The sequence below is a fragment of the Sorex fumeus genome, unplaced genomic scaffold (assembly GCF_029834395.1).
Source record: "Sorex fumeus unplaced genomic scaffold, SorFum_2.1 ptg000095l, whole genome shotgun sequence".
Lineage (NCBI taxonomy): Eukaryota > Metazoa > Chordata > Mammalia > Eulipotyphla > Soricidae > Sorex > Sorex fumeus.
The window spans coordinates 14034644-14283601 of record NW_026606152.1 but is presented as its reverse complement, the minus strand read 5'-3'; the positions used below and the strand labels follow the sequence as shown (position 1 = coordinate 14283601).

The following is a 248958-nucleotide window of genomic DNA, read 5'->3' as shown; positions in this document are numbered from 1 at the left end:
TTTTGTAGCTACCAGATTCAAAGTCAAGCGAAACGTCACAAGAATCCTGGGCTGCTCAGAGCCTTCCCAGACATCTTCGTCAGTGGTCTCGGTCTCCACTGTCAGAGGAATCACGGAGACTTTGAGTTACTGTTTTAGGTCCACTGGAAAAACTTCCCTTATTTTACTCCTGAAACTCAGAGGCTAGAGCAACCCAAACATAGTTTCTAGAATGCTCTGTTTATTCACCCACTGAACTCACTCTTCGTGTTCATTAGTGAAGGCTCAGTGGTGAGGCCACAAAGAGACCTGCTGGGGTAGGGGTGCCCAGGATCAAATGCTTCCTGGGGGCTGCGTCCACGGCCTTTGTTGCCTGTGCTCTGCGTCTGGCCTCTGGCGGGTGGGTAAGTGTTGGGGGGGACGCAGCCCAGTGGAGCTACAGCCCACACAGCTCCCCGCCGCAGGCCTGGAAGATGTGGCTGACTGCGGTGAGCCCAGCTCACACTGATTCCCAGCTCTAGAGAAACAGCGACGGTGGGGGGCTCTGGCATGACCAGCTTCAGCCCTCGGGCACCCCCTTTCTCAACATAGGATGGTGCAGACACTCCACTTCCTCTTGCAGCTCTGACCACTTTTCCTGACACCCCCCTCCCCCCCCCCCCCATCCATGACTGGAGCCAGGAAACATGTTCCAGCTGGTCCTCACGGGCTCTCTGCAAATCCCCCTCTAGGGCTCTGCACTGGACAGTTGTTTCTTCAATATCCCGAAGTCCTTCCCCTTCTGAAGACCCCGACTGCCATCTCTTTCTCTGTGACTTGAGTTCACAGAACCACATATGACCCGGGGGGCAACTGCACCTGGACCCAGTAGCCTGGCTCACATTCAACTGCAGGGCCTCAAGAATCCCTGAGAATGGGGCTGGAGCGATAGCACAGTGGGTAGCGCATTTGCCTGGCATGCGGCCGACCCAGGTTCAATTTCCAGCATCCTATGTGGTCCCCTGAGCCCTGCCAGGAGTAATTCCTGAGTGCAGAGCTGAGAGTAACCCCTGTGCATCGCCAGGTATGACCCAAAAAGCAAAAAGAAAAAAAGAATCCCTGAAAAATGGAGTAGGAAGCTTGCCTCTGAGGGCACGGGGGTCAGAGGACAGGTGACTCTGGAGAGTCGGGTGCTGAAAGGAGGGAAAGTTACGTGCATGATACTGGCTCAGTATCCATATTGCCAACCACAGTGCCTAAAAGGAAAAAGAAGAGTTTGGGCATGGAAGGAAACTGGGACACTGGTGAAGGGATGGATGTTGGGACACCATACACCTGAAACTCAATCTTGAATAGCTTTGCAACTCATCACCGTCACGGTCCTCCCGTTGTTCATCGATTTGCTCGGGTAGGCCCAATAACATCTCCATCATGAGACTTGTTACTGTGCTTGGCATATAGAATACGTCATGGGTAGCTTGCCAGGCTTTGCCGCGTGGGCGAGATACTCTCAGTAGCTTGCTGGGCTCTCCGAGAGGGGTGGAGGAATCGAACTTGGCTCGGCAGAGCCGGCTGCACGCAAGGCAAACGCCCTACCGCTGCGCTCTGGCTCCAGTGATGCATTAATAAAAACACTCAAAGAATTCCTGAGTCTCCCGTCCAGCTGCTGAAGGCGGCAGAAGAGGGCTGCTGCCCTCACAGGGTGGACTGGGCGTCCAGGGGCTGTGTGCTCAGAACAGGCTCCCAGGTTCCAGCTCACACCATGGCAGAGGGGCTCCTGCTTCATGGGATGAGGGGCCAGAGGGCAGGAGAATGAGGTGGTGCCTGCTTTGGGGTTGGGTGTACGGGCAGGGGTGGGGGTTGTTGCTGGGTGTGGGTGCGGGGGTCTGAGCTTGGGTGCAGGGTCTGGGTGTGGGTGGGGCTGGGCGTGGGTGCGGGCATGCTCGCGGCTGGTCTTGCAACAGGGGCGCCTGCTGGTCTGAGTCTGAGCAGAGGCCCTGCAGGAGCTCGGGCAAGCGCAGCTGATCCAGCACTTGCTCTCGGGAGGCCCGTCCTTGGGGGCTGTGTGCAGTCCTTGGAGCTTCCCTAGGTGGCGGGTGCCCTTAGGATCCTGCCTGCCCAGGTGTAGACATAGAGAGGGTTGCCCAGGTGTAGACATAGAGAGAGTTGCTCCAGTGAGGACGTAGAGAGGGTCGCTTCAGGTATATAATTCTTTGAGTGTTTTTATTAATGCATCACTGGAGCCAGAGCGCAGCGGTAGGGCGTTTGCCTTGCGTGCAGCCGGCTCTGCCGAGCCAAGTTCGATTCCTCCACCCCTCTCAGAGAGCCCAGCAAGCTACTGAGAGTATCTCGCCCACGCGGCAAAGCCTGGCAAGCTACCCATGACGTATTCAATATGCCAAACATAGAGAGGGTTGCTCCGGGTGTAAATACAGAGGGGATTGCTCCAGGTGTGGACATAGAGGGGGTCGCTCCAGGTATATACACACAGGGTGGTTACCCAGGTGTAGACATAGAGGTGGTCCCTCCAGGTGTAGACATAGAGAGGGTTGATCTTCAGAGCAGGATTGAAACCCAGAGCCCAGACGCAGGCGCCTGAGAATTGGGGAGCTGGTAAAACTAAGTGCTCACATGCCCCGACAAGGGCAAGCTGCGAGGCCACCCTGGGCCTGGACAGGTGGTGCCATAGGCCGCCGGGACAGGAAGAGAAGACACGTGTTCCTGGCAGCGCTGCTGATTCAGATCTGGGGGCTGCCCAGGGGCAGGGCACAGCTAAGGGGGTAGAGCTGTGGTGCCACGCGATGGAACCGATGAGCTCCACTCTCCAGCTCAGCATGGTGGGAAAGGAGAGTGTCAGATAGAGAATGACCTGCACGCAGAGTCACTCAGACCAGGGCAGAGCACCCAGATGCGTGAAGCGATGGGCTCAGTCCCATGCCAGTCGCTTGACCGGACCTGCAGGCCACAATAGTGCAGGCGTGCCCAAAGCCCAAAGCTCAGAGAGGCTGGGGGCCGGAGGCACTGACTGGGGCAGCTGAAACTGAGGAGGAAGCACCATTCCCCCAAGACCACCCTTTCCTCCCGGTTCAACTGCAGTTTGTTTGTTTGGGGGCACACCCAGAGGTGCTCAAGGTTTAATTTTGGCTCGGTGCTCAGCGACCACTTCTGGCAGTGCTCGGGGGCCCATATGGGGTGCAGGGTAGAACCTGCTTGGTCAGATACTTGCAAGGCGAATGTCTGAGCTTCTGCACACCCTCTCCCGCCCACCCCTGCTCCCTTGGTGCTGAGTTAATGTATTGCGACCTCCTGCTCACTGTCTGACTCTGTGCCTGCATCCTCTCGGAGCCTCCCCCTGCGTGCAGAGTCACAGGAAGACTGCCCAGGGCCACTGCAGTCTGCAACCTAATCTCTGTAGGTCGCATCCTAATCCCGGAGCCTGTCACAACCTGTCAGTCCCAAAGACCCGAACAGACATAGCCCTGACTTTTGGTTTTAATTTGGCCACACCCAGGGGGCTCTGGGGCTGATCCCAGCCCTGTGCTCTGGGATAGCTCCAGCAAAGCTCAGGGGACTGTGTGGTGCCAGGGGTTGGAGCCAGGAGCTCCAGCCAGCAAAGCAATCCCTCCTGTCCCCAGCTCTTGAAAAAAAGCTCTTGACACAGCTCTTGATACAAGTGCCACAGGAACAAAGGGCTCGGGACACTGGGCCAGTGCCTACAGCTCCGGGAGTCTCCCCTCCTCCCCAGGGTCTTGGCCAGGAGCTTTGGAGACAGACTCAGTTCTCTAATCCCTGCCCCTGGGGAAGGGGGCGAGGCATCCTGCAGAGCTGCCATGTGCAGGCACCCAACAGGAACTCACCGGGCCGTGAATGAGACTCTGTGCGCCTGAGGTGTGGGAGGAAGAAAGGGGAGGGTGTGCTGCAGCATCCCGTTGGCATCTAGCTCTGCCAGGCTGCCCTTCACCTTGACCAGGGACCGCTGCCAAGCTGAGTGGCTTCTTTCCACCCTGTTTGCGACTCCCGTGTGAATAGGCAGAGCACTAGGCCCAGCAGCTGCCAGGAAACTGAAGCTTAGAGGAGAAGGGGTGTGTGTGTGTGTGTGTGTGTGTGTGTGTGTGTGTGTGTGAGAGAGAGAGAGAGAGAGAGAGAGAGAGAGAGAGAGAGGAGAGGAGACCTACAATGTGTAAGAAGAAACTACAGTGTGTGTATGTGAGAGAGACATACAGACAGGCAGACAGATCCACTGTGTATGTCATAGTGTGTGTGTGTGTGTGTGTGTGTGTGAGAGAGAGAGAGAGAGAGAGAGAGAGAGAGAGAGAGAAAAGAGAGAAGGGGAGGGGAGGGAAGGGGAGGGGAGGGGAGGGGAGAGGAGGGGAGGGGAGAGGAGGGGAGGGGAGAGGAGAGGGGAGGGGAGGGGAGGGGAGGGGAGGGGAGGGGAGGGGAGGGGCGGGGAGGGGAGGGGAGGGGAGGGGAGGGGAGGGGAGGGGAGAGGAGAGGAGAGGAGAGGAGAGGAGAGGAGAGGAGAGGAGAGGAGAGGAGAGGAGAGGAGAGGAGAGGAGACCTACAATGTGTAAGAAGTGACTATAGTGTGTGTGTGTGTGTGATACAGACAGGCAGACAGATCCACTCTGTATGTCATAGTGTGTGTGTGTGTGTGTCATAGTGTGGTGTGGGAGACCCATTCTGTGTGTTTCACAGTATGGTGGTGGTCCATAGTGGAAGGTGTGTGTATAAGAGAGAGAAGCCCATTGTGTGTGTGTGATAGTGTGTCTAGTGTGGTCTAGTGTGGTATATGTGTTTGAAAGACCCAAGAGTGTGCACATATGTGTGTGGCCCAGAGAGGAGGGTATGTGTGCATGTTTGTGACAGTGTGGTGTGTATGTTACCCATATTGTACATGCGTCTCATAGTGTGGTGTGTGATCCATACAGGAGGAAAGGTGTGTGTGTGTGTGTGTATGTGTGCATGTAAATATGTGTGTGCATGTCATGTATGCATGTGTTTGTGCACGTGTGTGTGCATATGTGTACGTATATGCACACGTGTGTGTACATGTGCATGTGTGTGCCTCAGGAGATGCCTCCCCCAGTGTCCCTGCTGTCCCTGATCCTCGACGCTCTGGTCTCCTCAGGCTGGACGCTATGGTCTCCTCAAGCTATGGTCTCCTCAGAGCAACTCTAGACGGCCCCTTCCAGCCCCAAGGGACAAGGCCCTTCACCCTTGAACAGCAGTGTCCTGAGACCCCCTGGGCTACTGGCGGTGTGGTCCATGATGACCCCCATTCCACTGTCTGTGCCAGGCTCAGGGAGTGGGACAGGGACAGGGAGAGAGACCGCCACCTTGGCCCAGCGAGGTTAGACACCGACCATCCAAAAGGGCAGCCAACTCCCCAACAAGGAACCCAGATGCAGAGTCCCTCAGGCCTTTGCCTAGGCTGACCCTCAAGGCCAGCTGCAGGTCCTGCCAGAACTCCTCTCCCAGCCCCTGGGTCTCCACAGCCCCATCCGACAACCTCACGACACCTAGCGGCTAACAGCGTGTTTCCATCTGTCCATACACTCACTTCCGGGGTTGGCGGAAATGTGAAGGCAGGGAACAGAGATTTCATCCTGAACAAGCATTTCCCTTCTTAGGTCAATCAAAATCCATCTCAGCAAACCGAAGACAGAAAATTCTGGGTTTCCCAAGAATGAGAAGTCAAAGGGACCAGAGAGAAACGGCAGGGAGGGCGTTTGCCTTGCATGAAGCCCACTCGGATTCATTCCTCAGCATTCCAAACGGTCCCCCGAGCACTGCCAGGAGCTCTTTCTGAGTACAGAGCCAGGAGTAGTTCTGAGAATTTCCAGGCGGGACACAAAACAAACCAATACGCAAAAGAATGATAAGTCATAAAAACATACAGACTTGAGTCTTAGCCGAGAGGATTTTGATGAAAGTCTCTCGAGGGGCAAAGAATCATTAGCATCATTTTCTTCTTCTTTTTTTTTTTTTATCGTTAAAATTTTATTTTTTTTTTTATAATTTATTTCTTTATTGAATCACTGTGGGAAAAGTTACAGAGCTTTCGGGTTTAGGTCTCAGTCATGTAAATATCAAACACATTTCCCTTTACCAATACTTATTTTTAACCGGGAACCCCAATAGAACCCCACCTCCCACTCCTCCCAATTCCTGTGAGGCAGATGAGTTCTAGTTAATACTCTATCTACTTTGACTAGATACATTGTTTCGATAGAAGATGCACAATTATTGTTTAGAGTTTACGACACCCCCCCCCCCCAATCAGACATGCTGAAACAGCGTTGTGAAATGATTTGCTTTCTACAACTTGGTTTAAGAATAAAATGATGTCGCGGCCACGGTTTTGGATTTCTGCTATTTTACTTATTAACCCTGGAAGAATTTCTATTAAAAGTTAGATAGTTAAGAGATTGGTTTCTGTGCTCTGGAGTTGTGGCCGTGCCGGAGAACCGCTCGTGGGGGGCAGCTGGCGACCTCGGTCGGGCGTGAAGGACGGCCCAGAACGCCCCCCTTCCCATGAGGTCCCTGCCGCCCCCCCCCCACCCGCGGCTCAAACCTGCTGTCCACAAGGCTCCCGTGTGGCCGCCATCTTTCTTTCCAGAGAGGAGCGGGCGAGCGGGACAACACCCTTTCCCCTCCGGGCAGGCATGCTGGCGTGGTTTAACACATAGTCCATTTGCTTTTCTGCTCCAAGCGGGTGGCTCTCTGTGCTAAGTCCTTGTGCCTCCGGGGCCGTGGCCATGCCGGAGAGCCGCTCGTGGGGGGCAGCTGGCGACCTCGGTCGGGCGTGAAGGACGGCCCATCGCATCATTTTCTTCTTGCTGGTTCCCTTTGTATGGCTCCGTTGCGTCTTCCCCGGTGACCACACTCAAATCCTGAAGCCCATCTCACTCAGACACCATCTCCGTGCCACACTACACTTCATGTACACACCAGTAGCTGTGCTTCTGCTTCCCTCTGTGGAAGTCAGTCCCAATAGCCTCGCCCTCTCCTGCTCACATCCCCCTTCAGGCTGGGGAAGAAGCAGCCCGGGCAAGGCTAGCCGTCTTGGTTCAGAACAGCTTCTCTTCACCGTTCCCTTCAGTTATGGATTCTTCAGCTTAGAACAGCAAAGTTCACTTAAAGAGCTCGTGTGCTGACTCTCTTGCTCACTTTACACCAGGTTTCTTCTCCAATCTCTCATAGCCTCTGACTTATACTCTAACTCACCTGATAGTAACATATCCTCTTAGCTTAGAATGACCAAATAGTAGAACATGAAAGGATCTTGGTTACTTAGTGTCTTTGGAGTTATATTAGAAATGCATCTTAAATTCAGTTAAATGAACAAGCCACATGACTGGGAACTCCAAAATGTGGAGTCAGTTTCAGGCATGGCTGGATCCAGGAACTTCTACCGTATCATTAGGGCTATCTGTCTCTCTACTGTCCTGCGTGTGCAGCTGGAAAGAATGCAGGAACTTGCCTTGCATGCAGCTAATCCTGGATAACCCCCGTACCACATAGCAACATTGATACCTCACTAATGCCTCCATCAAATTAAGTCCAGGAGACCCAAGGACCTGCCCCAAGTATCTACTGACAGAACTGCTTTGAGTCAACAGCCCTGACCCTACCAGTCTCCACGGGGTCCCAGGAGGCACCATAGACACAAACACCCCCCTCCATCTCTTAGCACACACACATCCCTCAGTGACCCAACTTCTCAGGTCACTACTGGAGGGGTCCCCCTCCTCACCTCCTGTACGCAGCAACCCTGCCTCCAAATGAGCTTTTAAGGACCCATAACGACTGCTCTGTCCCCACATCCACCGCCCAACCTCCTGTCCTCATCAAACACACCCTTTTGGCCTTGGGTGGCAGCTGTCTTCTTCTCGGACCCTCCCCCTGTCCAGCTCTCACTCCTCACCTTCCTCTAAGGTGCCCGGCAGCAGGGCTCCCTCCCTCCTTCTGGACAGCCCCTGTCTGGCTGTGCCAGGCTGTCTTCGTCCCCCCCACCCCAACCCCTGCCTCTTGTGGCCCAAAGCAGATTTTTGTGACCCACTATTGCATCCCTGGCCTAGACGTGTATGCAGTCCGGAGCTAAGTGGATCGTTTCTGGACCCCCAGCCAGCTGTGTTCCCCCCCTCACCCACTGTTCGTCGTCAGCATTTCTGACTCTGAATCAAGGGCTCGGTCAGGCCCCTTGCTTGTACCTCCAGCGTGATCTGTTTGGGCAGGGACACTCCAATCTGGTGGCAGGTCTCCCCTCACAGAGTTAGTCTTGAATCTGAGCCTCTGCCACTCCTCGCCGGTGGACATTGCTCCTACCCCCCCCGCTGCCACCTTGCTTGTGCTGAACTGGTTCCATTCTGGGCACCACATAGGTTCCCTGAGCACAGCCAGGAGTGATCCCTGAGCACAGAGCCAAGGGTACACCCTGAGCACCACTGGATGTGACCCCCGAATGAAATCAAAGCACCCTCTAAACCTTTCCCTTCGCTTAGCTTGTTCTGTGAGACCTTCCACATCTAATTGTTCTCAAGGCCCTGGTGCTTTTACAATCCCTCGCAAATGCCTGTCTTCCTTTGTCTCACCTGCCACAGCGCGACCACCCACAGTTCCCCAGGGAGCTGGACTCTCTCGGGATCCCTCCCAAGCACTCTCTAAACCCAGAGACTCCACAAAGCTCAGATTCTACTTTCACTTCTAAGTTGCACCTCCACTGGTCATTGAGACACGTTGCCATCTGGTGGCTGAAACAACAACCAACCTTCATTCTTGCCAGTTCCTTTCTGAAATGACAGAATAACTAGGGCAGGATTCAATGCCTAAGTCCTTGACTCGACATTGACATCAACAAGAAGCATTACCGTGACAGTGCTAACAGCTGACCACAGCTGGCGAGATTCAGCCACAATAAAGTGATTCCAGGGACTGGGGCCAGGGTGAATTCTGTCTCCCTCCCCCAGAACCTGGTGATCCCTGGTGCAGCGGGGCCTGATCACTGAAACATGTAGCCCCGTTGGTTGAAATCACAGGGAATGGTCCCAGTCTCCCTGATCACTCTTCAGGAGTCCTGAAAAAACAATTTTAAAAATGAAACTCCTACACTCATGTCCTGAAGCTTGAAGTCGGGGAGCTCAGACAAGTGATCCTTGATGACCAGAGATTGACCATGCTATCTCAAGCCTAATAGCATCTTCTCTCCCCATCCTCCTCCTCCCCCCTCCCACCCCCACTCCTGCTTCCTCTTTCTCTGCCTCCTCCCCTCCTCTTCCTTCCTTTTGTTTTTGGGCTGCACTGGGCAGTTGCTCAGGGCTCACTCCTGGCTCTGTGCTCAGGGATCACCCATGGTGGTGCTTGGACAATACACATGCTGAGGGTTTGACAGGGCTGCACATGCAAGATGTTGCTCACCCCCTGTGCTGTTTCCCCAGCCCCCAACAGGGTCTATGGCATCCCCTTCCCGTGTGGACCCCCATGTCCATTCCCTCAGCACACCACACACCTTTCTGCACTCAGTATTCACCTGCAGGAAACCCTCAAGAGCCCCTGGGAAGAGATGCTGTCAGTGGATTCGTGCGTGTACAGGTGGAACCCAGAGGGATATGGAGTGGAAAGTGCCAAAACTTAACTGGTCCTCAAAGCCAGCGGAGAGGAAGGGGGTCGTGAGGGGAGGGAAGCAGGACACAGGAGAGACCGCAGAAGGAAAGAGGGGCAGAGAAGAGGAACATGGGGGCAAGGTTGAGACAAACCAGGTCACAAAGAAAGAACATGATGGCACAGAGTGACCAGCAGACCAGGAGGAAAAACCATTCTGCGCTGGGAGCATCTGCCCACGGGAGGTGGGGCAGGAAGACAGCATACGTTTGCAGGATAAACCAAAACTGTTCAGAACTTTCAAGGGACGGGAGAGGTAGTGCAGCAGGTAGGTCACTTTCCTCACACTCAACAAACCTAGGTTCAATCCCCAGCACCCTCACGTGACTTACTCCTGGCTCTGCGCTTAGGAATCACTCCTGATGGGTTTGGGGGCTGTACGGGGTGTCAGTGACTGAACCAGGGTTGGCAGCATGCAAGGCAAATACCTTCACCCCAGCACCATCTCTCCAGCTCCAGACACCCCCCCCCCACACACACTTTTTTTTTATCCTGTTACTGTCACTGTCACTGTCCTCCAGTTGTTCATCGATTTGCTCGAGCAGGCCCAGTCACATTGTAAGACTTGTTACTGTGTTTGGCATACCAGAGACGTCACGGGTAGCTTGCCAGGATTTGCTGTGGGGGCGAGATACTCTCGGTAGCTTGCCGGGCTCTCCGAGAGGGGTGGAGGAATCGAACTCGGGTCAGCCGTGTCAGCCACATGCAAGGCAAATGCCCTACCCGCTGCGCTATTGCTCCAGCCCATATAGTGAAAATAGCATTCCTGAGGGCTGGAGCGATAGCACAGCGGTAGGGCATTTGCCTTGAATGCGGCCAGCCCGGCCGACCCGAGTTCGATTCCTCCACCCCTCTTGGAGAGCCCGGCAAGCTACCAAGAGTATCTCGCCCGCACGGCAACGCCTGGCAAGCTACCTGTGATGTATTCAATATGCCAAACACAGTAACAATTGTCACAATGGAGACGTTACTGGGCCTGCTTGAGCAAATCGATGAACAACGGGAGGGCAGCATTCCTGAGTCATGGTGTGAAATAAAATGAGGTGACAGAGAAAGTGCTGTGCCACATGCAGTGACACTGAGTTTCTACAAGAGGTGGGAGGTGGTCATGGGGCACTGGGAATACAATAACGACTTTCAAACACTGACACATTCATGAGTAACAGGATGCAACACAAAGAGCCTGTGTTAGAGTCCACGGAATAATGATGGATATGAGGAACAAAGGGGTGGTGCAGCCATAAAAATAACTATTTTATGAGGAGTTTAAAACTGCCTGTCGGGGGTGATTCCTCGGCTCTGGTTTTATAAGGGCAGCTAAGAGGAGACTGAGCTCTTCAAAGATGCATTGATCTGGGTTCTCCACAGCAGTTCTCCACTCAAAATCTCCCAGGGGGAAATTTCTGGGTGGTTCAAGTGCCATTTTGTGGGTGTATGTCAAAGGGACTAAATCTCTGGCAATGCTCCAGTCAGTCGTAAGCAACAGGAAAGGTCATCTGTGGCCTTGTGACAAACACTGGAGAAGGTGACTTCAGGGTCTCCTCTTGAGAATCCAAACATATGTGACCTAGCAACCTTCTTAGGAATCAAACCCAGTGTTTTTCTCACTGAGACTTAGTTGAGGGGCAAGGGAGGCTCATCCGACTGTGCTCAGGGCCTTGCTCCTGACTCTGTGCTCAGGGATCATTCCTGGGGATACAGCAGCATATGTGGTTCCAGGAATCAAACAGGGCTGGTCCTACGCAAAGCAAGGGCCTTACCCCTGTACTATCTCCTTACAATCCCACTCCTGCCTTTTTTGTTTTTAAAGAAAGGGATGATCTTGCATTCTCTCTGTCAAGCTCTCCTCCTACTCAGTTTATCCAAAACCTGTGCTATCAGAGAGCAAGGGAATGTGTAGGCTGAGAAATACTTACTGGAGCATTCTATCCTCCTGCAGGCCACTAGCAATCACTGAGTCAGAGGCATTTCCAGAATGAACAGTCGGCAAAGGCACTGAAAGTCTTCAATTCTGGTCAGCCCAGGGAAGAAATGAGGTTCCTGTTTCATGTTGGCGTGCAGTCAAGAAAAATGGGCATTTGTGGCCTGCATCTGTCTTAAAATATGAGCAAGCTTGCTGACCATCATCGTGCATGATCCCCACACACTTCACTTGTAGCAGGGACTTTCCCTGGAGTGTTTTAAAGATTAATTTTCAACACACACACACACACACACACACACACACACACACACACACACTTGCCCAAGGAACAGTGTTATCCAGAACTCTTCTCTCAGATGGACCAACTGAAATCTGAGTTTATAGATTTGAATCATGGTAACTCCTTTGGCAAAAAACATCACAGCTTTAATGTCCTGTCCATTGATAATTGCAGAAACCATGAGGAAGGAAAAAGAGAGACAGACACACAGAGACAGAGACAGAGACAGAGGCAGAGAAACAGAGACTGGAGCTGGAGGTAGTGTGGAGATCCAAGAAAGCCCTGGGTCTTATCTGCCTGTCACTGTCACTGTCCTCCCGTTGTTCATCGATTTGCACGAGCAGGCCCAGTAACATCTCCACCATGAGACTTGTTGTTACTGTGTTTGGCATATAGAATATGTCACGGGTAGCCTAGAAATATATATTTCCCTAACAGATTACTTTGGGTTACATACACCAAACCAACTATGACTTCCATATTTATTTCCCTTCATTCCCATTATATTTTGTGGGTTTAGAATTAAGCAATCAGAAATACTAAGAACAATACTTACGTAGACAGAGACAGTACAGCAGGCTGAGCGCTTACCTTGCATCAGTTGATGACTCAGGATAAATTCCCTGAACCTACCAGAGTGATTCCTGAGTGCAGAGCCATAACCAAGAGCAAAGCAAAAATAATACATATAATATATAATTGCATATTTATTTATAATACATAAAAGAGAGACTTGTGTTATAACACATTTAGATAGATCAAGGTCTGGAAACAAAGCTGACCAAACTAAAGATTTGGCAGACAGGGACTGGAGTGATAGCACAACAAGTAGCGTGTTTGCCTTGCATGCGGCTGACCCGGGTTCTATTCCCAGCATCCCATATGGTCCCCCGAGCACCACCAGGAGTAATTCCTGAGTGCATGAGCCAGGAGTAACTCCTTTGCATCGCCAGTTGTGACCCAAAAAGAAAAAAAAAGATTTGGCAGACAAAAGGTAGGCTGGGGCATTTGGAGAAACAGTAACTTGTTGGAGTACAGGTCCACCTTAGAGAAATGAAAATTAATTTTAAATGGTAAGTTAAAATGACTATGCTTCATAATGATAGATTATAGAAACAAAAGGATTTCTTCCACAACACAGGAAAAACAGGTTTGATGGTGCTATTATAAAATCAGACACACAGATATATTTCTTCATTGTTTTTCCATTGTACATAATCATTACATATCACAAAAATTTCATGAGCTTGTTTTATTACATACTGAAACTACACTGTGCATCATGAAATTTAGAAAAAAGTATTACAGTTACTCAAGAACATCTTCCACTTCATATTCTGCATTATTGTCAAAAATGTTCATAAAATAAATGAGGGGGCCTCATGGGGACATCAGTACGCATGGTCTACAGGGAGGTGCCTGGGAGGTGACAGGTGAGTGAGCAACGGTCTAATTAACCGTTAAATTTGAGCTAAATTCTAGTCTGAATTTAACTTGGGCCCAAGAACAAATAGTGAGAGATTAAACACCAGAGGGAAGAGATGGAGCTCAGTGTCAGAGCACCTGCCGGGTTTCAAGCCCCACTGCTGTAAAAAACAAAAAATCAAACAAACAAAAAAGATCTGAGGTTAAACACCAGAACAAAATACACAACATAATAATGTGCTTTTATTTTTAAATCTTTTAAAATCCACAAGTGAAAATTAACAAGGCAAAGTCAACCAAATGCCACAATAATGTTAAATAAGACTTAACTCTTTATCTTAAGAAGGTTTTTTTTTGAGGGCTGTTTTTTTTTTAGAAAATAATATTTTTAAAGTATTACTCATCTTCAAGTCTTTAAAAAACTCTTGGTGGGTCGGGCCATAGCTCAAAGGGCTGGAAGGCATGCAGGTGATTCGGGTTTGATCCCCAGGCCAGCACGGCCCCCAGGTAGCATCAGGCCTCCAAGGCAGTACATTGCTGGGTGCTCAGTGGATCACCAAGGGCGGCCTCCAGGATCCCAGGTACTTGGGACTCCCACCACCCCAGGAAAAAGAATACATATTGTTCTGTCAAATTATCATTGGAATTTATCCAATATACCTCATAATATTATGCAGTGACTCTTTGTATTAAAATCTACAAGAAAAATCTACCTAATAATATTATGTACTATTTGTAATAAAAATGAATTTGAGGTTTAAAGACTAAAATTACAAAAAACACAAAAAATGGGGATGTGAATATACCAATTTCTTGGAAGTCTCCCAAAATCTCTTGATATGATTAAAAAAACTATAGATTTAAAGAATGTTTTTGAAGATAAACCTGCTGGAAGAGAGAAGAAAGACATCCTGAAGAGCAGCAGTACAATACCTCGGGCACTTGCCTTGAACATGATTTTGATCCCTGTGGCCTCATCACAGTGATTCCTGAGCACAGTGCCAGGAGTAAATTCTGAGCAATTCTGGGTGTGGCCCAGAAATAAAACAAAAAAATTAAATAAGTTTAAATGCTTGGTGGCTAGAAACTCTGCTTTTGTCCTGTGAGTTTGACGGATAGTCCAAATCTTGAAACTCATTATTCTTGTATAACAAGAATCATGAAATACTTTCTTCAAAATCCAAGGGGAAAATTACTCCCACTTTTAGAATTAATTTTATACCAAACTATTAATTAAATGCAATGATAGATAAAGGATTTTATAGTCACAGTATCAAATTACTCCCCCAAAACTCTTCTAATGATTTGATACCCAACACACCTGAAAAATACCCTTTTCTCAGGAATCTCCAGACAAATATGCTCTTCCAGATGGAGAAAGATAAGTATCCCATAGATAGGAGATACCAGGAGGAGTGAAGGGAGAAACCAAGAAAAGGAAAGGAAGGGAGGTAGGGAGGGAGGAAGGAAGGAAGGAAGGAAGGAAGGAAGGAAGGAAGGAAGGAGGAAGGAAGGGTTTAGAAAATTCAGAGTTTTTTCTCCTTCCTTCCTTCCTTCCTTCCTTCCTTCCTTCCTTCCTTCCTTCCTTCCTTCCTTCCTTCCTTCTTTTTTGAGCAGCACCCATCAGGGCTTAGGTTTTGAGTTCAGGAATCATTTCTTGTCGCTCTTGGGGGACCATATGAGGTGCAGGGGATTGAACGTGGGCCAGACACATGCAAGGCACACACTCTACCTGCAGTACCATTGTTCTGGCCCCAGAAAGGAATTTCTTTCAGAATAAATTTATATATGAGGGCTTCATTTTAATCCTGGCGGTACTTCCAGGAGTGATCCCTGAGTACAAAGTCAGGAGTAAGCTTTAAGCAATGTCAGGTGTGGTCCAACAGCCAAAAGTGGAAAAAAGAAGGATACTTAATATGCTTGAAATGTATATAACTATGAAAAGGTTTTGACCATATATTAGTAATAAAATTAAAAATTGGCCAATTTTTACACATTTTTAGATAAATCCAGCAAAACAAGTTCTACAAGAAAAGCAATTATAGTACATAGCATGACAAAGACATATAAAACATCTATACATCATAATAACAATGAATATTGATATAACCCAAGTTAAAGCATTGCAGTATTGGGAAGCTGGAAGATTATGTGGAGGGAGAAACCCTCTCGATGGCAGGGTAGGGCTCAGTGTATGCTCTGCAGACAGGAGGCCTAGGGTTCAGGCACCACAAAACAAAGCCAAATCAAAGAACCACATGAACTTCCTAATCCTTCCTCCCCCAGTTGTTGGTAACCAAAAATACTGAACACTTAAAAGCAATGCCTAAAACTGATAGACAAGGTCTGGGTTGACAGTCCAGGTGAGAGAACAAATGTGCCCAACCCTGGCTCAACTACCTGCACCATCTGGTTCCCTTGAGCATCTCTGGGTATTGTCCTGGAAGCACCCACACACTGTTCTATGTTCCTGGTGGTCTGGGATAACACAAGGCTTGAGAAACACCAAATCCTGAGGCCCTCACTCTAAAATGATGTTTAGTCAAAAATCTCCAGAAAGGGAGATTTTTGCAATGATGCAAGCAGGTCAACCTGTACCTGTGGGGAAAGTACATCAGCAGCCCGATGGTGCCTTCAGGCTTCCTGATACCCCCAAATTGCTGCTATGCCTCTGGCCAGACCTCAACAATGTGGGATAAAATTAAATGGCCAAAAGTTAGGTGTGTGGGAATCATACCCTCAGACCACCTTTGACTCAGCTATACAAGCTCATTTTTTGGCCTTGCTTTAGACCCATAAATAAATCTTGAAAGATATCAAATGCAGCAGTTAATCTTGGACCTGCACAAGGCTGATCAGACAGAGGTGAATCAGAGAGGGGTGGACTGGCCTGGTGCCTGCCCAGGCAGAACTCCTGGCAGCCTCTTGCTTCCACAATCCAAAATCATCATCATGCCCCCAACCTGATTCCACCATCTCAGGACAGACCTCACTGAGAAATAATCCACTGAAAATCTGAGTATGCAGGTTTGTGACTGAAATCTCCATGCTTTCTCTGAGTTGGGGTGGACTACCTCCCCCCACCTCCCTGTATTTCCAGAAGCCTCAGCAGTCACATCCACACCCCAAAGCTGCCACCCAGTTAAAAAGCTACTCCAGCCTTATCTTCCTGACAAAAATAGTGAAAGCCCTGAACAAACACCATGACCGCTTAATACCTATATTGCAAACCATACTGCACAAAAATAGAGGGAAGCTGGGGGTGGGGAGTGAGGTATTGGGGGATGGTGGGAGGGAAATGGGGAACGTTGGTGGTGGGAAATGTATATTGATGAAGGGATAAGTGTTGGATCATTGTATGACTGAAACCCAATTATGAACAGCTTTGTAATGGTCTATCTCATGAATATTCAATAAACTAAAAAAAATAATGTGGAGTCCAGGCCTGCTTCAGTCAGCTTAATCAGTGGCTGAGTAAACAGCAGTACTCCTACATTTAAAAATATCTCCAAAATGACCCTCTGAGTACTGCTTGGAGGTCCCCCCAAATAAAGCAAAGCAAGCAGAACAAAACAAAACAAGATGAAGCTGAAAATAACTTAGGGGTGATGTAAGCATAATAGTTAATGAGGTGCACATACACACATAGAAATCAGCTTGAATAGTTGCGACTGGCTGCCTCTGGGAAGCATAATAGAAGTGACAAGGAGAGACTATTGTTTCTAAGTAAGGTTATGAGCTATTTGGTCTCTAAAAATGCTTAGGCAAATTTTTACTTAAAATGACTGTCTATAATAATAAAAACCTTTGAATTTATTACTATTAATGAACAAATTCAAATAAGTCAATGTGACACATGAATAGAACAAATGTGCACTTAAATTAAAAATGAAACTGGAAAAATATTGCTGACACTGTTTAATTTGGACTTTTACAAAATTTTGAATATCTAAGAAATGTTTTACTTTGGAGCTTCATGACTAATCTCTGGAGAGATGCAAGCCAACCTGCAAAACTCATGGATACACTGGTCTTTGGGCTGAAAACTCAGTAGTGCCCTCGGGAGGGGGCCAGGCTGGGAGCCCACCCTGCCAAAGACCCTGCAGCCACCCACACCCACAGCTGCAGCCGTGCAAATGGCCCAACTTCATTGCTTCATGACTAACCTCTACAGAGATTCCAAGCCAATGAAACTTCCAGGGACACTGGTTTTCAAGCTTAAGACTCTGGTCTTCTCAGAGTGGGGGCGTGTTGCTTCCCCCCACTAGAAAGCCCCAGCAGGGACACCATGTCCACAGCTGCCACCATGTAAACGAAAGCGGGTCTTCGCAGCTTCACCGCCATCTCCAGAGAGATACAAGGCATGCCAAACCGCCCAGTTCTACAGATCCTGGAGTTACTAGGGTCACAAATCCCACATGCTGACAGCCCAGAAAGAGCACACTAAATTAGATGGGAAGGTAGCAGAGAAGCCAACTAACCTCAATAGGCAAAACAATAACACACAAGGCTCACCTAGCAGCAACAGCTCCATAAACGGTCAAAGAATGACTTAAATGACCCCAGTGTGAGATATAACCATGTTCACAAAGTTTCTTTGACTGAAGCATTTTTCAATAACTCCATTAGTCATTTTGTTGTAACAAGAAACAGAAAATCAATCATTTTGTGATTGTCAGGGGGCAGGTGGGAAACTGGGTACAATGGTGGGTGGGTGGAAATTGGGGAGTGCACGGGTAACTGGGTACAATGGTGGAGGGAGGGTCACACTGGTGACGGAATTGATGTTGCAACATTGATTGCCTGAAACAACTGTACTAGGAATAACTCTGTAGGTCACGAAGTTGAAATAAGTTAAAAAAAAACCCATTGTACTTTGAATACTACAATTTTTATATTTGTAAAAGGGGTATGCTAAATAGATGTTTTCCTAAAATCTGAATTTATTTAATGAATTTATTGAACATCATAAAGATATTTTTATGAGTCAGCCCCCAAATTAAATATGCGCAGGATGTTCCATTTTTAGTGGGTCTCATTTTTTAACTGGACTTATTTTGTCTAGGTTAAGAATATACAATAAATCAGCCAAATAATAGAAAAATTCTGGACAATGTTAAATGATCCACTACATTTAGGGAGGGTGGTTGAGTTCAGGGATCACTTCTTGTGACCAAACCCCACTCCCACCCTCAAATAAACTGTTGATTGAAGCCCTGCTAAGTGAAGAGATTCTGCAGACTTCCATTATTTTTGAAGCAAACAATTATTACAGATTGAGAGTGTTTAAAACATGGTCTGGCTGATTCTGCTGTATCAGGAACCTGAGGAACAATGGAGACCAAGGAACAGCTGTAGGGTCTGACTTGCCCCGTTAGTGTAAAAACTGAGAAGTGATAGATTGAAAACTGTTTTTTTACTCTTCTACCTTCAAGTTTTTGGGTGACATTTAAAAGCATAATGGAATTTGTCATCCTCAAATATTGGTACTGGCCCTAAGAAAAGTTTCAGGGATTGTGGTCACATTTGATGGGATGGACCTTAGTACTGGCACAGTATTGGTAGCCCTGTAGCACTGTCCTCCTGTTGTTCATCGATTTGCTTGAGCGGACACCAGTAATGTCCCCACTGTGAGAACTGTTACTGTTTTTGTATTGGTATGTAGTATTGGTGGGCTGGAGCGATAGCACAGTGGTAAGGCATTTGCCTTGCATGTTGCCAGCCCAGCCAACCCGGGTTCGATTCCTCCGCCCCTCTCGGAGAGCCTGGCAAGCTACTGGGAGTATCTTGCCTGCACAGGAAGGCCTGGAAAGCTCCCCATGACATATTCAATATGCCAAACACAGTAACAAGAAGTCTCACAATGGAGACGTTACTGGGCCCGCTCGAGCAAATCGATGAACAAGGGGAGGACAGTGCTACAGTGCTATATAGTATTGTATATAGTAAAATACACTAGACTCTCTCTCACCCTCCCTTCCTCTCTCTACTGTCCTCTCTTTTTTACCCCCAGAAAAAAATTGTACCTCTATTCCCTTGTGTCACTGGCTTCCAGCTGGAGTGACTATACCTCTTAAACATGTTTGTCAGACCACGTGGGGAGCTGCTACCAGCACCAAGGGGCAGAGACCAGCAATGCAGCTAAATGTTCCTTACTGCCCAGGACAACCTCCAAGAGTAAAGAATCAGCTGGCTCCAAATATCACTAAAGCCAGAGTTTGAGAACCCCCAGGAATGTTATAAAAACAAAAAAGTGAAACTCTAGAAAAAGTGGTACAACCGCTTTAGACTATCAGGAAGGGGTTTTATGGTACATTAGTCAGGTAGAATTTTGAAACACTCTCAAATTTAAACTTGTACTAGCAGATAAAGGTACACAATCAACTCTAGAATATAGTTTTCCCCTCTATGTTCATGGACAATTTTTTAAGCTTCTCAACACTCGATATTATAAAATTTAACAGTGAAAATTAATTTCCCTCTGTTTTAAAAAATATTCCATGCAAATTATACTGTTCTTCCTTTAAGTGGACAGTGTAGCACAGGTTTTGATGCCTAGGTGCTCAGGAGCCGAGTCAACAGAACCACATGTCTAAATGTTGGCCAGAGAGAACAAAAGTTGCTCCCCTGCGGGGTCGGTAAGTCCTCCAGGTGGCCTGAGCCAAAACCTCGAATCCCTCCTCAGGGCGCTGAGAGGCTCTACAGATACTGGGGTCTTTCCTTTCCTGTCCTGTACAGCAGGCAGCAGGAGACCCCAATACTCAGGTCACAAAGAAGTTAGAAACCCCCCACAAATTCTCATCCTTTAGACCTTCCCAATAACCCAAGCGGGGTCACCAAGCAATAGCAGCGAGTTTTTTTTCCTTTTTTATCCATGGAAAAAGTATCATAGGCTAAGAAAAATTAAGAATTTGGACAGAAATCTAATAAAGGAAAATCTAATAATGGAAGCAGTCTGACTACGGAGTCTGTCTCAGGAGTGCATAGCCCTGCTCTCCCGGTCAGGTCGGGGAGGCTGTCTGGTGGGGCTGAGTCACTGCAGGTCTGCAGGAAGAGTGAAGAGTCTAGGCTGTGCCCTTAAAGCAAATCTAGAAACACATGCGGAGGCTCTGGTCTAGCCCTCAACAGGACTAAGGAGCCTACAGTTAAGAATCCAAATGTAGGGGCTGGAGTGATAGCACAGCGGGTAGGGCATTTGCCATACACATGGCCGAGCCGACCCAGGTTCGATTTCCAGCATCCCATATGGTCCCCTGAGCACCACCAGGAGTAATTACTGAGCGCAGAGCCAGGAGTTACCCCTGTGCATCGCTGGGTGTGACCCAAAAAGAAAAAAATATCCAATATATGTCTATTCTTATTTGGTACACGAGTACTTGTTATTTAAAAAAATCTCTTTATACTTTTAAAAATGTCTGGAATGTAATCATTTAAGACAGCTAAAATAAATGAAAAGATTTCAGGAACATTATCTGTGAGGTGAAGGCACTACGCTCATGCTTAAATCTAAATGCAGTAACAACACTCAGTGACATGGTAAGATGTTACATTGGCAAAACCAAGACATTAAAAGTGGAGGGATGGGTACTCGATCATTGCATAACTGAAACCCAAGCACAAAAATTTGTAAGTCTGCAACTGTACCTCATGGTGTTTCGCTAATAAAAATTAAAACAAAAAAAGTTGGTGTTCAATACCACTTGCTCTGATCAAATGCAGATTGCTGTCGTTGGCCCGAAAGCCATCCACCTGCATAAAATGGAAAACTCAGGAGAAAAGGATTTTCAGATGCAGTAAGGAACTCCTCACAGAAAACCCGGTTGGAAAAGGAAAGCAGCACATGTAATAATTTAATGTAACAGGCATATTTAGAAAAAAATAACAGAAGCATGTGTAATTAATATGTAAAATCAATTACGGGAGAGAATCTCTGTTTTCCTAATAAATGTTAGAGCTTAAAAGGCTTTCAAATGAGTCTGAACTTTTCTCTCAGGTCTTCCTTCTCCTCCTCTTTTTCATCTATCTTGCGTATCTCGTATCAAATGTTCACAGCAGTTATCCAATTGTCCAGCACGTGCAAAGCCCTGCACAACATGCCTGGGTATTCAAAAGGACAGGACTGGGCACAGCCCCCTTCAAGCGGCTCATCCTATCGTCACCTGGCAGTAATGCAGATATATTTTTTCCAAATTATGGAGTAAGTACTTCCTAGTATCCTCCCAAATCTTTAAAACCAAGGAGGACACTGTATTTTTGTTGAAGTGCCAACTACGATTTCTCAGGCTAAGGCTGAAGCTTCCTGAGAGTGAATGATGAAACTTGAGTCCAGATGGCTCCTCCTGGGGGACCGGCCTTTCTGGCCGCCCAGGGGGACGCTATTATTCTCAGGTTCTTCTCACTGATGCCTGCAGTCCTTCTCCAAGACTCACTGGATTCTTTGTCCTCTTTGGTGCCACCAGTGTTCCCAGAATGACATCCACGAGGTAGATGAAGATGATCAGAGTCACATGGAGGGCCCTTTAGGACAGAGGACAGGGCCAGCTTCAGGGGTGGGTGGGCCCAGAGAATTGGCATTTCTAACAGGCGCCCAGATGATGTCCCTGCTGCAGGCACAGGGCCTCCTCCCCAGATCATTCCCGAAGCTTCCACAGGGCTGTGAGCTCCCCAAGGCCTGGGAGCAACTCTCCTGCTTCCACATTGCACGTGCTCCGTCCAGGGCCAGGGCCAGCAGTAATGGGCAGCAGGGACGTGTGGAACTTCCAAATTTTCCAGGCACCGGGTTCAACAGTTTAAACATTTTATGCATATATGTGTATAGACCTTTTTTTCCTAAAACTACACAGCAGAGTTTGAATAGTGCTGACATGTGACCAGTTGTCCAGAGGGGAAAATGTAACTGTTATGACCATTTTAACACTGTTGACATGGAAATAAAGACTTTTTTAGAATTTTCCCCACTTGCATATTTCTCTTCTTATATCCTCTGCCCTCCCCAACAATCTGCAATTTAATATATAAATCTAAATCCTGGCAACAGTTTGAGGAAAAGGGTATTCCAGAATAGCTGACTTATTTAGAAAATATTTAATGTAACAGGCATATTTAGAAAAAAATAACAGAATCATGTGTAATTAATATGTAAAATCAATTATGGGAGAGAATCTCTGTTGTCCTAATAAATGTTAGAGCTTAAAAGGCTTTCAAATGAGTCTGAACTTTTCTCTCAGGTCTTCCTTCTCCTCCTCTTTTTCATCTATCTTGCATATCTCGTATCAAATGTTCACAGCAGTTATCCAATTGTCCAGCAGATGGAAAGCAGAAGCAAGGCCTGTGGCCCACATTAGATGGTTCCATGTGCAGTTCTGGGACACCCTGTGAGGCTTCTTGGAGACTCTGTAAAGCCATGGGAAGGCAGGGGCCAGCATCAGAAACCAACGGGTCTCTCCTCTGAGAAGGGCGAGAGACAGGGTGGATTCCTACCCCAGATCTCCAACTCCCTCCCCAAGTCAGAGAAAGAAGAAACATAGACCTTTATCTCTGGAACCATTTTCTGAAAGTATCTCAATGTGTGAAAATAATGAGTGGCCTCATGAGGAGTCATTTGGGTGTGACTGAAATGACCGTACTTTCGAGATTTTCAGCGGTCTTATGATTTGCAAACGTTTCTAAAAAGCCTTCCAGTCAAAACCATTATATGAAAGGAACATGGGGAGCATTTTTTGGGTTTGTTTTTTTTAGGTCATACTCAGAGATGCTCAGGGCTTACTCTTGGCTCTGCACTCAGGAATGACTCCTGGCAGTGCTCGGGGGACAAGATGGGATACCGGGAATCAAACCTGGGTCAGCTGTAAGCTAGGAAAGCACCCAACTTGCTGTACTATCACTCGGGCCCATGCACTTGTGAATGAAATTTTTAAAAGGCTAGTTTTAAATACGTCTTCTTTGTTAATATAGCCAAATTTGAGGCCCATTGTTTGTGATATCAAATAATACTGTCTCCGAATAATATTCTCTTCCTATGGATACTCCAAATTAGTACTATAACACCGTAGGCAGTCAGTCATTTCTACACATCTGCACTGCGCTGCACTGTTGTCCCGTTGTTCATCGATTTCCTCGAGCAAAAGATATTTATTTTGCTTTTTGGGTCACACCCGGAAGTGCACAGGGGTAACTCCTGGCTTTGAACTCAGGAATTACTCCTGGCAGTGCTCAGGGGACCATATGGGATGCTGGGAATCGAATCCGGGTGGGCCACGTGCAAGGCAAACGTCCTACCCACTGTGCTATCGTTCCAGCCCCTACACATCAAAAGATTTAAAAAAAATTAACAACTATTTCAAAGAGATTTTTAAGATAGAAAGCGTGCTCCCAGCATCATTTTTATGGTTTACTATTAACTAGCTAAATTCTGATTATTAGAAAGCTTTGGGTATAATGTGAATTTTTGGTGAACTGTATACTTGCTCTAAAAATTGGCCAGTTTATCATTTGATTCCCTGCAGCATTTTCCATCCCTCTCCTAATCTCTTAAAAGGTAAATAACTACTGGCTGAGAGCTGACCTCCAGTCAACTTTTATCAAAATGGTTAATATAAAGCTAAGACAAGCAGAAATCAATTCCAGTGGACAATTAAATGGGTCTCATTAAATAACACCTCATTTAGTGTAATAAAAGAACACGGTACTATTTTCTGGAAGACATAAATAAATCTAAAATAAAAATACTTTCATTAACATCATTCATATGCTAACAATAAATTAACGTTCTTAAATTTCTTGTCGACTATTCACAACATCCATCCTTTCTTGTGAGTTCACAAGGCTGCATCTTAAAAGTGCAATAAAATCCTTGAGGCCTTCAATGCCATTAAAACAGGACTTCTTAGTGGTTTCCAAGACACAGCTTCTTGTATTGGTGCTGTTCTTCATCCAGAAGTATGGGTCTTAACACACCATCTATGTTCAAGAAGAATGATACGTCAGGGAAACTTGACTTAAAACATTATGGGTACTTGTTTGGTCCATAACCTACTTTCAGCACACATCTCCTACCGGGGCCGATTCCTCTCAGTATCTGTATTGTAAACCATAATGCCCAAAAGTAGAGAGAGAGAGTATGGGGAATATTGTCTGCCATGGAGGCAGGGGGAGGGTGGGGAAGGGGGATATACTGGGGAGACTGGTGGTGGGGAATGTGCACTGGTGGGGGGTCGGGTGTTTGATCATTGTGTGATTGTAACCCAAACATGAAAGCTTGTAATTATCTCATAGTGATTCAACAAAATTAAAACAAACAAATAAACAAACAAACATATGGGTACTTGATAAAGTCATTCAAATGATAAGGTCAAAATAATGCTATGGTAAAAAGGAACTTTCATTTCATTTGATCCTAAAATTCTCAACTGTTGGAGAAGAGATTCTAGACAACTCAGGAAATAAAGGATCTCACCTTTAGAAAACTAAATTCGAGAGCTAGAGAGAGAATACAGGAGGGAGGACATTTGCCTTGCATGTGGTCCATGAGGCTTGATCTGAGCACCCCAAAAGGTTCCCTGAGCCCCACAGGGAATGATCCCAGAGCGCAGAACCAGAAGTAAGCCCTAAGCACCCCTGAGTGTGACCAGAAAACAGAAAGAAAAGGAAGAAAGGGAAGGGAAGGAGGGAGGGATGGAGGGAGGGAGGGAGGAATTCTCAGACTAGAGAAGGAACCTTTTTGAAATACACAGAAGCATGCTGGAGCGATAGATAGCACAGCAGGTAGGGTGTTTGCCTTGCACGTGGCCAACACTGCCAACCGGGAGTTCAATTCCTCTGCCCCTCTCGGAGAGCCCGGGCAAGCTACCGAGAGTATCTCGCCCGCACAGCAAAGCCTGGCAAGCTACCCATGATGTATTCGATATGCCAAACACAGTAACAAGTCTCACAATGTTCCTCGGCCTGCTCGAGCAAACCGATGAACAATGGGAGGACAGTGACAGTGACAGTGACAGAAGCATGCAGTTCCTGGGAAACCATCACGGAAAACTAACTCACCAGAAGCCATCCTGCCTGACCTAACTGCCCTGGGGGGAAGGGAAACACCCAATCCCAGCTCACCAGCGATACCCTGCTCCAGGAAAGAGGAAAAGAGCAAAACAAAAACCACATTCCATTGGGTGTCTGGAAGAACAGACAGGTTGCCGCTCCCGGCCTCACGTTCCCCACAGAGGACGGAGTCTCAGTCTCCTTTTAACACAAACCCTGCGTACAACCTTTTGCTAATCATAGGTGGAATATTTCCGCTAATTCCATGACCTGCCTTTGTACTCTTTTAATGCTATCTTGTGTTAAAAAGCCTTAATTTTAACACAGTTAAAATTAAAATTTATTAATATTAATTCATCCTGTAATAGTGCTTCTTCTGTTCTTTTGCTAACAACAGAGGATTGTTAATTGAGCTTCCTCAAACATTGTTACATTCTTTAATCAGACACACTTTTTTTTTTTCTTTCTTTTTTCTCCTCTGATAATTTTTTTTTCTGGCGGGATACACCTGAAAGTGCCACAGTAGGGACCTGGGCCCTGCATAGAAGGCCCGGCTCCAGCTCTCCGCATCTCCATCTGGTAGTTGTTTTTTTTTTTCTTTTTTTTTTTTGGGGGGGGGGGATCACATGTGGCAATGCACAGGGGTTACTCCTAGCACATGCACTCAGGAATCACTCCTGGCAGTGCTCGGGGGACCATATAGGATGCTGGGAATCGAACCTGGGTCGGGCGTGTGCAAGGCAAATGCCCTATCACTCCAGCCCCATCTGGTAGTTTTTTACAAAGAAAGATGGAGTAAATCCTTTTTTTTTCAAGTTGAAGATAAATGATTTATTATTTAAATAAAAATAAAGTTAATTCAGAACACAAAAATCAAGATAATTACAAAGAAGTTATTTTCATAAAGAACTTCATATTTCTTGACTTTTTAAAGTAAATAAAATAAAAACCTTTTAGTCTTTATACTAAGCTTCCATTTACCTATAATCTAAACAGAAAAATACTTTAAAATAACATAGATAATACTTTAAAATAACATGGTAGGGGCAGAGAGAGAGTATAGGAGTTAAGGTATGAGCCTTGCATGAGGTTAACCCCGTTTCATTCTTCAGCACTACATGGACCTCAAGCGCCACCAGTCCAGCCCTGGAGTACCCCAAGCAGGACGAGGGTGGCCCATAGAACCTGGCACCACCGGACCTGAGCACCCTCATACTGAAGCACCAGCTGGTTAGCAGAGAATTGCTGAGAGGGGCTGCCAAGCTTCTGGGGGGGAGGGGAAGGAGGAAGCAGGGAGGAGAAGGAGGAGGAGGAGGAGGAGGAAATGGTAGAGGAGGAGGAGAAGGAGGAGGAGGAGGAGGAAGAAATGGTAGAGGAGGAGGAGGATGATAAACAAAATAATACAGTGTAGAAATAACTATTGTTATTTTCTTAGAATTTCATAGACTGTAGAAATAACTATTGTTATTTCTTAGAATTTCATAGAATTGTTCACAATTGTATGCCTAAGGCATTATACGATCTTTCAAATAGCATTAATGTATGTTACTATGCCAGTGATAAGGTAAAGGTAAAGGTAAAGGCCCTCCCGTTGTTCATCGATTTGCTCGAGCGGGCCCAGTAACGTCTCCATCGTGAGACTTGTTGTTACTGTGTCTGGCATATCGAATACGTCACGGGTAGCTTGCCAGGCTCTGCCGTGCGGGCGAGATACTCTCAGTAGCTTGCCGGGCTCTCCGAGAGGGGCGGAGGAATCGAACTCGGGTCGGCCATGTTGGCTGCGTGCAAGGTAAACGCCCCTCCGCTGTGCAGTGATAGTATAGTGGGTAGGGTTCTTGCCTTGCAAGCAGCTGACCTGAATTCCTGGGTTCAATCCCCCGAGCCCTGCCAGAAGGGATCCCAGAGAACAGAGCCAGGAGTAAGCTCTGTGCATTGCTGGGTGTGGCCCCAAAACCAAAAACCAAAACCAAAACCAAACCAAGAACCCCCAAACTAGTAACTCATCTACAGGGCTTTTTTTTTCTTTTTTTGCTCTTTTTGGGGGAGATGGAAAGATCTAGCTACGCTCAGGTGCCTCAGGGTCACTGCCGGCAATACTGCCTGTGGTGTGGCCTGATGCTTTGGTGGTCAGTCCCAGCGGTCCCACGATCCACAGCCGGAGGTAATCAGGGTCCCTGCCGTATCCTGGATGGACCTTAGGGCCTTGGGCACGCATGCATGTGCTCCAGCACTTCAAGGCATCTCAGCAGCCTCTTGTGCTGATAGTTATTATTCCAATAACCAGATCATTTTCTGTGGAATCTGAGTGAGGCATAAGTCTAATAAGAATGGATATATCTTCATAATTTGGTCTTATGTGCTTAGGAATTATACATAATTTTTCTAACTGCCCAATAAGCTTTGGTTTTGTTAGTGAGAGGCACTGTTGCTTGCTATTTCATACAATTGGTTTACAAATTCAACTTGGATATGATTATGTAAAATTCTATAGGGCTCATTAACAACCAGCACTTTCTACTGGACCCAGCATACGGCAGACCCACAAATGTTTGCCGAAAAAAGGGAAGGCGAAAACCTAACTTACGAAAATAATATGCTCTAGGTATGGTCAAAACAATTCTCAACACTGATTATTAAAATTTACATGTATATTTTCTTCTCTTTTCTTCTTAACGGCACAAAAGTCAACCTCTGTAGAAGACTTGTAATACTTACTCTCTTTGCTTTCAGGCTGATTTTGTTCAGGGGAACCCGTTTCTGATGGATTCATCTGCCACTGTAAAACGGCACAAACATTTTATTTATATTTTTAACAAGGCCCAAATAAACAGCAATCCCAGCAGTACTCAGGGATTCCTCCTGGCTCTGTGCTCAGGTATCACTCCTGACGATGCTTGGGGAACACAGGGGATGCTGGGATAGACCCAGGTTGGCTGCGTTTTATTAAGTACCTTACCTGCTGTACTATCTCTCCAGCCCCTGTGTAAGCTTTTTAAATACCTAAATATAAGAAAGTAAAAAAAGTAACGATTCTGAGTTTTAACTATTGAGGCACTTTTTAAAGGAAATATTGAATTTCTTAATTTTTTTTTTCTGATGTTTCACATGAGAAATGTATGGCATGCATGCATGCATGTAAATATGTGTGTCCCAGACATGTGACTAATCTTAAGCTATTTTATCTTTTTTGCTACTCCAAACTGGACGTTTCAGATCTAGAACAAGGAGGAGTCATTTGGTACTTTTAAAGCTAGGTGTTTCCCATCTTGGCCAAAATTTGGGTCTGGATTTTCTTCTGTTAGCCACCAGATGTCACCCAAGAGCCCACAAATTAAGATCTTTAAGGTTTGCATGATTCTAGTAGAACCGCAAATTTATAAGGCAGAGTTTCTAAATTAAACAATTGTAATTAGGTAAGTGGTTACACATAAAAATAAAGTCAGTGATGTGTTTTCATAAATTCTCTGGAAATGTGGGGGTCACTAACATAATATGCAGCACATAAAATGACAATAAAATAGTATACTTGGGGAAAATGTGTATCTACTTACTGTAAATTTGCCGACACCCTCCAGGTCCCCGAATCTCATGTATGAGATGTCTGCCTTCTTCTTCCCCACATCCACGTCCCCTGCATAGATCTGTTTAATGCCGGCACCTTTGATCAAAGGCACACACTCATCACATGGGCACTTGGTCACAAAAATCATACTTTTTTCTTCTGGTTTAATTTCTTGACACCTACAGAAGTGCATAAAATACCAGGAATGTATTTTGCAAAAGGATGAGATAGTTTAGATAAATCTTTAAATGCTAAAAAATTCAGCTGCTTAAAAAGTTAACATTATAGACAATAATGATAACCTTTATTCTTGCTGAATTAGTGAACACTAAAACTATATAAACATTTAGAATGTTAAAATATAACCTGAACATGACAGTGAACTCAAATAAGATTCACTTAATTATTTTAAACCATTTGGCAATATGTTCAATTTATTAGTTATAAAGTAAATGAAAAGAAAGAAAAGAGAGAGAAACCACTGTGTTGTAAGCAAGAATGAACCTCTTCATAATGCTTGAATGGCAGGGGCAGAATGAATAACCTCTTGAAGAATTTACCTGGCATTAGATACTTATTTAAGGTAGCCCAAAGACCTCCTGCTTATCTGATGCCTGACAGATAGTTAATAAAAAACATGCTAAATTGAAAAATTAAAATTAAAGTGCAGTTTTGAATTACTGTTCCACTAGTCCCACTCTAAGACAGGACAGTTTTATATAACAGATGGTTGGATAGTCTCGGACTAAAGAAACCTCTCATCTGTAGGTCTCAGGGCAATATTCCCAAGTTTTCCATTTTGCACTCCTCTACCAGATGGTTGATCCTAGTACCAGCCTCCCTTCTATCTACCCAGATCACACAGTCAATCTGTTTGTCTGGACCAGAGAAACAATTTTATTTTCCTCCAAGTGTGTCCAACACCACAGCGGAAGCCACAGTAATGGGCATGTGCCAATGAAATCAAGTCCAAACCCAGAGTTATTCTCTGGCTGAACCTTTTCCCCCGGGCTCCACATCCCCGAGTCTCCGGGACACTGATCTTCCACACACAGCGCATTTGCTGACTTGACTGTCTCCAGGCCTAAGCCAAGGGTGTCCTCCTTTCATGAAAGCATGACCAACTACAAAGCTCAATTCAGTTCCTAAAGGAAACTTTCTCTCCCACCCTGTCCCTCGCCCCATGCTGCCGGAGTTTTCACATTGCTCTGTGAAGTCTCCCCCCAGCCCCCCCACCCCACCCCAGAACTGTGCATATCAGGTTGAATACTTAGTTTTGGATACTACCAGACAAAGATTTATGGAAATGATTAGGAGGAGGTTATATGGGTTATATTATCTAACAAAAACTATGTTAAAGCTATCTGACTCATAATACTATCTATATTTTCATAAATTCATGTATCTATATAAATTTAAATATTACATCTGTATTAAGATCCTAAAGACAAACTTCAAGCACCTTTATATTGGAAAGAGAAGAAGGAAAGGGTTATTTATATAGATTGAAAGACAGATATAGATATAGATATAAAATACTTGTTCAATATGTTTAAAGGCCAGAAGAACCACTTGGTTCTTGGGTCTAAAAGCTTCTGAATGGATTTGGAACTTTTAATAAAGGGAAGTAAATTACAGCTTAAAGAAAAATCAATTTAACCAATCTTTTGCTACGTTTTGAAGAAACTACACGCGGATACACTTCTTACCTAAATGTCAAAGCATTCTGTTCTGCATGGATAATGTATCTGAATTTCCTTATCTCTCTGTCTTTCTGTTTGTCATCCATGTGTGGGAAGTCAGCATACTCAGACCCAACAGGAAATGCATTATAGCCGCATCCAATGAAATACATGGCGCCTGTCCCATCACAACTCCGCTGCAACAGGGAACAAACCATGAAAGCTTAGTTTTCAGCACTCTGAAGAAGCACCTGCAAAGTATTTTCTTTCTATATACCGTATCAAACTTTGTATAACAAACTCAGATTTCTATGATAGACTGAGCCATCAAAAACCACAATATTATAGGCCAGAGCAATAGAGTGCTGACATTGCTCTGGGTTCAATCCCCATATGGTCTCCTGAGCATCACCAGAAGTGATTCCTGAGCGCAGAGTCAGGAGTAATTCCTGAGCATCGTCAGGTGTGGCCCCAAAACAAACAAACAAAAAAAACCCTACCACAAAATTACACTCTCCTTATGTGGCATCTTGTCAAAGCTAAATTTCTTTCTTTTTTTTTTTTTTTTATTAGTGAAGCACCATGAGGTACAGTTGTAGATTTACAAATCTTTGTGCTTGGGGCTAATTTCAACAAAGCTGATTATCTTACCACATAATCTCAAGGCAGTCTTTTTGTTTTAGCAAATCAAATACCAGCTTAATTTACAAATTGTTTCACTTGATTCGGAATCTCTTTCCAAACTAGTTTTTTGAACGTCAGGAAAAGAAACAATATCTGATACCCTTTCATATCCTTTAAACTACACCTACAAGAGTATTTTGCCCAAAACAGGTACCTAATAAATAATTGTTAATTTTAGTTTTTTCTTTTTCTTTTTTAGTTTGTGGTCCTTGACCAGCAGTGCTCCGGGCTTATTCCTAGCTCTGAGTCCAGGGATCATGCCTGGCAATGTTCAGGAACCATAAGGGATGCCTTGCATCAAACTCAGGTCAGCTGTGTGCAAGGCAAGCACCCTGCCCACTGTACTGCTGAGGCCCCAATAAGTTATTGTCAATTTCTTACATGTTCTGTGTCTTGCTGCTGGTTATCAAATCAGAAATTCTAAACATTTTGGTTCTGATTTCCATTTACCATTTTGGGGTGGTACTTGTCAGTGCCCAGGGTCCACCCCCAGCTTAGTATTCAGGGTTGCACCCAGTGGGTTTCAGGAGACCACGCAATGCTGGACTGAACCCAGAGTTTCCTCATTCAAAACATGTGCTCTAGCCTATTAACTCTCCAACCCCTTAAATACACTGTGAATAGACATTCTTAGTTGGACCAAAAGTGTTGTTGTGATGTAGTTAGCAAAGATGAAATACATTTTCTGTTAATATTCAATATTTTGGGCCTCTATTGTATGTGTATATTAGAGAACTTCTTAAGTGACTTATTTCTCCTGGTTAATGGCATATTAGGTTTTAAAATGAATGTTTTATCAACTATTAAAGTATTTTGTAAATGGTATTTATGATAGTTTGGAATATGTTACAAGTCTGATTAAAGTTCACTTTAATTACTCATATGACAGTATCAACAGACTCATACTGTAACTGATGAATAAAAATCATTCTGCATGGCCTGGCCTGTGGTTCAAGTGTTAGAGCAAAAGCCTTGCAAGAGCAAGTCCCTGGGTTCAATCCCCTGCACCACTTCCTCTCCACCCACCACCCAAACACCTCTGGGTAAAGCCCTGGTGGTGCCCAAACATTGTTGGATCTGAGCTCCCTGAGCATACTAGGTGTGACTCCCACCATAATTTTTTAAAAAAATAATTGCAAAGAGCCAGAGAGACAGTACAGCAGGCAGGGCGCTTACCTTGCCTTTGGCTCACCCAGGTTTGATTCCCAGCACCCCATATGGTCCTCTAAGCCCTCCAGGAGTGATTCATGAGCAGAGAAACAGAAGTAAGCCCATAGCATGGCCAGGTAGAGCCCCCTAGTGAAAACTTTTTTTTTTTTTAATAAATAATTGCAATGGCTGGAGAAACAGTACAGAGGATAAGGGGGCACACAATCAATTTCAGTTTGATCCCCAAAACCACGTCCCTGAGCCTTTATGGGGGCAGCTCTCGAAGCACTCCCCCCATACACACACACACACACACACACACACACACACACACACTGGACTGGCCTGGGTGATTACCACGCAGATCTCAGATCTAAGCAGCAACACATCCTCTGGCCTAGACTGAACTGCCAGCCTAGGTGAAGAACTGTATCCAGAAATTTCCTGAGGGAGTGTGCAAATGATTACACATTGTAATATGTGCCAATTAACTATCAGTCTGTGGGACAAGAAAATGCAGCGCACAGGAGACTTGACTATGTTAAAAAAAAAAATCCAAGTTAAAGACTTGAAGAATTGCTTTAATACTTACAGATTTTCCTTCCGCCCAAATGACGGCCCCCACTCCTGTTTTATGATCCTCTGAAAGATAAATGGTACGTGACTCGATTAAAAAAAGCAACGATCTGCTCATTTCAAGAACGTTTTCCCCAAGTTAACAAAAATATATTAAAAAAAAACATAATGTAGGAATTCCTGACTGCTTTGCTAATTACAGGAAAACATTCAAATGAACACCTTTAAGCATGGAATATGGGAACTAGGTTATCACTGACAGTGGCACTGCCCAATCACTCATGACCTCTACGTGGAAATCATTAAATGACAGTGCCCCAAGTAAGATTCTCATACCGCTGCTTCTCATCAATAGGTCAACTTCTAGGTTATGTTTCTAAAGGATGATGGAACTGACTGGAATAAAAAGTTTCTCAACTACTGGATATGATATTACTATTCACAATAATCATATTTGTCTTCAAATTTAGTCAATTTTTTTTCGGTTAAGACAATTTTTTAAATGATGTTGCTGTAGTCTCAGGAACATTTTTGTTTTAGTTTGGGGATAGACTAAACTTTGTCAGGATGGGGAAAAATGTGATTTTTTTTTTCCATCAGGATGTGGCTCTACTGCTTTGCTCAAGTTAGTTACAGGAGTCTCGTCTCCGTTATGTCTTTTTTAGAACCAGAATAGAATGTCATCAGTGTTTGATGGAGCAGATTTCACCTAGCCCCACAGCTAGATGGTAAATGAGGTCTTTTCTCAACAATTTTTTCCTGTCTGTAATTTTGTCATCCCTCCACTCCCCTGTGATCTGATCGTTCAGAGGGATTTTTCTTGTCCATCTTTGAAGGTAATGTCACTTTATAACCATTGAGCCAATTCCTGAGATTCAAAGTCAGAGAACTCAACTGATGGTTCTACGACACAGGCATGTTCTCAATTCCACCGCCGGTCAGGCTCTGTCCTAGGATGGCTCCAGGACACTTGCACCAAAACCACTGGACACTTGGCCAAAAAGGCAGACTTCTGGCTCGGAAGGAGACTCTCTAAATTAGCCTCTTCAGTGAGGTGGGCCAGGCACTGGAATGTGCGTTTCCCACAAACATCCATTCCAATTTGCTGCACACTCTCACTTGCTAACAATCCAGTCATGATTTCAAACAGGTTACTTCAACCTCCTTCCAACAGTGTTGAGCTGAGGAGAAAGCCTAACATCCAGCTTAGAGCTATAAAAAACAGGATCAAAAGACACAGAAATACCCAGAAACCAGAAAGAGAATTCATATCCTCCTAACTCCTTTCTCCCCATAATCTAAACGAATTTCTTCATGTTTTTTTTTTGTCTACCTCAAAATAGTGGGTGCTTTACTCATCATTCAGAAATTAATTATTAAACACCTTTCAATTTTTTGTATGAGTATAAGGAGTCTTCAGATTCATTTTGTTTGATGTTTAGGTCACATCTGGAGGTGCCCAGGGGCTTCTCCAGGAGGGTGGTGGGTGCAGTCCCAGAGAATGAGCCTCCTGCTCTCAGGCATGTGCTCTGGCCTGTTGAGCTCCCAGAATTCCTCCGAACCTTATGCCTAATTTTTCAATAAAATGATTTGAGGGGTTACTTTTTTTCAACTATCAATACAGTAAAGTTATCAACTCAAACTAAATAGTATGAGTGAAATGCCTGAGTTATTGGAAGAACATTTCTGGCCATGGAAGTGACCTTGCCAGTATCCTCTTTTTTGGAGGTGTCAGGAAGTGAACTTGAGACCCTATGGGTGCAAGGCAAGAGGCCAGCCTCGACTGTGCTCAGGGTAAGTGGGACATGATTGTGAGTCACCTAGCCATGTGCCTGACACAGCAGGTGTTCAGGACTTATTGCACAGCTTACACCAGTGAAGTATACAGGTATGTACTTCCTTATCTGGAATCCCTTGTATGGAGTTTTCTTGGGCTTTTGGGCAATATGATGTATCTATTTTGTGGTCATACTGGACAACATATTAAGTGTATATATTCATATTTTTTCCTCCATCTATATAAATGTATTTGATTACAAAGAACTACCGAAATTCTCCGGAAGTGTTGTAGAATATCTAATAATTGCTTTTTAAAATACAAACAATTCTGGATTCCTTTCCATTTGGTTCCAAGGGTTTTGGCACATTTATGGTTTTTCTTTATCCACTCAGTGAAAAGAAGAAAATGGCACATTTATGGTTCTTCTTTATCCACTCAGTGAAAAGAAGAAACTGGCGAAGGCTTGGGCTCACCCCAAGCAGGGCAGAAAAGTACATGGTAACATGGAGTGGCACTGCCTAAGGGGTTCGAATTCCTGACAAAGTCATCATAGTAAAAAAATTATCAAGTGCAAAAGCACGACCTTGTGCACAAAACTGTGAGGCAACAATGGCTAAATTAGAGATCTTTAAAGAACAGATGGGCGCATTTATTACATGACTTGAAACATCAGCGTCACACATGGTGTGATAACATGTTGTATAAGGTTCTGAGTGCAAGTGTAAGAAGAGCAGGTTCACATCTCCCAGATTAACACTCATGCTGGAATCTGCATTACAACTAGCTAAGGGAAATTTCTAAATTATAGTTACTTATTGAATAAGCCACAGCTGCTGTCACTTAAGTTTCTCCTTCCATAATGGTTGGAGGAAAATCCCTTTAAGAAAGCTGGTTTTGGCAAACGGACTAATGTATATGAAGTCCACAGTCTGAGATAATTACATGAGTGCAGACTTTTATACAACACAGTTGTTTGGAGTCATAGAGCAAGTGGCAGTAGCAGAACCAAAGTATCTAAGTGTCTCTGCTGTGCGGCCAGTGAGAACATTCCCTCCACTGATACTACTTCAACCTGGAGTCTGTCTGTAGCACATACTGCTTATGATGTAGCATACACCTCTTCACGTGTATAGACCTTTGCTGAAAGAATGATTTTCTCTTCTTTCTTGGGATGAATTTTTTTTTAATTCTATTATAAAAAACCTTCACTCAATTATTTTGTTCTTTTATTTTTTTTATTTTTATTTTTTTGCTTTTTGGGTCACACCCGGCGATGCATAGGGGTTACTCCTGGCTCTGCACTCAGGAGTTATGCCTGACAGTGTTCAGGGGACCATATGGGATGCTGGGAGTTGAACCCAGGTTGGCTGCGTGCAAGGCACACACCCTACCTGCTGTACTATCTCTCCAGCCCCAGTTCTTTTATTTTTTTTTAGTGGGAGGAGACACCTTCATTTTCGAGTTGCATTTTTAAAAGTGATCGGCGCTCTACATTGAAAAATATTGTGCTTTTATGAACTCTACCACTGATGAGACAAATACAACCCCGCCAATCCATCCCAGTTTATCAACTAAGCATATAACTCACCAGTTCGATACGCCAATAACCTGGCCTGAACCATGCAGTGCCTCGCAATTTCTTGTGGCAAACTTTGATTGTGAATTTCATTAATCTGCTCGGTATTGACACAGTAAAATCCGTAGTGTTTATAGTTGGGCACACTGGAAGCTACTGTGGCCAAAAGTAGGACAAGGTCTTTCATGCTTTGCCTCAGATTGCTAAAGTATGGATTTTCACACAGGTTCTCCAAACCTATAGTCATCAGTATTTGTTTATGCATTTCTTCATTTGAAACCAAAAATAACATTTCATACTCTTTTATTCTTTCTTGTTTACATTCAGAATAAAAGTCAACGTTAGCATCCGGTAGTGTTTTTGCAATTTTTTGAATAAAGTCACATTTGTAAGAGGTCTCCTCTACAAACTGCACCATGTAACACACCAAAGGCTGCAGTAAGACACACACATGGGCCCGACTGTTTGACTTCAGTCTTTCCACTGCTTTAGCATCTAACTTTGCATCTTCGGAACTGGAAGCCTCGGTAAGCAAACTTATTTCTGGATCAGCAGGCCAGTATGAAATTCGGTTAACACCAGCTGAAATTTTTAAGAAAAAGGTAGTTATCAGATACATGCTGATAATAAATTTTTAATAAATCAACCATATCCTTGATGTTGATTTAAAGTCCAAATATAATAAAGATCTATTACCAAGTCACCTATAATGCAAGTCATCTAGCTCTGTCACCAGAGGATGTCAGCCAGAGGATGGCAAATTATGTCCCTAGGTCAAATTTGGGCTGGAGTGATAGCACAGGGGGTAGGGTGTTTGCCTTGCATGCAGCTGTCCTGACTGACCCGGGTTTGATTCCTTCGCCCCTCTCGGAGAGCCTAGCAAGCTACTTAGAGTATTTCATCCACACGGTAAAGCCTGGCAAGCTACACGTGACATAATCAATATGCCAAACACAGTAACAACAAGTCTCACAATGCAGACGTTGAGACGTTACTGGGCCTGCTCGAGCAAATCAATGAACAACGGGAGGACAGTGCTACAGGTCAAATTTAGTCCATTCTCTGTTTCTGCACAGCTTCTAGTTAATAACAGATTTCAGTTCTAAATATTTGGAAAAATCAAAAATAGCTATTTTGCAACACATGGAAAGAATATAAAATCCAAATTTCTGTGTCTGTAAAGCAAGTTTGATAGGAACAGATTCGCCCAACCATTCCCTAGAAGGCGAGAGGATGAAGAGCGGAGTAGCTATGCAGACACCACATGGAGTGCACAGCTGATACATTGACCCGCTAGAGTCCTTGAGAAGATAAGTTTGCCACGTCCTTACAAAGCTCATGGAAGCTCTTTGTTACCATGGAAGATATTTTTGATGGCTTCTACTGGCTTTGCTATGAGTGATCCCAAAGCCTAGAGCTGAGACTGGACCAGAGTCTTACAAGTAATGAAATGATGGTTTTTGGAATGGTCAGAACTGACAACTGATACTATTTAGAATTTCTTTTAAAAATCTTTTGCACTTGAGAAATTTTCATGTGAGAAATTTTTATTCCATCCCAGATTATATAGGTTTTGTAAAACAGGTATACAAGTCAAACATTTATTGCTAATAAATCACAAGGAAATCTATTTTCAAACCATCCCCATATTGAATACAGTCCTATATGGGGTTGCAGGCCACTGTTTAGGTTAGGGTCTAGAGCAGCTTCCCAGATAGGCAATATAGTCCCTACGGTGGGGCAGGAGCGGGGTGGCCTAGAATGATTCAAGCAGGCATTGTAGCCTCAGAGACAACTGGTTTGGGGCACTTCAACTAGGGAATCCAACTGATGTTCTTTTTTTTTTTTTGGAAAATGGTGCAGTAGGCCTAATAAGTTTGGGAACCTCTCACAGAGTTTTGTGTCTAAATAACTCACTGCTGCATTAAGGATGTATCTGTGCTCTGAATCGTTTCTCTAGGAAGCTATTATAAGAAAACATTCTAAATAGAGACCAAAAACATTGACACATAAATTTATTTACAGCAGTGTTGTTTAAAATATAAAAACATAGTGGGGAAAAAGTCAAATGGGGGAAATGGCTGAACAAGTTATAATCCTCCTCATAATCAAATAGTATTTATTTATCCAAAATGTCTTTAAAAATGTGAAAAGAGCAGTGGAGGAGTGGTAGTGGCAGAAGAAATATTAATTATCTAAGAACACAATTAAAAATAAAACAGCAAATTAGAAGGAACATTTTCAATTATTGCAACAGAGGAAAAATTAGTAACTTTTAACATATAAAAATATTTTCATTTATTAAGAGCACATATGAATTGACAGTTTCAAGGGAGAAAAAGATATGAACAACTTACAAGGGAAAACAAAAACAGGTAAAACATATTTTTAAAAAACATTTAATTTGTATTTGGGATTGAATGAGATGGCTTACAGAGTGTTAAACAAGTTTTCCAATTAGTATTTTACAACATACAGTTGCCTTTGCTAGTATCTCATGTAATTTCAGGCAGGAGAGACTTTTTTAATGATTGTGCTCAGAAATGAAAGAAATCTGGTCCACAGGGTGTTCTGCATTCAAAGAAACAGAAGAACCAAAACGTCTTCTTTGAACAAGCATACATCTCTATTTACTCTGGCTGACTTTGTGTGGCTTGCGCTGCAAGAATCAATGTTTAAAGACCCAAAGCTAATATCAAAATGTTTCCTCTGGTTGTATTTCATCTTTCATCTGTTGAGAAGGAAAGCCATTTCCTATGATACCCAATCTTTCATTTAAGCATTCTGATTTGAGAGGGGACGAATAATCTTTAGAAAAAAAAAAAGTTTGTGTACTACTAGCAAATGTTACAGAGGCTCTCAAATATTTTAGTTTATTGAGTCATAATTTTTTTTTCTTTTTGGGTCACATCAGGTGATACAGGGGTTACTCCTAGCTCTGCACTCAGGAATTACTCCTGGTGGTGCTTGTGGGGAACATATGATGCTGGGGATTGAACCTGGGTCGGCTGTATGCAAGGCAAATGCCCCCCACACTGCATCATCGCTACAGCCCCAAGAGTCATAAAATATTAATAAGGACCCAAAGAGTTTTTGTTCATTTGATTTATATTTAATAATACTAAAGGTTATTGGAAAATTGAAACAAAAAATTAAATATTTATTTATACATAACAGTTTACAAAGTATATTTTTCAAAACAACAGCAAAAACTAGTTGAGACAAATCACACTGTTTTAGAGTCTTACAAATTTATTATCTGGATTAATAGATGTCAGCCAGATTCTCAAATCTGCTTCTGCTTACAAAACTTGATTATTCTAGTTAGGTAACATGTTGACAGCAGTATTGCTGTAGGACTGTGATGTACAGTTATCACACCTCATCAGCACCAAAGTGCCAAGGCTTTCCACCAATGCCCTACTCGCATTTTCTGTCCCCTCATCACTGCCCTCCTCCTTCCCTGCTTAAGAACCTCAGTTGTAGTATACGGAAAGCATCTGATCTCAGAGAAATAAATGCACTTGTCTTCAACTCTGGTTTGGGGGCCACACCCAGCAGTGCTTGGGGTGATGTGCTTCTTACCAACACTCAGTTTAAGTCTCAGGTTTTCATGACCTATGGTGATCGCTATTTCCTCTTTGAGCTCATTTATTATTCTCTCGCCTGTATCACTCATTTTTACACTGCTATTTTTGGCCTTCAGATCCTTGAGGGAAAGGATAAAGAACAATGTTAGTCTGCCTCTCCTCCCTCTAAGTTCTCGGAAACTGTCCCTTTGGTTTTTAAAAATAGGGCCAAAGCCACTGTTGGGGACAGTCTGGGGCGTAGCATGTGCTTCCCACCACTTGGGTGTTTTGGGGGGCCCAGGGATTGGGGTGCTCAGGGCTTCCTGCTGGCTCCGTGTTCTCTGTGGCTTAGGGATCACTTGAGAGTGAGGCTAGGAGGACCATACGGGGTGGTGGGGACCAAACAGGATTGGGTGCATGCAACGCTCCCTGGCCCCTGTATTCCACTACTTGACCAATATCCACTCTCCGTCATTTTGAGTTTGTAGGGAGGTTTCATGACATGATGATATCACTGACTAGTGATAATGTGAGCTCCAATTCTAGCTCTGCTGTTTTTCTCAGAGGTGCAGAAAGGTGAGCTATAAGTTCCCACTCTAATTTTCTAGTGGTTTACCAAAGTAACTAGCTTCCATCCTTAGGATTTTCCAGCAAGTACCTCAGGTGTGATGGAGAGATGTTATTATGAAAAACGAGAGAGCATCTTTATTGTTCTTACTGTGCAGGGAATTCTAAGGGGATCAATTGCTCTGTGTCAGGAAACGGGTGAAGGCCAAATATATATTTCACATTGTAAATCCCAGTATCACAATAAATCACAGCTTCTAAGAAGATTTTTGTTTGTTTGGATTGGGCCGGGCTGGAGTGATAGCACAGCAGGTAGGGTGTTTGCCTTGCAAGCGGCCGACCCGGGTTCAATTCCTCCGTTCCTCTCAGAGAGCCCAGCAAATTACTAAGAGTATCCCGCCCGCACGGCGAAGCCTGGCAAGTTACCTGTGACATATTCAATATGCCAAAAACAGTAACAAGTCTCACAATGGAGATGTTACCGGTGCCCACTCGAGCAAATCGATGAACAACGGGAGGACAGTGCTACAGTGGATTGGGCCACACCTAGCAATGCTCAAGGAACCATACGTAGTACTAGGTTTCAAATTGGGATAGGCCACAAGCACAGTAAGTGCCTACCCTGTATACTGTTTGTTTGGCCAGAAGTTTCACAGAAGTATTTTTTTTAAACTACAGTTTAGGAAATTATATTAATGTTAAAACTTATGGTATTGATTACAAACTACTACATAGTACCACAACCAAAAATGTCCACAACCCTCTGTTACCATATGTCCTTTTTTTTTTCCTTTTTGGGTCACTCCCAGTGATGTTCTAGGGTTATTCCTGGCTCACGCACTCAGAAATTACTCCTGGCAGTGTTGGGGGTACCATATGGGATGCTGGGAATCGAACCTGGGTTTTCTGTGTGTAAGACAAACACCCTTTCTACTATAATATCACTCCAGCCCCTCTTTTTCTTTGTTTTTCTTGTTTTCTTTTTGGGTCACACCTGGCGATGCACAGGGGTCACTCCTGGCTCTGCACTCAGGAATCACTCCCATATGGGGAGCCATATGGGTTGCTGGGAATTGAACCCGGATCAGCTGCGTGCAAGGTAAACGCCCGATGTGCTATCCCTCTAACCCCTCCATATGTCTTTAATGGAAAAATAGTGTGTACACTTACTGGGTCACAAAACAGAATCTTAAGAGCACAGAGGTTACAGAGAACGGTGGTGCAACAGAGATCAGAGTTATAGAGGAATGATTTGTGTTACACTTCCAAAGCATAGGCAAGCCACTGGAAGACCACTGCCAGCCAGTTCCCAGGAAGGAAGTGAACAGAAACAATGCCTTTTCTATCTTTTGTTTTTTGGGTCACACCTGGCTATGCTTATACCTGCTCTTGTGCTCAGGGATCACCCCTGGTAGACTCAAGGAGATCGAGCCTGGGTCAGCTGCACGCAAGTCAAATACCTTACCCACCGTACTATCTTGCCAGCCCCAACAACTACAATTTCAACTCTCCCTGAAACGGGCTTCTAGTTCAGCCTTGGATCTCCCTACCAGGACAATGTTGGAAAACGGGATGAGAGCCCATCTCTCCTAGAGGAAAGTACATGACAGCAACTAACCTGCATTTCTATCTGGAAATGCTGCCTCAGGTAGGGCCAGAACGGAATACAATTTTGCTCAAACAAACTCTTAAATTTTTAATACACCCCAGTTTCCTCTTTCAGCAGCAGGTAAGCACTGGTCCACAAATACACTAGGATTTGTGAAGTAGATCATGAGAGAGATCAAAAATCCAAACTTCCCTTTTTTCCTTCCACTGTCACTGTCCTTCGACGCGTATGTGTGTCTTTAGCACTTCTGTGGCAGGTAGACAACTGACCACCAGTGACCGTAATGGATCAGTGGTATCAATCTCCCGTTAAGCTTTACCAGCACTTACCATTTACAACCATTTTCAAACATGCAGAACATGGTTTTCGGGAAAAATAAAGATCACAGTTTTTCAACCGTGACCCATGTTTAATAAGAGCAATTTTCCCGGCATGTAATTCTTCACTAGAACAGTGGAGACCAACAATTTTCATGTTTTTCACCACCACAAGACCAGCTTTCTTCACCTACATTAAGAAATAAAACAATAATTAGTTATAACTAATGATAAGATTCATGATGATAAGATACATGATTCATTAAGAAAATGTTTGCTTAGTTCTTTATCTAACACACTGGAAATATCTAGCACACTGAATATTTTTTCACTAGATGAAAAACATTTCAGAGAATCTGCTATTGAATTTGTACCAGAAATTTTCTGTATCTATACCTAAGATTTATATTTGAATTTTCTGTGCTCTTAACCCATAAAAGCATTTAATTATTAATAATTTATCCTTGTGAAAATTGATATTAAACAAAATCCTAAGCTATCTCACAAGTTTCTAATAGCATCTTATTTAGGATTAGCTTTTCATTTTTTAAGACTAGTTTTAAACTTCAAAGCGGTAAAGTGTGGAGTGCAAGAGCAATAGTACAGCGGGTAGGGTTTTTGCCTTGCATGGGGCCAACCTGGTTTAATTCCCAGAATCCCATATGGTTCCTGGGGCACCATCAGAAGTAATTCCTAAGTGCAGAGCCAGGAGTAACCCCTGAGCAGCACTGGGTGCAGCCCAAAAAAAAAAAAAAAAAAAGTATAATGAGGGAAAATCTGGAAAAGACTCTGATTTTACAATGATCAAGTAAAGCCGAGAGAGTTTACGTGACTTTCTGAAAAACCACATATGATAAAAGACAGACTAAAATTGAGATCATCTTAACTCTTTTATTCATTTAAATTCCATCTAAAGTGGGGTATGGTGCCGTCAGGTCAATCTGTACCTGTGAGGAAAGTGTATCAGCAGCCTGATGATGCCTTCAGACTTCTAGATACCCCAAAATTGCTGCTATGCCTTTGGTCAGACCCCAAACTTGGGTATAAGTTTACCAAGAAAGTAAATGGCCAAAAGTTAGGTATGTGGGAGACACACCAAACTTGGCCAAACTTGGGGCTAAGTTTACCAAGAAAGTAAATGGCCAAAAGTTAGGTATGTGGGAGACACACCCACAAACCACCTCCGGCTCAGCTATATAATTGGAGGCAAGGCCTCTCAGTTCCTGATCAAACTGCTTAATGGCCATGATCCCAGAGACTCAGAAACAAATACCGGAAACCAACGGCTTTTGGCAGAAATGCATTTGGTCCCCACAGTAGGTTACAGGCGTTGGGCCACCCTGGTGGGAATAGATTTCGTGCCTTGGCCTGTTCCCCCTGGCGGCTTGGTGGCCGCCATCTTCCAGAGGCCATTGGACAGTCAGGTTTGGGCCCGGAGTGATGAGACACGCATGGCCTCACAGGATGGGGGTGGAACCCGCCCTGCCCCAATGAGGCCCTGAGTTGCCGCCCACAAATGGCCTCTCTGGCTCCGGATCAAGCTGCTCAGTAGCCGTGATCCAAGAGACTTAGAAACAAACCTCAGAACCCAGCAGGTTTTGGCAACAATCCCTCCAGATTTAATTGTCAAAATTTTGGAATTCCGAAATTGAGCGGCCACTACTGCGGACACGCAACATCATATGTTATTCATAATCAGCAATAGAAAACAAATTGTCTACAGTTGCCTTTTCGGCAACTTCATCTGCCCCACAGGTAGGGGGAGGGTGTGGGATGGAGGGTATATTGGGGTTTTTGGTGGTGGAGAATGGGCACTGGTGAAGGGATGGGTGTTTCATCATTGTATGACCGAGACTTAAACCTGAAAGCTTTGTAACTGCTGTCACGGTGATTCAATAAATAAATTTATAAAAAGGAAAAAAAAAAGTAAGGTGGAGTTTATGCCCAATTCAATCAGCCTAAATAATGACTGAGTAAGAGCAATACTCCTACAATAAAAAGAATATTTAAAAAAAATTTTTAAAAATTCCATCTAAAATAAAGGTAGATCTCAACTTTTTTTCATAAAACTGGCTCTACCCATGTTTAAAAGGATGGTGGAATGACTAGAAGGTTATAATCAATTATAAAATAAGTTCTATGATTATAAAAGAACACATAAACTTTATACAAAAATGTACATTATTTATACCAAATAAAACATTCCTAAGTGCATTGTCAAATTCAAAATAAAGATGTCATCCCCTCGGGTATGAGGAAGAAAGAAAAATCAAAGCTAGAGCAGTAAGCTTGAGCACTGATCAACAGGTAAACGCAGAGTGTCTGCAAGAGGTTGCGCTGACCATGCTGTAAGCCTGGAAGCTGGGCACTGCAGAAGTTGTAAAAAGTTGCTAACTTGTTACTCGGGGGACCAGAGAGAGAGCCCAATGGGCAACACACACTGTGCAAGTGGGAGGCCAGCACCTCATGGTCCCACAACAAAAAGAAAAACAAAAGACACCCCCCAAAAAGCCACTTTAATCCTAACGTGTCCCGAACTTATACAACATTAATCAGAAAAGCTGGTATAATAATATCAGCATTAGATAAAGTGCTCCAAACTAAAAATCGGTTGTATGTCAGTCTCAGGATGCACTGCTTTGCATCAAGATCCTGAAATGTAAACCCGAATCTTGAGTTCAGCACTAACTGTTAAAATGCAACCTAGGCTGAGAGCCCCGTATCCATCATTCCATTACTAGACACTTCTCCCCAGCAGAACACACTTGATACCACAAAAGATCAGATCAAAGCCTAGTATAACAGACAGAATACTTGTCTCAACTTCAATTTCGAGTAAACAGGTTTAAACTATGGAGAATGATACCTTGTGAAATGCCTTTAAAAAAAAAAGATGTCACTCATTCTTTTTCACAGTTAACAAAGTAAATTAAAAAATCCCCTTTATAACTATCCAAAACTATATTCAAAGGGATCTATTTGTACTGGCTTTAAGAATGTTTTCAATTTGCTCTTAAACTTTACCTTCCCAATTGTAAAATTTCTTAAGAGCTTTACGCTCCTGAAATATAAAGAACAATGTATGCAAGCACCTACTTTATATATTTTGGACAAGTTCTTAAAAAAAACAAAAAGCCCCCCAAAAAACTGTCATCCTGGAAGGGCTCAGCGCAGAAGAACTCATTTTATTAAACTCAACAAACTGTCATTAAACAAGTTCAGCTTTAGATTTTCTAAGTAGTTCAGGAGACAGAAATAAAGTCAGAAATCTTGATCATTAAAGATTTAAAAACACTGTTCCTAGTAAATGAGAAGCATATTCATCAATTTCTTTTTTATTAGAACAATCTGTTAGAACATGTTTATTATTATTTTTTTTTTTGCCTAGGGTTTTCTTTTTTTTTTGGCTTTTTGGGTCACACCCGGCAATGCACAGGGGCTACTCCTGGTTCTGCACTCAGGAATTATTCCTGGCAGTGCTCGGGGGACTATATGGGATGCTGGGAATTGAACACAGGTGGGCAAAGCAAATGCCCTACCAACTGTACTATCACTCCAGTCCCTGCCTAGAGTTTTTTAATTTCAGAAAAATATATATATATATATATAAATATAAAATACATGTACTTTTTAACTGTTTCTAAGGCCAAAATGAGAAATTTGAGACAAAATTTTTTTCTATCCCAAACTCAAAACAAAATATGGCAGATAAAAGTCTAAGTTGCATTCCATTGCAGTGCTCCCACTTATTCCCAGAGGACTGAATCATTCCAGTGAATAAATTCTGCTTCAGTTCACTAGAACACAGCAATCATCTCTGTAATCCTAGTCACAGACTCTTATATAAAAATACAGGCAAAGCAGCCAGAGCCATAGTACAGTGGGTAGGGTGTTGGCCCTGCACACGGCCGACCCAGGTTTGGTCCCTGGCATCCCATACAGTCCCCTGAGCACCACCAGGAGTGATTTCTTAGTGCAGAGTCAGGAGTAACCCCTGAGCATCACCAAGTGTGACCCAAAAAGCCAAAAAAAAAAAAAAAACCCAAAACCAAAAAAACAGGCAAAGAGGTTAGTCTATTTTGCAGATTGTTTTTCTTCTTCCCCTCTTTCATTGTGTTTGTTTTCTGGGCCACATCTGGGCTGTTTGGAGGCTATTCCCTACAGTGCTCCAGGGGACCATGTAACTAAAGCGATGGAACTGGCACTCAGCCCTGTTAAGTCATCTCTACCTTTCTCACCCTTTGCCTCTCTGATAATTAAAATCACCGAAACATTCTGAGGCCTATTGTTTCGATACTCATGCCAGACATTTTATTCATTTATTTTGGCAGTCATACCCAGCAAAGCTCAGGGCTTACTCAGGTTCTGCACTCAGGAACCACTCTTAGTAGTGCTTGGGGAACCATATGAGATGCTGGGGAGCAAATTTGGGGTCAGCCACATGCAAGGCAAATGTCCTCCCCATTGTATACATTTCAGCCCGTTGGTGGACATTTTAGAGATCCACCCTCAGAAAAATGAGAAAATCTCCAGGAATATCATCAGTCACCAAGGCCCCTTTTCCAAAATACACGTTTATAATCTCTACTCCATATTCAGTGAATAGGCAGCTCTAGAAAACTTGAAAGATAAAGAGAATAAGGAAACACTGCAATATTTAAAAAAAGAACAAAGTTCAACTGTCAGCTCTGGGTTTTGATTTTACCCTACTCTCAAGTTACTAAATTCCCTGCTACCATTGCATTGATGGTAGAAGATGTGACACAGATGGGTGGGAGAAAATGATTTTATTAGAGCACAGCACAGCAGTAAATCTGTGATGGTTCCCTAGCTCACAAGTCCCACAGCACTGGTGGATTCCTAAATAGGAAGTGGGCTATAGAAAAGGTATGGAAACCAGGCTTAAGGATTCCACTGTTTCACTGCAAACAGTAAGCAAATCTCTTCATTTCAGAAAGATACATTACCTCAATTCTCAAGGTTTCCTGCTGCCAAAAACAAGACTACAAAATGGTCAAAATCAGCATTCGTCAACCTTTTCTCACTCAACACCTGTCTCGCACATACTGGTTCAGGACTAGCAGTTATAACCAAGGTAGGAGACCCATGGTTTCCAACCATTCTATGCCCAAGAACAAGCAGCAGTTCATGGAGTGTTCGCCAAAAACTGCTGGTCTAAGTGCAAGATAGGGTTGAACATTCTTTTTTTTTTTTTTTTTTTTTTTTTTTTTTTTTTTTTTTTGCTTTTTGGGTCACACCCGGCAATGCACAGGGGTCACTCTTGGCTTTGCACTCAGGAATTACCCCTGGCAGTGCTCAGGGGACCATATGGGATGCTGGGAATAGAACCCACATTTAGCCGCGTGCAAGGCAAACGCCCTACCCGCTGTGCTATTGCTCCAGCCCCAGGGTTGAGCATTCTTGACAAAACCAGTCAAATGTTCTGGATTTAAAGAGAAGTGTGAAAAAAGAGCTTTCTGTCAATGCCATTTATATAAACTATTATAAAAAAAAAGTTGGTATTATGAGTTAATTTTTTTAAGGCAAGATATAGAAGAAAATTATAAAATAACCCCACTGAAAAGATACCTAGTTTTGGAATTATGCAAAAATTTTGAGAAACAATTCCCCTGGTAAAGGAAATACAGAACTTGAGTACAAGATGGACTTTTAGTCTACTTTTTATCACTGTTACTGATTTGTTATTATAAGTATCTGGTTGTTTAGAAACCACAAAACTTCACCTGTTTTTGATCAGAAGATACTCTGGCTGTCTCTTCATTATCTTCTAAGGGTCCATGATTTTCTGCTTCTTTTTCCTAATAAAAAGCAGATCAAAGGGTCAGGGAGAAATGAGCACAAAAGACATATGATTTCCTGTTTAAAAAGTAGGTTTTTTTTTTTTTTTTTTTTTGCCTTTTTGAGTCACACCCGGCGATGCTCAGAGGTTACTCCTAGCTCTGCACTAAGGAATTACCCCTGGCGGTGCTCAAGGGACCATATAGGATGATGGGAACCGAACCCGGTTCGGTCGCGTGCAAGGCAAACACCCTACTCACTGTGCTATAGCTCCATCCCCAAAAACTAGTTTTCTTTTTTTTTCCAATTTTTATTAGTGAAACACCATGAGGTACAGTTGTAGACTTACAAATTTTTGTGTTTGGGTTTCAGTTATACAATGATCCCAGTACCCATCCCTCCACCAGTGCCCATTCTCCATCATTTACATTTTTTAAGAAATTTTTGTTAGTGAAACACCATGAGGTACAGTTGTAGATTTACAAATTTTTGTGCTTGGGTTTCAATTGTACAATGATCAAACACCCATCCCTCCACCAGTGCCCATTTTTCACCACCACAGGTCCCAGTATCCCTACCACCCCCCATCCCTCCGTCCCACCCTGCCTCTGTGGCAGGGTATTCCCTTTTGTTCTCTCTCTCCTTTTGGGTGTTGTGGTTTGCAAAAGAGGCACTGAGTGGCAATCGTGTTTGGTCTGTAGTCTACTTTCAGCATGCTTCTCCCATCCTGGGAGGATCCTCCCAACACCCTTTATTTGGTGCTCCCTTCTCTATCTGAGCTGCCTTTTCCCCTAGAATGTGTGGATGGCCTCCAAGCCATGAAGCAAAACTCCTGGTACTAATCTCAGCCACTCTTGGGGGTTAGTCTCCTATTTTGTTACTTTATGTTCCCCAGATGAATGCAATCTTTCTATGTCTATCCCTCTCTTTCTGACTCATGTCACTTAACATGATACTTTCCATATAGTACCACTTGTATGTGGGCTGGAGCGATAGCACAGCAGTAGGGCGTTTGCCTTGCACACAGCCAATATGGTCGACCTGAGTTCGATTCCTTCGCCCCTCTCGGAGAGCCTGGCAAGCTACCGAGAGTATCTCGCCCGCATGGCAAAGCCTGGCAAGCTCCCCGTGACGTATTCGATATGCCAAATACAGTAACAAGTGTCACAATGGAGACACTATTGGGCCCGTTTGAGCAAATTGATGAACAACAGGAGGACCGTGACTTGACTGTGACCACTTGTATGTAAATTTCATGACTTCATCTTTTCTAACAGCTACATAGTACTCCATTGTGTAGATGTACCAAAGTTTCTTTAACCAGTCATCTGTTCTCGGGCACTGGAATGCCGACTGGTTCAGCCCTTCTGGAAAACAGTATGGACAATTCTCAAAAAATTAGGAATCGAGTTCCCATTTGACCCAGCAATACCACTCCTGGGAATATATCCCAGAGAGGCAAAAAAAGTATAGTCGAAGTGACATCTGCACTTGTTTGTTCAAAACTAGTTTTCTTAGCACTGTAGCACTGTCCTCCCGTTGTTCATCAATTTGCTCGAAAGGGCCCAGTAATGTCTCCATTTTGAGACTTGTTACTGTGTTTGGCAAATTGAATACGTCACGGGTAGCTTGCCAGGCTATGCCGTGCGGGCAAGATACTCTCGGTAGCTTGCTGGGCTTTCCAAGAGGGGCGGAAGAATCGAACCCAGCTCAGCCTTAAATGTTGAATAATTTTATTTTCATTTATTTATTTATTTATTTAGGTAAAGCCCTGCAATAGTTTCCCACATTGGTCAATTCAGGTTCACAGTGCTTAACCTTTATAATATGATTCCTGCGTAATTTTCCAAAATATAGGACTGGAAAATCTGGAAGTTGTGGTCAGCAAATAAAATTCTGTAGTCTAAAATTTTAGGATTGGGCTGGAGAGATAGTAAAATGGGTAAGGAGCTTGCTCAGAAAATAAATCTGTAGTTTAAGACTTCAGGGTCGTACCAGAGATTTAGTACAATGGACAGACACTTGCTTTGCAGAGAGCTGACCTGGATCAGTCACAGCACCTCATCTGGCCCCCCAAATATCACCAGTATTGACTGATCTCTGTGCAGTCAGGTGTTAGCCAAAAAATCAACTGAACAACCAAACAACAGAAAAAAATTCAGGGTTGGGGCAATTCTGAGCAATAGAGAAGTGTGACCACGGCATGAAGGATGAAGAGAGAATCGAGGTAAATTAACTGGAAATGAAAAGGGACAATGCAGCAAATGGAGTAGACAAGGATTTGTACAAGGCAGAATAATGGTGCTCCAGAGATTCTTCTGTCTCAATATCTGGTACCATGGCTACGTCAATATGACAAGTTGGAATTAAGGGAGCAGACAGAATTAAGACTGCAAATTAGCCAATAATGCGATGGAAAGGTTTATCCCAGTTTATCTGGATGGGCCCCAAATAATCACCAGGATTCTTACAAGTAAATAGTGGAGGGAGGAAAGGTCAGTGGCAGAGTGAGGCAACAGAGAACTGAGCCTGTCATTGCTGGCTGCAAGGAAGGGGAGCATGAGCCAAAAGATGTGGGTGGCTCGGGGAGCTGCAAAAGGCCAGAAACTGATTCTCTCCAGGGGCCTCCAGAAGGGCCAACCCTGCTGACACTGATTTGAGCCCAGGGAGACCCACTTAGACTTTTTTTGGGGGGTCACACCCAGCGATGCTCAGGGGTTACCCCTGGCTCTGCACTCAGGAATTACTCCTGGCAGTGCTCGAGGGACCATATGAGATGCCAGGGATTGAACCCGGGTCAGCCGCGTGTAAGGCAAACGCCATACCCGCTGTGCTATCGCTCCGGCCCCCACTTCAGACTTCTGACACAGAGAACTGCAAGATAATTCATGTGTGCTCTAAGTCACCAACTTTTTAGTAATTTATAACATCAGCAATAGATGACGAGTACTGGGATGTCCATAAGTCTCCTCTTAAAAATAAAACTCCAAGTATAAAATTTTGAGCCAGCAAATAATAAATATCTTATGTATTTTATTATTTGAGGGGACTATCCAGCAAATAATAAATATCTTATGTATTTTATTATTTGAGGGGACTATCCAAGCGGTACTTAGGGGGCCCATGGGTCACTCCCAGACAGGGTCTGAGGGCCCAAGGATGTGGTGTTGCTACAGCCTATAAGAACTAGGGTCCACCAGGGCCACCCTACTGGTGCTTCAGGGTTTGCAAAGCCACAACCATGATGCTCAGGAATAGAATCTGGGTCAAGCCCATGTGCCTGACCCCCATACTATCTCCCCAGTGCCTCTCTCATCATTTATTTGTACAACAAAAAAGGATTTCTATGCACCAGCCAGAGATCTAGTTGCTCAGGCCGCCGTGCCTGGAAAGCTGAGAATTACGAAGACAGGAAAGTGATTCTGGAGAGAGCAGATGACTAACACACGGTGATAGAGCAGAATCCTGCATACCCCAAAGTTGACAGGAAAGGTAGAAACTGAAGAAGGCTACAGAGTGGGAATGGACAATTTTACAAGCGTTGCTCACTTAGTCTCGTAAGTGCTGGGTGCTCAAATGTTAACACCACTATAACTGTGTTAAACCAGAACAGTTTTAATGGAAAAAAGAAACGCAAATTTATAAAAGAAAATAAATTTATAAAGTCTCTAAGATTTTCACAAGACACACCTTGTAGGAATGAGACCTCTGCTTCAGAGGAGGAACGCCAAGGCCGGTAGGGAGAGGGGGTATGGAGGGCGGCAGTGGGGATGGTCAGGATGAGACAATGGGTAATAACAGCATCTCACACTGACCGAGTGCACCAAGCACCTATTAGGTCTCATTTTATTCTCACAACTTTGCAACAGAGCTGTTATTATTCCTATTTTACAAGCAAGGAATCTGTCGCTGAGAAAGATGAAATAAGTTCACCATGAAAAACACATCACTGGAGCCCCAAATCCACTGTCTTATCCACTACGGTACAATGCTTCATCTCAGGGAAAATACAATGAGATTGTTCAGCACGAAAACAAGGTACCAGAAGATACAATAAAAGGGGGAGAGGGTCTTGGGATATGTAGAGAAAAATGAGAGAACAAGGCAGCTATTTTACTTTGGGCTTTGTTTGCTGGTACTTAGGCCACACCCAGCTATGCTCAGGTGGGCCTAAATTACTCCTGGTGGGCTCAGGGGACAATATGGGGTACCAGGGATTGAACACAGGTTGGATTCATGCAAGGCAAGCACCTTACCTGCTGTACTATCTCTCCAACACTCAAGAAATCATGCTAATTCTTATCAAAACAATACAGCTTAGACAAGTCTTAATTACAACAAACAAAATAAATCAACCACGACACTCTGCTTAGGACGGGTGAGGGTTCAAAGGGCTGAAGCCATATAGACCAAACATGACTGCCAGTCAATGCCTCTTTTGCAAACCACAGCACCCGAAAGGAGAGAACAAAAGGGAATGCCCTGCCACAGAGGCAGGGTGGGATGGGGGTGATAAGGGGTGGGAGGGATTCTGGGATCAGTGATGGTGGAAAATGGGCACTGGTGGAGGGATGGGTACTCGATCATTGTATAACTGAAACCCGAGCACAAAAATTTGTAAGTCTACAACTGTACCTCATGGTGTTTCACTAATAAAAATTTAAAAAATGATAATAAAATAAAACAAATTTTGGCACTGTGAAGAAAAAAAAATGAACAAAGGGCTGGAGTCATGCTCTGCAAGAGAGAACCCCAGTTTCAATCCCTAGCACAATATGTTCTCTGAGAACTGCTGGGTGTGGATTCACCCCCCACTACTTGAAGAATGACTATGAATTAGTAACAGAATTACTTTAAAATGACGGCTATTTACAGTAGTACTTGGTTTCTATTCTAAAACTTTGAATTATGTGCTTATAAATACTTTACCTCCCATTAATTTACCCAGTAGCTAGTGTTTCCCTACGTGGCTGAAATCACACCTTGGAGTAGGGGCACTAGACCCATCTGGGCGACAGTTATCTTGGGTACAGTTAGGTAGTGCTTTCTGTTTATTCCCTTAAAGGGGGTAGATTTCCAGGAGGCACCAAGTAACTTCTTTTCTGAAAAGGGGATGGTAAGCCAAATAAATGTGGGACTTTAAATTTAGTGACTGGACTCTTAAAAATTCTTACTCTTTTTTTATTTTTTGGCTTTTTGGGTCACACCCGGCAATGCACAGGGGTTACTCCTGGCTCTGCGCTCAGGAATTGCCCCTGGCCGTGCTCAGGGGACCATATGGGATGCTGGGAACCGAACCCGGGTCAGCAGCGTGCAAGGCAAATGCCCTACCTGCTGTACTATCGCTCCAACCCAAAATTCTTACTCTTTATATTCAATGCATATCTTGAAGAACAAACCTCAAAAGTACCATAAATATAGGTAACAATTCAGAAACTCTCAGAAAGCAGTTAAGACATAGAAGTAATGGTAAGTTAATAATACACTAAAGCTCGTAAAAAGTACAGACAACTTAAGTGTTTAATAATAAGGGAATAGTACATTGTTGTAAAATATGCATAGCATGTGCCAGGCACTATGTAAAACTTCACAAATATTAATTCATGCATTTCTCAAAACAGGTCCACATACTACCTACAAGTTAACATATCATGCCTCTGATGAAGATGACACGAAGAGGTAAAGGAACTTTTCCAGGCTTAAAGAAACAGTAGGAGGAAGAACAGGATTCCAACACAGACAGATTACCTATGAAAACACTGACTCCTCTTAAAGCCATTAGTTTAAATAGTCAAACCAATGTTTGTACCATAATAAATATTTTCCTAATTATGTGGAAAAGGAAAGATCCAGAATTAAATTATTTCAAATTAATAAAGAAAATATAGAAAATTATTTGAAAAAAATTACACAAAAAAGTTACTAGTGTCAGTGGTGAAATAAGAAATTTATTATCTTCATTTTTAAATATAATAGAAGTACTTTATTTGTAAAAAGTCAAAAGAGTGTCAAAAGCAATGTTTCCAACAACGAAACAAACTTTACAGTAGGAAGTTTGTCACTCAGAGGATGGGGGGGTAGGGGATAGGATAGGGAAGGGACAATATGACATTGGTGGACAGAAGTGGACACTTCCCAGGAGACAGAAAGCTTAAAGGAGGCATAAAGCGCTGCCCTAGAAGCAGATGGGGGGTAGGGGATAGGAGGGAAACTGGGAATATTTGTGGAGCAAAGTGGACACTGGTAAAGGGACAGGTGTTGGGACGATGTACACCTGAAACTCAATCATGAGTATTTTGTAACTTTGAAATTCACAATAAAAAATAAATTTTAAAAAAGCAATGTTTCCAATATAATTACACCTCACACTGCATCGTTGGGTTTCTGTAACTTATTCTGAATAGCAAGAGCAGAATAAACAGCTTAGATGAAACAAACACTGTTTTAAAAATATTTTTCTGAATAAGTTTTACTCAACCTATATGACTCTCATGTTTAATAATAGAATTATTTAATTTAATGTGACAATCAAATAAGAAAATTACAACACACAACGTATTCCTGGTGAATATATGTATAAATGTGAATATTTATATCATATATCGGAACTAAAATGAGATAAAATCTCAATATAAATAAAAGGTTCCTTAAAATGATTATTTGGGGGCTGGGGCAATAGCACAATGGGTAGGAAGCTTGTCTTACATGTGGGTTTGATCCCAAGCTCTCCTGTATGGTGCCCCTGATCCTGCTAGAAGTAATCCCTGAGTGGAGGGCTAGGAGTAAGCTCTGAACACAGCAGCGTGTGGCCCAAACACACCCCCATCTAAAAAAAGTTGTTTCTCGATCTCTTAAAAACCCAGATTTTTACTTATTTTTTTAAATTGAAATGTATTTGACACATACTATAAAAATCCAAGGTGAGCACTTGAATATGTTAACTTGATATTTATATAAAATAGGATCTCCATTATAGTGATAATTAACAACTCTCACAACCACAAAATTATGTGTTTGGTTTTTGTAATCAGAACAACTAAATTTTCCATTTTTAGCAAGCTTGAGACTTAGAATACAGTATTGCTGCCTATCTGTGCATTATAGCTCTAAAACTTATTTATTACTCACTGTCAGTTTATACCTTAAACTGACACGTATAATTGTGTACATGTCACATTTATAAGCACCCCCCATCTGCTTCTTAAAGAACGCCTGTTCTGTCTCTGAACTCTCAGCAACCATCATTTCACTGTATTTACAAGGATTTTGTTTTGTTTTGTTTTTGCTGATTTTAGACCTGGCAGTGCTCAGGGGATATTCCTGGCTCTATGCTCAGGAGTGACCCCTGGCAGTGCTGGGGGCTGATCATAGGTGGCACCTAGGAAATGAATCTGGGTTAGCTATATGCAAGACAAGTGCTTTAATTCTTAATTAATTAACTCTTTAATTCAGCTCCTGTTTTTGTTGTTTGTTTCTTTGTTTTTGACAAATCTGGCTTTTAGGAAATTCACATACACCTTTTCTCTGTCTGACATTTCAGCATAATACATTCAAGGTCCATCCATGTTGTCACAAGGAGAATGATATCCTACTTTTTCATGACTGAATAATAACTGCAAAGTCCAGCTTTTAAAACATACTTCTGTCCTCCCTCTGGTGCTAAAGACTTCACACATGGTAGAGCAATAGCTCTACCACAGAACCATATACCCAGCCCTAAAGTGCATTATTACAAAGGCTTAAATCTCTGAACATTTGCTTCTAATTTGTCTCTTCAAAATAAATTTTATCTGTGAGAAGCTGCAAAAATACCTGCCCCAAAAATGCCAAGTTTTATAAAAATTTTATATGTGATATTATAAATATTCTTTTATAAATATTAAACTATTAAAAATAAAAGGAAATAATAAAATAATGGGCTTTAAAGACCATGAAGGAAGTAACGAGCTTCCTCAAAGTTCTTATTATATGAAGTCTGAGTGGGTGTTGAAGGAGTAGTTGGGAAAAAAGGGAATAAAAAAGTGTTTAACGTTTTAAGTAGCATTTCACTATTTATAAAACATCTGACATTGGAACTGAAAGAGAAAATTATTCTAAGATACAATTTTATCAGTTATAAAATTAAACATAAAATATAGTTAACTTCCTAGTTATGCACAAATCTTATACCCTTCATGAAAGTTTATTCAAAAGATCATAGATCTAAATGCATAAGGACACATTTGCATTTGTCCAAGAACACAACCTAAGAGAAAATCCAGATGAACTCCAGTGGACAGGATGACTTTTTATTTATTTATTTATTTATTTTTATTTTTTTTTCTTTGTTAGTTTTTTTATTGATAGTAATTTGAATTTTTGAGGAAAGCACTATTTTTTAATTCTGCCCAAATACAGAATTTTGTGGGGTTTTTTTTTTTGGGTCACTCCATGCGATGCACAGGGGTCACTCCTGGCTCTGCACTCAGGAATTACCCCCTGGCGGTGCTCGGGGGACCATATGGGATGCTGGGAATCGAACCTGGGTTGGTTGCGTGCAAGGCAAATGCCCTACCCGCTGTGCATCCGGCCCGAGGATGACTTTTTAGATAAAAAACAGGATGATACATAACATAATCAATACTAAGGTAAACTTAGTATTGATATTGACGAGGAATATGATCGACTGGTTCAGCACCTCCATGACTGTGCAAGGAACGCCAAGAGAGAGATAGCCACAAAAAAATGCCTGTCTTCGAAAACTCTTGAGCTTATTCACCAACATGATTTGGTGCATGCCTCAGGCAACTGCAAGCGAACATCTGAGCTTGCATAGCAGTGCAGAGATGCAATAAAGGAAGACCTCAAAGAGAGAAGAGCAGAAGTGCTGGTAGATGCAGCAGAAGCCGGGAAAAGCATTCGTAACGCCCGTGTGTCCTTCGCCAACTGCAAGACCAAGATGACTGCCCTCCAGCGTCCTGATAGATCTATCACATCTTCCAGAATAGCAATGGAGAAGATTATCCATGACTTCTACTCAGATCTCTTCGATAGCCATGTCCACCTGCCGACATACCAAATTCCACAGGATGGATATGTCGTTCCCAACGTTCTCCCTTCCGAAATCCGACACGACATTTCGTCAGTAAAGAAACGAACAGCACCCGGCCCAGACAAGGTCAGACCTGAACACCTGAAGAACCTGCCGTCAGTACTCATCAATACGCTGGCTCGGCTCTTCACTCACTACCTGTCTGAATGCAAGGATCCATCCCAATGGAAAACCAGCAGGACTGTACTACTGTTCAAGAAGGGAGACATCCACGACATTGGCAACTATCGCCCAATCTGCCTTTTGTTTGTCATCTACAAGTTGTTCACTCGAGTCATCCTGAATAGGACTGGCAGAACACTAGACAAAAGGCAACCATGCGAGCAAGCCGGGTTCCGAAAAGGATTCAGCACCATTGACCATATCCCCATGATAACCAAGCTCACTGAGGTTTCTTGGGAGTTCAAGATGCTGCTCTGTCTAACGTTCATTGATTTAAAGAAGGCCTTTGATTCTGTTGAGACGGAAGTCATCATTGAAGCCCTAGCCAATCAGGGCGTTCAAACTCAATACATCAGGATCCTACATGAGCTGTATTACGAATTCACTGCCAGGATCTCACCATTCTACAAAGAAGTGATCATCGATGTCAAGAGAGGGGTTCGGCAGGGTGATACCATTTCACCGAAACTCTTCAGTGCCCCCCTCGAGAGCATCATGCAATGACTGGAATGGGAAGGAATCGGAGTGAAGATAGATGGTCGGCAACTACACCACCTCTGCTTTGCTGATGACATTGTTCTAATAACACCAAACATTAGCCAAGCAGCACAAATGCTGGCTGACTTTGACCGTGAGTGTGAAAAGGTCGGACTACAGCTAAACCTCACGAAGACAATGTTTATGAGAAACAGCCTCGTTCCTGACGCTCCATTCGCTCTCAATGGAACGACCAACTCCGAATGCAACAGTTATGTGTACCTAGGTCGAGAAGTCAACATGACAAATGACCTGGCACCTGAGCTGCACAGGAGGAAGCAGCTTGGAACGCCTTCAAGAGCATCAAAGAAATAGCTAAGAGGACGAAGAACCTCCTAGTACATCTCTCCAATTCCACTGTTTTTCCTGCATTAACATACGCCTCAGAGACCTGGGCCCTACGCAAACAGGATGAGAACGCTATTCAGGTCTCCCAAAGAAGAATCGGAAGAGCTATGCTTGGAGTATCACGCTTCACTCAAATGAGAGAAAGAATCCGGAGTTCCGACCTCTGTCGAGGATCAAGAATCAGGGACGCTGTCTCGTTTGCCAAGGCGTCAAAAATCAGATGGGCTGGACACGTAATGAGATTTAAAGACGACCGCTGGACTAGAGTCATTATCGACTGGATTCCATGGGACAACATAAGACTGCGTGGCCGCCCACCTACCAGATGGTCAGACTTCTTCATCAAGATCCTGAACGATCGGTTTGAGGCTCCTCGTGTTCTTAGAATGAACAGACGCCACTGGGCTACACTAGCACGCAACAGGGACAAATGGAGATGTTACTGGTGGCGGCTCAAGCAAACTGATGATTAACGGGAAGTCAAGTGATCAAGTGAAGATAAACTTCATTAAAACTTAAAAATTCTCTGGACCGGAGAGTTCTTGCTTTGCACGTGGACAACCTGGGTTCAATTCCTGACACCCCATATAGTTGGTCCCATGAGCACGCCAGAGCCAGAAGTTAGCCCTTGAGCACTGCTAGGTGTGTCTCCCCACCCCTCCAAAATTAAAATTTCTGTGCAAAAGACAAAGTCAGGAATGAGAAGACAAGTCACAGACTAGTGAGTTAAAAATATATTCTAGGGGCTGGAGAGATAGCACAGCGGGTAGGGTGTTTGCCTTGCACGCGGCCCACCCAGGTTCGATTCCCAGCATCCCATATGGTCCCCTGAGCACCACCAGGAGTAACTCCTGAGTGCAGAGCCAGGAGTAACCCCTGTGCATTGCAGGGTGTGACCCAAAAAGCAAAAAAAAAAAAAAAATATATATATATATATATATATATATTCTAAAGGCACATCTAATATCCAAAATAAATAAAAAACACATCCAAAAACCCCCCAAATTTTTAAAAATGGTGAAGTTGGGTGGAGAGAAGAGACTAGACCTCAGTTTAGAAAGATACACAGGATTGGATCATTAGAAAAATTTTCTAATGAAAATTTTTGAAAAAGACCATAATGAATACTCTACCAGAGAAAATATACATAAACTAAACTAAGAAAGATTGAAAGATACTCCACACTTTCTGTCATCAGGGAACTGAAAATTAATTACTACAGGGAACAGAAAATAATATTAATACAAACTGATTACCAGGGGCAAAATCTATTACACTGATAAGAGCGAATCCTGAAGGGTGTGTGGAGGAGCAGAGCCACTCAGATAGTGCTAGTGGGCGTGTAAAATGGTCCAGTCATTTTGTGAGACAGGAGGTTTCTCAGAAAGTAAGTCACAACTCTTTGTGCTTTGTTTTGGTTTGGTTTTTGGACCACACTCTGAGGTGCTCAGGGTTTACTCAGGGATCATTCCTGGTAGTGTTGGGGGACTGTACGAAATTCCTGGACTGTACGAAATGGGACCTGGGTTGGCCATGTACAAGGCCAATGCCCAAACTGCTGTGCTATCTCTCCAGCAACACAGATAGACTCTTGGCATTACTCTATCTAAAGGAACTGAAAGACAGTCCACAAATGGTTCTGCATACAGATGCTTTATAGTTCCAGTCATATTTACTATAACTTGGAAGCACCCTAGGATATCCCTCAGAAGGTAAAGGAATAAATAAAATGAGTACATTCAGATTATGAAATCTGACTCAGTGCTCAAAGAAAATTAGCTGCTGAGCCATGGAAAGAAATAAAGAAAGCTTCAATGGGTATATGAAGTTCATATCACTGAAGTGGTTGTTATAGATCTAGAGTATGCAGTGCAGAAAGATCACTTGCTCTAAGATTCATTCACTTGCTCTGCTCTTTTTAAAAATTTTAACTGAATCACTGTGAGGTACAGTTACAAAGTTGTTTATGACCAGGTTTCAGTCATACAATGTTCCAATATCCCTTCCCCCTTCACCAGTACCCATTTCTCACCACCAATGTCCCCGGTTTCCTTCCTGCCACAACCCCCTCCTCAAGTTTGCCTCAGACGCAGGTGTGCTCTCTCGCTCTCTCTCTCTCTCTCTCTCTCTCTCTCTCTCTCTCTCTCTCCTCTCCTCTCCTCCTCCTCCTCCTTCCCGTCTTCTTTGGAATTGCTCTACTCTTTCAACTAAAAGCAAAACCCTTGGACTCCACCATATTGACACAATTCCAAAAATGAGAACACACCTTTGAGAGGGCTGATAAAAGTGAACTTTTCCCCACCTTGTAACCCTTCACCTGCCTATCACCTTCTCCTTCTTTTTCTCTCTAGAAGAACTTCCCAGCATTCATGGGACATTATTTTGGACTTCTAATCTGAAATTGTTGCCCTCTGAATTGTAATTCTTTACTATCCTAGACAGACATTTTGACTTGCTGCTAACCTAACTTTTTTCTTATTTAAGATTAATACATATTGTTAAATGAACGAAGTCCATCTGAATATGCTATAAATTGTATGATTCCAATATAACAGTCCAGAAAAGGCAAAACTCTGAAAACAATAAAAAGGTAAAAAGGCAAGTGGTTGCCAGAAGTTGTAGGCAGCGTGTGTGTGTGTGTGGGGGGGGGGGGGGAGGGGAGGCGGAGGCATGTCGGTGAATGCATAAGTGAAGCACAGAGAGTATTAGGACAATGAAATACACTGTATGATACCGTAATGATGGATACATGTCATTATAGATATGTCCAAACTCATGGAATGTATAATGGGGCAAGAGTGAACTATAAAATGAATTTTAGACATTGGTGATTATGTACTGATAAAAGTATCATTTTAAACAAATGAATCACTCAAGGAGGGATGGAGAAAATGGAAGAGCCTACTCATATCTGAGAAATCTCTGTACTTTCCTCCATTGCTTTGCCGCGTAAGTAAAAGGGCCCAGTAAAATCAAGTCAGCAGCAACAACAACAAAACAGTGATTTCCTCCAACTCCCATTTAAATTCTTTAATGTAATAATGACACTTAGATGATAAAACCTAATTCTCTTGGAAGAAAATTTTTCTAATGATCCAATCCTGTGTATCTTTCTAAACTGAGGTCTAGTCTCTTCCCTCCACCCAACTTCACCGGCTGACGAGGACCACAAGTTCTCTTACTTCATTTCCTTGGAATTCTTTGGGCTGGCAAATACTTATTTTTCATGTCTCAATTCCCTCTTCCCTCCCCCCAAGCCAGCTGCGCAAAGCTGAGAATCTGGGAATCAAACCTACCGTGTCACACATGCAAGGCATGTGCACTACCACTGAGTCCCATTCCCAGCCTATCCCCCACACCTGTAAGACAAGCACAAGCTTCCCCAGGAAGACATCCCTCCCTTCTCACACAGAGCCTAGCCTTTGGGCTTAGGAAAATTTCTGGTTAAATTTTATAGCTAATGCTATTATCTAAATTCTACCTGCATAGTCTAAATGTCTAGTTTTCCGTCCCACTTGAAAACAGGGACTACGGACACATATATGCGCCTACAGCGCCAAGCACACAAAGTAAAGACACTGAAAAAAGAAAAGCAGCTGATTATGGGTAACACACAGAATTCTACGGAATTATAAGGATATATGAAAAATATTTTTCTGAAAAATTCCAAGGCAATCTTTCTGAAGAACTAGAGAACTAGTGGCAATTGAAAATTTCAAAAAGCCTATGCATAATATAGTAACAATTTTTTAGTATATAGTAAATATATATATATATATAATATAGTAAAAAGTGCCTGGCTGTCCTCACCGGGACCCCTTGGAGGAGGACGGGTTGAGTTTCCCTCTCCGCCCCAAGCAGAGCCCCGACAGCTGAAGACCTCCGGGACCCGGCCAAAGCCATGCTGAGACCACTCTCCACACGCTTGGACGAGGAATCGGCAGAGGAACCCAGGTGTGCGGGAACTGGGGCTGAGATCTCCAAGTCTGCTCGGTTTGGGACTGGGCCTCCTCCACCCAGCTCCCCCACCTTCCAGTAGCTAGACAGTTACACCCACCAACTGCCGTGTAACCCCTTCAATGGCCATCCAGAGACTATAAAATCAAGCTCCCGGAAGACCTCTTATTCTCTGGTTCTCACTCTCAGAGAACCCGGCAGGCTACTGAGAGTATCATACCTGCCTATATGCCTGACTAGGAACACCTGTAAAGGTGATTAGAGGCTGCCCCAAAAGCCTCCATCCCTCTCGGAGAGCCCGGCAAGCTACGGAGAATATCCCACTCTCACGGCAGAGCCTGACAAGCTCCCCGTGGCATACTCGATATGTCAAAAACAGTAACAATGAATGGTCCTCATTCCCCTGACCCTGAAGGAGCCCCCAATATGTCATCGGGCTACACCTGCACGTGACAGGGACAAATGGAACCGTTACAGGGCCCGCTCAAGCGAACTGAAGAACAACAGGGTGATAGTGATAGTGATAGTAACAATTTTATAAGGGTGGGGGAACCCCTGTGTTTAAAAAGAAAGTGGAAGAAAACTATCAAAGTGATGTTAGAATGGCAAGAAATCATAGGTAATTTCCCCCTTTAAAAAAAAAATTTTAAGAATGGTTTAAAAGTTTAACCTATTCCCCTTCCCCAATATGATTAGGACTTTCCAAAATTAGTAACAACATCCAAAACTTCCAAATCTTCTCAACTAAAATAGAAATAACTTAGCACCAAGACATTCCAAGATTTAGAAAAACATGAAGTATGTAGCACCCTACTCCAACAGTCACAGAAAAATCAAAAAGGCAGATAGTTAATTACAGATATTTACTTCCAATACACTGGCTTATGTGATATTATCTGTATCAAACTTTCCTACCACGGATGGGCGTTGGAACACTGTATGACTGAACCCTAATCATAAACAGCCTTATAAGGGTGTATCCCTTACAGTGATTCAGTTTTAAAAAAAAAATGAAAACAAAAACAACCAAACTCTTCCCAACCTGTTTTGATCATCTCTTTAAGATCTAAGTAACAGACTAGTTATATGGAACAATAAATCAACCAGCAGTCACAGGTCATCTGTTAGAATAAAGCACTACTCTTCAAGCAATTTGCAGTCCAGAGGCAGGAGGGGGGGAAGAATACAAAGGTGAAACACCTATATTATACAACTGAGTGATACAATGATCTAATTAACCAAACCAACATGTGCCACTGACAACCGATAAACGTGACACAGGCTGAGAGAAAACTAACTTCAGACTGGGGAAAAAAGAGTTTGACTGCAGCTCTGAGTTACAAGTACCACGCAAAAGTGTCAAGGTGTCTTGCACATGCTAAGACTCGTCACACTTGTTTTTAAGTTTATAAAATTTCTGTGGCCGAAATTGGAGCAATACAAGAAAACTCTAAACCACTGATCTGCAGAAGGAAAAAAAAAAACCAAAAAACACGGTTATTTGAGGAAACAAATTATACCTGAGATTTCTGTTTGTGGGCTTCTACTGCTGGGAAGAGCTCCATCCAGAGACTGAGCAGAGTGAAAAGGTTGACTTTAGACAGTCTTGGTATCTGACCTACAAGAGAGAGGGCATAAGACCTGAAAAATTTCCTAGTGATGAAAGCCAGAACTAGGCTCCGCGCTGCTGGGCGCTGCCCGGCTCAGTTGCTCTAACGGGGACAAATAACGGGATGACAGGACAAGAGCTCCTAAGCGCTCGCGCTCACTTAAGCAGGATGCCCTTGGACCCGCTGAAAAGCGATCTTCTCTGCGGCTTTTCCAAAGCTGGGGCCTCTTTAACCCCGCGGGACGGGGCGGAAAATAATGAATCGATGCAAACAGCACAACTGGTGGGTCTTGAATCATCGTCTAAAGAAGTCACGAGAAGTCCCTTATTTGCACTCCTTTCGACTACGAGGAGGTGCTGCGACGGGGACGCGTGAGGGACAGCGGCCAGGGCGCTTTCCAAAAGGCGGTGACCTTCGGGGAAAGCGTCCGTGTGGGCAGTCCGTGTGGACACGAGCAACAGGCCGCCGGGGAGGGCTTTCCCGCGCGGAGCCCCCGGGGGTCCCGCCCGCGTGCAGGGAAGGGGGGAAGACCGCGGGGCGCGCAGCTCAGCGCCACTTCCGAAGTCGCCGCGCGGCCGCCGAGGGCCGTGGCCGGCGGGGACGAGGCTGAGCTGAGCTGAGCCGGAGGAGTGGACGCGGGGAAGGGCGGGACAGCGGCCGGCCGGCCCGAGGGGCAGCGCCGCGCCGGCGGGCGGGCGGAGCCGGCCACTCACCCGTCATGCTGCCAGTCTGGGTGCTGACTGACTGCCCGGGCCCAGCGCACTCCAGATTTTGCATCGGCCCTTCTTCTCTCATCCCAAACCCAGCGGAGGCCTCGTCGGTTCAGGAAGCGGCTCGCTGTGAAGCATGATCCCGGCCCTTAACGACTCCACCCCTCGCCTCCTCCCGGCAACGGCTCCCGCGGCGCAGCTCGATGACGCCAAGCCCGCCTGCACTTCCGGGCGCGCGCGTGACGTCACGGGGCGGGGCTGGGCGGGTTGAACTGGGGATGACCTGTGGCTGGGTCTTGGACGCTTGCCTTTGGCTGTTTTCCGTTGTTTTTTGCTGAAGTGAGGTCTCGTGGGAGGATTTTTGTGGCGCAGAGTGCAGGTTGCACTATTAGAATGCTGAGGACTGCGCAGACTTTAGTTTTGGTCGGCTAGCAAAAGGGCAGTACAGTGGAAACCTGCCCGATGCTGCCGTGTTCAAGAACTAAGAGAATCAAGAGACCGCCAAGAAGCTGGGGCTTAGAGTTTTCAAGTGAGATGTTCCCGTCAAAGATTGGCGGGTCCTGGGGAACGTGGTGCTTATGCATCCTGCATAAACAAACACGAACACTAATTTTAAAAAAAGATAGTGACACTCCTAGGTTCACTGCAGTGCTATTTACAATAGCCAAGATCGGGAAGGAACCCAAGGGCCGAACCACAGAGGAGTGGATAAGGATAAGTGTTACACAATGGGCCACAGACAAAGATGAAATCTTGCGTTTGATAACAGCATGGGTAGAACTGGATGGAGGATATCAGGCTAAGCCAAATAAGTCACAAGGAGAAAGACAAGCACCAGATAATCTTCTTCATATGTGGGTTTAGAGAAGCACTGGAAGGGAACAGATAAAGTAAATTAAAAACAAACCCTTGGACTCTTACTGTAGAACTGAAGTTACCAGGGAAGGAGAGAGTGGTCAAAGGGTGTGAATAGGATGCTAAAGTTACTGCCACTGCATCACAGGTAGCTTGTCAGGCTTTGCCCTGCAGGCAAGATACTCTTGGTAACTTGCAAGCTCTCCGAGAGGGGCGGAGGAATCAAACCTGGGCTGACCAGGTCGGCCAGTGCAAGGCAAACGCCTTACCCATTGTGCTATTGGTCCAGCCCTGATCAAGGTCACGGTCACGGTCCTCCCTTGTTCATCGATTTGCTTGAGCGGGTCCAGTAACATTGTGAGACTTGTTACTGTGTTTGGCATATCGAATACGTCACAGGTAGTTTGCCAGGCTTCGCTGTGCGGGCAAGATACTCTCGGTAACTTGCCAGGCTCTCCGAGAGGGGCGGAGGAATCGAACTCAGGTCAGCCATGTTGGCTGCGTGTAAGGAAACACCCTACCCACTGTGCTATCGCTCCAACCCTCCAGCCCTGATAAAGTTAAAAAAAAAAACAGTATTTTAAAAGTAAAATTATTAATCTTTCCTTTCAAAGATTTACCTAAATTATGAAAATTTGACACTAAATATTTCTGAATTGCTTTAAACTATTTTAATCTTGCATATTTAAAGTATTAAAATTAACCTTCCATATTTTCTTGGGAATTTAGAAATGTTCCATTTACCTGTGTCATGATTAATCTCACCTCTGAGAGGGCGGAGGAATAGAACTTGGGTCGGGCATGTTGGCTGCATGCAAGGCAAACGCCCTACCCGCTGTGTTATGCTATCGCTCCAGCCCATGAGTAGGATAACATTGGTTTTTCCTTCTCCCTGGCCTTAGGGAGCTTAGGTTTATTGGGTTACACCCATCATAGTGCTCCTGAGGCACTCCCATTCCTCTGTGTTTATCTTTAACCTCTTCTCTCTGCTCTGCTTCCCCAACCAGTTAATCATCTCTATCCCCAAAGCAGTACCTGTGACCTGTATAGTCAAATTCCTCAGAAATCTCTGGATTTGTACTTGTAAGTGACATATTGCTTTTCTCTTTTCCTAATGTTCTTTGCATAGTTTACTTTAGAGCAATGTCCTTTTTGTATGGACACAGGAAGACAGTTAATACTCTGCTTTTTTAACTTGGGAGTTAATTGACTTTGAATAATATTCACTTCTGGTCATCTGTTTATCTGACTTAAGCCTCAGTTACCCTTAGTTCCTACCAACCCACAGCAAGGGTCCCAGTGAAGGAACTGGATAGGACTCAGGGCAAGCTATGAGCTACCCGGGCATCAAAACAGGCCAGGCCAAGCACCATAATACTTAACTATAAGTTAAGAGCATGGTCATGAACAAATTCTATCATTTCCAAAAAGAAACAACTGGACAGTCACCCTGCTTAGGGTTAGGAAAGGCTCATCAGGCCTGAGCACTGTAGTCTGGGATCTACAGTGAGATGTCCCCAGGAGAGCCACCCTATAAGTTTAATGCATCTCTTACTGTGTCTGTATAAGATGACTAATATTATTAAGTAGAATTAAGATGAATGTTTAAATGGTTTTTGAACTAAGGAAAGGAGAAACGCACCCCTAGATGAAATTCTACCCTTGAGCGGATCTCCTAGCAGGGGATCTATGTCTTAGAAGAGCTTCCCTGGAAGGAAGGGAAGGGCTTTACATATATTGAATGTGCTATCTAGATTCCTATTAAAGTGCTCTTAAACAAGTGGAAATCAAGGTTTTCAACATGGAACTAAATGAGTTGGGCATGATGTTGTTAAACTCTATGTTCTAATTTTACAGAATTTAATGCTTCTTTTGACTAGGACCCATAGCAGACGGGTATTTCTCATTGTGAGTAAGGTGAAATATTTGTTTTTCTCTCCTTTGTACCTTCAACGTGTTTTTTAATGTTTCATGGCACTATGTTTGTGCCAGATAAAAGTCTTTCCTCTCTGCAATAATGTCTGCCTCTAGTGCAGACAGGAAAACCAGCTATGGGACCCCAAAAGCCCTCTTCCAGGGGAAGAGTTAGGGAATTGGTATAAATGCCAGGAGTGAGTATTTAACAGTTATTGTTACAAGTACCCTACAAACCTCAGGGAAACCCTAAGGCAGGCCGGCTCAAGGAATGACTGGACATTGTGCTGTGGAAAAGGAGGAAGCAAGAGATGTGCAAAGATTGACTCAGCCTGTGCTTTGCCCTCAGTGTCCAAAATCTGGAGACTGGGATTTCTCCCAGCCCTAAAGAAGGGATGGGATGGATTCCTGACTGCCAGGACACTCCTACAGAGGGCGAGAGGCCTGAAGCCACATTCAGTTCAACCTGAAGGCTCTACCTCTAGTTCATCGTAGGACCTGATCTTCACATCTTGTGGCCAACCCTGGGTAGCCCTGACATTAATTGCCATTATTGATGTGTCTCCTGCTCTGTCTTTGACCATCCCCGGAACTTCTCAGTAAATAACAGGGTACCCCAAATGGAGCCAACCTTGCTGTGTTTGTGCAAAAGAACAAGCCAAGTTTGTTAAGCTGTCTGGCAAATTTGAAATAAAGGAGGAGAAAAAACCATGTTTCTGTAACTTGCTTTTTATAAGAAAAAGATTCTAGTTATACAAAAGTAATTGAATACTTGGGTAATTCAGTAAGTAAGCTTTCTAGTCTATAAAGAAACTCAATGTTGAACCTGCTGTCACCAGTCTGGCCAGAAAAGCAGAAGCCAGAGCTTTACCAGGGGGAAAGTCAGCTCAAAGTGTAGAATAAATTGCTTTCCCCCAGCCTGTCAATTGGCTAAGGTACTAAGAGTGGACATCTAAACTGGTTCGAACTATTCATTCTTAGTTCTATGAATACATATAGTCATTTGGGGGGAACAGAGATTTTTTTTAATTTATTTATTTTGATTGAATCACCATGAGAACAGTTACAAAGATTTCGGGTTTAAGTCTCAGTTATAACACTCATCCCTTCACCAGTGCACATTTTCCATCACCAAGAACACCAGTACACCTCCCATTCCACCCCTCCCGCTGCCTGTGTGCAGATAATTTCCACTTTACTCTCTCTCTACTTTGATTACATTCAATATTTTGACAAAAGACCCACAATTATTATTGGAATTTTCCCCCAACAATCAGATCGCTGAAATGGCATCCTTAGATAATTTGTTTTCTATTGCTAATTATGAAGAGCATATAATGTTGGAATTCTGATATTTTATTAACTAAGTCTGGAGGGTTTTCTGCCAAAAGCCATTGGGTTTCAAGATTGATTTGTGTGCCTCTGGGATCATGACTGTTAAGGAGCTTGATAAGTAGCTGGAGGACCCATTCATGGGCAGCAACTTGGAGTCTCGTCGGGGCGTGGGAGAAGGGCCAGTTTCCCACTCCATTCCATGACGCCCCGTGTGTCTCATCACTGTTGGCTCATACCTGACTGTCCAATAGGCTCTGAAAGATGGCGACCTCCATGCCACCGGGGGAATAGGCGAGAACAGAGATTTTTTTTTTAACAGCTCTTAATTCTTGTTCCATCATGGGATTAATACCCCATTTAGAGAATATTTCCTCTAAGCCAGAACACTCTACAGAAGAGAAGAATGGTAATTGGAGTGAGGTTTCCAAAGGGAAGTTGAAAATTGCTGACCCCTGGACTATTGTAGTTAAATATTATTGAAGGAAGAAAGGTAGCTTGAAATTTCATCCCTTGTGCAGGCAGGTCAGCGCCCCTGTGTCAGCAGGAAGCAGCTCCAAAAGATGGACCTTCTACCATTTTCCCTTTAAAGATTTAGGTGATGAAATCTCTAGGGGAATATAATGTAGGTAGTTAGAGTAAGGGAATACCACCACCCCCCGAAAATCTTTTCCAATTGCCCTGTTGTGAGTGTGAACACCCTTTACGGAAGAACTCTGCTCCTTATAAATTTTGGGGGGGAGGTTCGCTGCCACTCCTCTAACTTAGCTTTAAAAGAGGAAGTGTAGCCAGAATGCGTGATCTCTCTCTTCTCCAGTAATCACTGGGCCTACAGGTATCAAGGCCCAGCTCCATATGGGGCTTAGAGCACACCACCAGGGTGAAGAGATCTAGTAACTCCTCATCCATAGGTATTGGTAGATCTGGTCTGAATCAATGCTCATGGCCAAGTTTGTGTTGACAAGGACACTGACGCCTCTGACACCTCTTTTATCGCATGTTCCAAGAAACAATTCTTCTCCAGTGTCGAAAACGCCATAATGAGATTGGTGCCTTCTTGTCTCAGTCAGACCAATGGTGTCGTACTTGATCTTTCGTGCTTGTACCATCAGGTCCTCGATGGATGCATCTGATGCTAGCGTACGTGCATTGAAAGTACAGACGATCATTTTTGTATTCCTTCGTTGTGGCAGCCTAGTTCGGCCTTGAGATTTTATCGGCTTCTCCTTTCTCATCCTTCTCAATGCTGCCATATTGTTGAAGCCTTCAGGGTCAGGGGAATGAGACCCATTGTAATTACTGGTTTTGGCATATTGAATACACAACGAATAGCTTGCGAGGCTCTGCCGTGCGGGCAAAATACTCTCGGTAGCTTGCCAGGCTTTCCGAGAGGGATAGAAGCTTTTGGGGTGACCTCTAATCACCCTTGTAGGTGTTACCATATTTGAACCCTATCAAATATGGTACGGCAATTCCGGAAGATGGGTATTTATACCCATGGGTCTTATAATGTGTCGTGCGGCCACTTTGCGGCCACGCAGGTCCAGAAAGTGTCCTGGAGTATGGTGGCGGCTGGGTAGTGGAGGAAGTGATTAATTTGAATGCCTAACAACCCGAATCGAACGTTTACATTTGAATAGATGTGGCTCACTGCTGGCAGTTTCTATCTTCATTGTCTATGCACCTACATCTAATTATGATGAAGGAGAAATTGAGAAGTTCTACATGGAGCTGGAGAAGTTCTATAAAGAAGACCACACCTTCTACAAGATCATTGTGGGTGATTTTAATGCCAAGATAGGACCGAGAAGATCAGCCGAAGAACTTCACATCAGGACCCATGGCCTAGAATGAAATGAACAGGGTGAGAGACTGTCTGAGTTCATCATGTCGACCAAGACCATCCAAGACCACCCCATCACAGTTCCAGAAGGCCGAATCTAAATGTTGGACGTGGGAGTCTCCCGGTGGACGATTCCACAACGAAATAGACCACATCATATTCAATCGACGGTTTTGCCTGACCGATGTCGCTGTTGTCCCAAAATTCTGAACGGGATCAGACCACTGTCTCCTTCGTGCAAAATTCTACTTCGCAGAGCGGGGAGAAAGGCCTGCAAAGTTTAAAAAGAGAACTCCCAGAACGACCACCAACTGGGAGCTCTTTGGCACTATTGTGGCAACATGGCAAGATGCCATTGTTGACAAGATTGATGAGGAATACGATCGACTGGTTCAGCACCTCCATGATTGTGCAGGGACCATCAAGAGAGAGATAGCCACAAAAAAACCCCACCTGTCTTCGAAAACTCTTGAGCTTATTCGCCAGCGTGGTTTGGCGCATGCGTCAGGCAACTGCAAGCGTACATCGGAGCTCACAAAGCAGTGCAGAGATATGATCAAAGAAGATCTCAAAGAGAGAAGAGCAGAAGTGCGGGTAGATGTGGCAGAAGCCAGGAAAAGTATTCATAATGCCCGCCTGTCCTTTGCCAACTACAAGACAAAGATGACTGCCCTCCGACATCCTGATGGATCTATCACATCTTCCAGAATGGCAATGGAGAAGATTATCCATGACTTCTACTCAAATCTCTTTGATAGCCATGTCCACTTACCAACATACCAAATTCCACAGGATGGATATGTCGTTCCCAATGTTCTCCCTTCCGAAATCCGACATGTCATTTCATCAGTAAAGAAATGAACAGCACCCAGCCCAGATAAGGTCAGACCTGAATACCTGAAGAACCTGCCATCAGTACTCATCAATACGCTGGCTCAGCTCTTCACACGCTACCTGTCTGAATGCAAGGATCCATCCCAATGGAAAACCAGCAGGACTGCACTACTGTACAAGAAGGGAGACATCCATGACATTGGCAACTATCGCCCGATCTGCCTATTGTCTGTCATCTATAAGTTGTTCACTCGAATCATCCTAAATAGGATTGGCAGAACATTAGATGAAGGACAACCATGCGAGCAAGCCGGGTTCCGCAAAGGATTCAGCACCATCGACCATATCCACACAATAACCAAGCTCACTGAGGTTTCTTGGGAGTTCAAGATGCTGCTCTGATTTGAAGAAGGCCTTTGATTCTGTTGAGACAGAAGCGTCATTGAAGGCCTAGCCAATCAGGGCATTCAAGCTCAATACATCAAGATCCTCCGTGAGCTGTATTATGGATTCACTACCAGGATCTCACCATTCTACAAAGAAGTAATCATTGATGTCAAGAGAGGGGTTTGGCAGGGTGATACCATTTCACTGAAACTTTTCAGTGCCACCCTCAAGAACATCATGTGACGACTGGAATGGGAAGGAATGGGAGTGAAGATAGATGATCGGCAACTACACCACCTCTGCTTTGCTGATGACATTGTTTTAATAACACCAAACATTAGCCAAGCTGCACAAATGCTAGTGTGGAAAGGTCGAATTACAGCTGAATCTTATGAAGACAATGTTTATGAGAAACAGCCTCGTTCCTGACACCCCATTCACTCTCAACGAAACGACCATCTCCGAACGCAACAGCTATGTGTACCTAGGTCGAGAAGTCAACATGACCAATGACCTGGCACCCGAGCTGCACAGGAGGAAGCAAGTGGCTTGGAACGCCTTCAAGAGCGTCAAAGAAATAGCTAAGAGGACGAAGAACCTCCGGCTCCGGGCACATCTCTTCGATTCCACTGTTCTTCCTGCATTAACATATGCCTCACAGACCTGGGCCCTACGCAAACAGGATGAGAATGCTATTCGCGTCTCCCAAAGAGGAATTGAAAGAGCTATGCTCGGAATATCACGTTTCACTCAAATGAGAGAAAGAATCCGGAGTTCCGACCTCGTCGACAGTCAAGAATCAGGGACGCTGTCTCATTTGCCAAGGTGTCAAAAATCAGATGGGCTGGTCACTTAATGAGACTTAAAGACGACCGCTGGACTAGAGCTGTTACCAACTGTATTCCACAGGATGTCTAAAGACCACGTGGCAGCCCACCTACCAGATGGTCAGACTTCTTCATCAAGATCATGAACGATCGGTTTGAGGTTCTTCGTGTTCCTAGAGCGAACAGACGCCACTGGGCTACACTAGTATGCGACAGGGACGAATGAGACATTACTGGCGGCAGCTCGAGCAAATCGATGATTAACAGGAAGTCAAGTGATCAAGTGGTCTGAATCAGGTGACATAAGACTCTCACCTGTGAGCCTCGGTGGATAGGTCCTTATACCGATACCGTGATCTTTTTTTTTAATTTAATCTTTTTATATATATTATTATTATTAATAGTGAAACACAATGAGGTACAGTTGTAGATTTACAATATTTTGTGCTTGGGTTTCGATTATACAATGGTCAAATACCCATCCCTCCACCAGTGCCCATTTTCCACCACAATGGATAATATCCCTCCCACTCCCATCCCTCCCATCCCACCCTGCCTCTGTGGCAGGGCAACCCCTTGTGTTCTCTCTCTCCTTTTGGGTGTTGTGGTCTGCAAAAGAGACTTTGAGTGGCAAACATGTTCAGTCCATAGTCTACTTTCAACATGCATCTCCCCTCCTGGGAGGATCCTCCAAACATCCTTTATTTGGTGCTCCCTTCTCTATCTGAGCTGCCCTTTTCCCTAGAATGCCTGGCTGGCCTCTAAGCTATGGAGTAATCCTCCTGGTGCTGATCTCAGCTATTCTTGGGTATTAATCTCATATTTTGTTGCTTTATATTCCCCAGATGAATGCAATCTTTCTATGTCTATCCCTCTCTTTCTGACTCATTTCGCTTACCATGATACTTTCCATGTTGTACCACTTGTATATAAATTTCATGACTTCATCTATTCTAACAGCTACATAGTACTCCATTGTGTAGATGTACCAAAGTTTCTTTAACCAGTCATCTGTTCTTGGGCATTCAGGTTTCTTCCAGTTTCTGGCTATTGTAAAGAGTGCTGCAATGAACAAACAAGTGCAGATGTCACTTTGACTATACCTTTTTGCCTCTCTGGGATATATTCCCAGGAGTGGTATTGCTGGGTCAAATGGGAGCCCAATTTCTAATTTTTTGAGCATCGTCCATACTGTTTTCCAGAAGGCCTGAACCAGTCGACATTCTCACCAACAGTGAAGGAGTGTCCCTTTCTCGCCACATCCGCACCAGCATCGGTTGCTTTTGTTCTTTTGGATGTGAGCCAGTCTCTGAGGTGTGAGATGGTATCTCATTGTGGTTTTGATCTGCATCTCCCTGATGATTAATGATGTAGAGCATTTTCTCATGTGCTTTTTTGCCATTCGGATTTCTTCTTTGAGAAAGTTTCTGTTCATTTAATTGCCCCATTTTTTGATGGGGTTGGATGTTTTCTTCTTGTGGAGTTCAACCAGTATTTTGTATATCCTTGATATCAACCCCTTATCAGATGTGTATTCGGTGAATATCCTTTCCCATTCTGTAGACTGTCTTTGTATTTTGATCACTGTTTCTTTTGAGGTGCAGAAACTTCTTAGTTTAAGATAGTCCCATTTATCTATCTCTGTTTTCACTTGCTCAGCCAGTGGCGTGGCATCTTTGAAGATACCATTAGCTTCAATGTCATGGAGGTTTTGCCAACTTTGTCTTCAATGTACCTTATGGTTTCTGGTCTGATGTTGAGGTTTTTAATCCATTTTCATCTTACTTTTGTACATGGTGTTAGGCAGAGTTCTGAGCCCACTTTTTTGCATTGATACCGTGATCTTGACCATACCAACTGCTCTGAAGGTGGACGGAATCAAAACCTGGGTCCACGCTTCACATGTTAAAGCTGCCCCCGCCCCTACCCCCAAAGACAGAAGACACCGACCAGTGGCATGTCCAGACAACAGGAGATGACCTCCTCAAGATAAGACTTAAGGAAGTTACATAAAGGAACCATGGGAAGGGCATGGGGTTATTTTCTGTTTCTGCATGCTCATAGTGACAACTGTGCAGCGAGCTTCTTAAGTGCCCCAGTTTTAGCACTGGGTACTTTCTGATACCGAGACAGGTAGAATTAACTTTGATCTGTGCTAGTTATGGTCCATGCTAGGACATGTGTTTTTTTTCAAAGACCTACTGAGCACATTGTAACCAAAACTATAGAGTGGCCTCCCAGCAATTATACCGCAGGTCTTCTAGAAGAGCCCCTCTACTGGGGACCCAACAATATTTGGCTTGCTTGCATGTAAACCCTTGCTTGTCCCCTTCCTACTTTGCCAATTCCAACCCTTCTGAATTGTGTTTAATGGTAAAGATTGTGCTACAGGTATTGTTATAGAGGGGAATTGGGAAAGTCAACTTGTCACCCTGATCCCATCCCACAGGGGATCCCCAGTGCTCCTGTTTTTGCTCCTGACTGTGGGCCCCTGCCATTGATGAGATTACAAGGCGCTGGGGGTCAGTTGGTGGGCATGACCCCTGCCTATTGGAAGATGGAGGATCTGGGTGGAGGATGCTCAGCCCAGATCTGAGCAGGCTTGAAGATCTCAGCCCTGGAGCCCACATGCCTTTGTTCCTCTGCCGGTACCTTCAAGTGCGTGGAGAGTGGTCTCAGCATGGTTGTGGCTGGTTCTGTAAGTCTTCGGCTGGCGGAGCTCTGCAAGACCCAGAGACTATAAAACCCAGCTCCCAGAAGAGAACAGTGCAGAGTCTCCAGGCCCCATGCCTGGCTGTCCTCACCTGGTCCCCTCGGAGGGGGCAGATTGAATTTCACTCCCCACCCCGAGCAGTAGGCAGAGGTCAAGCCCACCAACTGACCCCCAGCACCGCGTAATCCCATCAACGGTCAAAACCCAGAGACTATAAAACCCAGCTCCCGGAAGCAGTAACAGAGACATCTTATTATCTCATTCTTACTTTGGACAACCTGGCAGGCTACCGAATGTAACCTGCCCACATGGCAGAGTCTGGCAAACTCCCCGTGGCGTGCCCAATATGCCAAATACCAGTAACAATGATGGGTCTCATTCTCCTAACCCTGAAAGAGCCTTGAATATGGCACATTTTAAAATCTCAGGGCTAGGACGAAGGAGACATTACTGGTGCCTGCTCGAGGCAATTGATGAACAATAGGATGATCGTGATCGTGATCGTGGGCCCCTGCATCCTGAGTAAGTCGGTGTCTTTTGTTAAAGATAGGATAAACACAGTTCAACTGGTGGTACTAAGATAACAATATCATGAGTTAACACAGAGGACCAGCAGGCAGAGTGGGTGCACCCCATAAATGGGTCAATATATGAGGAAGATTCCTCATATGAGCTAAATAAAAAGGGGGAAATGAAGGGCTGGACTGAGGCAGAACAGAAGCCATGACAAGCTGCACTTCAGCAAAGCAAGTAGTAGGCCAAAATTTCTGTTTCCCGAAGACCGGTGTTCCTGTTTCCCCAAAAGTTTGTGGTTAGAGTTACTGGAAAGACCTCCCCCCACCCCTGTCCCTACCCGCTTTCATTAATCAGTAAGTGACACATCCTGTTGTCTTGTCCTGTAGTCTGTTACTGGAAAAAAACCACAAAGTGTAACCGTTGGCGCCTTCTAGCTATGCTTACATGATCAAAGTTGGCACCTGCCAACTATGCTTATGTGATTAAGAATATAAAAACCTGCTGTAATAAGGGTTCTGGGTCTTGTCAAGACTCCATTGCATTGGATGAGACTTGGACCCAAACTCGAGCTAGCAATAAAGGTCCTCTGCTTTTGTATTCTCACATGTGGAACTGGTTTCTGCAAACGAGAAGCCCAAAACCCGGTATAACAGGAGGTGTCTCAGAGAATCAGATGTTCTGGAGAGGCTCAGCCAGTTGTGATTTAGAGTAGCCCTTTGGGAAGGTGATAGTGGCTGTGGGGTTGGTGTTGGAATATTGAATGCCGATAACAAATCATCATAAGCAACTTTGTAAACTACAGTGTTTAAATCAAGTGCGGGAAAAATTAAGTAGCCCTTGGGTCTTTCTGGTACAAGCTGAAGTTGGGAAGTCTCTGAAAAAAATAATAACATCTTTGCTGTTGATTCCCAAATATTTGTCATTAGCCCTGAATTCATCTGTAACTGGCTGTGATCAATTAATTGTAAATACCACTGCACTTGGACCAGCCACACGGCAGAGTCTGGCAAACTCCCCGTAGCATACCCAATATGCCAAATACCAGTAACAATGATGGGTCTCATTCTCCGAACCCTGAAAGAGCCTTGAATGTGGCACTTTTTAGAATCTCGGGGCTAGGACGAAGGAGACGTTACTGGTGCCTGCTCGAGGCAATCAGTGAACAACAGGATGATCGTGAGTCCTGAATTCAACTTCCACTTAGATATATTTCAAACTGGAGGGCTCTGTGTATTGTTCATATATAAGAAAACAAAACTCTGTGTGGGTTCGTGTGGCATTTATGTATAATAATTTAATGGCTGAGACCTGTTTCAAGGAGTTTCTGGAAAACACAACAGAATACTTGCTGCTAGCCAGCTTCCTGGAATACAGAGTCTGTCTGTCTGTCTGTCCTCCCGTTGTTCATCGATTTGCTCAAGCGGGCCCAGTAACGTCTCCATTGTGAGACTTCTTGTTACTGTGTTTGGCATATTGAATACTCTCGGTAGCTTGCCAGGCTCTCCGAGAGGGGCAGAGGAATCAAACCCGGCTCAGAGGAATCAAACCCGGCTCGGCCGGGCTGGCTGTGTGCAAGGCAAACGCCTTACCACTGTGCTATCACTCCAGCCCGGAATACAGAGTAACTAGAGATAATCATTAGCATGCTCTGAGGTGCAATAATGACTACCTGATGACCCAGTCTCTCAGCTCTCACACCTCTCCCTGCCACTGAGTTCAAGTCTTGCCACCTGTGGGCCAGGCTGAGCACCACTTTCTGAACTAACACAGGTTGTTTCAGTAAGTGTCTTCTTTTAGTTACACTGGGTTCATATTGGAGTTATGCATTCCTCATGTCCCATGTCCAATCATTCCCTGAGTTTTAGAGCTTTGAAAGTTCTGAGACCTGAAGCTGTTGTGACTTATCAGCAGGAGGACATAGGAGGTGGTAGCTTTAGGGAGATGAGATGAAACATCCTCAAGAATTCCAGCTGATGACACAGGGGGATAGAGAGATGGTACCGTGGGTATAGCACTTACCTTGCATGCAGCTGACCTAAATTCAATCCCCAACATCCCATATAATCCCCTGAGCTCTTCCAGGAGTTATCCCTGAGAGCAGAGTCAGGAGTAAGCCCTGAGCACTGTCAGAACCAAACAAACAAACAAATAAAAACTAGCTGATGGCACAAAGGAAAAGTCCCAAGTAAGTAATGCTAGGGCTACTTGTTGGCCCTTTGGGTGAAGTGGGGTGAAGGAAGCAGGTATTGATCCTGAATCCCAAGAAGGCATCAAGTTCTGAGCAGGCCTACCTGGTATGAACTGAGGAGGAGAGTAAGGAATCGGTCCAGATATTGAGGTTAAAAGAAAAATAGAACATTTTCTTTATTTGGGCACTACACCCAGTGATGCTGAGGGCTTTCTCCTGGCTCTGAGCTCAGGGATGAGTCCAGGCAAGGTTCACTTGTATCACTTGTCATCCTGTTGTTCATCCATTTGCTTGAGCGGGCAACAGTAACGTCTCCATTCGCCCCTGTCGCATGCTAGTGAAGCCCAATGGTGTATTGGGGGCTCTTTCAGGGTCAGGGGAATGAGACCCATTATTGTTATTTTTGGCATATCAAATACGTCATGGGTAGCTTGCCAGGCTCTGCCGTGCAGACAGGATACTCTCGGTTGATTGCTGGGCTCTGTGAGAGGGGGAAACTGCCAGGCAAGGTTAGGGAGACCAATGTGGTGCCAGAGATCAAACCCAGGTCAGCCACATGCAGGGCTGTTCTGCCTCTCAGGCCTCTTTGTTTTTAAAGAACAAAAAGCCTGGTGAAGAGCTGCTTACCACACCCTGCAGGTGGCAGAACTTGCGGTGATGAGAGGTTAATGGGGTTGAGGGACTGGCCGCCGGGACCATGGCACGATTGGACCACAGTTAGCAGTTCCCGCTGAATAGAAAGGACGTTCATGATTCCACCCCAGCGCTCACCCAAGTCCCAAGTCTCATTGTTTACAATCTTCGTATCTCTTTATGCATTTTTTGCTTAGGAAAAGTGCCCCCCTCATTTTTTCTTTGTGTTGGCACCACACCCAGCAGTGCTCAGGTGCTACTCCTGGCTCTGCAACCAGGGATCACTCCTGGTGATGCTTGAGGAACCATATGGGATGCCAGAAATCGAACCCAGGTCGATCACATGCAAGGCAAATGTCGTCCCCACTATACTCTTCCTCTGGCCTCGAAGTACCTTTTTTTTGTGTGCAGGAAAGTTTTCATAAGAATGCTCTGCTTGACGCCTGGAGAAACGCAGCCGTGAGCGGCTGCCGTCCCCGTCCCCTCTCCGGCAGTCACGCGGCGCTCCTCTCCTCTCAAACCCAGGTCAGACCTGCCCCCGGTGTGTGGCCCCGGGACTTCCATCTCTCCCTTCGGGACCTCAGGCATCCCGGCAGACGCCTGGAGAAACGCAGCCGTGAGCGGCTGCCGTCCCCTCTTCACTACTCATGCGGCGCTCATGTCATCTCAAACCCAGTTTTCCGTAGAGGTGTGGCCTCTTCAGAAGTGGGCGTGGCTTCAGAGTGGGCGTGGCTTCAGAGTGGGCGTGGCTTCAGAGTGGGCGTGGCCTTTTCCGGCCGGCGGCCGCAGGGTGTTTACTAATTCAAAGGAACCTAGTTCCCAAGGAATTTGGTCCCCAACTTACTCAGCAATATGAAGAAACAAAGAAAATCCCCACCTCAAGCGGAGGAGAACAAAAACAATCCAGAACATTCTGTCAATACAGCTCACCTAAGGGATCTCTCTGACACAGAATTCAGATATGAAGTCATCAAGATGTTCAATCAACTCAATGAAACGGTCAGACAGACAGCCAGTAACACCACAGATAAAATCAACAAATTACGCGAAGAAATGAGAGCAGAAATGTCACGATTAAAAGACTCCATAGATGAAATGAGAAACTCAGTTTCTTCTCTTAAAAATAGAATGACCGCAGCTGAAGAGAGAATCAGTGAGCTGGAAGATCAGCTGCAACAAACCAACACGCAAACAACAAACAGTGGCAAGGGACCTCAAAATGGCTCTACAGAGAATAAGAGTCCTAGCAGATGATTCCAAGAGGAACAATATTAGAATCATGGGACTACCTGAACCTCAGGGAAACAACCCCAACGAAAAAAACACCGTCAAACAAATCATTGCTGAAAAATTCCCAGAGCTCTGCAATGCAGCCATTCAGGTTCAAGAAGCCCGAAGGGTGCCAGCTAAAAGAGACCCCAACAAAAACACTCCAAGGCATATCATAGTTAGAATGATTGATGCTGCCGATAGAGACACAATACTGCAAGCAGCAAGGGCAAAGAAGGAAATCACATACAAAGGAGCACCCCTTAGATTCACAGCAGACCTATCAGAGGAAACCCTGCAAGCCCGAAGGCAGTGGCAAGATATAGTCAAAAAACTCACGGAAATGAATGCTTCCCCAAGAATACTCTATCCAGCTAAACTCTCCCTCAAAATCGAAGGAACAGTACACTATTTTATAGATAAACAGCAGCTCAGGAACTTCATAGACTCAAAACCAAACCTAAAGCAAGGCCTAAAGGGGCTACTATAAGAAAAGACAAACCTTACAACCACAACACACCCTACAGAAAATGACACAAAACCCCATAACCATACTCTCTCTCAATGTCAATGGTCTAAATTCACCATTGAAGAGACACAGAGTGGCAAAATGGATACAGAGACAGAACCCAACATTCTGCTGCCTACAAGAAACTCATCTCAACAGCCAGAACAAACACAGACTCAAAGTCAAAGGATGGAAAACAATCCTGCAAGCAAACAGCCCCTTCAAAAAAGCTGGGGTGGCCATACTAGTATCCGACAACATTAATTTCACATTGAAAAAGATTAGAAGGGACAGGGAAGGCTATTTTCTCTTCATCAAGGGATACATACAGCAGGAAGAAATCACACTCTTAAATGTATACGCACCTAATGAGGGAACAGCTAAATATCTAAAACAACTGCTAACAGACTTTAAGGAGGACATCGCTACCAACACAATAGTACTTGGAGACTTCAACATCGCCTTATCAACTCTGGATAGATCAACAAGAACAAAACCCAGCAAGGAATTATTGGCTTTGAAAGAAGAAATAGAAGAGAAAGGGCTTATGGACTTATACAGGGCTTTACACCCCAAAAAGAAAGAATACACATTCTTCTCCAGTGCGCACGGAACATTTTCCAAAATAGACCATGTCTTAGGACACAAAACATACCTCAACAGAATCAGGAAGATAGAAATAGTATCAGCCATCTTTTCAGACCATGACGCACTGAGGATAGAAGTGAATCACACACTGACACGGAGAACAAAATCAAACACCTGGAAATTAAACAACTCGATGCTGAACAATGAGTGGGTCAAGAACGAAGTCAAGGACGAAATCAAAAGATACCTGGAAACAAATGAGAATGAAGACACAAACTACCAGAACTTATGGGATGCAGCGAAAGCTGTATTAAGGGGAAAATTTATAGCTCTGCAAGCATATCTTAGGACTGTAGAAACGATGCACATAAACAACTTGACCTCACAGCTCAAGACCTTAGAAAAGGATCAACAGAAAGAGCCTAAATCAGGCAGAAGGAAAGAGATCGTAAAACTTAGAGCAGAAATCGACGACATGGAAAACAAAGAAACAATCCGAAAGATCAATAAAACCAAGAGCTGGTTCTTCGAGAAAATAAATAAGATAGATAAACCACTAGCAACACTCGCAAAGAAACAGAGAGAGAGAGCCTTAATAAATCGAATCAGAAATAAGAATGGGGATATCACAACAGAAACTAAAGAAATTCAAGAGATCATCAGAGACTACTTTGAAAGTCTGTATGCCACGAAACAAGAGAATCTAGAAGAAATGGATAAATTCCTGGATTCCTATCATCTCCCAAAGCTGAAGCAAGAAGATATAGAGTACCTGAATAGACCTATTCACATCAAGGAAATTGAAACTGTAATCAAAAGTCTTCCCAAAAACAAAAGCCCAGGTCCAGATGGATTTACTAGCGAATTTTTCCAAACATTTAGAGAGGACCTATTGCCAGTTCTTCTCAAGCTTTTCCAGGAAATTGAAAAAACGGAAACTCTCCCAAACAGTTTCTATGAAGCCCATATCTCTCTAATACCAAAAGGAAACAAAGACACCACAAGAAAAGAAAACTACAGGCCAATATCCCTGATGAACACGGATGCGAAGATTCTCAACAAAATACTAGCCAATAGAATTCAACAACTCATCAAAAAGATCATACATCATGACCAAGTAGGATTCATCCCAGGGATGCAAGGATGGTTCAACATTCGGAAATCAATCAACATAATCCATCATATCAACAAAAGAAAAGATAAAAATCATATGATCATATCAATAGATGCAGAAAAAGCATTTGACAAGATCCAGCACCCATTCATGATGAAAACCCTTGCCAAAATGGGGATAGAGGGGACTTTCCTCAATATAGTTAAAGCCATCTACCACAAACCTACAGCAAACATCATCCTCAATGGGGAAAAACTGAGAGCCTTCCCCCTAAGGTCAGGGACGAGACAAGGATGCCCACTCTCTCCACTGCTGTTCAATATAGTACTGGAAGTACTTGCAATAGCGATTAGGCAAGAAAAAGATATTAAGGGCATCCAGATAGGGAAAGAAGAAATTAAGCTCTCACTATTCGCAGATGACATGATACTATACTTAGAGAACCCTAAAACCTCTACCAAGAAACTCCTAGAAACAATAGGCTTGTATAGTAAAGTGGCAGGCTATAAAATCAATACCCAAAAATCCATGGCTTTCCTATATGCAAATAATGAAAGAGAAGAAAGTGACATGAAGAAAACAATTCCATTCACAATTGTGCCCCAGAAAATCAAGTACCTAGGAATCGCCTTAACTAAGGAAGTAAAGGATCTGTACAAAGAAAACTACAAAATGCTACTTCGGGAAATAAAAGAGGACACGAGGAAATGGAAAAATATCCCCTGTTCATGGATGGGGAGAATCAACATTGTCAAAATGGCAATACTTCCCAAGGCACTGTACAAATTCAATGCAATCCCTATAAGGATACCCACGACATTCTTCAAAGAAATGGAGCAAACACTCCTGAAATTTATATGGAACAATAAGCCCCCACGAATAGCTAAAGCAATTCTTGGGAAAAAGAAAATGGGAGGAATCAACCTACCTAACTTCAAGCTCTACTACAAAGCAGTAATAATCAAAACAGCATGGTACTGGAACAAAAGCAGAGCTGCAGACCAATGGAATAGAGTTGAATATACTGACATCTCCTCCCAAACATATAATCATCTAATCTTCGATAAGGGGGCAAGAAAAGTGAAATGGAGCAGGGAAAGCCTCTTTAATAAATTGTGCTGGCAAAACTGGACGGCTACATGCAAAAAAGTGGGCTCAGATCTCTGCCTAACGCCATGCACAAAAGTAAGATCGAAATGGATTTATGACCTCAACATCAGACCGGAATCCATAATGTTTATTGAAGACAAAGTTGGCAAAACTCTCCACGATATTGAAGTTAGTGGTGTCTTCAAAGACGCCACGCCACTGGCCGAGCAAGTGAAAACAGAGATAGACAAATGGGACTATCTTAAACTAAGAAGCTTCTGCACCTCAAAAGAAACAGTGACCAAAATACAAAGACAGCCTACAGAATGGGAAAGAATATTCACCAAATACACATCCGACAAGGGGTTGATTTCAAGGATATACAAGGTACTGGTTAAACTACACAAGAAGAAATCACCCAACCCCATCAAAAAATGGGGCGAGGAAATGAACAGAAACTTTCGCAAAGAAGAAATTCGAAAGGCAAAAAGGCACATGAGAAAATGCTCTACATCACTAATCATCAGAGAGATGCAGATCAAAACAACAATGAGATATCATTTCACACCACAGAGACTGGCCCACATCCACAAGAACAAAAGCAACAGGTGCTGGCGCGGATGTGGCGAGAAAGGGACCCTCCTTCACTGCTGGTGGGAATGCAGGCTGGTCCAACCCTTTTGGAAAACAGTATGGACGATTCTCTAAAAATTAGAATTCGATCTCCCATTTGACCCAGCTATCGCACTCCTGGGAATATATCCCAGAGAGGCAAAAATGTATAGTCGAAGTGACATCTGCAATTGTTTGTTCATTGCAGCACTCTTTACAATAGCCAAAATCTGGAAAAAACCTGAGTGCCCGAGAACAGATGACTGGTTAAAGAAGCTTTGGTACATTTACACAATGGAGTACTATGTAGCTGTTAGAAAAGATGAAGTTATGAAATTTACATACAAGTGGTACTACATGGAAAGTATCATGTTAAGCAAAATGAGTCAGAAAGAGCGGGATAGACACAGAAAGATTGCATTCATCTGGGGAACATAAAGCAACAAAACGGGAGACTAACACCCAGGAAGGGCTCAGATTAGTACCAGGAATTTAGCTCCATGACTTGAAGGCCAGCCACATGTGCTAGGTGAGAAGGAAGCTCAGATAGAGAAGAGAGCACCAAATAAAGGGTGTTGTGAAGACCCTCCCAGGGTGGGAGAGACATGCTAAAAGTGGTCTATAGACCAAACATGACTGCCACTCAATGCCTCTCTGGCAAAACACAGTACCCAAAAGAAGAGAGAGAGAACAGGGAGGAATGCCCTGCCACAGCGGCAGGGTGGGACGGGGGGGTGGGGGGGAGGATGGGGGGTGGGAGGGATGCTAGGACCCGTGGTGGGGGAGGATGGGCACTGGTGGAGGGATGGGTACTTGATCATTGTATAACTGAAACCCAAGCACAAAAATTTATTAGTCTATAAGTGTACTTCATGGTGTTTCACTAATAAAAAAAAATGATTAAAAAAAAAAAGAATGCTCTGCTTGGGGCGGGGGTAGGCACAGCAGGTAGGGCGTTTGCCTTACATGTGGCCAATCTGGGTTCGATTCCCAGCAGCCCATTTGCTAAAAGCACCACCGAGCACCACCAGGAGTAATACCTGAATGCATGAACCAGGAGTAACCCCTCTGCATCTCCAGGTGTGACCTAAAAAACAAAAAAAAAGCAAAAGAATTACTCCAGGAGCTGGAGCAATAGCACAGCGAGTAGGGCATTTGCCTTGCACACAGCTGACCTGGGTTCGATTCCCAGTATCCCATATGGTCCCCTGAGCACTGGCAGGAGTAATTCCTGAGTGCAGAGCCAGGAGTAACCCCTGTGCATCACTGGGTGTCACCCAAAAAAAAAAATAAAAAGAATGCTCTGCTTTGGGGAGTAAGGAAAGTCTGTAATTGTATTGGTATTGATAAGACTTTACGACTTTGAAACCTGCATGCATCTGTGTGTGTGTGTGTGTGTGTGTGTGTGTGTGTGTGTGTGTGTGTGTGTTACCAGAGAGGCACAGGTTCCACCACTGAGCCACATTCATGGCCCTATATAATCTGCTTTTACATTTTCATTTTTAAAAAATGCTAGAAGGGGCTGGAACTACACCCAGCAGTGCTCAGGGCTTGCTCCTGGCCCTGTGCTCAGGGATCATCCTGGCAGTACTCGGAGGACCGTATATGGTAACAGGGATTGAACCAGTGTCTGTCAGTCATATGCAAGGCAAGCCCCTTAACCCCTGTAGTATTTCTTGACCTGTATATTCTTTTTAAAAAGATATATTTTGGGGGGCTGGAGAGATAGCACAGCGGGTAGGGTGTTTGCCTTGCACGCGGCCGACCCGGGTTCGATTCCCAGCATCCCATGTGGTCCCCTGAGCACCGCCAGGAGTAACTCCTGAGTGCAGAGCCAGGAGTAACCCCTGTGCATCGCCGGGTGTGACCCAAAAAGCAAAAAAAAAAAGATATATTTTTTATCCCCACATAAAATCGGAATTTTTTTTTGATATTTGCACCCTTTTTCAGAGGTCAGAGAAAGGAGTTGCAGAGCTGTGGCAGATCTGGCTTGGAAATTGTGGCGGGGGTGGGGGCTGGGGGAGGGGGAGGGGAAAGGACACTGTCAAGGTCAGAGTGCCACAGGTGGGGGCAGAAGGGGGGAGTCGCTGTGCTCCCCAGCTTGTGTCCAGGACTGGGCTGCTGGGAATACCAGCACCCATAAGGCTCCAGAGTCAGCCACTGCCAGCCCCTCCGGGGTGAGGACTCATTTGCAGGTGCAAATCCTTCACCAGAGCCTTTGCCTGTCCCTCTCTTTTCTCTGGGGGGGTGGGGTTTCTGCACTCTCTTTCATCCTTGGCTCCTGGCTGGGCCATTTTTACTCCTTGTCACTCTAGCCCCTGCTGGCTGGTGACGCAGGACAGATGTCTCTTACTATTGCTTATTCAGCCCCTAGCGGCCACCTGTGCCCTGTTCTCCACTTGGAGTTGAATTCAACATATCTTGTCTACTCAGTGAGAGACCAAGGGGATAAAATGGGGGACCTGGGCTAGGGAGCAAATGATAAACCCTGGGAACCTGTTGCCAGCAATGAAATATGCCAAGAAAGGTCTTGGCAGAGCATCGCTGTCTACCCAGTGTCAGTTCCTCAGGCCTGGTGGGTGCAGTTTGTCTCTGAGTAAGGGCTGTATTTAAGGAATGTGTTTCTCTAAGAGGGCAGCAAGGAGTCAGTCTGCTCTGTCATCTTAAAACTGCACCACAGTGGGGAAAGACAGAACAAGTGGCCACAGCAAGCTCAGAGCACACGGGCTCAGCGACACACGCTTTTGTGTTTCCAGGAGAGGTCATGCTCACTCGGTGAAAGCTGCTCAGGCTGACTAGGTCTCTGGAATAGAGTCCAGAGTGTTCTAAATGCTGGCTCACAATTCCAAATTCCTCATGCCGATGTTTAAAACACTTGGACTACACAATCCCCATTAGGGGAGTGGAAAATCCCTGGAGAGGTCTGTTCTAACTCTTGAAGGCTATCACATGCCCTCTTCTGTCCCCTTGGATGACTAATGGTTTGTGTGTAGGGAGGATGGGAAGAACGCAGGTGGGAGCAATTCTAGCCTCCTGGCAGATCCTGTGCCAAGATTCTTTGAACACTTCCCTTGGAAGGATATTGTCTTGTAGAGACAGCAGAGTACCGTGCATGGGGGAATATGAACCCAATAATCTGTGGGGTCTATGACATCTGATGTGAATAATTTTATTAACTCTGGAGTAGTTCACCTGTTTCAAACAAATAAAAACCATTAAAAAGATGGTTGACGGGGCTGGAGCAATAGCACAGCGGGTAGGGCGTTTGCCTTGCACGCGGCCGACCTGAGTTCGATTCCCAGCATCCCATATGGTCCCCTGAGCGCCGCCAGGAGTAATTCCTGAGTGCAGAGCCAGGAATAACCCCTGTGCATTGCCGGGTGTGACCCAAAAAAGCAAAAAAAAAAAAAAAAGATGGTTGACTTGGACACGGTGTCGTGGATTAATTTTTCTAGTGTATGTTGTCATATACCACTAGCACTTAGCAGTTGCTTGATAATACCTGCTGACTGAATGACTGAAGTACAAGCTCTTCTCCACACTCACACCTCATCTAACCAGTGGCTCAGCTCCAAGAGTGGCTGCAGGGATACCAGCACCCACCTCTGTCAGCTGCAAGGACACCCACACATGCCTCTGTCAGCTGCAAGGATACCAGCGCATGCCTCTGTCAGCTGCAAGGATACCAGCGCATGCCTCTGTCAGCTGCAGGGTCACTGGAACACATCTCTGTCAGCTGCAGGGACACTGGCACATGTCTGTCACGGTGCTGGGATTGAGCCTTGGGCAAAGCCTCTGTGACAGCCCCTGGGGAGAAGGGGATATCAGACTGAAAGGCAAAGTGTGTTTGTCCTTGTCCAGTGGCCCCTAATGTGGTCATCCTGGATCTTCACAGCCAGCTATCAATGCAAGAGAAAGGTGCTCTTTCTGAGACAAAGAGTCGCGATCATGGGGCAAGTTTCAAACACTTCTGACTGTGAGTCATGGTAAGAATACACTTTATTGTCAAGTGGGAGGGACATCAACTGATCTATAATTGAAACAAAAAGTGCACAAGTGATGTGCCCATTATTCTCGCCAAGCTTGCTACTGCCCATAATGATCAGGGGACCTGGACAGTGATTTTGCAAGCCACGTGTGTGACAGAAGGACTTTCTGAAAGCAACTGCATGGCAATTTCTAATATTTTTTCATAGCATTGACTCCCTGTCCTCCCTCTCCATAAACCCTTATTAAATCTTATGAACTGAAGAACATTTTAGGGAACACTCACCAAAGTAATTTCATCATCCCTGTGTGTATATATCATTCTCTTAACATCCCAAACATGAAAGAAAAAAATATGAATATGCTCCCCATCTCAGAGGCAGCCATTTTATGGCAGCATATCTTTATTACTTTATTTGTCTAGGTTTTGGGGGCCACACCGGTAGTTTCTTGGGACTACTCCTGGTTCTGTGCTTAGAGGACCATGCCATGTGAGACTCGTTGCTTAACCCTGTGCTATCTCTCTGGTCCCTGTAAATGCTTTATCCAGTGTAAAAAAAGCAATCATATTTCCAGTGACTGGGAGGAGAATGAAGACTTCCCAACCTTCCAAGAACATCTCTGAGGAAAGAAAAAAAAAAACTAGAGAAATTGGTGTAGCCACTTTATCTAGCCAGGGATGTAAGCCAGCAGCAAAGCACTTTCTCTGCCGATGTCAGGTGCTGGGTTTGATCCCCAGCATCACCCCCCCCCGCCCCAAAAATCATACAGAGTTGCTGTTCGACTTGCAAAATGCCATCTTCCGATTGTTCTTCATAGCCTCACTCCCTCCCTTTCCATCTTTATTTCCCTACAGACCTGTTTTTTCTGAAGTCCCAGGACCGCGGGAGGAGGTGGCAGGCAGGGCTGTGCCAGTGGTAGATGTCTTCCTGTTAGAGCTGGTCTCTGTGTGGCTCGCAGTGTCTCTCCTGTCCCTGTCCCCCATGCTGGAGCCACCGCTGCAGAGACCTCTGTGCCGGCACCGCCCCACCCGCAGCAGTTTCCAGGCGGCGGTTCGGTACTTCTTAGAGAGGAGGCTATAGAGGATGGGGTTGATGGAGGCGCTCAGATAGAAAAGTTGCAAAGCGACAATATTGAAGTACTGTGAGAAGTACATCATCCGGGTGTCTGTCGAGTTTATGTAGATGATTCTGCCCACATGGAAAGGCAACCAGCAAACGACAAATGTCAGAACCACCACCACTGCAAAACAAGACACAGACACCAGAGTTAGCCGAAGCAGCCTCTTCCAGGAGAGCAGACTCCACAGAGCCAAACTGAGCATCAACAGCAAGACCAAACGGATGAAACCTTCACCTCACGAATGCCCCGCGCCAAAAAGAAAAAGAACAGGTGACAGAATGTTCACATTGGCTCTAAGTCTGCACACTTGCTTCCTCTATGTGCTCTCCAGCCCCAACAGAAACCAGAAGGTGCAGTTCCCACTAACAAACCGTTCTGGCTGCCGCCTGCTACTTCACAGGTAGATCCTACTTCAGAGCTACCAACCGACTTCAGAGCTAAATCCCTGGTTGCTGTTGCAACGGGTTGTGCATCAGATCTGCACGGTGCTATTGCACGGTGCACGGGCATTCTTTGAGATCGCTTCTTCGTGTGCACTGGAAAACTGGAGTTGAACGTGATCTACCCCCTTTCAAGACCACTCTGGGCGCCTTGGGCGTGGGCACCTAAGGGAAGGCGTTTGGCTTAAGAGCCTCAGTGACCCAGGTCGGCTCGGCCCCGGGCCACGGATCACAGCGGCTTTGGGAAACCCTCCCAGGCTGGACGTTGCACACTTGGGAAACCGCGGGGTCCCCCAGAGCTGGAGGTCGCAGATGAGCAGCTGGAGCGCAAGCCCGAGAAGGAAAGCAGGTAGAAAGGAGGTGCGGGGGTGTGGGGGTGGCGCTCGGCACAGGCGAGGGGAGGCGGGGTGGTGGTGCGGGGCGGGCCGCGGTGGGCACTTACGGAGGACGCGGATGGTGCGCCGGTGGCCTCTCTGCCGCCCCGAGGCCGCGGGGCCTCCCGGCGGGCCCCGGCTCCGCCAGAGCTCGCGCGCGATGAGCCCGTAGAGGACGCTGAGGCCCAGGAAGGGCAGCACGAAGTAGGCGGTGGTGACCCAGAGCACGACGCGCAGGGCGCCCTCCCGCGCGGGGCTCGGCCGGCACTCGCGGCTGAACAGCGCCGCCGCTTCCTCCGGGCCCGACGACGTGGCGTTCGGGACGGCGCGGGGGTCCCGCTGCACGCCCACCAGGAAGAAGAAGGGCGCGGCCGAGAGCAGCGCCACGGCCCAGAGCGCGGCCAGCAGCGCGCGGACGCGCCGGCGGGTGACCAGCACGCGGGCCCGCAGCGGGCGGCACACGGCCAGGTAGCGCTCGGCGCCCAGCGCCGTCACGTGCAGCAGCGACGCGTAGGTGCAGCCCTCGCCCAGCGACAGCGACAGGCGGCACAGCAGCGAGCCGAACACCCAGGGCCGCGAGCGCCACAGGCGGTACAGGTCGAGGGGCAGCCCGAGCAGGACCAGCAGGTCGGCCACGGCCAGGCTGCCCAGGTACAGGTCGGTGGTGCTCCGCGCGCCCCGCGTGCGCCAGGCCAGCAGCACCGTCAGCGCGTTGCCGCCCACCCCGACGGCGAACAGGCCCAGGCACACGGCGGTGACCGGCACGAGCGCCCGCAGCGGGAAGGCCGAGCAGCGGCGCTCGTCGCACGGCAGCGCGGCCGCGTCCTCGACGCCGGCGCTGCGGTTCCAGGGGCTGCCCATGGGCGCCCGGGAAGCGCTTCCCTGGGCGGCGGCGGCGGCGGGATGCGCCGTCCTCGCGGGCGCCGTGCTAGGACCGTGCAGGGTCGCTCCCCGGGCGCTCCGGGCAAGCAGAGCGCGGTGCCCGGCCCCCGCCCGCCCGACCCGCTCCGCCTCCCCTCTCCGCGTCCCCGCCCCGGCTCCCTCCCAGACCCGGGGTTTCCAAGGTGTTTCCATCTGCTTCTGGAACACGGAGGCGCTAGCCGGAGCGCAGGAACGCTGTCAGTCTGGAGATTAATTTCTGTCCCCTGGACGTTTGTTCCAGCAGCCAGTGGGCCGCGCTACTGGAGTCGGGGACAAACGGGGTGGATTCCTTCCTTCCTTCCTTCCTTCCTTCCTTCCTTCCTTCCTTCCTTCCTTCCTTCCTTCCTTCCTTCCTTCCTTCCTTCCTTCCTTCCTTCCTTCCTTCCTTCCTTCCTGATCATACTTGAGCTTCACAGATCATACTTGAGCTATTCTGCTGAGTTCTTTGCCTCTTTGCATGGGTGAACTTGCGTGTCTAAGAGTTTTCCACCCATCCCACACTGGTTAAAGAGTTGCAGTGCTCAGTAGGATAGCCAGGAAGTGGGAACAACCCACCTGCCTCTAATTCTCACTTCTCTTCTTTCCTGAGGCCAAGGCAAGGCCCTGACACCACCATATGGGTGTCAGGGCGTGGCCTGCCTTCCTTCCTTCCTTCCTTCCTTCCTTCCTTCCTTCCTTCCTTCCTTCCTTCCTTCCTTCCTTCCTTTTCTCGTTACACCTGGAGATGCTCAGGGGCTACTACCCGCTTTGCACTCAGGAATCACTCCTGGCAGTGCTCAGGGGACCAAATGGGATGCTGGGAATCGAACCCGGGTTGGCCGCGTGCAAGGCAAACTCCCTACCCGCTGTCCTATCACTCCAGCCCCACGGGGTAGATTTCTGCGGGAACCCACTAACAACTGCGTCCCGCTAGGATTCTTGCCTTCTTGAGCCAGCCCGGCTTGGCCAAGTCAGACCACTTCTGTAGACTCAGGAGTGTCGCTGTGGAGGGAGTTGGCCACGTAATTGTCCCCAAGCTTACAGCCCTGAAATCTGTGGACACCACCGGAATATAAAACAAGGCTTTCATTTTTATGCAGACTTATGAGTTTTTGAGCACAGTGCTATGTCGTTCCTGTGTACAAAATATTTTATGAATTTCAAAAGCAAGCTAGGTGTCAACACCAAAAAGAATGGAAACTTTGGGGAATTGAATTATGGGTCAGTTCACTGGTCCAGGTAATGGTTGATTGTTCCTGAGCGCAGTTGGCATATTTGGACTTGTGCTCTCTATTGCCACTGCTGCTAATGCCATAGCTGTGGGTCACCCTCACTCTTGCTTGTGGTGCTGGGCACGGTCACCTGCTCTTTTCAGTTATGGTTGACACCCCACTGTCTGTGGTGCAGGGGTGTGTGTATGTATGTGGGGGGAGGAATACCCTCTTATAGCGCCAGGGCTGAGCCTCCAGAACTCACAAGGGATCCAATTCTCAACCTGATGTTTGCAAGGCAGTGTTTTTTATTTGTTTTGGTTGTATCTTATTTTTTGTATTTATTTTATTTTATTTTATTTTTTTGTATTTATTTTTGCCTTTCATCATTGACCCACCCCCAGCCTCTTGTGCTTTCCATCTCACGCTCGTGTCCTCAGGGGCTCGTTTTGTCTCCACAAGCCAAGCGGTGAGGCTCCCTAGAGATCATGCAGGCAGTGCTGGGAGTTGACTCCAGCTGCCAGATCAGAGGAATGCATGCCACCGCTGCCCCCTTTGTCCTCATCCAAGGCATCACAGATCATACTTGAGCTATTCTGCTGAGTTCTTTGCCTCTTTGCATGGGTGAACTTGCGTGTCTAAGAGTTTTCCACCCATCCCACACTGGTTAAAGAGTTGCAGTGCTCAGTAGGATAGCCAGGAAGTGGGAACAACCCACCTGCCTCTAATTCGCACTTCTCTTCTTTCCTGAGGCCAAGGCAAGGCCCTGACACCACCATATGGGTGTCAGGGCGTGGCCTCTGGCAAGGCAAACACCTACGTGCTGTACTCTGGCTCAGGCCTCAAGGAGTGCGTTAATTCCTTCACATTCCCCCCACTCCCCGCACTCACAGCAGTGTAGAGGGTCCGTGGAACGCTGGAGCGGAGGAGGCACAACAGGCTCTGCCTCCATCGCCCTTACCTGCGGGGGCAGGAGCTTGGCTCCTGGAGGCAGGGCTCCAGTGTCTGCCTCTGCAGGCTGGGATGTCCTGGATTAAATACGTTGCTCATGTGATATCCTTTATCTCTTTTCAGCACTCAGCTCTTGTCCAGGATCACCATTTCCAGAACCACTATTACAGTGGCCCATTCTTTGATCTAACTGCACTTTCCCACAACTTGTGGCCAACTTCCTACTATAAACAAATCTTCCCAGTAGTCTTTTCTATGTCTTTTACAATTTTTTTAAATTAGTGAAACACCATCAGGTACAATTGTGGACTTACAAGATTTTATGCTTGGGTTTCAGTTATACAATGACAGAGTACCCATCCCTCCAGCAGTGCCCATTCTCCACCACCAAGGATCCCAGTATCCCTCTCACCCCCCATCCCCACATCCCACCGTTCCTCTGTGGCAGGGCATTCCCTTTTGTTCTCTCTCTCCTTTTGGGTGCTGATGTTTGCAAAAGAGACATTGAGTGGCAATCATGTTAGGTTTATAGTCTACTTTCAGCATGCATCTTCCATCCTGGGAGGATCCTCCCAACACCCTTTACTTGGTGTTCCCTTCGCTATCTGAGCTACCTTTTCCCCTAACATGTGAGGCTGGCCTTCAAGGCATGGAGTGAACCTCCTGGTACTTATCTCTACTATTTTTGGATGTTAGTATCCCATTTTGTTACTTTATATTTCCCAGATGAATGCAATATTTCTATGTCTGTCCCTCTCTTTCTGACTCATTTCACTTAGCATCATACTTTCCATGTAGTACCACTTGTATGTAAATTTCATGACTTCATCTTTTCTAACAGCTGCATAGTACATTGTGTAGATGTTCCAAAGTTTCTTTAACCAGTCATCTATTCTCAGCCACTTGGGTTTTGTTCCAGATTTTGGCTATTGTGAACTGTGCAACAATGAACATAGAAATGCAGATGTCATTTAGACTATACTTTTTTGCCTCTCTGGGATATATTCCCAGGAGTGGTATTGCTGGGTCAAATGAGAGCTCAATTTCTAATTTTTTGAGAAGCGTCCATACTGTTTTTCAAAAGGGCTGAACCAGTCAGCATTCTTGCCGACAGTGAAGGAGAGTTCCTTTCTCCCCACATCCGCGCCAGCATCGGTTGCTTTTGTTCTTTTGGATGTGGGCCAGTCTCTGTGGTGTGAGATGATATCTCATTGTTGTTTTGATCTGCATCTCCCTGATGATTAGTGATGAGCATTTTATCATGTGCCTTTTTGCCATTCAGATTTTTTTTTGAGAAAGTTTCTGTTCATTTCTTTGCCCCATTTTTTGATGGGGTTGGATGTTTTCTTCTTTGAGACATAAATGTGTAAAGTATTTGTAGTAGGTGGCACTATCACTTGTGCTTCTATTTTTGTTGATTTCCCTGTCATCTAACTCCATGCTTCTACAACTAGGTCTGAATCACACGCACATAAGAACCAAATATGCCTATTGTGCTGTCCCAATATCCCACATTTTTCCTATTTTTCCAATTTATTATTATTAAGTTAAAAATAAATGTGTTATTGTTTCTAAGAGTAGATAACACTCACTCATCGGCTCTAATTTTTTAGTCACTCACACTGTTATGCTATTTCTCAGTCTATACTCTCCAGTCCAACTCAGTAATTTGGTTTCTACCGTCACACTGAGGGTCTGGTTCTGAGGAAGATGCCTCTGCAGCTCCATGAAAGTTTGGGGATGGGGAGTGTCAATGGGCTTCTCCCCCTGAAGATAAACTAGATACCCTTCTTAAAGTAAGCAAGTGCAAGTTTTTCTATGATTTCCCTAAAATCTTCACTCTCCCTTTGTATCTTCATTGATCCATCATTTACTTTAGTCCATGCCCAGGAATACTTTGACCTTCCCATGGTCCATTTCTTTGACTCTAAAGTCTTTTGCCTTCTCCCTTTGAGATATTACTGCCAATTTCTAGTTTGCTGGTAGTACTCTCCTATTCACTCTCTTTCACTTAGAGTGTCAATGGTTTCAAGGAATTTGAGATGGGATAGTAAGTGTCAAAGTGGTTGAAGTGTATCTTAATAAAATAGACCCTGTCTTCAGATGTCTAAATGCTATCTTAAGTAGTAAACCATTTAAATCTATTTTACTTGCTATCTTAGATGTTGGTTGGGTTCCATTTCTTGTGTATTTGAAAACAGTTTCTGTGTCTTAGAATTTCGATGGTTATGGACATGGATAATAAAATGGAAATAGCAGACAAAGAAAAAAAACAAAAAAACTCTGCTCTAAGAAAAGAAAAAAATTGCTGCCACACAATACATCTGGATAGGATCATGCTGAGTGAAGTCAGCAGAGGTACAGATGCAGAATGATCTCTCAATCTGTGGGATATAGAGAGACAGAGTAAGGGAATAACAAATGCCCAAAGACAAGGCACCTGAGAATGGGTCTCCGAACTGAGCTGAATGAGTGGTATAGGGTTTGGGGAGTCTGTAATCAAAAGTCTTCCCCAAAACAAAAGTCCAGATGGATTCACTAGCGAATTCTTCCAAACATTTAAAGAGGACCTATTGCCAGTTCTCTTCAAGCTTTTCCAGGAAATTAAGGAAACTGAAACACTCCCAAAGAGTTTCTATGAGGCACATATCACCCTAATACCAAAAGCAAACAAACACCACAAAAAGAAAATTACAGGCTACTATCTCTGATGAGCACGGATGCGAAGATCCTCGACAAAATATTAGCAAATAGAATTCAACAACTAATCAAAAAGATCATATGCCACGACCAAGTGGGATTCATCCCGGTGATGCAAGGATAGTTTAACATTCAGAAGTCAATCAACATAATCCATTATATCAATAAAAGAAAAGATAAAAACCATATGATCATATCAATAGATACAGAGAAAGCATTTGACACGATCCAGCACCCGTTTATGATGAAAACTCTCACCAAAATGGGTATAGAAGGGACCGTCCTCAATATAGTCAAAGCCACCTATCAAAAGCCTATGCCAAACATTATCCTCAATGGGGAAAAACTAAGAGCCTTCCCTCCAAGATCAGGGACAAGACAAGGATGCCCACTCTCACCACTTCTGTTCAATATAGTACTGGAAGTCCTTGCAATAGCAGTTAGGCAAGAAAAAGATATTAAGGGCATCCAGATAGGAAAGTAAGAAATCAAGCTCTCACTATTCGCAGATGATATGATACTATATTTAGAGAACCCCAAAGCTTCTACCAAGAAACTCCTCTCCTAGAAACAATAGAACTGTATAGTAAAGTCGCAGGCTATAAAATCAATACCATCCCATATGGTCCCCCAAGCACCGCCAGGAGTAATTCCTGAGTGCAGAGCTAGGAATAACCCCTGGGCATCGCTGGGTGTGACCCAAAAAGCAAAAAAAAAAAAAAAAAAAAAAAAAAGGAAAAGAAAGAAAGAAAAGAAAAATAGCTCTTCCCTGCCATGTGCCAGGTGTAGCCTTCAGTGCTTCCCTATACTAACTTAATTTCCATATATTAATTAACTTAATTTCCACATATTAACTTAATTGCCATATATTAATAACTTCATTTTACATTTTAATTGATTTAATTTCCATATGTTAATTCACGTAAGCAAGGGTGAAGAGGCTCTTTCAGCATGTCCTTTTTATAGATGAGAAGTGCAAAATGCAGAGAAGCTGCATCAGCCATGCAGCCAGTAATATGTCTTCTTCCCTGAGACTCTGCAGAGGCTGCAGCTGAGAGCAGAGCCTGCAGGCATCTCCACAGGACTGGCAGCTTAGGAAGGCTTGGCATGATTTGGATTCTGCTGGAAGCATGTTCCAGCTCCCATTCCAGAAACCAGACTGTGTGGCCCTATGGATGTTTGGGAAGGATGCAGAGAGTTTTAGAAAGTATCAAAAAACATCCACAAATTTTGATGGGGCTGGTGAAATTTGTAGAACGGATAGCTTTCACACTCTGCACAGAAGAGCAGTGACTAAGACCCGTTGAAAGGTCAATGAGCATAGCAATTAACAGCCTTTTCAAAAACATTTTGAGCCTGGCATGTACACACAGTTGGGAAATTTCATGCTGTTTTACAGATTTTTGAGTTGCCTTGCCACCTGGGGGAGATCTGGGAGCTCTGGGTTCATGCTGCCAAAGGTGGTTGCAATCCAAGTGGGGTAGCAAGTGATCACCCACTCTGCACACCCAGAGCTCCCCCCATTCAGATGTGGTGCCCACTTGCACTCTCATAGCCTTGGCAAGAGAGACTGAAGGCTGGTCCTGTCAGAACCCTCTTCTTTGCACACACCACGCAGAACTCTCCACGGCACCGGGACTCACGCCTCACACAGAAGGGACTTAGCAGGGCAAATTCTGGCAAGTCTTTTTTTTTTCTTTTTAGGTCACACCCAGTGATGCACAGGGGTTACTCCTGGCTTTGCACTCAGGAATTACTCCTGGCAGTGTTCAGGGGACCATATGGGATGCTAGGAATTGAAGCCAGGTCGGCTGCGTGCAAGGCAAACGCCCTACCTGCTGTACTATTGCTCCAGCCCCAAATTCAGGCAAGTCTTGAAAGTTGTACCAATTACCTTTTTTCTGTAGCTGTTGCTTTGGCAGTTTTCTCTTGGTTTCTGTGTCTTCCTAAAGAGACAGACAACATGACAAGGAGGGAGGGGAAGAGGGAGAACATTCCCCATTGTCTCTCCCTGAGTGAACATCCTCTAGCCAGGAAACACCATCCCAACCCCTGCCGAGAGCAGCTCACTGTGTGCCTGGCCTGCTCTCCCTCTCTCTCTGCTGTGGTGCTGGCAGGTGGTTGGTGGCATGTTCTGCACCATTAGGAACACATTTAGCTGTCACTGAGCCACTACCTTTAGACATGTCGCTGAGGTGCTGCTGCACGCAGGGTGCTACTGCTCTCAAAGTCAAGGTGATGGGCTGGAGAGAGAGTATAGCAGGGAGGGCATGTGCCTAGCATACAGCTGCCCTGGTTCAGTCCAGGGCACTGCATAAGGTTCCCTGATCCTGGCCAGGAGTGACCCCTGTACACAGAGTCAGAAGCGAGCCCTGAGCACTGCCCTACCACAAAACAGACCCGAAATGCTGAAATGGAAATCATACATCAGCTCTTGGTTCTGCAGTAGCAAAATTGCTGAAATTTGCATGAGAAAGAAAGTAGAAATGAAAACATACTGTAAATATTGCTTAGGATGCCACTGACTTAAATTACAACAGCTCTTGGAAAATCCCTACCAAGTACCACCCCTGTCTCTGGGCCAGAGCTATTGATGAGCTAAAATGGCACCCGGAGGCAAATTGTGGGCATAACAGCCAGTCTGCTGGGTGGGCGGGAACCCGGGGAGGGCAGCCCAGGTCCTCTGCTGCCATTCAATTCGGAGATTTAGTCTTGGAACACACATACTGAGGGCCTTGTTTGTGGAAGTTCTTGGTCACCAGGATTCCATCTGGAGTAGGCAGGGCAGACTGCACTGGGTACCCCAATGATATTGCTGCTTATGGGGCCTGGAGAGATCTCTGGTCCTGTGGTGTCGTCTGGGACTTGCCTCTGCGTCTCTGAGCCAGGGCTGTGGATGCGCTATGATCCATATTACAGAATTTTCAGCAGATTTTATCTTGGTGAGGTCCATCCTGAGACGGTGGAGTCAGGCTGGGGGTATGGTGGCGATTTTGGATTGTGGCAACAAGTGGCTGGCAGGGACTCTGCTTGGGCAGGCACAGGCCAACCCGCCCCCTCCAATTTACTTCAGTCTGCAGCCATGCATGGGTCCGAGTTTAATTGCGGCTTTTGATCTCTTTTGAGATTTTTTTGGGGGTTTCTGAACCAAGACCAGTAGAGCTTACAGGGTGGCACCGTTTCTGCTTCAAAATCCCATGAGAACCTGATTTGGATGTCTTTATATGTTATATGCTCCTCCCAGGCTAATGCACTTAGAAAAAATCATTCTTTTAATAATTCAAACAATAATGTGCCTTGGGCTGGAGCGATAGCACAGCGGGTAGGGCATTTGCCTTGCATGCGGCCGACATGGCTGACCCGGGTTTGATTCTTCCGCCCCTCTCGGAGAGAACGGCAAGCTACCGAGAGTATTTCGCCCGCACGGTAAAACCTGGCAAGCTACCTGTGACGTATTCTATATGCCAAACACAGTAACAACTGTCACAGTGGAGACATTACTGGGCCCACTTGAGCAAATTGATGAACAATGGGAGGACAGTGATGGTGACAATGTGCCTTGGTTTATATATTTTTGCTTTTAGAAATTTTTGACAAATATGGTCAGTCTTTTTCCTTAGTTTTGGGAATATTTCTTTTTATTAGACTTTTCCCCCTTCTTATTTCACTAAAAAAACCAAAACCACCATCACTGCCCCCTCCCCCTCCTTTATTGTTGTTTTGATGACCAGGTCATATATCTGACTGTGATACACATTTTATTTTTGTTAATATTTAGATTTTTTATTAATGAATCACCGTGAGGTACAGTTACAGACTTACAAACTTTTGTGCTTGTGTTTCAGTCATACAATGACTGAGTGCCCATCTCTCCACCAGTGCCCATTTTCCACCACCAATGGTTCCAGCATCCTCCCACCACCCCAACCCTGAAACCCCTACCCCACCCCGCCTCTGTGGCAGAGCATTCACTTTTGTTCTCTCTCTCCTTTTGGGTGTTGTGGTTTGCAATATAGGTATTAAGTGACCATCATGTTCAGTCTATAGTCTACTTTTAGCTCGCATCTCGCATCCCAAGCGGGTCCTCCTAGCTCCCTTTACTTGGTGGTCCCTTCTCTGTCTAAGCTGCCTTTCCCCTCCAGCATGAGGCCAGCTTCTAAGCTATAGAGCAATCCTCCTTGTATTTAATCTCTACTATTCTTGGGTGTTAGTCTCCCATTCTGTTACTTTATATTCCACCCACGCTCTCCCCCTGGGAAGCACCGCTGGCTGGGAGTCCTGGGGCTCCTGGGAGCCCGGGGAGGTAACCCTCGTTGACACGCAGCTCAGCCGTTCCTGACACGTCTCCTCCCCAGCCGCACTGGCCGGAGGGAATTGCTCGGGAAAGGCCATGACATTGGGAGGATCGCAGCTGCGGGCTGTGACGCCTTCCTCTTGAGCAACCGACAATGAATGACGATACGGAAACGGACTCCAAAGAGAGTGGCAAGTATGAAGACGACTTTGAGAAAGATCTGGAGTGGCTGATTAACGAGAAAGATCCCAGTGAAAACGGCGGGGCAGAGGCGGAGGAGGAGTGTGTGAGCTACCAAGCGGGCGAGGGGCTGGCGAACACTTAGCGTTTCGGAAGCGATCCTTGAACCGCACATCCCTAGGCGAGGCAGTAACCAGTGTTCCCAGCACCGTCCCAGAGACGAGAAAACTAAGGTGTAAATGGGGTATCCCAAAGCACAGGGCTGTTTGGTGAGAGAGCTGGAAATAAGATAGCACTTTCAATAAAGCCAAGAGCAGGAGCTGGAGCAAGAGCACAGCGGGGAGGGCGTTGGCCTTGCATGTGGCCGACCGGGGTTTGATCCCCAGCATCCTAGAGGGTCCCTGAGCACCGCCAGGAGTAATTCCGAGCACATAGCCAGGAGTAACCCCTGTGCATTGCCGGGTGTGACCCAAAAATCAAATAGCCAAAAAAAAAAAAGCAGACACTGGGATTGTAAGATTATAGCATCAAGGGCTGGAGCGATAGCACAGCGGTAAGGCGTTTGCCTTACGTGCAGCCAGCCCGGCCGAGCTGGGTTTGATTCCTTCACCCCTCTCGGAGAGCCCAGCAAGCTACCAACAGTATCTCGCCTGCACGGCAAAGCCTGGCAAGCTACCTACCCGTGATGTATTGAATATGCCAAACACAGTAACAACAAGTCTAACAATGGAGACATTACTGGGCCTGCTCGAGAAAATTGATGAACAATGAGAGGACAGTGTTTTTTTTTTTTTAATATATATTCCACACGAGCGCAATCTATGTCTGTTCCTTTCTTTCTGACTCATTTCACTTAACATGACACTTTCCATGTGAATTTCATGACTTCATCTTTTCTAACAGCTGCATAGTATTCCATTGTGTAGATGTACCAGTTTCTTTAACCAGTCATCTGTTCTCGGGCACTCGGTTTTTTTCCAGATTCTGGCTATTGTAAACAGTGCTGCAATGAATATACAAGTGCAGATTTTCTACTATACTTTTTTGCATCTCCGGGACATATTCCCAGAAGTGGTATTGCTGGGTCAAATGGGAGCCAATTTCTAGTCCGTACTGTTTTCCAAAAGGGCTGAACCAGTCAGCATTCCCACCAACAGTGAAGGAGAGTTCCTTTCTCCCCACATCCTCGCTTACACCGGTTGCTTTTGTTCTTTTGGATGTGGGCCAGTTTCTGTGGTGTGAGATGATGTGATACACATTTTAAACTGTGGGGCCAGATTGTGATATTTGTACACTTCCTTGCACACAGAGCTCGGTTCTGTGCTCCATTGTACTTCAGTAGGTGTGGTGCCTGCACACTTAGTTGACAAATATCAAGGCACACAGGCTGTGGTGCTTGTTTGGGTCATTGCAGTGCTCAGCTTCCTGCCATGACATCAGCACGCCTTTTAGTTTTGGTACTTACCAAAGGCTGGGCCTCTTTTATTAGTGGAGGTTGGCCCCTTCACAGCTGTGGTCGAGTGGGAGTGCTCAAAGGGACTACATGTGGTGCTGGGAATCAACGTGGAGTTAGCCCTGTACTCTCTCTCTGGTTTCATTTTGTGGCGTTTATACATTACCTGTCTGGTTTGGCTTGAAATTGCTTGTGGTGCCAGGGAATGCAGGCAGCAAAGATAACAAAATCTTCAGCAGCACATGTGGAATTTGAACTTGTGACATTCTGCCTTGAGCTATTCCCCTGGGCCCTCTCTTCATCTTCTGGCGTACCTATTAGCTATGTGTTTCCTACGACAGATTTGGACTCTTCTGGGCTTTCTTCATTTTTCTTAAGTATCTCCTCTTCCATTTGAATAACTGCTGGAAATTTGTTATCCATTTTACCTAGTTCCTATTGAGCCAGCGTGACACCCATGGGGACTTTCATTTTGTCTATTGTGTTTTGCATGAGTGCTGTGTATCTGTTTTTTTTTTTTTTAATCCAAGCAGGGGACTGGATACTAGAGTGGGGAAGGCACTTGCCCTGCATGCTGCTGACCCGGGTGTGATCCCCAGCACCCATATGATTGCCCGAGCTGGAGTGGAGTGACCCCCTGAGCTCAGAGACAAGACCTGAGGCACCGTCAAATACAGTCCAACATAAGACAAATATCATGGCACCGTGATTTCCATTCTTACAGCTGTTTCAGTACAGTTGGAAGTTTTCCCACACTACCCTCACCAACAGTGTCTACTCCACCACCAACACCCCCAGGTTCTCTCCCAACCCTCAGATGTCTCCTTTGCAGGCACTTTTTTTTTTGCATAGAGTAGATGCACTATAATTATTTTATAAATGAAAATAAAGTCAGAAAAAGTATAATTAGTGATTGCCATATTTTCGTACACTAATTACAAATTGTTTTTATTTAATTAGTGAAGCACCATGAGGTACAGTTATAGACTTATAAATTTTCGTGCTTGGGTTTGTTATACAATGATCAAGTACCCATCCCTCCACCAGTGCCCATCCTCCCCCACCACGGGTTCCAGCATCCCTCCCACCCCCCATCCCCCCGTCTCACCCTGCCTCTGTGGCAGGGCATTCCCCCTTGTTCTCTCTCTCTTCTTTTGGGTACTGTGTTTTGCAAGAGGCACTGAGTGGCAATCATGTTTGGTCTATAGACTACTTTTAACATGCTTCTCCCACCCTGGGAGGGTCCTCACAACACCCTTCATTTGGGGCTCTCTTCTCTATCTGAGCTTCCTTCTCCCCTAGCACCTGTGGCTGGCCTCCAAGTCATGGAGCAAGATTCCTGGTACTAATCTCAGCCATACCTGGGTGTTAGTCTCCCATTTTGTTGCTTTATGTCCCCCAGATGAATGCAATCTTTCTGTCTGTCCCGCTCTTTCTGACTCATTTTGCTTAACATGATACTTTCCATGTAGTACCACTTGTATGTAAATTTCATAACTTCATCTTTTCTAACAGCTACATAGTACTCCATTGTGTAAATGTACCAAAGTTTCTTTAACCAGTCATCTGTTCTCGGGCACTCAGATTCTGGCTATTGTAAAGATTTTTTCCAGATTCTGGCTATTGTAAAGAGTGCTTTTGCAGGCACATTTTAAAATTTGGTTACTGCGGTTTAGATCCTGTTTAGTATTGCTGGCTCTGTAGTTTATATCTATAGATTTATCTATAGATTCACCACATATATACGTTTAGATCTCTATTCTATCTTGGAATTTTATGTTTCAATCCCTGTAGTGAATTTCTCAGCAACTGCATTTCCTGTCTTATTTATTCACTACAGCTACTTAATCTCATCAATTTTAAATGGTCTCTTATTAGATTCCCATTCCCGTGTAAAATGATTTCGGAGGGATTTTTTCTCATTATGTTGTCAGAGTTAACCTTTTGCTGGCATCAACCCCCCCCCCCCCCCCCCCCCCACACACACACCCAGTCCCAAAAGGAGGTGCTATTGCTCTTTCTCTGAAACTGTTGTTTTTCAGGATTTCAGCTATGTTGGAGAAGTCAGCTGTCAGGAGGTTCTTTCAAGTGTTGGTGTGAGGACTAGCCTGAAACCCCTCACTGTCCTCCCTTCTTGTGATCAGATTTACTTTTTGTTTGAGCTCAAGGACTGCTCTGAGGATCTCCTTTGGTTTTATGGCTGCAGATCATTTGCTGCCCAACGCGGTTTACTACAGAGATAGACTTGCCTGGATTTCCAATGAAGAGGTGCAGGGCCTCTGCCTTCTAAGCTTTGCCAGTTTTTCTTTCACATGACCTGAGCTACAGGGCAGAATTTTGTACCCTGCATCTTTAAAGAGGTCCAGTGATAGTGCAGGGAGACGGTAGGGAGGCAGCTTCCTTGCCATTGTCTTGAACAGACAAGTTCATTCTTCTCTAACTTTAATGGGGAATGAGTTGAGAGAAAATACTGATATTTCTGGCAAGAGTTAAGCTTTTTGCCATGGAGGCTGATGGAAGTGGCAGTTAAGCAAGGCACATGGAAATAGGTAAAGAATGCAGGAAAAATTAGATCAGAGATTTTTTTTCCAGTGGGAAGTTTACCTCCAACCCATTGCATTCTTTAGATATCTTGCTTTGCCTTTAAAATGTATTGCACAAAAACAAGTCATTAGGATAAAAATGCCAATTTCATTAGTATCTTGGGCTTTATTGTCTTGAATATTGATTCTCTCTCATGTTAAAAATCCAAGTACTGTTGAGGAAACTGTTAAATTCACTGCATGTGATATTTTAGTATTTCATTTTCTAAGAGGCAGCAAAGAAATGTATACAAATACAATAAACATCTCAAAAAAGAATGATACAACTTTTATTTTCCATGGATTTTGAAGATACTTTTGCTACATACTTTATGTACTTTTATGAGATTATATTTTTTCATCTGTATGAACTTCAACCTTATACAATTTAAAGGTGATGTTTGGTAGTGTATCTATAATCTTTAAAAAGTTTAGAGTTTTTGGAATGTACAGTTTATGAGGTAAAATCAAGATTACATTAAAAGTTTTCTCCTCTGCACTAATTTCGCAGGGAGGCTCAAATGGCGAGTACACTATTAAATGACATTTACTATCAAAAATAGGAGTTCATTTGAGTTACTATGAAAAACATAAGCCACTGTTACTGGCACAGTGGTACATCTTACCATTTTAGACATTCAACTATATATAAATCTCTGGGCTGTTAACACTCAAACTCATTTGTACTGCCAAATGTGGCACTTTAAAGAAGTTTCTAGAAAACAATCGCAATCACTGTTTTGGGGTAAAGTTATCAGCCTATACGTAAGAGATTAAAATTAAATAAAATGTAAACATACAGTATTTTATAGTGACAGATCATTCTTACCACTTGGAAAGGCCAAGTTTATCCGTTTCTTTTTTGAAGGAAGGTTAATGTTTTTTTTCTACAGCACAAATCATTTGACATAAAACAGTTACAATACATGCCCATTCTAATATAAGATTCTTCAGAGTTCTTCGAAGCACAAAACATGTTTTTTCCAAAGACTGACAGAAGTGCTCAGTAATCACTAAAATGCTAAGCTTCAGCAACTAAAAATTAGTGATTCACTATCCTAAAACTCAAATAATAAATTAAAAAGGCTAGTTACAAGTGTTTTTACAGATAACAGATGTGATAAAACAAGACTTTTAGATAGTTTCATTACAAACTATTATTACTGGCAGTCATTGACATCTATGCGAGATGTACAATATGACACTTGACAAAATTCAATCTGGTCATCCAATAACTCACAAATGCAAGCTCACAATACATTAACGAATTATGCAATTGCAAAGTGCTCTAATGCAACATTAACCACATGCAATCAACAATTTGGAACAGTATCCAAACAGACATTACATTAAACAATTTTTCAAGAAAGAAAGCAGCTTGAAGTTTACTGGTGCAAATTAATTTTGTCTTCAGATTTGGTGCCCCAAACAGAAAAGTTAGGTTTGATTATGAATTCTGACGGTGATGGCAGTAGTTATATGGAAGAAGCAGCAAACTTATGGGAGTTCTTAAAAAATTAGGTACATCAGGTAGGTGAAGTGAGAGCATGTATGTGTGTATATATATATATATTTCTACACTTGGTATGTATAGTTTATATATATGCCATATGTGTATGCCATGTACTTGTGCACATACATATGGTTCCAAGGCTCCTACGATCCAATCAAGTAAGTTTGAAATTCAGTTAATTATGATTACTCTTTAAAAGGTAACCTATCTAAAAGTACTCTGGTTCTTTCCATGTTCTCAGAATGGGAAGAGATACTTTTGGAGTAAACATTAAATTATTTTTTAGGCCAAGTAAACTTGTGCTTTCTCTGAAAGTGACTCATCTGTGAATTCATGTATATATACGTGTGATGAAGAACTCCACATTTATCAAACAAGAAGCTTCTTTTTCCATGTATAGTCTTTCATTCAGTCTGTCTGCTAAGCCCCTTCAGTTACTCACATAATCCCACTTACCAAGCCCCTCCAGTTAGTCATCATAATCCCACTTACCAAATAATTAAGACAAATGAGGAGGTAGAAATATAGCACTAGATTGCTTTCACAGCATCAGACTTTAACATTTTTCTATAGCATGTTAGTGTAAGTTTTAGTCATTCTGAATTTTTTCACTTGGTGGAATCTTCGTAAAGCACTCAGATCAGGTTATCACCGTTACACTCATGCTGACTGGTCAAAATTATGAATTGTATATCGTTTGCCTCTTAGGAAGTTTTACAAGAAGGCATGTCCAAAAATAAAAATAAAAAAAGGAAAGAAAAGTTCTAACCAAATAACAAAAAAAAAGAGAAAAAAAGAAAATTGCTATTTCTGCGGCTTGCATTTGAATAAGGTGCCAGCCTCTACCTAACAACATAGCACTGAAAATGGCAAAACTGATATGCTCTAGTCTCAATGCCAGTGCTAAATGCCACTGTTTTTGTAAAAGCAATACAGAAATAATTTTAGTACGCAACAAAATAAAATGTACGGCATTAAAAATAAAAGTTGTATTTTCACTTGATTACAAAGTACTGAATGATAAAGGCGATCAAGATGGAGAAGAAAGCGAACAGCACAAGGATGACGGCTGCACACTGCTCATCGCTGAGCGCCCGCCGGGTCCTCGGGCTCTCCACAGTGTCTCTGTGGGTGCTGGCGGGGGGCTCTGTCCTCTGAGAGATGAAAAGCACTGTGGTGCTGTAAGGGCCCACGAGGTCCTGATGCCCCACAGGATCTTGGCACTGGCGAATGGCACACACACGGAAACGATATTCACAGTTCAGCTGAAAGCTTGAATACCGGAAAGAAGAGTCGGGGCCTTTGTAAATCTGTTAGGAACAGGAAAAGAAGAGTCTGAGAACCAGGGAGATCTGGGCTAAAAATGTGACTCTGGTCATGGAAGTGCCACTGTTTTTAATCTTTTAAAATTACTGTGTCTTTAGAAAATTCATCTCCATCAGGGCAGGAGAAATGTAAGGTTCTGGAATCTGCCATCAGAGTACACCAATCAGTTAAGGAGTGAAGGTGCATTCCTAAAGTCGCTGGAGAACAAGCAAAGTTAGTCCATAAGCTGCTGCTTCGTTTTCAGTGTATAAAATCGATCCATTTAAGAAGGAAGTGTTTTAAACATCTCCACTGTATTGTAGCCCAAGCAGGCTGAAGAAAACTGTGGACAAAAGGAACTTTCTATAAGATGTCTACAGCAAATAATCTTACAAACTTAGATAACCTAGAATCACAGAATAGAATTTTAAAACTTGCTTATTCTGCCCATGCCATGAAAGGGAAATAACAAGTGTAGTTCCAAAGACTTTCAATAGTATGCTACTTTAGAGGATATATATTGAAATTGGTCACTTCTAGGGGGCTAGAACTTCTCTACCACTTCACATTCTGTACGATCTTAGACCACTTACCTTAGTACAGTGGACATCACAGTAGTGATTTCATTATGAGAATGACATAAAGTGTGAGAATGAAATAAACTATTTCTTGTTAAAGAACAGAGCTAACATAACGGGAAAGCTCCCATTATTGCCTCCCTCTCCTCACTCAATACACAATACACAAGGCTCACAGGAACGTTACGAACTCGCCCACACCTGGTGGATTAGCAGTCAGATCAACAACGGGAAAAGCAATTTTTGGTACAAATTTACCTGCCTCATATTTTATCTGTGTGGTAAATCTAACTAGTCACAAGAAATATCTTTGCGTCACTTTGCATCTTCAGCACCCAGCATATTAAGATAAAAAAAAAATAGATGATGGTGCTACAGATTCAGGGCAACGGAGAATCCTCCTATGTGCCACAGGAAGCCATCAGCAGCTCCATCCAGCTTCTAGAAGATCCATTACAGAGGGTAAGAATGTTCAGGATCGTTTCCCACCTCGGGTTTTTCCTTCGTTTCTACCTACTAGGATTTGGTTCTTCAAAAGCAGAACAACTTTTAACAAAAAGAATGGATGGGCAAACATTATTCATTTCATTAGGTGGTAAAGGCTGGAGTGACAGCACAGCGGGTAGGGCGTTTGCCTTGCATGAGGCCAAGCCAGGTTCGATTCCTCTGGCCCTCTCGGAGAGCCCAGCAAGCTACCTGGAGTATTCCGACTGCATGGCGAACCTTGGCAAGCTCCCCTTGGCATATTCGATATGCCAAAAACAGTAGCAAGTCTCACAATGGAGACGTTACTGGTGCCCGCTCAAGCAAATCAATGAACGGGAGGACAGTGTTAACCTTAAAGAAAATGGTGAATGTATGCTAGTTCTGAGGGCACAGTAGATGTTTCAACCTCAGCCCTTATCAAATGGAATGAGCAATGCTGAAAGGATTAGCTTAAAATAAACAAGGTTGTATTTAGAAAGCACTATGAAGAACTACACAAAATCTGAAGTCAGTTTAGAAAAAATGTCTTATTTTGCATTAAATACATAAAATAAAACTTTGCATTAAAGTTTTTCTTCTCATTTGTCTCTAAATGTACATGGTAATATAGTTAGAAAGAAAGCAACAAATGAATGAGGCTCAGCATGCATTAACATATAATTTGGGGAGCCATACTCAGAGGTGCTGGGGTTCCTGGAAATCACCTCAGTGACACCACCTGAGCTATCTCCTCGGCACCAGAAGTACATTAGTTTTAAACAAAATGCATATTTAAAACTTGAATGTTTTTAAACTTTGGGTTTTTGGAAACAACCTGGTGTTTCTCAGGGCTTATTCCTGGTGGTATTTGGGGGAACCACATGGGGGTGCTGGGGATAGAACCCGGGTTGGTCGTGTGCAAGGCAAACACCCTTCCAGCTTATAGCTCGAGCCCTTTAAAAGTAATGTTGGACATCCCAGAGCCACTTCCAGGTAAACAGCCCAGCTACACAGCTCCAGACCAATCTCGAAAGAGAAGGCAACCCGAGTCAATGAAACTCATGGGTATATTGGTTCTTGGGAGGGGGGCAGGCTGAGAATCATCCTAGTTCTACAGGTCCTGGAGCTCCTGGAGTGCATGGCTGCACATGCTCCTACTGAAAACCCAGCAGAAGAACAGCAAATTAGATGGGTAAGTAACATGGAGCCCACTAAGCTCAATAGCAAAAACAGCTCAGTAAATCCTCAATGATTTTAATAACCCCATTTTTCGTTATAACAAGCAACAGGAAAAAATTATTTTGTGCCTGCCAAGGGGGCATGTCGGGAGAGGTGGGAAACTGGGGACAGTGGTGGAGGGAGGGTCACACGGTGGTGGGGTTGGTGTTGGAATATTGAATGCCTAAACAACTGTTTCATGAACAACTTCTGGTACTTAAAGTATATAAAAGTAGGTAACGGAATATTCTTAATAAACTTTCAGCACCAATATTACAAACCAGAGAGGGAGAGAGGGAGAGAGAAAAAGAGAGAGAGGGAGAGGAAAAGCACCTGTCATAGAAGCAGGCAGGGGGTGGGGGGTGATAGTATTGGGAAATGTCCACTGGTGGAGGGATGGGTGTTGTAACACTGTATGACTTAAGTCCAATCATGAACAGCTTTGTAAGGGTCTATCTCACAGTGATTCAATAAAAAAATTAAAAAATATAGTTATTTGGCACATGCACCACTTAATGACATGTGAATGTCATAAGGTATAATCATTATATAATCCTAGATGATATAGCCAACTATACTCCTGGATTTACATGGTAGAACCTATCTGAAGCGATTTTAATATGCAGAACAATTCTGCATCACTGTTAAGCAACACATCCCTATAACATAATTAGTGGATATACTACTGTAAATACTTCCGTAACTGATACATGAACAAAAAATTGAAAAACTCACAATTAACCACAAAACTCTTATCTCTGTCATTCTTTTCTATTAGTGCTGAGGCAATTTTTTTCTGTGCTTAAGAACTGACTGGAGCTCATGCCTTGTAATAACAACCTTCGGAGTACTGCCCTGGTGACGTCTCCCCAACAAATATGTAAGAAACAAAATAAAGAGGCTATGGAGATAACAAAAGAGCTGGAAGCACATGCGTGGCAGATGGGAACCCTGGTCCAAATCTTGGTACTGCCTGGAGTGACCCCTGAGCACTGTCGGTGTGGCCTCCCCAAACCAAAAAAATTTTTTCCCAAATGTGGGTCTCATTTCCAAACATTCAGTTTCATTAGGGTTATAGGCGTCTTTGAGAAAATCTAAATTCGGGCAACAGAGGTGGCACTCAAGTCCGGGCACAAGCATTGGTTCATGGCTTTGTAAGCCAAGTGCTTTCTTTTCCCTGAAATGCAAATAAGGAAGAATCCATTCCTTCCTCACAGCTGAACACTGTAAGAAACCACTTCCGTATGACTCCATCGAGTTTCTAGGTGAACCAGTCCTCAAGTCTGACTATATTCAGGCTTGATTTATACTTAGTTACACTTCATTTTACCCAAGTTTACAGACAGCAGTATGTATTTTAGTAGTAATAACTTTACAATTTTAACCAGGCCATTACTTTTCACTTTTGTGACAGTATTCAATAAAATAAAGAACAGGACATAGTCATAAAACATACTTTGTGTTAGATAATTCTGCTGAAACTGTAGGCTATTCATAGTATTCTAAGAATGTTTAAGGTAGGCTAGGCGAAGCTTGATGGTCAACAGTTTAGGTGTGTTAAATGTATTTTCAACTTAGCGTATTGTGAAGTGTATAACAGGCCTAAAACCCCATTGTGAGCTGGAGAGATAGCACAGCGGGTAGGGCGATTGCCATGCACACAGCCGACCCGGGTTCGATTTCCAGCATCCCATATGGTCCCCTGAGCACCACCAGGTGTGACCCAAAAAGAAAAAACAAAACAAAAAACCCCCCCAAAAAACAAATCCCCACTGTAAGTAGAAAAAGACTTAAATGTTAATGAGTAATGAGTTCTGACAGAAGAGCTGCCTTAGATATTGACTGGGCTCCTAGGATAAATTGATACGTTTATAAAGTGACTGTACTGTCCCCAATTATTTTCCTTTCACCTTGTTATAACATTTTGGTTAGGAAGCACCTGATTTGAAAAAAAAAGAAAAACAACACACACTTCCTTGAAGCTATCAGGTACCTGGCATTTGGTATGAATATTCCCAAACAGTCTTTATCCAGAGTCATGAAGTATTTAGGAGTTATAATGTATGCTGAGACAGAAGGAAGTAAAGCTGAAATTTTAAAGAATGTGGGCAAGCACAGGTGAGCTATTAATACACAGTGAGTTGCCAAATTTCACAAACTTTCAAATTCTTTTTTGGTTTGATTTTTGGTCACAGCGATAGTGTTTAGGGGCTATTCCTGTGTTCAGGAGTGACTCCTGCTCTGCTTGGGGACCGAATGTGCTGCTGGAGATTCAAAGTCTCATTGGCTGCATGTAAGGTAAGCTCCTAACCTTCTGTACTATCTCTTTTTCTAGCCCATATTTTTTAAAAATTTTTTTGGCTTTTTGGGTCACACCCAATAATGCTCAGGGGTTACTCCTGGCCCTGCACTCAGGAATTACTCCTGGTGGTACTTGGGGGACCCTATGGGATACCAGGGATTGAACCCGGTCTGCTGCGTGCAAGGCAAATGCCCAACCTGCTGTACTATCACTCTGGCTCCCCGGCCCACAAATTTTAAAACAAAGTTTTTCCTGCTCCCCCCTCCCCCCCGCCCCACCTCTCTGCTGCCCTCAATACCTGGTGGTTCACAGGGGACCATAAATGGTGCCAGGGATCAAACCTGGGCCAGCCCTGTACAAGTCAAATAGAGCCTTAACCCCTGTGTTATTTCTTAGGCCCAGACACTTTAAAACTTTCGAAAGATTTAAGTGAACATATAAAGGAAGACGTTCTCAGGAAATTAGACTCTTAGACTCTAAGAAAGCTAAAGTGATAATAGGGTTAATTTGCTCTTAAATTAGAATTACATTGCTGCTTTATACAGCAATATAGCCTATAAAATTCATAATGCTCAAATGTGGGACCCTATTTCCTTTAACATGTAATACAATTATATTTTCTTTAATATTAATTTTGCTTCCTCCCTGGAAGGAACCTGCTTATCTATAAATTATGTCCAAATCTAATTATAAGTCAATTTGGAGATGACTTAATAAAAAAAAAATCACATGCCAAATTTAATCTGCAGCCTTTTGTAATTTCAATTATTATACTTCCATAACTTAATAGATCTTGAAGAAAGAAAATTACATTGAAAAATAGCCTATTAATAGCTACAAGAGTACCAGAGTGAAATATTTTATAGTGCAAAAAAGAAAATAAAATGCGAACTAAAAGAAAATTGAAAAAATCTTATAAAAATTAAGAGACGCAGGAAAATATATCCATCTGACTGCTAGTCACCCTTTACCAGGAAGCTATCTTTGAATTTCCTGCACACGAAGATGACAGGCTTCTACAACAACTGCATCTACTGATGTATTTATAACAATGCTTTATAAAATGACTATTATTCCAAATGCCTCCCTACTAATCTCTTTGCATCCGTACAAGTCCCACTCTAGCCAGAATGACTGTGTATCTGATCATGTGACTATTCTGATCAAAATCTTCCACTGGTTCTTCATTTTATGTGGAGTAAAAATTGCTCCAGTATATGATCTTTATGTCATTCATAATGATGAGTAAAATGGCATGACTGTTTACGGTGCCCACCCATATTGGTCTTCTCCTTGTTTGCTTAATTTGACCAGCTTGTTCTGGCTGCTGTTGTATCTTTGTAACTTCTTAAGACTTTTTCATGGAATATCCTCCCATTTTCATTTTATCGTGGTCTCTATTCAAAGATCACTTCCATGTACTAAACACCATTACCTGTGCCTCCAAGTATTTCTCATTCCTTTTATAGACTTTTATTATTATTATTATAATAATACTTTTATTATTATTATTTTATTACTATGGCTTTTGTTATTATGCCACACCTGGCAGTGCTCAGGACTTACTCCTGGCTCTGAACTTAGGAATTACTCCCGGTGGGCTGGGGATACCATATGGGACACTGGGGATTGAACCCAGCTCAGCCAATGCAAGGCAAGTACTCAGCCCTCAGTAATATAGTTGAGTCCCTGACTTGCAAGTTTTATCCACTACACTTGACCACAATCTGACACAATACTGATGTGCTTACTTGCTTTTACTGGCTTTTTCCCTCCTAGAACATAAGCTCCATGGAGGTAAAAAGATGCAGATGAACATTTTGTTCAATGTTCTATGCTGAGTGCTTGTTACAGACTTCAATAAATACTTGACAAATGAGTCAGCAATCTGCTTTAACATCAGTTCATGATTCTGAGACCTCCAATTTAAAATTTTTCTTTTGGGGGTTGGCGTACACCAGGCTGTTTTCAAGGCTACTCCTGGCTCTCTGTTCAGGCATCACTTTTAGTGGTATATGGGGGGGGGGCATTTGGGGTACTGAAGATAGAACTGGGTCAGGTTCATGCAAGGCAAGTGCCTTACCTGCTGTATTCTTTCTCGGGCCATAGCTTGAGATATTAGATAACTATTAATCTTTGGAACATAGTTAAGTACTGAATAAATATTTTTGAATCATGAAGGTAAAGACAGTTAAATATTTCTTTGGAAATACATAAAAATGAGAATAGAAGAATTATATCCATAGAAAAATATTTTGACACAAACCTGTTTGAATTCTGAATCTTTTCCCACCAGAACTTGCAGACTATAAATAACTGGATCACCTTTCATTGGCTGCAAACACTCCCATGTAATTTCACAAATATGATCACTTACTTTCTCTATTTTGGGGGCTGTAAGAGAAAAAAAATGGCTTTATTCGTTTTTTAAACTTGGCACATCACACAGACACTTTGTTTTAACTAATACAAATATAATACTTCTTGAAATCCAATTACAAACTTGAAAATGAGTATCAGTCAACTTTTGAAAGAGTTAATGGTTCATTCTTACCAGGTACCACAATGTTCAGAGTGACCAACCATACCGCTAAACAAGCTAACAGAGGGTATGACAGATTTAGAATGACTCTTAATGGTACTCAATAAGAACACATGACATTTTATATTTTAAGAATAGGAGATAAGCTGAAGAATAACCCTAGTTTCTTGATCACGTAAGACTGTACCAGCAGAAAATTGTACAAAGGGCTGCACTGGTGATCTTAAAAGCCACTATATCAGATGAAGGGAGAGAAAACTACTCAGTGACTTCATCAACATTATTAGCAAAATTGTTCTTAGTCTTCTAATAATGAATTTGTTTACTAAATAACATACTCAAATAAATGATTCAGGCCAATGTATTAGAAGTCTTTTTGGTTTAAAGCATACAGTGCCATCCTTGTTGAATCCTAAAAGAACCCCCAAACAGTTGATTTTAAAGATACACAGGCATACGCTGGAGATACTGTGGGCTTGGTTCCAGAATCATTCAAGTATCAAAAATAAAGCAAGTGACAATAATTTATCAGTTTCCCAGTGTATACAGAAATTATATTCAAATCATACCATTGGAATGGGCTATAGCATTGTCTAAAGAAACACTGTATTATCTTTTAAAAATTATATTATCATTTATTTTTATTTTTTGTTTTGGGTCACACCTGGCGATGCACAGGGGTTACTCCTGGCTCTGCGCTCAGGAGTTACTCCTGGTGGTTCTCAGGGGACCATATGGGATGCTGGGAATCGAACTCGGGACGGCCGCGTGCAAGGCAAACGCCCTACCTGCTGTACTATCTCTCCAGCCCCCTATATTATCATTTTTTAACAAAGAAATAACCATCATCTGAGTAGAGCCTTCTGTGGCTCAATCTTTTGCTGGTGGAAAAATCTTGAAAAAATTAAGTCTTTGTGAAGTACAATAAAGCAAGATAAGCCTGAAGGCAAATATGATTTAAAATCAAAACAAGAATTGTTTCCCATAACACATTAACTGGCTTTTTCATTTAAAGCCAAATGAATGAAATACTAATGATTAAAAACAACCAGTTTTTTTTAAAAAAGTACAATAGCAGAAACAGCATAGAAAAACTATGTTATCTATTTAACTAAGTATTTTTATGTTATATATCAGTGACAAAAATGAACACTTGTCTGAGTAACCATGTGCCAGATAAAATTTTTTTGGAGTGGTGGCGGTGGAGTTTCCAAGCGGGAAGAGGGCTGTGGACTCACCAGGCCAGCAGCTCCATGCCAGGAGGAGGACGTTGCTTGGCCTGCTGTGCCCGGGACACTGGGCCAGCCACATAGTGCTGCGGGCCTCAGGGCAGACCCTGGCAATGCCTTGGAACAGAACCCAGGAAGAGCGCATGCAAAGTATGTCTAGTAACCCTTCCTGGTATCCAGAAAATTCAGCTTTCATTTTTGAATAGAACTCAAAGTAGGTGGGCATTTGTCCATACTGTCTTTCTTGTACTTTACATGTTTATATTTGACGAAAAATATTAATAATCATAAAGTACTATATGAAAATGCTCTTACAATCACTATTAAAGAAAATGGCTTAAAGATGAATAACTTACCTTTCAAGGCAGCTGGAACAGATTTTGGAGTAGTGAAAATATATTCTTGGGAGAGAGGACCTTCCCCTGCTTCATTACAAGCTTGTATACAAAATTTATAGGATGTTGACTCATTAAGTCTTTGTACTTTGTATGTATGACAGGGTCCTCTGTACAAAGACACAAACCTAAAATGGAAATGACTTATTAAAAATAAGCCTTGGCTACATTATTAAAAATGCCTAAATACAAGGGAAACCGTATATGAACCAAGACCACAAATGTTAACATCATTATAAACACAGGGCCTTACAACAGTAAGACTTCATTTTGTATAGACATATGGAGATTTGTATGTAAGAATACATATTTTAAAGTTAAAATCCCCCCACTTAATTAGAATATTAAAGTAATCCCAAGGAATTCTTTATTACTGTTTTTAAAAATCAAAACAAAATTAAATAATTATTAATTTCTCAATGTGTCATGGTATCCTGAAAACTGCTATACTTCATGATCAATAGTAACTATTTCTTAGGCTTCTGATAAAGCTTTGTTTCTGTATATTGTAATATAAATTTATTTATAAATTTTATAATTATGAATTCATTATACATTTTGTGTTTTAGGCCACATCCAGTTGTGCTCTTGGCTCTGTGCTAGGGATCACTCCTGGGGTGCTTAGATTATGCGTGGTGACATGGTATTGGAGACTGAACTGGAGGTCAGACAGTTCAACGCAAGGTACACACCTTACCCCTTTAAATTATGTCTCTCTGACTAATAAAATTTCAATATTACGAAAGGCTTTAGTTTTATACCCAATATGACAAAAGTTCTTTAGGTGCTAATAATTTTGAAGTTTGCAGTTTTATAATAAAATATAGACTATAACAATCTTAAATCAATAAAGTATCAATTTTTTTTAAATTTATGAATTTTGGGTAACACCTGGCAATGTTCAGGGATTGCTCCTGGCTCTGTGCTCAGGAATAATTCTTCGCGGTGCTCAGGGACCATATAAGATGCTGGACCTGGAACCCAGGCTGTGTGCAAGGTAAATGCCCTACCTGTTATATTAACTCTCTGGCCCTTATTCTATTATCTTCTAACCAGAATTATACCCATGTCCAGCAAGCCCTATACAAGAAAATTTTAAGGAATATCCTCCAAGAGATAAGGTTATTCAGATCAAATTCTACCAGGAAAAAAGGCTCACATTCAGAGAGTTGCAGATTTCAGGAAATGATCAATACTGTTTGTTTTGTGAAATACACTTTTGCTGTTAACCTGGTTTATTTATTATTTTAAATGTGAAAAGGTATCTGAGAGTGCACTTATGCATAAATAGTATGGATTTTTTCATTACAAAACACGTGGCAGTTCAATAAAAACAAATAACCTTAGGAAGGCAGTATTTCCTGGAGCCTCCATCCCTCTTGGAGAGTCCGGCAAGCTACCGAGAGTATCCCGCCCACACGGTAGAGCCTGGCAAGCTATCCATGACATAGTTGATATGCCAAAAACAGTAACAAAAATGGGCCTCATTGCCCTGGCCCTGAAAGAGCCTCCAATATGGCAGCATTGGGAAGGACGAGTAAGGAGAAGCTGCTAAAATCTCAGGGCTGGGATGAATGCAGATGTTATTGGCGGCTGCTTGAGCAAATTGATGAACAACAGGATAACAGTGATACAGTGAACCTTAGGAAAAATTATTACCAGTATTCTAAACTCATAAACTATACAACTGTTTCTGGTAAGGTGAAAAGTGAAATTCCAATTCTTAAAATATCGTAAGAGGAACTGCTGTGACCACAACACCCAAAAGGAGAGAGAGAACACAGGGGATTGCCCTGCCACAGAGGCAGGGGTGATGGGGGTGGGGGGGATATTACCCATGGTGGTGGAAAATGGGCACTGGTGGAGGGATGGGTATCTGATCATTGTATAATCAAACCCAAGCACAAAAATTGTAAATCTACAACTGTACCTCATGGTGTTTCACTAATAAAAAAAAAATTAAAAGAAAAAAGAGTAACTGCTGTGGAATACAATTGGAATACTTATGTGGTACATAAAGCACCAGAATAGTTTTGGTAATTTCAATAATCTGTTTTACAAATATTTTTAGTTAACACTGTAATTCAAGTGTGTATCTCTTTCTCTGTGTGTGTCTGTGTGGCAATAGTGAGTATATGGCACGGATGTAAGAAAATTGTAAGAAAAGGCTACACTGGTAAGATCCTGAGTTGCAAAACAACTAGCTCATGCCACCAAACAGATCTCGTGGTGAAAAAATATAAACTGTATTCCTTTAGTGAGCAGGTCCTCTGGCAGAATTGCGATGGAAGTGAGACAAAATCCCAGCCTCAAGGATGTCAGACCATAAAGCCAATCAATTATACCAGTGTGAAAATTGCCTCTTATTGGAAACAAGGGTGAATAGTTTATTTTACAGCCAAGACCGTTTCTCTCACTAGCATGAAGAAAGTAAATGAGTCATACAGGAGATCCAAAATGTGGTCCACTTAATTTTTTTCTCTTGACTTTACAATCCAAGTGATAAATAATTCTACGTATTTGTGATGTTCTGGAAATAGCACACTGAAAACTCATCTCTTAGAATTGTTTTTGGAAGTTTTATTTACTTTTCACTTCTAGAGTTTATAAATCCATACTCAAAATTTCAGAAATTATACAAAGAAGCAAGTGAAAAACTCACCTGCCATAACGTGGTATTGGAACCACGTGTAGGAGAAACCATTATTAACACAGAGTATCAGTAAAAAAAAAAAATAAAAAAGAAAAACTCACCTCCCATTCTTATCCTCCATCTGAAGGTGGTACTGAATAGAATCTGTTGACAATGTCTTTGGGGTTCCTTCTCCCCATTTCAACTTAAGGTTCTGGTGGTTAAAGGCAACACATTCTAATCGAGGTGGATCAGGAGGGAGTGGCTTAGTTTTTAATTTTATTGTGTGGCTAAAAGGACCAGCTCCAAGGCTATTCAAGGCTTGAATTCGTATTCTAAGAGCCATGGTAAAGAAAAAAAAAAACTGATTACTTAGAGCATCTATGGGTCTAGGCAAAAACTGACAAATTATTTTTGAGTGTACCTGTAAGTTGTATCTGGTTGCAAATTCTCAATAATGTAGCTTGTAACCTTTCCCACTACCAAGGGCTGCTTATCTCCGAAGTCTATGCTGTAGGCAGTGATCTCTGAACCATGGTCACAAGGCTTTTCCCAGCTTATTGCAAGGCATGTAGATGGTGAGTAAAAGGAGTTCTCTAGTTCCTCATCACTTATTTCTTGAAGACAAGTTACAATAGCAGGAACTGAGGGTGGGGTACAACAGGCTACTACTTCACTAAAAGGACCTGCACCCACCACACTTAAAGCCTGCAAATGAACAGAAGCCCTAAGTTAACAAAGATATGACCATGAAAATGCTCAAAAGCACCAGGGAGAGTGACAATGCATTCAGTGTCTTTACCTGGACTCTGCAATAATAGGTAGTTGCTGGTGAAAGTCCTTTTAATTCGTAACTGAGACCAGGCCCACAGTAACATATCTGCATGCTTCCTTCAACTCCTCCCCACTCCAATCGATACTCAGTAACATCAGTCCCATTGCTCAAAGGAACCTTTAAGAAAAAGGTAAACACCTTTAAGTCTTACACTGATTAAACTAAATTATAAAAACTTAATTGCTTTTACATTCATTTATGACATTTAAGCAGAATGAAAACTGTGACAGTATACTGCTGGTTATTAAGGTCATCTGATTTTAAGATTTGTCCAGAAATATAACTATTGAGTTACAAGTGCAAAACAATTGAGCCATTTTGTTTTCTGGGGGCCACATTTGGCTCAAGAAATAATTTTGAAGTAAATATACTAAAAATATATAAAATATCAAAAATTATTTTGAAGTATATTTTACTTCAAAATGATTTTATTGAGTAAAATAATAAAGACACTGTTAAATTTCAAAGGAAACAAAATTGTCATTACTGATTATCACTATATATAATAAATATACTGGAGATAATAAATATGACAGCAATTTATTGTATGAAACTAACTCATGTGAATAACTTGTTCTGAACATTCAAGCTTAACAGTGGCTAATTATCTCAGTACTGAAATAAAGCTTTTTATCTATTTCTTCGTTACACTCAGGGATCACTTCTGGCACTGTGATCCCCCAGGACCACATGTGTTGCCAGAGACTGAATTCAGATAGGGGCCTGGAGTGAGAGTACATCAGGCAGAGAGCTTGCCCTGCAAGTGATAAATGAGTCTATAATCCCCAGGACCACATATGGTCACGAGTCTGCCAGGAGTGATCCCTGAGCACAGAGCCAGGAGTAAGCCCTGAGCACTGCCGGTGTGGTCCCCAAAGAAAAACCCCCAAATTTGGGCCAGCCACATGCAAGTTAGCTGCCCTATCAGCTATACCATCTCTCCTGCCTCAGGATAAAGCTTGTGATGAAACACAAAGCACAACATCAACAACACTGTGAAGTATTGTAAAGTAAATATACCTTCCAAAAGAAAGGCAAAGAATTTATGCTTCTTGATGTGTATTTAGGACGGACTCTGTAATCTGAGGTAAAAATGAATACCCTTTTATTTTACCACACACACACACACACACACACACACACACACACACACACACACACACACACTCCGATCCCCCCGCCCCCCACACACACCTCTAATTCTTCAGAAAGTCAGTGCTAGGCATGGAAATTACAGTACCTCCCAATTCACTTGTGCACAAGTCGCGGATCTGCACGCCACCTGTGGGGGTTTGCACTGATCTGGTGGCCCTGGGGCTGTGGTAATATCACATTTTTCTGAAAATGGTCCGAACTAGAAGAAAAACAGCCAGTGCTCTCAGTTTTCAAATTTATTTTAAAGCTTCCAAGAAATAATTACAAATTATCCATCAAGCCTAATTAACCAGTGTATAATTCCAAGAACATTCTAAGAAAGATTTAATAATTACAGAAGTGAAGAAATGGGGGCCCTTCAGTTTCATTAACATTACTGTCTTCACTTTCTCTTTATTTCTTCATGAACTGGTTTTTGTAGGTTGTAACAAGGGTAAGTCATGATAAAATTAGGTGGAATAAACCAGAAGAAATTATGTAAAGAACAAAGAAATAGATACAAAGAAGGCATGACAGATAGTATGTTTATCTTAAAATTTACGTTAGCTTTAGAAGGATTTGGAATATATATTCTCTGTAAATATAAAAAAATAAACATTACGATGATTTGACAAATCATCACAAACCTGAAAATCTGTGATTTGTATTTTTTTGTGAAATAAGATAGGTTTTTTTGATTTGTAAAAGGTATATTTTTATTTTTTTAAATTTATTTTTTTTATTAGTGAATCACTGTGAGGTAGTTACAGGCTTACAAAAAAAAAAGATAATTTTTTGATTGAGACTTATTTAGAAAGATTTAAGGGAAGAGAAGGGGAGAAGTATGTGTTCAAGAGGGAACACGGGCTCCTCCAGAATGGAAATAACCAAGCAAAGGAGCAGAGACAAGCAAACAATGTATGTGTACAAGGGAGAACCCGGGACTGGAGAGCAAGCCTTCTGGGATATCTGTAATGTGCAATTAATTACAGAAACCAGTATTAAAAATGCTATCCTATATAAAACAGTATGAAAATAATACCCAAGACAACAGAAACAAGGGCCAGGAGGACGGTTCCATGAGAGGAAGCTTGCCACAAAGGGCAACTGGGGCAGTGCAGTTAGGACACAGAAGGGACCATGAAGTGGGAAGTGGTCTCTCTGAACAAGAACCGAGTGCTGAAAGGAGGTAGAGAGAAAGGAGGTAGATATGTACAGTGAAAGGAGGTAGAGTGATACCCCTTCAGTAACAGTATTGCAAGTCACAGTGCCTGAAGTAAAAAAAGGTAAGAAAGATGTCTACCACAGGGGTAGGTTGGCTGGGGCTGCGGGCAGGGTAGTGCTGGAGGGAAACTGAGGACACTGGTGGAGGAAAATGTACACTGGTGAAGGGATGGGTATTGGAACACTGTATGACTGAAACTCAAATCATGAACAATTTTGTACTTTGTAAGTGTATCTCATGCTAATTCAATTTAAGAAAGGAAAAGAAATGCCATCCTAAAAACCCAAACGTACAATTATAAATGAATGGATCAAGAAGCTATGCTATATATACACAATAAGATACTAGGCAGGGGGCCAGAAAGAGTACTGCAGGCAGGATACTTATCTTGCATGTGGCCGACCGGGGCTCAATCCCTGGCACCCCATGTGATTCCCCTGAGCCTTGCCAAGAGTGACTCCTGAGCAGAGCCAGGATTAAGAGTTGAGCACCACAGGGTGCCCCCCAAACAAACAAAAAAACACTTCAAAACAAAACAAAATAACAGCATAGAGAGCCTGGAATACTGCACAGCTGTTAAGAAAAAAAAAATGAAACCATGCTATTTGCTGCAACATGGATGAAAACGGAAGAAAAAGGTCGAAGACAGGATCATCTCATTTATCTGTAGAACAGAGCAACTCAAAATAAGAATATGGACAGTACTAAGGTAAAGGTAAAGGCCCTCCCGTTGATCGTCGATTTGCTCGAGCGGGCCCAGTAACGTCTCCATTGGAGACTTTGTTGTTACTGTGTCTGGCATATCGAATACTCTCGGTAGCTTGCCGGGCTCTCCGAGAGGGGCGGAGGAATCGAACTCAGGTCGGCCATGTTGGCCGCTTGTAAGGCGAACGCCCTACCCGCTGTGCTATCGCTCCAGCCCGATAGCATAGCGGTAGGGCGTTTGCCCTGCACGCAGCCAACATGGACAGTACTAAACAAAGACAAATCCCTGACACTGGTATATGAAATTAATGATCAGACAGAGGCGGGAGAGAAGAGAGGAGAGAGACTGGATGAGAAGAGACGCAGGCAAGGGGGAGGGCTATGGGACTTTCTATGTCTGTATATCAATACCATACATTTTTAGCACTATTATGACTTTTTAAAATAGAATAAATTAAAAAAATGCTATCACAATGCTTTTAGCCTTTGGGGACGGTAGTGACACACTATATATTTGATTATGTACATATACAACTTTATAATAGGTTTATATATAAATATTGACCTCAGTTGAATAACAGGATATAAAATGTAGTAAATGTTAAAACTTGAGGAGTTATTTGACTTGTGTGCAATTTAAATTTTTTTAAAATTTCAGCATTATAAAATTTTAATTATAAAATAGTTAAAAAATAGTATTGCTCATCAACGTATGAAATGATTGCTTTTTTCTTACAGAGAACCTATCTTAATGTTAGAGAGATGACCAGAGATAGAGTTGGGTAAAAAGAGGCCTTGGTTTTGAAGTCAAAACACTTGAGTTTGTGCTTTATCTCTATGTGACTGCTGACAAGGAATTCAGTTTCTCTGAAATACAGATTTCTCAGTCACAAAATGAAGATAACACTTGCTCTGCCCATTTTTGGAGGTGCACAAATGCATGAGAGAAAAGATCCACATAAAATCATAAGTATTGAAAATAAACCTCTTTTTCCCCTTTGAACACGTTGCCAAGCTGAAATACGGCATATGAATTGTAAGTCAAAAATATTAATTACTGCATATATTTTCACCACATGATCCCGAATCTAGTCTTCAGTTTACCAAGTAGCTTAAGTGACACAATTTAAGTAGGGCTTACAAAAAGAGATTCTGTGAGAACTAGGTTACCCTTCTCTAATTTATAAATGCAGACTTATTAACAAGTATATAACTTGGAGTCAAATTTCAAGAAGAGCAAAATAATAGGACAATTATGTAAGTTAAAATGAAACACCATGGTAACTATAATTCAGTCAGCACAGTCTTCCTACCCCCATTTTGTTGGCTGCACGCAGTCTGAAGCTGTATGTCTTGCCAGGAAGGAGGTTGCTCACTGTACATTCTACTTCTGAACCTTGGTAAACTTCTCTGGGTTCATCTTTTTCTACAGGACACATTTCAACACTATAGCAGGAAATGGGCGATCCACCGTCAACCTGAGGAGGTCCTGAAGGTTGAAAATTTAATGCGAATTTAATAGGAAGGAAACACTGAGTACTGCACAATTAGAATTTATTGCCCAAATGGAAATTACCCCATCGCAGCTGTATTTCTCTTGCTTTGGGTCTCCCCTGCACTCTGGGAGGCAGGCACGGGCCAGGGGGCACGGCGGGCGTCTGCACCAGCAGAGACTCAGACACCTGCGGGGAAAAATGGCCCAGGCTGAATAATCAGATTGCCTTCAGAAAGGGAAAATACACAGTTCCGACTTGATTATCAGCTGAGTAATTAATTTCTAAACCAAGAGAATCAAATACAATTTAAATTTATCAGATTAAAAAAGACATGTATTATATGACTGCTATATACAAACAAGTTACTGAAGAAACTCCTCAAAACACTTCTTTCCATAATGAAAAAATAAATTTCTAATATAATCTAATTGGCAATGTTTTGATCTTATTTAAATGAAGGTGCAACAGTTTGCAAATACTGGTCACCTTACTTTCAAGACTGCTTACGTATGTTGGGTATATTATTTGTACACTGATTTTTTTTTTTTTGCATGGGAGTTGGGGTGGGGAAGGAGAAAAGGGGATTGGGCTATAGCCACAGTGCTCAGGGTCTATTGCTATTCCTTTTTTTTCAAATACTATTTTTGCTTTAAACATGAAATTCTTGGCTGTGCTCAGTCTTTTGTGCTCAGGCTGTGCAAATGTGGTACCAGGAATTGGAACCAGGGTTGAATTACAGGAGGAAGAACAGTGAATTGTCTCCTGTAGTATCTCTTTGGACCCCTAATTCTAACCTAAAATTAAAAACAAAAAGAGCGTCCCTTATTTCTTTTCATCTAAAAATAATCTGGAAACCGTATAAACTTTTCCAGATATTTGGACACTACTTTTAGTCTCTATGTTGTTTAAAAAGAAGAAAAGAAAAGCACCTTTCAGTTCTATTTTAAAAGACATATCCTTAAAAATAAACTTTGCCAAGGTCTTTTATCTGTACTGTACTAAGGTTTACATTTAACAATCTTTCCAATAAGGAATACAGTTATTTGGTAACTAATCTAAAATAGTTTACAGTTTAAGAATGCTGTAAAGTAAGTATTAGAAGTTATAAAGCCATACTGGAAAATGATTATTTTTCTGGGGCTTGTGTAGGGGTCGTGTTGCATTATAAAAAAAGATCCAGGCAATTTATCTTACAAAATGAAACCATTGGATGACAATCCTGTAGGGCAGGACTTTTACTTTCAACAAAATATTAGTAATTTATTTCATTAAAATATTTTTTTTTTGATTACACGCAGTGGCGGTGGTGCTCAGGGATTACTCCTGAGTGCACTCAGGGATTGGGGGACTATACAGCATGCTGGGGTGTTGAACTGGGTTGGTTTCATGCAAGGTAGGCACCCAAGCTGTTGTATCTATCCAGCTCCTAGTAATCAATTTAAAAAAAGTTTTTGCATTAAACTTCATTTGAGAAATAAAATTACAAAAATTTCAAGAAACAATTCTTCATTAAATTCACTGAAAACATTTGTGGGCTATAAACTACATATATATATGCATATATATTATACATATGCACATATATGTGTATACACACACATATATCATGAGACTAATATCCAAGATGAGAATAAGCAGGGGCCAGGTCAATGGTTGGAAGCTTGCCACAAGAGTGTGTGTGGGGTGTAGGGCACAGGTAAAGGGATATACCTGATAACATTTCATTATCTGTATTCCAAACCATAAGGTCCAAAAGGGGGGGGAAGAGAGAGAGAGAGAGAGAGAGAGAGAGAGAGAGAGAGAGAGAGAGACAGACAGACAGACAGACAGACAGAGAGAATAAAAGTGCCTGCCATAGTGGAAGGCGGTGGGATGGGGGGTGGTGGGAGGGAAACTGGGACCACTGATGACGGGAAATGTAGTACACTGATGAAGGGATGGATACTGGAATGTTACAGGACTGAAATCCAATCACGAACAACTTTGTAAATATGTATATTACTGTGGTTTAATAAAAAAAAGGGAAAAAAATTTCACTGAAAACAAATCAAGGGCCAGAAAAATAGCTCAATGAGCTGAGCATCTGCCTTGCATGTGGGAAGCCAGGATTTGATTCCCAGATCTCTTAGCACAATCAGGAGTAGCTCAAGAGCACAGGGCTTGAAGCTGGCCGAATACCACCAGGGCAGCTCCTAAACCAAAGCCAACACCCCCCCCCCCCCAAAAGCAACCCTATTAAAAATATATCTCTCTATAACATCACTAATAAAGGACACAGTGCAAGTCCATTTTGATCATTGACTCTCTTAAAAAAATATATGCCAATTTTTCTGAAACAAGTATTAGAATCTGTTTAAAGAAGACGTGAGGGGCAAGAGCAATAGCATAGCGGGTAGGGCGTTTGCCTTGCATGCGGCCAACCCAGGTTCGATTCCCAGCATTCCATATGGTCCCCCGAGCACCACCAGGAGTAACTCCTGAGTGCAGAGCCAGGAGTAACCCCTGAGCATCGCCAGGTGTGACCCAAAAAGCAAAAAAAAAAAAAAGGAGGACCTGAAAATCCGTCTACAATCACTTCTACTTCTGTTAGGTATGGTTATTGAAGCACTATTCTAAAATTTGTTTCTATAAAATTTTCTGCCGTTTTCTCATTCAGATGATAAATATTTAGTACAAACAATAAGCCGATTAGATCAGAATAGCCTGGACACCATAAAACTAACCACTAGGGTGAAAGAAAAAGCTTTAATATATTTGTGGGCATTTGATCAAACATAAAAAAAAAATCTGCATATAACTATTTACCGCACTCTGTCCTCCATCACTGATGCAGTAAACTCGAAAACGATAGAAACAGCCTGGATTCAGTCTATCACAAAGATGCTCCCTAGTAGCTCCACTGTATATCATATCCCATTTATTTCCTGCAAGGCGAAGAATTACGTTTAATCAGCTACAAGGTAATGTTTAACAATCTGGTATCATGGACACGGCAGGTATCCTAGTTTCACTAATTAAGCGTTACATAATTCGTTAGAAACAGTTTAATAAGCTCACTGTAGTTTCCTGGAAATGATCTAATTCTCTGTGTGCAGCTTCCTAGACAAATTTGCATAGCCTTATTAATGTGAAATATCTCTGTAACTCTGTACAAAATCTGTCTTTGACTTATAACTTGCTTTTAATTAAACATTTAAAATGTGTTTACTGACTCAGTAATAATACTACAACACACAGAGAATGACCCAATAATAGGAAGTTTAGTCTGAACTAAAAAACATTTTTAGCAGGAAATAGGCCATTTTATAGAAATAAAAGTTGCTATTAAATATGACTTAAGAGTAAAGCACACTAAGCTTGGAATTTATTATTAAAAATAATATGATGCAATCTAAATTTTAGAACACTATTTTATGACACATCTGGGTATAAATCTAACTGAATAAGCTAACCTTCAGAGGACTTTACTTAGTCTAGGTATACTGGAAATAAGCAATATAAACAAATAATGGAATATAAGTATAATTATAGATATACAGCAGTCTTATATTTGATTCACTGTAATTATGGAGATGATAAATAAAAGTGTGTCAAAAGCTTAACTGCTACAAAGGAAAAAAGGTATAAAATATAAAGTCATGACCAGAGGTATGACTCTGGTTATGCTTACCGTTAGGACCTTCTGCCATCTCTACCACGTATTTATTGATGGCTGCCCCTCCATTGTCTTTTGGTGGGTCTATTCAGAGAAGGAGAATAGTTTTAGGCAAAGTACATATAATTTACGAATATCAGGAAACAGAATGCCAAACCAGACTTGAAAAGAAAACAAAATCAAAAACAAGCCCACCTGCAGCGCTTTTTAAAGTAACGGAATTTCATTACAATACCATTTCTCCATTAACTGTATATGAGCTCAATTACTATTTGTTTTAATGGGATGCCAGAGATGCAGCTTAGTAGAAAAGCATGGTTTTGCACACAGAATATCCTGATCTCAGACAATAAAAATGAGCTATCTTCATTTTGCAGGAGAGCCAGGAAAACTCTATTTCCTTTAAAAGCTCAGTGATCTTCCACTATACACAGTGCTAAGCTCCTTTACTACTTCTACAGAAAATCCAAAGATCATTCTATATGAAATCTGAATTGTCAAGTGAATATGGTATGTTTGAGTGCAAAGTGGTAAGTGTGATACAAAGTTGTTCACATGAGTTAAGTCTCTCAATGACTCACTTCTTACTGAACTTAATGAGCTAATAAATTTACTCAAACAAATATGCACATCTTACTTACCCCAAGTTATTTTAAAACTGTGTGAATGTATCTTTCCTTTAACTGAAGGTTTTAAAGGTACCCCTGGTTTATCAGGGCATGTAGTAAACTCTACTACTTCACTTGGATTACTTTTACCTTCAGAGTTGTAAGCAATAACCTGTGATGAGAATACAAAGACATGAATGTTTGATACCTAATTATATTGGCTTAATGAACTCACATAATTAAGTTTTAGATTGCAATAGCTTATGAAAGAACTGCCTGTCTTCAATGGGGACTTGATACACATAATAAGTTTTCTTAGATCTGGGAATACAAGTATAGTATTTTAATATTAAACAGTTATCACAGGAACAAACTATAATCTGCTGATAATTTGGTAGGCTTGCAGCTTATTTTGCCTTTTGTAAAAAAAAATCCTGATTTTTAATGTCCATGATTTGTAATAAAGAGGGCCAGTTCATCTATATTGTACTCAAGTTTGTAAACTCTCAATTGGCTTGTGAAGTCATTAGGGATATTTCTTCAAGACTAATTTGGCTTCTAAAGGTTTCATTTCAAATCTTCAATTGTCATCTGATCAAATAAAATTATATTTTTTATCTTCTCCAGTTCTTTTGGTACTTTTCTTTTTTTTCTTTCTTTTTTTTTATTATTAGTGAAACACCATGAGGTACAGTTGTAGATTTACAAATTTTTGTGCTTGGATTTCGGTCATACCATGATTAAATACCCATCCCTCCACCAGTGCCCATTTTCCACCACCAGGATAATATCCCTCCCTCCCCATCCCCCCCTGTCACTGTGGCAGGGCATTCCCTTTTGTTCTCTCTCCTTTTGGGTATTGTGATCAGCAAAAGAGGCATTGAGTGGCAAACATGTTCAGTCCAGTCTACTTTCAACCTGCATCTCCCCTCCTGGGAGGATCCTCCAAACACCCTCCATTTGGTGTTCCCTTTTCTATCTGAACTGTCCTTTCCCCTAGAATACCCGGCTGGCCTCTAGGCTATGGAGTAATCCTCCTGGTGTTGATCTCAGTTATTCTTGGGTATTAATCTCATATTTTGTTATTTTATATCCCCCAGATGAATGCAATCTTTCTATGTCTATCCCTCTCTTTCTGACTCATTTCGCTTAGCGTGATACTTTCCATATTGTTCTTTTGGTACTTTTCAATCTTGGCCTTGGAGAGTGCCAACTTTTCACAGCTTGTTTTTCATTATCCATCTGGCATAGGAACCTTCAGATCATCAAACTTTTCAAAACCACCAATCAAGCCAGACTTTGTCACATTGGCCATGTAAACTCAGATAATGGTGGTTAGTTTCTCAAGAAGTTTGTTTTACTTTAAAAATATTCGTTTCAGTGACCAGAATACAAAGACAGTCTACAGAACGGGAAAGGATATTCATCTAATACCCATCTGATAAGGGGTTAATATCAAGGATATACAAGGCACTGGCTGAACTCTACAAGAAAACATCCAATCCCATCAGAAAATGGGGCGATGAAATGAACAGAAACTTTCTCAAAGAAGAAATCCGAATGGCCAAAAGGCATATGAAAAAATGCTCTTCATCACTAACCAGGAAGATGCATATCAAAACAACAATGAGATATCATCTCACACCACAGAGACTGGCCCACATCCAAAAGAACAAAAACAATCAGTGTTAAAGTGGATCTGGGGAGAAAGCGACTCTCCTTCACTGCTGGTGGGAATGCCAACTGGTTCAGTCCTTTTGGAAAACAATATGGACGTTTCTCAAAAAATTAGAAATTGAGCTCCCATTTGACCCAGCAATGCCACTTCTGGGAATATATCCCAGAGATGCAAAAAAGTACGGTAGAAATTATATCTGCACTTGTATGTTCATTGCAGCACTGTTTACAATAGCCAGAATCTGGAAAAAATCCGAATGCCCTAGAACAGATGACTGATTAAAGAAACTTTGGTATATCTACACAATGGGATACTATGCAGCTGTCAGAAAAGATGAAGTCATAAAATTTGCATATAAGTGGACTGACATGGAGACCATCGTGTTAAATGAAATGAGTCAGAAAGAGAGGGACAGACATAGAAGGAATCCACTCATTTGTGGAATATAAAGTAACATAATGGGAGACTAATACCCAAGGATAGTAGAGATAAGGACCGGGAGAATTGATCCACGGCTTGGAAGCCAGCCTCATATGCTGGGGGAAAAGGCAGCTAAGATAGAGAAGGGACCACCAGGTAAAGGCTGCTTGCTTGGGGGGCTCGCTTGGATGAAAGATGTGTGCTGAAAGTAGACTATAGACCAAACATGATGGCCACTTAATATCTGTATTGTACACCATAACACCCAAAAGGAGAGAATAAAAGGGAATGTGCCTGCCACAGAGGTGCGGCGGGGGGGCAGGGGGATAGGGGGACGGGGAAGGGGTGGCAGGAGGATACTGGGAATACTGGTGGTGGAGAATGGAAACTGGTGGAGCGATGGGAATTCGATCATTGTATGACTGAAACATAAGCACAAAAGTTTGTAAGTCCAGCAAGCATCATCCTCAATGGGGAAAAACTGAGAGCCTTCCCTCTAAGATCAGGGACGAGACAGGGATGCCCACTCTCTCCACTGCTGTTCAATATAGTACTGGAAGTACTTGCAATAGCGATTAGGCAGGAAAAAGATATTAAGGGCATTCAGGTAGGAAAGGAAGAAATCAAGCTCTCACTATTCGCAGATGATATGATACTCTACTTAGAGAACCCAATAACTTCCACCAAAAAACTCCTAGAAACAATAGACTCGTATAGTAAAGTTGCAGGTTATAAAATCAATACCCAAAAGTCCATGGCTTTCCTATACGCAAACAGTGAGAGAGAAGAAAGCAACATGAAAAAAACAATCCCATTCACAATTGTGCCCCAGAAAATCAAGTACCTAGGAATCAGCTTAACTAAGGAAGTAAAGGACCTGTACAAAGAAAACTACAAAACGCTACTTCAGGAAATAAAAGAGGACATGAGGAAATGGAAAGATATCCCCTGCTCATGGGTCGGGAGACTTAACATTGTCAAAATGGCAATACTACCGAAAGCATTGTATAAATTCAATGCAATCCCTATAAGGATACCCATGACATTCTTCAAAGAAATGGAGCAAACACTCTTGAAATTTATATGGAACAATAAGCCCCCACGAATAGCTAAAGCAATTCTTGGGAAAAAGAAAATGGGAGGAATCAACCTCCTGAACTTCAAACTGTACTACAAAGCAGTAATAATTAAAACAGCATGGTACTGGAACAAAGGCAGAACTGCAGACCAATGGAACAGGGTTGAATACACTGACATCTCTCCTCAATCATATGCTCATCTAATCTTTGATAAAGGTGCAAGTAATGTGAAGTGGAGTAAGGAAAGCCTCTTTAATAAATTGTGTTGGCATCACTGGACGGCTACATGCAAAAAAATAGGCTCAGAACTCTGCCTAACACCATGTACAAAAGTAAGATCAAAATGGATTAAAGACCTCAACATCAGACCAGAAACCATAAGGTACATTGAAGATAAAGTTGGCAAAACCCTGCATGACATTGAAGCTAATGGTATCTTCAAAGATGCCACGCCACTGGCCGAGCAAGTGAAAACAGAGATAGATAAATGGGACTATCTTAAACTAAGAAGCTTCTGCACCTCCAAAGAAACAGTGACCAAAATACAAATACAGTCTACAGAATGGGAAAGGATATTCACCGAATACACATCTGACAAGGGGTTGATATCCAGGATATACAAAATACTGGTTAAACTCCACAAGAAGAAAACATCCAACCCCATCCAAAAATGGGGCAATGAAATGAACAGAAACTTTCTCAAAGAAGAAATCCGAATGGCAAAAAAGCACATGAGAAAATGCTCTACATCATTAATCATCAGTGAGATGCAGATCAAAACCACAATGAGATACCATCTCACACCTCAGAGACTGGCCCACATTCAAAAGAACAAAAGCAACCGATGCTGGCGTGGATGTGGCGAGAAAGGGACACTCCTTCACTGTTGGTGGGAATGTCCACTGGTTCAGCCCTTCTGGAAAACAGTATGGACGATTCTCAAAAAATTAGAAATTGAGATCCCATTTGACCCAGCAATACCACTCCTGGGAATATATCCCAGAGAGGCAAAAATGTATAGTCGAAGTGACATCTGCACTTGTTTGTTCATTGCAGCACTCTTTACAATAGCCAGAAACTGGAAGAAACCTGAATGCCCAAGAACAGATGACTGGTTAAAGAAACTTTGGTACATCTACACAATGGAGTACTATGTAGCTCTTAGAAAAGATGAAGTCATGAACTTTACATACAAGTGGTACAATATGGAAAGTATCATGCTAAGCGAAATGAGTCAGAAAGAGAGGGATAGACATAGAAAGACTGCATTCATCTGGGGGATATAAAGTAACAAAGTATGAGATTAATACCCAAGAATAGCTGAGATCAGCACCAGGAGGATTACTCCATTACTTAGAGGCTAGCCGGGTATCCTAGAGGAAAGGGCAGTTCAGATAGAGAAGGGAGCACCAAATAAAGGATGCTTGGAGGATCCTCCCAGGAGGGGAGATGCATGTCGAAAGTAGACTATGGACTGAACATGTTTGCCACTCAATGCCTCTTTTGCAGACCACAACACCCAAAAGGAGAGAGAGAACACAGGGGATTGCCCTGCCACAGAGACAGGGGGGATGGGGGGATGGGGGTGGGAGGGATATTATCCATGGTGGTGGAAAATGGGCACTGGTGGAGGGATGGGTATCTGATCATTGTATAATTGAAACCAAAGCACAAAAAATTGTAAATCTACAACTTTAAAAAAAATAAAATAAAATAAAGGGAAAAAAAAAAGAAAAAAAAGTTTGTAAGTCTGTAACTGTACTTCATGGTGAGTCATTAAAAAATTTAAAAAAATTTGTTCTTTTTTTAAAGAAGACATACACACATTCTTTGATTTTTTTTCAGAAAATAAAGATTAATGACCTCTCTTTCCATTGAATTATATTTGCTGACTTACTTCTAACAGGATATGGCAGATATGATTGTGTGTGTTAATTTCCTATTGAGAAACCACGTGGTGAGGAACTAATGGCTATGAGCAAAAGTGAGTGAGGAATGGAAAGTTAGGTTTCAGAGACTCTCTAGGTATCATACAGAACTACAAGATGAGAGAATAGCCTGAAAGCAGATATATACTGAATATATTTGGACACTTATTATTCAGGACAAATCAGAGATGACAAAAAAAAATCCAAGGTAACAAGGAAAAAATAGCAAAGACTCAACTGTTAAGTTTGAGAAGAGGATATACCAAAAACTAAGGGCTAATTTGGGGATACTTAAGAGTAGGGGGGAAAAAACCACTTTCACAGATGCTGACCTATCAAGAATGAAAGAGAAACTAAAGGATTCTGATTGTTCTGATTTGTTTTTAACCTATGAAAAAGTGAAAAGTACCTATGCGTTCAATTATTTTCAAGAATCCAGGAAACAACACACCCATTTTTTCCCCCGGAAGTGTAGGCTCATAAGGATAGGTCAACAGTCCCCGAAATTAAATCTTTCTTTAAAAAATTTGTATACCACAAGGACTTAATGCAGAACCCAGCAGCTTGGAGCAGAAAAGTGAACGGACTCTGCATTGATCCAGGCCATCAAGTCTGCCGGAGGGGAAAGGGTGTTGCCCCATTCGCCCTCTCCTCTTTGGAAAGAAAGATGGCGGCCACATGGGAGCCTTGTGGACAGCAGGTATGAGCCGGGAGTGTGGGGGCGACTAAAACCTCATGGGAAGGGGGGCGTTTCGGTTCGCCCTTCACGCCCTACCGAGGCCACCGGTTGCCCCCCGCGAGCGGCTCTCCAGCACGGCCAGGACTCCAGAACACAGAAACCAATTTCTTAACTATCTGACTTTCAGTAGAAATACTTCCAGGGTCAATAGGTAAAAGAGCAGAAATCCAAAACCAACATTTAATTCTTGAACCCAGCCGTAGAAAGCAAATCACTTCACAATGCTTTTTCAGCATGTCTGATTTGGGGGGGGGTAAACTCTAAATAATAGTGGTGAATCTTTTATTGAAACAATGAATCTAATCAAAGCAGATAGAGTGTTAACTAGAATTCATCTGCTTCACAGGGACGGGGAGGGGTGGGGGGTGGGGTTTTATTGGGGTTCTTCATGGTAAAAAATAAGTATTGGTAAAGGGAAATGTGTTTGATATTTGCATGACTGAGACATAAACCTGAAAGCTTTGTAACCTTTCCCACAGTGATTCAATAAATAAATTAAAAAAAAAAAAAATTTGTATACCAGGTCCTAACCTGGCTTTAAGGCAACCATTTGATTAAACTGGCATTTTATTTTTGGTGCTTGTTTATCTCTCTGTATTTTAAATAATTTTTATTTTCATTTTTCTCTCTGTTCTTGAATTTTACACTGTTCTAATTTTAGTATTTTGAAAATCTAGAATTCTTGGTATTGGGTAAACAATCTACTAGAATTCACTTTTAGTTACATTCCCAATCGTTTCTTCACAAGTAATATTATACTATCTAGTCCCTACTTTCTGAATGAAAGTTTTTTACTGCCTTCTTTTATGAGTGTTACAAGATTTTTTTAAAAAAGATTTTTATTTTGACCTATTTGCTTGAAAGAGAAGCCTACACTGTCAAGCTATAAAAGCAACACTGAGACAGAAACAGGATTCAGTGATTTAACCTGCCCTCTGCTGGCACCCAGCATCTGGCAGATTAACAGTAGAAGTCTGAGCAACTAGAAACGTTTGTTAAGACATTATTTTATATTTCCTAGTAGTTTTAATTTTCCTCAAAACCAGAGGTTTTTAAATTTAAGCACGTATCATCAGCTGGAAGTTCTGCTACAGAGACAAAGTATATCGTGCTTATGCCTCACCCTCAGAATATCTGATTCAGTTCTAGGGTCTGGGGTCTAGGGGCAGATGGGTTGGCAGATAATTTACATATAAAAACCCCTACCAGCTGATGCTGGTAGAATGAGTTGGTGACCACATTTTGAGAATCACTGCTCAAGATCTTATTGCTATCTTGTTTGCTATTAGTAAACTAGAGGTAGGGGCACGTTGTTTTAGCCTCAGTTACCTGGGGAGTCATTTTATGAGCAGCCTATTTTCTTCTTGAGTATTCTTACAATATTGCATGCATTCTGAGAGCCACTGCCACAGGAAAAAAATAATTATTTCTGTTTTGTTTTTGGATCACACTCAGTGATGCTCAGGGAATCATGTGATTGAACTGAACTTAACTTTTGCACAAGCAAAGCACGGGCACCAATGGGTAACAATTTATTCAGTTATTTCCTGGTCTATGAATCACAAAGGAGTGAGGCATATACTTGGTTTTAACAGAACAAAACAAAGAGAGTACTTTGAATGGCTTTCAAAGCTTACCTTAAATTTATATTTTGTACTACGTCTGAGATTTTTCACTGTGTAAGCAAGATCTTCGCCATCATACTTAGGCTTAAAACCATATCCCTGGAAAAAGAAAACAAACCATTAAATTTTTGACCACACAGAACAGTGCTCTGGGCTTACTCCTAGCGCTATGCTCAAAGGTCACTCTTGGTGGGGCTCAGGGAAAGATATGGGGTGCCAGGAATCAAACTGGGGTCAACTGCATGAAATACAAGGGCGCTACCCTCGATACTACCTCTCTGAACTCATTCACTAGATTTCTGACAAGAGAAATATGGAAAGACTATAGTCCTCTCTGCTGAGTAAATATGCAAAGTGCTGTTGTGGATAACACTTGTTTTGATGGCCCCTGGGTGAAATACAACAATCCCCACACTTTTCTCTAAGAAGACTTTTTTCTAGCTTTCTTAGCAGATTTTTTTAACAATACAGAGTATATTATTCTGGTTCTGCTTTGGGGTAGGGACTAGGATTTGGGATGGAAACATTCGAAATATGGTGGTGGGAAGGTGTAATGGTGGTGGGACTGGTGTTTGAATATTAAATGTAATCAAATATTGTGAACTACTTTATAAAATAAAAAAATTGAAAAGAAAACATGGTACATATATACAATGGAATACTATGCAGAAATAAGAAAATAAGAATTCAGGGGCTGGAGCAATAATGTAGTGGGTAGGATGTTTACTTCGCATGCAGCCAGCCTGAGTTTGACCCCCAGCATCCCATATGGTCCTCCCAGTAATGCTGGGAGTGATCCCTGAGCACAGAGCCAGGAGTAAATTCTGAGCATCATTAGGTGTAGCCCCCAAACAAAACAACAATTAAAAAAAAAGAAAGAAAAGACAAAATCATGAAATTTGCCACTACATGGATAAATCTGGAGCCTATCATGCTGAGTGAAGTTAGTCAGAAGACGGACAGATAAAAAATGATATGTGAAATATAAAGAAACAAAGAAAAAGAGTAACAAATGCCCAGAGGTAACTGAACCAGAGATCTAGTCTACAAAATGGAGCCTACCATTTTATGTGATGGTGTGAAAGTGGGGTCAGGGGGGACAGGCTTAGGGCTGGGAAATGGGCTTAGGTGTGGGACACTGAGGCAATGGTGGATGAGGTGGACATTCTGGAGGAGGGATGGTATTGGAGGACTGTATGCAAGAAACCCTGTCATTAACACTATTGTAAATCATGGTAACTAAAATAAAATGAAAAACAAAAACAAAAACAAAAACAAAGTGAAGGGCTGGAAAGGTAGTACAGACATTAAGATGCTTGTTTTGCATGTGGCTGGCCCCAATACAATCCCTAGCACTGCCTGGTCCTCCAAGTACCACTGAGAAAGACCCCGTTATATGGAGCGCTGGAAACAGCAGTGCCAGGTGTGGCTCAAACTCCCACTTCTCTAAGCCTCCCCCAAAAGTGAAAAAAATTGAGATATAAATAACATACCATAAGACTTAATTTAAGATATTGCCAAGGGTCTGCCCTGGGACTCTCGCATGCAAAACCTGTACTCCGACTCTTTAAGCTGATACCTTACACCATTCAATACTGAATCCACATTAATTTATAAGTTTTTTTCCTGTACACTTCCCCCGTCTTTGGTTTCATTCACTAATATACTATCTCTCTGATTCTCCCTTTATTCAGTTAAATAGAATCATTTTACATGGCGTTTCATAGTTACGTTCTTGACAGATGACTTCAAGGCTAATGTTATGGCGTCATGTATCCCATTCCTCTATAGGGCATATCCCATAATAGATAACAGTTTCTTTCTTTCTTTCTTTCTTTCTTTCTTTCTTTCTTTCTTTCTTTCTTTCTTTCTTTCTTCTTTTTTAAAGTTTTGGAGCCATACCTCCCAGTATTCTGGCTACTCACTGCTCTGTCAGGGAGTCTCTCCCAGCAGTGCTCAGGGTTCAATGTAGATTAAATTCAGGCTCCGACATGCAAGCATGTGTTCAAGCTGTCTAGTACACCACATTTTCTTTATCAATTTAATAGTTGATGAACATCTGGCTTTCCATTTCTTTTATAATTCACAGTCACAGTCCTCCCGTTGTTCATCGATTTTGCTCGAGCGGGCCCAGTAACGTCTCCATTGTGAGACTTTGTTGTGACTGTGTTTGGCATATCGAATACATCACGGGGAGCTTGCCAGGCTCTGCCATGTGGGTGAGATACTCTCGGCAGCTTGCCAGGCTCTCTGAGAGGGGCGGAGGAATCGAACTCGAGTCGGCCATGTTGGCTGTGTGCAAGGCAAACGCCCTACTGTTGTGCTATCACTCCAGCCCTCTTTTATAATTATGCTGCTATAAACATTTTTTGATAATAATGCTGCTATAAACATTTATGTACATTTTGTATGAATATACATTTTTACATGCCTGCTTTCTCCAGTCTCTGGTGACTCAGGGATCACACCCATAAGCCGCATCCTGCCGGCACCAGATACTCTCATCAGCCACCCTCCAGAACTCACGGATGCTCCTCCCAGATGGGAGTATAAAAGGACGCTCCCAGAATCATGCCACCGGACTCTGAGCCAGGCTGTGGGGTGGGTGAGAGCCCTCCCCACCCCAAGGGACCCAACCCTGGCAGCGGACCTCCACTGCCCAACCACTGCCACATTCCAGGCCACTTTCTGGACTGCACAGCCGCAATGCGGCCTCATGACACATTATTAGACACTTTCTACTCATTTATGCCTTTCAGGAAGCCCAGAAAGCTACAGAGAGTATCCCGCCTGCACAGGCAGAACTTGACAAGCTCCCTGTGGTGTATTCGATATGCCAAATACAGTAACGACAGTAAGTCTCATTCTCCTGACCCTGAAAGAGCCTCCAACCATTGGGAAAAGATGAGTAAGAAGAGGCTGCTAAAATCTCTGGGCTGGGAGGAACAGAAATGTTACTGGTGCCCGCTTGAGTAAATTGATGACCACCAGGATGACAGTGATACAATGATACATTTTAATTCTCATACTGCTTTTGGACAACCTGGTTTCAATCCCCAGCATTCCAAACGGTCACCCAAGCCCACATGGAGTGACCGCCGAGAACTTAACACAACCACAAGTAAACCTCGAGAATCACTAGGTATGGCCAAATGTGTGTGTGTGTGTGTGTGTCTGTCTGTCTGTCTGTGTAAAAGTTAACAATCCATTAGCTCCATTATATTTTCAAGCTGGAGCGATAGCATAGCGGGTAGGGTTGCATGAGGCTGACCCGGGTTTGATTCCTCCAGCCCTCTCAGAAAGCCCAGCAAGCTACTGAGAGTATCCTGCCCACATGGCAGAACCTGGCAAGCTCCCCATGGCATATTCAATATGCCAAAAACAGTAACAAGTCTCACAATGGAGACGTTACTGGTGCCTGCTTGAGCAAATCGACGAACAATGGGAGGACAGTGCTACAGTGCAGTGCTACTGCTTTTGCATGTTTCTCAAGTTATACAATTAATTATAGTCTACTAAAAGTTACCCTATTTTTCAGCTACATTAAAAAAAACTATTGGGGGTCGGAATGATAGTATAGCAGGGAGGGCGTTTGTCTTGAACACGGCCAACCCGGGTTCAATCCCCGGCATCCGATATGATCCGCCAGCAACGCCATGAGTAATTAATTCCTGAATGCAGAGCTGGAGTAACCCCTGAGCATTGCTGGGTGTGACCCAAAAAAAAGGTAAAGAAAAAAATCTATTACTGAGGCACTACCATTTACAAAGACGTTCATAATAGTGTTGCAGGCAAAAAATGTTCCACACCAATGCTAACTTCCCTTCCTCAATATTCCTAGATTCCCTCGCACCCCTCTGCCTACCCCCTATTTAACATGCTCACAAATTCTCTATATAAAAATTTTTAAATAGGGGCTACTCCTATTAAAGAGGTACCTGAGGGTACTAGAGTCCTTTCTGATGCCAGGGGCCACAAGGGTCATACCCAACAGTGCTTCAGGAAGCACTAGGTGCTAGAAATCAAACTCATCCAACATGCAAAGCGTGTCCTCTTACAATTTATGCTATGTTCCTGACCTCAAAAATACTTGTTATTTTTTAAGGATCTTTCCTGGACCTCAAGGGACTTAGGGGCCACTTTCAGCAATACTAAATGAGCAGGTCAGACTACAGTACTACTTGGGCCCTGCTGTGCCAGAGACCACCAAGGTGACCCCACTGGTGCTCACTGGACTCTAGGGCTACACCAAGTTCAGGCTGTAAAGTGCTAAGGAACTGAACCCAGGTTGCTCTTACATGTGCCCTAATCCCTGTGCGGTCTCTCTCCACTCCTTCTGTTTTTAGATATTAATCCTATTATTGCACACTGTATATTGTAGTCTACTGACTTACAGTACAGCATACACAACATCCTGTGTGTACTAGGTGATAAAAATGACCATTTGATTACCTTAACTGCGATAATCTCTTACTGTAGTAGTCTAAAAGTGAACTTGTAATAATTTAAGGTGTACCTGAGCCATCTCTGGATCAATAACAAACCAAAATGTTTTAAATACTCCATTTTAGACAGAAAGTCATACTTACTGAAGTTTCTTCCTCCATCTCTAAAATGTAAGAAATTCCTTCATCTGATGGTGTTCCTGAGGGTTTACTCCACTGTAAGGATAACCAAGTAACCCCGGCCTTAGTTAAGACAGGACTTGCAGGCATTGAAGGGGCACAGCCTGAGGTATAATATAAGATTTCTTCACTAAATCCACTGTTGAAACAAATGGTTTTGAACAAAGAATTGAAGTCATTTTTATATAGCTAAACATTTCCTTTAAATTAAATATAAAGTATAATATTTGATTTGACTTTTTAAAAATTTTATTTTTATGAACTTGTTCACAATAATTTATTACATTTAATACATTTAATATACAATACCAATCCCACCATCATTACACCTTCCCACCACCATAGTAATCAGGTCAGATACCCACAAGTTAATTAGTATTCTTTTAGTATTGCAGTTTATTTTTAGATTCTAAAATCTTTATCTTAATCAATGAAAAAAAGATGTGTGTGTATATATATGTATACACATACATTAGCTTACAGAAAAAGGTATGAGAACAAACTTTTCTATGGATATAAATTTATACCTCTATGCAATGTCATTTATAGGTAATAATACCCACAACTTCTAATTACGTAATTACCCGTCTCCATAAGGATAGCAGAGATACCTCACAAACTTCAATGTGACTCTTTCAGGCACTTGGCCTTTCTATTTAACCTGGATATCTGAAATATTTTCAGAATTCACCAGTTTAAACTGATGAAATCGTACTGAGAACAGAAGAATCTCTTAGATGCATAAAGATTTCATTTACATTATTAAAAAATTTTTAGTTGCTAGTTTTAATCTTTCCCATGGCCTCAATATAACTGAAATTTTTAAAAAAGCTTTGCAAATCTATACATTTTAATCATATCACTGAAGTAATAAACAAAAGCAGATTTTTTAGTGGAATATTTGGACTTGAATTTATACAATTACAGATGACTGGATAATCTAAATCTCTAGAATAAATTGAATCTTACCTTGTACCGTATTCATTTTTGGCAGATAATCTAAACTTACAGCCCATTGCTGGTGACAGTTTAGTAATTTTAAATTGCTTCTGAGAGCCCACATAACAGTGACAAAATTCTCCATTTCCTTTTCCCTGAGAGAAAAGGCTGATTAAATATCATGTACATAATTATGAAATGAGAAACCCCCATCAATTCCTATTTGATAAGCTATAATGAGTATGCACTTTAAGTTGACGGTTACATGGTCAACATAAAAAGGAAGTTATAACACGCATCTTTTATACGATACTGCTTATTGAAATGTAGAACTGGAGAGAATAAGTGTATTAGTACAGCCTTTTAATTGTTGTATCTTGTTTTAACTGAGACTTAAAACAAAAGTCTCAAATCCTGCGGAAGCCTTTGTAAAGTATGAGGGGGCAGGGGCATGGAAAACTGTGCTTCCATCTCTATTCTTTATGCTCTCCTCAGAAATAATTTTCATGGGCTATCACTTTATTTAAGAGATAGAAGAAACACATTCTGGGGTGGAGTTTCCAGGGAAATATGAAGTAAAGCATTTATTTAAAGAAGAAACAGACAACTCACAGGGAGACACAGGAAAGACTTCCCACAGAGAAATACAATGTCTTTCTGTTCTTCCTATGCCTTTTCACTTTCTTCCCCAAATGAACAGGGATACCTTGAGCACTGAAGTTCTGACTATATTTTGGCCACTCTCAAAGGTTGCCACGGCATATGAATTGTTATGGCACTGATATAAACATGATTTTTGTTGTTGTCTTGAGACATATCTGACAGTGCTCAGGAGCTACACCTGGCTCTGCTCAGAAATCACTCCTAGAGTACTCAGGGGACCATATGGAATGCCAGGGATCGAATCTGGGTTGGCTATTTGCAAGGCAAGTGTCCTACCCTCTCCCTGGTCCACTGGACGTGATTTTTTACATTAAGGTGTTATAATGATAGTGTAATGAACTACAGCTTGCTGAGAGGTCATGTCACTTAAGACTCATCAACAGCTGCTCTCCTTCATAGAAAGAAAGGGAGAGATCTTGCAGACTGCCATAAAATTCTGGTAGAGTTTTCTCATTACCATAAATTAAGATGAGTGCCTTGTTTGGAGTCTCTCTATATTGGGCAGTCTGTAGCCCTTCTCTCTCTGTTATCAAGTTCTCATGACCTTGCCTATACTATTCCTATCTACCTACCTAACACTGCGAAGAATATTTCTTCAGCAACATAATTACCCAGCTGACAGCATTGACACTGATTTAGTTGGGAAAAGATACATATGAAGTTACCAATGTGTTTTAACTAAAGACATCACAAATTCAGTTATGTACCACACAAAATCATACATTATAATATTAAAGAGGAAAAAATGTGGGCTGGAGAGATCTCTAACAGGCTAGAATCCGTGCTTTGCATACTGGGGGCCTGGGTTTGAATTTTGGCACTGCACTGTCCCCAGAGCACCATCAGGAGAGACCCCCTTCCCAAGCAATAAGTTGAGAGTAACTCCTGAGTACTATCAGGTATGCATACAAAACTAAAGACAGTGGAAAAGACTTAACTGTTAAAAATAAGTTTAACTAGTTATTTGACTGATGATGTACATAGTAACCATTTAAAATGATTTAATTTACTTACTTCATCCCATTCTAAAATAAAGCTTTGAATTTTAGAACCATTGTCACTAGGAGCCTGAAAGAGATACCAAAATACAGAATTAGTACTTTCATAAATGATATTGTGATAAAAAAATCTACTGTGTTGCAGATGTTGCTGTAAACTAGTCCTGAAAATATATGTCCAAATCTCACTACTGTGTGCAGATATTCTTTGTCCTAAAAAAATAATACCCTGAGAATACAAAAAATAAGTATTTTGTATATTCCATAATCCCTTTAAACGCAAAGTAGGAAAATAAAGGATGCTAAAGTTTTTCTGAATACTGAATAATCTTGTTTTTAAATTTATTGAGGTATCATGATTTTTTCCCCCTTTTTTGGTCACACTCAATGATGCTCAGGGGTTTTCCTGGCGCTCTGCACTCAGGAATCATTCCTGGCAGTGCTCAAGGGACCATATGGGATGTCAGGGAATTGAACCCAGGTTGGCTGCGTGCAAGGCAAATGCCCTCCCTGCTGGAATATTGCTCCAGCCTGAGGTATCATGAGTTATAGTACCATTAGTATTAATGTTTTAGGCATATAATGTCTAGCAAGAACTACACTAACTTTTATAAACCCTTTATGATCATCACTTCTTTTAAAACTCACCCTGCATCTGAACGTATTATGGAAGAATATGAAAGAATAAAAGAACTAGGGTTCTGTGAAGAATTTCAAGATGACATACTGTCTGAATCTCTGCTTCTATATTCAAGGTTCCAATCATCTAAACTAACTCATCAATTTTCTGTAGTGGATATTTCACTATCTCTTTATATTCTATTTTAGTATCCAATCATTCAATTTAGTGTCATTCAAGAACTAGGCCCTGAAAAATTGGGTGTAGTGTCCATAACAAGCAAACAGAAAAAAAAAAAGTCTAGTTGTTATGTATCTTATGTATCTTTTAGGATAATTCAAAATAGACAAGCTTAAGATTCACTACCTGTAACTTCTGTGCAAATCACATGTCTAATAAAGATCACTAATTATGAATTAATATAATTCTAAATCAACATTTTCTGAAATATTTACAACAGCGCACGGCACATCCTAGGAAGCTACCTATGACGTATTTGATATGCCAAACACAATAACAGTTAAGTCTCATAATGTTACTGGGCCCTCTCGAGCAAATGGATGAACAACGAGAAGGCAGTGACAGTGACAATGATTTACATCAGCAAGAAAGATGAGTGTCACTTAATATAATAAATTTAATATATGTGAAGAGAAATGGCAAATTAACTTTAAGTTCTTATCTTCAGAGACAATTATAATCTTTACACCATGGGAGAAAAAGAGGAAATAAATGTCCAGTTAAAAATATTTCAGGGATGATGTTCACGAACCACCTTTGGTACTGCTGCCATGTAAGCTTGTCTACTGGCATTGCTCCAGAGACTCAAATAAATCTCAAAAAAAGATCAACAAACCAAAACAATTTCTCTTGACACCATCTATGGCTGAAACATCCAGGGTACCCCAGAGGGGGGGCAGGTGAGTCCAGTGCCTGCCCAAACAGAGCCCCTGGCAGCCGCTTGCTTCCACACTCCAAAATCACTGTTATACCTCTGGCCCGACTCCAATGTCTCAGGACTGAGCCTCACCCAGAAATAAACTGCTAAAAATAGAGGTTTGTGGGTATTGTGACTGAAACCACCAGGCTTTTCTCAGAGTTGGGATGGGATGCCTCCCCCACATGTCCCAGTACTTTTGGAAGCCCTGACAGTCACGTCCTTGCTCTGAAGCCACCAACCAGTTAAAAATTTAATTCCGGCTGTATGTGCCACCATCTTAAAATTTCTGCAGTGAGCAGACATCTCAATGACACATGACATCTCAATCTCTACAACATTGATAAAACAGTAGCAGCACAATAGATTGGATGGGATGTAACTTAGAAGACAATCAACTTGGATTAACAAAACAGAGGAGGCTTAATCTGTGACAACATTTTAGTAATCTCACATACAAGAACTTAATATCTCCATGGTGAGATGCAACAACTTAATTTTCTTCTAAGGAAACATTTTTTGATCATTCTGTTAGCAAAATTGTTAATAACAAGCAATATAAAATAAACAAAGAGAACCTGCATGGGGGTGGGCTTAAGGGGTGGGAGGGACAATTGGAGACAATGATGGAGGGAAAGTGTAATGGTGGTGGGATTGGTGCTGGAGTATTGAATCCCTGTAACAGATCATCAGGAAGTTCGTAAAGCAGTGTCAGATACCTGTAGGGGGAAAATTTACTTATGTAGGCCCTACCTATTTCACGTAAGTTACAAAATATATTATAGCTTCCTTTAGAAGGAATTTATTTTTTTTATTTAATCATTTTTTTTATTAGTGAAACACCATGAGGTACATTTATAGACTTATAAATTTTTGTGCTTGGGTTTCAGTTATACAATGATCAAGTACCCATCCCTCCACCAGTGCCCATCCTCCCCCACCACGGGTCCTAGCATCCCTCCCACCCCCCATCCCCCCCCCCCCCGCCCCCGTCCCACCCTGCCGCTGTGGCAGGGCATTCCCCCTTGTTCTCTCTCTCTTCTTTTGGGTACTGTGTTTTGCAAGAGAGGCACTGAGTGGCAATCATGTTTGGTCTATAGACTACTTTTAGCATGTCTCTCCCACCCTGGGAGGGTCTTCACAACACCCTTTATTTGGTGCTCTCTTCTCTAAGAAGGAATTTATTAATGACAGGTGTGACATGATTATTACCATGAGATACAAATGTAAAATAAAATTTAATGTCGTATACTTGAGACTTCAGAGTTTAAAAGTTATAGAATAGCATTTTAGTATATTAAAGTATTTCAATTTTTTATTTACATAGGTCAAAATAATATAGAAATCACAAATTGGCTTACTGATTTATTTTCTGATCATTCTATTTGCCATTTCTTAAAGTTTTGTTGAAATAAGCAATAGAGAGTCAATTTATTATGTACTTAAGGAGGCTGGTTGGGATTGGGAGGGAAACTGGATATTGGTGGAGGGAAGGTCATACTGGTGGTGCTGCAACACGAACTGCTTCAAACAACGAGGTAATGAATAACCTTTGCAAATCACACTGTTTTTCTTTACATAAAAATGAATAAAGAAAATATTTCAGGGACTATTCTTACCTTCCACTGCAAAGTGAGTGAATTTTTGGTCCGATTGGCTATCCTTGGTGGGTTAGGTATATCAGGCTCACAGCTCAAGGTAGTAAAGCTTTCAGCTTCTGAAGGAGTTCCCTTTATAGAATTGTTTTCTGCCTGGACCCTAAGGCCATAAAATAATTTGTTTCATCTACAGAATCACTGTAACCTGTTGTCAACAGCATCGCCTTTAAAGCTAGCTAAGTACCTGCAAAGCTAGCTAAGTACTTAATAAGTGCTCCTTAAATACCCTGTCCAAAACCCAGAAAGTAAACAACAGTCCTTAAAATTAAAAAGAAAAATAGGACAGAACAACCTGTAGCTTTTATTTCTTACTGACTGCAATTCAGAGAAAGAAATACATTTAAAGTCAAAACTATGTGATACATATTTATATATGACACATATTTATATATACATACTGAGAAAATACCGTTTAAGCAATGTAACATACCGACAATTTCTCTATTTTAATTATAGTAAAAAATAGTAACAGGGAAACAAATAGTTAATAACACTGACTATATTTGCAGTTCTATAAAATGAAACAAAATTTTTTGATTACATACAAAAGATTTTAGGTCTGGAGATATGGCTCAGTGGAAAAGTACACCATATGTAGGAGCCCGGGATATGCATTCCCAGCACTGAAAAACTTAAGAAAATAATTGGGGATCCGAGATAGTTCAACTGGTTAAAATATATGTCTTGCATGTGAAGACCTGACTTTGTTCCCAGCACTGCTGGATGTAGCTTTGGGGGCCCTTAGCTCTGCTGGGGTGGCTCTGTGTATGCCACCACCAGAGCATCAGTGAACCTGCAGCTGAGCCCAAAGTTTCCTGGCCCACACAGCCAGGCTGAGCACCACCCGGAGTGGCCCATAGTGAATGGTAAAAAAAAATTACTTATGGTAAATATTATTTAGATTTACTGTGGTGATTATTTTATGATATACATAAATATGAGCCACGTTGTACAGAATAAGCGAATTTAATTTTATGGAAATTATAAATAAAAACTATCAAAGTAAGACCATAAACCACAAATTACTTTTATGATGGCTACCCGAAGTTTCAAAAATACTGATGGGTCAGGATAATAATTTTGGTTCATGTATAGGAAGTATAATTTACGATTTATCTGTTTAACAGGAATAATCCCAACAATAAATGCTCTCTTTAAAAATGAAGACTAACAATATTGAGACCAGATGGGGAGGAACACTATAGTCTACTGAACTTTGATAAATGTAGCAGAACATAGAATAAAATAGTGTCTAAATGATCCCTAATAAAATATTGTGAAATTGTAAGAGATTTAATATCCAAACTCTTTTTTTAAAGTAAATAAAGTCAAATGTCTAAGTTTATAAACCAAATTATTTGTGATGTTATTTTGAATAAATGTCCAAAGGCTGGAGCAATAGCACAGCGGGTAAGGCTTTTGCCTTGCATGTGGCTGACATGGCTGACCCGAGTTCTATTCCTCCGCCCCTCTCGGAGAGCCCGGCAAGCTACCAAGAGAGTCTCGCCCGCAGGCAGAGCCTGGCAAGCTACCTGTGACATATTCAATATGCCAAACACAGTCACAACAAATCTCACAATGGAGACGTTACTGGGCTGCTCGAGCAAATCGATGAACAACGGGAGGACAGTGCTACAGTATGCATTATCTATTTATTCATTATGATTCCTAGGTCCTACCAATCAGATTATTAATCCACTGAGATAACCTTTGGAAATATTTAAATCACAGAATTTTAAGGAAACAACTGAAAACAGAAACACTGTATTTCTATGTCATATGTAAAAGACCTCCTTACTTTGCATGATAATCTGTAGCAGGCTTGAGATCATTTAAAGTGACACTTGTTTCTTCTCCTCTGGGGGGAAAAGAGAAATATATTACTGTCGATAAATATACAGATTTCCAGAAGATACAAATTATTTATCCCATGCTTTGGGATACTTTGTGAAGTTAAACTACCTCTTACTTTACCAACTATAACCATATAAGACGTACAGAATTTTTGCAATTTGTAAGTATGCTAAACTTAATTGGAAAGAGACTTTGCTTTTATTTATTTTGCTTTTTGGGTCACACCCAGCAATGCACAGGGGTCATTCCTGGCTCTATACTCAGGAATTACCCCTGGGGGTGCTCAGGGGACCCTATGGGATGCTGGGAATCGAACCCAGGTTGGTTGAGTGCAAGGCAAACGCCCTACCCACTGTGCTATCGCTCCAGCCCCTGGAAAGGGACTTTATTTTATTTTTTGCTTTTTGGGTCACACCCAGCGATACTCAGGGGTTACTCCTGGCTCATGCACTCAGGAATTACTCCTGGCAGTGCTCAGGGGACCATATGGGATGCTGGGAATTGAACCTGGGTCAGCCATGTTGGCTGCGAGCAAGGCAAATGCCCTACCCACTGTGCTATCGCTCCAGTCCCTATGTGCTACCCGCTGTGCTATCGCTCCAGCTATGGCGGCTGGAGCGATAGCACAGAGGGTAGGGTGTTTGCCTTGCACGCAGCCAACATGGCCGACCCAAGTTCGATTCCTCCGCCCCTCTTGGAGAGCCCGGCAAGCTACCGAGAGTATCTCGCCCACACGGCAGAGCCTGGCAAGCCACCCGTGATGTATTCGATATGCCAAACACAGTAACAAGTCTCAAAATGGAGACATTACTGGGCCCTTTCGAGTAAATCGATGAACAACGAGAGGGCCTTTACATTTTTAACCTTACTTAATTATGCACCTGCAAAGCACTGTACGACAAAAAGTTGTGTTAAATTATTTAAATCACACTATTTCAAAACGATTAAGGAAGGTATTTAATGACTTGACGAAAGGGAATTATTTTCACTTCATTTTGCACAGCTGAAATATTACACAACATACACAACTACCAAATGTTTATAAGCAGTGTGCCAGTATTGTCTTTTATTAGACTAGAACATGGAATTTAAAAAATATATAGCTTAATGAGTAGATAAGAAAAAGGCGAACCAAAAAGCACACAACTAATTATATTTCAAGGAAATAGCACGATCTTCTTAAAATAGTTTGATATCAGATTTATATTGGTATCCACAAACTACTCTATTTTTTGCTTGTTATTTTGTTTTTCGGGTCCTAGTGCTCAGGGCTTACTCATGGCTCTTTGATCATTTCTGGTGGTGCTCAGGGATCAGATGTAGTGCCAGGGACTGAATCCAGAAAGGTAACGCACTACCATCTCTCTGGTCCCAGACTAGTCTATTTTTCAATCTTTATTATTATTTTTTAACGTTTATTCTCTCTTCACTCTGTATAGCACCTTGTACATGCCTATCTTCCAGTCAACCTATTTTCAAATTAAAACCATTGAGTATTATAAGAAAGAAAGCATTTCTCATTGATGCAAGTACACTTTAATGAAATGGGCAATTGTGTAGCATCCTTAAAGAGATTTAATTTAATTGCTGTAGGGTAACGGAAACAACTAATGTCCCTCTGTGCATTCTGGTCAAACTACAAGTAGAAATTTTTCTTCTTAAGCAAGCAGTCATGTCTAATTACAAACAGCCATTCCCACAAAAATGATGGGCCTTTATGTTTTTTTTTTTTGCTTTTTGGGTCACACCCGGCGATGCACGGGGGTTATTCCTGGCTCATGCACTCAGGAATTACTCCTGGCGGTGCTCGGGGGACCATATGGGATGCTGGGAATCGAACCCGGGTCGGCTGCGTGCAAGGCAAACACCCTACACGCTGTGCTATCGCTCCAGCCCCAGATGGGCCTTTATGTTAATAGGACTTTACCCCACTTACTTAGGTATATTTGTCTCCTTTAAGAAAAATGAACTAACAGGGGCCTTAGCGATAGTACAGTGGGTAGGGTGTTTGCGCCTTGAGGCTGACCCTAGTTGGATCTCCAGCATTCCATATGATGCCTTGACCATTGCCAAGGGCAATTCTTGAGTGCAGAGCCAGGAGTAACCCCTGAGCAATGCTGTGCTCTAGCTACTCCCCACAAAAGAATCATGAGTAACATATATCTCAACAGATAAGATGATCAGACCTTTTTATAACACATAGTAAGAGATGATGGTCACTGGGACAATTTCACTTTTCTTTTTACCCTGTGTTAGCTATGTTTTGAAAGAAGATGTAGAATGCATTTGGTGTTCTGTGATACAATCAAATGACTAACCACTCCCTTTATAATCTGCCTAGTGCTAAATTTTAAGAAATCATGAAGCTTACTTTTTATTTTTCATGAGAACAAGCAACTCCTATGAATACAGAAAACTATTCTGCAACTATCAGTAATGAAAGTCAATTTTAGTCAATAACATTGTGGCTTCTTAAGTGGTAATTCTGAAGCAAGGAAAAAGAGAATGCTGTTAGGTTTTAAAAATGATTAAAATGAGCAGTTCAGGAGTTCCGCTGAAAAAATTCTGTGTATCTGGTTCTGAGTTCAACGTAATATCTATTTTTGTCTCAAGAATGTCTGAGTTGTGAAACATCTATTAGTAAGAGTCTACCAAAACTCTAACAAAGGTGAATATGGGCTGGAAGCACAGTGGGTAGGACGTTGCCTTGCATGTGCTAACCTGGCTTCAACCCTTGGCACCTCATACTGTCCCCCTCGTGAAGGCCTGTAGCGGATGTTGATGTGACGTGATTTCTGCCCAGTGATTTAAATGTTAAAGTGAAGAAATTCAATGAAGTGTGGGTAAAGGGCGGGAGTAACTATGACTATCTTAAGGTAGCCAAATGCCTCGTCATCTAATTAGTGAAGCGCATGAATGGATGAAAGAGATTCCCACAGTCCCTACTTATTATCCAGCGAAACTCTGCCAAGAGAACAGGGTTGGCACAATCGGTGGGGAAAGAAGATCCTGTTGAACTTGACTGTAGTCTGGGGCGGTAAAGAGACATGAGAGGTGTAGAGTAAGTGGTAGGCCCCCCCAGCATGCCTCAGTTTCCCCTTGAGGGGGCGGGGCAGGGTGCACTGGCCTTTCACCGAAAGAACTAACTGGGCTACTTTAAAATAAGACAAGTCCCATTTGGTCCCGAGTCCTTCCAGGAGTGATCCTTGAGAGAGCCAGGAGTAAGCCCTGAGTACCATGGGGTTCGCTCCAAAATAAAATAAAATAAAATAAAAAACCCACAGAACTCAAAACAAAACAGCTGAAAGTAGCCAAAGAAAGTGTTTCCACGGAAGGGAAAGTCTAACAGGTGGCATGAGATCTATCTATATAAAAAGTGTCATGATTATTCAATTTATAGATCCAAAGTGGGAAAAAGCAGTTACTACTGAGGTTCTTTACAATAATTAACTTACATAACAGGAGGAAATAAAACACAATGAATACCTACATATAAACACTTTTATATTTCCCATCTTTTCCAGTACTTGATATCAGAATTTCATAGCCATAGAACTCTGGTGCATTCGTTTCTTCTGCTTCCCCATTCATGAGGCTGGAAGGAGGCGACCACGTCAGGACTACTGTCCTTGCCTGAATATCTGAGGCCTGCAAGAACAAAGATTTAAAAGCTCTTTGCCAAAACTATTATGCACACAACAAACAAAAAATATCAAGTGTGTTTCAAGATCAAATAAAATATATTTAGATGTATCTGCTAAATGGCTTACAACTAGAAGCCTATTATTAGATGAGATATAGTTTCCTATGAAAAGATGCAAGTTTAAAGACCATTCTGTACATTTAAAACTATTAGTATACAGTTCAAAGACTGGGGGAATAAAACCTCACATGATTTAAAAAGGTTGATTGAAGTTAGGAAGTGTCCTACAGTAAGAAAAAGACAAAGAAAAAAAATGAAAGGAGATAAACTATCGAAAACATAAATGGATAAAGTATCCAATTATGTGAAACTGCATTTGTAATTAAATGGAACTTTAAAAAAATACTACTTCCCATTCAAGGGACAAGGAGAATTGAAAAGTCATTATCTGTTTGTTCAGTATTGAGAGAAATGATCACTTTCTCCTGTGGTGCCAGGACTGAACCGAGGCTGTCTATGCATAAGCACTGGCTGGCTGCTCTCTTAAGCTCTAGATCTGGATGCATATGGAGTTAGGGGCAGTTTCTAGACAGAGATTCTTGAACCCTTTACGATCTTTTAAAATATATTTTCTGATTCAAGAAGTCTACTTCTAGAAATTTTTTTTGTGACACTATAATATAAACTTTCATCAGCGCATGAATATATTCACTGTGATATTATTAATAGTGGAGAGAAGTTGGAATATTTGTATAGCCTTACATTACTATGTAGGTGTTGAAAAAAGTCTTATAAATAAATGCATAATAATCTCAGTTAAGACTTTTAAAAATGCATACAAATACCAGAAAATATACTGCACAAGTATATTAAATTTTGGGGGATTTTTGTGCATGCGTGTTGGGATACATAAAGACTTTTAAGAGAAAAAAGGTTTTAATAATATTAATTTTATCTCTTGGATTACTGAAATAGTTTATGAGCATGTATTGCTTTTATAATGAAAGTCTAAGAAAGAGGAAAAGCATTTAGGGATTGAACAAAAGACTGGCAGAGATACCTTAAGGTTTGTGTACAAAGCTTGCTTTAAAATTATCTATATTTAATGATCATCTCTTAGTTATTTCTAAATATGAATCATAACAGAGTAAATCATATATGTGTTTTAACTAACTGCTATGCTATCTCTCTAACCCCTCAAAGGGACCTCAGTTTCAGAAAATTCTATGTTTTTTGATTGCTAGTAAAGAATGCTTTAAGGCTCTAATGCATTCAAAAAAGTTCAATTTGTATGAGCACTTCACTTGATGTCATTATTTTGTCACATATTATTTTTCTATTAGAATAATGGGTTTTATGTAGGTAATTTGAAAAACAGAGAATTTTATGTAGCCAGTTTTGCTATGTTTTTTTTTTTTTCTCTTCTGATATCTTCAATTGCACTTAAGGCTTCTGAACTTATTTGGCTTATTTTTCTCTTCCGAAAAAATTACTTGGAAATCCACTCCCTAACCTCATCTATGCATCACCCAAATAAACCATTTTTAAGTAAACAAACAGAAAATCCTACCCACTTGCACCAGGAGTTATTACTGTGACCCTTAGCTATTAGAGCTGGGGCAACTTTATACACTTTAAGAGTAATATTACCTCTCTTGATTTCATTAATTCCTTTTGCATTGGATTAAATATGTTTTGTATAAAAACCATGAAAGTGGGTTTTGAAAAAAACTGATAGTCATATCCACATCATTAGATCTTTCCCCTACTCCAATGCTTTGCAATGCCATTTATTATACTAAATCTTTGCTTAAAAATTAAATTTGTTTAAAATCTGCTTCACTGATCAACATCTCTCTCCTTACATCTGACCTGCAGTGATCCTCTGACCTCACTTTCCTTATGAATGTTTAAGTTGTATGTAAGACTTAAAATAAAACCACCCCAATATCCTATATAACATTAACTAAGATGACAAAAAATAAAAAATACAAAAGATACTTACCACTGGTTTGGCAATGTTGGACAGAAGTGCTTCAAAAGCTTTAGTTTCTTCGTCTTTTTCTTAAAAAACACACACACACAAAGTTTTTTTCAATATTATATAAATGAACTTAAATGTAGTCATTCCTTTCTCCTTACAATGTATTTTCAAAAATCAGAGGGATATTTTACATTTTTATTGTCTAGTTTTTATTGTGTTTGTGTACAGCAATTTGTGGCTCTCCAAAATTCTTTGGCTAGATTCTATTGCCATTTAATTAGGATTTTTATGCTACATATCTAAGTCAGTAATAATTTTTTTCTTGTTGAAAGCACATTTTACTTAGTTGTAATTCACTGGAAAAATTTCATTTGCCAATTCATACCTCAATTGCTGTTTTGTTTTGCTTTTGGGCCACATCTGGCAGTGCTCAGAGATTGCTCCAAGCAGAGCTCAAGGAAACCATGTGCCATATTGGAGACTGAATTAGGTTGGTCACATGCACAGCAAGTGTCTTCATCCCTTTATTATCTCTCTGGCTCAATTTCATATCTCTTAATAATTAATAAAATATTTGCTTCTTGACATACCTTAATTGTGGATCCAACATAGGAATACAATTAGTTTGACTAATTTTAGCTACTACAGATGTATCTGAATTTTTACATCTGAAATAGTACAACTGAAAATGAATGAATAGTAGGTTTCAAGAATAGGATCAACACTTTTGTAAATGTACATTTGTTGCTGGGAAATGGAAAATTTAAAGAGAAGAAAGTGATGTTCATATGACAGAAGTCAGGTTAGGAAAGATTCCAAGAGAAAACAAGGCAATTTTAAAAAACAGAAACTTGAAAAAAGGAATGGAAAACATTCTCCTAAAACTACACAGTACACAGATTGGTAAATGACATAAAACTGGTTGTTATCAGCGGTCCAGACACAAACAGGGGAAATACAGGTAGCATATCCTTATTAGAGGTCCACAAAAAAGGGAACACGGTTTTATTTCATCTGCATTTTCCATCAAATTTCTCTTACCTAGTAAAATTTATGAGACTAGGAAAATGGGTTAACCCAAACTGTGAAAAGAAGTACCCTAGTATCGATTTAGATTCTGAAGTCTTTTCTCACACAGCTAATGTTAGGCTATTAATTCCGATTCTATTTAGAGCATGAAGATGAGAATGTATTTTAATAGGTTAAATGATAAGGAATCATGACATCATTACTTGTTCAGTTACCTTCAGTTTCTGCATCAATTTGTGCGCCGCCTCGTCCTTTCCCAGACTTGCTTTTTGCTGACCCCGTGCCTATGCCACTTTGTCCTTTCGTCAGTCCATTATGTTCACTGATGGGAGAAGGGCTCTTCTGGGGCGACGACGGTGGACTGTTCATTTTGTCTTTCTGGGTTCCTTGGCGATCCTTTAATTTTTTCTGCAAACGTTCATATGTCTTACTAGATCTTTCATCTCTAAAGTTAGATCTTCCATGTGTTGAGTGAGCATCTAGGAAGAAACAGAAATATTTAAAAGCGGTCACTTAACTTGTATTTAGGGTGTAAGAAAAGATAAAAAAAATAATTTTGTAAAAACAAAAACTTTTTTTGGTGTCTCTCCCAACTATAGAACCAAGTTTTGTGACCTCCTGCACTGTTTCTTCAGACCCTGAAAGGTGTTTGTTTTCTTATTTTTGAAGCACACTTATGTGATGCTAAACATCTTATAACGTACAGTGTCTCTGAATGTATATCTTATAAAATACAATGTCTTTCAAAACAAAGACATTATCCATACCCAAGTATCAAGTACTGAGATTTAGAAAACCTGGTCTAGGGAAACAGATTTAGGATTCTGCTCTAAATGCAATGGGAAATCATAAAAATAGTAAAAGCAAAGTTTATTATTTGACTTTAAAAAGGTTACTCTAGCAAAGTATGCACATTTGGGGGGTAAGAATGGCAGAAAAACTAAGGAGAAGGCAGTTAAAATATGCCTAAGGATCAGAAATATTTTTGACAGAAATCTTGGTAGAATATTTTTGATAAGAAATTTGGTATTCTGGTAGAAAATAAAAATATGAGTCAGTATACAGACGGTATTTAAAGACGCAGCAAAGAATTTAAGATGACTGTATGTGTAGTTATCTTTTCTTTTTTTTTTAAAAAAAATTTAATCTTGAATGGAAGGCCAGCCACAGGCTCTAGGTGAAAAGGAAGCTCAGATAGAGAAGAGAGTACCAAATGAAGGGTGTTGTGAGGGCCCTCCCAGGGTGGGAGAAGCATGCTAAAAGTAGTCGATAGACCAAACATGATTGCCACTCAAAGCCTCTCTTGCAAAACACAGTACCCAAAAGAAGAGAGAGAGAACAAGGGGGAATACCCTGCCACACAGGCAGGATGGGACGGGGGGGGGGGGAGATCAGGGTTGGGGGAGGGGGATGCTGGGACCCGTGGGGATGGATGACGGGCACTGGTGGAGGGATGGGCACTTGATCATTGTATAACTGAAACCCAAGCACAAAATTTGTAAGCCTATAACTGTACCTCATGGTTTTTCACTAATAAAAAAAGAAAAAAAAAAAAGAAAAGATGAAGTCATGAACTTAAAAAAAAAAAATTTAATCTTATAAACCATATGGCTTACAATCGCTAAACGGAAGGGTTTCACGCATAAATTCCAGTGTCACACCATCCATCCACCACAGTGTCCACCAATCCACTACTGTCCCAGTGTCCCTCCACAAATCCACTATTTCCCAATGTATTTCCAGCCCCTTCCTCCCTTCTTCGTGATAAACTTTGCAGACAGGTTCTCAGATTCTGCTGCTTTTGGGTATTTGTTTTCCCCTACTGTGTTTCTTTATATCCCGAATAAGAGATCATTCTGTGTCTTTTTAACAAGTTATTAACTCTCAGAGGGCAGAATTATGCTTTACTCTGCTTTTTTTTCATCTCTCACAGTATCTGGCAACTCTGGTTAGTGACAACACAGATTTAAAATTTAATAACGACATTTACTCCATAAATGCACATAACTACTACTCCAGGCTGAAAATTTTTTTCAGCGTCTACAGAACAGAGGAAAAGATCGGTCACTTGAGTATGACTCAACTAAATATTACTGTACAATTTAAGTTCCGCTATCTTGTTTGTCTTACAGGGTATATACCAGGATGAAACACAATACAGTAGCACTTCTGTGATATTAAGTGCTATGATACTATATAGTATGACAGTATCTAGTAGGGTAATTGAAGCAAAACCAACTGGGTTGAATGAAGAGATTCCGATGTCTTACCTACATCTCCATATACTTGTGAAGACTGGTACTGTGGCAGATATTGTGTAGCCATGTCTCCAGCTCCAGTTACCGGTGAATACATGTGGCGTGGTGGAGGGGGCATCATGGTTGGGACAGAAATAAAACCAGGCAGAGGAGGATGTGGAGACCTATGAATGACGGTGTGGCCACCAGGATGAAACTCTGGTGCCTGTGGAACCACAACGACTCTCCGAACACCATTATCTTCAATAACCTGCAAAACAAACACTGTCAAGTTACTTCCATGGGAGTTAAGCAAATTTTCTGAAACATGTCAGAGTAAGATTTTTTATACCATTGGAAGTTAATTTTACAGAACCTCCACAAGAAGATTTTATTATTAAATACATGTGAATTAGCATTGAACAAAATGAAGTAATTGTCATACAATGCAATATAAATCTTAAGAGACTAAATAAAAAAAAGAACAATGATTTGCAAAAAAAAAAAGGGAGACTGAAGTGAATTTCTTGTTTAAGTACAATAGGATTAGAAAAAAATTTCCTTTTCCATATTATGATGGTAAGGGGAACATAAGTAGTATAAGAATATAAGCAATGAAACAGAAATTAGGTGGGGAATGGAAACCTGGAACCAGACTCCAAGGAAATCAACCACACACAGAATGTAGATAAAAAAAATTCTATAACCACAGGAGCGCAATTTTAACAGTTCATCTCAAGGGAGGTAAATACCTAATATATTAAAATCCCAGTTAAGCAAAATATACAGAGCTTTGAATCTTAGAAATTAACATTTAATTTTTCGGGTTTCTTTTTTTCTTTTTGGGTCACACCTGGTGATGCACAGGGGTTACACCTGACTCTGCACTAAAGAATTATCCCTGGTGGTGCTCAGGGGATGAATATGGGATGCTGAGAATTGAACCAGGGTCAGCTGCGTGCAAGGCAAATGCTCTACCCACCGTGCTATCGCTCCAGCCCCAGAAATTAACATTTTAAAGTAGAGATCATGTACTAGAAAAAGTGTTTTTAGTGCTTTTCTTTTCTTTCTTTTTTTTTAAAGACAGATTTATTCCCTTTAAACCTCAATGGAGCAGCAAGAATATAGTGTTCTAGAAAGCACGATTTTATTTTAAATTATAAACCTGTCTGCTAAAACAGAGCCTTTGGACTTACATAATTAATATCAAGGGTTAGTAATTCCTTTTCTAAGTAAGCAGAAAATGGGTAAAATGTAAACTGCTGACTCTAAAGAAAATTGTAATGTTTTTAGAAAGGCCAGATTTTGCTTAGAACATCAAATTCTGTAAATAAATATAGACATATAGGTATATCAGAACACACACTTACTTGGTACAGGTAAGTCAAAAGAAGAAATAAATGACTATTTTTTTAGAAACAATATTAATATAGCTATTGTTCAATAATCTAAAAGACTAACTTTTGAGATTATGAGATGATTAGTCTCATATGGGACAAGAATGCCAAATGAATTCACTGATTTTTACATGCTAACTCTTAGAACTACAATGTTTTGCTTCCAGAAAAGCAAATACCTCACATCCCATCTTTTCTTTTATTTAACTCAATTCTGAAATCCAGTCTCAGACAAATGTTTATGTCTCGCAGAAACTAAACTGTATCTGGGACCCTAAGCTGAATAGACTCTAAAACTATAGAATTTCAGCTTCTTATCTTCAAGAAGGGACTTTAGAAATTTTGTATGGGTTTTCTTTTTAGGGAGGAGGAGGGCTGGAAAGTTTGTATCACCCTGGGTGGTGCTAGGGGGACTAGTATTGGCTCTGTGCTCAGAGGTTACTCCTGGTATGTACTAAGAGGACCATATGCAGTGTCAGGGCTCAAACCAAAGTTTCATGCAAGGCAACTAATGGATTTTGAGTTAGCAAAACCACAATGTCTGACCTCAGTATACTACTTTTATCTTTATTAAATCTGACTAAAAGTATCTTAATCCCAAATCTCTGGGAGTAGTATATTCATAATCTTCAACCCTGCATTCAATCTGGTTCTGTCTCTCGCTATGCTATGTAAGCTATACACCAAATTCTGAACCCTCAACTCCAGTTATGTTGGTGGAATAGCATCATCTTCACACCGACCTATTTCTGCACTGTTCATGCCATCTTTTCTCTTCATTTTCTTTCCCCTTACGAAAAAACATGCGAACCCTATGTCTACTTATAGAGCTATCTTGAATTTTACTCCCTCTCCTCATTACAAACTGCTTGTCTTTAGGATGACCAAAGAAACCGATCATTTAGAAAAGAGAAAAGGTGTTAGAATGAAGTTTTTGTGTGGAGCAGATAAATATAATGTTTGCACGGAGCAAGGTGAAAAAACTATGAATAGCAAGTAGAATGGTATTTAAAAATAATGTTTTTTGTTTGGGGACAAAACCCAGTGAAGCTCAGGCATCACTCCTTGGGAATCCATATCTAACCAGGATCAGTGCATGCAAGGCAAGTGCCTTAACATCTGGACTAACCCCTGTCCTGCCTCTCTAGCTTGATTAAAAAAATATTCCTTATGATTTATAATCCGTAACCTGATTATTTATCTATATGCCTGGGGTCACACAATTTTTGACAAAAGAGCTGGGTATATGAAGTGGTATAAAGATAGCCTCTTCAGAAATGGTGCTTGGAAAACTGAATCATCACATGTAAAGAAGAGATGGATTCATATCCTAAAAGGCACACACAAAAGTCAATTCAAAGTGGAACCTTGAGATCACTGAAGAAAATATAGGAAGAATGCTCCAAGATTTGGACCTCAAAGGTGTTTTCAAAGATACAATCCCCCTGACAAAGAGGCAACACAAGTAAAAATAAACAAATGGACGACACCAAATTAAAGAGATTCTGCATAGAAAAAGAAACATGGGCTAAAATTAAAGGAAGCCCAACTCAATGGAAGAAAATGTTTGTATTCAACACATCAGATAACCCCTAGGGTTAAGACCAAAGTGTGTAAAGGAGAAAGAAAAAAGTGCCTACCACAGACACAGCCTGGGGGGATGGGAGGTGGGAGGGAATGAAGGGACACTGGTGAAGGAAATGGTTGTTGGGAACACAGTATACCTGAAACTCAATCATGAATAACTTTGTAATTCACGTGATTCAATTAATTTTTTTTAAAAGATCCAAGATACATAAAGTATTCACAAAGATTAGCAACAACAATAACAAAAAATCCCAAACCCTTTCAAACAGATGGGAAGAGGAAACCTGAGGAGAACAGGGGAATGGCCAATATGCACATGTAAGTGTGTTCATCACATATCACAAATTCAGATGACGAGACAGCACTTCTTTTGAGTGAGAAAGACTATAACAAAACAAACTGGAACCAACTGGGTTGGTGGGGATATGCTGAAAAGGAACTTTCACCCACTGCTGCTGGGAATATCGTCTGGTTCAAAGCCCATAGAACACATTATGGCGATTTCTCAGAAAACAAAGGACTGCCATCCCCTCAGCAATTATATTTCTTGGTATCTATCCCCAGACACAAAACAGTCAAGGGGACATCTGCACAGCACCTAGTATAACAGCTAATATAGGGAATCAACCTAGGTGCCCAATAGATGAATGGATAATGAAGACATGGTATAAAGATGTAGTGAAATACTATGCAGCTGCAAGGTCTGATAAAATCAAGCAATTTGCGGCAATTTGGATGGAACTGGAGGATATCATGCTAAATTGAGTCAGAAAAGGACAAATAACATATTACTTCTCTTATCTGTGGTATACAGAATAACAGCATGAGTAAATGCACAGTATCAAAAGTGGATACCTAGGTTTTCCTTGTCCATAGAAGTGTGGTGTATATTTACAAACAAACCACAGAGCCAACAACATTGAAAGCATGATGTTCAATCTACAACAAAAAATGTGTGTGTCAAGGAGGCAGTCTGGGGAAAGGGCTCGGGAACGAGGAAACACTGGTGGAGGAGAGCAGACCCTGATGGTGGGACTGAAGCTGAAACATGTATGACCAAAACTAAACTATGAATGATTTTGCACATCAATCACAGTGGCTTAAGTAAAAATTTTTTATTAGGTCACATGAGTAAAAATAAGTTTAAACAAACAGTCCTGCTCAGAGGACATTTGACAGTATCTAGAGCCTTTTTTTTTTTTTTAAATTCTGAGCCATGCCTTGCTGTTCTCAGGGTTTAATTCTGGCTCTGCACTTGGGTATTACTCTTGGTGGGCTTGGAAGACCAGATAGGATGCCGGAGATTGAATCTGGGTCAGCTGCATGCAAGGGAAATGCCCTACCTGTTGTACTATTGCTCTGGAGCCTGTTTCTGTTTTGGGACCACACCTGGCAGTGTTCAAGGCTTACTCCTGGCACTGTGTCCAGGATCACTCTTGGCAGGGTCAGGGGCAGGGGTGACGGACATATAAGGTGGCAGGGACCAAACCTGGGTTAGCCACATACAAAGTAAGTGCCTACTCACTGCACTATGGCTTTCTCCTCTAGAGACATACAAAAAATTGTTTTAGTATGACAATTGGAGGTGGCAGTACAACTGGCATCTATAAGTAAAGAAGTCAGAGATGCTTTAAATATTCTGTAACACGGAAAGACAAAACCTTGAAACAACAACCAAAAAACTGCTTGTCCTAATTGTCTATAGTAACAAGGTTGAGAAACACTAAAATAAGTTCACATTTAACAGGACAGCTTTAATGGCTAGAGAGATTGTAGGACAAGAGTCTAAAAATAGGAATGCCATGAAGGAGGCAATTTAGCAATCTAGGCAATAGATGATGATGGTTGGGTCAGGATGAAAAGTGGTTTACATTTTGCGTATGTTTAAGAGATTCAAGAGGGGTCAAAAAGATAGTAAATGAGGTGGCATGCTTACAGTGATCCAGGGCGACCCTTATTCAATCCCAACACATATGGCTCCCTGAATGGTTCCCCAAGTACCACCAGGAGTGACCCTGAATGGTTCCCCAAGTACCACCAGGAGTGACCCTGAGTACTGTGGAGTGTGGCCCTGAACTACCCTCCCCTACACCACTTCCCCCAACAAAAAGATACAACATTAGCTGATGATTCCATCAGAGAAGGAAAAGTAGTCATGAGAGGAAGGCTATCCATCATCTGCAATGAAGAAGACTAAGTTATTTTGGAGAAAATTCAGAGTTTTAGGTTGGGCATCTGAGTTTTGTAATCCTGTGAAAAATCTAAGTGGAAATATGCACTAGATATTTGAGTTAGCTACACTTACTAGCCTGCAATTCAGCAAAGAATGGGAAAAGGCAAACAAGTAAGGGAGGAAGAAATGAGCCTAGACATTTGGTGAAATGTATCCAGAAGAATCAACTATGTCATGTCAAACAAAAGACTAATAATGGATCAGTGAGTTTATTGAATGGAAAGTCATAATATTGAGAAGAACCATTCTGGTATAATCACAGGGCAAAAAAGGCAAAGTGGGGGAAAATTAAGAGTTACTATCAGTTTGGGGAAGTTTTCCTGCCAAGGGGAATATAGAAACAGGGTGGTAGCAGTAGAGTTAAGAAACCATAAAGAATTTGGTTTTGTTTGCTTTTCCGGCCACAACCAGCAGTGCTCCGGGGCTTGCTCCTGGGTCTGTCCTCAGGGATCACTCCTGGCAGGCTCAGGGATTGAAATAGGATCCGCTGCACGAAAGGAAAGCACCTTACCCTGTTTGTACAATGGCTCTAGTCCCAAGAATTTGTTTTCATTGAATGCAATCACAGTATACTGATTTACTAAAGGTAATGGCCTATCATTAGAGACTTCTTTCCTGGGTACTCGATTCAGCGGTTCCCCCTCCACACCCCAAATTTCTATTACACTCATTCTTTATCATTTGGTATTTATAATCAAATACAAATACTTCTAGTACTGTTGATTTTCCAAGTGTAAATGTTACATAACCTGACAAAACTTATCAACAGATATTTACATTAAGTATGTTAAGCTAATCCTTAAAATGCTACAAACATGTTATTAATAACTGGCTAATATTGCTCACTTTGACAGTAAGTAGAAGAGTATTTAAACTCAAGCAATTTGGTTCTGATTTTACGCTCTAATCTATTTTGTAGAATCAAAAGGTACCTGTCTTCTAATTTTTAAATTTCATGACATACAGAAAGAAGTTATTATTTTTAAAATAAATGGCTAGGGAACAGAGATAGTGCGGCATATGACACAGTGCCCTGCTTGTGGCTGATGCAGGTTTGATCCCTGGCATCTTCTATAGGCCCCTGAATCATGCCAAGAGAATCCCTAAGCAGAGAGCCAGGAGTAAGTAATGCCAGGTATGGCCCCCAAACCAAAGCAAACCAAAACTTAATAGTTGTAAGAAAAAAAAAAAGAAGATCTAGACCAAATTAGTCTGCTTAAATGAATAAATCAGCATAGTCTTACCATCCACCTAACTCTACATAAGTTCTAATTAGGAGAAGCCCTACTTTCTTTTGAAAAACAGATATTATAGTACTTAAATGAATGTTTTATAGTTGCAGAGCTACTACAGCAATCCCCTCTCCATCATAATTCTCTTTTTTAACATAGATACAATTGAAAAGGACTATAAAGAAAAGTAGAAAGAAGATTCTGTTTTATAACAGAAGTGTCTTCTACACCAGAAATACATTCTTTGATAGAACAGTTCTGTTTTCTCCCCCAAACTCAAAATAGTTCACCTATCATATAGACGGTGCTAAAAAAAATTGAAGACTAAATGATATGGTGGGAAATAAATGTATCTTATTATACTAGGAACTACATTATTTTTTCTCCTGTAACACAAGCTAGTAGTGGTCATGAGTTGCCAGCTTTGTTTCTCTTCTACTTACTCGTAGCAACTGATTTCTACATAGTTTTACCTGAATTTAGAACTACTCCAGCTTTAATCTATTATACCATTTCTCACCTTTTATTCACAGGTATTTACTTCACATATCACACATACATACATAACAATGTCAGAAACACATGACAATCCCTTTTTCCTCTTATTTTCACTCTTGATCCTCATCTAAAGCTTGAAGTACCCCTACCTTCTAGTTTCTTACACCAACGACCACTGTCCAGGTTATTCTCAGATGAGAAAGAAAAGACTGGTATCACTCTAATTTGTAGACTCTCCGAAATTTACCGACCTTATTGCTGTGAGCTGACATAATGACTAAGTGACAGAAGCCCTCCACCCACATTATGAGATCTACAATCCCCTCCTTGTTGGCTACCTTTCATCACCATAACAACCCACCTCCAGAAAAGGCAGGAAAGCCAGTACAGGAAAGGCAGAAGGAGAGAACTTTTGGTACTGTCTCTCAGCGGTAGGTATCATTCAAGTAGTTTATAAGCTCAAAATTCTCTGAAAATTCTTTATTTGTTAGATTATTGAACTTTCTAAAATTATGTTTGTAATTAGAAGGACAGCTAAACAAATATACTACATGTATACGATGACCTTTTGGCTATAATTTAATGCATTTACCTCCAACATACCAATATGCTAATATATTTTCCATTGACTTATTTATAAAAGTAACATTCCTTTATGTTTAAACTCTGGGTGAGTACATTAATGTGCTCTCTGCATATCATTTTATAGTTAATATTAAATCTCCCTACCACATTGGATAACATCTTATATAGTTTTGAGACTAATATTTTTTTAAACACTGGTTTAAAAAAGTTAATGATTTTTCTGATCCAATAATAAAGATATTATATACGTAGCTAAAAATCTATTTTTTTCCCAAGAACTATTTTGTTTTTGTTCATGAGTGGAAAAGGGGAAAAATAATTGTCCTGAGAAACTGTCTGCTTCTGGTGATAGGCATTCTGTATCTTAAAAAATGAAATTATTAAAAAATAAAATTAAGGGCTAGGGATGTTGACTCAAATGTAGAACACAGTCTTTGCCTGTGTGAAGTGTCAGGTTCTATCCCAAGCACTACTAGATGAGATTCCCATAAAATTACAGAAAGTTTAAGTTAATACATATGTATGACTTAATGAGTTCATATCTGAAATGATTATAAATTGAATAGGGTAATGTCATTAATACAAGTATCACATTTGAAGGTTATCTCAGGTAAGTAATGATTTCTTCTTATTTTTCTGGTAATGCCTTTCATGAAATCTTGGTGTTAATTTTAAGCAAAAGTCTGCTGAAGCACTTTTTTATTGTCCTGTCGTAATATGCTCTTAGATAATGCAGATTACTTTTTCCTCAGTTATAGGGCTAAACAGTCTCAACAGTGGATTTTGGTATTTGTAGTTCTGTTTTACCAAGCTTTTTAGAACACATAATTCTGCTGCATCCTACAAGTAGTAGATAATGCTATATTATAGCAAGAAGCTCAAACTTCAATGTTAGGAAAAGAAATAAAAAATGAGATAATGAATACAGACTATACAGAATCATAGTAGTAGAAGAAATTAAACATCTGCAGGTCTTAACAGTTTAAATCAAGTTGTCTGTACAAATAAGTTATTATACTTAACTCAGCAGAACAGAGTTACAGATGTGTAGCAATGCTGATCCTCTTAGGGTTACTGAATTAAAATTTTTCCTGTTTTATATGACACAACTATTATGGGTATCTGTGAACCACTGTATAAGTTAAGATTAGAAGCTGCAGAGTCTTGGATTGCTTCTAAGCAAACGGTTAATTAAAATAATGTTACTGTAGACAACCTTACACATTGATATTATTAATGTATTCAGGAAGATAATATTCTAGAATCTGTTCTTTATAAAAACAGTTCAACACCCAAAGATAATGCCAAATGACAAGGACAAGAAATTTAATTTTCTTTCCTTTTAAATATATTAAACACATTTAAATAGAAGCTATATTATATTTCAGCAAAAATCTTAATTAAAGTCAAACAGTAACACTAAAATCACCATTATATAGATAAAAAAAAAGAAAAATAGCATAAAACATACCTGTGGGGCATAACCAGGAGGCACATAAATAGGAGGCACAGAACCATTTGGGGACATCATTGGAACCTGAGCAGGACCTGAATGGGTCACAGAAATCATCTATTAATTGGGGACCACTTAGTAAGCTAGTGTTGAAAGCAATTTGAATCACACATTGAGTACTTCATGTAAATACTCAAACTCACAGTGGCTATATTACTGTGAAAAGATGAAAAAAAGTTTTTGAGTAAGATACACTTACTAAAAAAAATAGTTCATTTTATAAAATGTACCAATCACTCTTTACCTGCAGTATGTTTCTTGAACTTGCCTGCTCCACCCGGAGACCCTTGAAAATGGTACCAACTTCTCAGTTCCCACAGAGGCTATTTTTAAAAATGCTAACAGAAAGTTCTGAATCAGTATTTACTTTACAAATATCCAGGTGATTATTATGACTCCTCAAGTTCCAAAACATGGACCTACAAGAAAACCAAACTAGACTTTGCATACAGAGTCAGTGAAAGAAAAGACGAAATTCTGAGAAGAGAAAATGAAGTCCAGCGGAAAGCAGTACAGAAGAATCTTTGGAACTTTACTGGGCTAAAAGCCTGTTCCTCTTCTGCTATGTCTAAGTCATGTCTGGAAGGGCTTGAGAATGAATTAAAGAAGTGCTGTAAATATACATTTAGCTAGAGAGAAATTGTCTTAGGCTAGAAGTTTGAGAAAAAGAAAATTCAGTCTATCTTACTTCTGTCTTTTACAGTGTTACCCTTTCCAAACAATTTTATAAGTATCTCATTACTTCCTCTTTTTAATTTTCTGGGATAACAAAGGCACTTTAGGGCTGAGGACATAGTAGAAGTCATATGCCCAACCCAGATCCACTCTCCAGCACCACATGGCCTCCTAAGCAGATTACATATGGCTCCAGAGACCCTGAGAACTGCTTGGGAGGCCCTCAGTATCCCCACAGAGGCATTAGTTTCAGAAGATATGGTTATTTTACTTTACATACCTTAAAAAACCAACACCTCACCTTCAGACCCTTCCCCCTCCCCCAATTTTAAACACCATTGTCCCCTTACCCACTAATAACATTCTCAAAGAGTCTTACTCATTTCAGGAAAATAAAAGCATCTAATGTCTGATAAAGCAATGGGGGAAAATGCCGAGCTTTTATAATGGAGTGTGGCTTTTTTTTTTCTTTTTGGGTCACACCCTGCAATGCACAGGGGTTACTCCTGGCTCTGCACTCAGGAGTTACTCCTGGTGGTGCTCAGGGGACCCTATGGGATGCTGGGAATTGAACCTGGGTTGGCTGCGTGCAAGGCAAACGCCTTACCCTCTGAGCTATCTCTCCAGCTCCGTTTTTTTTTTTTAAATGGTGGAAAAGCTTATACAAGACAGAAAACAAATTTTAGTGCTAACACTATACATTAAAAACAAAACAAGACAAAACAAAACAAAACACCAAACAAAGCATGAAGTCTCAGCAAATCCAGGTCACGGCCACTCTTTCTGAGATGGAGGGGCTGTCACGGTCACCCCGTCATTCATCCATTTGCTTGAGCAGGCCCAGTAACGTCTCCATTGGAGACTTTGTTGTTACTGTGTTTGGCATATCGAATACGTCACAGGGAGCTTGCCAGGCTCGGCTGCGGGCGAGATACTCTTGGTAGCTTGCCGCACTCTCCGAGAGGAGTAGAGGAGTCACTCTCCGAGAGGAGTAGAGGAGTCGAACTCGGGTCGGCCACGTTGGCCGCTTGTAAGGCAAACCCCTACCGCTGTGCTATTGCTAGGGCTGGTGCGATAGCACAGCGGTAGGGCATTTGTCTTGCACGCAGCCAACGTGGCCGACCCGAGATGGCGGGGCAAGGACCATAAAACAAATGGAGAAATGGAAAATTATAAGTATAGAAGAAAAATAAGGAGTATTTAGGGAAAAGCGCACAGCAAGGTAAATATGAAATAGTGACAAGAAAAGGAGGTAGAGAAAAGAAGGAGAGAGTAAAAGCAAGCAGTGGAGAAAGGGAGAAACAAAACTTGAGAAAAAAATATCAAGAGACCTAGGGGAGAGTAAGGAGGGGGGTAAGAGTTTGTAGGCTGGAAGGGAGGGAGACTGGAAGAGAAAAATGGCGGGGTTGAAGAACTAGTACAGAGGGTAGAGAAGGTACTTGTTTTACATGTGCCTGTGTGCCTGACCTTGGTTTTAGCCTTGGCACTGCATATGGTCCCCTGAACATGGTCAGGAGTGACACCGTATCACTGCCACCCCATTGTTCATCGATTTCCTCGAGCAGGCACCAGTAACGTCTCCATTCGTTCTGAACCTAAGATTTTAGCAAGTGCCACATTGGAGGCTCTTTCAGGGTCAGGGGAATGAGACCCATCACTGTTACTGGTTTTGGCATATTGAATACACAATGGGGAGCTTGCCAGACTTTGCCGTGCAGGCAGAATGGTTCTCGAGAGCAAGAACTAGACAATAATCAGGAGTGACAAAAGAAAAAAAAGAAAAAGGAGGATGGAAGAACGGTAAAAGAAAAGGAAAAAGGAGGTTGGAAGAGGAAGGGAGAAGAGACTCTAAGAGGAATTAAGGAATGGGCAGACAGATAGTTCTAAATGCTGGAGCACACAGGAACCACAGGTTTGACTGCTGGTACTGCATGATCCCCCAAGCGTTATTGGGAGTGAACCCTGAGCACCACTGGGTGTGACCTCCAAAGAAAAGGTAAAAAAAAGAAAAGGCACATAAATTTGGAGGGACACCAAATTATGACATATGCAACAATAAACTCTCAAATTCTCTTCCCATCCAAAACAAGTCCACCAAACACATGCAGTTTTTCAGAATGCTTTTTTTTACAAAGTTTATCGCCTACACTTTCAAGATGTAGGAATTAAGCTTGCCCAAGAGTGCGAAACAGGAAATTCCTTTTCTTCTCTCAGTCCCCTTTCCATTTACTGTTTTTCGATGAATTTGGCCACTGCTCACCTGGGATGAAATACTTAGCTGTGACGCTCGCTCAGAATTACACACTTAGTTCTGCTACTTAGACGCACTTGGTTCTGTCAGTGCCAGGGATCAAACTCAAATCATACCGAGTCAGTCACACTTGAAAGGGAAAGATGTCACTGCTGAGCCAAACCCAGGCACTGAAGAAGGTTTCATATCTAAGGGTGTATCTCTATTTCATCTTTAGTGAACATCAACTACTATGTATTACTGAGGCCCAAACACTTAGAATCCTGCCTCTCAAGACCAATAGTTCCATCTCGTGTGACCTAATGTACCGAGCGTGGACCCAGCAGCTCCACAGTTTGTGATGCTGAGTAACAAACGAATTCTAGCTGTATCACAGCTAGGAAGAGCGACCCCTTGGTGAGCACGTGCCTGAGACACAATCACTATCTGTTACACTCAGCGTGTTTGACTCCCGGTATAGCAACATGAATCACAGAAGGAAGGAAAAGGGAAAAAATACTGTATAACTGGCAACTTTTGAGATTTTCAGACTTACGAACTAAATTCTTGGCTATAGAGATAGTACAGCAGGTAAGTTACGTGTCTTGCACATGGATTTGATTCCTGACACCACGTATGGTCCCCTGAACACTGCAAGGAGTGATCCCTGAACACAAAGCCAAGAGTAAGCCCAAAGCACAGCAGGATAGTCCTCCCCCCTTAAAAAAGAAAACAAAACCCTATGTTTCAATGCTTCTAAGGAAAACTAAGAAAAAGGAAGTATATCACTTTTCTAAATTTAAGATTTTATTATGTATTCATTTACAAAATAAAATTTCTGAGATGCTTTTACCTCTAGGCAAGAAAATCCTTATTCAAAGTTTTTTCACTTTTTAGATTTTTGGGCCTGAGAAATGAGAACAATTTAAAATTGAATGCTGGTTAATTCCTACTAGCTAATTTATATGAAGCTAGTATACTGTTTTCTGAATAGAGATAACACATTTAAGATAAGATATAAGAAGTTAAACTGAGAATAAGAATTCATTAAAAATCTTATTTGAATTAGTGAGAAATAAACCACATACTGAGCTTCTTCTATGTGCCAGAGGACAGTGATTTCTTTAACAAGTTTTCAAATGTAAATTTTATATGAAGGAATCAGAAAAGTATTTTGTCATCATGTAAAAGGAGTTACAGAATATTAAAGTGGTAAAACCACGTAACTGTTTTGGGTTACCTTTCTTTTAACTAAAATTGTGAAATACAGATACTCTGTAGTGACAATTTAAACTATATATGTTGAAAGCTGCTAAAATAAATTTCACGGTATAAAATTCTATGTTATTCTTTTTATGTTAAGTAAAATAGCTTTGTATAGGGAAATCTATGTAGAGGAGCTGGAGGGAGTGGAGAAATGGTGGAGAGAAAGGGGGAGAGGGTGAGGAGAGAGAGTGAAAAGGAAGAGAAGGGAATGGAGGAAAACGGGGTGGGGGAAGAGAGGGAAAGGAAGGGGAGAGGCGAAGCAGCAGGGAGAGGGCAAGGGAGAAGGTGAGGGAGGAAACAAAATAGGTTTTGCCAGAGGGGAAAAGTCCCCTTTTATAAGTATGAATCTGAAAACAGAACACACCCTAAAATAAACTGGAATAAACTTGTAATCTAGTAATGATTAATTCACTACCTTGTAATCATTTTTTCCTGGGGGGGGGGGGGGTGTGTGACGGGATAAGCTGCATCCAGCTGTGCTCAGGGCTTACTCCTGGCTCCTGGCCATGTGCTCTGGGGACCATATGCAGTACCTAGGACCAACAGGGGTCAATTGTGTTCCAGGCAAACGCCTTACTTGCTGTATTATCTCTCTAGCACTTAAGTAATCATTTCACGTGAGCAAGTAAATATCCTTATCCTGAGGCAGAAATCAAAAACCTTTTCATTAAAATAATTCATGGATATTGTATTTAATATTTAAAAGACTGGAGTGAAATAACATTTAACGTGGAAAAACACAAAACTCCTTTTGTATGACTATAGCATTTAAAGACTAATAGGATCATTCCTTTGTTATTCCTGTCTAAAGGGGCAACCCCCCTCACCGAACCCTGAACACTTACTGATGCAAATATTCTACTACCTCCTTAGTTCCCATAATTCTAATTTAGAAAGTATCAAAAGATTAATTACAAAATGATTAAACAAAGAAGAGTTTTGCAGGGGGTTCTATCCAGCACTAGTGTACCTGTACCTAAATGACCACAGACATACCTAGCGGCTTCTTAATAATCTACATAATTTTAGCAAGACCTAATTCAAGTCAATGTACTATTTCCTAGTCCAAAATAGTTCGATCACCCAAACTGAAAAACCCTTCACTTAAAATTCCTTAAACAGTGACACTAATGATTTAATAAAGACATTTCATCTATTGTAAGATAATTTTTTTTGTACATTTACACTGAATTTTCCTTTCAAAAAAACAAAACCACAAATCTGTTCCAGTATCAATTCCTAAAATTCAACTGGCTGCTGACGTGCTGCACATTCTGTAAGAAGCATTCACAATGGCTTCCAAATACCTAACGCCAATTTCCAGATCCAAGTTGTAAAAAGAAAATCTAAGACAAAGGTACTAGAAGGAATTATTCTGTTACCTATAAAGCAGCTCAATTCTATAAATTGAGCTGAACCTTTATCTAAGTACATGGCAACAATTTTAAATGTTTTTACCGCGATAGATTTGGCAGCCACTGAAAAGCACACACTACATGACTGTAACACAATGCTTTCTATGTTGTAAAACTAAAGCAGAATGTTAAAATACAGCAAATCTTACCACTCATTTTGTTTTTACAGAAGCAGCAGAGAAAACGAAAATCCAACAAGGAAACAACGTAGTAGTACACGTTAACAGTTTTAATTGGAGAACGGCTGCAGGCTTTTTTTTTTTTCAAAGCTGTAAGAGGAAAAGATCCTTTGACCGAGTCACGTGATGCACATCATGTGACCTGCACCGAGCCGTGGAGAGGGAACCGGGAAGAAAGAGAAACTGTTCCTGCTTGCTACACTTGGAAAAAGCGAAGGATTTTTACTGTCGCTGCTTCGAACTGAATCATCTTTATGAATTGTTTATACACCAACTCCAAGGCTGATGATACCCGGTGCAGCTAATTTATTTTAAATGAGCCTTTTCGCTTTCCTAGGATAACATCACAGGCACTATCTTAATAATCGAAGTTTATTTCCGCCTTTGTTGCTTTTTTTACTGAGAAAGTTCATGACAGATATACTGGTTATTCATCAAGAATATTCACTGGAAATGTTCTGTGTAACTCAACTAGCCACACTCAAATGCATCCCTTAAAGAATGCTCACACACAAATAAAAACATAGGTTTGATCAATACTTTCCTCAGAATGGGAATACTATCCCCCCCCTTAAGTATTTGGTATGTCAAGCTAATTAAGAACCACCTTTACATTTAGTTTTAATTTTTATTTTGAAGATTTAACATTACTACAGATACTTGATTAACACTCCCACCCATTTCCACGAAACATAAAAAACACATATCCTAAAGAGTCCATGGCTTTTCTATACACAAATAATGAAAGAGAAGAAAGAGATTAAAAAAATCCTGTTCATAATAGTACCTCAGAAAATCAAGTACCTCGGAATCAGCTTGACTAAAGAAGTAAAGGGCCTATACAAGGATAATCACAAAACACTACTTCAAAATAATAAAAGAGGTCTGTAGGAAATGGAGACATCCCCTGTTCATGGATAGGGAGGATTAACACTGTCAAAATGGCAATACTCCCCAAAGCACTACACAGATTCAATTTGGTCCCTATCAGGATATCCATGACACTTTTCAAAGAAATAAACAAAACACTCCTGAAATTCATATGGCACAATAAATCCCCATGAACAGCTAAAGCAATCACTGGGAAAAAGAAGATGGGCGGCATCACCTTCCCCAACTTCAAACTGTATTACAAAGCAATAGTAATTAAAATAGCATGGTATTGGAATAGAAACAGAGCCGCAGACCAATGGAACTGAGTTGAATATTCTGACACAGACTCTCAAATATATGATCACTTAATCTTTGATAGGAGCAAGAAATGTGAAGTGGAGCAAGGAAGGCCTCTTCAACAAGTGGTGCTGGAAAAGCTGGGTAACTACCTGCAAAAAAAAATGAACTCTGACCTCTGTCTAATGCCAAGCATAAAAGTCAGATCAAAGTGGATTAAAGACCTCGATATCAGATCCGAATCCATAAGGCACATGAAGGAAAATGTAGGCAGAACCTTCCAGAACCTTCCATGATATTGAAGCTAAAAGCATTCTCTAAGGATCAAACACCACTGACCAAGCAAGGGGAAACAAATGTAAACAAATGGGACTACATTAAACTAAGAAGCTTCTGCACCTCAAAAGAAACAGTGACCAAAACACAGTGAGAGAGCCCATGGAATGGGAAAGAATATTTACCCAATACCCATCTGATAAGGGATTAATATCTAGGATATACAAGCCACTAGTAGAATTGTACAAGAAAAAATCCTCCAACCCCATCAAAAAATGGGGAGATGAACAGAAACTTCCTCAGAAAAGAAATAGCAATTGGCAAAAGGCACATGAAAAAATGCTCTACATTGCGAATCATCAGGGAGATGCAAATCAAAACAACAATGAGATCTCATCTCAAACCACAGAAACTGGCACACATTTAAAAGAACAAAAGCAAACAGTGTTGGTGTGGATGTGGGGAAAAAGGGACGCTTTTTCATTGTTGGTGGGAATACCGAATAGTCCAGCCTTTTTGGAAAACAATATGGGCATTCCTTCAAAAATTAGAAACTGAGCTTCCATATGACCCAGCAATAATGCCCCTTTTCGGTCTATATCCCGACGGTGCAAATAAAGCACAGCAGAAATGACATCTGCACCTGTATGTTCATTGCAGCACTCTACAATAGCCAGAATTTGAAAAAAAAAAAAACTCGAGTGCCGGAGAACAGATGACAGGTTAAAGAAACTTTGGTGCCTCTACACAATGGAATACTATGCAGCTGTTAGGAAAAAATGAAGTGATGAAATTTGCTTATAAATGGATGGTCATGGAGAGTAGTATACTTAGTGAAATGAGTCAGAAAGCGAAGGATAGACATACAATGACTGCACTCATTTGTATCACTGTACTGTATCGCTGTCCTCCCATTGTTCATCAATTTGCTCGAGCGGGCCCAGTAAAGTCTCCACCATGAGACTTGTTGTTACTGTGTTTTGGCATATCGATATATCATGGGGAGCTTGCCAGGCTTTGCTGTGTGGGCGAGGTACTCTCTCGGTAGTTTGCCGGGTTCTCAGAGAGGAGCGGAGGAAGTGAACTCGGGTTGGCCATGTTGGCTGCATGCAAGGCAAACGTCCTACCCACTGTGCTATCACTCCAGTGCACTCATTTGTAGAATATAAAATAACATAATATGAGACTGACACCCAAAGACAGTAGACATAAGGACCAGGAATATTGCTCCATAGTTGGAAGCCTGTCTCATGAGCTGGAGGCGAAGGCAGCTGGACTAGAGAAGGGATCACTAAGACAAGGATGGCTGGAAGAATTGTTCGGAATGGAAGACCTGTGCTGAAAGTAAAGGACCAAATGTGATAACCTCTCAGTATCTATACTGCAAACCATAATACCCCCCCCCCCCCAAAAAAAATATATATATATATAGAGAGAGAGAGTATGGGGGAAATTGTCTGCCATAGAGGCAGGGGGAGGGTTGCAAAGGGGGGTATATTGGGGACACTAGTGGTGGAAAATGTGCACTGGTGGAGGGATGGGTGTTAGATCACTATATGACTGAAATTCAAACATGAAAGCTTTGTAACTGTATCTCATGGTGATTCAATTAAAAACAACACAGGTTCTGGGTTCAGGTCTAGGTCGTGCTATCCAAGTATAAGCAGAGACTCAGGTGGGAACCAAGGATGTTTTCTTATAAAAGGGAAGATTGGAAAACCCCCTTTTCCCCCATTACCTTATATAAGTTAAGGATATTTAAAAACAGCAAACAAATAAATTCAGCTAATGTTAATGACTGTGATTTGTGACAATTTGCACTGTGGAAAAAAAATTTTGCATCAAAAGCTGTAAATTATAATTACAGCTTGTTTATTAGCAAGGTCACTGCACATGGCTAAATTAATGTATAGCATGGTTATGACAATTAAATGCAATAAATTTAAGACATAGCAAGTCTGGCAACACTTAGAAAATGAATTGTTTTAAGTAAAAGCATAATCACTTATTTTTTTTCTTTTTCTTTTTGGGTCACACCTGGCGATGCACAAGGGTTACTCCTGGTTCATGCACTTAGAATTACTCCTGGTGGTGCTTGGGGGAACATATGGGATGCTGGGAATTGAACCCGGGTCGGCCACATGCAAGGCAAACGCCCTACCTGCTGTGCTATCGCTCCAGTCCCATAATCACTTATTTTTCAAAAAATTAATATATACTGCGAAGTATGTGCCAGGCAGCTTTGCTGTCAAAATTTCTTATGTTTTTACCCTATTCTCCTAATAATTAAAGTAGGCATTATTTATAGGTTAAAAACTTGAAGAATGTAGCTGAAATAAAACTTGCCAAGTTACTGTAAGGCAAAGATAGGATTATAAAGAAATGACTTAGTTAAAAAAACAAACAAACATGGTCAATGGGTTTTTTTTTAAGGAGAAAACTATAGCAGAGATTTCAATAAATACAAGCCAGATACCCTGGAAGGAATGACACCAAAGGGCTACTCTTACAAGTAGGGAAGAAAATCTGTCATTTACTAAAAGGCAAGTCTTCCCTGAAAATCCAGACCTAGTAGCAAAGAGTTTCCTAATCTCAGCAGAATCAGCTCTAACTTTGAACTCCGTCTCCCTCTAAATACAACCATGCCTCTCGATCTAAAGTCCCTTGTTACCTCTCATGTCACACAAACACAAAAGTGTTTCCATTTCTTGACTCTTTAACTGATGATACATATTATTTCCACTGTATTCACTATTTCCACCCCCTAGCTCTTTACCTATCTGTAACATCATTGAGGACCACACAATACAGACCTGCCTGTATTGAGAAACACCCATTTCTGTCCAGTTACGTAAAAGGGCCAGACCACATGATTTCACGGCTCTTACACAGTCTGTGTGGGCTGAATATTTTCCACCCAGCTCAGCAATTCACACAATGTTTGCTGATTTAGTCCCTTTAAATGAAGAAAAAAAAAAGGCTTTGTTCCAGGGACAGTTTTTTTCCAACAACCCCTGAGAGCAGAAGCTTCCCATCCTAATATAGGCAAGTTTCAGATATCCCAAAGCTGATTTCCATTACCTTGGATGTTCCCATTTCATACTAAACTTTCCTTTTCCCTATTTAATACTAAACTTTCTTTTTCCTTGGATTATGCCCATTGTCAAATTAATTTTTATCTTCAACTGATCAAGTATGGCTCAAACTATTACAGGGTATGGTCCAATGATTTGGTCTGGAAAAAAACAAAGGTATAAAAAATGCTTTTTTAAATCTTATATACTGTATATAAAAAATTCAGTAAAGCAAAGATAAAATGTTTAATTTTAAGCAATGTACCTCCCAAAATAGCCGCTGCAAAATGAACAGATAAGAGCTAAATCAGATAAACTGAAGAAAGGGATTGTTAGTTGCGATGCCAATTAGAAGTTGAGAATTGACACTTTTTAAAAATATATCTGGCAAAAACTAAACAAGATCAGTTGTTACTGAGGTTGTTCAAAGTACAATGTAATAAGACTATGAAATTTTTAGGAGCATTTAGATATTCCAGAAATAACTTTTTAACCACCATCACAAATCAAGGATGAATCATCAATTTGAGTTGACTGCTGATGGCAATACTTTGATTCAAGCAAAGTGAGAGGCAGAGCACACATTCCCCACGCTTTTGATCTGACTGGGGACGGCATGTCCAGGGTGGGAGAGCCACAAACCACACTTCTATTATATTGTCCTGGCTCAAAGAGCCAAGATACCAGACATGAATATTAGCAAAAGAATCTCATGTAAAACAAAATTGATGTATTTTAGAATAAACTGAAATTTTCATTTTCTTTCTTTCCAATTTCCACTGAGATGTTATTTATTGTACTATTTTTACACTTTTCATGCATACATCATTTCAGCACTAAACCCATCACCAGAACGCACCTCTTTCCACTAAGTCCCAAGGATCCCTCACACTACTCACCAGGTCACCTTAGTCTTCTTTAGTCTGGCTTTTTGGGTCACACCCGGCATTGCACTGGGTGTGCAAGCACTCAGGAATTACTCCTGGCTCAAGCACTCAGGAATGACTCCTGGCGGTGCTCGGGGGAACCATATGGGATGCTGGGAATTGAGCCAGGGTCAGCCATGAGTAAGGCAAACACCCTACCTGGTGTGCTATTGCTCCAGGCCTGTAACCTTAGTCTTACAGACAAAATCTCCAGTTTTGATGCCTTTGGCATTTGTTGTTCCCTTACTATGTTTTACTATGTTCCATATAAGAGTGAGATCTTCTATTGATTATGGAATTGGTGACCTTGACATATAGATAAACTCTTGAAATTCTACAAAACTGTAAATTCTCTTTTCTAGATAAGCAAATTAGATTAATTCTATGCTAACACATTTTAAATTTGCATAAAATAGGGGCTAGAACAATAGTACTCGTGCAAAGCAAGTAAGTACTTAACTAGTTTACTATCTGTCTGGTCCTAGAGCCTCCTTTGATAGAGCTGCTGTGAATCTTATGGGAGGTTCCTTAGTATATGCGTTTCTTCTTTAATCTTACTGTTCTCAATACTGATGGTGGATTTTGTAATTCTGATTACAATGTGTCTTGGGAATCTTTTCATTTGGGTCTATTTTCACTGGGACTCTTCCGGCCTCTTGGATCTGGGTGCCTGCACTCCTAAACTCTGGAGAATCTTCATCTTTGATTTCTTTGGTGGTTCTTCATCAAATCTGCCGTTCAATTCCTCAGGAACTCTGATGATTCTTATACTGTTCTTCGTGAACTCATCCCATAGTTCTCGGGTGTGCTGTTTATTTCCTTGCAGACTTTTTCTCATCTTCTGTCACTTCTGATTATAGTTTTCTCATTTTTGCTCTCATATTAGTGCTTTGCTGATTAATTTTACCATCGTTTCTTTGAGCTCATTAAACATTGTCCACAGGGTATCTATAAAGTCATTACCTGAGAAATTGCAGAATTCGATGCTACTACTACAGCCTTGTACAATCTGCACTCACTGAGCTTGGTGGGCTTATATGAAGTTTCTCCAATTTTGTTTGCTGTGTACTGAGGGTGAATTTTTGTAGTTCACCACACTGTCTCTGAGGGATTCGGCTGTGTGCTGTTCTCTTCCTTCCCTGCAGTACTCACCAAGTGATCAGAGGAATAAGTACGTATAGTGTGAAGTCTGATGCATAGCCACTGGCATTCAGGGTACAATGAATAGCACAGGGTGTGGATGTGTGCCCAAAAGGCTGGAGAGAAAGCAGAGTACCTGACATGTGGCTGTGGGGGTGCCGAGGGGTGAAGGTCGGCATAGAGGCTGCTGGGCTGCTGGGACCATACATAAAAAAAATTTAAGAGTAGACTCATAATTCAACAAGCATGGTTCCAAAACATTAAAAAAATTAAAGGATAGGGGTAAAATTATGTCCTTTTCTCTCTTCTCCAAAGTTAAGGGTAGGGTGGGGTGAAGGATTAGAACTTGTAACTTTGTTCATAGGCATAAACCAAACCTTGTTTAAGTTTCTTAGTCACCTTTCAGAATTGGGCACACAATAGCATTTTCTCTGATTTCCCCTTTGTTTATGTTAAACCAAGGTATTTATAAAGATTTCACACTATATAGCTATATAACATGCCAGTGCAAAGCAAATGTGAGGCTAAGTCTAAACCCAGGTATGTTTTGACTTGACTAGGTCGTTAGAGTGGCTGAATGAGGTTGACTGGCAGTCAAAGAATGGTCAGTATAGACAGAAATTTGTGTTTTAATGTAACATTTTCCAAATATCTGGACTTACGGCCAGTAACATTTCAAAGCAAACTCTGGAGGTAATCAACTTTTTTTTTTTAGGTCAAGTCATGATACTAAAAGGGAAAAGAAAAAATTAAGGATGGAAGAATTTCTAATTTTAACCTATATTGTATTTAAAAATTTATTTAAGTTAGAGAAATTAATAAAGCAATTCCATCTACATTCACATGAGGAAGTAAAAGAAATATCACCAAAAAAACTGAATGTATGAAAAAAAGAAATAACTGCGAAGATACCTCATATTCATGGAGTGGAAGAAAAACCATTGCTAAAATGACCATCTTACCTACAGAAATTTCAAGATTAAATCTTGACCATAACCTCAATGTCTTCAAAGCAATAGAACGAATGATTATAAAATTTATATAGAAACCAGAATAGCTACAGCAATATTAAATAAAAAGGAGAAAAAAAGGAGGTGACACTTTCCAAGGTCAAATTATGCTACCAACCGATTATAATGAAACCAGCCTTTTATGAAATAAAAACAGACACAAAAGTCAATGTGTCTGATGAATGGAACAGAACTGAGAGTCCTGAGAGAAACCCTTACATATATGGATAGTTAATTATGACAAGGAGATAAGATAATATAGTTGAGACAAACAGAGCTAGGAACACCGGGCCGTTAAATGTGAAAGAATGAAACTAGACCATTATTTGACACCACTCACAAAAATCAATTAAAGAGGAATTAAACATTTTGGATATGAGTCAAAGTAAAAACATAAAGACATTTAAGCAATACAATCAGGACACTGATCTCAGAGATATCACTGGGGACTCCACTACAAAGGCAAAAGAAAAAAAGCAAAACTAAACAAACTGCACTTTATCATACAAAAACTTTTTGTTCAAAGAAACACTTTTTCTTTTGTAATGACTAGGTGTAATATAAGTTATCTCGACAAAATCCAAAATGAAGAATTGGAACAAATTTACAACAAACACAAATCTCATCAAAAAGTTGGCAGAGGATCTGAACAGACACTTCTCCATAGAAAAGATACAGATGACCACCAGTGATGAGAAGACAGTCATGTTATTATTAGGCAAAAGCAAATAAAAGCAACAATGAGGGCATCTCCTTCTACCTGTAAAACTGATATTCAAAAGTTAAGAAACATTTAGTGATACCATTTCCGGGTATTTATCTGAAATATACAAATACATGAGTTTGAAGATTTTATATATATATATGTATATATATATACACACACATTTTACACATATGTATAGATAAGATTTTATCAAACTCATATACAAACACACACATATGCATCCTCTTTTTTGGGTAAGGGCTGTGCACACCCAGAAATGCTTCTGGCTCTGCGCTCAGGAATTGCTCCTGCTGCCCTTGGGGAACCATATGGGATTAAACCTGGGTCAGTCATGTGCAAGGCAAGACAATACCATATCTCTCTGGCCTGATACACTCATTTTTTACTTCAGCATTATTTATGGTAGTCAAGAATTGTAAAAAGCCTAATGTCTACAGACTGATGAATGGATAAAGATGTGCCATCTGGGGGCCGGAGTGATAGTACAGCGGGTAGGGCATCTGCCTTGCATGTGGCCGACCTGGGTTCAATCCCCAGTATCCCATATGGCTCCCCAGCAGTGCCAGGAATGCGTGAGTGCAGAGCCAGGCGTAACCCCTGAGCATTGCTGGGCGTGACCCAAAAAGCAAACAAGCAAACAAACAAAGATGTGCCATCTTTTATCATGGACTATTCTACTCAGCTACAAAGAAAGACGAAATCCTGCCATTTGCAATAATATAGATGTAGCTAGAGGATATAATGCCAAGTGAAGTAAGCCTGTAGAAGAAAGATAAATACCATAGCACCTCACACGTAGTATACAGAGAAAAAAGATCAACTAAAGAAACTTCTGGACCAATTATTGATTACCAGAAGGGAGAGGAGAGACTGGAGTAAATTAGGACAAACACAACACATGTTAGTCTCAATGATACATACCTGAACCTATGTAATGTTATGTAACACTATGATGTCCATTAAAAATTACAGGGAAAAAAGAATTTTACGTACTTTTTTATGTTGAATATCTGAATATTAAAGGTAGTATAAGCAGAAGAATTATTCTTAGTTCATTTACTCATATATTTCCATCAACTTTTGTGAATCTACCTTTAGATTCACAAAAATAACATATCACCAGATTGTATCTGAACTGAAAATTTTTCAATATATGTATATACTTTTAATTTTTCAAAAACTGTTACTGTATTATATGACTGATAAATACAAAGCTGTTGATGTCATTAATGGTGTGGTATTTTAATACTAATGTTTATAATTAAGAAAATGTTGATTTGATGTCAGTTATATTTTTCTTACAAATGTGTCTTCAGATAGCTTTAGAAAATATATTATAGCATTATCTTACTGTAATCATTTTTAATAGTACACAGTTTAATTTTTTAAATCTGGCTGCTACTAAAATATTACAAAATATTTCAATTACAAAGCTAAGGACTCATAAAATAAAAAATTCATTCATACTATATATATACACATATGTACTCTGTAGCAAAGATACTTACAGCTCCTTACTTTCACAGTGTAACCTGTCAGCTTCCCACAGATCCCTCTAACTGTGGCCTGGTGACACCAAGTGGTCAGAAGGGGAAGCACTGTCACTGTCACTGTCCTCCCATTGTTCATCGATTTGCTCGAGTGGGCCCAGTAACGTCTCCATTTTTTTTCTTTTTGAGACTTGTTGTTACTGTATTTGGCATATTGAATACGTCATGGGTAGCTTGCCAGGCTTTGCCGTGCGGGCGAGATACTCTCGGTAGCTTGCTGGGCTCTCCAAGAGGGGCAGAGGAATCGAACCCGGCTCAGCCAGGCTGGCTGCGCGCAAGGCAAACACACTACCCGCTGTGCTATCCCTCCAGCCCAGAAGGGGAAGCAACATCACATATTTGATAGCCACCACTTAGGAATAATCCTAGTCACATTCTAAAAATACTTCGTGTTGGGCCAGAGCGATAGTATAGCGGATAGGGTGTTTGCCTTGCATTTGGCCGACCTGGGTTCAATTCCCGGCATCCCATATGGTCCTACAAGCACCACCAGGGGTAATTCCTGAGCCCAGAGCCAGGAGTAACCCCTGAGCATCGCTGGGTGTGACCCAAAAACCAAAAGAAAAAAAACAAAAGTTAACCAAAAAAACAAAACCCCTCCGTGTTACTCAATACTTTAACTCTCTCTCTCTCTCTCTCTCTCTCTCTCTCTCTCTCTCTCTCTGGGTCGCACCCCGAGATACTCAGGGGTTACTCCTGGCTCTGCACTCAGGAATCACTCCTGGCAGTGCTTGGAGGACCATATGGGATGCTGGGAAACAAACCCGGGTTGGCCACGTGCAAGGCAAATGCCCTACCCACTGTGCTACTGCTCCAGCCCCAACACTTTAACTCTTATCTTTGCCTTGCTCTGGCAAGAGCTAAGAAAAGAATGATGGTTAATTCTGCTTGTTTTTAACATTTAATTAGAAGTTAATGTGAGAAACAGGAGATAAGTAAAACTTTTACTAGAGGAGATCACAGTAGAGCTGGAAAAATAATAGTGATGAACAAAATGCATCACAGATTTTGTAAATGAAAATATGAACTATAGTCTATTTAAAGTGTCTGGGGAAAATGTTTGGTTCCAATTTATCAAGATATATCAAACCATATTCTGATTAGAATAAGAATATGAGAATAAGAAGCATAAAATGAGACTGTCCTAGAAAAATAGGGGCATATGGCTCCACACTGTTAAGTGATGATTATAATCTCATCAACGGCCGTGATCCAGAGACTCAGAAATAAAGCTCCTGGAAGACAGCAACATCCAGACGCGGCGCCAGGCTGTCTTAACCTGGACAACTCAGAGTGAGGTGGATTCCAGCAGCCGAAAACCTCCAGAATCCAACCACCATCATGCTCACGGTTGCTCCTACAGACTCAGAAGTGTCTCACCCATGAGGGAATCTGCAGAAAAATCCAGGTATGCGGGACCCGTGACAGCAATCTCCAAGCTCGCTTGGAGGGGGAATGCCCTTCCCACATCTCCCAAATTTACTAGTAGCTTGGCAGTCACACCCACAGACTACCCCTGGTGCCATATAATTTCATCAACGGCCACGATCCAGAGACTCAGAAATAAAGCTCCCAGAAGAGAGTAACATAGGCCTCACCCATGAGTGAATCTGCTGTATAATCATATTCTAAATTTTAGAATTCCTGGAGCAACCCCTCATACTCTACACCACTGATGTACCAAGAGTAGCACACAACACATGATTGAGTTTAGCAAACATGTTTGTAATCTCTTATACATGGGATTAATGGCTCTAGGATGAAATACAACACTCTTCACACACTTTCCTCTAAAAAAACTTTATTAGACTATTTTTAGCAGATAAACAAGCAATAAAAAATTGTTTTGTGGGCTGGTGCGATAGCACAGCAGGTAGGGCGTTTGTCTTGCACGCAGCCAACATGGCCGACCCAAGTTTGATTCCCAGGATCCCATATGGTCCCCCGAGCACTGCCAGGAGTAATTCCTGAGTGCATGAGCCAGGAGTAACCCCTGAGCATTGCTGGGTGTGACCCAAAAAGCAAAAACAAAAAATTGTTTTGTTCTGCTTTGGGGGACACGATTTGAGATTTGGGGTGGAAACATTAGAAATATGGTGGTGGGAAGGTGCAATGGTGGTGGGACTGGTGTTTGAATATTAAATGTAATGAATTACTGTGAACAACTTTATAAAAATAAAGTAAAATTTATAAAAAAAGATGGTCATAAAAATTCGAGAGCATTTATAAAAACATGGGCAATGAACATAGGTCTTAAGTTTAGGACTTCAACAAGTGGGTAACCTGGGAAAATAATAAAGCAGGTATTATAAACCATGGTGTCTAAAATAAATTAAAAAGTTTTTTTTTTAATGACGAAGCAACTTACAGAAAAAAAAGTGAAAAGATCAAGATCATTATTCAGCTCATATCTCCAGACCTTAATTTTTCTGCAAGTTTACTCTTCTTTTTAAAGGCTGGATAAAGGAGACTTAAAGTTTAGGAGTCTAATGTGATTAAGAATTTAGTATGAATGAGATATCATCTCATACCACAGAGACTGGCACACACCAAAAAGAACAAGAACAACCAGTGCTGGCGCAGATGTGGGGAGAAACATCTCTTTCATTGTTTGTGGGAATGCGTCTGGTTGAGCCTTTTTGGAAAACAATAGGGGCATTCCTTCAAAAACTAGAAACTGAGCTTCCATATGACCCAGCAATACCACTATTGGGACCATATCCCGAGAGTGGGAAAAAGCACAGCAAAAATGACATCTGCACCCATATGTTCATTGCAGCATATTCACAATAGCCAGAATCTGGAAATAACATGAGTGACAGAGAACAGACGACTGGTGAAAGAAACTTTGGTACATCTACACAATAGAATACTACGCAGCTATTAGGAAAGATGAAGTCATGAAATTTACTTATAAGTGGATGGTCATGGAGAGTATCATGCTTTGTGAAATGAGTCAGAAAGAGAGGGTCAGACAAAATGACTGCACTCATTTGTGGAATATAAAATATCATAATATGAGACTAACACCCAAGGACAGTAGAGACACAGGCCAGAAATATTGCTCCATGGTTGGAAGCCTGGCTCAAGGCAGCTGGAACAGAGAAAGGATCACTAAGTCAATGATGGTTGGCGGGATCGCTTGGGTTGGGAGATAAAAGGTAAAGGCCCTCCCGTTGATCGTCGATTTGCTCGAGCGGGCCCAGTAACGTCTCCATTGGAGACTTTGTTGTTACTGTGTCTGGCATATCGAATACTCTCGGTAGCTTGCCGGGCTCTCCGAGAGGGGCGGAGGAATCGAACTCGGGTCGGCCATGTTGGCCGCGTGTAAGGCGAACGCCCTACCCGCTGTGCTATCGCTCGTTGGGAGATGTGTGCCGAAAATAGATAAATGACCAAACATGATGGCCTTCCATTATCTGTATTGAACCCCGTAATAACTATAAGTAGAGAGAGAGTAAGAGGGAAATTGTCTGCCACAGAGGTAGGGGGAGGGGTAGGATGATGGGGGGAGGGATACTTGAGGACATTGGTGGAGGAAAATGTACACTGGTGGAGGGATGGGTGTTTGATCATTTTTGACTGAAACTCAGACATGAAAGTTTTGTTAAGTGTAGTTCACCATGATTCAATTTAAAAAAAAAGAAAAAGAATCCATGATAACACAATCTAATGCTTCCATATTTATAATGCTTCCTGATGGATTTATTATGAAAATTGTAAAGTTTTAAACAAATGCCAAAGCAATAGCCAAGATCTGGAAACAATCCAAGTGCCCAACAAAAGGTTAAGTGGACAATATAATGTGATATACAAACACAATGGAATACTACTTAGTTGTGAGAAAATATAAAATCCTGGAGTTTTCTGCATCTTGGATAGAACAGGAGGGTATCAAGCTAAGCGAATTGAGTGAGAAATAAAGAATACAAGACAATCTGGCAGATATGTGAAGTATAGGAAACAAAGCAAGAGGATAACAACTTCCAGTGAAAACAGATCCTAAGATATTGCCAACAGAACAAGTGAACTCTGGGTGCAAATTGGGTGCAGTGGATTGGGAGGAAGGATTGGGGCAGCGGTGGAGTGTTACCAACATTCTGATGGTGGGAGTAGAGTAGCAGCACTGCAAATATAAAACAGTAATATGGCAACTGTTATTATTTCAGCTTGCTTCAATAAAAATAGCTTATAAAAATAAGCGGAGGAGCGATAGCACAGCGGTAGGGCGTTTGCCTTGCACGCAGCCAACATGGCCGACCCGAGTTTGATTCCTCCGCCCCTCTCGGAGAGCCCCACAAGCTACCGAGAGTATCTCGCCCGCACGGCAGGGCCTGGCAAGCTCCCCATGACGTATTCGATATGCCAGACACAGTAACAACAAAGTCTCCAATGGAGATGTTACTGGGCCCGCTTGAGCAAATCGATGAACAACGGGAGGGCCTTTACCTCTTTACCTTTATAAAAAATAAAAAAGAATAGTAAAAAAAATAAAAATAGAAAAAAAAGAATTAGTATGACTCAGTATGATTAAAAATTAAGTACAGAGAGTAATGCAATGGACCTGGATTCAATTTCCAGCAACATATATAGACCCCCAAATCCTGCTAGGAACAACCCCTGAGCACAAATGTCAGGAGGAAGCCTGAGCAAAGCTGGGTGTGGCCCCCAAACAAACAAAAAATAAGGGCACTTTCACTTATCTACGTACATGTTATTGAAATTTCTATGAGATCTGCTAAGCATCTGGATGTATCAATGATAAATGAATGTAGAAAAAGTTTGAAGAATGAGGATTAAAATTTACCCCTGGCACTAAACTGAATTGTAGAGGTGGATCTTGACTTAGTTGAAGTTTACATGCACCTGTTTCTAAACAAGCAGTTATTTATGGTGCTCCTGTTTAGAAAGCTGCAGAGACTGTGGTTGTTAATATACATAAATGCAGGAGGTTGTGAACACCACTATTTTTAGTACAGTTTAATGTGAACACAGATGAATCATTCTTTGTTTTGCTAGTAGGAAACAAGTGCTTGGAATTTACTGCAGCACATTAGGTTAACTATGTCTCAATAACTGCACACCCACATGCTGACATCACATAGGCAATGATATGGATCAATGACGCAAATCCTGTCAGGATCAAACATTAAGGCCACAAGGGTTGGAAAAAAATGCCCACATGACAGGATAAACCAATCATCCAATATGCAGACTGTTAAATCAGTACTGCTGATGTTGAAAGGGGTTATGCACAATGTTCTTTTTACATAATAGCTAAACTTTAGAATTTTAATTATACATTTCCCATATAACAGATGCTATATTTATCTTTAAGTTTCCTCAGAGTTTCTGTGGTTTAATGTCCAGAGCATTAAAAACACATCTTAAACAACCACATAAATTATGCAGAAAATCATCTTTTGTAGCCAGGTCTGTTACAAAAACTGTTTGCAGAATATGGAACCATTTATTAAGTACTTTATATAACATATTGTTACATGACATATAAGATTTATATTTGTTGTAGTACTATATCCTGGTCTTAAATTTCATTGCTTTCTTAATCTTCTCAGTACTGTTAGGGAATCACTATCCCAAAGTAGATAAAGGACTAAACTCAGTTTCTCTGTTTTGTTTGACCTGCACAAAATAACCGTGTGCAGTAGCTGACTCATGAAATACTCTGAATCAGAACCTGGGACCTCATTAGTAGTTATCAAAGTTTGTGGTATTTCCTAATTTGAAAGGTAATATAGCATCTCAATATAGTTCAGTTTACATATTTTGTATGAATAAGGTTCAACAATCAAATGTTTAAGAGTCACTTATATCTTATTTTCTATAACTTGTCTGTTCCTTGCCCTTGATTGGATTTTCAAAGGCTCTTCCTTTGTACATATAGGAAATTAGCTCTTCATGAGTCGAAAGTATTTTGATTTTATTGTCTACTGCCTTTCTTGATGTTTCCTTCACTACAGTGAGGGGAGGTCTCTTTCTCTCCCTCTCTCTCTCTCTCTCTCTCTTTCTCTCTTTCTCACACACACACACACACACACACACACACACACACACACACACACACACCACCTACCTCACTGTCACTGTCTTCCCGTTGTTCATTGATTTGCTTGAGCGGGCCCAGTAACGTCTCCATTGTGACAACTGTTACTGCGTTTGGCATATCGAATACGTCATGGGTAGCTTGCCGGGCTCTCCGAGAGGGGTGGAGGTATCAAACCTGGGTCGGCCATGTTGGCCGCTTGCAAGGCAAACGCCCTATCTGCTGTGCTCCCGCTCTAGCCCACCCCACCTTGCTAGTATCTAAAAATATATAGAGAGGAAAAGATATTTGCACAGGAAGGAACTACCTGTTTTTGCATGCTCCATGGGAAAATCTGCACCAAAACCTAAGATTAATCACAGAAATGTATCCCAACCCTAACGAGGGAGAGAAAGAGTTCTTCCACACCATTAAGAGACAGGGAGATGCTCTTGCCAAGCAACAAACTCCTCTCTAGAGCAGCAAGTTGCAATAGAGAAGAGACGTTCAAGGTACAAAATTTGGCTCTGAGAAACAAGGGAGGAATCACATCAAACACCTAGTTCCCAACTCTACAATTCTAACCCTACGACAGAATAGGAGGCAGAAACTAAACAGGGGTCTGTAACTAACTGGAGTTATCTTGGTGACCTCTCACCACCTGGCTAGCGAATACCATATCAGATTCCCATAGTCACCATAACAACAGCCACTGACAGACATCTACCTTTCTTGACCTGAGGCCCAGTAACCCTACTATATTGGATCCAGCTTCCATAGTAACAGATCTGGAGTGCAGATTGCAGAGGGAGTTCTTTCTACCCATCCCTAGCTAATAGTGGAGCTAACCGGGGCTGAGAAATAACTTGCTGAAGCCTAGTGGACAAACAAGCAGGCACATTTGACTACTGGTGAGCGGACCATACCCCTATAGTCAGAAAGTGTTCTGTGGACTTTCCCAAAGCATTGTCAGCCAGCAAGGGGTGGGGGGGGGGTACGACCTGCTATGTTCCTGTTTTGCACAGGAAGGCATGCTCTGTGACTAAAGCCCCAACCTGTTCTTTTTTTTTTTTTTTTTTTTTTGCTTCTTGGGTCACACCCGGCAATGCACAGGGGTTACTCCTGGCTCTGTGCTCAGGAATTATCCCTGCCATTGCTCAGGGGACCATATGGGATGCTGGGAATCGAACTTGGGTCAGCCGCGTGCAAGGCAAACGCCCTACCCGCTGTGCTATCGCTCCAGCCCCCCCCCCCAACCTGTTCTTAAGCCCAACTCCCACACATACTCCCCAACAATGTCCAAGGTCTGTGTGATCACTGATGGGCAGCCAAGTGGCTGTCCAGGATGATTCTCAAAGCTCTAGTAAACCTGAAAACCCAGGTTACCCCACCAGGTTTACCTGAACTCTGAATAGCTGCTCTTGAACAAGCTCAAGCTTTATGCTTTGTTTTGACATGGATGTAGAGAAAAGAGACCCCTCATACTGGTGGGAATGTCAACTGCTGCAATCTTTTTTCAAAACAATCTGGACATTTCTCAAAAACTAAGAACTGAATTTTCATCTGACCCAGCAATCTCACTTCTGGGTATCTATCTCAAGGGTACAAAAACTGTTCAGAGTCTTTATGCTCCTATGGTCACTGCAACACTATTCGCAATAGCCCACACCTGGAAACAACCCAAGTGTCCAAGAACAGATGACCAGATAAACTAAAAATACATACACATACAGATCATATATATTATTGTGATCTTATATACATATAACATGCACATATATATGCACAATGGAATATTACTTAGCCATAAGAAAAGATGGAATCATGAAATATGCTTCTATATGGATGGAAATAAAGGGGATTATGTTGAGTGAAGTGTCAGCCAGGAGGAAAGAGACAGACACAGAATCTCTCTCATACATGAAATATAATGAATTTAGTAGGGAATAACAAATGACCCAAAGCAACAGAATCTATAAACTGGTCTACAAAATGGAGCTCACTATAGCAGGAAGATCTGGATGGGGCAGAAGAGGGTGTAGAGGTGGAGAGGTTGCTGAGGTAGGATCTAGTGAGGGAGGATTTGGTGAGGGAAATGGATACACTGGTTGGGGTGAGGTAATGGAACGTTATATGCAGGAAACTCTACTACTGTTGACATTGTAAAATTGTAAAGTACAGTGGTGAATAAAAAATTTTAAAACTTAACATACATCCTCACAGTCAGAAAAACTGTTGAGACTCAGCTCAACTAATAATTAGCTCTTTTAAGACTTAAATATGATGAATGCAACACACAGCACAGTGCTGGTTGACAAGGAATACATAATTACATTATTAGTTGCACACTCTACATCAAATAAAGGAGGAAACTCAGTAACTATATGCTAAGTTAGAGATGTGTGCTAGACCAAAAGTTCCAAACTCATTTGGCTTACTATCTCCTTTTCAGAAAAAAAAGTCATTCAGCATCCCCCTAGAAATTTAACTAACAAACAAAAAGCACCAACCACAACTGTACCTCAGGCTACTACCACCACCACCTCCTCACAGATCACCTCAGGACCCTTCCCTTTCCCCATGAGGTGGTATCACCCACATAAGGAAACACCCAGCACGACAATGAATTCAAAGGAAATAAAACCCTTTTGTTTTCGCTTTTTGGGTCACACCCAGCAATGCACAGGGGTTACTCCTATCTCTGCACTCGGGAATTACTCCTGGCAGTGCTCAGGGGACCAATAAGGGATGCTGGGAATCGAACCTGGGTTGGCTGCATGCAAGGCAAACATCCTACCCCCTGTGCTATTGCTCTAGCCCCGATAAAAGAACTTTAAAAAAGAAATCCTGGTGGGCCAAAAAGAGCCTCAAAAAGTGTAATCAGCATTGGCTCTAAAGACTGAAAATATACAGAAAACTTTTTGTATGTGTTATTGCATGTGAACGTGAATCCTGTGATTTATCTAAAAAAGCAATGTAACGAATTATAAAGAGATTCTTTGCGAAACATATTTAGAAACTAGGAATGTATGTGTGTGTGTATATATATATATATATATATATATATATTTTTTTTTTTTTTGCTCACACCCAGCGACTGCTCAGGGGTTTACTCCTGGTTCTGCACTCAGGAATTACAGGAATTAGTCCTGGCAGTGCTTCGGGGATCATAAGGAATGCCAAGGACCAAACCCATGTTAGCTGCGTGCATGACAAATGCTGTACTGTTATTGCTCTGGTCAGAAACTAGGGTCTTTAAAAAACCCTAGAGTATCTGCAAGGGAAGATTTCTGGAAGTAAAGGTAAAAAGAAAGATTGAAGTCAAGGATATAGTGCCCAGAAAATTAGGTTAAGGGTTCTTGCTAAATGAAGTGGAAGGCAGCTAGGTTGGTTTGTTTTTAGCCTGGTAATGAAAAAAAGTGGTATTTTAGGAAGGCCAGCCTGCAGTAGCATAAGTAAACATGGAAAAGTGACATAAATTTCTTTATGAATATACTTGGGTTCTAATCAATGTGGGATTAATGTTCTGAGGAAATGGACATAAAGCTACTTAGTCGTAATGTATGTTGAAATGCATTTTATGTCAAATATTAGTAAAATCTAGTTAGAAAGCATAGCTTTCTCTGAAGTATGTTTTTGGAAATTTTCTCGGTTTCTTGTTCAACTTAAGTACAGCCTGTTTCACCCAAAAAAGTACACTGTGTGAGAACCAATGGGAAGTAGCCTGAACCGTGGAAACCATGCCTATAGATTCATGGCATGCTATGTGTTAAAAAAAAATTAAAACAGCCAGGTTCTCTGATCAATGTCTCAGTAGGTTAAAAAAAAAGTGTTGGCTAGGGAATGTTCTCACCTGCAGGTATTACAGTTCTCTTTAAAATTCATGTAGTTCTTGCAAAATTCAGATTCCTGCTATTATAGAACTCCATTTCCTTGCTGACTAGTCTAGGAGTTCTAAATTCTAAAGGCCAACAACATTCCTTGCTAAGTGAAACTCTTCCAGAAGGAAATTTTAAGGATCATTTGATTAGGTGAAATTTACCTCAGACCCTATCTCTTAAATGTAAATGTCAACTACATCATTTACTATAGCTCATCATGAGTAAAATTAATCACAATCATGGTCCTAGAAATTAAATATGGTGTGTACAACAGGGGGCAACGATTTTTGAGGAGTAAGTTAGGATCTGGCTACTTAAACTCCAGCTAAATCTAGCCATAATACAGAGAGAGAGAGAGAGAGAGAGAGAGAGAGAGAGAGAGAGAGAGAGAGAACCAAACACAAAATCCAAGCTCCCAAATCAACACCACCCCTCCCCCCCCAAAAAACGTTTTTAGTACTTTAGTACAAAGGAAAGTATTAATGGATGGATACATATAAATGTATAAATTTTAAATATTTTCTTGTGCAGTCTTGTGGCCCTGTTTAAATTCACATATTTAACACCATAAATCACATACTTGAACACCATTTCTTTCAAACTTTTTTCATCTTCTAAAATTGAAACTATACCCATTAAGCATAGTAATTCTCCAATTACTCTCTGGCTTAGCAATCACCATTCTACTTCCTACCTCTATGAATTCTAAGTGAAACTGTTAAGATTATTTTTCCTTTTGTGACTGGCTTATTCTATTTATCTGCTACATACTTTTGAAGTTAAATTTTAATATATTCTAAAAAGATCAGTTGTTTTAAGAAACAGGAGAAACCCAGAAGAAAATGTAAAATAAAAAAAATTTAAGAAAATAGTGCCCAAGGTGGAAACAATACACTAATCAAATGCTGCTGGAGAGGTCAAGCTTAAGAACAAATTCATTTTGACAGCAAAGAAGTTGGTATCTTTGGCAAGAGAGTGTTGGCCCAGTCATCTGATATAAATATCATGACACTACTGCTATAAATCATTTTTCCATAGTATTGAGAACTCTAGAGTCAAGCTGAGTGGTATAAGTCTGAGTAAAAATCAATACAATCCAAATACAATCTCATAAGCCTCATTTTACAAAGTTATTTTATGGTAAAATAAGATTTTTAAATAAGTACTTTAGGGAAAAAGTTTTCCCATGGTAGAAAAAATAAGATTGCCCATATGTTGCCTGTATCTATTGAGATAATTTAGCGAATATTTACTGAATTGTCTACATAGTTCTAGGAATAGATCACTATTATTGCATGTTTTCTCAACTGTTTCAAATATAGAAGGTCAAAGGTATTTAAGATACTCAAGAACTCTAAATGGTCAGTAAAGTATGCCTTTACTATAAAATCCAAGTGGTCAAAATGTGTATAGTGAGCTAACTTTTTGCTAAATAGACAAGTAGTGATGCTATAATCAAAGCCCTTCAGAAAATCTGATTGTGATATAAGTCCAACGAAAGGAGCTACAAGTATCTATAAAATCAAGAAAAAGTGTTCTTTTATAGGAAACATTATTTCTAAATCTCTATCCATTACCTAGAACACTGCAACTATTTTTATTTATTTATTTATTTGCTTTTTGGGTCACACCCGGCGATATACAGTGGTTACTACTGGCTCATGCACTCAGGAATTACTCCTGGCAGTGCTCGGGAGATCATATGGGATGTTGGGAATTGAACCTGGGTTGGCTGCGTGCAAGGCAAACACCCTACCCGCTGTGCTCTCGCTCCAGCCCCCTGCAACTATTTTTAAACAAGCACCACTAACCATATATATAGTCACGTAACTTTGAAAATCCACCCATATAGAAACCCTTATGAAAACATGTTATCATAGAATTTTTACTTACACAGTCATCTTCAACTGTTCAGTATTATATATTTTAAAAGCAGAGATGGTAGTTTTAATTCTGCTTGAAATAAATATTAGAGATCTCTAGACCTTTAACTTTTGATCATCCTTAGAATTTATCTTTAGGCTGGCGATATTTGGGTCCTGCAGTGCTGAGGGCTGATTAATTGGACAATGATCTTCAGGGCTGCACCGAGTAATGATCAGGGACCATGTGGTGCCAGAGAATGAGTCAGGGTTGGCTGCATGCAAGGTATGTGCCTTAATCCCTGAGCTGTCTGTAGCCTCATGTCAAGCTCTTAATATAATAATATGACTTCCCATGAAATTTACATACAAGTGGTACAATATGGAAAGTATCATGCTAAGCGAAATGAGTCAGAAAGAGAGGGATAGACATAGAAAGATTGCATTCATCTGGGGGATATAAACTAACAAAGTATGAGATTAATACACAAGAATAGCTGAGATCAGCACCAGGAGGATTACTCCATAACTTAGAGGCCAGCCGGGTATCCTAGAGGAAAGGGCAGCTCAGATAGAGAAGGGAGCACCAAATAAAGGATGTTTGGAGGATCCTCCCAGGAGGGGAGATGCATGTCGAAAGTAGACTATGGACTGAACATGTTTGCCACTCAATGCCTCTTTTGCAGACCACAACACCCAAAAGGAGAGAGAGAACACAGGGGATTGCCCTGCCACAGAGACAGGGGGGGATGGGGGTGGGGGGGATATTATCCATGGTGGTGGAAAATGGGCACTGGTGGAGGGATGGGTATCTGATCATTGTATAATCGAAACCCAAGCACAAAAAATTGTAAATCTACAACTGTAAAAAAAAAATTCTAATAAAAGTAAAAAAAAAAATTATAAAATAAAAAAAAATAATGTGACTTCCAACAAGAAAGTATGATTTTAAGCATTTTCTAAGGGTATCTGAGACATTCTAAGTAATATACAAAGGAGGCAACTTCTACATGGTTTAGTTTGCTAAATTATGAAAAAAATAAATACATACTCAAATGAGAGTAAGAATATATTACATAGGGTTCTGAGTCAATTATAATCTTCACTGGATTTGAAGAATTACGGTAATCAGTACAGTGCTCTTATAAAAATATTCTCTGAACACTGACTGTCCTATAAATTTAAAGGTATAATTTAAATTTATAATTTAAATTATAAAGATATCATGAAAGATACTAGCATAATTATGAGTAACTAAAACTGCTGGTGAATTTTTTTAATCTAATATATATTAGGAATATCCTCATCCATATGTAAAATAATGGTCAGAATTTAAACAGAATAATGGCAAGAATTTGAGTATAACCAAGGCTATAAAATCATAACATTTTAGATTCATAAATGGTTGGGCTGGGTAAAGTCCTTGCCTTGCACACAACCAACGTGGATTTGATCCCTGGCACCATGCATAATCTCCTAAGCCTGTCATGAGTGATCCCTGCGAAAGAGTTAAGAGTAAACCCTGAAACTGCCAGGTGTAGCCCCAAAACAAACAAAAAAGAACTTCAGACGTTCTTAACTCCAAGGATTTGCTTGAAAGAGATCTAAGTCTCTTTTCTAATGGCATCATCAAGGAAAGAGTCATTCTACACGTCACTTCCCAGAATGAGTGAAGTACTTCTTGGTGCTGCGGCTATTTGATAGTTCTGTTTACAATCAATGTTTTCCTCATACTAAGTGAAATCTAGTTTTCCTAGAACTCCAACCCACTGATCTTTGAATCCAGATTTATTTACTTCTAAACTTGGTCCTTAAGAAAGCACTTTTAATTCATTTACATTTTTTGAGTTTTATTTCTATGAATTTACTAAGTTTTTATATATTTTACTCTGCTAATTATAGTAATTGTAGCAAAAATTTGAAGTACTATTCACATGAAACATTAAACTTCTAATAAATTTTAGAGGTGTTTTAATATAAAGAACTGAATCTGAGATAACACAGAATTGTGCGTAAGGGTTCAAGGCAGGTCCCAAAAGTCATCTGGTTCAGTCTAAGGAACAGATAAATACTCTGTTGAGGAGATGGAAAGTACAAAAGAGCAGACTAACGGTGGCAGGGTGGAGAGACAGTGGTAATAATCACCAGGATCCCAGACATACAGGGAAGGAATTTGTCTTAAGTAAAAGTCTCAGTAATAGCAGTAAGGATCAAATACAGGAGATGAGAGCAGGAAAACAATGGTGTACGCAGCAAGGAATAAATAGCGAGGGTACTGAGAGTACTGACCCAGGAGCATACTTCTTAAACGGGTGATAAGAGTAACTCTCCCTTCAAACTCCCCCCCCCCCCCCCCCCCATGGATAGACACATGGGCACCAACAGAAGTAGTTGTTGAAAAGCAGGACACAAAAGAAAAAGAAAAGCAAATTGATACAAAGGTGGAGCCTGATGCAACATTAGCTCTAGGGGTAAAAATTGAGAATCAACAAACAAGTGAAACTTATGTTAGTAAGTTTATGGCTTCCCTAAGTTAAGGAGACATGAGAAAATTAAGTGACATTTCAACAACCCCGAATCCTCCTTGACTTTTTATACATAGAGTCCAAACAAGAATAAAATAAATACAAATCTAGTAATTAGGTAAATGATAAACTTTATATCTAGGTGTAATCTATGGCTCATTTTAGGTATTATCCATGTAATTTAAGTTAGTATCTCCAAATTATTCTATAACCCAAACTGGAGTTCATACTGAAAACCATAAGGTGCTAAAATATCTCTGTACAAAAGTCTGTTTTTAGAATATAGTAGTTACCAATGCAAATAAATATATACTTAAAATTACTTTAGTTAATTTTAATAATATTGGTCTACAAAAGCATTATTATAGTGTCAAAAATCAAGAGATAAAAAAGAGAAAATTTCTGCAAGGCAAGAAATTGAAAGCAGCTAATATCCCTTGAACTCTAAATAAAATTTTAATATTTAAAATGAAGAAGCCAGAGAGATTATACAGGGGTAAGGAACTGCCTTGCATATGACTTGATTCTGGTTCAATTCCAGTGACCCTCCAGGCCTAATCCCTGAGCACTACTGGAAGTGAACAAATTTCACAGCTTACTCTGCAAAAAAGCATCTATCTTTCCTTCCTTTACTAAGAGTGAAAAGTTGAGCACAAATTTCTCTCTCACGTTTATTAATCAGGTATACATTAACCTAAATGCATACCACTAGTCAATTAACTAGTGATATCATGCTAACTGATCTATTATTATGAAAAACCATTCCCTAGCGCAATTACTTCTTAAATGTGTCTGTGTACGGCGGTACTTGTTAAATTTAAGACTTGTTCAGAGTAACTCATCCTCAGAATTAACTAGAGGTCTTGGTTTAATCCTTTTTTATTAAAATTTTTTTTGGTTTAATAGTTTTTGGAACCGAAGAATCTTCAGTAAGCGCTCATGTTGGAATTGACCTATAAAGCTTCTTTTCTTATGCAATAATTCCTTTTATAATATCCAACCAGTGCATAAGTATATATAATGATGGAGCTCTGTTATAACAAAGCAACAATGACATTTTCAAATAGCAGCCTTCCTATAGTTCTTTCCTGTGGGGCAAAATTTGCTTCCTTGTAATTCTTACCAGAAGTCTAAATTGTGCCCTCTAAAATGTCTTCCAAACCACACATCTTTTTCTAGGTTCAACACCCTTCAATTATTTTCAGTCTTTTATAAAAATGATCTCATGACTATGCTTTCCTGGTCACCTTCCCAGGTTCAGTTTTCATTTGTCAATACTTCAAAATAACTTAAAAGGACATCATTTAGGGGCCACAGAGATAGTACAGGAGGTAATGTGCTTGCCTTTCAAGGGGCTGACCCTGGCTCAATCCCCAGCACCAACAGGAGTTATCCCTGAGTGTAGAGCAAGGAGTAAGCTCTTCGAAATGGTGGATGTGATCCAAAATCAAAAATCAAAACAAAAAAAGGGCACCATCAAATCAAAGCATTATACCATGTGTCTTGAAAACACCCTGGCATATGCAGTCCAAAATTCTGTTTTCATTTTTGCAAATGAGATTCAACTGATGACTGATTTAGCTTTAGTTCTATTAACAATAAAGCTCATTGTTCTATTAATAAAGTTGTCATCCTCTCTTGAACTATATAATAGACACTGCCATTTCGTAAGATCTAAAGTCTTATCTGTGTTGAGAGCTGTCACCTAGGTACAAGATAAAAACTATTTAGCTCCCATAAATTCAGATAATTTAGGACAAAATGAATGGTTACAAGACTCCTGCTGCAAAAATGGTACATATTGGAACCAAGAAATATGGGATTCTTAGGGAAAAGGGCATGGATACTGTCATGGCATTGAGGATGATTTCCTAACCAAACCAGTCAATGGCATGCTGTTGAGGCATTTTTTCCCTGAAGCATTAGAGATTCTCTATTTCACCCAAATATCTATGACACTTAGTATCTTCTTAGAGCAAATATGTGTATGTGTGTGTGTGTTTTATTTTAAGCTATCCTAATGTACAGAAAAGTTGCATGTCTGTCCAGCTAGCACAAGAAACTTTCTTCCCTTAAGCATATAAAGGAAAGATGCCATCATCAATAATCCATCATCTATGGTATATTTTAGTATGGGTTTTCTATTAATAAGAACATTCTCCAATATAATGACAACATATCCAGGATATTAATGATAATTACTATCTGCTATGGATCCAATTGTGCCCCCAACACCCAAACAAACATAATTGTGTGTCTCTATTTGGAACAGAATCTTTGTAGATAAGATGATGTTGGTGTAGAGTGAGTCATTAATATGGTATTCCAATATGAAATAATTTATTGGCTTTTTGGGTCACAGCTGGCAATATTCAGGTGTTACTCCTGGCTCTGTGCTCAGGAATTACTCTAGTGGTGCTTGGTGCTTGGGAGACCATATGGGATGCCAGGATCTAACCCAAGTTGGTTGTGTGCAAGGCAAATGCCCTACCCACTATACTATCGCCCCAGCTTCATAGAGTTTTTAAAAGATTCAGAGACAACAGTAGAATCTAGCATGAAGATAAGAGACAGAGTTGAAGGATGCATCTATATCTAGAGTCCAGAATTCCTAGAATTTGTCATTTCCAGAAGCTGTGAGTAAGGCATAAATTCTTTCTAAGGAGAAACTAATTCTGCTGACATGTTAACTTTTGTCCTCTAGTCTTCAATGGTGAGACATTAAATATGTTTTTCTAAGCTATTTACTTTATGGTATCTGTTTAAAACAGACCATTTCATTTCCAAACTCTATAATTCATTGAAGATTTATGAATATTATGGACATACAAAGGCCAGTTTGATCCCAGAACCTCATGACATTCTCCACCAGCATCACTCAAGCCAAGCACTATCACCAGGAGTGGCCTTTGGCCCCAAGTCCCTAAGCATTGCTGAAGAGGATCCTACAAAAATAAAAATTAAAAAATGTATACAGCCAAAATAAATACTACAAAAAGTATAGAACTACTTGTGAAATAAATGGTGTAATAATTGGTATAGGATTTCACCGCCACTTTCTATTCAACAATGGTACAATTACCAGCTACTAGTAGTGCCAACTCCGACAACTGAGTGCCTGGCACGTACATGCTGAATCTGGCGTTTCACAAGCATATTACAAAGCCATGACAATTGTCTTAGACTGTGTTTGGTTATTTACAGAGGTGAGAATTTTAATGATGAAAATCATATGTTACAGAAGTTAGGTGAAAGGGAAAGTTCACACAATTACTAAATGACAAAGTTGGGATTTAAGCCCAAATTCTCAAATTCCAAAGTTAGTGACCTTTTTCCTTTCTCTTGCCTTCACATAACCTTGTGTGTCTCAACTGAAGCAATTTTTCCCTCAAGAAGATATTTGGGAATATCTGTAAGACAATTTTATTTAAGACAAAACTGTTTCAAGAGACAATGAATAAGCCCCTGAAATAGGAAGACGACTTCAAAGTTAGATCAAAAGGTTTTCCAAGTTTAAACCTTAGGTGTTGATGGTAGTGAGAAAAAAAGGGACAAAAACATAAATATTTCTATTATAAATTTTTATCTTATCTCAAGTGATAATAAATGACCATTCTTACCTGTAATGCACTGAAATTGTCCATCTTCTCTTCTTATTGTAAATGCTTCCCCTGGGTTAACTTGTACCAGAATGACCTAAAATAAGGGGAATTAAGTGTTAAAACAACAACAAAACAAATCAGCATATCAAGACATTAAATGCTGCTAAATAAGAGTAGACAAGATCTACTTGAAACTAGGAAAGAAAATGGAGATCACATATTTATTAAAAAGTATTTCTTTGCTTTTCTAAATATCAGACGTAAATCCAAATCAAGGTAATAAAAAAGATAGGGGCAGATTTTTACTGGAAATCAGCAAACCTCAATCTGAAAAAAGATGGAATTAAACTACCAAGTATTGGAATCCCTTATGTTCTTTAGTGTTTTCCAAGGTATATATTAATAGGAAGAACATCAATATACTTAGTGTGACAACTTACAAAATATTGGAGAATGTTAAATTACTTCATTTTAAATGGCTTTCATTATATAGATAATATGCACTAATATGACACCAGAAAAATAAAAACTAATAACATGTACATCAATTTTTTAGTTTTGTTTCCTATGTATAGGTTTAATATATATTTAATATATACAATATATGTGTTTATATCACTATAGCATTGTCCTCCTGTTCATCAATTTGCTTGAGCGGGCACCAGTAATGTCTCACAACAAATTGTAAGACTTGTTGTTACTGATTCTGGCATATTGAATACATCATGGGGAGCTTGCCAGGCTTTGCCGTGCCAGCTAGATACTCTTGGTAGCTTGCTGGGCTCTCCTAGAGGGGCGGAGGAATTGAACCTGGTTGGTCGCGTGCAAGGCAAATGCCCTACTTGCTATGCTATCACTCCAGCCTGTGTGTGTGTGTGTGTGGGTGTGTAAATACATACACACATATATTGGCGCCAGAAAAATAGTACAGGGATTGCTTTCCATGTGAGTAACCACAGTTTGATCGATCCCCTGGTATCACCTATGTTATCCCCAGGACCACCAGGAGTGATCCTTAAGCACAGCTGGGTGTACCCTCTTTCCCAACATATATCTCATACTTTTATTATTTTATTTTTATGTTTAATTTTGTCTTTCTGGATCACAGCTGGTGGTGCCCAGAGCTTACTCCTGGCACAATGCACAGGGATCCCTCCTGATCCCCATATGAGGTGCCGGTGACTGAACCCAGGCTGGCTGCAAGCAAGGCAAGTGCCCTATCAGGGCTCAGGGGTTACTCCTGGCTCTGCACTCAGGGATCACTCCTGGTGGTGCTTGGGGGACCAAATGGGATGCTGGGGATCAAACATGGCTGCATGCAAGGCAGGTATTCTTACTTGCTGTACTCTCTCTCTGGTCCCCCACATGCTTCTGTTTTAACTAAAAATATTTTACTCATTGAACTACTCAAACATTCTTTTAATTAAGAAACTGTGGTAGTTTCAACGATTCCACTATGAACAATACTGAAATGAGCATTCTGGTGCAGTTTTCCCTCTTTAAAATTAGTACCACTCTCTTAAGATTTATTCTCAGAAACAGAGTTCTTGGTCTGCTTAACTGTGCTCTTCCCTCCCACCCCGACCCCATTATCTTTTTGGTTTTGGGACCACACCTGGCAGTGCTCAAAGGTATTACTCTTTGCACTGTGCTCAAGGATAGGATTCAGAGACCATATGCAGGGCTGGAAATAAAACCCACATCAGCTGTGGTCAAGGCAAGACCTTATCTGCTGTGCTCTCTGGCTTCTTCAAGTTCTTTCTGATAGGGATTTACATATTCTTATTTCCCCCAGAAGTCTATGAATACTCTCTGATCATACTTTATACAATCCTTAAAATTATAGTTTTAAAGTCTTTGCCACCAGGAGAGATGAAAATAGTACATTGTCTTGATTTGTACTTCTTTGACTTGTAGTAAAGCTGAATGTTTTCCTATGTTTGTAATGATCTCTTTTGTAAATACTGTTTATGCCATCTCACCCATTTATCTTTTGGAGTCTTATATGATCTTAGTGATTTCTATGCATTCTCTGCATATTCATAATATACCGTAGTATGCTGCAATTACAGTCTCATTTCATTCTTTTATTTTTCTTAAATACAACTGTTAATTTTTCTTTTGTCAATGTTATCCACTTTTTCTTTTGTGACAGCTATTGTTTTTAAATTTAACGTGTGACTAGTTTCTAGCACTGGAAATATAACTCTTCTGTACTCTCGGAGAGCCCGGCAAGCTACCGAGAGTATTCGATATGCCAGACACAGTACTAAGATATAAACATAAAATACACACTGGATTTAAAAGACAATATTACAAAAATGTAAAACAACTAATAACTGAATATTAATTATACACTGAATATTCTGAACACACTGGGTTAAACAACATTGAAGTAATATTCTAAACACATTGGAATATAACATTAACTTCACCTCTTTTCACTTTCCTGCTCCCTTATTTGAGGGAAGAAGCCCCCCAAGCAGCGCTCAGGGTTGCCTTGGGAAAGACAGCAGACCTGGCTGGACAGTTCAATATTCTGTCTCATACAATGCAGCTTAGGCCCAGCAGTGTGGGGGAGAGGGCGGGGTGCGGGCATAAAGCTAATCCAATAGTGCCGAGTGGTCTCCCAAGGCTAAACTTGGCAATGCACAGAGGCAATAGAGTACTGCAATTTAACTTAAGCCTTGCGCATACAAGGCAGGTTGTCCCTTGGCCCCTGAACTATCTTCAAAGCCTGTTTTAACTTTGTTACTGTGGCTACCAAAAAATGTAAAATACAAACGACAGCATTATATTTCCATTGGACAACACTAGCCTAGAGATGAGATGAAAATATGTTTCTATTCTTATCTAATTTTAAGATAATTAAATTGCTTATATTTAATTATCTACTGCACCCAAAATCTGTCTGGAGATTTGATCAAAACTATTTTCCCCTGAAAGCGAACATACAAAATTTGTTAAATTTAAGATATCTTCTTACAGACCTATTGTATCTATACTATTTTGGCAAAAGTCATTTTGAGAATGTGTCTTTAATCATTTTAAATGTTGTAACCTTAAATATATCTTTTCTGATGGCATAACACCATTACTATTCTTCTTCAAACATTTTTTGATATTAATTGGTAATTAAATGCTATGATAAAATGTTAAAGCACTATCAGAGCAAATAGGATCATGTACCTAATCTATTACCTGAGCATGTATATGTATGAGGGTATTTAAGGACATTCTAGAAACTAAGTGTTAATCTGACTCCCAAAGGTTTTTCAGAAGCAGAGAAGCACAAATGTAGAGCTCCAAGAGTGTAAATGTCACAATTTATCATATTCAGTGAACCAAAATCTATTTTGCAGTTCAGTATGGCTGGATCATAGTAGTGAAAGAAGTTTAGGCACACAGGAACAAGGAAGAAATATTGTAAGAGACAAGAGAAAGGAACAGAGTTATAAAAAGTCTTGTGAGCCATTTACAGGGCAATACAAGTGCTACTTAAGTAGGCAGTACTATGGCAGCTTACCCTGGGGTCAAGACAGAAAGGTACTGTGTGTGTGTGTGTGTGTGTGTGTGTGTGCGCGCGCGCAGGGGGGGGGGGGGGAGCTTTCAATACATAATTGATATATAGTACATAATAATTATCTATACAGATTTCTTTTACTTATTAACTCCTGTTTTTAAACGTTTTTTCCTTTTGTTTTCTGTAGGCTATGTTGTTTTTCCTGACTTTTCAGTTGAATATTCTATTTCATTTGTTAGTAAGCTCTGCATTTAATACTGAATTTTAAATAACTCAGCATTAATTATGTACTTTATTATTTTAAGGATTTTATTATTTTGTTCTTAATTCTCTCTACAATCCAAGATAGTGCTAAAGAAAACATACAACTTTGAAAGTGTGCTGAAGGATTTTCAGTGTTTTTATTTATAAAACATTTTTATCAATCTCAATATATGCATTTACTTAAAAACTAATCTATTCTTTTTCATTCTTTTTAATTAGTTTTAGATTTGACATCAGAATGAATAAATAGAGGATGTTACCTGACACTAGTGTTGGTGTACAGCACAGTTATTAGTCTAATACTACTGATGATTATTCAAAGGGTTTCTGTACTATGTAAAACTGTACATAAAACTGTCTGTAGATATTGCAATTTTCTAGGAATTAGCTCATTATTCTCATTACATTTCACTACTTCTTTTGGTGGGAAAGGGTCTCTCAAGTAGTACTCAGTGAGTCTTGGGGCCACTCCAGGGGCTACTTAGCCAACAAGGTAAGAGAATCTCAAAGTGAGGGCCTGGGGAAGGAGGATGCTTAGACCACAGACCATCAGGGACACCCTCAGCAATACTGGGGCCTCCAATGATATACTGGTGGTACTTGGTAGGCTATGTGATACTGGGAATCAAACCTGGTCCTTGCATGTACCCTAATCCCTGTACTAAATTCCCAGGGGTCCTCACTAAAATTTTACTTGGAAATAATGTTTAAAGTAGTGCTTACTCCTGTGCTTTGCTATGCACTTTACTTAATGCTATTTCTTTTAATAATGATAATCTATAAGCAGTACTGTGGAATTCTATGATATACTAACATTCCCACTGAATTCATTTGCTAGGAAGAAAAAGAAAAACTGAAAAAACTAAATATGGCATCTAAACTAAAATATCCTGACATTAAGTTGGGCAAAAAAGGGAGAAATAGATCAGTTTTGTTTTGGGGCCTGACCTAGTAATGTTCAGGGCTCATTCCTGCCTCTGTGCTCAGGTATCACTTCTAGTGATGCTTGGGAAACCCATGTGTGCTACAAGGGATTGAATCCAGGTCGGATGTGTGCAAGGCAAGCACCCGAAACGCCCTACTACATCTCCACTCTCCTTTATCACTATTAAATAATACAATGTTCAGGGAAACAGTGGGATGATGGAGGGAGATGAAATGCCTTTGTTTATTTAAAATCCATTTACCTACTCTTGTATGTACTATGAACATTAAGAAGAAAGAAAAAAATCAGAGTCCCCAAAAGCTCACAATCTGGAGAGGTTCTGAGGCACACACGTTTCCAGTTAACTGTACAGTATAACACGTAATGTAACAGAAATACAGAAAATGTGCCATAGGTTCCACTTGGTCTAGGATGATCAGAGAAGATTCATCAGAGAAGATTCTTTTTTTTTTTTTTTAATCAGGGAGAGTTACACAGTTACAAAAATGTTCCAACACTCATCCCTTCACCAGTGGATACTTCTGAGCACTAATGTCCCCCATCCCTTCACCAGTGTACAATCGCACTACCAATGTCCCCAGTTTCCTTCCCGCCCACCCCCCTAATCCTATCCTAGCCTGCCTCTGGCAGCCACCCCCCCCCCCCCGAGAAGTTTTTTTTTTTAAATTTTATTGAATCACCATGAGATAGTTGCAAACTTTCATGTTTGGGTTACAATCACACAATGATCAAACACCCATCCCTCCACCAGTGCACATTCCCCACCACCAATATCTCCAGTATTCCCCGCCCAATATTTTCTCTGAGAAGATTCTTAATGGAGATGATAACTACATACTGTTCAGTTCAGTATTCTTGAAACTTTTACTATGTGCTAACTGGCAACTGTCCTGCCATGAATTGATCCATGGACCAGCAGTTATAACCAAGCAAGGAGACCAGTGGTTGACAACCTTTCCACACCTCCAGATCAGCACTATTCTGTGGACTGCTGATTGAAGGTTGCTGGTGTAAAGGGAGAACCAGGAGGTAACAAGCTAAAAAGATGGCCAAACAACATTTTTAAGAGAACATAAGATCTGTATAAAGTTACAACAGAAAGAGATCATGCATGCAAAAGGGGAAGAAATGTATCATCAAAATTAAAGCTAGTTTGAGAAATGCAATGGAAAGAGGTAACATTGGAAGGAAAAGCAGGAAGATCTTTAAACATCAAGTTTAGCGTTATTTTTTTTTCTTATACGCAAGGTTTAATCAGTATCAAACAAAATTTATCAAAGGTTTGATCAGTATCAAACAAAAATTTCATCTTTAGGGGCTGGAGCAATAGCACAGCAGGTAAGGTGTTTGCTTTGCATACAGTCGACCTGGGTTCGATTCCCAACATCCCATATGGCCCGCCGAGCACTGCCAGGATTAATTCCTCAGTGCAGAGCCAGGAGTAACCCCTGTGCATTGCCAGGTGTGGCCCAAAAAGAAAAACGAATAAAATTTCATCTTTACCCCATTTTGAAAAAATTAAAACGAACAGAAAAACTGCAAGAATACAATAAACAGGCTTGCTATTGAAGCCCCTGGTTTCCCTTGAACACCTATCTTGCTTGCTTGCCTGCTTCTTTATTTCCACTCTGGAGAAGGCTGTGTTCTCTTTTGAACATGAACTTCACTCTCTCGCGCGCTCTCTCTCCCTTCACTCCCATCTTTTAAAGTTTCAAGAAAAACTATAGTGCTTCACATACACACAAAAGAATACAATAAATACCCATTCACACTTCAAGATTCACCAACTGTTGACGGATTACACAATTGCTCGCTCTCATCCGTTTTTGCTGAACTAGCAAGAGTAGTGTTAAGTTCAATCTTTTGATTTACTTGTAATTTGTCAAATGTCTATTACAAATGTAGAATTTCTGTTTGAAATTAAACAACCAATATGGTGATATTTTGAGACTGTGAATATTCTATCCCGAATCTTTCATCCAACTGTTTCAGCAATCATGAAAGTGTTATAAAAAAAAACCCAAAACTGAGGGAATGGAGAGATAGTACAGTGAATAGGGCACCCGTTACCTATGGCTGATTTGGGTTTGATCTCCAATATACCATATGGTCACCCCAGCACCACCAGAAGTAATTCCTGAGTGCAGAACCAGAAGTTCTGAGCATGGCCAGGTGTGGCACAAAACCGAAAAGAAACAAAAAAGCCCAACCGCCAAAAAAGAAACAAAACAAAACAAATCAGCAACAAAAGAGACATCCTTGACCTCAGGGAATCCTCATTCACTCACTGCTGGTGGGAATATAAAGTAATGCAGTCATTATGGAAAACAATGCGAAGATTTACCAAAAAAATTAAGACACTACTGTAAGAGTTGGCCATTTAATTTCTGGATATTCTTCCATATATAGAATACTGATTCAAAACCACGATTTTACTAAGTTCACTGCAGCTATTACTTGTAAGTTTAGATATAAAAACAACCAAGTGCCCACAGACACATGAACAGATAAAAGATATGGGTTAGTGGATAAAGATGTGGTATATATACACAACATCACCTTAACAATTAAGAAGAAAGAGAAATCTTATTATTTGCAACAATATAGATAGACCTTGAGAGGCTTGTTCTAAGTGAAGGGGGAAAAAAACAGAGGATGATGTCAGTGTAAGTGGAAGATAAAGAAGCAAATAAGACATGATAAAAGCAAGCTCTTTGGCGGTGACTTAAAAAATTTTTCCTCTGTAATTACCAGAGGAAAAATGGGGTGGGAAAGGGAATGAGTAAACAGGAGGTCAACTGTATGGTATCTGATAAAAACTAGACTTTGACTGATCAGAATGTAGCATAGACAGATGTCGAGGCATAAAGAATCTGATCTGAAGTAATACTCTTGACAGTATCAGGAGGCCCCTCCCAGTTGTTAAACGCAAGGCTCTAAGGATCTGGTACGACTCTGCTCTGCAGTCCTGTGAACTACCCCGATCCCACCTGCAGCTGGGAGGTATCCAAGGCCACACGTCATGATACTCAGCGGACGATGTATGTGGTGCTGATGACTAAGCCAGGGTTGGGAGGTGCCTCAACCCATTTACCTCCTTGCCTCCTCAATTGGAATTTAAAAAGTCTCCAGGAAAGTGATCATGCTAAATGAAATAAATGAGGAGAGAACAAATACCATATTATTTCACTCATATGTGCTATATAAATGAATAAAATAAGGGAACAAGGCAAATGAAAAACCCTTGGACTGTGATAAAAAAAAATTGAGGTAACCAAGGATTGGTGTAAAGTGAACTGAAAGAATTCAACTGACTGTGATGGAGGGATTTTGATACTTTGGTGGAAGGCAAGGGGAGGGTGTGGTGTGGTGATAGGAACACCTGGAACATAAATACATTCTTTGCACCACATTTTAAACCATGATACATTCTAAACATATTCTGAACTTACTCAGCACTGGCAATATTTACATTATTACTTCTTGGGTAATAGTCAAACATATGCTTGAATCCTACTTTGGTTAAGACAGCTCTACCAAAAGGCAGATTAGCCATGTTATTATCTGTAAATAATGCTGTATCTAAAAATGAGTCTTACAATTGTGCTATACAGGGCTGGTGAGGTAGTTCAGCAGGTAAGGTGCTTGCCTTGTATGTGCCTGACATGGGTTTGATCCTACCAGGAGTGATCCCTGAGCACAGAACCAAAAGTTTAAGTTCACAGCACTGTAGTATGGCCCCCAAATCCCAAACAACAACAACAACAACAAAAAAAAAAAAAACAAGCGTGCTATGCAATGGTAAAGGTAAAGGCCCTCCCGTTGTTCATCAATTTGCTCGAGCGGGCCCAGTAACGTCTCCATTGGAGACTTTGTTGTTACTGTGTTTGGCATATCGAATACGTCACGGGGAGCTTGCCATGCTCTGCCGTGCGGGCAAGATACTCTCGGTAGCTTGCCGGGCTCTCTGAGAGGGGCGGAGGAATCGAACTCGGGTCGGCCATGTTGGCTGCGTGCAAGGCAAACGCCCTACCGCTGTGCTATCGCTCCAGCCCGCTATACAATAATACATGGAAATATTTATGTAAGTGTTCATTAGATGGGGATGTTATTCAGTAGTAGCCTAATTTTCAGCTGCTACTAATAACTGCTAAATATAACCTGAAAGTACTACAGGCTAAATAGAATAACATAACACCTCAATAACTGCTTCAAATTTACTTATAGATGCTACTAGCCAAGATTCATAATGCAAAATGAAAATAAGAGGAATAGGTAGTATTAGACCTACCTCATAGAACCATTAATTTTTATTAGATGAGAAGAAGTGCACCAGTCAAAAAAGATGTTACGTAAGTGCATGTGAGGTGGAGGGTAGGTAAGAGAGAAGGAACCAATTTAACAATAGTAGTTGGAAATGATCATGCCAGACAAGAACTGAGTGTTGAAAGTAAGTAAAGGCGTATTCCTGATACCCTTTCAGTATCTGCATTGCAAACCACAATGCCCAAAAATGGAGTGGGGAAGGGAGGGATGGAAGAGGGTGAGAGAGAGAGAGAGAGAGAGAGAGAGAGAGAGAGAGAGAGAGAGAGAGAGAGAGAGAGAGAGAGAGGAAAAGTGTCTGCCATAGAGGTAGGTGGGGGTGTGTGATGGGAGGGAAACTGGGAACACTGGTGCTAGGAAATGTACACTGATGGGATGGGAGGGATAAGGAGTTGGAACACTGTATGACTGAAACCTAATCATTAACAGCTTTGTAAGGGTCTATTTCACAGTGATTCAATAAAAAAATCTTAATAGAAAAAAACGATGTCACAATCACCCGGAGTGGCCCTAGGATGGCTCAGTAGAAAAGCACCTGCCATGTTAGCGTGAGGCTGAGAGCTTGCTCTCTAGAACCGCCTGTACGCACTGAGCCACAACGGCACTGCTACCTGGGATCCAGGTGCCACAACGAAGTTGTGATCTTAGGTATGCCGCAACCAAGTGTGTACAACACCATTACCATGTGTGTAACTGCTGGGCAAGTACAAGCAAAATGAATACAACAGGGTGGCCCCTGGTAAGCACATGTGTAAGTATGACATGTATGAGCACTGCAGCCAGATGGCGTAGCCCCAGGCCAGCGGGACAAGGGAAAACAAAAAGAAAAAGAAGGGTAAAGGATTAAAAAGAATCATCCTCAGACTTTAAAAAGTAATTTATAGTTAGGTCCATTTCTGTGGTGAAGAGTTAGGTTATTTTCCCTGAATCTGAATCCCAAGAAAATAATCAGTCCTTCTAGGTAGTTACTGAAAAATTGGAAAGAGAAGAATTATACTATTACTGATCTAAAAACTACTGCTACTTCAATTACTAAAGAATTCAGTAAGAAATAAAAAGTTAGTATTGATTTTTTTATCATTGCCAAAGGAAAACATTAAAACTGAAGTCCTTTAAAGTTGTTTTGCGTAGTTAATAAAAATTTAACTTCCTCAAAGATTCTAAATTAGTTTCTATAAAACTCTTTTAAATTGTTCATTTTGAGGACCAAAGATAAGAGGGTTTAAGGCACTTGCTTTGTATGTGGCTGACCCCGATTAGACTCCCGGCACCCTATGGCTGGTTCCTGGAATACCAATGGGTGGCACAACCAAGCAGTTCTGACTAGGAGCAACCACCAGCTGTGTCATGTGGCACAGACCCCCCAAAACTATACTGAGAAATAATTATACTTTTCTAATAAAATACTTAAGGATGTTTTAATTTCTGAAAATTTCAACTTTTTAATAAAAACTCATGTAAAACCAAATATGTTCATTAAAAAAATAGAGCAAACTGTTGGGACAAGAGAAAAAGAGTACAGGGAAAGATGCTTGGCTCACATGTGGCCAATCCCTGGCACCACCAGGACAGACTCCCAAATATAGTGGCAGCAGTTAAGACCTGAGGAGTATCGGGTGTGGCCCCAAAGCTTGAAAATAAATACACAGAGCAAACTGTTTATGAATGTCATCAATATATATATATTTTTTGCCTTTTGGGTCACACCTGGCTATGCACAGGGGTTACTCCTGGCTTTGCACTCAGGAATCACCCTTGGCGGTACTCTGGGGACCATATGGGATGCTGGGAATCGAACCCAGGTTGGTCGCGTGCAAGGCAAATGCCCTACCCACGGTGCTATTGCTCCAGCCCTGTCATCAATATTAAAGAAATAATTTTCCCCATGTAATTTTCTCCAAAATTACATAATATGCATGTTTCACTGTATATTAAGGCTGACATTAGATTTTGTCTGTAGCAAACAAAAACCATACAATTCTAAATTTCAGCAAGTTCAGTAGTTAGAAAAAGAAAAATTTTTTGAAAGTCAAAAATTTCCTATGCTCTCCAGTATTTACAAATATCCTTCTTAAACCTAAAATATTAGGTTCTGAGCTCTGCCACAACAAAGTATCACAGATAGGAGGGCCTGGGCAGAATTTTCTTGTTTGCTTTGTTCTTTGGGCCACACCGGCTCTGTGCTCAGGAACCACTCCTGGAGGTGATCAGGGGATCACGTAGGATGCCAGAGGACCATATGGGATGCCAAACTTGAGCTGGCTGCCCGCAAAGCAAGCATCCTACCTGCTGTACTATCTCTCAAGCCCCTCTAGGGAATTTTTTTATTCAAGGTTCTGTAAAGTCAGCAGTCTGAGCTCAAGGTACTGGCAAAAACAGTTTCTGGTCCTGTCCTTCCTTCCTTTCTTTCTCCCCCCCCAACCCCCACCCCAACTTCCTTTTATTGAATACACGTGGGATACAAAGTTACAAAACTATTTATGGGTTTTCACCAGTTTCAGTCATAGTGTTCCAACACCATCCCACACCCATCCCTTCACCAGTGCAGTTTCTCTCCTGCTAACACTCACCCCCCCTCCCCACCCAGCCTCCTGTCTCTATGGCAGATACTTTTCTCTCTCAACTCCCCCCTCCCCCACCACCTAGTGGTCCATTCTCTAATCCAACTGACTTCTCCAACTGTGGACCTATTCTCTTGGCCCTTGTTTCTATGTATCCATCCCTCTCCTTCTGACTCATTTCACTCAGAAAGATACTTTCCAGGTGCACCCATTCATAATCTAATTTCATAAGCTTATTTTTCCTAACAGCTACAAGTGTTGATGTACCATCACTTGTTATCATGTACCATCACTTGTTATCACTTGTCATCCCGTTGCTCATCGATTTGCTTGGGTGGGCGCCAGTAATGTCTCCATTCATCCCTGTCATGTGCTAGTGTAGCCCAACGGCAACTGCTCACCCCAGAAACACAAAGAGCCTCAAACTGTTCGTTCAGGATTTTGATGATGTGAAATCTGACCATCTCGTAGGTAGGCGCCCAGACGTTCTTTTGATGTCCTGTGGAATCCAGTTGGTAATGGCTCTAGTCCAGTGGTTGTCTCCAAATCGCATTACATGTCTGGCCCATCTATTTTCGATGCCTTGGCAAAAGAGACGGCATCTCTGATTCTTGATTGTCAATGGAGGTCGGAACTCCGGATTCCTTCTCTCATTTGATGTGATATTCCAAGCATAGCTCTTTCGAACCTCTTTGGGAGACCCAAATAACGTTCTCAGCCTTTTTTCATAGGGGCCAGGTCTCTGAGGCCTATGTTAGTGCAGCTTCCTGCACTAATGGTGGAGTCGAAAAGATGTGCACGGAGCCAGAGGTTCTTTGTTCTTTTAACAACTTCTTTGATGCCCTTGAAGTTGTTCCACGCCGCTCTCTTCCTCCTGTGCAGTTCTGGCACTGCCGTTCCTCATGTTGAGTTCTTGACCCAGGTACACATAGCTGCTGCATTCAGAGATACTCATTCCGTCGAGACCAAATGGAACATCAGGGACTAGTTCATTTTTCATGAACACTGTCTTGGTGAAATTCAGCTGCACTCTGACCTTTCCACACTCAAGGTCAAAGTCTGTCAGCATTTGTGCCACTTGGCTGATGTTTGGTGTTATTAGAATAATGTCATCACAGCAGGTATGAGCCGGGGGTGTGGGGGCGACTAAAACCTCATGGGAAGGGGGGCGTTCTGGTCCGTCCTTCACGCCCTACCGAGGTCACCAGTTGCCCCCCACGAGCGGCTCTCCAGCACAGCCACGGCCCCAGAAGCACAAGGACTTAATGCAGAACCCAGCAGCTTGGAGCAGAAAAGTGAACGGACTATGCATTGATCCAGGCCATCAAGTCTGCCGGAGGGGAAAGGGTGTTGCCCCATTCGCCCTCTCCTCTCTGGAAAGAAAGATGGTGGCCACATGGGAGCCTTGTGGACAGCAGGTATGAGCCGGGAGTGTGGGGGCGACTAAAACCTCATGGGAAGGGGGGCGTTCTGGTCCGTCCTTCACGCCCTACCGAGGTCACCAGTTGCCCCCCACGAGCGGCTCTCCAGCACGGCCACAGCCCCAGAAGCACAAGGGCTTAATGTAGAACCCAGCAGCTTGGAGCAGAAAAGTGAACGGACTATGCATTGATCCAGGCCATCAAGTCTGCCGGAGGGGAAAGGGTGTTGCCCCATTCGCCCTCTCCTCTCTGGAAAGAAAGATGGCGGCCACATGGGAGCCTTGTGGACAGCAGGTATGAGCCGGGAGTGTGGGGGCGACTAAAACCTCATGGGAAGGGGGGCGTTTCGGTCCGCCCTTCACGCCCTACCGAGGCCACCAGTTGCCCCCACGAGCGGCTCTCCAGCACGGCCACAGCCCCAGAAGCACAATGACCTAATGCAGAACCCAGCAGCTTGGAGCAGAAAAGTGAAAGGACTATGCGTTAATCCAGGCAATCATTTCTGCCCAGAGGGGAAAGGGTGTTGCTCCCTTCCGCCCTCCTCCCTCTGGAAAGAAAGATGGCGGCCACATGGGAGCCTTGTGGACAGCAGGTATGAGCCGGGGGTGTGGGGGCGACTAAAACCTCATGGGAAGGGGGACGTTCTGGTCCGTCCTTCACGCCCTACCGAGGTCACCAGTTGCCCCCCACGAGCGGCTCTCCAGCACGGCCACGGCCCCAGAAGCACAAGGACTTAATGCAGAACCCAGCAGCTTGGAGCAGAAAAGTGAACAGACTCTGCATTGATCCAGGCCATCAAGTCTGCCGGAGGGGAAAGGGTGTTGCCCCATTCGCCCTCTCCTCTCTGGAAAGAAAGATGGCGGCCACATGGGAGCCTTGTGGACAGCAGGTATGAGCCGGGAGTGTGGGGGCGACTAAAACCTCATGGGAAGGGGGGCATTTCGGTCCGCCCTTCACGCCCTACCGAGGCCACCGGTTGCCCCCCGCGAGCGGCTCTCCAGCACGGCCAGGACTCCAGAACACAGAAACCAATTTCTTAACTATCTGACTTTCAGTAGAAATACTTCCAGGGTCAATAGGTAAAAGAACAGAAATCCAAAACCAACATTTAATTCTTGAACCCAGCCGTAGAAAGCAAATCACTTCACAATGCTTTTTCAGCATGTCTGATTTGGGGGGGGGGGTAAACTCTAAATAATAGTGGTGAATCTTTTATTGAAACAATGAATCTAATCAAAGCAGATAGAGTGTTAACTAGAATTCATCTGCTTCACAGGGACGGGAAGGGGTGGGGGGTGGGGTTTTATTGGGGTTCTTCATGGTAAAAAATAAGTATTGGTAAAGGGAAATGTGTTTGATATTTGCATGACTGAGACATAAACCTGAAAGCTTTGTAACCTTTCCCACAGTGATTCAATAAATAAATTAAAAAAAAAAAAGAATAATGTCATCAATGAAGTGGAGGTGGTGTAGCAGCCGACTATCTATCTTTACTCCCATTCTTTCCCATTCTAGTCATCACATGAAATTCTCAAGGGTGGCACCAGTGTATTGGTGGCATGGTATTGCCTCGCCGAACCCCTCTCTTTACATCGGTGATCACTTCCTTGTAGAATGGTGAGATCCTGATGATGAATCCATAATACAGCTCACGGAGGATTCTGATGTACTGAGTTTGAACGCCTTGTTTGGCTAGGGCTTCAATGACCGCTTCAGTCTCAACAGAATCAAAGGCCTTCTTTAAATCAATAAACGTTAGACAAAGTGGCACCTTGAACTTCTGAGAAACCTCAATGAGCTTGGTCACCGTGTGTATATGGTTGATCGTGCTGAATCCTTTTTGGAACCTGGCTTGCTCGCATGGTTGTCCTTTGTCTAGTGTTCTGCCAATCCTATTGAGGATGACCTGAGTGAATAACTTGTAGAGGACAAACAACAGGCAGAACAACGACGAACATAGTTGCTGATGTCGTGGATGTCTCCCTTCTTGTACAACAGAATGGTCCTGCTGGTTTTCCACTGGGACGGAAACTTGCATTCAGACAAGGTAGTGTGTGAAGAGCCAAGCCAGTGTATTGATGAGTACTGGCGGCAGATTCTTCAGGTGTTCGTATCTGACCTAGTCTGGACCGGTTGCTGTACACTTCTTTACTGATGAAATGGTGTGTTGGATTTTGAAAGAAAGAATACTGGGAATGACATAGCCATCCTGTGGAATTTGGTATGTGGGCAGGTGGACGTGGCTATTGAAGAGATCCGAGTAGAAGTCGTGGATTACCTTTTCCATTGCCCTTCTGGAAGATGTGATAGATCTACCAGGACATGGAGGGCAGTCTTCTTTGTTTTATAGTTGGTGAAGGACAGGCGGGCTTTGCGTACTTTTCCCGGTTTCTGCTGCATCTGCCAACACTGCTGCTCTTTTCTCTTTGAGGTCTTCCTTTATCACTTCTCTGCACAGCTTCTCTGCACAGCTTTGTGAGCTCGGACTTTAGCTTATGATTGCCTGAGGCTCGTGGCAAACCACACTGGCGAATGAGCTCGAGAGTTTCTAAAGACAAGCATCTGTTTGTGGCTTTCTCTCTCTCGGTGTTCCTTGCACAATCATGGAGGTGCTGAACCAATCATATTCTTTGTTGATGTTATCAACGACCGCATCTTACCATATTGCCACAATAGTGCCAAAGAGCTTCCAGTTGGTGGTCATTCTAGTTCTCTTCTTAAACTTTGCAACCCTTTCTCCCCGCTCCATGAAGTAGAATTTCGTACAAAGGAGACGGTGGTCTGATCCCATTTGGAATTTTGGGACAACAGCGACACTGGCCAGGCAAAACCATCGACTGAATATGATGTGATTACTTTCGTTGTGAAACAGTCTACCAGGAGACTTCCATGTCCAACGTTTAGATTCAGCCTTCTGGAATTGCGAGTTACTACGGATGGTCCTTGGTTGACATGATGAACTTAGTCTCTCACCATGTTCATTCCATTCTAGGCCATGACTCCCAATATAATGTTCTTCGGGTGACCTTCTCAGTCCTATCTTGGCATTAAAATCATTGACAATGACCTTGTAGAAGATGTGGTCTTCCTTATAAAACTTTTCCACAATTTTTTTCTTTGTCATAGTTGGATGTTGGTGCGTAGATGATGAAGACAGAACTTGCTGGCAATGAGCCACATCTATTCAAACATAAGCATCCGATTCAGATTGTTAGGCATTTGAATGAATCAATGCTCATGTCCAAGTTCGTGTTGATGAGGACACTGACACCACTGACGCCTCTACTGTCGCATGTTCTGAGGAACAGTTCTTCTCCAGTGTTGAAAACAGCGTGATGTGATCGATGCCTTCTCATCTTGATCAATCCAAAGACGTCATACTTGATCTTCTGTGCTTGCACCATCAGGTCCTTGATGGATGTTTCTGATGCCAACATACGTGGGTTAAAAGTGCAGACAGTCATTTTAGTCCTTCTTTGTTTTGGCAGTCTAGTCGGCCCTGAGACTTTAGCAGTCTTTCCTTGCTTGTCTTTCTCAACCCTGCCAGATTGGGGGCTCTTCCAGAGTCAGGGGAATGAGGACCATTTTTGTTACTGTTTTTGGCATATCTAATACACAACGGGTAGCTTGCCAGGCTTGGCCATGCAGGTGGCATGTTGATGTAACACAGTTTTGTTTTTTCTTTTTGGGTCACACCCGACAATCCACAGGGGTTATTCTTGGTTCATGCACTCAGGAATTACTTCTGGTGGTGCTCGGGGACCATATGGGATGCCTGGAATTGAACCCGGGTCAGCTGTGTAAAGGCAAATGCCCTATGTGCTGTGCTATCACTCTAGCCCCAATGTACTATAGTTTTTTAATTAGTCACCTGTTCTGAGGCATTCAGGTTGTTTCCAGGTTCATAGTTCTGCAATGAACACAGAAGTGCAGATGGCATTTATGTTGTGTTTTTGAGCTTCCAAGTTGTATTTCCAGAAGTGGTATTGCTGGGTTGCATGGAAGCTCAATTTCTAGTTATTTGAGGAATGCCCATATTGTTTTCCAAAAAGGCTGGACCAATCAGCAACCCCACCAACAAGAAAGAGTTGCTATCTCCCCACATCTAGCCAGCATTGGTTGCTCTTGTTCTTTTTGTGTGTGCCAGTCTCTGTGGTGTGAGATAGCTCAATGTTCTGATTTGCTTCTCCTTGATGAGTAGCGATTTAGAGCTTGTTTTCATGTGTCTTTTGGCCATTTGTATTTCAACTTTGAGGAAGTTTCTGTTCATTTCTTCTCCCCATTTTTTCATAGAGATATTTTCATTTTATTTTACTTTTTGTAAAGTTCTACCAGTGCCTTACATAGCTTGATATGAACCCTTTATGGATGGGTACTGTGTAAATTTTTCCCATTCTGTGGGCAGTCTCTGTATCTTGGTCACTGTTTCTTTTGACGTGCAGAAGTTTCTTAGTTTAATGCATTCCACTTGTTTATCTTTTCTTCTACTTGCTTGGTTAGAGGTGTTCCATTTTTGAAGATTCCTTTAGCTTTAATGTCATGGAGGGTTCTTTCCACTTTTTCTTTTATGTACCTTATGGATTCAGGTCTGATACTGAGGTCTTCAATTCATTTTGATCAGACCTTTGTGCCTGGTGTTAGAAAGGGTCTGAGCTCATTTTGATTTGCATATCGCTTCCACATTCCCCAGCACCATTGCTGAAGAGACTTCCCTTGCTCCATTTCATATTTCTTGTTTCTTTATCAAAGACTAGGTGATTATATGTCTGAGAGTCAGTCTCAGGATATTCAACTCTGTCTTTATTCCAATACCATACTCTTTTAATTACTACTGCTTACTACTTACTTACTAATACTACTGTTTGTTACTACTAGGACAGTTTGAAGCTGGGGAAGGTGATGCCTCCCATCTTCATTTCACCCCCAAGGGTTACTTTAGCAATCCGTGGGGATTTTTTGTTCCATATGAATTTCAGGAAAGTTTGATCTATTTTTTTGAAAAAATGTCATGGGTATCCTTAAAGGGACCACACTGTATCTGTATAATGCTTTGGGGAGTATGGGCATTTTGAAAATGTTAATCCTCCCAATCCATGAGCAGAGATGTGTTTCCATTTCCTCTATCCTCTTTTATTTCTTGAAGTAGTGTTTTGTAATCTTCTTTGTATTCGTCGTTCACCTCTTTGGTTAAGCTAATTCTGAAGTACTTAATTTTCTGAGGCACGATTGTGAATGGGATTAATTTCCTAATAGCTCTTTCTTTTCTTTCATTATTTGCATATAGGAAAGCCATGGAATTTTGGGCTTTGATTCTGTAACCTGCTACTTTACTAAATAAATCTATTGTTCTCAGGAGCTTTTTTGTAGATTCTTTAGAATTTTCCAAGTACAGTATCATGGCATCTGCAAATAGTGAAAGCTTGACTTCTTTCTTTCCTATCTGGATTACTTGGTATCTTTTTCTTGCCTAACTGCTATGGCAAGTACTTCCAGTGCTATATTGAACAGGAGTGGTGAGAGCAGACAACCTTGTCTTGCATCTGATCTTAGGGGGAAAGGCTTTAATTTTTCCCCATAGAGAATAATGATCATGTCTTTATTATTGGATTTGTTCTGTGTTTCTATATGGTATCCCTCCCTACATGTGTTTGAGTTGTAGTATCCTATCATAAAGATGCAGCTTAAGTAAAACTCTTATCAATCAAATCTTACCATAATGACCCTTTTAAAAACACAATTTAACTTCTTTAAATACCCTATCGCCAAAACCAGTCATATTTGAAGAAACAGGTTAAGGACACCCAATATACAAAAACTAGATTAAGGAAAAATACAACATCAACATCTAAACAACAAATAACATGTGAATAAAGTGGCTTAGAATGCCTAATTATTCTTCTCTCTTTCTTATCCAAATCCTTCTGCCTGCTTCCTTGAGATACCAACTTAAATAAGTTGTTAACAATAAAAAGGAAATTCCTTGGGTCTGGCACCTTGAATAATAATTACCACACTTAAAAAATAGTTTTCCTAATCCATGACTAAAGGCTTTCAAATTTGTTCAGTATTCATCAAATTATGATGATTAAATAAGTTAATATGCCAAATGCTTAGCACTATCAATGTACAAGTTAGCTGCTATTACTCTAATCAATGTATAACTACACATTTTTGCCAGTGCAGATTTCTTACTTTAAGAACTTGCCCCTACCCTAGAAGGAGAGTACCAATTTGCCCCAAAGGATGATATATTCAGAATACAATGCTTTAATAAATGTCTTCTGAATGAGTCTGATCCTGCCTGCCTCTTATTTTTACATCTTGAACTTTAGATTTCCAGCTAATCACCTCTGTTTCTTAAACTCAGAGTTTCACAGACAGTAGTTTCACCTTTATATACTCATCCATAACTTAATATTCTCTAGCATCAAAATAAAAACTACCCTACTGATGGGAGAAAATATTTACACACAGTACACCAGATAAAAGGAATAATATACAAGATCTATGAACACTCGTAAAGCTCAATAACAAAAAATAATCCCATAAAAATGGGGAGTAGATGAATAGATACTTTCCTGTCAAGAACATACAGACAGGCCTCTAAACATACAGAAGTGTTTATTGTCAACTTATGAGATGAAAATCCCAATAACAAGATACCAACTCACACCAGTGAGAATGGCAATATCAAAAACGACTGGAGGTAACCAATGTTGATGAAGATATGGTGGAAAAAGAAAGTCTCATACACTACTGGCAAAAAATTATATTGCTCAGCCTCTACAGAAAAAGAGAATAAAAGATTCCTCAAAGTACAACTAAAGCTACCAGATACACCATTTTTTATTATCTCACCCCCCTACTCACCCAAATAAAAAAACTTAATTTTAAGCACATCTATTTTAAACTACAAATGCTAAGTGCAGTAGCCAGAATGTGGAACCAATAAAATGTATAACAATTGATGAAGTTCTGACAGTGGAATACTATGCAGCTAAAAGAAAAGATGAAATCTTACAATTTTCTGTAACTTGAGTATAACTGAAAGGTATAATATTAAGAAAAGCAAATCAGAGGAATGACAAATACTAATGATCTCACCCATCAGTGGTATAGAGACTGACCAAGCAAGGAAAAAAGACAGTACTGAATGATAAAAAAAAAAGAAATCTCCTGGTCTTGGATAACAAAACTCAGATAACCTACAGTGGGGAAAAAGGTAGGCGTCAGGAACAGAGGAGGGCTAAAAGTAACATAAGGACTGTGGTTGTGAGTCTTTGGTACTTTGATGGTTATGAGGAACATCAAAACTATAAATGTTAATACAACTGTGGCTATGATAATTAAGCCAAAGCAAAGACATTTTATTTATTTATTTTTTAATGTAGGAGTACTGCTATTTATTCAGCCACTAGCTTAGCTGATTGAATTGGGCATGAACTTCACCTTACTTTTTTCTTTCCATTTTTTATAATTTTATTTACTGAATCACCATGAGAGCAGTTACAAAGCTTTTGTGTTTAAGTCTCGGTTATACAATAAAACACCCATACCTTCACCAGTGCCCATTCTCTACCACCAAAACCCCCAGTATACCCCATCCCATACTGTCCCCCTAACTGTGGGGCAGATGATTTCCACATTACTCTCTCTCTACTTTGATTACATTCAATATTTTGACACCAGACCCACCATTATTATTTGGAATTTTACCCCAACACTCAGATCTGCTGCAAAGGTAACACTAGAAAATTTGTTTTCTATTGCTGGTTATGAATAACATATGGTGTCGCGTGGCTGCAGCAGTGGCCACGGGATTTTGGAATTCTGAAGTGTTTTTTTTTTTTTTTTGCTTTTTGGGTCACACCTTGGCAATGCACAGGGGTTACTCCTGGCTCATGCTCTCAGGAATTACTCCTGGCGGTGCTCAGGGGACCATATGGGATGCTAGGAATCGAACTCGGGTTGGCCATGTGCAAGGCAAACACCCTACCCACTGGGCTATCACTCCAGCCACCCGAAGTTTTAACAATGAAATCTGGAGGGATTTCTGCTAGAACCTGCTAGGTTCCGAGATTTGTTCCTGAGTCTCTGAGATCGTGGCCATTAAGCAGCCTGATCAGAACCCAGAAAGGCCATTCATGGGCAGTGACTCAGGGTCTCATTTAGATGGGGAGGAAAGGGCTGGCTCCACCCTCATCCCGTGAGGCCCTGCGTGTCTCGTCACTGTGGGCCCAAACCTGACTGTCCAATGGCCTCTGGTGGATGGCAGCTATCCAGCTGCCAAGGAGGAGCAGGCGGAGGGACAGCACCCCTTCCCCTACTGGGGTGGCCCGGCGACAGTATTCTACTACGGGATCCAGACGCATTTCTGCCAAAGGCCACTGGGTTCTGAGATTTGTTTCTGAGTCTCTGGGATTATGGCCATTAAGCAGCTTGATCAGGAGCCAGAGAGGCCATTCGTGGGTGGCGACTCGGGGTCTTGTTGGGACAGGATGGAAAGGGCCAGCTCCACCACCATCCCATGAGGCCGCGCGTATCTCATCAATGTGGGCCCAAACCTGACTGTCCAGTGGCCTCTGGAGAATGACGGCCACCGAGCTGCCAGGGGAAACAGGCCAAGGCACGAAACCTTTTTCCACCTGGGGTGGCCCCGCGCCAATAACCTACTGCAGGAACCAGACGCATTTCTGCCAAAAGCCGTCGGGTTTCGAGATTTGTTTCTTAGTTTCAGGGATCATGGATGGCTGTTAAGCAGTTCGATCAGGAACCAGAAAGGCCATGCCTCCAATTATATAGCTGAGCCAGAGGTGGTTTGTGGGTGTGTCTCCCACATACCTAACTTTTGACCATTTACTTTCTTGGCAAACTTTGCTCCAAGTTTTTGGGGTCTGGCCAAAGGCACAACAGCAATTTTGGGGTATCTGGAAGTCTGAAGGCGCCATCAAGCTGCTGATGCACTTGCTTCACAGGTACAGATTGACCTGCTGGCGGCACCATACCCCCAATAAAAAACAAAGACATTTTTAAAAAAAGAATTATAAAACATAAAAACAGAGTAAGAACTCTACATCAAGAAGTAGAACAGTTATAGGGTTGCAGAAAGATAAAGTGAGAAAGGAGTAGAAACTAAATCTGAAGAAGTAGCCCAAGACACATGCAAAAAAACCCAAAATAAACCCGAGCAGACTGAGACATATTATAATTAAAAGGTTTTTAAAAAATAAAGATACCCCAAATAAAGTTCAATGCCTTACCCGTATGAGGCCCTGGGTCGATCTATCTCTGGTGCAGTTAAAAAAATAAACCCAAAACAAAAAAGAAAACAAATTGAAGAACAGGAAACTACAAGCATCTGAGGAAAAATAAATTGCATATAGGGAAAGATTATAAGATTATCTATAGACTTTTCCACAGAAATCAACACAGCAGAGAATGAAGCAACATACTCCAAATTCTGAAGAAAAGGAATTTTCAAGGGAGAATATTTGGCCCTTGCTAGATTACCATTTAAGGGTAGAAGAGTAAAAATTCTACAGATAAAAATTAAAGCAATTCATCACCACTAAACTGGTTTAGCAAGAAATACTGAAGGGCCCGCTATAAAACAAAAAACTTCTTCACCTAGAAGTATTAAGAAAATAAAAAGTATGTGACAGAGTGGCAGTTGGGAAGAGAAAAGCAAAACTGTGACCTACTAAAATGAATGTTAAGATCAATCTGCCCAAAAATTTTACCTATAAGCCTCAGGACAACCTTAAAAAAATCTAGGGGAGAAAAATATAAATGAAAAAACGGAGTACCAAAAATGATGTTATAATGTTACGCAACAAAAGAAGAAAATATGCAAGAAGCAGAAAATAGTAAGGATACTACTTCAATTCCTTAAATGCTAATGGTCTGACTTTACCAATTAAAGAAAAGAAGCACGGGGGTGGGGAGAGGAGAGAGAGGGAAAGAGTGGAGGGAAGGGGAGAGAGGGAAGAAGGGGGGAGGGACGGAGGGAGGGAGGGAGGGAGGGAGAGAGAGAGAGCACTGTAGAGGTAGGCTGGCAGGGAGCAGCAGGAAAGAAACTGGGACATTGGTGGTGGGAAATGTACAGTGGTGAAGGACTGGGTATTGGAACATTGTATGACAGAAACCCAATCATGAACAACTTTCTAACTGTGTGTCTCATGGTGATTCAATTAAAAAGAGAAATATAAAATAAAGGCAAGGAATACTGAAAGAATTAGGATAGTGATGAAGGGTGGTCTTGGGCACTTTGGTAGTAGCAACAGTGCAGTAACTTAGTACATCAAAACCATAAACATTAACACTACAGTTTTGGGTTTTTTTTTTTTTTTTTGCTTTTTGGGTCACACCTGGTGATGCTCAGGGGTTACTCCTGGCTCTGCACTCAGGAATTATACCTGGCGGTGCTCGGGGACCATATGGGATTCTGGAAATTGAACCCTGGTTGGCCGCGTGCGACCACTTGCGAGGCAAACACCCTACCCGCTGTGCTACTGCTCTAGCCCCAACACTACAGTTTTAATGATGTTAGTTGCCTAAACTAAAATAAATATTAAACCTTAAAAAAAAGGATTAAAGAGCTGGAAGATGATAAGAGGGTTCAAAGAGTTGGAGCACATGCCTTGCATGTGGGAGGCCCTGGTCTGATCCTTAGCACTGCATAGTCTCCCCATTTGTAGTAGAACTCAGCACACTGTTGGGGGTATCCTCAAGAACCATCAACTGTGTTGCCATGACCCCACACCCTCCACCAAAGGGATAAAAACATGGTTGTTAAGGCCTCAAAACATAAGGTAGAAAGACTATAAAATAAAGGAAATATTCCATGATATCATCATTGCACTGCACTGTGGTACTGCCCTCCTGCTGTTCATCTATTTGCTTGAGCGGGCATGAGAAATGTCTACATTGTGAGACTTGTTGTTACTGTTTTGGCATATCAAATACACCACAGGGAGCTTGCCAGGCTCTGCCATGAGGGTGGGATGCTCTCCGAGAGGGACAAAGGAATCAAACCTGGGTCAGCCCAGTGCAAGGCAAACACCCTACCTGCTGTGCTATCACTCCCGCCCAACATCATCATTAGATATGTTTTTGAGGACTGGCCCCCAACAGCAAGGGAAATGTAAGTAGACTACTAGAACAGTATTAAATGATAAGTTTTTGTACAGCAAAATAAAATATAAATGGAATAAAAAGTCTACGGAAATGGGAAATTATGTTTACACGCCATACATCTGACAGGGATGAGTATCTAAGTTATACAGACAAAAATGACAAACTACCAATAGAAGGGGGAGCAGAATATTTAAATGAACACTTCTCATAAAAGGACATAAAGGTAGCCAACATGCTTATAAAAAATGATCAACACTGGTCACCAGGGAAATGCAAATTAAGACGAGACACTACCTCACATCCATGAGTACAGTATATTATCAAAAGCAACAATAACAAGTGTTGAAGAGGATGATGAAGAGGATGAAAAGAATTTCAAGCAAAGTTGGTGGGAGTGTAAACTGGTGCAAGCATTTTAGAAAATATGGAGCTTCCCTAAGAAACTAAACTAAGCTACTACAAGATCCAGCAATCTCAGTTCTGGGTATCCAATCAAATATAAAAACAACACAAAAAGTTATATTTAGTCAATGCTTATTGAAGGGCTATTTACAATAACTAAAATATTCAAGCAATCAAAGTCCCTGTTGAAAGGATATAAACAATGTGGTAGATTTATACAATGCAGTACTATTCAGTTATTAAAAAAATAAATTTTCCATTCACAGCAAAATGAAGGAGCTTAAAGGCATTAAATGAAAGAAAAAGACAAGTACTGGATGATATCCCTTATGTGTTTCCTCGAGCTCGAGCAGGCCCAGTAACGTCTCCATTGGAGACTTTGTTGTTACTGTGTTTGGCATATTGAATACGTCACGGGTAGCTTGCCAGGCTCTGCCGTGCGGGCGAGATACTCTCGGTAGCTTGCAGGGCTCTCCAAGAGGGGCGGAGGAATCGAACTCGGGTCGGCCATGTTGGCTGCGTGCAAGGCACACGCCCTACCGCTGTGCTATCGCTCCAGCCTTATGTGTTTAATGTAATTTCTTTTTTTTTTTTTCAATCCTGTATAGCTTTTTTGGCTGTTTTTTTTTTCTTTTTTATTAGTGAAACGACATGAGGTACAGTTGTAGATTTACAAATTTTTGTGCTTGGATCTCGGTCATACCACGATCAAATACCCATCCCTCCACCAGTGCCCATCTTCCACCACCAGGATAATATCCCTCCCCCCCATCCTCCCCTCCCCCCATCCCCCCCTGCCACTGTGGCAGGGCATTCCCCCCTGTTCTCTCTCTCCTCCTGGGCGCTGTGATCAGCCAAAGAGGCATTGAGTGGCGAACATGTTCAGTCCAGTCTACTTTCAACCTGCATCTCCCCTCCTGGGAGGATCCTCCAAACACCCTCCACTTGGTGTTCCCCTTTCTATCTGAATTGTCCTTTCCCCTAGAATACCCAGCTGGCCTCTAAGTTATGGAGCAATTCTCCTGGTGTTGCTCTCAGCCATTCTTGGGTATTAATCTCATATTTTATTACTTTATATCCCCCAGATGAATGCTATCTTTCTATGTCTATCCCTCTCTTTCTGACTCATTTCGCTTAGCATGATACTTTCCATATTGTACCACTTGTATGTAAAGTTCATGACTTCATCTTTTCTAAGAGCCACATAGTACTCCATTGTGTAGATGTACCAAAGTTTCTTTAACCAGTCATCTGTTCTTGGGCACTCAGGTCTCTTCCAGTTTCTGGCTACTGTAAAGAGTGCTGCAATGAACAAACAAGTGCAGATGTCACTTCGGCTACACGTTTTTGCCTCTCTGGGATATATTCCCAGGAGTGGTATCGCTGGGTCAAATGGGAGCTCAATTTCTAATTTTTTGAGGAACGTCCATACTGTTTTCCAGAAGGGCTGAACCAGTGGACATTCCCACCAACAGTGAAGGAGTGTACCTTTCTCGCCACATCCGCGCCAGCAACGGTTGCTTTTGTTCTTTTGAATGTGGGCCAGTCTCTGAGGTGTGAGATGGTATCTCATTGTGGTTTTGATCTGCATCTCCCTGATGATTAATGATGTAGAGCATTTTCTCATGTGCTTTTTTGCCATTCGGATTTCTTCTTTGAGAAAGTTTCTGTTCATTTCATTGCCCCATTTTTTGATGGGGTTGGATGTTTTCTTCTTGTGGAGTTCAACCAGTATTTTGTATATCCTTGATATCAATCCCTTGTCAGATGTGTATTCGGCGAATATTCTTTCCCATTCTGTAGGCTGTCTTTGTATTTTGATCACTGTTTCTTTGGAGGTACAGAAGCTTCTTAGTTTAAGATAGTCCCATTTATCTATCTCTGTTTTCACTTGCTCAGCCAGTGGCGTGTTAATGTAATTTCTTTATTCAACTGATGAAGAGACAAACGAAAGAACATTGATAATTGAAATGAAGTCACCTCATAATAGATGGAAAAAGGAAGATAAGGGTAGTAAGGTGTTACCACAAGCAAAAAATTTAGCATAGTCCTGGTATATAGTGAATGTGTAAGAGCTCCTGTTCTATCAGTTCAAGAGACAATGTAACAAATTACTGTATAATTAAAAAGAAAACAAAATCAGTTAGTTGTGTGATATTAAGAAATTTAACTTTTTGGGCCAGGAAAACAGCTCAAAGGGGTGATGGAATGCATGTCTGACACGCATGACACTTCAAGTTCAATTCCCTGAGCCCCCAGCACCACTGGACCTGAGAAGCACTGCATCACTAAGTTTAAGCACTGAACTGTCAGGTCTGAACAGCAAGAACTAAAATTACAAGTGGGTCTGCCCTCTATGCACAATTTGGGAGCCTCTCCCCCCAAAAAAAATTAAAAACAGAAAGGAAATTGAACTTAGTCATCACAAATCACAATCACAAATCATCCTGTTATTCGTCGATTGCCTCGAGCAGGCCCCAGTAACATCTCCTTCATCCTAGCCCTGAGATTATATTCAAGGCTCTTTAGGAGAATGAGATCCATCATTGTTACTGGTATTTGGCATATTGGGTACGACACAGAGAGTTTGCCAGACTCTGCCGTCTGAGCAGGCTACATTTGGTAGCCTGCCAGTTTGTCCAAAGTAGGAATGAGATAATAAGATGTCATAATAAGATGCCCGGGAGCTGGTTTTTATAGTCTCTGAGTGAGTATTGGCCGTTGATGGGATTACACGGGACCAGGGGGCCAGTTGGTGGGTGTGACCCCCGCCTACTGGAATTTGGAGGATCTGGGTGGAGGATGCTCGGCCCCAATCCGAGTAGGTTTGGAGATCTTGGCCCCGGAACCCGCGTGGCTTTGTCCCTCTGCCAGTACCTTCATGTGTGCGGAGAGTGGTCTCAGCATGGTGGTGGCTGGTCCTGGAGGTCTTCAGCTGCCGGAGCCCTGGTCGGGGCGGGGAGGAAAGCTCAACCCGCTCCCCTCCAAGGGGCCCCGGCGAGGACAGCCAGGCGCGGGGGCAGGAGACTGCACTGTTCTCTTTCAGGAGCTGTTTTTTAGTCTCTGAGTCTTGGCCGTTGATGGGATTACACAGCGCCAGGGGGCCAGTTGGTGGGTGTGACCCCCGCCTACTGGAATTTGGAGGATCTGGGTGGAGGATGCTCGGCCCCAATCCGAGTAGGCTTGGAGATCTCGGCCCCAGAACCCGCGTGGCTTTGTCCCTCTGCCAGTACCTTCATGTCATAGAAGCTACAAAATTCTATAAACCTTAATTTATGGTAAAATGCTAAAATATAACAGCAATAAATGTTTAAAACTAAAGCAACAGTTTTAACTACAAAGTTGCTTGTAAAGTTTCTAAAAATTTAAATCGGAACTATTTCAAATATATAACTTCGGATTTAATAAGATTATACGACCAGACATTGTAAGTTTACCACAAAAGCAAGTTTGTAGTTTCATTTCCTATCAGAATCTATAATTCTTATAAAAGCATCATGATTTTACTTCCTTACTGTACAAAACTAATTGGAGCACTAATTAGTGTATAAATATATAAGCTTTAGGTACAAATTATAAAAAGCAACTGAGTGCTACATAATGATGATCAGTAAAGTCATTTCCACCCAAACCATAGCACTTCACTTTCTTTTGCGGGCAACCTCTCTCATCACCTCAGGCAACTGCTGCTGCAGTAAGATTCAACAGTTTCTGTTCCAGAGGTTCCAATTAGTTCCATTCCCTAATGCTGAGGTGATCTTCACTGAAAGTTGAAACTCAGATACTCCTTAGTCTAGTAAGTCGATCTTTACAAACTGCCATTTGTTGAAAATTTCAACGGAGAAATGGGATGTTAGAGATAATCATTTTATCTTCATGAATACCTGTCTGAAATTTTGTTCCCTATCATCTTAAGCATGTACAATAACCTTTCAAATATATGTGAATCAGGTCACCCCAAGCAGTTAACCAATGAAAAGCTCAAGTAACATTTGCTTTTCACATCTGATTCTGGATCATTCAACTTATGTCAACAACTCAGAATTTAAGAATAAGTTGCTTTTCAATAATTTAATTGTAATACCATCGGTCTTAAGGTCTTATCAGTCTATTATAATTATGTGAAGTCTATTTTGAGTCAAGCAAACCCTCTGTCCCTTCCCTCTGCTACGGAAACAACAGTGAAAAATCACTAGTTTGACTTAACTTCCTAACAGCAACTATGAAAGAATATTCACTTACAATTTCTCCTTATCAAAGGACCTACTTACTAACTTCTTTGCATTAATAACTACTTGATGCTTGATGCTCTGTTACATGTGGCTGAGCTATCTAGGGAAAAATTGTACCTCTGGACCAGAGAAATAGTATAAGAGGGTTAAGACACTTGCCTTGCATGTGACTGGTCCTGGTTCAATCCCTGGTACTACTTGCTCTCCTCAGCATAAGTCAGATAGTTGGGAATGACTGTCAAGCAGAGCCAGGAGTAGCTACCAAGCATTGTCAGGAATGACCTCCCTCAAAAAGAATAAAAAACAGCCTTTCTTCCTTAAAACAACCAATACTTGGAAACAGAAAAGAGTTGTCAGGAGTACAGTTTTCATTAGCAAACCAAAGAATCTTAAGTTTACAATTCCAACAAACTCTTCATTGAATTCTTACATATCAAGTCACAATTTTCCATCTAAATCATATCAGGGCCAAGAAAGGTTAGAGAGTATATAAATTCAATTATATAATATTCTGAAAACATAACATCACTAAGAATAAAAATTTTAATTTCTGCCAAAGACTGGGAGAAAATGGGGTGGGGGCACAATGAATAGGTGGAGCACTGGGTATTTTCAGTGCAGCAAAACTACTCTGTGAGATACTGTAATGTTGATATATGATATTACACATTTGGCAAAACCCACAGAACTGTAGAGTAACAAAAGTGAAGCCTGGGGCGGGGGGATGGGGGTGGGGAAGAGAAAGTGAAGAGCAATGCAGGCCTTGAGAGAAGATACACTGGTGATGGGTGTGGTGTTGGAATTATGTACACAAGAAGCCATTATTAACAGTATTGTAACAGTACTGTAAAACGGAACCTCAACCAAAAATAATGTTTAAACAAAAGATCTAATAACGTGCATCAGATGACACTATTAAATACGTTTCCTAAATAAAACCAGAAAATAGTGATGAGGACAGTCTTGATGGCTAATTATATTAAAATCTGACCTCAGGAGGTAAACAGAAATCACCTCATATCCTCAAAGAAATAGAATAATATTCCTAAGAAAGTTAAAATAAGGGATAAATTTTAAAATTATACATATGACTTCCTTCTATTAAAAACTATCTTTAGCTTCTTTATTCTGGACAGCAACTCAGGTACTGTTATATCTCCAGAGGCAAGCTCTAACATGGCCATAATTCGCAAACTAGTAAGAATGTATCCAAGTTGAAACAAAAAAGGCCTATTTTCGAATATGGAGACATCCTAAGATTAAAAATAGTACTCCCATTTGACCCAGTGATACCATTTCTTGGCATCTATCCTGAGAACATAAAAACATTAATTAAAAAAATATGAACACTTGATTTCACTCCAGCACTATTTATAATAGCCAAGACTTGGAAACAATCCATAAACTTGACCAACAATAGGTGAATTGATAAAGAAATTGTGTGTATACACACACACACACACACACAATAAAATACTACTCAGCTTATGAGGAAAGATGAAATCTTGCATTTTGTTACCTTGAATTACTACAGTGTCATGTAAAGTGAAGAGAAAGGACAAGTATCAGATGATTTCACTCATGTGTGATGTATATAAAGGAAAGAAATAGAGAGTGCTCCATGAAAACAAACTGTTGGGATTTCGACAAGAGAACTGAGATTACCAAAGTGTGAGTGGGCAGAAGGGGGCCTGGGAGAAGTGGTAGGGAGCGGCAGACTAGAAGTGACATAAAAGGCAGTGGTGGAGGGGTCTCTGGCACTTTGGTGGTGGTGGAGATACACTAATGTGTACCATAAACATTAACACTAACCATGTTATCTTAATAACAATAAATGATTCTTTCCAATTTTTTACAAAAATTTCATTAATTTTTAGAGCATTACAAAGTCGCTCATGATTGAATTTCAATCACAGTTTTGACCCGCCTATCTCTAATTGCGCCTTTTGTTCAGTTTCTTATAATTACACTGACATTTTAGTATGTACACCTCATAAATATCTTAGCTTTCAAGTGTACTAAAACAGTATATTCAATTAAGTCCTTACTAGAATATCTATTGAGTTTCTTCAAGTCCTTTAAACAATTTAGATTTAGCACATTTACACAGCAGTCCATTGCCTTAACCACTTGGCCATGAACAACAGTAGGACAGTGACAGTGACAGTGACATTTACATAGCACCTTCTGGCTCATTTCACCTTCACAGCTGTAGTTACTCTAAGATATTACTGCTTCCATTTTAATTTTGTTTTATACTTTTATCTTATTTTTATAAAGTTGTTCACAATATTTGATTACACTTAATATTCGAACACCTATCCCACCACCATTACACCTTCCCATCACCATATTTCCATCTTGAACCCCAAACCTTGACCCCAAAGCTGAACTGAAATAATTTATTTTGTATTGCTTGTTAAGAATAATCTACTAAAAATGACCCAAAAAAGGTTTTATAGAGGAAAGAGTGTGAAGATTGTTGTATTTCACCGAGGAGTCATTAAGGTCTTCTATAAGAGATTAGTAACATTGTTAAAGGTTGAGTCTTATGTATTTATATATTTATCTGTATAAATATATTCCTCCCTAAGATTGGCTGCCTTCTACTTTAAACGCTACCAAATGTGGTGTGCTACTCTTGGTATATTAGCAGTACACAGTATGAGAAGTTGTAGGGCCGTGAATGCGGCCATGCAGTCCAGGAACAGATTCACTCATGGGTGAGGCTCATCTGAGCATGTGGAAAGTGGCTGTGAGCATGGAGGGGGTTGAGTTCTGGAGGTTCTCAGCTGCTGAGGCTGGATCCGTTGGGGCGGGGAGGACCTTACCCAGCCCTCTCCAGGTTGCCCCAGAATGAAACAGCTTGGCATGGGGTTTAGCAGCATGTCTATGGTATATTGCTCTGTGCTCTCTTCCGAGAGATTATCGAGTCTCTGGATCATGGTCATTAATGAGATTATATGGCACCAGCAGCAGCTTGTGGGTGTGACTGCCAAGCTACCAGAAATAGGGGGTGGTGGGGGGAGGTCACTCATTCCCAGTTCCACTGAAACACCGGTTCCTAGTGTTTTCAGTCACAAGTTCTGCATACCCAGGTTTTTCTGCAGATTCACTCATGGGTGATTGACTCCATTTTTAAAGAGAAATAGACATATGCAAAAATTAAATAACTTATCTAAGTTGATCCAACTATAAATATATTAAACAAGTCCTACCTCTAACCATTCAACTACCTTTCTTCCCATCAAATGACAAAGCCCTCTCTCTGTAAGTTAGAAATTTATACTCACTTCACCTTTTGAAATGTTTTCCAAAACCCTACATAAAAAACAACAACCCTTTCCTCCTCTAGATCCAATGAGTCTACTCCAATTTTCAAAATTTCCTCAAATGGATCTTCTATTTCAATTTATTTCTCAGTATCCATCTATATCACTATTGATTCATGCTCAATGGTACCCTCACAATTTTTTTTTTAATTTTCTGAGAAAAACTGACCTTTAGGGAAAGACAAAACACTTCAGAGTACCTTATGGTCTTATTTTAGACTGCTACTTTCCCTTTAAAAGACAATATTCTATAAGGGCTAGAGTGATAGCACAGCGGGTTGGGCATTTGCCTTGCACATTACCGATCCGGGTTTGATTCCCAGCATCCCATATGGTCCCCCAGGCACCGCCAGGAGTACAGTGACCAGGAATGCAAGAGTGCATGAACCCTATGCATCGCCGGGTGTGACCCCAAAAGAAAAACACAAAACAAAACAAAACAAAAAAACAAAAGACAATATACTACAGCAAGTACATTTATATAATTAACTTAATAGATTCATCTATGCACTATCTCACAATCAACTTGCAAGCAGTGATCAGCATGAGTCAACAATAACTGTAGACTCCTAGAGTATAAATAAAATAAATGAGTATCTGCTAATCGGCAGGGGATGGGGCACAGGGCTAAGGCTGATGGTGTGGGGAATGGAGTAATGTTATACTTTAGTAAATGTCAATGTGATCATAAAAAGTTAGATAAACACTGCTAAAGCTACCTGAACACACACACACACACACACACACGCACACACACATACTCTCTCTCTTTCTCTCTCACACACACACACACACTCTCTCTCTCTCTCTCTCTCACACACACACACACACACACACACACACACACACACACACCAGGATGTATTTCATGTTATGTTATTACAAAACAGAAACATTCAGATGGGGCTGGAGAGAGAGTACAGTGGGCAGGCATCTGCCTTGCATGCAACTGACCCAGGTCCAATCCCCAGAATTCCATATGGTTCTCAGCATCATCAGGAGTGAACTCTGAGCACAGAGCCAGGAGTAAGCCCTGATCACTGCTGGGTGTGCCTGTCCCCCACCCCTCCAAATAATAAAAAAAGAAATATTCAGAATTCAAGCTAGTTACACCAGATTTTTTGATAACAAAGTTAAAGCAGTTCTAATTTGGCAAAAAAGCCTCTTTTTGTTTCGTTCACACACCTGGTGGAGCTCTGGTCTTGCTCCTGGCTCTGTCTCTGCAATGCTAAGGGGACCACACACAGTGCTATGGAATGAACAGGGCTGGCTGCTAATAATCTCTGTTCTATTTCTCCAGACCCCGAAAGCAAGTCTTAATTGTCTACTAATGGTACCAAACCTACAAAATAACAAAATAAGTATTTGTTTTCTCAGTTTTTTAAGAAGGCAGAATGAGTAATGGTTAGAGCAAAAGCTCTGTGTGATTCTCATTTTGTTTCAACTGCAAAATAAAGACCATCTTATGCGTTGTTGAATTTATTAAAGAGACAAGATCACTGTGTTCTTAGTGTGTAATGTTTTTACATTCATGTTCCTTCTCTTCATTTTTGTATATTGTATCTTACTCTTTGCTTCCTTGTCTAAAATATTAACATCTCTACCATTTAAGGTAGATATGAAAATTAAGAAGATTTCTTGGTACATAAGTGGTAGTTTTATGAAAGTCAGCATTCTTATTCCTTTAGTATTACTAGGGGAAAGCAGAATCAAAGAACCACAGAACTTTATTTATAAGTTCTGGATAAGACAAGGGAAATGTACAAGTTTTTCAAAGAACCGTGTACATGCTTTAGAGAGCAGGAAGACTAGTGAGCAGAATAGGAAGAAAAAGCAGTTATATTATTATGTAATGTAAATCCATCATTTAACATAACTCATAATTCCATAATTATACAAAGTATTCATAACAATCGTCAGGTACAGAGTTAAACTTAGTTAAAATATTTAAGAACTTTGTCTAAAATAAAACTCTAGTAATTAAATATAAATAAATTTAAACATTAATAAAAATATAATTTAGAAGGTGATTCTAAGTCCCATTATATAATCATCTTATGAAAATAAGACATTCTAAATTAGATTTTAAAATATGAATTAACAGGATTCCACTATGGTAGATTTCACTATTAAAAATTCTACATCCTTCTGAATTAAATACATGTGTACTAGATATAAGAAAATAAATATTTCAATTTTCTTACCTGTTGTGTTCCATCGGCACTTACAATAGGAGCAGTTAGAAGAGAAATATCACTACTTAAAATCTGAGTTGTATCCAGTAGTGGTGGATGTTCTGCCATTATCAATAAGACATTAATATACCGTATAACCCTCCAATTCTGAAAAACAAAAATATATAGCCATTGGTGTGTATATCCTTAATACATTAAAATACATTTAATATTTGTCTCATTTTTTAATCTAAAGAGATATTATCCTCAAGGGAAATTATAAGATATCCTGTTGGCAATTTTTTGCCAACAGAGCATTCAAGGAAATACTGTTCTCACAATTTAACCAATTACCAATACAAACAATAAACAAGGAAATATTAAAACCAGTGTATCAGCAGTATCTACTTAAATTTATTTTTATTCTTTTTTTTTCTTTTTGGGTCACAGGCAGCGATGCTCAGGGGTTATTCCTGGCTCTGCACTCAGGAATTACTCCTGGAGGTGCTTGGGGGACCATATGGGATGCCAGGGATCGAACCCAGGTCGGCTGCATGCAAGGCAAACGCCCTACCCGCTATGCTATCGCTCCGGCCCCTATTCTTGCTATCTCTTTTACTTCTATACAATATTTAATTTAATGTATTCTGTTTGAGCTGTGCTCAGGGTTTATCCTGGGCTATGTGCTCAGGGGTCAGTACTGGCAGGCTTGGGGATTATATAAGGTCTTAGGGATTAAACCCAGCTGCTTGTAAAGCAAGTGCCTACCTGCTGTACTATCGCTCCAGCCCCAGACAATTACTACTAAAGTGAAATACCAGGCCGGTAGTAAAAATGTCTGAGTGATGAAACACAAACACTTTTTTAATAAGCTGAGCAGGTGATTAAGAAAATCCAACCTCCCTTTCCCATCATCCTATCAAGTCTCTAGGAAATTACATGAATTATGATTTTATTGATTGCTCAGACAGAAAAAAAAAGAAAAATCTGTTCATGATAGATTGAATTACCTCTTACTAAACAGCAACCACCCCCCATACATTCAGTGGTACACAACCACTAATGATGAAGATCAAACTCAGGGCCTTGAATTTACCAGGAATGTGCTCTACCACTTTATAGCCAAACCTTTACGTTGGAAGCCCTGATATCATTCTAATTTTATTCCTTTTCCTATTTTAAAATAAACCAAACAATTTCCAAGACAAAAGCACATACATTTAGAAATATTTATAGACCCAACACTTAAAAAAAGATTTGGGATAGCCAATATTATTTAGCCATATATGAAAACTAATGAAATAGCAACGTACCAGATAAACAATAATTTGAGCATCATCATGAATTCTGACTTTGTAGTAAGTGGAAAAATAAACATTTTTGGGTAATTGGAGCATTCTGTAATTTAGTATCAAGACATTTAGTCTACTTTAAAGTATTGACTCCATGCAAAGTGCATGAAGATAAAATATAATTTAACATAAAAACTATTTAAAAATTAGATATGTTAAAGCTTTTATAAGATTTTTGTTTGTGTGTTTTGAGGCACATTTGGTAGTGCTCAGGCGATTACTTCCACCTTGGTGTTCAGGGGGGTCTCTCTTCCCGTGATACTTGGGACTGATGAAGTACCCAGGGACTCAGCATGCAAAGCATGCACTCAGACCTTTGAACTATCTTCCTGATCCTGTTGTAATATATATAATAATCTAGACTACACAAAAGAATATTATTTTCACAGGGGTCACTCCTGGTCATTCTCAGTCTAGTGGTGTGGGTAGGTGCTTCGGTCCAGCAGTGCTGTAAGATCAAAACCACAGGTTCATACCTGGCAATGCTCTGAAAGGTTATACAGTGCCAAGTATTAAATTCAGGGTGCTGTTTAAGTTACTTTCCCTTCTAATACTCATTACTGCTTTTATAACTCCTTACATTTATCTTTTAACTCTTTAGAATCTGATTTTTTTATTTTTATGTATTTGAAAAAATTAATCCACTTTGTCTCCTCTGAACATAATAGAATTAAACTGTAGGTTGATAACAAAAGTATCACAGTACTTTCTGCAACAGTCAGAAATTAAACAGCATACATATATTCTTTGAGTAAAGAAGAAAACCATTTCCCAAGAGAATCAGGAAATATTTTTAAATATTTTGAACAAAGGTTTTACAGACAAGTTATAGTATTAAATGCTTGTTTCAAAATTTTTTACTGTTCAAATCACCGTGAATAACCATTGTTATTAAGTTATTAACCATTAAGTATTAAGTCTCAGGAAAACAATGGTTCCAACACCAATCCCTTATGCTTTTTTTTTAATTTTTGGTTTTTTTGGGTCACATGCGGTGATGTAAAGGCTTACTCCTGGCTCATACACTCAGGAATTACTCCTGGCCGTGCTGGGGGAACCATATGGGATGCTGGGAATTGAACCTGGGTATGCTGCGTGCAAGTTTCCTACCCGCTGTGCTATCACTCCAGCCCCCCCGCCCCTTATGCATTTTTAAAAAGAAATATCCTCAAATTAGTAATCCAAATTTCCACCTCAAGAATAAAGAAAATGAAAAGCAAAAGCACAATATGCCCCAGTTAAGCAGAAAAACAAAACATGACATTAAAGGGACAAAATCAACAACACTGAAAACAAAATAAACAGTGGGGGGAATAAAATAAACAAAAAAACTGAAAATGGAAAAAGGAGAAATGAGACAAGTTACCACCATCAGAAACCATAAGAGAAGCTCTCACCATAGACATCCCCTCAATATTAAAGGGATTACAAGGGCCTGTATTATTAGCACATTACAAATACAGCATCTCAGAGTGCCTGTCATGAATTCAAATCTCCAGTGTCCCACATACATCCTGTACAATACTGGAAGTTCTGCTGTCTGTGATCCCAGTGCCACAGCAATTTCTTGCCACATCACAGGCAGGTGTGTCACTGGCACAAACACGGGGGCACCCCCTTGCCCCCCCCACCCGCCGTTGAGCATCACAACTGAAAAGACATACAAGCTATACGAGCACCACGGCAAGAAGTGCAAAACATTACAGAAAACCCTTGCAAACATCACGACCGCAACTTGTGTGCCCCAACTAGGAGTGCAAACCATACTTGGAAAGCACATGTGCAAATACCACAACCTATGTGTGATCCCTGGAGAGCACTGCATTAAAGAAAAGTTCAAGATCACAGCCAGGTGTGTGTGTGTAACCTTCAGTCAGCACAATAATGAGGGTAATCCAGTGGCAGGATAGCAAGAAAAAAGGAAGATTTTTAAAATAGCTTTTTGAAATATTTTTAAAATATTTTAAAAGGATTATAAACCACAACCGAGTTTCCCTGACATGCAGATCCAGGAAAAGTGTAATTTTTAAAATTTTTATTTATTTATTAATTTTTGCTCTTTGGGTCACACCTGGCGATACTCAGGGGTTACTCCTGGCTCATGCACTCAGGAATTACTCCTGGTGGTGCTCAGGGAACCATATGGGATGCTGGGAATCGAACCTGGGTCGGCCATGTTGGCTGCGTGCAAGGCAAATGCTCTATCCGCTGTGCTACCGCTCCAGCCCCCGAAAAGTGTAATTTTTAAGGCACATTTTTTTAAAGTTTTAAAAGAATTTTGAGAAACTGAACATAAATTTAAAAACTTACACTGAACTTAATAAATTAAAAAAAATAGCCTATTTCTTTTGAGAACTACTAAATACTTAACCCAACCAAGATAACCTAGAGAATTCTAAAATGCTTTATGAATATGAATATTTTTTAAATTGAATATAAATTTTAGACATGAGAAATATGGTATCTAACATTTAAATTTCTCTAAACAGAACAGAGATAACATAAAAGAATTGGAAATTAAGAGTCCCTTTACTATTCTCCTTCTCTCTCACATATTGTGGTTGTTTTGTTTATTGCTTTTCTTGAAGTCTTTATTTATTAGCAAGACGGTTTCTTGGAAATAAATTTCTTTTGCTACTGCTGTGTGGGGCTGGAGCGATAGCACAGCGGTAGGGCATTTGCCTTGCACGCAACCAACATGGCCGACCCGAGTTCGATTCCTCCGCCCCTCTCGGAGAGTCTGGCAAGCTACCGAGAGTATCTCACCCACATGGCAGAGCCTGGCAAGCTCCCCGTGGTGTATTCGATATGCCAAACACAGTAACAACAAAGTCTCACGACGGAGACGTTACTGGGCCCGCTCGAGCAAATCAATGAACAACGGGAGGACAGTGACAGTGACTGTGTGAAAAGCTCTTTATTCAAATATTAGTGATAGCTAGTAAGGTATTATTCTCACACACATGTCAAGTACTCTACATTCTGAGCTACACCCCTATCTTATCTTAAAGCTTCAAGGGTTCTTTTTTTTTTTACTTTTTATTTATAATGATTTTTGTTAGGGTCTACTTGGAACTCTGAGCTTACTGGATCTGGGTGTCAAACTCCTTTCTCAAATTAGAAAAGTCTTCAACTTTCTTTAAGAATTCTTCTATTTCCCCCTTTTCTTCTGGAAACCCAATAATGTGAATGCTGCTCCTGATTTTATGACATACAGTGCATTATTTTCATTGCTCTTCCCTTTGCTGATCTTTTTACATGGCTTCCACTACTTTAACCGTTCTTCACCTTCTACCATTCTGCTGCTGAGCCTATTAGATTTTTTAACCAAGCGACTGCTTCCTGGAAGTGTCTAGGGAGTTTGGCTCCTGCTCACAGAGACTGAACCAAGGAACCCTGCATGGAAAGCAAGCACTCCTGCCCTCTGAGCTACCTCCCCCAACCAGCCTCTATATTCTTTAGCTCTGATATATTTGATCCTTTTTCAAAATTTCCCTCCAACTTCCCTTCTCTACTGAAGTTTACTTCTATTTCATTTCAGTGAACATAATTCTTTCTTTGACATTTTCTTCAGGTAGCTTGCATATATCTATCGTGTTAGAAATTCTTTCCAGGCCACTTTCTCCCCATCAGTGTAGGTGACTTCCTGTCTCTCCATTATATCTGGTGCACCATGAGGACATGGATAGGGCAAATGCCCTATATAGGAAGTCACTGGTTCTTACCCTATTGAGGCCTGAATCAAGCAAGCTTAGGCAGTAACTGGGAGTTTGGCAATGAATGCCTGGCACTACCTGTAGCACCAATGTTGAACACATCTGGACATAACCTGGGGTTTCAGTCTCAAAAGGGAGTCCCTGATGTCAAAGTGAGTTCAAACAGGCCTGGGTAGCAATAAGGCATTAATTTAAGGACAATAATATTCAGCAGTTGCCAGCCTGTCTCTGGTAAATTTATGTCAAGGTGGGTTAAGAGGAGTCTAAGCTTGGGTTCTATCGGGTGACAGAGTATAAAGCATGAAGCAGGTAAGAGGGCAGAGATCTACTGTTGCAAACTAGAGGACAGCAAGCAGTGGGGTCCCCATGCTACTGATTATGCTTAGAAGTTCCACAGGATGCTTTCAGTCTGCAGGGATATGGCTTGCTTACTAGCAGTCAAATGTGAACTGGCAGCGGCCAAAGACTATCTTATAATCATAGTCACTGTCACTGTCCTCCCATTGTTCATTGATTTGCTCGAGCGGGCCCAGTAACGTCTCCACTGTGACACTTGTTACTGTGTTTGGCATATCGAACACGTCACGGGTAGCTTGCCAGGCTCTCCGAGAGGGGCTGAGGAATCAAACCTGGGTTAGCTGGATCAGCCACATGCAAGGCAAATGCCCTACTCACTGTGCTATTGCTCCAGCCTATATATAGTACTGAGAAATATCTTATAAATATAAAAACTAACTTATCAAATCATAAATAGGTGAAAATCATTAAAATTAAGTGCTATTAAGAAATGCTTTTAAGAGAATGGACAAGCCATAGACTGAAAAGTCATTTACAGCATACAACTAAAACCACAAATTAAACATACACCTCCTACAATCTGCTATTTTTTTAATGAAAAATACCTAATATTTGAAAATGCTCTTGGCAAAAGTGGAAAATGCAGTTTCTGCAGTTCTTTAATGACTAATGATGTTTAATATGTTTTCACGTGTCCATTAGCCACCTGTATAGCTTTTTGGCTAATAAAATGTCAAATACTTTTGCTTGTTTTGTAGCTGGATTATTTATTAACTTTTGATAGAGCATTATAAATTCTACATCCAAGTCTTGTGTAAGTTATTCTTAAGTATTTCCTTCATTTGTGGCTTATCTTTGTATTCTCTTACCGTCTTTTGAAGAAAACTTAATTATGGTAAAGTCTAAATTTTTTTGGAGATGGTACTTTTGGCATTACACCTACAAGACTAATTCGCTTAATTCAGGGGCACTCCAACTTTCTGTTTTTCTATAATGAAACTTCATAATCTTACATTCACATTGTCTACTTGTTCCATCAATTACTGAGATAGCATGAGCTCAGCAATTTTGTTTGTGTTATTTATCATTTAACTTGAAACTTTTATTAGACACAAAAAATTAAGATTAAACTCTGTTAATGAATGAGTTCCTTTTTTATTACGCTTTAAACTTTAACTTATCTGGTAGAGTCACTTCAGCTCTCTCTTTTGAATAGTCAACACAGTATATCCTGTCCAACCTTTTTTCTAACTTGATTTTATTAGTGAGATTCTTATAGATGTAGTTAAGCCTTTGGGTGTCAATTTTTAAGAACCACTAATCCAATAATATGTCTTTTAATCTTGAACCATTTACCATTATTTATATTGTTGGATTTAAAAACAACCATCTTGTATTTGCTCTCTATTTTTCATATGATCTTTGTTCTCTTCTTTCTCTATTTAGGAATATTTAAATTTGTTTCCTCTGTTGGATTATAATTTTTTTTTTTTTGCCGGTTATGTGGTTGGGGCCACATTCAGTGATGCTCAGGGCATACTCCTGGCTCTGTACTCAGGAATCACTCCTGGCAGGAAACCATACAGAATGCCGGGTATTGAACCCAGATCAGTTGTGTGCAAGGCAAATGCTCAACTTGCTGAGCTATCACTCTGGTACCCAGTTATCTTTTATCTTTTCTGTAAGTTATAGGTATCATATTGTTTTGTTTTTTCCTTTTGTTTTTTTTTAATTGAAGCAAGCCATTTAACAAATATTTTACTATCAGATTAAAAATTTAAAAAATTCCTTTGACTTCGTTGCTTAAAAAGTCTAAATTTTGCCCTTTAAAGATATTCTCATTAGCTAAAAAAATCCTAGGTTGATAACTTTATTTTTTGTTTTTTTTTTTGTCTTAATAAGACCACTCCCAATGACATTTAGACAGATGGGTGGGCGATGCATCTGACAAACTAGTGCTGCAGGGGTCCAGTGGTGCTCAAGTGCCACAAGGAATAAACACACCAACCAGAGACCAGGGACTTTCAAGGGGGTTGGGAGTCCTTACAGAACTCAGGGCAGTCTCACACACATACTACGCATGTATTTAAGCCTTAGGATTTCTTCCCAGTCCTACTTTTAGTGTTTTATATTGATTCGTCATATTCTAACTTACACTGCTTCGAATAAGAGATATGCTGTTCACTTCACCCTTAACTATTCCTTGAGTGCAACTAACATTTTTTTCTCCATCACTTGTTTTAAATAACTTGCTTCATTTGGTAACATTTGTAATTCATTTTGTTAAAATTATGTTAAATTTGAAAAAAGTTGCTCCATTATTTCATCATTATTTTATTATTTCCAGTTCATCTTGCTAAATAGTTCTCTTTTCTCTGTGTGCTTCAATTTGTATAGGTCCTATTTCATGCCCACAACCTTTTATCTGGGAATGTTTAACACACCACTAGCCAGATCCAGTATGTCTTATCAATAACACTGCAATTTTCTTCTAGAAGACATCTCTAATCAATATATTCAATCTTTCCTCTAGCTTCTTCTAAATATACAGTAAAAACTATTCTTGACTATTCATGATCAATGTCATTTGGGAGCAATTTTCGGTGGAAACGAAATCTTCATTATGCTTTGTATTTTTCTGCTTCTTTGCAGGCTTACTAATTTTAAATGATCTTCAGACATTGTCAATTTTACACTTTTGACTTCTGGATTTTTTTTTTATTCTTTCAGGTTTCCTGAGCTTTGTTCTGAGATATGGCTAAGTGACTTGTAAATAATTTCATGCTTTGGCGTCATGCTGTAAGCGAGAGTTGTACTCCTTTTCATGGCGATTCAATTAAAAACTAAGAAAGAGGTGTCTTCCTTGAACTAAGCTAGAACAGAGCTGCATTTAAGTCTTGGGCTCTTTTTACCCCCTGACTAAGCCCAGACCCTCTAGAGCATTCTGCCAAATGCCCCATGAATTAAAAGGCTTCCACTTTCTACTTTGGATGGTGAAACGTTTTCCTGGCCCTTCCTAAATGAACTTCAAAGTGTTCTATATATTTTTAGATGACTCTTAGTACTGGGTAGTTTCCTTAAAATTGCACATTTATCACTATATACTAGAGGGTACACTTGCTCTTCAGAGATCACGGGGGTCCCGCTTACTATGCTATACTCCTTACTGGCTACTTTGCACACTCCAGTATCCTTAGAATATAAGCAGTAATTCCTCAACACAATAATTCATCTGTGACTTACTTGGAATTCTCCACATTGTGCTGTGCTTGGGAAACTTTTTTTGTCTTATGAACATTTTTAAAAATGTTTTTAATGAATCACCATGAGATAGTTACAGAATTACGTTTCAGTCGTACAATGATCAAGTACCCATCCCTCAACCAGTGCCCATTTTACACCACCAATGTTCCCAGTATCGCTCCTGCCACCACCCCCCCGCTAGTTTCCCTCGCCCTGCTTCTGTGGCAGGGGACATTCCCTTTTATTCTCTCTCTCTTTTTGGGTGTTACGGTTCGCAATACGGGTATTAGGTGGCCATCATGTTTGGTCCATAGTCTACTTTCAGCACATATCTCCCAACCTGAGTGAGCCCTACAAGCATCATTTACTTGGTGGTCCCTTCTCTATCTCAGCTGCCTATTCCCGCAGCATGTGAGGCTGGCTTCCAAGCCAAGTATCTATCTTCCTGGCCCTTAACTCCATTATCCTTGGGTGTTAGTCTCAAATTATGTTACTTTATATTCCACAAATGAGTGCAGTTATTCTATGTCTGTCTGTCTCTCTTACTTATGTCACTTAGCATGATACTCTCCACGTTGATCCACTTATATGTGAATTTCATGACTTCATCTCTTCTAACAGCTATGTAGTATTTCACTGTGTAGATGTACCAAAGGTTCTTTAACTAGTCATCTGCTTTCAGGCAGTTTTCCCCCAGATTCTGGCTGTTGTAAACAGTGCTGCAATAAACATACAGGTGCAGACATAATTTCTACTATACTTTTTTGCATCTCCAGGATATATTTCCAGAAGTGGTATTGCCGAGTCAAATGGGACCTCAATTTCTAATTTTTTGAGAAATGTCCATATTATTTTCCAAAAGGGCTGGACCAGTCGGCATTCCTGCCAGCAGTGAAGGAGAATTTCCTTCTCCCCACATCCAGGCCAACACTGGTTGATTTTATTCTTTTGGATATGGGCCAGTCTCTGTGGTGTGAGATGATATCTCGTTGTTTTGATCTGCATCACCCTGACGATTAGTGATGAAGAGCATTTTTTCATTTGCCTTTTGGCCATTTGGATTTCTTCTTTGAGAAAGTTTCTGTTAATTTCATCCCCCCATTTTCTGATAGAATTGGATGTTTTCTTTTTGTAGAGCTCGACCAGTGCCTTGTATATCCTTGATATTAATCCCTTATCAGATGGGTACTGGGTGAATATTTCCCATTTTGTAAGCTGTCTTTGTATTCTGGTCACTGTTTCTTTTGAGGTGCCAAAGCTTCTTCGTTTAAGATAGTTGCTTCGGAAACTTTCTCCAAGAAATAACCAGGGCCAACTATTAGGGTCCACTATTTATAGACTTTTACATTATTGATATCTAACATCTTGAGTGTTGTTGTCATGTGTTTTTTCTTAGTTTTTAGCTATTTCAGACAAGAGTTGACCCAGCTTCCTTTTTTATCTACCTTGACTACTGTTAATGTTTTATGTATTTATCAAACAGTAAAAAGATGAATGAAATTTATCAGAAGCAGAATCTAAATTGCTATCTTCAGAAGTATGGTCCAGAGTTCACCAATGAAACATAATGTGTTCTTTATATGCCCTCACTTGAAACACCAAAATTCTGTTTACAGATATTTTGGGCAAATGGCACAAAATTCTTATTTTTTATTCCTATGTAGACTATGTGCTATTATCGACAAGTTAGTTCTGATTTTCTAGTAAAAATGTATTATCTGTAAAATAAAATTAAAACATTTCTGGAGATTACTGGGACTTATAACTCAGTGTTCTACAAAAGACAGTGAGATGCTCAGAAACACCAACAGTATTCCCACAGTTTATGATAAAAGTATTTATTAATTATCAGTGCTTTCTTCAACTGATCCTGGTTTTCAAGCCTATTAGTTTTCTTTATAAATTACTATGTTTAGCTTTATCATTCTCTTATGTCTTGGAGAAAGTTGTTTGATTAACCTTATATTATACAATGATGTATATATGCATTAACAACTTTCTGGTGCCTGGGATAAAATATTATTTGGTATCTGAGACGAAATATTATTCAGCTCCTGTTGCTAAAATAGATATACTCACACAATAGCTTCCAATTTGACATATGTGGTAACATTCAATCAACTGTCCTTAAAATTTGTTAAATATAAAATATCTTGAGTGATAGCACAGTGATAGGGCATTTGCCTTGCATGGGACCTGCCTGGCCAACCTGGGTTTGATTCCTTCGCCCCTCTCGGAGAGCACGGCAAGCTAATGAGAGTATCTCGCCCGCACGGCAGAGCCTGGCAAGCTCCCCATGACGTATCCGATATACCAAACACAGTAACAACAAGTCTCACAATGGAGACGTTACTGGGCCCACTCGAGCAAATTGATGAACAATGGGAGGACAGTGCTACAGTGCTTGTTAAGTAAAATATTTCTATTTAAAAATTTAATATTTTTATGACACATATGCAGGGCCAGCGTACGAGCATTAAAAGTACAGACAATCATTTTTGTTTTTCTGCGTTTTGACAGCCTATGTCTGCCTTGGTGTTTTATCAGCTTCTCCTTCCATATCCTTCGCGACTCTGCATATTCAGGGTTAGGGAAATGAGATCCATTTATTACTGGATTTGGCATATCAATTTGGTCTATTTGGTATAGATTACGGATAGCTTGCCAGGCTCTGCCGTGCGGGTTGGATATTTAAAGATATTTAAGGTACCCTGAAAATTTAGAGAAAATTAAATAAATAGTCGCGCGGCCGCGAATACAAGGTTTAAGAAGAGGACTCCCAGAACAACCACCAACTGGGAACTCTTTGGCTCTGTTGCGGCAACATGGGAAGATGCCATCATTGACAACATTGATGAGGAATACGATCGAATGATTCAGCACCTCCATGATTGTGCAAGGAATGCCAAGAGAGAGATAACCACAAAAAACCGTCTTTCTTCGAACACTCTTGAACTTATTCGCCAACATGGCTTGGCACGTGCCTCAGGCAACCACAAGCAAACGTCCGAACTGGCAAAACAGTGCAGAAAAGCCATCAAGGATGACCTCAAAAACAGGAGAGCAGAAGTACTGGTAGTTGCAACAGATGCAGCAGAAGCTGGGAAAAACATTCGTAATGCCCGCCTGTCCTTCACCAACTACAAAACCAAGATGACTGCCCTCCGACATCATGATGGATCTATCTCATCTTCCAGAAGGGCAATGGAGAAGATTATTCATGACTTCTACTCAGATCTCCTTAATAGCCACATCCACTTGCCCACATACCACATACCACATGATGGATATGTCGTTCCCAATGTTCTCCCTTCCGAAATCCAACATGCCATCTCGTCGGTAAAGAAACAAAAAGCACCTGGCCCAGACAAGATCAGACCTGAACACCTGAAGAACTTACCATCAGTACTCATCAATACATTGGCTCGACTCTTCACACGCTACCTGTCTGAATGCAAGGTTCCATCCCAATGGAAAACCAGCAGGACTGTACTACTATACAAGAAAGGAGACATCCACGACATTGGCAACTATCGCCCAATCTGCCTATTGTCTGTCATCTACAAACTATTCACTCGAGTCATCCTGAATAGGATTAGCAGAACACTAGATGAAGGACAACCATGTGAACAAGCTGGATTCCGAAAAGGATTCAGTACCATTGACCATATCCACACAATAACCAAGCTCATTGAGGTATCTCGGGAGTTCAAGATGCCGCTCTGTCTAACGTTCATTGATTTAAAGAAGGCCTTTGATTCTATTGAGACGGAAGCGGTCATGGAAGCCCTAGCCAATCAGGGCGTACAAACTCAATACATCAGGATCCTTCGTGAGCTCTATTGCGGATTCACTACCAAGATCTCACCATTCTACAAAGAAGTAATCATCCATATCAAGAGAGGGGTTCGGCAGGGTGATACCATTTCACCAAAACTCTTCAGTGCCACCCTCGAGAACATCATGCGATGACTGGAATGGGAAAACATGGGAGTGAAGATAGATGGTAGGCAACTACACCACCTCCGCTTTGCTGATGACATCGTTCTAATAACACCAAACATCTGCCAAGCGGCACAAATGCTGAACGACTTTGACCGTGAATGTGGAAAGGTCGGACTACAGCTGAATCTTACAAAGACAATGTTTATGAGAAACAGCCTTGTTCCTGATGCTCCATTTGCTCTCAACGGAACCACCATCTCCGAATGCAACAGTTATATATACCTAGGTCGAGAAATCAACATGATGAATGACCTGGCACCTGAGTTGCGCAGGAGGAAGAGAGCAGCTTGGAATGCCTTCAAGAGCATTGAAGAAATAACTAAAAGGACAAAGAACCTCCAGCTATGAGCACATCTCTTTGATTCCACTATTCTTCCTGCATTAACATATGCCTCAGAGACCTGGACCCTACGAAAACAGGATGAGAACACTATTCGGGTCTCTCAAAGAGGAATCGAAAGAACTATGCTTGGAATATCACGATTCACTCAAATGAGAGATAGAATCCGGAGTTCTGATCTTCGTCAACGCTCAAGAATCAGGGACGCTGTCTCATTTGCCAAGACATCAAAAATCAGATGGGCTGGACACGTAATGAGGTTTACAGACAACCGCTGGACTAGAGCCATTACTGATTGGATTCCACAAGACATCAAAAGATCACGTGGACGCCCACCTATAAGATGGTCAGACTTCTTCGTCAAGACCCTAAATGATCGGTTTGAGGCTCTACATGTTCCTAAAACGAACAGATACCATTGGGCTACGCTAGCACGCAACCGGGATGAATGGAGACGTTACTGGCACCCGCTCGAATAAATCGATGAATAACGGGGATTAAGTGATTAAGTGATATGCAGGGCATAGTTCTGTACTGAAATACGTTCAACTTATTGAAACTGTCATCTAAGACGTTAACCATTTCATATGCCTAACCTAATAAAAGCAAATATATGCCATATATTCATTTTCTAAGACAAATGATAATTTATGTATATTGTCAGTAAGAAATTTCCTGAAATTTATATTTTTCCCAATTTCTGCCCACAGAAAAGCAAGAAGAGGTAGAGTGTAGAGTATAGGTGAGTCTTAAAGTATTTTCACCCACATAAATGAACTAAATTTAAAAAAGAGAGTTTAAGGTTTAGAGCTAATACCATTACTCTCCTAAATCAAACACATGAATTAAGCAATCAGAGATACAGCAGCCACTTCTAGTTGAGGGTGATGGCAGAGGATTCCAAATTGATACCTGGCACTGCACTGCCTCCCACTGTACTAAGTATGCCATGGTAGCTCCAGTCCACAGAGTCGGAGCAGGATCACATCCTCAGGTACTAGCATTGTAATGTTGGTTTCACTGACCAAGTATCTCTGTGTCGGGTCCCTATACCCCCGGGACTCCTTAGAAAGTCAAAAAACAAAAAACGAAAACAAAAAAAAGGAGAAGAAATCATACAATAATACAAAGATGAAAATCTATTTAAAATAGACTTCAAAAGCATTACTGATTAAAAAAAATCACAAACCTACTTCTAGTCAGGCCACTGGGAAGTTCAGAATGCAGGAATTACTTCCAAGAAATCAACACCCATCTACTACAGGTAGTGTGCAAATAAATATAACTGACATTATTTTTAAACTATTATAAAATCCCATTTTACAGTTCTAAGCTGTTCTGTGTCTTCAGATCACTTGGGTTACATCTTTAGAGGCCAGGGTAAGTACATCTAGGACAATTCTACTTTCATCTACAAACATTATATTGTGCTTTTAAAAAGTTGTAGCTTATAGATTCTATTCACTTTGCTTTTTTAGCATCTCAAGTTCTTGATACATTTAACAGAGTGATTCTGAATTACAAACTAAATCAGCAATTTCTATACTATTCATCAAACTATATAGGTTTAACAACAAAAAGATTAAGGTATCTGTGAAAGTAACTCTTATTAAACTTCATCATTAATTCCTTCCACTCAAAAATTTCATCATCACTGTATAACTGAAATCCAAGCACAAAAATTTGTAAGTCTATAACTGTACCTCATGGTGTTTCACTAATAAAAAAAATTCATCATGATAAAATCAAGAAACATTTCTGTACTTTCCATGAGATTTGTCTGTCAACATAATATTGACAGTCCTTTTTTGAGACACTAGATTTTTTTAGACCCACTCCACAGTGCTAAGGGCTTACTGCTGAGTCTGTGCTCAGGAATCACTCTCTGCAGCCCTCGGGGGACCATATAGTGTGCCAGTGTCAAACCCAGGTTGGCCACATGCAAGGCAAGCACCATACCTGCTGTACTATCATTCCAGTCCCAATCTGTTTTCTGATTTTTCTTTTTCTTTTTTTTTTTTAGCTCAGATATCACTCCAGAGTGGGAGTGCCATGAGAGACAATTTGGGGTGCTGGGGATTAAGCCTGGGTTGACCTCATGCAAGGCAAGCAAATTACCTTTTGTATGCTTGCTCCCTCTAGATTATTAGAATGCCCTCTACTAATTTTTGAAATATCCCCTTTATTTACTGTCTTCAGCTCAAGTTTCTGACATCTCTGCTGTTCTTTACTGGCAACATTTTAAAAATAAATCTTTTTCTTGTTTGTTTTTGAGGAAGGTTCAGGAGGAGGTAACTCCCAAGCAGTGCTCGAGAGGCACAGAGGTTTCACCTGTGGGATAGTGTTTCAATGCAAAGGCCTGAGGATGTGATGTGCTTGGATCCTGCAGTGCTAGTTATACTGGGCCACCAGGCAGTGCTGGCGTCCTCCAGGGATGCACTTGGTGGTGCTGGGAGGACCATTTGGTGCTGGAGATCAAAGCTGGTCTCATGAGTGCTAGGCATGCACATTCATCAGTGTACTATATCCTAGCACCCCATTTTTAAAAACTGAGATATAACCAACAAACTGACATATATCCAGATACTACATAACGGTTCACATTTATGTATTTGTGACATGCTT

At 41.4% G+C, this 248958-nt stretch overlaps 3 protein-coding genes across 6 annotated transcripts; all 3 read right to left on the bottom strand.

The window, feature by feature from the left end:
* Positions 1-23875: 23875 nt before the first annotated feature.
* On the bottom strand, positions 23876-64699 carry CDADC1 (cytidine and dCMP deaminase domain containing 1). Of its 3 annotated transcripts, none has more exons than XM_056133059.1 (10): positions 64566-64698; positions 63763-63860; positions 48114-48167; positions 42361-42538; positions 36299-36868; positions 32947-32996; positions 30549-30718; positions 28829-29018; positions 27993-28053; positions 23876-24206 (listed from the first exon to the last, which is right to left on the bottom strand). In XM_056133059.1, exons 1-10 carry the CDS (start codon positions 64645-64647, stop codon positions 24133-24135), a joined length of 1527 nt encoding a protein of 508 aa, XP_055989034.1. In that variant the 5' UTR covers positions 64648-64698; the 3' UTR covers positions 23876-24132. The 3 variants fall into 3 exon arrangements, with proteins under 3 accessions (XP_055989034.1, XP_055989033.1, XP_055989035.1); XM_056133058.1 differs by having other exon boundaries at positions 48093-48167; positions 64566-64695; XM_056133060.1 differs by lacking the exons at positions 23876-24206; positions 27993-28053 and adding an exon at positions 28234-28277 and having other exon boundaries at positions 48093-48167; positions 64566-64699.
* MLNR (motilin receptor) lies at positions 64675-90568 on the bottom strand. The gene is made up of 5 exons (XM_056132714.1): positions 89776-90568; positions 88630-89013; positions 87471-87591; positions 65009-65147; positions 64675-64896 (listed from the first exon to the last, which is right to left on the bottom strand). Exons 1-5 carry the CDS (start codon positions 90566-90568, stop codon positions 64675-64677), a joined length of 1659 nt encoding a protein of 552 aa, XP_055988689.1.
* A 13678-nt stretch (positions 90569-104246) lies between these two features.
* Positions 104247-233548, bottom strand: FNDC3A (fibronectin type III domain containing 3A). Of its 2 annotated transcripts, XM_056132756.1 has the most exons (25): positions 233411-233548; positions 199085-199160; positions 165474-165550; positions 156504-156741; positions 154449-154712; positions 153226-153284; positions 151068-151225; positions 147522-147581; positions 145685-145823; positions 142526-142579; positions 140879-141003; positions 139874-140048; positions 135297-135383; positions 127849-127987; positions 127223-127291; positions 126358-126476; positions 123633-123738; positions 123370-123545; positions 120233-120346; positions 118960-119109; positions 118582-118865; positions 118280-118492; positions 115487-115653; positions 113626-113753; positions 104247-106801 (listed from the first exon to the last, which is right to left on the bottom strand). In XM_056132756.1, the coding sequence occupies exons 1-25, from the start codon at positions 233507-233509 to the stop codon at positions 106487-106489; spliced, it is 3591 nt and encodes a 1196-aa protein (XP_055988731.1). In that variant the 5' UTR covers positions 233510-233548; the 3' UTR covers positions 104247-106486. The 2 variants fall into 2 exon arrangements, with proteins under 2 accessions (XP_055988731.1, XP_055988732.1); XM_056132757.1 differs by lacking the exons at positions 199085-199160; positions 233411-233548 and adding an exon at positions 171251-171364.
* Between the last annotated feature and the right edge of the window lie 15410 nt (positions 233549-248958).

What these genes read in the sequence shown, in the direction of transcription:
- CDADC1 (XM_056133058.1), bottom strand. Translation starts at nt 64,647, where the DNA reads ATGAGAGAAGAAGGGCCGATGCAAAATCTGGAGTGCGCTGGGCCCGGG. An exon ending in TATCTTCTGATCAAAAACAG is followed by an intron (nt 42,539 to 48,092) that starts GTGAAGTTTTGT and finishes TTCTTAATGTAG; the next exon opens with GTGAAGAAAGCTGGTCTTGT. An exon ending in TTTGGGCGGAAGGAAAATCT is followed by an intron (nt 30,719 to 32,946) that starts GTAAGTATTAAA and finishes TCCCTGTTGCAG; the next exon opens with CGGAGTTGTGATGGGACAGG.
- FNDC3A (XM_056132756.1), bottom strand. Translation starts at nt 233,509, where the DNA reads ATGGCAGAACATCCACCACTACTGGATACAACTCAGATTTTAAGTAGT. An exon ending in CTCCTGGTTATGCCCCACAG is followed by an intron (nt 156,742 to 165,473) that starts GTATGTTTTATG and finishes TTTGTTTTGCAG; the next exon opens with GTTATTGAAGATAATGGTGT. An exon ending in AAAAATGAATACGGTACAAG is followed by an intron (nt 140,049 to 140,878) that starts GTAAGATTCAAT and finishes TTGTTTCAACAG; the next exon opens with TGGATTTAGTGAAGAAATCT.
- MLNR (XM_056132714.1), bottom strand. Translation starts at nt 90,568, where the DNA reads ATGGGCAGCCCCTGGAACCGCAGCGCCGGCGTCGAGGACGCGGCCGCG. An exon ending in GCGCACCATCCGCGTCCTCC is followed by an intron (nt 89,014 to 89,775) that starts GTAAGTGCCCAC and finishes CTTGTTTTGCAG; the next exon opens with TGGTGGTGGTTCTGACATTT. An exon ending in GCATCGGGCAGGTTTCCACT is followed by an intron (nt 64,897 to 65,008) that starts GTACTGCCCTTT and finishes ACCTCACTTCAG; the next exon opens with CAAAAAACAACGGAAAACAG.